The sequence below is a fragment of the Schistocerca cancellata genome, chromosome 2 (genome assembly GCF_023864275.1).
Source record: "Schistocerca cancellata isolate TAMUIC-IGC-003103 chromosome 2, iqSchCanc2.1, whole genome shotgun sequence".
Taxonomy (NCBI): domain Eukaryota; kingdom Metazoa; phylum Arthropoda; class Insecta; order Orthoptera; family Acrididae; genus Schistocerca; species Schistocerca cancellata.
Genome location: NC_064627.1, coordinates 729197798 through 729486155, shown reverse-complemented (window position 1 = coordinate 729486155; position 288358 = coordinate 729197798). Strand labels below are relative to the sequence as shown.

General features: G+C 43.5%; 1 protein-coding gene across 3 annotated transcripts; it reads left to right on the top strand.

Moving 5' to 3' along the window:
* The first annotated feature begins 62784 nt into the window (after nucleotides 1–62784).
* On the top strand, nucleotides 62785–285170 carry LOC126162529 (sodium-dependent nutrient amino acid transporter 1-like). Of its 3 annotated transcripts, XM_049919100.1 has the most exons (13): nucleotides 62785–62921; nucleotides 159490–159582; nucleotides 246477–246578; nucleotides 250824–251100; nucleotides 256946–257168; nucleotides 259114–259384; nucleotides 262105–262208; nucleotides 266524–266713; nucleotides 266804–266980; nucleotides 268291–268390; nucleotides 272365–272541; nucleotides 275079–275176; nucleotides 284175–285170. In XM_049919100.1, the coding sequence occupies exons 2-13, from the start codon at nucleotides 159532–159534 to the stop codon at nucleotides 284340–284342; spliced, it is 1938 nt and encodes a 645-aa protein (XP_049775057.1). In that variant the 5' UTR covers nucleotides 62785–62921; nucleotides 159490–159531; the 3' UTR covers nucleotides 284343–285170. The 3 variants fall into 3 exon arrangements, with proteins under 3 accessions (XP_049775057.1, XP_049775059.1, XP_049775058.1); XM_049919102.1 differs by lacking the exon at nucleotides 159490–159582 and having other exon boundaries at nucleotides 62816–62921; XM_049919101.1 differs by lacking the exons at nucleotides 62785–62921; nucleotides 159490–159582 and adding an exon at nucleotides 233532–233559.
* The last annotated feature ends 3188 nt before the right edge of the window (nucleotides 285171–288358 follow it).

Here is a 288358-nt window from a genome sequence, read left to right as displayed (position 1 = left end):
CATTGATGGAGGGTAGAGGTCTGAAGTGTTAGCGTAGGCTAACGATCTGGAAGTATCCGACTTGCAGATTGAAAATTATTCATGATTATATGTCTTTGTACTGGATGTCAATGACGATTTATATTCGTGTTTGAACTGGATGTCACATTATTAAGGTAAAAAATACATTATTTGGTTTGCAAGAAAATCTTTCCTTTGATAACCACATGCCTATTAGTAGTTAGTGGCTTTAGTAGTTAGAATCTTTTATTTAGCTGGTGGTATTGACGTTCGCTGTGTTGCAGTAATTCGCGTAATGAAGATTTTTGTGAGGTAAGTGCTTAATGAAATATACAGGTTTTTGTCAGGATTGCATCTTGTTCAGGATCATGCTTTTGTATTAATTATTTGAAGTCAGGTTGTAATTTGTTTTTAGCAGTCAGATTGCGTTGCGCTAGAATATTGTGGGTAAGTGCTGACGATAAGAAAAAGTAAAGAGAAAGTAGGCTCAGTACATTCAGTTTTACTCAGCTGTTTAAGAATCACGTAACGTAGAAGTTTCATCTTCTCAATCATTCAGCAATTTAAGTTCAGACTCACACATTTAAATAAAGAAGTTTCATCTGTCGACCCTTAGCCGAGGATGTTTCATCTGACGACCCTTAGCCGAGGATACCTCACTGGAATCATCTGATTTTTCTGGTATTTTGAATAATTAGTACATGATCAGAAATTATTGTTACTGCTAGCGTGAAATTGTATAGAGAATTTCCTTTGTAATTGTAGTTTTTCAGTGTTGAACGATATTGTAATGAGCAAAGCAGCTGTGGCATGCATGTGGGTTTGTACTAAGTGTATTGCAGTCACTTTTGCAATTAAATAGATATTTATTATTTTCAATGCTATTTTTGCTCTTCAAATTGTGTTTTTCTGTGTTATCGTGTGAAATTCTGTGATAATCATGGTGTGTGAAAAGCGCAACACTAGGCTACAAAGTAAATTGAGAAATGATAGTGACGATGAGCATAGCGTGTCAGCACTACCTTGTAATGAAGTAACAAATGTCCAAAATAATTTGGTAACTATGCATAGGGAAATGGACCACGTAGTAAATAATGGTGTAGACAGTGAAACAATTAGTGAACAGGGAAGTATTGTCAATCGATCGGTCAGCAATAGCTCGCCTCAGGAATGCGAAATGATAGAACAAAACCTTGGGAATAATGTAGATTCAGGTTTTGCGTCCTTGCCCTTTTCTGAATTATGTCAAGACTCACTCTCTGCTTTTCAAAATGCGGATGTTGCCGGTGCAAATGCACTGCCGAAAAGCACAAAGGAACATGTTCCAGACACTAATATATTGTTATTATAATTAATGCAACAAATAGAACAAAATCAGAAACAATCATATCAACAAATGGAACAAAATCAGAAACATGTGAACAAACACGTAAAGGTTTAACCGCTGAGTTACTTAAAATCGTATCGAAATGACAAACAATTTCTGAAGTTGTGAAAACACAAATTTGTGAGCATTTCCATCCTATTCTTTCGCGACATGAAAACGCATTGCAGAATAATGAAGCAGCCAGAAAATAACTGCAGACTATTGTTCACGAAAATCACGGCACCTCGCAAGCTAAAATTGACTCAGTTGCGTCTACCGATACGGTCAAACAACTTGTACAAAATCAGGAAAACCTAAAGGACACATTAGTTACGATTTAGACACAAATGGACACTCTGAAACTTGTTTCAGAAAAATATACGGAGGAAATCAGTACGTTATCGGAAAAGATAGTCGAACTTTGAGATCAGCTAAATAATTTATCTACGAAGGTAGATGATGATCTGAATGACACAAGACCGGTAGCCTTTACTGACACAGAAGAGCAAATTAGGAAATTCAAACAAAATAAGAAAGAAATCAATAAACAGTATAAAAGAGAAATGCGGTAAGTACAAGATCAGTTGGCTCACGTAATACAAGAATTACACATTTCAGAAGGCACTCGCGCTCCGACGTGGGAAGAGGGATTCAGAAATAAGGAAAAGTCACAAAGTAACAACACAGAGTATTTTGTAGTTTTTGAAAGGATTTGGCAACTTGCACCGAATCTTGAGACGGAACAGCCGACACGACGTAACAATGACCGATTTGCAACTCGCCAACACAATGACTTTCACTATAAGCTCTTCATCACTATGCGTAAATTCAGAACATTCAAGAATTCTAGTAATGATGTACACCCACAGGCTTGGCTTTGTCAATTTTCTTACTGCTTTCCTCATAATTTGTCATTAAAGTACAGAGAAAAGAAAGAGAGATTACACCACATTTCTCATGTAAAACCGATTATTGAGAAACAATTTACTTTCTGACTTAGTCTTTGCCATTACACGTTTTCACTTCACGTTACTATTACGCTTTGTCACATTTCACATGCAGCGATGTTTTGAAGTCGTCTATCTAATCAGGAACCTATGAAACATATTAATACAGTAATTTTAGGAGTACACTTTTATAGGAAACATTTTTGCCTGTTGGTTGCACGATTATGTAACGACTATAAGGCTTACATACTTCGAGCATACACTGCTAATGAGATTTTACTGTAATATATTGGTTTACGTGAAAGACATATTTTATTTAAAGTAATTTCTGAGAGATTACGGATGACAGAGTACTCGATTTGTTTGACAGCTACACGATTATACTACGACGCTACTAATGAGTGACACAGTTGTTATTATTATTTCTGCGCTGCATTTGTTTCATGCCTGCACAGTTTTCTGAATTCTTCTGGAAAGTAAAACATATTTTGGTAATGATCTTTGTGAGAGCTACATTGAAATAAGTATTTTTCGTAATACAACAATACGTTACAGTACAGTACTTTCTTGGTCACGGTAATTTACGTAATAGCATTTTTACTTTTGTATATGACAAGGTAAGTTCATTGACCTCTGGAGAACTTTGCTTATGAACGACGATAACTACGATACTTGACACATTTTTACTGTTAGCCAATAGCAAAAATTATCTTACAGCAAGATGCACAGTTTAGCGCCACATGACACGCATTTGAGTGATTATCTTGGGTACTTGGAATATTTTTAGAAATATTTTAGAACTACTATGATACAGAGATGATTTTCGGCGATACATTTCATTCCATTGTTGTTATCTGTAACATCTGATGGTATAAATACAACTCTCAGGGGGGTACATGCTTACTTTGTGTACGATTCATGTACCAAGCGCAAGGAGCCCTAGCTAATAAGGCATTTGCTTATTTACACATCTTTACGATATTTCTCTAACACATAATTACATAGCTATCAGATCATTTACATTTACATTTTTCACATTTACTTTAGGAACCACTGTGATACTACAAGAGATTTGAGTGATGTATCTCGCATGGGATCATGATTTTTAAAGTATGTTGAGATTTCGTTTCTATACTCTTCCAACGTAAATTTTCAACCTGTGTAATTTTTTATTTGTATCAGACTGTCATTGTAGTTCAAACTGCTGTCGTAAATAGTTAGGTAAAGTATGCATGTAACCTTGACATAATACTTTGCTGTGCGCAGCTGCGCGCTACCTGCTTTGAAATATACTTATTTTTGTATGGACTTTTAACTTCCTTGTGCTGCTTTGAAGCTACCTTCACTTTCGCAAGCACTTGCATGATTGTAGAAAAGAGAGGCTGTTGACCTCACTGTTGACATTTCTTTGCGGAACGCATCACAAAAACGACACGCTGTTACTTGGAAACATGTGATTACACTGTGGAGCTCGTACTTTGTGCTATTTACTGAAATTGTTATGGAGTGATGAGAAATATTTTTACGTCAACACACCTGATTATGACAAGTGTCTTTCTATGCGAGTTGAGAGAACTTTTGGTGACTTATGAAATGCTATATGGCTATTTGAAGACTTTTCATGCTTTGCCTTGTACATATTTGTTTATTTAATTTGATATCTAGTTTCTAGTTGCGCTGTAGCATTGGCCTTATAAAATAAAATTTAATACATATACTAATGAACACACTTTCTGTCTACAGATCTATTAAATAATAATTTTATGATCTACATTGTTAGAAAAAGGAGCACTAGGAAATTAAAGAAGCATAAGGAGGAGGAGTGATTGGTAACAGGAACTGTATACATAGTTTCCTTTTCAAAGACTTGGTAATTTTTGGCAGAATAGGTTGTTGTGGTGCATCACTTTAGTATTAAGATGTGACATAGCCATTAAGATGTAAATAGACATTCCCTTATCTGAATTTTACTTTGTACTACTCTTACAAGCCAGTTTTACCACTGATTTATTTTTCTTGTTTGCTGCATATTGCCTTCTATTAGTTGTAATGTTGCATTTGCTTTGCTAATTTAGATATACTGCTGCTTGCTTCGCCAGTTTGCATTTTTTTGTCATTGCTGTTTGTGTTAATTGCATTGTGGTGATGCATTGTCTCGTTTTCTACTTAATGTATCTGAGCTCAGTAGATTTAAGTTAGTTTAAGCATTTTCTACTTTATGTATCTGAGCTCAGTAGATTTAAGTCAGTTTACGAGGGGGTATGCTATATAAGAAAATGAATTGTGATGAGTTGCGAAAAAATGTATTGAGAAGCTATAAGAAAAAAAAAGTTGGCCCAAAGAGTATTGTATATTGAGGAATAGTTGTTTTGAAAGAGGAAATGAACTGATAAGTAGGTTTTAGGGACAACAGGTTTAGGTAGGATTTTCTTGGGAACAAATGATGAGGTAAGATGATGGAAAATGAATGATAAGGTAATAAATATGTGAAAGTAAATACAGGAAGCATGGTTAGATAGGATTTTTCTTTGTGGGAACAAATGTTGAAATAAGAAGAAAAGATCTGTGGGAAAACGAAGTTTTGATTGGAAATGAAGTATCACAAGTACTGTAGTACCAACTGTTACATTGAAAACAAACAATGTTCTTTCTTTTTGTGTTATTCTGCTATGTGTTTATGTGTACCCTTGTGTATCTGTGTTCTTCCTGTCTCTGTGTAGTTACCTGATAAGATTAATTGAATTTTTCTCTTCTAGTACTAAGCTGAATTTAGTATGATGACGAATACTGTTATCCTCAAATCTAAAATATTCTTTACTTTGGAAAGATGTTTCGACATTATTTATTCTGTTCTGTTTTCTTTTAAGTCTCATGTGCCAAGTTAATATTTCAATGGAAATTCTCATTTTTCATTTATTTACTTATCTCACAATTCCTGGAATACTCACGTATATGCTTATTTCTGTTCCTTTGTAAAGCCTGTATTACTATAAATGTTATCTGTATTATCATGTTCTTTAATGATGTTTTCCGTACCTTTGTAACTGTACTCTTATGCAGTAAAATTGTAAATTGTATAGACACCAGTTCTTCAAATTAAGTAAATAGTAGGGATTCCTCTTACTGCACACATTTCTGTTGGTCATACTGTATGTGTGAAACCTCAGAGGCTAAATGACTGTATTAGGGTTTGTACATGTGTTGATAATTCAGCAAGGTACTGGTTAACAGCATTGCTGGTTCTAATCACATTGCAAAAAAAAAAATAAATAAATAAATAAATAAAATAAAATAAAAATGAAAAAAAAATTGGGAATGCGCAAGTGGTATTTTATGGACTTGCTTTATTATCTGCAAGACACTTCAATTGTGACTGTGCACCCGCACAATGGATGGCTGCTGGCCATCTTCACAGGGACTACAGTGGGTCTACACTCTTGATGGCCCACTACTGTCATAATCTCTACAAGGACTACACTGGTTCTGCACCCTTGGTGGCCCACTACTACCATAATCTCTACAAGAAATACTGTGGGTCTGCTCTGTGGTGCCCTGCTAATTCTACAAATATTCTTCAAGACTTCTACTGACTCTGCTGTGGGTTTGTTCTTTTGTGGCCCATTACCAATATTCATCTCAAGATTCAGCACTGTGTTTCAATTTGGAGGACAACACTTCTTCAAGACTGCGTGGTAATCCACTACTTGTGTGTGCATTTACCTTTACTGCACAGACTTTGTGCATAAAACTGTCATAGACTACCACTCTGATAAATGATTAGGACTGTATTTAGGGACTGTTGCTTTTGACCAACAGAGCATTAATAATTGTGTGCATTTCATCTATTTCATATCGTTAATATAAAAAATTTTAACAAATTGATCCTGGGCACTGACCAAAATAATTAGTAAAATTTTTTTCTGTTGAGCAGGAGTGATAAGTAAGTGGGCTGCTTCTGTGTTGGCAACACTGTGTAGCGCTTTGAATTGGATCTCTGACTGCGCTTTCTTTGTAAGAGACTCTGTAGCTGGTTAGACTCATTGTTGGAAGTTAATCGGCAGTAGTGTTGGGCAGTTGGAAATTAACCGCCAGCAGTGATGGAAGTACTGTTGGGCAGTTGGAGGTGAACAGCCAGCAGTGATGGATTGATGTTAAATGTGAGAAGTTAGCATTGATGGAGGGTAGAGGTCTGAAGTGTTAGCGTAGGCTAACGATCTGGAAGTATCCGACTTACAGATTGAAAATTATTCATGATTATATCAGTGTTGACATGATAATAAAAAGGAAAGAGAAAGTAGGCTTAGTACGTTCAGTTTGACTTAGCTGTTTCAGAATCAAATAACGTAGAAGTTTCATCTTCTCAGTCATTCAGCAATTTAGGTACAGACACACACATTTAAATAAAGAAGTTTGAATGTAAACCTACTCCACGGGTCAAATCCAGATCGACTAATTGCTCCTCCAACAATCATCATAATTGATACGAGGATCATTTCAAAAGTCTTCAACACTGCGCATGTTCGGCCGTTACAGTGGCGTAATCAAGATGAAATTCGTGTCAGTTGTGAGCAGGACTTCAGGCGTGAATCGTATATGTGTTTGCTGGTTCGTGTGCCTGTGTCGTGATTAATTCCGTTTTAAAATGGAAGCTGAAACCGAATCAGATCCGATTACACGTAGTGACCAGCGTTCCCACACCAAAATCGAGTTCCTTCGGGGAAAGAAACCAACGGAAATTCACAACGCTTTGAGAGAGATGTGTGTGAATAGTATAATGGTTCGTAGCACAGTATCGCGGTGGCCTTCTCGTTTTCATGAAGGTCAGGTAAGTACTGAGGACGTTCCAAGTAGCGGAAAGCCATCAACAGCAACAGACTACATGTCTCAGGATATTGTTAATGACATTTTGAGAGAGGATCGACGAAAAACATGTCAGGGAGTTGTATATGGATCCAGAATGTCGAACACTTCAATTTACAGGACCAAAACTGGAAAGTTAAAGATGAAAAAAGTTGCTGCGAAATGGGTTTCGCAGGATGAGGGTGAAGAGCAGAAATCAGGTCGAAAAAGAATCTCAGAAGAATTGTTTCAACTTTTCGAACAGAAGGAAAACAGTTTCTGAAAAGGATTGTTGCACTTGACGAAACTTGGATACGAGATTTCGAGCCAGAACTGAAGTCTCAGTCTTCACAGTTTTAAGTTCCGACTCTCCATGCCCGAAAAAATTCCGCCGCTGAGAATCATAGGTGAAACTGATGATGATCTTTGCGTATGACATAATGGAGTCGTAGCTACAAATAGTGCTCTAGGGTACGTCTATAACAGGCGCATACTACAAGATGCTTTCGAAAAATGTTTTGCATCCGAAAATTCGTCAAAGAAGGCTGACATGCTCTTAGCTGGTGTTATCATACAAGACCACATATTGCCCTAACAGTGAGAGACACGCTCGCCAAATATGGATAGCAAATATTTTCCCACCCTTCATACAGTCCTGAATGAGCTCAGCAAAGTTTAGTTTGTTTTCCACATTCAAGGAACAACTTCGTGGGAAACATTATGATACAACTGATGAAGTTTCCATTGAGACAAGCCGAGTAACCAGACAGCTCAACAATGAAGGTTCCCTATCCGAAATACATACAATGTATGCAGAACTTTTGAAATGATCCTCGAATTTGTTTTTCTACTGAAATTCTGTATACAGACAGTCTCTTCTATGTAAGTTATACACCGGCAACATCTCTGAGAAGATCATGTATTCATCGTTCCAGTCCTCTCAGTGCTGCGCGTCGATGAATTGCGCCATTACTTCTAATGTATTCTCCAAGATCATAGCTATCGCTTTCGCCTTGCCACCAGCAGAGCCGAGAACACCGGGAAGCCTTCGGAACATTTCGATAAAAAAAAGAAAAGCATTTACCTACAGCGCTGCAACTACTAACAGACGATCACGCGCGAAGAAATTTTCTTTATCTGAATTTTTCCGGATAGGTTGAGAACTGGATGAAGTTATAAAGTTATGTGATTAAATATTTGTTTGTATACAGATACTTTCTAATCCAGGTACATACTGAAATAATCGCGCCACAGTAACGTAGCAAGCCGCCAAGAAGTACCCAAAGCAAAATTCCGCGCTTTTTACCAATCGGATTTGGGCTATGCAGTTTTGTATGTTTACTAACTAATTTTTTTAGCTAAGCTTTATTTATTAGTTAACACTTTATGAGTACCTCTCGTAAAGATTCCATGCTAGTGTCATGGATTAAATACGAAATCTCTCCTCAGTGCCTCGTAAAGTGAAGCCATGTGCCACTGTTTAAATGATCCTTCTCTCAGGTGTGGAGAAGCCAAATGAATGCCATTGGGATAGACTTTCTGTCTCCAGATCCATCTTCAAAACACTCACTATAGTCTACATGCAGCTCCAACGTTAAGAGGTATAAGAGGTATACTGAACACACAACGTCCACTACCTGAAATGGAATGGTGCAGTCGATGTCGTGGAATACACCCTTTCTAGTTAGCCACCTGAAAAACCTCTTAGAGTCTCACAGCCAACAAAACCGTACCACGATCTTTTCCCAATCAGGAACCCCAGCGACGATAGGCGCAGTGTAATGGTGACTGTGCATCACCACCATAGCAGACAGCGTGAATGTGAAAGATTAACGTATCGCCTTCGGGATTCATAACCTGAGCGACGTGGTTGTCAAACAGCTCTCACGAGGCCACTTTCATTGCGTTAAACAGCGGATAAATTTTTATGACGGGCTTTTTAAGGATTTAGTGGACGATAAGTAACGTAAGATACTTCACGTGTTGCAAGGAATTCTTGCGCGTTCTGGAGGAAAGACGTCGAAGTACTGGATAATCCTGACGCCTCGGGCATTGTCAAGCATGCCTGGCTTTCCTTGCGCTAATCTAATCTGAAGGTGTTTTCTTGGAAGTCTTTTGAAGACAAAAGCATGCGTCAGCGTCGAGTTAACATTCTACAGTTTAATTACAACTTCGTGCAGCTTCATACGCCTACAGTCTTCACATGGAAGTTGTAAGAGGCTGAGATTGAATGTTTCGACGCTAGAGACGGTGTTCAAACTTTTGTCTAATGTTTCAAACAAGTTGCTGGTTTTCTATGGACTTCTTTGTTTGTTTGTGTGTGTGTGTCTGTTGTGGGGGGGCGAGGGGGGGGGGGGAGCGGAGCTGAAGCGTTTGGTATACGAGACACCGATACACATACACTTCCGAAGAGATGGTCGTCCGTTTGGCTGAAGCTGTAGCCATTATTCGTGAAACATCTGGTTGTGTTGAGTGTGTTAGCCTACCATTAGCACGCAGGTTCCAGTTGAGCTTTAATATAACGAGACGACATTTTCAGCAACCGCTTTAAAATAATATTCATCACACGGACTGGAGACGTGTATCACAACTTTTAAATGACATTCGGTTTAGAGCCCGACAAGAACTTGTGGCGCATCTCAACCACATTCAGAGCGAACATTATGAGGGGACTGCACACATTGTATGGGATCTATCTCAGAAAAGGCCACTGATCACAGCAGCACATAGGTCTGCATTTTAACTTTCACACAACACGGAAACTGGACGGTATCTGACTGAAAGAGCGTAGTGTGGTCCAATGAACAGCGATTCCAGCCTTTGAAATTATGCAGAAGGCCGATTGTACCGACGGACTAATGACGTGTTTAATGCGCAGTGTATGGACGACGCAGAGCTCAGTACGGAAAGGGTTTTGTAATTTTTGGGGGAGATTGTGCTACCATGACTTGGGCCGATTCATTCAGTTTTATCATGAACGTGAACCAGCATCAATTCGCACATCAAGTGGCTCCATAAATCACTATCTCAGGCTCCTAGAAAATATCTAGGGCTATTTGAACAGCGTGCGAAACGCAGCAATTAGCTTGCGCACAATTTGCTACTCTAAGTATTAATGAGGGGCTTCAGCTGGGTGTGACATACGCGAACAATTTTGTAACTCCTCTCCATCGCCTAAGTAAGATCATTATCAAGGCTAGGTGCTTTGTTGTACGGACATTGTCTACCTGAGTGGCTAAATTTTTGTGCGGTGTGCCATTACAATGAGGTTATTTAAGTGAAAATTTATAATGTTCGAGGGATATATATTAACGACATAGAACTAAGTTCTCATTCGCTTCGTTGCGTTGAGTTTTCAAATCTGAAGCGTCGACAAATAAGTCTGCCGGGCGTAGTAGTAACATAATACATTTTAGGCTGCCGATGAGGCACAACATTGAATTAGGTTCACCGTTAGAGGATACAAGAGAGATTATCAGAAGTGACGATGAAATTTTCTAGAATTTAGGACGCGTCATGTTCAATTTCTTCTGCACTATCGACGTTTCGACTTCTTTGCTGGGATAATCTTCAGTATCCTCTGGTGTTCACGTTAGCTCACACTGTCAAGGACGAGTGTTTTAGTCACCCATAAAAGGAAGTTTTCCAGTGCTTATGTCGAAGCGGGGTTATTGCATAAAATTATTCTTGCTACTATTAGTGGGTCATCTTCATTGGAAACAAAACTAAACAGATAGAGCACGACAGGGAACAGGGAGGATGTTTATCAGAATACAGTTTTCATGCCTAGAGTTATCTTCCTGTTTGTTGTTTGTATTCCTCAGGCACAGTCTCTGCGTATTTATTTGCTTGGTGGCGGAAAGCCTATACCCATCTTCTCTACTGAGGTTACATTCGTTCTTGGAAATCTCAATCGCTTCTCGAACTATCTTTCTATAAAATATTGGTTTTCTTGGCGAGCACTGGTACGTTGCCAAAATAAATGACTTGGACGTAGCTCTTCTAATGTTCCGCTACTACATGTTTCCAAGTTATTGTTGACTCGATACGGAATGCACGTGAAAGCAGAGTGTTGAGTACTGCTTGCTTCTGTGTTGGCTGGTTCGAAGTGGCATCTAAACAATTTTTGCGCTTGTATGTTGTTCTTCCCCAAGAACCATGGACCTTGCCGTTGGTGGGGAGGCTTGCGTGCCTCAGCGATACAGATGGCCGTACCGTAGATGCAACCACAACGGAGGTGTATCTGTTGAGAGGCCAGACAAACGTGTGGTTCCTGAAGAGGGGCAGCAGCCTTTTCAGTAGTTGCAGGGGCAACAGTCTGGATGACTGACTGACCTGGCCTTGCAACATTAACCAAAACGGCCTTGCTGTGCTGGTACTGCGAACGGCTGAAAGCAAGGGGAAACTACGGCCGTAATTTTTCCCGAGGGCATGCAGCTTTACTGTATGGATAAATGATGATGGCGTCCTCTTGGGTAAAATATTCCGGAGGTAAAATAGTCCCCCATTCGGATCTCCGGGCGGGGCTACTCAAGAGGACGTCGTTATCAGGAAAAAGAAAACTGGCGTTCTACGGATCGGAGCGTGGAATGTCAGACCCCTTAACCGGGCAGGTAGATTAGAAAATTTAAAAAGGGAAATGGATAGGTGAAAGTTAGATGTAGTGGGAATTAGTGAAGTTCGGTGGCAGGAGGAACAAGACTTTTGGTAAGGTGAATACAGGGTTATAAACACAAAATCAAATAGGGGTAATGCAGGAGTAGGTTTAATAATGAATAGGAAAATAGGAATGCGGGTAAGCTACTACAAACAGCATAGTGAACGCATTATCGTGGCCAAGATAGACACGAAGCCCACGCTTACTACAGTAGTACAAGTTTATATGCCAACTAGCTCTACAGATGATGAAGAAATTGAAGAAATGTATGACGAGATAAAAGAAATCATTCAGGTAGTGAAGGGAGACGAAAATTTAATAGTCATGGGTGACTGGAATTCGAGTTTAGGAAAAGGGAGAGAAGGAAACATAGTAGGTGAATATGGACTGGGGGTAAGAAATGAAAGAGGAAGCCGCCTGGTAGAGTTTTGCACAGAGAATAACTTAATCATAGCAAACACTTGGTTCAAGAATCATGAAAGAAGGTTGTATACATGGAAGAATCCTGGAGATACTAAAAGGTATCAGATAGATTATATAATGGTAAGACAGGGATTTAGGAACCAGGTTTTAAATTGTAAGACATTTCCAGGGGCCGATGTGGACTCAGACCACAATCTATTGGTTATGAACTGTAGATTAAAACTGAAGAAACTGCAAAAAGGTGGGAATTTAAGAAGATGGGACCTGGATAAACTGAAAGAACCAGAGGTTGTACAGAGTTTCAGGGAGAGCATAAGGGAACAATTGACAGGAATGGGTAGCTTTGAGGGATGAAATAGTGAAGGCAGCAGAGGATCAAGTAGGTAAAAAGACGAGGGCTAGTAGAATTCCTTGGGTAACAGAAGAAATATTGAACTTAATTGACGAAAGGATAAAATATAAAAATGCAGTAAATGAAGCAGGCAAAAAGGAATACAGACGTCTCAAAAATGGGATCGACAGGAAGTGCAAAATGGCTAAGCAGGGATGGCTAGAGGACAAATGTAAGGATGTAGAGGCTTATCTCACTAGGGGTAAGATAGATACTGCCTACAGGAAAATTAAAGAGACCTTTGGAGAGAAGAGAGCCACTTGTATAAATATCAAGAGCTCAGATGGAAACCCAGTTCTAAGCAAAGAAGGGAAAGCAGAAAGGTGGAAGGAGTATATAGAGGGTCTATACAAAGGCAATGCACTTGAGGACAATATTATGGAAATGGAAGAGGATGTAGATGAAGATGAAATGGGAGATACGATACTGCGTGAAGAGTTTGACAGAGCACTGAAAGACCTGAGTCGAAACAAGGCCCCGGGAGTAGACAACATTCCATTAGAACTACTGACGGCCTTGGGAGAGCCAGTCCTGACAAAACTCTACCATCTGGTGAGCAAGATGTATGAGACAGGCGAAATACCCTCAGACTTCAAGAAGAATATAATAATTCCAATCCTAAAGAAAGCAAGTGTTGACAGATGTGAAACTTACCCAACTATCAGTTTAATAAGTCACAGCTGCAAAATACTAACGCGAATTCTTTGCAGACGAATGGGAAAACTGGTGGAAGCTGACCTCGGGGAAGATCAGTTTGGATTCCGTGGAAATATTGGAACACGCGAGTCAATACTGACCTTACGACTTATCTTAGAAGAAAGATTAAGGAAAGGCAAACCTACGTTTCTAGCATTTGTGGACTTAGAGAAAGCTATTGACAATGTTGACTGGAATACTCTCTTTCAAATTCTAAAGGTGGCAGGGGTAAAATACAGGGAGCGAAAGGCTATTTACAATTTGTACAGAAACCAGATGGCAGTTATGAGAGTCGAGGGTCATGAAAGGGAAGCAGTGGTTGGGAAGGGAGTGAGACAGGGTTGTAGCCTCTCCCCGATGTTATTCAATCTGTATAGTGAGCAAGTAGTAAAGGAAACAAAAGAAAAATTAGGAGTAGGTATTAAAATCCATGGAGAAGAAATAAAAACTTTGAGGTTCGCCGATGACATTGTAATTCTATCAGAGACAGTAAAGGACTTGAAAGAGCAGTTGAACGGAATGGACAGTGTGTTGAAAGGAGGATATAAGATGAACATCAACAAAAGCAAAACGAGGATAATGGAATGTAGTCGAATTAAGTCGGGTGATGCTGAGGGAATTAGATTAGGAAATGAGACACTTAAAGTAGTAAAGGAGTTTTGCTATTTGGGGAGCAAAATAACTGATGTTGGTCGAAGTAGAGAAGATATAAAATGCAGACTGGCAATGGCAAGGAAAGCGTTTCTGAAGAAGAGAAATTTGTTAACATCGAGTATAGATTTAAGTGTCAGGAAGTCGTTTCTGAAAGTATTTGTATGGAGTGTAGCCATGTACGGAAGTGAAACATGGACGATAAATAGTTTGGACAAGAAGAGAATAGAAGCTTTCGAAATGTGGTGCTACAGAAGAATGCTGAAGATTAGATGGGTAGATCACATAACTAATGATGAAGTATTGAATAGAATTGGGGAGAAGAGGAGTTTGTGGCACAACTTGACAAAAAGTAGGGACCGGTTAGTAGGACATGTTCTGAGGCATCAAGGGATCAGAAATTTAGTATTGGAGGGTAGCGTGGAGGGAAAAAATCGTAGAGGGAGACCAAGAAATGAATACACTAAGCAGATTCAGAAGGAAGTAGGTTGCAGTAGGTACTGGGAGATGAAGAAGCTTGCACAGGATAGGGTAGAATGGAGAGCTGCATCAAACCAGTCTCAGGACTGAAGACCACAACAACAGCAACATGTTGTTCTATACATTTGGTGTCCCGTAGTGTTGTGCAGTCTACTATACACCATAGACACAGGAACGGTAGGCCGACCTGACTCTCTTTCTACACAGTGAAGTTAATTTTGGGTTGTCTTGTGAATGTTGTAACTGATAGCTACTACTAATTAAGCACAAACGTTCATGATAGCAGGAAATGGTCTCCGTACTATATTTCGTTGAAGGTGGCTGATTTGCACTCTTGCCGTTGAACAGTTGTACGACAGGGTGGCACTGTAACAGAGACGTGGCAACGCAATAAGAAATAAGAAGTAACTTTTATTAAGAATATGTTACAAAATAGTACTTAACTTTGGACGATGCGTGGCACTTTATGTCCTAAACCTAAGAGAATGACATCTGAATGATTTTTGCTTCCTCTTGGCATTGTATGATACTGTCACAATAACTGAATATAATGTTGCAGTGGTCCAAATTCTTCGTAAAGCAGCTGATAATTGGGAAGGTAGTGTGCAGAATATTGTACTCAGCTGACTACAGGCACTGAACTGAAATGGCTGACTGCTGGTGCGGAACTAAGTGTCCATGGCGCATGGTTTTTTGTGCGTCGGTGGAAGGAATTCCAGGTTTGCCAGAAGGCACAAGCAATTTATCTGCGGTTGACAACATTCCTTATTTGCTGCTGTCCACTCTATCGGCGGACGTTGACGATGCGTTGGAGGAGATGGCTTGGAAGCAGCAAGAAGTCTGGAGATGTGTCAGATGGACGCGAAAAAAAAAAAAGTTCAAATGTGTGTCAAATCTTATGGGACTTAACTGCTAAGGTCATCAGTCCCTAAGCTTACACACTACTTAACCTAAATTATCCTAAGGACAAACACACACACCCATGCCCGAGGGAGGACTCGAACCTCCGCCGGGACCAGCCGCACAGTCCATGACCGCAGCTGGACGCGAACTGATGGGTGCCAGGCCAGTGGTTGTAACTTTGTGTTGGTGGCCCTCACGGTATTTCTTGTGTACTTCTTGCTTGGTACTCAACAGGATTAATCTGATTTAAGAAACTGTGAAATCTATGAAGCTCTTCTTTACTGTGGTAACCATTTGAGCCCCTGGAAGCACGAGTAGGGTAACATTATTTTGGTTTTGAGATATTTAATGTTTGATTGGAATTGTGTACTTTTTGTGTTTTTACCTTATAATTCCTCCATAAACTTAAATTTAACTTAAAATAACATTTTTTTGAAAATTTCCCAAGTTCTTGTCTTTGCACAAGTGTCTAGATGTAGTTGCACAACTTGTGTTCTGGACAGGAAGACGTTATTATTGATAACAAAAACATCCATGGCAGTAAGACATACTGTATTGATAACATTACTTTCTACTCATAATCACTGTCTTCATTTAAGAGAGGTAGTGGGCCAAAGTCAACGGGATTCTCACTAGAAACAACGTTCTCGTTTTTAGTGGCGATTAACTGGGTCGGCTATACAGCAACATGTCTGTCATGTCATTTTCCTTGTCCTTTGTGACAGGGCGCGGACCGATGTAGAGTTTCTCTTGATCGACGTTACAAACGGTGACAGGTGGCCCTATTCTAGATCCTGGCATAAAGTTAAACACACATAAGGGAGTTTCTTCTGTCAGAGTGTCCTTAAAAAGGACTGTGGATGGTTCACTCTTCTAGTAACAAACCCATTGTATGTTTAATCACGACGCAGGATATCCTTCACTGTCTTTCTTTCTCTTCGTGACTTTTTTAGTAGCTTTTCAACACACAAAAACTCATTGTTGGACATAACAGTGACATGAGACGACTTTTTTCCCCTTGAACTAGAAATGACCTTGTACCAGTCATTAGGAGTGAAAATCTGTTGCATCTAGCTGAAATTTTTTATTGAGGCAAAGTCACAGTCATTTGGAAGGTAGGAATGGTCACTTAGCATGAACGTTTGGTCAATGACTTCAGTGTTGTTGTCTTCACTTTGAACAAGTGTCACTAATTTCATGGCAGCTTTCCAGTTCCCGTTCTGACTGGCACACGTGTCACTATGCATCACCACATAGTTTATAGCTGAAGCTCTTGTTTCCGTGTTTTCACCAATTTGGCAGCAATTTCTTGTGAACCTTTAGATCCGGTCTCTTCGTCTCAACAATACATTGATTCTGCCTTTGGTGATAGTTCATGTCAAGCTAAACTGTATACGCAGAAATTACGTTTGTAGTAAGCTATCTGTCATACCGGTTTTGGGAGAGGGCCTCTTTAAGCATTCTTTTTTCTTCTTCATCTGTTGTGTATTTGAGTGCATTGGCAAAAACATCACACTTTACACATCTTTGTGCATAGCATGAAAGTGCAAATTCAACTGGTGTTGAAAGCTCTACGACAAATTTGCTCTTGCATGGGTCGATTTCATTGCCTTACAACATGGTCTCATGGTATAGCAGTCGTATGTTTAAATCTTCCAATAATTACTTTGTGTTTGGATTATGGATTTTGTGCAGTGTGATTGGTAAGAGGGGAACAATGATTAGCGTTCCCTTACTGTTACCATTCTTTCTTCACGGGTGTTACTTGCAGGAATTTCCTTGCATCGTATGTCGTCACCTGGGGACTTTCTTAGGGGCTAGGCTCATTCTAATGTCACATATTTTGTAAGTTTCTAAGAGGTTCTTTCTACACATCACTTCACTTTTGCCATCAACAGTAAAATAAAGTTTATTAGTAATACTTTTTTCTTTTCGGGCATTAATTGTTGATGGACAACATTGCAGTGCATCTTATTTTATCCGGTCATATATCAGTGCCTTTTGAGCAGAATAATGTCAGTTTCCCAATAAACTCAAGAATACTTCGTTGTGCTTGCTCTGAAATTGTTAAAATATGTTTTTCTCCAGCAACAATCGAGATTACTGAATTCTTTACCAGCAGTAACTTCTCCTTTTCTTGTAACGTAAGATTTCCCTGCGTTGCGTTTTCCCTTTCTTTCAACACGTTTACACTTATTTATTTTCCTTTTCCTATATCTCTTTGGCCGGCTCTCTACAGCCGCTTTTGCTTCGTGGCGTTCACTTTGATCGAATTTCTCATCCTCTGAAGCAAAGAAACTGCCATACGTCAACCTTGCAGCATTACAGACCATTCAAATTGGTCACTGTGATGTTCATAAAAGTACACGCAGTAGGCCTATAGGTTTTATTGTACGTTTTTGTTTACTTTTAGTTACTGTTGAGGCCTCATAGACATTCAGATTTACAATCTACACTGCACACTCTAAGCGTAAATGTTGATAGGACTTGTAGCGTAACTCCATTTTTAGGTTTTGCGCATATTTAATTTCTAACAATATAACACGTTTGGTTCGTAATTTATCTTAATATACAAAACCTTGATGTAACGGAAGATTGAAAACACATTAAAATTTGAATAGTTCACAATAATTAATAAAAAAATAAAAGATATAAACAACAGTTACCTGCAGAACTGGATAGATCAATCTTTGGTCCCATTATGTATCAAAACACCAAAACACTAGGCTCACCAATACTCTCTTTGTTGCTTGTGTCCATGGTAAACCAGACTGGATTCAAACCATTAAACAAATAAAATTCTTTGGTTTGACAAAAAAAAATAGAACAAACCTACTCAGTGAATCAATGCAACTGGTGTAGTTCCCAATTGCATCACCTCTGCTGTCAGCTAAAAAATGGAGCTGTGACAGTAAAGACTTGTGCTGCTACCTGTGCGGTTTGTAGATGAACTACAACTTACACCGTTTATGTAGTTAATAGAACGATTTTTTCTTTACAAGCTTCTATCACAAACAAACAAAAAAATAAAATGGAGCTACATCACCTGTGGTTTAAGCTGCTCCTGTAGCAAATATCATCATCATCCATGTAGTGGAACCAGCAAGAAAACTTTAGTTGTGCGTTCCCTAACGCCTTTTGTTCAGAATGTTGCAAAAAACGCTAGATGCTGCTGGTGACAAATGATAACCCATAGCAACAACTTCATATTATTCCTCCCCATCAGGGGGCAGACTGGAGGTTCTGTGATTGTTTCTTCGTGCTGTTGGGATCGCCTTCTTCATGAGAAGTCTGAAAGGAATTTCATGGAGCTCCTGGCGTTTTTTCTTGTACGTTGGAGATCTTTGTTAGTGTATATGGGTCTCAGTGTCTGAAGACACCTGAGGGTACTGACTGCTCGGGACGAAATCTTCAGCTGGCACAAGCATGGGGGCGACTTTCATCCCTATCCCCTTTGTCACCCCACTGTCTTGGGATGAAGTCGTAGCTAGGGGAGGGGGCTCAGTCGATGTCTTCATTCCTTCTGCGTCGTCGTGCTGCTGCTCCAGAGGCGATGATGATCACGGTAAAGATGATTTTGTGGTCGGTGGGTAGTGGTCGACTTGAAGAACTGGGTGTACATCAGTGGGAGAGTCGTTGGCGTAGACATCGACAGCAGTAGGGCAAAACCGATCCTATGCCTCTTTTGATATCAAACTGGCGAGTAAAATAAATTGTGAAAGCTGATTGATTTATGTCCTTAATATATTGTTATGCTAAGTGGTTTATGAACCCTGAGGGTTGATTTATGACACGCTGTGGACAATCAGTCCTTCTGAGAATCCTCCAATCCCTCCCTTCTATCCTTCTGAGAAAGGGAATGCCGATCGCAGCACACTTTTGATATCAAATTAATTGAATAATTAATTCAGTTTATCAATTAATTAGCCCCTCTCCGTCTGGGAAATCGCCAGCCCATCAGAGGATCCCACTATCCTCTCCACACCCCACCCCCTTTTGGTGGGAAATTCAAAAATCGGCGGGAAATTCAAAATGTCATGGTAAATTTGAATTTTGATGGTAAACTCAAATGCTAATTACATTTTACTGAGAAGGACATAATAATAATTAATAATAATGTCTTTTTTATTTATACAAATTCCATTTGCATATCGGTGGTGTGGATAGATGTAGAGTATTCCTTATTCTATCATCTCAATCCAACATGCCCCACCCAGACTACTGGTGTAGTTTAACTCCCCTCCTCCTACTGGCGAGGAATTCAAAAATTGAAGGGAAAGTACAACTTTTTTTTTTTTTTTTTTTTTTTTTTTTTTTTGCTCTGGCTTTGAAGCATGGGTGCTGTGGAGGTCTAGTTGCTGTTGACAGTAGCTTTATCCTGTTTTGTCAGTAGTGCTGAATGTGGAGGGAATATTTTTGCTATTAGTCTAGCACTAGAGAGTTGCGCCATTCAGTCTAGCCAATAGCCCTATTTGGGAAGAATGGTTAATGCAGGGGAGTAACTTCCTGTCGATTTACAAGTTAATAGCTGCTGGGAGGGACATAAGGATGGGTAATAATACTAGAACAGCTACCCACTGTCCCAACGTGACTTTTTTATGGTAGGTTACTATACAGCATCACTGGTGTAGAGCAGTGTAACTGTCTTGATGTCATAGTAATCTTTTTCAGTCTTACAGTGCTGGCATCACAATAATATCATTGTACTACACACTGAAGGTGTGGCAGTGGGATTTGAAGTCCCGTACAATCCCCAAACAGTGTATGTTTAAGGTTGCTGATAAGAAGTGATACAACTAGAAAGTTAGTTACAGTGGTGGTCGCACCGAGGATTACACAAAATGAGTGGCTGTATTGAAACATGCATTATTAGTGGCTATACTATGTCTATCATTAGCCATGGTCTGAATCAGAGACCTCAAGAATGGTAAGAGAAACAGTGTGGTGGTGCCAGAGCCAGGGAGCCATGGAACCACTGTGTTGCAATCTATTGATCGTGTCACTCAGGGTGTCCACTTTGTTGTAGAGACACCTTGCCTTCTCTTGAATGGACATCTTCAGAGGGATCAGAATGGTCTCTTCATGTAGGGTAACAATCCTCACAATTGGAGGGGCATAAAGGCCTCACCAAAGCACCTTATTCTGCAGGTGCTGGGAGGTCTGCATCTGGGAGGCGCTTATCGTGGCCCACACAGAGGAGCCACAGACAAGGGAAGTACAACCATTGGGTATGGTCAGAGCTCGGTGTCTAAATTCAGTTCCCTGCTGTTGCAAAGCGGATACAATGCTTTTATCAGTTTCTGCCCCTTTTGAGTGATGTATTCTGCAAGTCGATGGAAGAGCAGTTTTTTTTGTCAATCCAGGCACCTACGTATATGGTATTAGGGGACCATGGGATATAGATGCCTGCAATAATGATGTTGTGGTGGAGGATGGGGCGTCGATTAGCCGATTAGCGAAACAGTCTGCTGTAGTTTAGGCAGCTTTGTTGATAACCTTGTTTGAGTGACACCAGGTGACTGCAATGTCTACCTAACTCTGGAGACAAGCAATGAGCTGGTCGGTGTTGTGGCCAGTCGTATAGAGAGCCGTATTGTCGGTGTACTGCACCAGGTGGCAGTGTAGAATGATTGGCATTTCATTAACATAAATGTTAAGGAGGATGGGAGACAACACAGAGCCCTGAGGGATACCCATCGACATGTGACGTATGCTCAAGTGTTTTTCTTGCCAACCAAGAAGGGTGTGTCATGGAGTAAATCATCCACAACCTTAATGTAGATGACTGGGATGGTCGTCTGCACCGGCTCACGAGATTGTCCTGTCATTTCCTGTTGTAAGCGTTTTGCAGGTCCAGGATAACTGCTGATATCGATATGATGGAGTTAAAGCTCTTGCTGACATGTTCTGTGATCCTAAGAACTTGTCGTTCAGCTGACAAGTGGGGAGAAAGACTGGACTGTTCTGGACAGATTGCCCCAGTCACTGCTAGAGCTGGGAAATGCTCTGCAGGATTAAAGATTGTAGGACCTTCATTATGTCATTCAGAAGACTAATGGGCCTGTTATTGGTGGGGAACATGGGATCCTTTGAGGTCTTGGGGGTGGCAATCAGTTTGGCCTGCTTCCACTGTGGGGGAGGAGGGGGGGAGCTGTGAACAGTGGAAGAATGGTGAATAAGATGAGTAACTTGCATGGGAGCCAACTAAGGTGTTCGTTTAAGATGGCATCCAAACCAGGTGCTGACTGCAAATGCATCCACTGGACGATCTGTTGAACATCTGTCAGGAACATATGCTGAGAGACAATAAGACATGACCTGTTATGGAAAGCAGTAACATCTGCCAGAGTATCATGATCATCCTGGTGTTCATCAGGTCCTCGATGAGGAATTGATTCTGAGCCTCAAATGCATTAGCTAGAATTTCCACCACACGAAAGCATCATAAGTTAAACCATCTGCTGTGTGGATGGGATGAGTGGTCCTCACTGCAGTGTGCCTCAGGGAGTGAACAACAGCCAATTCTGACTTATGTTGGAGGAGAAAGGCGGAAGTCTTGTCCTCCCATTGTTCCGTTTTCCAATTGGCGAGGCGGTGGCAGAATTCTCTTGGGAGATGCCTCGTGCAATGCTTATTCTGAAACTCAAGATGCCTGATGTAATTCTTATCCCGAGGGCCACAAAACTGCTTTGACCATCAACAACAGTGATTCTCCTGTACTTTCAGTTTGCGCAGTAGGGGAGGCAGGCCATCCAGCAGGGTTAAGGCCCTAGGTACAATGGAAGTAGAGGACTTCATTGCCTTCTGGATTTTCATAGTTTGTTAATCGTCAATGCTAACCAGATTGGCAGGCACTGTTAGATCAAGGTTTTGTTGGGTGCTGTTGTTAAGGACCCTGGTAAATTTGTCCAAATCCATGATGGTCAATGCAGAATGGGCGTCTAAGGACAGAGCTACATCGGTAAGGTGCAGGAGCGTTGGATCGCGGTCAGATGTCAGTTCGTGGAGTGTTTCCAACAAAAACTGTACTGTAATGTTCTTGAAAATGGCCACATTCAGAACATCTGGTTCGCAGAGGGAGCGAACTGGTATATGTGTGAGAGTGAGGGGGCCATAGACAGACAGTGTCAGAGTACCCTCCATTTTGAGGAGGAGTCTGCACTTGAGATTAGCAGCACAAGAATGCCAACCTGGATGCAGCGATGAGTCTGTCAAACGATGTCAATGTGCAGAGTTCCACTTCAAATACGCTGCAGCAAATGTGGTAGCTCCAAATTGGGTAAAGACAGTGACTGCCGTGGCCTCTATATGTTCCAGTGATTGGAGAGCCTCGTGACTGTGGATGAGTGTCTTATGGAGGAACAAATCACGAGCTGTGACTCACAGAGATGCCCAGAGGTGCCTCACACAGAAACAATCCCAGGGTGCCCCTGAGAGCTACAACACCAAAAAGAATCGCTTCCTGGCATTTGACAAGATCAATGTGTAGTCTTTTTATGTAATATAGATAAGTATTTATGACAGGTAAAAGGATGAGAACTGTATTTCAATTTCTGTAATTCAGCTTCATTTCAGGTTTTATAATGTCTGAGATCAGCAACAACTTTAATCTTGCTGCAATTAAGAGCTACTTTAACCCACACAGACACAAACTCTGACTCATTTTTTTGCGATGATTCCTCATCCTAAGAATCGAAGACGTTGTGGACATATAATAAGATGTACCCTTATCTCTGTTATAAGCCTCACAAATCTGAAATGTCAGATAAGGAATAATTTCTCGACTGTTAGAAGTCTCCAGGCCTGCGACAGTCTCTACTTTACCACCACATACAACAACTACAGTAACCTAACCATTACAATTTCCACTAGCATCTGCATTGGTAAGCATAAAATTCTGTACACATCCACAAAACAGTGAGTTGTCATGTAGAATCACTTGCGCACCTACACTGTTCTGCGTACTAACTAGCAATATTAGCAACAGCTTTACACATTGTCAGATGCGAATGCCCTCTCCTCCTATAATAGTGTGGCATCCCACACCTCAGTGATAGAGCTGGTCTATATAGTACCAAACCATGTTGCATAAATGAAAATCGTTCGGTGGTTTGTCGCGGATTAAATGGATTGAGATGGGTTAAATGTCCACATGATGGTCATAGAATGATGACTCTAATGTGGGGCTGAACAGAGAGGTGAGCTGCAGGATCTCTTAAATGTTATCCCAAAATGAGGCATCTGTTTCCACCAGGATATCTTGGGTGGGCTGCTTGATCCTGCAGTGGGCAAGGGTGTGTGTTGGGACAGGTTTAGACTGTGCCACAACCAAGAGTTGGGGTACTTCAACAAGTGTGTGTGAGGAGGATGGTGAATGTTGCTCTTAGTCATAGGAGATGGATGAGCAGGAGAGGGCTAAGCTGCAGCACCAAAGGTGGTCGTAGGGTATGAAGCCAGAGGGCTTCCCATTGTTGCAGATGTGTGTGGTACCTGAGCATCTGCAATTTGTTGGTCGTTGGAGCTACCCATTAAGATGGGGAAATTGTAAAGGCAAGCAGTGGTGGAGGTGGCCAATTCCTTATTTCCTTTCTTCTTGGAGGGTGGGAAGGCTTCATCGCCTTCTGGTATATGAGATAACCCATCCAGGACGCCAAATGATGGGGATCGTGGGAGGTACCCAAACAGTAGGTGCATGTGGGTTTTAATGAGGCCAGAAGTTTGCAGTCCTCTGACACATGCAGTCTGAGACACTTGACACACTGGAAAGGCAGTGAGCATTAATTACTGAAATGTCACAAGTTTTAACACCTATGGAAGATGAATGGGCCACTGCAGTCCTCATATGCTTCAATAAGCATGTTGATGCACAGGAGATACTTGGTTTGGTAAATACATTAGACATCTTCTCTCCTAACATGGGAGACAACATGGATCAGCAGAGGGATTAACTTCTGGGTCTCAGGATCCCTCTTGTTATATTGGTTGACCAAAGGGTCCATAAACTTGACACAGAGTATTTTATCTCTGCGGTGTGTCTCTGTAACTTCGGAGGGAAAGTCTTTGATGACGATTTTTGTTCTTCTGTTACCAGAAACCTGATGTGTGTAGTAATTCATTGCGCTCGACTTCACAAAGCTGAGGCGTATCAGATAGCCATTCTTTGCGTCAAGTGGGGATATGACATGGTCCTCTAGGTAAACTGCCTCCATTTTACCTACAATAAGGTGTTGCAGTTCAGTGATCATTTAAATGTAATTTGTGGGATTGTAAACCACAATAGGTGGGACCTACTCCTTCTTTGGTGGTGGCAGTGGTGTATTCTGAGAAGTGAGTTCGGGAAGGGACACATGTCCTGGCCCATGGCACCAACAGGTGCAGTTGTTCCCAGCAGGGAGTTATCCATATCCGAATCACGAATGCTGTGATGGGTGCAAGCGGATGATCATTTAGATTTTTGGCCACAGGGGGTACCAACAGGGGCAGAAACCCAGAAGGATCTCTGGGCCGACGAGATGGTGTAGACAAAACAGCAGCAGATGGTGCATCCACATGGTGGTCAGTTGTATCATTGTTTGGTGCCAAACGTCATGACTGTCAGTGGATGAGAATTCTGTGACCAGGCAGCCATGGGAGTCGTCAGATGATGACGTGGAACGTAGGTCCCTCACACAGCATTGTGGACAAGGCTCTTACGAATCGGTACCATTGTCAGAAGTTACTGATGACTTGTGGCAGGAGGTGTGGTGCACTCAGTTCTTAGCCCATTGGGTGGTGTCAGCATTGGCGCCTCCAGCAACCTGCCAGGATCGACATCAATTGACACGTGTCACATCGTTATTCAAAGGGCCATCGGAAAATTCGCCTAGCCATAGATTGTTGTCCTTAGCCCTATTCATTTTTGCCTCAGCCTGACTAACATACACTCCTGGAAATTGAAATAAGAACACCGTGAATTCATTGTCCCAGGAAGGGGAAACTTTATTGACACATTCCTGGGGTCAGATACATCACATGATCACACTGACAGAACCACAGGCACATAGACACAGGCAACAGAGCACGCACAATGTCGGCACTAGTACAGTGTATATCCACCTTTCGCAGCAATGCAGGCTGCTATTCTCCCATGGAGACGATCGTAGAGATGCTGGATGTAGTCCTGTGGAACGGCTTGCCATGCCATTTCCACCTGGCGCCTCAGTTGGACCAGCGTTCGTGCTGGACGTGCAGACCGCGTGAGACGACGCTTCATCCAGTCCCAAACATGCTCAATGGGGGACAGATCCGGAGATCTTGCTGGCCTGGGTAGTTGACTTACACCTTCTAGAGCACGTTGGGCGGCATGGGATACATGCGGACGTGCATTGTCCTGTTGGAACAGCAAGTTCCCTTGCCGGTCTAGGAATGGTAGAACGATGGGTTCGATGACGGTTTGGATGTACCGTGCACTATTCAGAGTCCCCTCGACGATCACCAGTGGTGTACGGCCAGTGTAGGAGATCGCTCCCCTCACCATGATGCCGGGTGTTGGCCCTGTGTGCCTCGGTCGTATGCAGTCCTGATTGTGGCGCTCACCTGCACGGCGCCAAACACGCATACGACCATCATTGGCACCAAGGCAGAAGCGACTCTCATCGCTGAAGACGACACGTCTCCATTCGTCCCTCCATTCACGCCTGTCGCGACACCACTGGAGGCGGGCTGCACGATGTTGGGGCGTGAGCGGAAGACGGCCTAACGGTGTGCGGGACCGTAGCCCAGCTTCATGGAGACGGTTGCGAATGGTCCTCGCCGATACCCCAGGAGCAACAGTGTCCCTAATTTGCTGGGAAGTGGCGGTGCGGTCCCCTACGGCAATGCGTAGGATCCTACGGTCTTGGCGTGCATCCGTGCGTCGCTGCGGTCCGGTCCCAGGTCGACGGGCACGTGCACCTTCCGCCGACCACTGGCGACAACATCGATGTACTGTGGAGACCTCACGCCCCACGTGTTGAGCAATTCGGCGGTACGTCCACCCGGCCTCCCGCATGCCCACTATACGCCCTCGCTCAAAGTCCGTCAAATGCACATACGGTTCACGTCCACGCTGTCGCGGCATGCTACCAGTGTTAAAGACTGCGTGGGAGCTCCGTATGCCACGGCAAACTGGCTGACACTGACGGCGGCGGTGCACAAATGCTGCGCAGCTAGCGCCATTCGACGGCCAACACCGCGGTTCCTGGTGTGTCCGCTGTGCCGTGCGTGTGATCATTGCTTGTACAGCCCTCTCGCAGTGTCCGGAGCAAGTATGGTGGGTCTGCCACACCGGTGTCAATGTGTTCTTTTTTCCATTTCCAGGAGTGTAGCTAGGGCGCTGGCCGGCAAATACCCTAACTCCTATGGCTACGAAGTCTTTCGCAACGTATTTCTTGAGTAAAAATCTCTCGGTGTACATGCCGCATCAATTCCGGATGAAACTCCAAGCTTTCGACCACTACCTCCATGATCGTCGTCAGGGCTAAAACTGACTGTCGTGAACTAGCGAGGTTCCCACTTCTATATGCAAATGACGGCTCCTGATTGGCTGGAATACGTCATAGCAACAGCGATATGGCGCGTAGTTAAGTGGTGCCCTCTACTTCCATAGATGTAGTTCGTATCCCGCGTTGCTTGCAGCGCCATCCCTTGAATTAGGAGGTAAAGTGCGGGAAGATTTTCTCTGCGATTTTTCTTTATCCAGTGGCTCTTCCAAGTGTTGCTAAGTGCATAGCCGTTGTCTCTGTTAGATGTGTTGGTGGAGCGAAAGCCGGATGGACGACTGGGCCATTCTGTGTACAGGGAGCCAACCCATACAGACTTATATCTACATAGCCACAGCTTCCATCATCCGTCTCAGAAGAGAGCTATGCTGAACACTTTAGTACACAGAGCCAGGACTATTTCCGACAAGGACAACCTCAGTCCCGAGATTAACCATTTGACGACTGTTTTCAAGAGGAATGATTATTCTACCGGTGAAATTAAATCAGTATTGTCCAAGAAAGTAAGACACGATGCCGGCCATATACAAGAAGAGGACCAACACATAGCGCAGCTTCCTTTTTGCGGTGCTACAATGAGCAAGATAGCCAGAGTCCTGAAGAGGCAAGGAATAAAACCAGTTTTCCGACCACCTAGGAAAATTAAGGAAATGTTGAGACCAGTCAAAGATAGTCTCGGCTTAATAGTGCCGGAAATTTATACTATTCCTTGCGAACGCGGCAAGAATTACGTGGACCAGTCTGTAAGAACCGTTGCCGACGGCTGCATCGAGCACCAGCGCCACCTGAAATAAAGGTATTTAGAAAAATCAGCGGTGGCTGTTTTTTATTTTTTTTCTTTATTGTGATTTTGATCACCTTATACAAAGGCGGGCTGTCAGCAGCATGGTACGCCACTCTTCAGCCTTGAGTTTTACAATAAGTATTACATATAGGAGACACAGAGAATACAATAAAAATGGCGGGCAAAAAATGTAGACACTAAAAAACAAAAAACATGGAGCCGTTCACGCTGGACGAGAAATATCACTAATACTAGTTGACACAGCGCACATAACATGGAAGACGGCGACGGCACACGTGAACAGTGGTGGCGTGACGGCGAAAGAACACTAAACACAAACGAAGGCACACACACGAGACACTGATGGTGATGATCTCCGGCGCGCGAATGTTCACTGAGCGTTTGCGAGTCCGGGGACCTGCCAAGAGAGGAGGAGGAGTAAGGGGAGTGGGAGAGGGAGAGGGGAGAGCAGAGATGCCACAAGCAGAGGAGATAGAGGGAGGAGGAAGGGGGAGGGGAAGCCCGAGGGAAGAGGGGCGGAGGAAGGGACATGGGGGAAAAGGTAAGAGAAGGGAGGGAGGGTGCCTAAAGGAAAGGACACAGGAAGTGGGGGGAGGATCAAAGTTGATAGGAGGGGTAGATGGAGGGGAGGAGGACATCATCAAGGAGGGGGAGCTGGCGGAAGCCACCTTGGGAGAGGGTAAGGAGGGTGGAGAGATGGAGACCGGGTGGGACATGGGAATACAGACACGGTAGCGGGCGGGGGTGGGAGAGGATGGGTGAGACAAGTGGGTGAGGAGGATCGAGTTCGCGGGAGGTGTACAGGATCTGTATCCTTTCAAGGAAAAGGAGGAGGTGGGGGAAGGGGATGAGATCATACAGGATCCGTGTGGGGGAGGGGAGACAGATGCGATAGGCAAGGCAGAGAGCATGGTGTTCAAGGATTTGGAGGGATTTATAAAAGGTATGGGGGGGGCGGAGATCCAGGCCGGATGGGCGTAACAAAGGATAGGGTGGATGAGGGATTTACAGGTGTGGAGGATGGTGGAGGGATCCTGACCCCACGTACGACCGGTAACGAGCTTGAGGAGACAGAGTCGGGAGCGTGCCTTGGTTTGGATTGTCCGGAGACGGGGAGGTGCAGGAGAGGCGACGGTCGAGGGTGACGCCAAGTTACTTGAGGGCGACAGGATGGCCATAGATGGTGAGACAGAAATCAAGGAGGCGGAAGGAAGGGGTGGTTTTGCCTACAATGATCGCCTGGTTTTTGGAGCGATTGACCCTGAGCAACCACTGGTTGCACCAAGTGGTGAACCAGTCAAGATGGGATTGGAGAAGGTGTTGGGAGCGCTGCAGGGTGGGGGCAAGGGCAAGGAAGGCGGTGTCATCGGCAAACTGGAGAAGGTGGATGGGGGGGTGACGGCGGCGGCATGTCCGCGGTATACAAAAGGTACAGAAGGGGGGGAGAGGACGGAGCCTTGGGGTACACTGGTGGAGGGGAAAAAGGTGTAGGAATCTGTGTTATGGATGGTGACGTAGGAAGGACGGTGGGAGAGAAAGGAGCCGATCAGACAGACGTAGTTAATGGGAAGGGCGAAGGTTTGGAGCTTGAAGAGGAGACCGGAATGTCATACGCGGTCATAAGCACGTTCGAGGTCCAGGGAGAGGAAGATTGCGGAGCGGCGGGAATTAAGCTGGTCGGAAAGGAGATGAGTGAGGTGAAGGAGAAGGTCGTTGGATGAGAAGGATGGCCGAAAGCCACACTGGGTAACGGGAAGGAGGCGGTGCTGGCGGAGATGCTGGTGGATGCGTCGGGTTAGGATAGATTCCAGGACCTTCCTGAAGACCGAGGTAAGGCTGATGGGACGGTAGGAGGAGACGGCGGACGGCGGTTTGCCAGGTTTAAGGAACATCAGGATACGGGAGGTTTTCCACAAGTCAGGGTAGTAACCGGTGGACAGGACTACGTTGTAGAACCTGGCCAGAGTGGAGAGGAAAGAGACAGGAGCTTCACGAAGGTGATGGTAGGTGACACGATCATGACCAGGAGCGGTGGTGCGTTTGGTGCGGAGTGTAGCAATGAGATCCTGTGTAGTGATAGGGGCATTGAGTTCCGTGTGGGCAATGTTGTCCAAGTACTGGAAACCAGGTGCGAGGGGAGGGACAGAGGTGTCAGTTCGATTGCAGACATCCGGGAAGAGGGAGTAATCGAACTGGGGATCATCGGGGATGGAAAACACATCGGAGAGGTAGGAGGCAAAGTGATTGGCCTTACTAAGCGTGTCAGGGAAGGGGTGATCATCATGGAGAAGAGGATAGTAGGGGGAGGGTTTAGTTCCGGTAAGGCGATGGAAGGCTGATGAGAACTTAGACGAGTTGATAGGTAGGGTGGCATTTAAATGGGTGCATGTCTGTCTCCAGTCCCAGCGTTTCTTAGCCGCGAGCAAATTACGAATGTGTCGCTGGAGTTGCTGGTGGCATCGTTGTGTGTCCGGGTCACGCGTGCGGAGGAAGGCACAGTAAAGATGGCAGGATTCACGGAGGAAGAGGACGGCCTGTGGGGGTAAGGTAGGATGGTGGGGGTGGATGGCGACAGCAGGGACGTGGGCCTCCACGGGCTCAGACAAGGTCTGCTGGAGAAAGGAGGCGGCATGGGTTACATCGTCAGGGTGGTGGTAAGTGGAGGGGTGGCTATCGACCTGGGTGGAGAGGGTATCTCGGTAGGCATTCCAGTTGGCATGGGAATAGTCATTTACGTACTTAGGGGGAGGGTCATTACGAGGGTTGGGGCGGGGGCGACGACCATCTGAAATGGTGAGGAGGACAGGAAGATGGTCGCTACCAATAGGCTCCAGGACATCCACCGTTATGCAGACAAGGAGGTTGGGGGAGGAGAGGATAACATCGGGAGTGGAGATGGATTCGGGATGGGTGTGCTGGGGGATCGGGATGAGGTCGCCTTGAAAGGAGGAGAGGAACCGATGCCACCGCCATAACTGGGCGGCGTAACGACTATGGATGTTGAGGTCGGCGGCGATCATGTAGGAGGAGAAGGTATGGTCAATGTAGGAGAGGAAGTCGAAGGGAATAGGGGGTGTTAGGGCGTACATAGATGGTGGCGCAGGTAACGGTAAGGCCGGGGAAGAAGAGACTGAGGATCAGGTGTTCGGTGGGGTCGGGAAGGAGCCGAATGGGGATCTGTTGGTGGTGACCAATGGCAACTCCGCCACGCGCAATCGGGAGGGGATTATGGGAGCGGTGAAGGAGGTAGGGCGAAGTGTGGACGGTGTGGTGGGGTTGGAGGAAGGTTTCATTAAGGAGGAAGGCATCCACGCGGTAGGTGGCAAGGGTGTGCAGGAAGAGGTTCTTGTTGGCGGGAAGGGAGCGGATGTTGTTGAAAAGGATACGGTGCTGTCGCGCCAAGACAGGGATTTAGACGAGGGTGTCAAGACAGGGAAAGGTGAAATGGGCCTGGTTGTTGGAGTAGGTGGCGTACATTTTTAGGTGGAAAACGGAACGGGCGGCGAGGGAGATCTGTTGGAGGGTGTGGGGGCGCTGAAAAGGATGAACATTCTGAAGGACGATGGTGAGGAATCTGATGATGTCCTCAGCGGTAGGGGGCGGGCGAAGGGAATTGCCGGGAGGGGTGGGGGCGTCCAGAGGGTCGACAGGAATGGTGAGTTCAGGAGTGGTAGGTGGGGGTCGGGCCTTACATTTCTGGGAGTAAGTAGGATGAGGGAGGTTACAGGTATTGCAGGAGGGGGGAGACTGGAGATTGGGGCACTGCCGTAAGAAGTGGGCTTGTCTACAGTGCGGGCAGCTGGGGGCCTCACGGCAGTCAGATGTCATGTGTACATCATACCGCAAGCACCTCTGGCAGCGGAGGGATTGAGGAGGGGAACGGGAGCGGTCAACTTTATAACGTTGGTTAAAGAGGAGGGCACCCTCCTTCAGGAGACGGTCTATGGAGGGGGTGTGCTCGGAAAAGACCCGCATAAGGCGGGTGGGGCCGGCAGAGTTGTGGATGCGGCGAACCGCACGCACCTCCAGATGGGAATGGGCCTGAAGCTCCGCCAACACCTTCTCCTCCTTGATCATCAGACTAAGCCGAGTGATCACGGCGGTGAGGGTTGGCGAGCGACGCAGAGGTTGGGGTTGGCGGAAGGGAGGCGGGGAAGGGGAAGGAGTGAAGGAGGCATGAGGGCCAAAGTGGGTGACAGGGAAAGGAGATCCGTGTGAAGGGTAGGGCAGGTTGGGGAGATGATAACTGAATCACAGCAAGGAGTGAGGAGGGAGATGGGGGCACCGGGAAAATGCTGGCGAAGTAAGAGGGTGAGGTTCCGGGCCTCAAGAATGGAGGGATCAGGACGGGAAAGGATGTAGCGGAAAGAGGAGGGGGAGGAGGAGGAGGGGGCAGGGATAGGCGGCGAGACATCCATGGCATCCTGGACAGATGAAGAGGGACGAGGCAGAGCCTTTTTGGATGCAGAAGAGGCAGGGGTGGCGCTAGGGCGTTTGACGGCAGTGGAAGAGGTGTGGGGGACGGGAGCAACTGGAAGGTAGCGTGGAGGGGCAGGTCCCGGTGCTGCAGTCGGCGCCAGAGATGGTGAGGGCGATGGCGACGTTGACAATGAAGACGATGATGAGGGCGAAGGGGAAAGTTGAGCGTGGGCCGTGTCCCTCCAGGCGACCACCCTAGCGGGTGCCGTGGATACGGAAGGAGCAGAGGGAGGAAGTGGCGGGAAGGGATCAGAGGAGGTGCGGGAGGAAGGAGCCGAGGATGGGGCGACATTTAGTGAGGTAGATGGGAGAGTGAAGAGTGGGGGGATGGACTGAGGGGGGGGGTGACTGGGCACACCACGTGATAGTGGATGCAGCGGCGGAGGGGGAGGTGTATATGATGGCAGTGGTGGTGGCTGTAGAAGAGGTGGTGGGGTTGACATTATGATAAGAGGAAAAACACAGGACAAGACAAAGAAGCAAACGAGGGACGGGCAGGACGACCAGAGACACAGAGTAGAAGGGGACGGAGAATGAGGAAAAACAAAAGAGACTGAGGCCGAAGCCCCACTCTGCTGTCGCTGGCGGGAGGGGTGGCAACTTGGCTGGCTGGCCGGTGGGGACGCCTCCGCTGCTGCTGCTGCTCCTGGTGGCAGCTAGGACCACTGCTGGCTGCTGGCTGTGGCTGCTGGCTGGTGGCTGCTGGCTGGTGGTTGGTGGCTGGTGGCTGGTGGCTGCGACTGCTGGTGGTTGCTGGCCACTGGTGGGGACCGCTGCTGGCCGCCGGCTGCTGGCCGCTGGTGGGGACCGCTGCTGGCGGGGACCGCTGCTGGCGGGGACCGCTGCTGGTGGGGACCGCTGCTGGCGGGGATCGCTGCTGGCTGCGGGCTGCGGGCGAGGACCGCTGCTGGCCGCTGGCGAGGACCGCTGCTGGCTGCAGGCTGCGGGCGAGAACCGCTGCTGGCCGCTGGCGAGGACCGCTGCTGGCTGCACGGCTATGCACTTAGCAACACTTGGAAGAGTGCACTGGATAAAGAAAAATCGCAGAGAAAAACTTCCAGCACTTTACCTCCTGATTCAAGGGATGGCGCTGCAAGCAACGCGGGATAGGAACTACATCTATGGAAGTAGAGGGCACCACTTCACTACGCGCCATATTGCTGTTGCTATGACGTATTCCAGCCAATCAGGAGCCGTCCTTTGCATATAAAAGTGGGAACCTCGCTAGTTCACGACAGTCAGTTTCAGCCCTGACGACGATCATGGAGGTAGTGGTCGAAAGCTTGGAATTGACGCTGCATGTACACTGAGAGATTTTTACCCTAACTCCTGCCTTAGAGTCTACGACTAACAGTGCTCAGCAGAACTCAAAACAGTTACAAACAATGAGCACGTACTCGCAAACAAGCAATGTGAAAGCTCCAAACTAACTGCTCAGTGCAGTCCCTGCCTCTATACACAGGAACCCTGTAGCAACATCATTGGGTGATGAAACATACTTATATCTATTTACGAGTCACAAGTCACATCCAAGCCAATTATCTCATCAAGTAGAAAAATCTGTTCTTATTCGCCACATCCTGTACTACAGGACTAGAATATTACTCATTTTTGGCCCATGATGGAGTGCTAAGAATATGCTCTACCTCTATCACAGGATGCCTCATCACTTTCAAAATTCTCTTAAAGTAACCAAATGCCTTGTCACCTACGAAGTAGCAGCACAGAGGAATTGTAAATATCAAGTCTACACAACGTATCATTGTAAATACCAGGTTCATGCGGCATATCACTACATAAATTCTGTTATATAGCTGATTTTATTACGATAGTCGTATCTCCCTGAGTAGGTGGAAGATTGTAATTCCATTAAGAGGTCTCGCCACAGTGAAATACGTCTGCTTACCGCTCCAATTCGAGAATCACATCAGTGGTACTCTTGCCTTCGCATCCTTCCCCCTAGCGGCATTTCATTGATATCAAATGTATTGTCTGATTAATTAAATAGATCATGACAGACCCTTTGCATGGTCAGTAACTTTTTTCTGTAGTTTGATTGCACTCGTCAGGTAACCATTACAGGTGCTTCTGTGAAGCCTCTGGAAGCTTCCCACATGCTAGTAGTCACTTCCTCTGAAACCAAAATGGGTGGTACCCGTCGTCGAATACTTGAAGACATCCAACGCTAATTGCGTTCTGTCTCTCAGTTGGCTTGTCGTCCTGGTGGAAGTAAGTAACTTAGAGTTCTGGTATTATGCTCAGAAACTAAACCTGCTGACGCCTGTCGGTCTAGGGAGGCAGTAGGATATTTTACTCTCTTCTCCACCACTGTGACACCTCTGCCCCCATCCCCCTTGCCGCCGCTGTGTCGCATGTAAACAGCTACCACTGCCACCACTGCATTGCAAATCTCGGCCCGCTCATAAGGACTGTACCAGTCCGTGCCGACAAGCCACCACTCATCATGCCTGACTGCTATTAATGGTTCCACACTTGCAAAAGTTGTTCTGCCCTTCTCAGACGACTGGGAGCTTAAATGTCTGTGAAGTAAACACTAGGATGTTGAACAATATCCTTCTCCTCATCCACCCCCATCTGAAACGTGTATGTGCCTGCAGAGCTACTATAGGTTTCCCTCAGAATACAGACCTGTAGAAGCGTACCTATTGGCTCTTGCCAAATTAGTTGGCAGATGCTTTGAGAACTCAAATGGGAATCCCTGGAGGGAATGTGGTGTTCTTTTTGAGGAACACTATTGAGAACTGACATATGAAGCTGTCTGCAGAAGTATTCCACTGCCACCAACGTACATTTGGTGTATGGACCAAGAAGATAAGACAGGAGAAATTAGCGCCCGTATGGAGGCATATAGACAGTCTTCTCTCCCTCACTCTATATGTGAGTGGAATAGAAAAGGAAATGACTAATGGTGGTACAGGGTACACTCCACCATGCACTATAAGATGGCTTGTGAAGTGTACATATAAATGTAGATGCAAATTTAGTCTACCTATTAAGTTCTCAGTCCATCCATTAAAGGCACACAAAACTCACAGAAGAATGTTGTCTTTTGTTTACTGAGAAAACAAAAGACTGAACCTCTGCTGCAAATTGTCTTTCTGCTGAAACTGTTGTGTTAGCCCCTAATTTTCTCACTGCACTCAAGTGATTTAAATGAGTTTGCCACTTCATCTAACTGGGGTGAAATTACATTAGGTGTTCCACAGGGTTCAATCATGGATCCCCTTCTGTTCTTGATATATGTGAACGACTTCCCTTCCTATCTGAAACAGGAAGCTGAACTGACACTGTTTATGATGATACAAGCATAACTATTAATCCAGTAAAGGAAATTCCAATTGAAAATGATACAAATAAGGAATTTGGAAAAGTCATTAATTGATTTTCTGCAAATGGGCTTGCTCTGAACTTTGAAAAACCGCAGTAGATCCATTTTTCTGCTGCAAAAAGTATAGTTCCTTCAATAAATATAACACTTCAACAGAAGTCAGTACACAGGATAGAGCATACGGTACCAAGTTTTTGGGTGTACGTATAGATGAGAATCTTAATTGGAAAATTCATATTTTGGATCTTCTAAAGCGACTAGGTTCAGCAACTTTTGCAATAAGAATAATTGCCAATTTTGATGATATAGAAATTAGTAAGCTAACATACTTCGCATACTTTCACTCTCTGATGTCATATGGAATAATATTTTGGGGATAACTAATGTGTGTGGTACATCGTCGCACATCTTGTAGGCATCTTTTTAAAAGATTGGGAATTCTTACAACAGCCTCATAGTACATTTACTCACTAATGAAATTTGTTGTCAACAACTTGGACCAGTTTAAAAACAACAGTGACATTCATTATTATAATACCGGAAAAAGAATGACATACACTATCCTTTACTCAACCTGTCTTTGACACAGAAAGGGGTAAAATATGCTGCTATAAACATTTTCGACCATTTACCAGATGAAATAAAATGTCTGACAGACAGCAGTAATAACTTCAAAAATAAATTGAAATCATATCTCCTTGACAACTCCTTCTATACCATAGATGAATTCTTGAGTAGGAGTAAATAAGTCTATAAATATAGTATATGTATTTTGTGCCACTTAAGGGAATGCATTAAATAACAGAAATATTAATCTTTAACGTTGTATTGTTATATATATATATATATATATATATATATATATATATATATATATATTAAAAAATCTTGTTTCATTTCTTGTGCATTTGACTTGACACATTCCACATCATAACAGCTACCGTACCATGCGCTTGATCAATGGAACATGCAACCAACTAACTAACTAAATAAATAACTACACTCCTGGAAATGGAAAAAAGAACACATTGACACCGGTGTGTCAGACCCACCATACTTGCTCCGGACACTGCGAGAGGGCTGTACAAGCAATGATCACACGCACGGCACAGCGGACACACCAGGAACCGCGGTGTTGGCCGTCGAATGGCGCTAGCTGCGCAGCATTTGTGCACCGCCGCCGTCAGTGTCAGCCAGTTTGCCGTGGCATACGGAGCTCCCTCGCAGTCTTTAACACTGGTAGCATGCCGCGACAGCGTGGACGTGAACCGTATGTGCATTTGACGGACTTTGAGCGAGGGCGTATAGTGGGCATGCGGGAGGCCGGGTGGACGTACCGCCGAATTGCTCAACACGTGGGGCGTGAGGTCTCCACAGTACATCGATGTTGTCGCCAGTGGTCGGCGGAAGGTGCACGTGCCCGTCGACCTGAGACCGGACCGCAGCGACGCACGGATGCACGCCAAGAGCGTAGGATCCTACGCAGTGCCGTAGGGGACCGCACCGCCACTTCCCAGCAAATTAGGGACACTGTTGCTCCTGGGGTATCGGCGAGGACCATTCGCAACCGTCTCCATGAAGCTGGGCTACGGTCCCGCACACCATTAGGCCGTCTTCCGCTCACGCCCCAACATCGTGCAGCCCGCTTCCAGTGGTGTCGCGACAGGCGTGAATGGTATCTAGTGCGTGTCTCATGTGTCGAGGTATCTGAAACCAATCACACCTGCTTTAAACCGACTACGGCTTTTCATAGCAGAATTTTACTTCGATGCTTCGTCTTTCCGTGAATACGTCGCCATTTTCAAAAATATAAGCTACTTCAGCACGCGCCAGTGAAGCTGAATATCAAGACGCGCCTTCCATTCAGCCAAGGTTCACTGAATGAGAAAGTTTTAGCTGACAACCTAGCAGCAAGTCCATCCTAAAGACAGATCTTCGCAGATGGGTCTAAACAAAAAGACGAGGCAGGAAGTGCATCCATAGAAGGCGAGACTAATCGATGAGGCAAATTCAAGATCCCGGAAGTTGCGATCATACTCACAGCAAAACTCATAACGACTGTAGAAGATCTTAAATAAGCAAGAAGAAACAATTATAATTTTACCAGACACACGCTCACACTGATGCTGTTAATATGCTACAATGTCAAAACTACCAAAACGTATGTGGTATACCGCGTTATAGGAGCAGTTCAAGAGCTTTCCTGCTTAAATAAGACGACCATCACATTACGGGTGAGAGCAGACAGCTGAAAAAAGGAAATTAAAAGCTAGATACTTTGACAAGGAAACTGGTTTAACGAATTACGACCAAGTGTCACGCGACGGTTCATACCGTAAGGACTATGGAATGGAAACCGGCGGAGGTCTTACGCCATGCCGCAGTGATGTCTAATCTCCCATTTTTGTACCAGAATTGCAGATACAGCAGCAACTTTATAGTGACAATGGCACACTTCGCTTCAGTCACGGTGGATTCCGGCAACGTCTCTAGAACCTCAACATGGTCACACCCTCTTCATGTGAATGCGGCACTGAGGAAGATGTTAATCACACATTTCCTTCGGCTGCCACAGAAAATTTCAACAAACTGCGAAATTATTACTGCGCCTGGAATTCCTTGCCTACAAACATTAAAACCATTTTAGCAACAGAATACACAAAGGTGTATAAGCTCCTATATAAGAATATAGGAGAGAGAACTTTCTTTTTATATTATAATATTCTGTTTTAATAAGTTAATTTACTTATATCGTTCACTTAAGTTCAGTTTAAGTGGATGTAAGAGATAATTGTTGGCTTTTACGATCTGAGACAGGCTGTTGGAATGATACCCAAAATCGATTAAAAAACTGCTCTGCTGATGCCAACTACTTTTTGTTATTCTGTACAAATCTTTTTCTCTTTTGCATATGTATTAACGCGTAATATGCTCTGTAACCTGTTTTACACATTGCAATTTTTATTTGTGCGTACAACTTTTCGACTCTACTTTGCTTTCCAATTTTTCTTGCTGTCTTAATGTGTGCCACTATCCCTTCCTTCCTTTCATGAACGATTTTGCGTTGAAATATTTTCCAGCTTATTCTTTATAGATTGCCGTAATTTACAACATTTCCTGACAGTTTATTTATTTCTTTTTAAGTACTGTATTTTAATTCCTAAAATGTCTTCTTTTTTTGACAATAATCTAAATTCTGTTTCCATAATATCCTATATGCTCCACACTCGTAGTTTCAAATTATTTGTCACTAGTATAGCTCTCTATTATGTCTTTCTCCGCCTGCCCCAAGCTGCTTCTAAATGCCTCTCTTCATTTAGCTACCTCGTGCAGTCATGCTTAAAAAATAACCGAACACGTTCTAAGGTTAATTTATTGTCGGCTTTCTAATCAATAAATCAACTATGTAACGGACTCCGTTTGGGAAAGGTACACTACCCTAATCCTTGTAATAATGAATGATGTCAGTAACAAAATTTGCACACTGCGATTAATTTAACATTATTTGTAAAAGCACAAAAATATCTTACCTAGCCCTTTGGGAATGCCATACACTTTCTAATGACTGTTAAACGATTCATACAATATGTTAATGATGCTTCAACGGTGTCGAACAAAAAACTACACTGATACACTGGGATCCTAAACGTTGATCATTGTTCGTATGGGTTTTAGGAATCTTCAGATTTGTATGTCGTAATAGCAGTTGGATCGTTGGTGACCACGGAGCGTCACTTTTTCCACAACGAAGAGAGCGTGACGTAGCAAATCGTACATGGCGATTTGTTCGTGTTCTAAAGCGTGTCTGAAGAATACGTACTGAGTGTGCCATGAATTGTGTAGCTCTGAAATGTGACATCAACATATTAATACACTTTACAGAAAATATTTGCATGTTTCTTTACAAAAATACATCAAAAATGTTAATTGCTCTTACAAAATATATAGAATCTTCTGATCAGATATCTACATCTGCGTCGAGATGCTACTAACTGTGGAAATAGAAAAGGGTTCGACAATGGATAGGACAAGTTCTCAGAAATTCTGAGACAAATGGTGGTAAAGAGCATAGGTAGACGAGTAATTGAAAAAAAGCAGGTGTTTCAATAAAGATAAAAGATGAAGAAAGGCGTATTAAGAAGCACGCAAGATAGGTGATAACCTTCGCCACTCTTGTTTAGCTACGATGTCACAGAGGCAAAGAAGGAAAAGAAAATTTCCTAAGAGTTATGGAACTAGGGGAAAAGGGGGATTAGAGACGAGATGCTATCGCTGAAATTAGAACGACGCTATACATGTCAAAGGAAAGTCAACTTAGAAAACATATTCAACTCAATATATATAACACTTATCACAATATACGACTACAAACAAAGCGAAAAAGGTAGTGAAGCAGAATACACAGTTGGCCTCTAAGATTGTAACAATAAAGAAGGATAGTAATTAAAGAAATGTCGCTTATTGTGCTTACTGTTTACTGATCAAATCGCACAAAATTTTGAAATTTTATGGCACTGTAGACTACAGTCGGAGGAATACATAATTAAATTTGTACGTGATTGGAGGTGCACAGGATGCAAAATTAAAAACACAAAGCTACCACCATTGAAACTTGGAAACAATTGGAGGCATTGAGTCAAAAACACTGACGGTAGGGACACAGATGTAGATTTCCTACTGCAGCCACGAGTGCTTTAACACTGTTTGCTTTATAATGAGACACTTTCCTAGTTGTGACAGATACTTATGAATGGAGACAAGGAGCTGTTCATGGAAAGCTCTAAGCAGCCATCATACTGATTATATTTTCGCTCTGAAAGAATTAAGTCTTACACTAATTTAACTTGCAGAGTGTTATTTATGCGTGGCTTCATTCATGGAAGGATAGCTCACCTTCAGAGGTAAATCGGAATTTCTAATACGTTCAGCTGAAATATGTCCACGCATTCACGTCTGTGAAATTTTTACTATCCGATCCACTTCTTTGGGGGTAAAATTTGTTTGGAAAAGGTGTTGAGAAGATCAAGCACAGTTGTATCATCACAAATAGACTTACGTGAATGATTTTCGTGGCTGTGGAGACTTTCTAAAGTAGAATGAAGGGATCTGTTTCGGAAGTAGATTACGTAGTCGGTGTAGGTGAAGAGATGCGAAATGTGCAAATGCAGCACTGCGATAAAGATGCAAATAACTCCCCGAGAGACTACTAGTGCCTACAGAACCTATTTCTAAAAAGCTGTGGAACAGATGTATGAATAATTCATGCCTTTGCACAATTTCTTAGAGTAGCTAGTAAGGCCTTCCCAGCAAATCGTCTTTACGCACGAGACCGGCATAACCGCTGTGCTCGTGCGGACACTGAAAGTCTGTCGTTACTTGCAGAGGAAATGACGTCAAGATTTACAGAAGATTAATGTCAATTTATACTGCACACTTTATTTATTTATTTATTTATTTTCAACACAATAAAAGCGATATTTTACTGCTATGTTCTACTTTTGGTAATGATATAACGCTAACAACAAAGTACGTTTCTGTATGAATTTAGTATTGAATCTATTCAACTGTCACGATCTACAATAAAATAATTTTTTTGTTAATGAACTCTTCCATCGCTCATTGATTGAACATTTGTTATTTCAGACGGAAGCAGACCTCAGTGACTTTTCTAGTTTTATTCCAATACCATGAATTACTTGACCAGCTAGAAAGCCATTGGCACATAATGTCGGAAGTCATCCAAGATGTAAAGTAGATAGTAATTTAAAATTTCGTAATCAGATGTGTCTTGTTTCAGAGAGCTTCCAAAAGAATCACCCAATTTTGCAAAACTATATCTTCTACATTAATGAACACAGAATTTTCGTAGAGCACTATTTTTTTTTTATTTTCAAGGAACCATTCCATTTTAAAAGGATGTATCTTTTACCTCATGTATTTAAAAACCACTAATACTTTCAAAATTACACTAAGGATGAAATTTTCATTTGTCTTTCACATATGTTCACCGTTCCCTCTATCTGATGGGATGTTCGACAAACATCCAGACGATAGTCATAACTTGCCCCATACTTTTTCGAGCATGTTTGCCCATCTTACATGTAGGTGCAAGCACGGTGATGCTAAATCCTGTTAAAATAAAATAGTTGCATGTTACGGAAATAGACATAGTTCAAACATATTCAGCTACAATGATTCCTTCCTGTAACCGAACGAGGGATCTAGCTGTGTCACGGAGAACTCTGACGGAAAGGAGATGAACTACAAATTACAGCTGCCACCAATCTACTTTTTAGGTTTGATGGGTAAATTTAAAATTCATCCTAAGTTTCCATCTCGATTCATGTAAAAGATATAGTCTTTCACATTTGAATGAATCATTTCGAAACATATTTATTGATTGGTCGTAGAATAGTCGTAATTATTATCGACGCAATTCTTATCTGCACTAAAAAAATAGTAGTTTACGAGATACATGTCCTAGACTTGTCATAGGTAATATTTTCGGCCCTTGTGACTGTACTCTGTCCCAACAGACTTAAGGAAAGAATTAGTTGGATCACACTCTAGAACATGAGGAACGAATTCTAATATGCCAATGGAAGCGCGTAAATGCAAGTAATATAATTTAATGAAGTGTCCATAAAGGGATTCTAGAGATTATAGCTTATTGTCATTGACAGGCAAAACTAATTACACAGTCATTCAGAAACAAATGACACTGTTAACATATTTCTAAGCTCCTTACTTTTTAGCTTATTCCCCGTTCATATTAATTCAAGCATATCTTTCAAAACGAGAACAGGTTTATTCCACAAAAAAATGCCATAATCTAACGCTCTGCTTCAAATAAATGGGTACTCGAAGAAACGTTCAGTTATGTTTTCTAAGCATGTCTATAGAAATATGAGTGGCACTAGCTGTGAAACACAAAGGAAATTTTAAAAAAAATTTGTAGTGTAGTAAGCTTACAGAGCTTTGCTCGAATCTGAAACGCTAACTGAAATCAACAGGTCATGGAAATATCCCATAACGCTTACACTTCTTACAGAGATATTCCTTGAATACAAAGCTGAACCACACAAAGGGTACGCGGTAAATGATTTGTTATAACAGAAGAAATGTGAGCACACAAGAGATACGAAGTAAATACTCTACTATATACAGAAGAAATGTTAACTGAGATCTAAATGATTGTACATAATCGTGACAATATACTTGAGAATAGAAATATAAACCCAAAGTAATCTGATGGCGCAAAATGAACTGGTGATTGTTTTCTCTATTATTTTCATAGTTGGTCCCCTAAGGAATCATTCACCAAATGAAATTTCCATTTTGATGGTAATCTATAAATTTTTAAATGTATATCTAATACAAATAAAAGTCTGTTTTAGTTCTAAATATAATAATAAAATGATTACCCTGCTAGCATTTTGGTTAATTTTGTGTGCCAGCTGTCATATGTAAATATGAAACAAGCAAATTTGAATTAGCGGCTTGTGCATTAGTTAAATAACCAAATTCATTGGTTATAAACTTCGTCAAAATGGTTATTACTAGCATTCCCATATTTGTTGCACGAAAACATTAAAAGAACACGAACAACATGGGAACTTTATTGAGAAACAAGATGTTTGTCCATACTGGTACACAAGACTTGTACCACAGAGCCGTATGGCCGGGATGCTACTTAATGTTGTTGAGCATGTAATGACGTGATTTGATCAGCTTATCACAAACAGCTTGCATTTTACCATGTTATTTATGCATCTACTTGTTTGCAAAACAGCCCCGCTGCAGAGATAAAAACAGCGGCCTCTTAAACATAAAGCTGAAAGATCTGCTTAAGATGCGTAAAATCATGAATACGTTGGACTGTAGTGTGACGATAACCGTCAACTGCAATGTCTGTGCACATCTGGGTGACGGCCGTGAGATGCTGAAAACCGTAGCTAGCAGCTTCGCCTTCTCAGTGATTGCAGAATTAGTGACTGATGGCACGATATCGAAATTCATACTTTCATCAGCAGACAAATCAGCTCTGGCGAACACTTCATCAGTTAAGTGCTAGGCGATATACGGGATGATTCCGTGATGATGTTACAAACTTTCAGAGGTAGTAGAGAAGGGTAAACGTATCAGTTTGAGGTAAGACACCCTGATTCGGAAACGACCGAGTCTATCTCTGACAGCGGAATACTTGTATCGGTACTCTTGTTGCTAAGACTGTAGGACAGGCACCTTTTAGCGGTGGCAGTACGGACCAATACAAGAAAAGCCTCTATAATATATACTTTAACAGCTATGAGCATTTCTACATCTTCGCTACTGTGAAATACATCTCTTCTGGACACTGAACAAATGCTCATCTCTAAAGGTATGGATTTTCGAGCCCATGTTCAATGGACATTTTTTCCTTTTTTTGGTCCATACTATCTCCTCCAAATATATGGAAGCCAAAGACCTTACAGTAGAAGAAATTCACAGTATCGAAGATGAAGAAGTGCACACATTTCTCAAGGTATGCATTTTGGAGCCCATGTTTACTTGAAATTTTTTTCTTGTGTTACTCTACACTACCATCCTGAAAGTTGCCTGTACTAGAACCTTAGCAATATCATTCAGGTATTCCACTGTCAGAGGTATCAGAGCGATTTTCGCTTATACTGTCTCTAAGCTGGTCGTAGGTTGTGTTTCCAAAATGAACAGCATAGAGACAGAAGTGATGACACTTTGTTCAGTACCTGACCATCATTTTGCGGGACAATGCTCAAACACGTACAGTGCAAGTTGTTACTGACTTGTTTGACTAATGGGGCTGCTAAGTGCTATATCACCTACTGCACTCCCCTGACTCAAGGCCTCGTAAGTTCAACTCGATTTCTAGACGGAAGGAAACACTTCACGGCATTCGCTTCAAAACCGCTACAAATTCGTCGGGCAATAGACCGTGCCTCTCGAAATGTCAACACAACTGGCACTGCTAAGAGTATCCTACAACTTCCACATCGCTGGCAACGGGCTATACACAATGCTGGTGACTACTTTGAAGGTCATTAAAACTTTGAAACACGTATCTATTTTGTACGAGCTGTAGATAAATAGTTGCTACCATTAAAGTTCCATCCCTCGAAACTTTAGATTACGTCGTTTCCAGGCCTAGGTTCCTTTCTTTAAATTGATACGTTTATCTACTCTTGTTCATCACCTCCGAAAGTTAGTAACATTATCACACAATGACGCTGCGTAAACGAAGATAAAATTAAGCAAGTCAATAAGGCCATATCTGACGTTTCATTTCCTTTAAAACCTTATATTCGTTTCCTCCCAGGCTTCTCTCAAACTTTTTTTCCAGAGTTTACTGGATGCGTGGGCCTCTGGTGTGTTTCCTCCAATTGCAGAGATGATGTTTTTAACAAGAAAGAACACTAAAGAGTATGTAATTGAGGGGCCAATTTCAGAATACCCGGACTAATGAGGAGAGGTCGAGTAGAGGTTCGCGAACTTCACCACGTATTGCCAGAACCGCCCATTTCTGAGCCAAAAATAACGTTTGAGAATGGGTAGAGTTGCCCAAAAACATAACATCACATGTCATAAGCGAATATAAACAAGCAAATTAGACTACTTTTTGTGTCGAGCTACCATTTACTTCAGATACTGCTCTACCAGTAAAAATGGCAGCAAGATCCTGAGCATGGGTTTTCCACGACAGTTTACTATCCATTTCAACACACAGATATCTGAACTGTTCAGTCTCACTAATCATATGCCCATTCTGCGAAATTAAAATGTCCGCTTTTGTTCAACTGTGTCCAAATAAAAGTAAAAATTGAATGTTACTGTGATTTAGCGTTTATTTATTTTCTACAAGCCGTCTTGTCTTGAACTGCACTATTTGAAACAGTGCTAGTGTCGCACAGAACAATGTTTCAGCAAACAGAAGTATTTTAGAGTTATCCGTAACACTAGAGGGTCTATCATTTACTCGCACATAAATAAGGAACACTAGTGACCGAAGCACTGATCCCTGGGGCATCCCCCATTTAACCGTGTCTCACTCGGACCGCATGTTACAGCCATTGTTAATACTGCCTGTTCTTAAAGTAGGAGGTGAACCACTTGTGAGCTACTTCCCGTATTCCATAAGGGTCCAACTTCTGGAGAAATATTCTGTGATCAACAAAATCAGCCCACCTTAGTTAAAGCAAAAATGATGTCTATCGTTCGAAAGATTTTGCTTACTCCACATAGAAAAGAGAATACACTGTCTACATTATCCCTTTCTCCCTTTTTATAAAGTGGCTTGACTGCTGCTTACCTAAATCATCCAGGAAATGACCATTCCTAAAGGAAAAATTACAAATGTGGCTAAATACAGGGCTAGCATGTGCAGCTCTAATATGCTGCTAGATACTCCCATCATATCCGTGAGTGTCCTAGTCTTCAGTGATGTAATTATTGACTCAATCTGCCCCTTTTCAGTACCGCGGAGGAGTGTTTCAGATACCAGTCTCGGAAAGGCATTTTCCAAAGAATTATATGATTCCCTGTAGAAACTAAGGTTTTGTTTAATTCACCAGCTACTTTCAGAAAATGGTTGTTAAATACTGCACATATATATGAGTTACCACTAATAGAAACATTATTACTTTGTACTGACTCTATATCCTTGACCTTGTGCTGCTGGTCAGACACTTCCTTCAGAACTGACCATATAGTTTTAATTTTGTCCTGTAAATTAGCTATTCTGTTTGCATACCACACACTCGTTCTCTTCCTAATAATATTTATAAGCATCTTACAGTACTGTTTGTAACTGGCTACTTTAGCGTCTCTGTGACTACTACTAACATTTTGATATAATTCCCACTTTGTTATACATAATATCTGTATCCCACTAGTCATCCACCAAGCTTGCCTTTTACTACTAGTACCCTGTTTAGAACGTTCTAATGGAAAGCAACTTTCAAAGAGCATGACAAATATGTTAAGGAACGCATTATATTTGTCATCTATGTTATCAGCACTATAAACACCCTGCTTCTTTTGTTCCTTAATGAGGTTTAAAAAAAGTTTATATTGCTGCTGGATTAGCTTTCCTACATATTTTGTAATTATTTATAACGTCTATTTGAGTACAAAAACCTTTTAGTGTCAAAATTTGTCCATCATGGTCTGAGACGCCATTTATCCTTTTACTAACAGAATGCACATCTAGTAATGAAGAATGAACGAAAATGCTACCTATGGTTGTGCTACTGTTCCCTTGCGCCCTGTTCGGAAAAAAGTAAAGTCTGTATCAGATCATATGAATTGAGGAGTTCTTCAACTGTCCCTGCACAACATGCAAATACCTGTTCAGTGCAGTACTTTGACGTATCTACGGAATCAAATTTTGTTTCATTTACTATTTTGATTTTATGTATCTTGAAAGTGCGGGAGTCAAAATTTTTCAATTTTGTACGTTTATGAAAGGAAATAACAGGAATAAGAATCCGAAAATCGGTTATTTCGAAAACCGGTTATTTTGAGTGGTTTTAACACTCACAAGGGGAAGGCCTCAGACACGGCCAACCGATTCGGCTCAAATTTGGCAGGTCACTTGTGTACAGCCTACAACGAAGAACTCTAAGATATTTTGGGTCAACACCCCCGTAATTTTGAGAAAATCGCCCCTAAAGGTTATGACGAGCAATCGACCCAAAATTGAAGGGATTGATAGATAATTGTAAATAGAGCATTTTTCATCATCAGGTACGGGTCCCGTAAACGCAAACTTTTCCAGAAATCGAGGAAAGAAACTTTTACAACTGTCGCTTCTATATCCACATGGTAAACGTTTTTCGCCGACAGTGCCGATAGCGCAGCGGCCAAGGTAACTGGCTGGGAATCGAAAACCCGTGTTGGAATCTCGAAGAAACCTAGTGGATGCTATTCTTTTCGTTTGCATTTCTCCATATCTCAATTGATAGGAATAGGAGGCTTAATCACGCAAGTAAATCAATAAGGAATGATAATAATAAGGTACGCAAACTAATTTCCCAAACGCCGTGAGTTAGCAAAGTATTAAACTTTTAAGCCTTGTCACATGAAAAGAAGTAAGAGGGATCACAGATAACCAACCGCGCGACGCTTGTTTACAGCAAGGAACGGGACAGAATGCACATGGGGAGAGTTATGTTGTCCCATTTGCCTCTTGTAATAACATAGTTGTGCACCTGGAAGAGTGAAGGTGTCCAGCACGAGCCTAATAGAAGTCAATCGGAAGGAATTATTTTCCGTCATTAGGCTACCGCGAACCTCGCGGATACATGTAGTGATCTTTCCATCGTTAATGCGCCGAATGAAATACGTTTTGTGAATGAATACTGTGTTCTTCAGTAAGTAACATATGACGAGTATTGTATGTTCTTTGTAGTAATTAGCTCGTCTGTTTATGCCGTAGTAACTAGTTATTGTTTGTTGTGTCATACCTTTCAGGTGCATAATGTGAATAATGGAGGATACACCCTTCGACTAGCGCTGTAATATATATTTGGGAACTTGTCACAGACGATGGAAAGCGGGAAGTTACCGACGATGTGTTTTGGTTTGTAAAAGTATTGCAAGACAGATGTATTATCAATGGACTACCGGAAGCAGGCAGTTCTGTTTTTCGGCGTTCGAGAAATTTATTTGCCTACCTTAATATTATCATTCCTTATTGATTTACTTACCTTATTAACCCTCCTATCCCTATCAATTGAGATATGGAAAAATACAAACGAAAAGAAGAACATCCGTTTGGTTTCTTCGAGATTCAAACCCGGGTTCTCCGAATCCCAGACAATTACCTTGACCGTTGCGGTATTTTTTTTATTGTTCTCGTTTTGTTCGATTCATTTGTTCGGTGCGGATGTCTCATGACACCAGTTCAAGTTCAGTATTGAGCCGTTGACTCAGTTTTTTATATTACAGAGGGCAGCTAACCCTCTGACCGAACACGCTGAGCTACCGTGCCGGCGACTTTCGGTGCTGTCGGCGAAAAGCGTTTACCATGTGGGTACAGAAGCGGCAGTTGTAAAAGTTTCTTTCCTCGATTTCTGGAAAAGTATGCCTTTTCGGACCCCATACGTGATGATGAAAAATGCTCTGTTTACAATTATCTATCGATCCCGCCAATTTCGAGTCGATTGCTCGTCATAACCTTTAGGGCTGATTTTCTCAAAAACGCGGGGGTATTGACCCAAAATATCTTAGATTCCTTCGTTTTAGGTTGTACATAAGGGACCTGCCAAATTTGAGCCGAATCGGTTGGCCGTTTCTGAGGCCTTCCCCTTGTCAGGTTAAACTGACGTTGAAAGAAAACGGTATAATAGAAAACCGGTTGTTTCAGTGATAACCGCTATCCCTAGTGGCATTGTGGTTTAGCCACCGGATCTTATGAATACGTCGATTCTGTGACTTTCTACATTTCTCATAGTAGTCTGCCGAACTGTCAGATAAGGTATTCCAACTACCTGATAAAGAGTTCTGCTATTACGAAATTGCGGGATAAGTGGATAGCTAGATTTGACTCCCCTTTGTAGGACGGGTGTGTTGTTCACTTTTTCAAATACTATTGCCGCATACTGCAGGCCTACACACAGCAACGTCTTGTACAGAAAGATTACAAGGTCCGGTGGCGTTGATGTTGTTGGGTGTACCAGCGGGAGGAGCTGTCACAGCCTTCTCGTTGTACTGGTCCTCAGTTCATCAATTGTTAGCAGTAAGTTGGGCTCCTGTCATGAGTGACTCTTCGGTACTCGACCGTCCTTTACGATTTCACGGTTTGCAACGTGTTCCATACTTTAAGCCAGCATTCAGTACTCTATCGTCAAATGCCGTTCATTGATAGTGTAAACACAAGTGAATAAGTTTCGAATACACATAAATCGTTACATGTGCTTTCTCTGATACATTCTTGATTAATAAAATTACGAATCATTGCAGATCCTACCAGAAAGATGTGAACAATTTCAGTCACTGAATTAACAGAATTCTTACTGTTTCAGATGTATTTTGAGCGATTTTCCAGCAGATTTATCGTGTTGTACTCAGAGTTACGCTACATTTACTGGTTTCAATTACTTACTCCTTATCGGTTGTACTTAAGTTTTTGTAAAACTCAAACATACCTGGCTCTTGAATCAAATTAGTCTTTCATTTTAAAGCTTCAAAATTATGACACTTAACTGTCGACCCTGCTGGGTTATAAAATGTTTTAACTTCGCGATAACGGTGCTGATTTCATAGTATCAATAGTAAATTTATTAATTATGTGCGTGTTTTAAATATGGAGATGCAGTTAATATCACAATGACCATGTTGATTTCTTAGTATCACTCCTAAGGTTATTAATAATGGGCATTAAAATGAACTGTAATTAATTCTATAGTCATCGGCAGGAGGATGTCCTCCATAGCTTACAGCGGTAGATCACAGTATGTGATAATGTGAAAGTGTCACAAGATTAACTCTCTTTGAATAAACGTATTATAAAACATAGATAACCAGTTCCCTGAATACAGTTTCTGTTTCTATTGGCGTGTTCGTTGCGTACACATTATCGGAGCAAAGATCTAACAAATACAAAATCTAAAGAAGGCGCAGCACAACAACAAACCTATTTTGATAGAGTTCATATATTGTAGTTTTTGTGTCGTAGCATTACGCAAGCTTGGAGGATCAGTGCAGTGCACCAAACCTCAAATCATGTGGGAATCATTGTTGACGCTAAGTCTGTAAAAGCAAATGTAGTAGAGGGTGAATGTTACGACTGCAAATACCAAAGAACAAAGCGAAAATCTTCGAAAACATATGAATCCCAATTCCAATGAAGCGTCCACGTTCAGAAGGTGATGTGCCTGTAGTATATGAGGATTAGCATACAGGTGTTTCAACAACAAGGTTCAAACAGCCAATCCAACAGCCGGGCCAAATACTTAATGTATTTCCTATAGCGAGGAAATGGCCATCCCCATACGATGTGATTGCCATGAGCCCTTGACTCACAGCCACCCAAAGCAGAAATATGTCTACACCTCTCCATCAGCTACCTCTCCAGGCGTCAGTCTCTATATCGCTGGAGTTACGGTGCTCTAGAACAGCATGTTTTCATTATCCTTTGCAGTTACGTTACTGCTCGTAGTGTTGCATAAAAATATGCATTTCTAGTGTACCTTATGCTTGGATAGATGTTTCTCACAATACTACACAACATTCGAGACGATAAACTTTTTTGTCAAGCTCGCTAACAACAACCTTTATTCTCGATAACCGGTTTCTGTAATCAGTTATCATATTCAGCTCAGGGAAGTATTTATACTCTGTAACTGTATACAAAGCAATTGTAATATACAGTCTCAGGTACAGCATAAAAGAAAAACCAGAAATACAACACAGCTCGACAGGCAGGTTGTTCCACACTTCTTAAAATAGCAGTAGGAGTGCTCTTTATCATGAATTGGCAGGTATGTAACAGACTAGAAGGCTGATGAATCGGAATGTCAGAATTAAACAAATCAATACATACAGTTATTCAACACATACATCTGTCTTATGTCACTCACAACAGAGCACATCATTGCAGCCAGGGCGCCGCTAGACTGGCAGTAAAAGATAGAAGTTTACAGCTGGACCGACAGGTATCGCTATTGTAAGGACATTCGTGTGCAGATCTGCATTCGTTTAAGGTCAATGTTAGAGGAAGATCAGGAGTTTGTTTCAAATTTAATCACTACTGAAAAAACGTTGCTACACCATTTTCACCCGGAGAGCAAACAGCAAATCGTCATCACCAACCCACAAAAAAGCGAAGTGGGAGCTTCTTCTGGGATCCATTTTTTGACTTCCTTGGGTTGATTTATTACCCTATTTTATCTGAATACGTATCAAATATCGGACAAAGCTATAGGGATATACTGAAAACTCTGCTATTCCATATCAGCTGCAAAAGAGTTGACATCCCTGCATAGCAATGTATCACACTGGGAATGGGAAGCCGTCCTTGGTTCAGTTCTAAGCTGCTAAAAGTTGATTTGAGAATGATTTCGAAAGTTTGTGACGTTTATCTAGTCGAATGCTGGCCCTAGGTCACAATTTTCCCTGAAAACCTAAAAAAAGTGGATTTTAGAACAAATTTTGTTCATATTTCGTAATGCCATTAAACATTATACAATATAAGGCATGAAATGGTCCAATAAAGCCCCTAACAAGTTCCGATATGAAGCCTTATAAGCAAACACAGTGTAATAGATGACGTAGTGTTGAATGATGGTGTACAACAGAATCTTCACAATTTTTCTGATTTTTCTCTGAGTCAGATATTTCTTTTTTGGCATCAATGTATCTCTTATTGGTATACGAATAAAAATATTTTATTGTGGGTAGCTTGTTGGGTTCTCTGGATTTAATGAAAGGAAGGACGTAATTTCAGAACACTGAACGAAAAAAGTGCCTTTCATACTCGTGTTACTGGTACAGAATGATGTACTTTGTACAGACGAATGAAATTAATTGCAGTTTAAGTTTCGAAGTAATCTAGATTAAACAAATTGAGTGGATACCTGCCCAGGTTTTTGAGACACAAGGTGTTTTGTGTACATCCTAACAAGTTTAGTTCTTAGGACACGATACATTCTCGAATATAACTAATCAGTTACCTCACAAATGGCAATTTTAGAATCTTCCCCCTTCTGGCTAAATTTATTGGGACGCCGATGTCCCTTACCCTTCTTACACTCCGGATTTAGTTCCGTTTCACTTTTGCTATTCCTTAAACTCATGGAACACCTTTGTGGGAGGTATTTTTCACTATCAGAAGCAACAGCGAAGGTTCTGAAGGTCCCTTTAAAAACTTATTTAAACCGTGCCTTGGCAGACTGGCAGAAACGCTGGGACAAGCGCATCGCACCCAAAAGAGACTATTTTGAGAAGGACCATCAAAATTATGAGGATGAGTAAAAGTATGATCTCAAAAGAAGTTATGATTATTCATTATTGAACAGACCTCATGGAGTAATAATATTGACTTGGGTTACACGAAAAATAATTTGATGGTATTAGCTATGCCAAAAACTTAGCTCAATTTCAGTGGTTATGACAAGCACGAATTATTTCTTGACTTACGGAGAAGACCAAAATTGATTTGTCATGCGCTGCTCTCACCGAATGCGATTCTTAAAATTATTAGCTTCTGTCTAATAACAGAAAACAAAAATTACGAATTTTCACTTAAAATAATTATAAAGTTTCTAGAGTTACGTGATTCTTCAGATTCTCCCGGCGCATATGTGATCGAACAGTCTGCGGGTTTATTGCCGGCTCGTAGTTTCCAACGGGCGCAATATTTCGGCTATCAAACATGTCGCCTCGTCAGGTGCGCACCGGCGTCGACTATCACGGAGATGCTAGCTTCAGCGTCTGTGATGGCGTTAACGTAAGTTCTCGGTCCGCCCTGGTCTCTAGATCCTTTTGTTTGCTGAGAGTCTTCTTAATTAAACTCAGTGCTGGTTCCCAAGCCTTGCTAAGATTATAGCCGCAATCTCGGGTGATGAGATCGTCCCTGGTGAGAATTTCTATTGTTGGTGGACGAACGGTTTAAAGGGTATGGTATGCCTGACGATTTTTAATTTGTGAAAAAATGGAACAATGAAATTTTAGCAAAAAAACCACAATGGAAGTGTTTTATTTCAGTTTTAGCAACTATATCACGAATGAAACAGGCGCTTACAATTGGCACAAGTTTTGCCTAGAGGACAATGAAAACGGTGAACACAATGAGCGCCCAAGATGCCGGAGCACATCGACAACCGATGACTGTGCGGAAAAGTGAACTACATGAACACTGACAATCTTGGAATTTTTTCGAGATACGTTGCTGGTAATATCAGCGTAGTGCAAGGATCGTGGAAAGCGCATTTTCGGATGTTTTGTGAACGAAACGTGTGGGCCGGCCGAAGTGGCTGAGCGGTTCTACGCGCTACAGTCTGGAACCGCGAGACCGCTACGGTCGCAGGTTCGAATCCTGCCTCGGGCATGGATGTGTTAGATGTCCTTAGGTTAGTTAGGTTTAAATAGTTCTAAGTTCTAGGGGACTGATGACCTCGGAAGTTGAGTCCCATAACGCACAGAGCCATTTGAGCCATTTGAAGCGTGTGGCACAGTTGCTAACTTTCGATCAAAAGCACTAACTTTCGATCAAAAGCACTGCGTTTTGAAAGCTGATCAGCAGTTTCTTAACGAAGATCGCGGTGAACCGCTACTGCAACGGTTCGTAACTGTTGGTGAAACGGGTGCGTTCTTAGACATACCAGAGCCTTCTGAATGAAAAAAGATCGTCATGTTACGCGGTACGCCTTATTCAACAGCGTAATGCACCGAGAGTGCTTTTCAGCAGACCTTACGGTCGATTCCAGGAAATTCTACGCTGTTTGCATGAAGCACGGAACACACTGACCATACGGGGACGCCTCGTGATGACTGGGTGTTGTGTGATGTCCTTAGGTTAGTTAGATTTAAGTAGTTCTAAGTTCTAGGGGACTGATGACCATAGAAGTTAAGTCCCATGGTGCTCAGAGCCATTTGAACCATACGGGGACGCCCAGTCGCTCCAGACAATGAGAGAGACGGACAGGCAGGCGCACCTGCCGCCCAGACGCACGTTACATGGGACGGCCGAAACTCAGTCCTGAGTCGTGAACGAGACCATAAAAGCCGCTACATTTAGACCACCTAGTGTCACTGTCGGACCATAGCGGAAGGAGACGTGCTCCGTCCGTGTTTAGACTGGATACAGCCATGCAGACATCACCACAATAACAAAAGCCTCCCGAAGACAAAGCTGACTAAAGGACGCATCCGCAAGACGTTTGCAGGTATTGGAGATAACGTATCCTCCATAACTAATCAATTCCTACAGAGGAAATCTTTCTCGTTAAGTGTGTGTGGTTTTCAACATGGAGAACGGGTAGCTTTACGCAGTGTGAAATGAGATTAAGGGAGTGCAGTAGATGTGAGATAGGTAATGCAATGAGAATTAGAGCAGGAAATGAGACACTGAAAGTTGGAGAAGAGTTTAACTATTTGGTCAGCAACGTCACTTGGCTAAATTATAATTTCTTATGTAGACTGACAATGGCAAGAAAAGAGTTTCCACGAAAGAGGTATTTGTAACATAAATATTAAGTTTTAGGCAATCTTTTCCGAAAGTATTTGTCTGGAATGTACCCCTGTACAAAAGTGAAATGTGGATGATAAACAACATAGACAAGAAGAGATTAAAAACTTGTAATGGTCAGTTTGGCATTTACTAATAATGTTTTAATTTGCAGTTGAGTGCAGTATTTGAATGCCAAGTAAAAATATTTTCAGAGTCATTACCACGTTTTTAATCGTGTTCGCTAAGAGACAAACGGCACTGGCGGGTGGACTTTGATCGGAGTGAGTCATTTACCCAGTGATATTGGGACTGCTTGTGGCGCGACAGAATGGGCTCTGGAGTCGTGTGGCAGCATCCCTTAGTGGCGGCATGGAGGCGGCCGGCGATGTGTGTCCTTCGGTTGTGGCCGGAGGTATGGTAGTCAGAAGCCAAGTCTCATGAAGGGCATCATCTATATCTGGAGTTTCCAGTTGGGGTCTCTAAAACCGAGTCTCACCGGCATGTCAAGCGCCTCTTCGCGGTCTCGATGTCCGTCCGTGAGCCCGCAACGATCTCTCTCCTCGCGTTTTGCACATTTCTCTCCCTGCGAGGAGCCGTGCAGCCGAGTGACCAGCTCGCGTTCTTCTGACGATTAAATTATTTTCTGGTATCTTCGTCAACTAATGTGCACTACGCATGCACTGACGGCTCGAGGGGGGGCATGAAAAGCTGACTAACGTTGACAAAAAGGTCATTGATACCGCAGATAAAGCTACTAGTATCAAACACATACTTTAATTTGAACCAGGGTAGCGCAGCGATTAGCACAATGGACACGAATTCGGGAGGACGACGGTTCAATCCCGAGTCCAGCCATCCTGATTTGGGTTTTCCGTGATTTCCCTAAATCGCTACAGGCAAATGTCGGGATGGTGCCTTTCAAAGAGCACGGCCGATTTCCTTCCCCTTCCTTCCCTAATTCGATGAGACCGATGACCTCGCTGTTTGGTCTCTTCCCCCAAACAATCCAATCCATCCCAAAACCAACTCTCTCGTCTCCGAATTTTCCGGTTACGGCCCCCCCCCCCCCCCGACTTCTTTCTACTTCCAGTGTGTAATACTACCGTGAAACGACGAAAACGTGCGGGTACTGAAGAGATAAGGACATAACCGCTGTCAAACCTATATGGAATACCAAAAATTACCTCGGCCGATGTGGCCGAATGGTTCTAGGCGCTTCAGTCTGGAACCGCGTGACTGCTACGGTCGCAGGTTCGAATCCTGCCTCGGGCATGGATGTGTGTGATGTCATTAGGTTAGTTAGGTTTAAGTAGTTATAAGTTCTAGGAGACTGATGACCTCAGATGTTAAGTCCCATAGTGCTCAGAGCCATTGGAGCCATTTTTACCTCGTTAAGTGCGTATTACATGACGAACGAGCAAGTGAGCCATCACATACGCCACATATGGAGCAGTAAACCTCGTGTTTCATTCATCCGTACCTAAGTAACGATACCAACGCTTCCCTGCATTTAGGAAAGCTCTGTAGCTTACTGGGCAAATGCCCGATAGTGAATGCACAATTCCGAGCAACTTGTTAACGAGCGGCTAATGAGCTGCCAGGGGAAATGACTGCCAGGGGAAAAGAGCAATATTTCTCGTCAACGCGTACACATAAGCACGCAACAGTGCTACCTCTACTTAGCTTGAGCGCCTCAGTATGAGTGCCGGAAAAACCACCGGCATATGGCTCGCGCCGAGCGGCTCACGAGGATATCGCAATCAACGCACACACAAATTCTCATGAGCTGTTCGTATCGCCAATGTATACACATCTTAAAATCCTACTACAACTCGGTTATTCACTTGCAATGTTGGCGCAAGGTGAGGAACAGCACCTCCAACAACACGATGCCTATAGACGAGGCGGTGTGAGAAGATCGCTCATAGCTCGTACCGCTGTTGTCAGCTGTCAACTGCGAAGCGTTATCGGCTGCAGGAGAAAACAGTGGCCGTCCACAGAGCAGTGACTACACTGAAGCGTTTGCCATAGAGACGCTTACAAAATCGGGGTACGTTGTTGGTTGAGGTAGTCCCCTGAAGCTGCCGCGTGCAGCCCACTGCAACTGTCAGGGATTAACTTAATGCCGAGTCAACTACAGTGACGTTCGAACCAACCTTCCGACTGAGAAGCGTTCTACCTTAGGGAAGTAATGATGATCCATCAGGAGTTGTCTATCTGTAAGAAAAAACAGAAGTACTCACACAGTGTTAATTACCGCCTCGCAATGTGTACAATTAATTTTTTGTTTGTTTGCAGGTACATATGCAAACATGTATGCTACTACACAAAGAAATCTCTGCGTCTCTGTATCGTAACATGCCACTACAGGAGCCAAGCGAAAATGGCGCAGTCCACTGACAATTCTGAGTATCGTTCTGTAATTCGTTTTCTGCATTTGAGACTGAACAACACTGCAACAGTCCATTCTTGAGTTGATGGAAGTATACGGTAACGATGCATCATCATACGACACAGTGATTATTTGGCACAGACGCTTCCAGTGCTGTTAAACAAGTCTGAATGGTGAAAGAACGAAGTGCCAGACCATCTGTAAATAACGGGAAATCGTAATAGAAAATAAAGAGATAAATAAGAGAACTGGAGACCCTGGCGCCTGAAGATTCAAATGGTTCAAATGGCTCTAAGCACTATGGGACTTAACATCTGAGGTCATCAGTCCTCTAGACTTAGAACTACTTAAACCTAACTAACCCAAGGACATCACACACATCCATGCCTGAGGCAGGATTCGAACCTGCGACCGTAGCAGCCGCGTGGTTCCGGACTGAAGCGCCTAGAACCGCTCGACCACAGCGGCCGACCGGCACCTGAAGATAGGCGTATCGTTATTGTGACAGTAATGGAAACAGTGAAAAATCAGTCATGGATCAGTGTGGCAGCATCTTCCACGACATTTTGATTATCACAAAGGTCGCTGTCCGCTAGGTTCTGCAATTACACGCACCCACAAAATAAAAGTTCAAATGTGTGTGAAATCTTATGGGACTTAACTGCTAAGGTCATCAGTCCCTAAGCTTACACACTACTGAACCTAAATTATCCTGCCCGAGGGAGCAAGTGTGGACTCGAACCTCCGCCGGGACCAGCCGCACAGTCCATGGCTGCAGTGCCCTAGACCACTCGGCTAATCCCGCGCGACCCATGAAGTTAGCAGCAGAAATTTTTCAGCTGTACCAGGCTAAGCGAAATGCTCTTTTAGTCGCATTACCGCCCTTGCTGCATCCTTGTGATCCCGGGATAAAAGAACAAAGCGATCAATTGAACCACGCGGCTTCACCACCGATGAGGAAAGTGAAGACCCATTTATCACCATGCAGGCGATTTTTGGGACTGGCTTGATGTACTAACAGATTACGCTTTGTAAGGAGCAAACCGTCAAAGGAACATCCTAATGTAAACTTCTGGGGAATTACGGGAAGTATCGAGGGGAAGCTATCCAAGAGGGTGTTCTTGCTCCGCGAGAACGTCTCAGCCCATTCTGCACAGGACACATACAAACTGTTTCTTTTGGCTATCAAATTTTACCTCACCCCTGACATAGTACTCAGTGACTTCTTCTTCTTTCCTCAGATGCAGAAACCATTTTGTGGCTGGCGTTTTGAGAATGACGATATCCTGAGTTTCTTGGTGGAAAGTTTCCTGAACCTGTCACTTTCAATACTTAATTTTCATGCTATTAGGTTGGTATATAAGTTCGTAGCGTTTTTCCATAATTTTAATCAATATAACAGATGCACATGAAAGAGACTTTAGTCATCGATAATATGTTCTCCGCCACTATTTAGATGGCGCAGTGGCTAGGACACTGGACTCGCATTCGGGAGGACGACGGTTCAATCCCGCGTCCGTGATTTCCCTAAATGGCTCCAGGCAAATGCCGGGATGGTTCCTTTGAAAGGGCACGGCCGACATCCTCCCCCGTCTTTCCCTAATCCGATGAGACCTGTGACCTTGCTGTCTGGTCTCCTCCCCCAACTAACCCAACTATTTAGAACAGCCTGCTAACGCTGGGTAACTTTTCGATTCCGCGACTGTGGAAATCAAGTGGTTTTGAGGCGAAGTATCCGTCGAGCCATGTTCGGAGTGCATTTTCATCCGGAAAAAGAAGGTCCTTGAAGGTTCTTCGATAAGGAGCGAACAAGTTGAAAATCTGAGCACTGAAGATTGGGTGAATAAGAGGGGTGCGAAGTTACTTCCAAATCCAACTCCTATATAGCGTTTTTTGTCAGTGTACCAGAAAGCGGCCGTGCGTTATTGTGGAGTAGCATCACTTCACGCAGCTTTTCTGGTCGTTGTTCTTGGTTTACGTCTGCAAGACGTCTCAGTTGTTGGCAATAAATGTCAGCGGTGATGGTTACACCTCGGGGAAGCAATTCGCAGTACACCACTTCGTCGCTGTTCCACCAGATGCATAAGATTATCTTTTAAGGATTCGTTCAAGTCTTTGTACGGGGAGTTACTGCTATGTTTGGGAACTGCTGTATTTGGGATCCACCATTTCTTTCTTTTCCTTAAGTTGTCATAAAGACATCATTTATCGTCACCAGTAACGACAGAGAATAGCAATGGTCGATCTTGTTCACCAGCCAACTGATGATGAGGAAGATGTTACGAATATATGGCCACCAGCTGACTTGTGTGATTTTGGGTTTGAGTATGCAGTACCCATAATCATGATTTTTGAACATTCCCCGTTGCATACAAATGTCGCAAGATGGTGGAATGATTACAGTTCATCACATTTGCCAGTTCTCGAGTACACTGACGTGGATGACTGTGGGTTGATGCGTTTAAAAGATCGTCATAAGAACCTGAGGGTCTTCCTGAACGTGGAAAGTCACAAATGTTAAAACGATCCTCCTTAAAATGAGAAAATTATTTTCTTGCCGAGCGCTGTCTAATAGCTTTATCCGTATACACGACGCAAATGTTTCTGGCTGCTCCTGCTGCTGTGAACCTCTCTACTGATCTTGGACAGAAGAATATGTCGGAAATGTTCCAATTTCTCCACTTGGCACTCCATTTACTAGTTTTCACAGCTCCACTCACTATCTACAAATGACAAAATGACATATCTAAACTCGAACAGTTACAGTGAACCTCAAATAAAACGTGAGAATCGATAGATAAACCCTTAGTAACCGCAACAGCAACATACAATAAAAAATGTTAGTAACTTACACACCAACCTAATATTTTATTTTCCGAAAGTTAGCTGCGAAATTTGGAACTTGGTACACGTAAAAGTATAAACACTTACGCCAAAATGTCTTTTTCTGGAGGATTGAGGGGGGGGGGGGGGGCTGAGGGAGGAGGAGGATATACGATTCGTACACCTTCATCTACGTAGATACTCAGTAAACACCTGTACGGTGCGTGGCGGAGGTACCCTGTACTGGTAATTTCCTTTCCTGTTCCACTCGCAAATAGAGCAAGGGAAAAACGGAAAAACGATTGTCCATGCCTCCGGAAGAGCCCTACTTTCTCATACCTTACCTTCGTGGTCCTTGAGCGCAATGTATGTTGGCAGCAGTAGAATCGTTCTCCAGTCAGCTTCAGCTGCCGGTTCTCTAAATTTGCTCAATAGTGTTTCTCGAAAAGAACTTCGCCTTCCCTCCAATGATTCCCTCTTGAGTTCCCGAAGCACCTCCGTAACACTTACGTGTTGTTCAGACCTACCGGTAACAAATCCAGCTGCCCGGCTCTGAATTACTTCGATGTCTTCCTACAATCCGATTTGGTACGGATCCCAAACTCTCGAGCAGTAGTCAAGTATAGGTCCCATATGCGATCTCCTTTACAGGTGAACCACTCTTTCCTAAAATTTCTCCAGTAAACAGAAGTCGACCATTGGCCTTCCCAAACACAGTTCTGACATGCTCGTTCGATCTTATATCGCTTTGCAACGTTACGCCCAGATATTTAAACGACAAGACTGTGTGAAGCAGGACACTAATAATATTGTATCCGAACATTACATGTTTGATATTCCTAGTCATCCGCTTTAACGTACATTTTTCCACATTTAGGACTAGCTGCCATTCCTCAGACCAAGTGGAAATTTTGTCTAAATCGTCCTGTACGTCCCTACGGTCACTCAATTTCGATGCAGTACCGTAAACCACAGCATCATCAGCAAAGAACCGCAAATTGCTTCCCACTATGTCCGCCACATCATTCATGTATATGACGAATAATAGCGGCCCTGTCACACTTCCCTGGAACACTCCTGAGGATACTCTTGCCTCCCTCGCCCTCAAGGACAACATACTGGATTCTGCCACTTAATAAGTCTTCCAGGCACACACAAATCTATGAATTTATTCGATATGCTCATACCTCCGTTAACAGTCGGCAGTGCGGCATCGCGTCAAATACTTTCCGGAAATCTACATTACTGGTCATTAAAATTGCTACACCAAGAAGAAATGCAGATGATAAACGGGTATTCTTTGGACAAATATATTATACTAGAACTGACATATGATTACATTTTCACTCAATTTGGGTGCTTAGATCCTGAGAAATCAGTACCCACAACAACAACCTCTGGCCGTAATAACGGCCTTGATACGCATGGGCATTGAGTCAAACAGAGCTTCGATGGTGTGTACAGGTACAGCTGCCCATGCAGCTTCAACACGATACCACAGTTCATCAAGAGTAGTGACTGGCGTATTGTGACGAGCCAGTTGCTCAGCCACTATTGACCAGACGTTTTCAATTGGTGAGAGATCTGGAGAATGTGCTGGCCAGGGCAGCAGTCGAACATTTTCTGTATCCAGAAAGGCCCGTACAGGACCTGCAACATGCGGTCGTGCATTATCCTGCTGAAATGTAGGGTTTCGCAGGGATCGAATGAAGGGTAGAGCCACGGGTCGTAAAACATCTGAAATGCAACGTCCACTGTTCGAAGTGCCGTCAATGCGAACAAGAGGTGACTGAGACGTGTAAGCAATGGCACCCTATACCATCACGCCGGGTGATACGCCAGTATGGCGATGACGAATACACGCTTCCAATGTGCGTTCACTTCGATGTCGCCAAACACGGACGCGACTATCATGATGCTGTAGACAGAACCTGGATTCATCCGAAAAAATGACGTTTTGCCATTCGTGCACCCAGGTTCGTCGTTCAGTACACCGTCGCAGGCGCTCCTGTCTGTGATGCAGCGTCAAGGGTAACCGCAGCCATGGTCTCCGAGGTGATAGACCCTGCTGCTGTAAACGTCGTCGAACTGTTCGTGCAGATGGTTGTTGTCTTGCAAACGTCCCCATCTGTTGACTCAGGGATCGAGACGTGGCTGCACGATCCGTTACAGCCATGCGGATAAGATGCCTGTCATCTCGACTGCTAGTGATACGAAGCCTTTGGGATCCAGCACGGCGTTCCGTATTACCCTCCTGAACCCACCGATTTCATATTCTGCTAACAGTCATTGGTTCTCGACCAACACGAGCAGCAATGTCGCGATACGATAAACCGCAATCGCGATAGGCTACAATCCGACCTTTACCGAAGTCGGAAATGTGATGGTACGCATTTCTCCTCCTTACACGAGGCATCACAACAACGTTTCACCAGGCAATCGGTTGGAAACTTGCCTCATGTCAGCTCGTTGTAGGTGTCGCCACCGGCGCCAACCTTGTGTGAATGGTCTCGAAAGCTAATCATTTGCATATCACAGCATCTTCTTCCTGTCGGTTAAATTTCGCGTCTGTAGCCAGTAGTGTAGGAGTATGGAAGTCGCATCAGCGCTATGCCCCCCAACCAACAACCCCAACGTACGCCACTGGATCCACTCCTGCACAGCTATCCCTCATAGCGTTGCTGGTTCTGAATCAAGTGCAGGAGCCACACGGAGTGGAACGGCCGTCTGTTGCGCCAGGGCCTCGGCGTGCTTGCGGCGAGTGCGCGTGCTCGCAGTTCCGGTGCGCGGCTGCGCTCGCCTCGCCCCACCCCGGCGCAGCGCAGGCTTTCGCGCCGCCCTCGGTGGCCGGCGGCGTCCGGCGCCGCACTGCGCCGCACGGGTGGACTCGGTGGAGTGTCGCAGTCGCCCGCCGCCAGCCGCCCGGCCCGCCGCTCTGACCACCGCAGCCGCACCGCCGCGGCACAGTAGCCACGCAGGGACTGGCGCGCGACGCCGCGCCGCTACCCGGCCACGGTGAGTGCTCGTCCCTCGCGGGGCTCCTCCCAGTCGCTGCTGGAGACGGTAACGACAAACGGCACTGGCACCCTAAAACACGTAGCGGTACAATGAAAATAAGTCCCAACATTCTTAGCGAATGTACACCATCTTAAAATGGAAGAAACTGCTTTTAAATAGCCGGCCAGAGTGGCCTAGCGGTTCTAGGCGCTACAGTCTGGGTCCACGCGACCGCTACGGGCGCAGGTTCGTATCCTGCCTCGGGCATGGATGTGTGTGATGTCCTTAGGTTAGTTAGGTTTAAGTAGTTCTAAGTTCTAGGGCACTGATGACCTCAGAAGTTAAGTCCCATAGTGCTCAGAGCCATTTTGCTTTTAAATAAACTTCACATACTAGAGAACGCTCCTTTTAAAAAACGTTTGAAATCATCACTCCTGCAAGTATTTATAAAATCTGGCATCCTCAGTATTTTCGTTTCGTTCATCTCTTTTTACCCTTTCCTAATCTCTACACATCAACTGCAGGTAATGCCATCGATAATCTATTTTGCATATTGTAATCTTTGTTCACTCTTGAATTATTTTATCTCCTCCTTCACGTCCTTTCATAGACTACTTTAATTCACTATTACTTCCAGTACTTGGTTTCCTCAGGTTCTGAAACTTCCTGGCAGATTAAAACTGTATGCCGGACCGCCACTGGAACTCGGGACATTTGCCTTTCGACAGCAAGTGCTCTATCAACTGAGCTACCCAAGGGCGACTCACGCCCCATCCTCACAGCCTTACTTCTGCCAGTATCCCGCCTCATACCTTCCAGACTTCACAGAAGCTCTCCTGCGAACCTTGCAGAACTAGCACTTCTGAAAGAAAGGATACTGCGGAGATATGGCTTAGCCACAGCCTGGGGGATGTTTCCAGAATGAGATTTCCACTCTGCAGCGGAATGTGCGCTGATATGAAACTCAGGTTCTGGTTCTGCTTTTCGTCGTTTCGAATAGTTAACGCGAAGTAAGTGAAACTTCAGGTTGTTCTAGTGGTAAATCAGCTGATACGGAGATACTCTCTTTTGTGAGAGTTCCCTTAACATTCCTTTAATTTATGACTGGCTGGCAGAATCAGTGCCGTAGTACTTTCACTGTGTAAACAGCATCGTCAGGTTCTGAACACCTTCGCAGTAACGTTACCGACTTTCCATCAGAGTCTGTAACGAATTTACTGCTAACTTGTGTTAACAGCCATATGTTAAACGTACCTATGCGTTGTAAATGGATATTCTTCTTCCTGTTTTACTTATCTTTAGTACCATTTTAGTACCGCAGTCTGGCTTACCTGTCTCTCTCTCTCTCTCTCTCTCTCTCGTAGCCGGCCGGAGTGGCCGCGCGGTTAAAGGCGCTACAGTCTGGAACCGCGCAACCACTGCGGTCGCAGGTTCGAATCCTGCCTCGGGCATGGATGTGTGTGATGTCCTTAGGTTAGTTAGGTTTAAGTAGTTCTAAGTTCTAGGGGACTTATGACCACAGCAGTTGAGTCCCATAGTGCTCAGAGCCATCCATCTCTCTCCCGTAAGCTACTGTGCTATGCGTTACGTTATACGAGCAATTCAATTCGTTGTAGATCGACATGTCATCAACATAACTCATCGATTCATTTGCATAAAGAATTGTTCGTAGGAAAGTGTATGGTGGAATGACGAGAAGGTCGGTACAAGGACTTACTGCAGTAGCATAAACAATTATAAAATGATAGGGGTAGAAAACAACTTTTTGTGGCAAACGCAACGGTTTATTAGTGATGTTTGGTTTAATGTATGATACGTTGTATTGTATGGAACTGGGGACCGAGAAACGACGGAGAGGCTTCGTCCCCTCCGTAGTCCTCACTAGTACACAACCCCACAACAGGCTACAGCATTCCACTCACCTCTTCCCCGCCCCACATCGAACCCAAGGTTATTTAGCGGTTCAGTCTCCAGTGGACGTATCACACCAGACCAGTGTATCGCCAACGTTTGCGAGGTAGAGTAATTATGGTGTACGCGTAGGCCTACGTGGAGAAAGTGTTCGCGCAGCCTATCGCCGACATAGTGTAACTGAGGCGGAGTAAGGGGAACCAGCCCGCATTCGCCTTACACCATCCACCGACGGACCGGCACACCGGACCTCGACAGTAATCCGCCGGGCGGATTCGTGCTGGGGACCGGCGCGCCTTCCCGCTCGAAAACAGTGTGTTAGACTGCACGGCTAACCGGGCGGGCTGTTTATACGTTACTTTATGACCAAGCACAAAGCGATAAGGGGAATACGACGGCAGAATTATGGGTTGTTTCCTTCCGGAAACAGTTGAATGTTTGACAGTACTGCAGTAGAGGGTGGCTTCTTAAGACCGTTTGTGAACGCTTACATTGTGATAGTTCTAGCAGTATTGTGTTCGAACATGTTGCTCTTCAGCAGTCTGTGACAAAAAATCGTTTATCGTTATTGGAGATACTGTATGTATCGGTATGCCAAAAAAGTTCGATGGCTAGGCCTACAACTAAATGGGGTGGGATACTAAGTGTAAGGCAGCTCATAATCATTTTTGACCACATTTCTCGAGGAGAACAGCGTTTTGGCTAAAAATACTTTAAAAATGAACACACACAAAGTCTCGACTGCAGAAACCTTTATTTTGATGTTAACCAGTTTTGGTCAGTTTTTGACCATCCTCAGACCCTCATACCACGATGGTAGACGGTGGCGAAGAATGGAGGGGGTGTTGTAACTCCACGAATGTGAACTGCTAAAGGTTCGTGGAGTTAAAATACTCGCTCCATTCATCGCCACCGTCTACCATCGTGGTATGAGGGTCTGAGGATGGTCAAAAACTGACCAAAACTCATGAGTGTCTGAGAATGCCCAAAAAACGACCGAAATCGGTTACCATCAAAATAAATGTTTTTGCGGTCGAGGCTGTTTGTGTGTCCATTTTTAAAGTACTTTTATCCAAACCGCTGTTCTCCTCGAGAAATGTTGTCAAAAATTATTGTGAACTGCCTTACATATGGTTTTCCATCTCTTCTAGTTGTACCCGTCGAACGTTTTTGGCGTACCGATACATACAGTATCTCCATTTTTAAAGCAGTTCACAATATTACCTACTTCCGACTTTTGAATGCACGAGGAAAACCTGTTTTGCATGCTTCAGGGTTCTGAAAATGATTTTCGGCGCTGGAAAACCTAGTGCCTACCGGAAAATTGCTCGAGGACGTGCTCAATGTGAACGCGTTAAACTTTCATAACAGAACCACCAAGAACCGCCGAAAGGAACGAAGGAAGGCAGTATGGTGTTAATTGTTCCATCTCGATGATGTCATAAAGTCGGAAAACAGGATAGAAAAGGCAATCGGAGATGGACTCTCGAGGAGAAACGATCTGCCATTGCTCTTAGAAGAGTTAGGGTGATTTGAACTTAATTCCATACGAATTCGAGATCATTTCGCTAACTAATACGTCGCTCGGACATAAAAGAACCAAATGCAGTTGGCTTATGGGAGGCAATGTAAGCGACTCTGTGAGAATTGTTCCTTTTTGTAAGGTGTCGTGGTAGTAAATGACTGACATATCACGTTTCTGCTACCGTACGATGATCTGGACGTAGGATGTGCTTTAGCGCCACTGATGACTTGTTCCCTTCAGTTTTTACAGAAGCTAGGCATTATGACGAACGATCCTGGCCTGGGTTTGTTGGACCACCTGGTGCAGCTCAGTGCGTTTCGCGCCACTGCGGTGACCTGCGAGTCTGTGATGAAGATGAGATGAAATGAGTAGGGCAACACGAATACCCAAGCCCCAAGCGAAGAAATTCTCCGACGCGCCCGCGAATCGAATTCAGGACCGCGCCATCTAAAGGCAGCAACGCTAGCCAACAGAACGTAACCTGTGGACATTAGACGTTGTAAAGCTTGCATGTTGAAGCGTACTCATATTACGTAGTTAGAATTGCCCAAGTGGCGATTAGCTAGTCGATATTACAGGCGTCTCTACGTCTGCGTCTACTTCACAAGCCATTGTACATTGGGTGATGGAGTTTTGTCGCACGAATATTACCGATCTTCTGCCCTGTTTCATTCGCATTTGGAACAATGGATAACTATCTCTCGACGCACGCCATAATCTCTGTTTTACGATGGAAGCAATGTCGCACAGTACTCCTCGAATACCAATTACCTAAAATTATGCAGTAGGGTTTCATCAAAAAAACGCCGCTTCTTTTTAACGAAAATCCGAATTTTGTTCTGTCACTTTTCTGTTGGCTATATCGAACTACAAATGTACTGTGAGTGTATGAATTCATTTGATGTTTGCTTTCGTGCATCCTTGATAAGATCTCTAAACGCTTGAACAATCGTCTAGAATTGGCCACAGTAGCTCCTTGTATGCAGTTTTCTGTACAGATGCACTGTGACTGAATGTTCCATTACTACTACGTACGACTGATTTTGCATGTTTGCGTCATTTGTGTCAGTGTACGTATTTACCACTAATCATATTTATAGACTATTTCTTCGGTACTTGGTGGAACATAGACATATTAAGTACTGAAATACACAGTATTCAAGTTCCACACGCTGGCCATGTGGCCGAGAGGCTCTAGGCGCTTCAGTGCGGAACCGCGCCACTGATGCGGTCGCAGGTTTGAATCCTGCTTCGGTTAGGGATGTGTGTCATGTCCTTAGGTTAGCTAGGTTTAAGTAGTTCAAAGTCTAGGGGACTGTATATGGCCTCAGCTGTTAAGTCTCATAGTGCTTAGACCCATCTGAACCATGTTCTACAAAAATATTTATTTTATAGTTCGGCTTTTTAAGGCACCCTCAGACAACTTAATAGTAAACAGATAGTTCACACAAAATAAGCGAAATTTTATCCAGTAGTGGAAATCAGTATAAAGGCATGGACCCTGAGAAAGTAATATACAATGTCTGAAGCATACATGTATCGTATTTGTTATGAAAGTAGTAGATACGTATAAGACATCAACAATCACGACGGAATTATATAGCCCGCCGGAGTGGCCGAGCGGTTAAAGGCGCTACAGTCTGAAACCGCACGACCGCTACGGTCGCAGGTTCGAATCCTGCCTCGGGCACGGATGTGTGTGATGTCCTTAGGTTAGTTAGGTTTAAGTAGTTCTAAGTTCTAGGGGACTTATGACCACAGCAGTTGAGTCCCATAGTGATCAGAGCCATTTGAACCATTTTTTTGAATTATATATCTTCCTTCATAACACGAGTAATAAAATAAGGCTTTTGCATTTCCTGTGTGGAAATTAGTATAAAGGCACTCACTGTCCTGTTGTGTTAGTTCTTTGTCCAACCTCAATTCTTCCCAATTATGTCAGAAATTCTCTACGGCATTGATTTTCTTATCGTTTGTACTTCTCACAGTGAAATTGTCGCCCATTCTTTCCTTATCACTCTTTTTCAGTTCACATAGGCCTCAAATTGCCTTGCATTGCGGTGCCTTGGAAGTATTCCCCAAAGGTTTTCCGCGGGTTTCAAATCCAGGCTAAGTGCAGACCAGCGCAAGACGTCGATATCTTTTGAAAGCACTTTTTTGTTGTTATGCAGAAACTTGGACGGATGTATTATCTTGTTGAAAAATTACACTGTCGTGCCCTAGGTCTTCATACATTGTAACCCATGCTGTCTCTAGCATCTCAGCGTACATATTAAAGTTCATTCTAGTATTCATCCATTGACAGAATTTCTCGTACACGTCTGGCAGTTACTGGCGACTGCAAATCAGCAACAGGTTGAGAAGGATAACGTTTTGTAGCCCTCGCTTTGCTCAAAAATGATTTCGATGCCTCAGTTAATTTTCTGGTTAATCCACACTTTCCGTCTGTCTATATCGTGCGCCGAATTTTACGAAATCATACATCAATATACTTGCAGTTTTCAACTTCTTGGCGTTTATACGACTTTTGCTGGCTCAGCAGATGGTAAATGTTTCCGCAGTACGGGACTTGTAGTCCGAGGTGATAGGTTGCAATACAGCATCTTTTTTTTTTTTTTTTTTTTTTATGGACCTTTTGTAGTCCGAGGTGATGGGTTACAATACAGCATCACCGGTCTGTTGCGGTCTAACTGTGTTGGTGGGCCAGTAAATTTCCACTGTGCAGTGACTTTGTCACTGCAATTCACTTTGGAGGTGTGGCGGTGGGACTTGTAGTCCCGTACCACCCTCTTACGGTGATAGTACTACATGAGTCAGGCAGAATTTATTGCCTTACATGGGCAGGTGCAGGTGTGGCGGTGGGACTTGTAGTCCCGAGTCCGTACAGCATCACAGTTGCGGCTTATGTACACAATACGCACTATCCTACCTGCGGGAAAGACTCGTACTCACACACCGCACAGAGCATTTATACCGAGTTCCAAAAAAAAAAAAAATGGTTCAGATGGCTCTGAGCTCTATGGGACTTAACATCTGAGGTCATCAGTCCCCTAGAACTTAGAACTACTTAAACCTAACTAACCTAAGGACATCACACATCCATGCCCGAGGCAGGATTCGAACCTGCGACCGTAGCGGTCGCGCAGCTCCAGACTGTAGCGCCTAGAACAGCTCGGCCACTCCGTCCGGCATTCCGAGTTCCATCCTCTACCACCTGAACAGTTGTGTCTTGTCATATACTGTACAACTGACTCAAATGCGATACCATTTGATTGCGTTTGTCAATATAGTGGATCTTACGTTCTTTCATATACACTGTGCGCAATATTCCAACTGGCAATGCTAATTTTCGTTCAAATATCCATGCCTTTATACTAATTTGTACTACTGTAGCTGTTTATAGCTATAGCTGTAGCTGATTAATTCTGCATACTTCATTTTTCAATACATAACGTTAATCTCGTAATAGGGCGTTGTTGGCTCTTTTTCTTTGACATTGCATTTACCCACAGTAAAAGAAACCAGCCATTCATTACACCAAGTGAAAATATTTTCTAAGTCGCTCTGCATTTCTTTAGGATCATATTACTTCGACAGCGTTCTGTGAACAGTGTAATAAAGCTGTTGACCCTGTCTGATAATTCGTTTACATATACTGAGAACATCAGTTACCTTGGATATTTTCGTTTCTGTTGAATTTTGCTGTCTAGTATAACGTACTTGGTGCAATTGTTCACATTTTCTTCGACCTAATATCAAATTGGGAAGTTAGGCGCTCGTTGAACACGACAATGCCGCTTGAATCTGGCCGAACTGATCACATTATTCCGCGCGTTGTTCACACTATAGCATTTGAAAACTGACGTTCCGCCTTTGCAGCCTTCCTATGCAGGCAATAGCCACGGACTTGTAGTCCTTCATTCAACACGCGATGATAAAAAAAAATCACGTTCGTATTCGTAGGTTTTCAAGTACTTCGATTCAAGAAACAGCCATTGGCAATAACGTGTTGATAGCAGTGGTTGGCAACGACTGTCCCGGATTGTAATAGCAGATGTCAAATTTCAGTTCAGTAATGAAGATTGATAGCTACCAACACAAAACACCACTTCAACACAAACTGGGCTACCTCCTCTCGCCGCATGTCGCGTGGCACAGAGGTTAGCTTGGGTGTATAAATACCTACGTCAGACACACTCAAGCATGTAAAAAAGGTCACGTCACCCCATAGTTACGGTAAAATTTCGAACACTCCGAGGCAAGGCACGAGAATGTCGAGAAACACTTGAGCCAGTTATCCTCGATTTATATCATGGCATCGTTCATGCTGATGGTGAAGGTATTCTCTATTTAGGGCAAGGTCACATGCAGTGACATGGGACCCCTGATATAATAACCACTACATTTCATTCGTGAACGGTACGTGTATGTATTATCCAATCATATGACACCTAAACATTTCGCAGGCGACCTGTCCATTCATTTATACAATGCACCAACCTATCAGCACCGAAATGTATCAGAATCGGGAAACATATCACGGATATAAGGGCCCTTGTATTGGGACCTCTGACCCCAGTTCTATTGTGGCCGCCCGGGACACCACTAGTGAATTTAGGGCAGCTTATGGCTCTGAGCACTATGGGACTTAACAGCCAGGTCATCAGTCCCCTAGAACTTAGAACTACTTAAACTAACTAACCTAATGACATCACACACATCCATGCCCGAGGCATCACACACATCCATGCTCGGTCACTCTGGCCGGCTAGGGCAGCTTAGTCCTAGCTTCGAAAAACATCCGTCAGTAGTTGGCAGTTGAGTGGTCAGAGATCAGGATGTTCTCTCCAGCACACACATGTTTCACGCGGCCCGTGTCTTAGTTACGGTACATAAATACAACGCTCTAATTAAATTTCTTACGAGCGTAGGCTTCATCGTCTAGAGAAGCCTGCAAAGATAAGAAGCAGAACATTACAGCATTCATTTATACGGCTTATTCACAGTAACTGCACTTCCCATTTCGCAGGAATTACTGAATGTTTGCGGATTTCACTGAACGCTCTATCGTTGTAGCGTGACTGTAGCAGTTACGGTGGTTATTCTTAGCGGCATTCCGGCACTTTCCCTCCAGTGTATGGTTCCAGTAGAAATGTGGTACTCCCACGTACACTCTGAAATACACTTTTACTAGTAGCCCATACTCTTGGCGCAACTGTTCCGCTGCTAAGTAAAAACATCGATTTCGCTAATGACTATTTTTCGTCCATCTTGGACATGCGAAAAGTTCATTTTGCCATGAGATCAGTATTGGATCTACATGGCACATTCTCGTCTTTATTATTGGTGCGCAGATCTGTATAAAGAGTGCCAGGATAATGATATATTTCTGGCATCACCGTGTATCACAAACTAAAACATAAAATCTCTAAGACTAATTACAGATGATGATGATGATGGTTGGTTTGTGGGGCGCTCAACAGCGGGGTTATCAGCGCCCGTACAATTACCCAATCTTTGCTCAGTCCAATTGCGCCACTTTCCTGGATGATGATGAAATGATGAGGACAACACAAACACCCAGTCATCTCGAGGCAGGTGAAAATCCCTGACCCCGGACTAATTACAGTTTGCTATTAATTTTAAGAGCTGTCTTTAATTAATTTGTGTGTTCTATAAGTTATAATACTTATTGGTTGATTTTACTAACTCGTAAACGATTTAAATAGCGAGAGGAAAAAGTCCTCCCAGTAGATATTTACAATGTACAAGACGTGGTTGTGTAGTGTCCTCGACAGTTTCGTACGAGATTCGTATTGGGCATTCGAAAGCTTGCCGTAGCTTATGGGGAGTTTCACGTGCGGAAGAAGATGGTAGATCAGCGGGAAAAAGCTTAAAAAGGGAAGAAATCTGCTGAATTTAGACGGTGCACCAGATACCCGCTCCACTCAGGTGTAAAAAAAGAGAAATCGAAAGCACGGCAGTGCCGTTTTTCTCAGTCCGGAGGCCGTCCGTAGTGGCATTGTCCGGCAATTACGCAAGTTTCTCTTCACCTCTCCGTACGAAAGCGTCTTGGAAAACCGCAGTGTGTTCGGTGCAGGTTACCATCGAATAAGCGAAAGCCAAATGTTTACTTTAATCGCACTGTTGTCAAAGTAGGTTGCGGAAATCCTGTGGTACTGAATGGTAGAAACCTGACACCTCCTGGTGAAACAGACAGTCGAGTGCTGACTTACATTTCAATTTAAGTTACAGAAATTTTATTATGCTACTTTGCTTACCCATGTGTAAGGCAATAGGGAATGAGATAATTTCTATTCTTTCGACGTTACCCGCGGTGGACAAATGACGGGGAATTCCTACAAGGAAGATGACAGCCATTTCCTTCGTGTTTCTCCCAGATCATTTGCTGCTTTCGGAAGCACTGCTGAACAAGGAAACGCGAACAGCAGATGTTAAAGTGTGTAAACGCTGTAAGCGCCTCGACACAGTTCTCAAGGAGTTAGATGCGTCAGCAACTAGACAACGGTGCCATATATTTTCAGCTGCAAGCAGTAGCTGACGAGCCCGGAAAGACATGTGATGTGAGACCAAATAGGACTGTGACCACGTCGAGGTGCCAGAATCGGCAGCGAGTAAACGAATTACGAAAGACCAAACGCACGTGACTAGAATCGCCTACAGCCTCGAAGGAGGCTCAAATCCACACAAGACGAAATTGATACATATGACGTAGTTTTATTAATACTTCATGAATAATTATACTCTTAGTTTAGTGAGTTTATCGTTTTTTTCTGTTTTTTAATGTAGTTGGGTTGGTTTGTTTGGAAGAGGAGACCAGACAGCGAGGTCATCGGTCTCATCGGGTTAGGAAAGGATGGGGAAGAATGTCGGCCGTGCCCTTTCAAAGGAACCATCCTGGCATTTGTCTGGAGCGATTTACGGAAATCACGGAAAACCTAAACCAGGATGGCCCGACGCGGGATTGAACCGTCGTCCTCCCGAATGTTTTAATGTAGTAGCAATATTGTTATTAGAGAGTTATATAAATGCTCGCAACTAGTCATCAAAACTGATGGTCGTTAATGTAAGTATAAACTATAGGTGACTGTGTGATGACAAAAACCAAGAGCCAATTGAAGAAAAGGAAATCAAACAATTATTTCACTTTGGAAGTATTGCTCATGATTTCTAATGGCAACTTCAGTTATTAAATCTAAATAACTGTATCGGTTCAGTTCTCTCAGACCTCAGTATAAATTTCTGACAGTGTAATAATTATTAAATCCATGAAACGTGCACAGTATAATGCAGTCAGTCAGTACTACGTATGACACGAATAGTATACATGAATATTAATTTTTGCGGAATGAAACAATGTTTAATCGTGAGAATGTTATCTTTATTTGTATAAGCACTAACTGAATGTGGATTAGCCGAGCGGTCTGAGGCGCTGCAATCATGGGCTGTGCGGCTGGTCCCGGCGGAGGTTCGAGTCCTCCCTCGGGCATGGATGTGTGTTTGTCTTTAGGATAATTTAGATTAAGTAATGTGAAGCTTGGGGACTGATGACCTTAGTAGTTAAGTCCCATAAGATTTCACACACATTTGATTTTTTAACTGAATGTTTTTCTTTTTTGTCTTCTTAGCTCGATTTTAATTTATTTTATTTGTTGGTCGAAGGTCGTCGCTGAGAACATTTCAGCTCGCATTCTTTACCATTTGATCACGTGCAATGGTGTGATGCACTAAGATCTCTGCACCAGATGTCAGCGATGTTCAGGGTGCGTTCATTTTGCTTGGCTTGAATAGATGAATCTTTACTCGACGAATGGAAAATGTTTGAGGGATTTTTCACATCCCATATGGTACACCATTGTAGAAAGTTTCTTCCCAATCCCAGCGAACATGGAGTGGGTCTGTCGAACTTTCAGATGTTCTTATTTACCAAGGGAGGTTGGTTGGGTTGTTTGGGGAAAGAGACCAAACGGCTAGGTCATCGGTCTCATTGGATTGGGGGAAGGACGGGGTAGGTAGTCGGCCGAGCCCTTTCAAAGGAACCATCCCAGCATTTACCTGGAGCGATTTAGGGAAATCACGGAAAACCTAAATCAGGATGGCTGGACGCAGGATTGAACCGTCGTCCTCCCGAATGCGAGTCCAGCTTGCTAACCACTGCGCCACCTCGCTCGTTACATTTACGAAGGAATTACCGTTTTAGGTACTTATATTACAACTAAGGCAGTCTCCTGAAGAACTGGGTCAGCATGGGCGAAGTGGACCGATTTTGAATTTTTGTAACAATAGTGCCTACAGAGAAAAATAATCGAGGCTGTTGACTCGCTGGTTTGATAAGCAGTCAGCTTTTAGTCCCCGATTCATTCCAGAATTTCCTTAACTTTTGAAAATGATTTACAATGTGAAAAGACGTCAAATTTCACCGTGGCACGGAGTCATTGTTAACTGTAGGCTGTACAACTGTTTTTGTGAGACAGTTCACAATTTCTAAGATGCTAAAGGTTGCCACCTAATGAGTGCATGGCTCATGTCGCTGGTGCAGCATCAGGATACTAAGGAGCGAAATTTTCCCATCTAGGGTGCGAATGTAATAATATGATTTTAGATTTAAATTTTCGAGTAATCATAAATAAACATCACAAAATACAACTTCTTTGGTGTTAAGAGTACATTTACGTCAGTTAATAGAGTAAATTCGTTCCATGACCGCTAGTGAAGACTAATGACAATTCTTCGTTTAATATACCCGAACAGCGACTTAACAACACGTACAACTAACTCTTACTGCTTTTGAAAAGCAGTGATTCAAGGCAGTGAATACGACTTGTTTTTTTCGTCTACAGTTTCACAGCAAGTGTTAAACGACGCCGATAATTTCTGGAGGTATTTATAGCCGTGAATGTCATTTCCCTACACGTGTTCCTTGCCTTTAGAATTCCAGTACATCATTAGTCAAATGCTACTTGGCAAGGCAGAATGCTGTTTTGTTGAGTATGAGCTGTTAGGCAGTCCCCTTTTCCTGTTAGAGCCACGATCAGAACTCTTATCCAAAAGTTGGCAAAGTTTTCGTGAAACAGCGTAAATCAAAACGCTGATGGACACCTTCCGAACACTTTTATTTTGATGGAATAAAAATTTCACTGTAGTTGCCAGTAATTTCTTAATTTATTGCACGACCGGTTTCGAAGTATGCAGGTGCCGCCAAATAATTATACGAGTGTAAACGTGCGACGGTCGGACTAGTCAGTCATGGGAGGTCACATTCATGGGGGTCACACCCACGTCAATCGCCGGCCGCTATGGTAGAGCGGTTCTAGGCGCTTCAGTCTGGAACCGCGCGACCGCGACGGTCGCAGGTTCGAATTCTACCTCGGACATGGATGTGTGTGATGTCCTTAGGTTAGTTAGGTTTAAGTAGTTCTATGTTCTAGGGGACTGATGACCTCAGCTGTCAAGTCCCATAGTGCTCAGAGCGACGTCCAACACAGTCGTGCTCTCCAAGCCGGCGCTGTGACTGTCAGTCCTTTGTTTGATGTGGATGTCACCCCCACTGACTGATTTGTCCGACAGCCAGACATTTCTGTTCTGATAATTACTTGATGCCACCTGAAGATGAAGCTTTATGCTTCGAAACCGGTCGTGCAATAAATTAAAAAAATACTAGCAACTGGCGCGGACTTTTTAGTCTATAAATATGTTTCTCAGTTGCGGATGTTCAGGTGATGGAATACTGTTAATTTTGCATGGAATTCGATGCTGAGAACATAGCGAAATATTTTGGAATTTTTCATGTTTGCAAAAAAAAAAAAAAAAAAAAAAAAAAGATTGGCCGTTGCAGTAAGTACACAAATGTACGCTAAAAACGTTAGATGAATAATTACACCGCTGACGATTTATTTTAGTCGGAACAGACTTCTGCAACTGCATCTACTACATCTGTTCTCCGTAAGTCACCTTACGGTGTGTGGCGGAGGGCATTTCTGATACCATCTCCTTTTCCCCCTTCCCTGTTCCATTTACGGATGACGCGATGGAAGAACAGGTTTTTCACTGCAGTTACTGTCTGCAGTGATTTATGCCTAGTAGTGTACTCGAGCAATAGTGGATCTCTTCGCCTGCTTTCCGCAATAGTTTACATGTGTTTACGTTCAGGGTCATCTGTTAGTCAATCCACCAGTCATCGATCCTCTGCAGCTCCTGCTGCAATTCGCTTAGGTCTCCTGACGTTGCGACATTCCTATAGAGAACAGCATCGTCCGCGAGCAGCGTCACGGTGTTTCCAACGTAATCCACTGGGTCAGTGGTCGTCAATCTGCGGCTCGTAGTTCTGAGCCGTGTTTTTTAGTCATATGCATCTGGGCACTAACAGCCGAATCCAAAAACGTCAACTAACTGTAAGAGATTCTTAAGAGTGAAGTTTTCCTGATCAGAAACAAACAAAAGTACTCACAGTGAAATCAGCATTTTAAGATGTGCCTAATATTAATTGACTTTGCTCCATCTCGACATGAGATAAGCGAAGATGGGCGCTTACCACATGGGCAGAAGTTTAAGTAGCGTCGCTAGTGCAGGGTCAGAGGGTGTTAAAGGGGAATGTTTTTTTGTTTGTGTTCCGAGGCTGACAACTAATTGGCATATGTGTCTCGTACCAATCGGCTGCTTCAGACGGAAGTAACCTGGATTCCTGCATGCGCATTGTAGAGACGACCGTCTTCAAATACGGCACATAGTTGTAGCAAGGAATATGAATTGAAATTAAGACTGTTTTAACACAACGCAAGAAAAATGACATTCAAAATATTTAATAAACATTTTTGAAGTGTCTTACATAATGCACTTAAATATAAGTGCAATTACTGTAATGCACACACTGGCCGCAATTACCATCACTTGCAAGGACGTGAAAATTTAGGTAGACTGCCGATTCCGACACATGTACATTTTCTCCAGTGTCTGGATACGAAACCACGTATTTGGACAGGGTCAATCGGGTTTCGTTGCGTTACGAGGGACATGCAGTGTAACGGTAATACGGACCACTTTAAACGGCAATCGATGCTAACGTTATACCTCTGCGAGGAATTTTTGATAAGTTGTGACCGTGGTATAACCTAATGGAGACAGAGCAATCAAACTGGAATTCTTTTCCGAAACACTCCAGCAGAGTATAACTAACAGTAAACAAGTGGATCAGGGAACATACGTTCTCCAAGCACAAAAGCAAGTTGTAACATTACATATTAGTATCGGTCGTCAGCCTGATTAAGGCACTGTCAAGCATTATAATAAATCAGAAGGCAGTGCTGAGGTTAACCTAACCTTCCTTGACACACACCCTAAACTCTTTCTTTATATCTGTTCACACTACGACACAGTGACCTAACCTTACAGATAAATGTACTGCTAACTTAGAAGTCAGACAAATAAATAGACAATGAGGTAGCAAACAGTAACATATGCCTCTCAACAACACATACCTCAAATTAACTAGATGCAGCAGTTTACAGAACCAACACACTTGAAACTAGAAGCAATACTAAACAGGAAAGAGCATGAAATGATTCTGATTTAAATCAGGGAGTCTGTTAATGATCATCCTCTATAACTCCTTTGCTTAGTGCAGGGTCTCCCAGCCTGTGCATTAACCAACTTGCATTAGAATAGCTAACACGATATATTTCTTTCTTATCTCGGTTTGAAGCAATTAAACAGAATGAAAATCTAACTACACTGGCTCTGAAAGAGCCTTTGCATTGCTTCATTAACTAACTTGCCTAGTGTATGAGGACCCTTAAAATTTCATGGTTTGAAGAACCATGCTCATCAACAATACTACAACAGTACGTATGAGAAATGGTAAGTATTCTTATCATTAATACTTAATTAAGTAAAGCTCAACAAACTATAACTCTTTAAATAACAAATGTGCTTTGATTAGCAATCTTTTAACCTAGGAAAAGTATATTTGGCTGTGCAAATGCCAACACAACATTAAATTCAAGTTCAACCACTTTCTTATGAAATGAACACTGGTACAACTTCGTAATTCTGATCAAAATGCATAAATGAAACAATTAATAATCTTTTTCATTTCAGATTAACTTTAGCAATTTGAGGCAGTTTTTCAAGTAAGGCACATTATTTACGGAAATGACTGCGGGTTGGTCTATGCACTGGATGTGGAGTATTTCTTAAACTATAAAACTAAACTTTAAACACTATACTCCACACATTAGAAAGCAATCATAACTATTTTCACAGCTGCCGAATAAGTCTTTCCATAATAAATTAGGACACTCGGGATTAAATTCACTAGGATAGGATTCGTGGCCCGGGTAGTGACATGGGGCAACGGCCTTGCCGCAGTGGATACATCAGTTCCCATGAGATCACCAAAGTTAAGCGCTGTCGGGCGTGGTCGGCACTTGGATGGGTGACCATCCCGGCCGCCATGCGCTGTTGCCATTTTTCGGAGTGCACTCAGCCTCGTGATGCCAATTGAGGGGCTACTGAACCGAATAGTAGCGGCTTCAGTCAATAATACCACCATATCGGCCGGGAGAGCGGTGTGCTGACCCCACGCCCCTCCTATCCGCATCCTCCCTTGAGGATGACACGGCGGTCGGATGGTCCCGGTAGGCCACTCGTGGCCTGAAGACGGAGTGATTTTTGTGATATGGAATAGTGACAGGTGTAAGATAGAGTTTTCAGCAACACCACGATTATTATTAAAATCAACCAAATTTCACAAATACCTGGTCCATTTACAGAGCACCAAATATAAACAATTTAGTGGAAATCTGCTGTCACTGGGTGCGTAATTTGCAGCTTGGCGGCGATTCAGTCATGTCAATACTGTTGGCCTCGCCCTATTTCTGATCTTCTTAGCGTCGGAATTATATTTTTATAGGGCCAAAAATCGTGCAATGATAATATTATCACCTAATACAACATCCGAGGTCCATGAAAACTGCTCTTAAGCTCTTCTAGTCTCAAAATACCAAGAATATGAGCCACAATGATCCGCTATTGCTAGCATGATGTTAACCATGGCGTTGATCAACCCAGACTCCTCGTCACTTGCACGCCAGCCTACTTCCGTAGATGGTTTTTTCAACTTTTCTTTCATTTATTATAGACAAAAAGGAATGGCTGTAAGAGAAGAGACTACACACCCCGGCAGCCAGTGCAAAGTAGCAATGTCCGAAAAGCTTTCTTTCAAACGGTATCACACAAAAAATTACGCTGTGTGAAAACAAATGTAACAATACATAAATGTAATCCAGAAGACGAAATGTGAGGTCTTCATAAAATGATAGTATTGCAGTTGAGTGTTGGCTAGTGTTCTCAATAAAAAGAAATAGTCAAAACCCATAAAAACGGAACGGAAAGGTTTATGTGTCCATCATCCGGTCACAAAGACAATGCAAACAACACATCACCGAGGGTAGCAGCAATCTGAAACTGACATCGACACGAAGTGTTCAGAATGGAGCCAGCTTTTAACGATCAGTACGTAGGGACTGGCGGCCCATTTAATATTAGCTAGTCTGCTGGGGACTCATAACATACTAATGTATGTAGGTTGCCAATCAACAGTAAAATCAATACATATGCAGCCCAAGGTACCATTCCAAGATGTCAGCATTGACGTTTGCGCAAAAACGTTTGACGTCCACTGCATTAGATCATTAATATAAATTACAAATACTAGCTGCACTGTAACACTCTCTTGGAATACTCCCAAAATTACCTTTACATCTGTCGATTTTGATCAGCTAAAACGGATGTATTGAGTTCCATCTGCAAGGAAGTCCCGTAACCAATGACAAATCTTGTCACACACTCGGTGAGCGCGGGACGGTATGAAGAGGCTTCCTAAAGTCAAGGAACACGGCATCAGCCTGAGCGTCTGTGTTACGGCGTTCTAGATCTTACGGACCAACACAGCCAGCTGAGTTTTGCTACATATCTCTTTTTCTGACTCCATGTTGATTTTTATTAGATAAGATTTTAGTTTTCCAAAAACGTCATAATGTGTGAGCACAAGATATGTCCTATAATTCTATAAAAGATTCTACAGCGATGCTGTGACTATGCGTGTCTGCGCGATGACACTTCTAAAATCAAGAATGACCTTCTTTATTTCCTAATCGTTAAGTACCTTTCGTTGATCCAGTAGCTTACGATAAACGACTTGGGAAGAGAATGATCGTGTTTAACGATTGTTCCGAACCTGTTTGGAATTTGAAAAAAGCGTCATATTACCTACCTGAGCTGTTGGTAAATTCCTTTATTTACAACCTAGTTTCAGTCGTCTGACAATCATCAAGTTCATAAAAGTGTTCACAGCATCATGTCAGGTGAAGTATAAAATCATTAACGCCAGGTGATAAAACCATGAATTACACACATCATTTCGTAATATAAATCACATTCTCAATCTATAAAAACTGTATTAGGTAGTGTACTTATTCATGATAAAATCATCATCGGCGTTAAACACTGTGAACAGAGTCATATAAAACAGAGGCGACTTAGTGCATATATTACCTAGCACAGTTTTTGTAGATTGGCGATGTAATTTAAATTAAGAGGTGATACGGTCGATAACGTATTGTTTCTTCACTTGGCATTAATTGTTTATACTTCACTTAACCTGAAGCTGTGAATACTTTTATGAACCTGATGATGGTCAGACGACTGAAACTTGTTATGTAAACAAAGGAATTTACCAGCAGCTCAAGGCGGTAATATGAGATTTTTTAAATATATAAGAAGTGTGAAGCGCCACCTCCTGAAAATGTTTGGAATCATTTGGGGGAAACCCAGATAAATGTAAATCAGAACGACCAGGTCGGCATCAAACCTTACTCTCCGGGACACGAATCTATTATCGAACCACCGCGCCACCCCACAAGGAAACACTTTCGTCAAGAGTCTGACACTAAGATGTTGCACAAAATCAGAACAGTGTGGCCACTGTCACACAAAACAGTTTCAGTCAGAGGTACAATAATAACATGTGGGCAGTGTTAACTAGGAAGTGTCAGAATTATTAATGGTGGTTCAATTTCGACTGATAAAACTACATTAATGCAGACTCAGATGTATTGGAAATAAAGCACATATCCCTGAACAGAAGAGGATGTACAATGCAGCGAAGAGCGATGTTCAAATCTCTGACCGGCCATCGTATTGAAGAGTTTCCGTAGTTTCCCTACAGAACACAATTGTCATTATGATACAGGGTGTTTCAAAAATGATCGGTATATTTGAAACGGTAATAAAAACTAAACGAGCAGCGATAGAAATACACCGTTTGTTGCAATATGCTTGGGACAACAGTACATTTTCAGGCAGACAAACTTTCGAAATTACAGTAGTTACAATTTTCAACAACAGATGGCGCTGCGGTCTGGGAAACACTATAGTACGATATTTTCCACATATCCACCATGCGTAGCAATAATATGGCGTAGTCTCTGAATGAAATTACCCGAAACCTTCGACAACGTGTCTGGCGGATGGCTTCACATGTAGATGAGATGTACTGCTTCAGCTGTTCAATCGTTTCTGGATTCTGGCGGTACACCTGGTCTTTCAAGTGTCCCCACAGAAAGAAGTCACAGGGGTTCATGTCTGGCGAATAGGGAGGCCAATCCACGCCGCCTCCTGTATGTTTCGGATAGCCCAAAGCAATCACACGATCATCGAAATATTCATTCAGGAAATTAAAGACGTCGGCCGTGCGATGTGGCCGGGCACCATCTTGCATAAACCACGAGGTGTTCGCAGTGTCGTCTAAGGCAGTTTGTACCGCCACAAATTCACGAAGAATGTCCAGATAGCGTGATGCAGTAATCGTTTCGGACCAGTACTTTTTGAGGATGCAGGGACGATGGGACTGCAACATGGGGCTTTTCGGTTCCCCATATGCGCCAGTTCTGTTTATTGACGAAGCAGTCCAGGTAAAAATAAGCTTCGTCAGTAAACCAAATGCTGCCTACATGCATATCGCCGTCATCAATCCTGTGCACTATATCGTTAGCGAATGTCTCTCGTGCAGCAACAGTAGCGGCGCTGAGGGGTTGCCGCGTTTGAATTTTGTATGGATAGAGGTGTAAACTCTGGCGCATGAGACGATACGTGGACGTTGGCGTCATTTGGACCGCAGCTGCAACACGGCGAACGGAAACCTGAGGTCGCTGTTGGATCACCTGCTGCACTAGCTGCGCGTTGCCCTCTGTGGTTGCCATACGCGGTCGCCCTACCTTTCCAGCACGTTCATCCGTCACGTTCCCAGTCCGTTGAAATTTTTCAAACAGATCCTTTATTGTATCGCTTTTCGGTCCTTTTGTTACATTAAACCTCCGTTGAAAACTTCGCCTTGTTGCAACAACACTGTGTTCTAGGCGGTGGAATTCCAACACCAGAAAAATCCTCTGTTCTAAGGAATAAACCATGTTGTCCACAGCACACTTGCACGTTGTGAACAGCACACGCTTACAGCAGAAAGACGACGTACAGAATGGCGCACCCACAGACTGCGTTGTCTTCTATATCTTTCACATCACTTGCAGCGCCATCTGTTGTTGAAAATTGTAACTACTGTAATTTCGAAAGTTTGTCCGCCTGAAAATGTACTGTTGTCCCAAGCATATTGCAACAAACGGTGTATTTCTATCGCTGCTCGTTTAGTTTTTATTGCCGTTTCAAATATACCGGTCATTTTTGAAACACCCTGTAGCTTAAACAACACCACGGTCGATTTTTTGTTGCATCCTTGTCCAGTCCGATCTTGACGGTCATCTCATATGACCTCTCCGTTGTGGGAACTCTATACGTGTTTTCTTAGCAACCTTAGTTAAGTCAGAGACACACCTTGCTTCATTTGCGACACGGAGCCGCTGTTTCCGCATTGCGGCCTTGTATTGCAACCGGTGCGGACCGCTCGTGCCACGATGTCCTTGTCCTGAGAGAGAAGGTGTTACGCTAATGATACCTTTGTCAAAGGAGAACATTTTAACAACACTGTGCTCACTTTCTTTCCTCCTTGGATCGATGCTTCAATGGATCTGGAACTAATCGATAAATAAAATGACCTCGGTATCTGCCTTACCATCCTTTCCCTTCCACCAGCTAGGCAGTTATTTATACTACATTTTTTCTGACGCTATAAATTTTTCTGTTTCTCTGTGGTCACTAATGCCTAAATTACGAGTCAAATTCTAGATTTTAAAAATGGTTTGTTGACAGTATATGTACGTTATCATTGGTACTTCTAGATACAATTGGCCATTAAAGTACTTCCTCCTTTCATGTTTTTCGGTGATCGTTCTTGTGACTGGTTTGATGCGAACCAGTACGGCGGCTTCTCCTCTGCCAACCTTCTTTTCTAGTGTTCCCATAGTCCATGATTCACTTTCTACAATGCTGTGGTGTAAGCACACATTCTCAATTGGAAATTTGTGGGAAGTTCCGTGGGACCAAACTGCTAAGGTCATCAGTCCCTAGGCTGACACACTACTTAATCTAACTTAAACTGACTTACACTAAGGACAACACTCACACCCATGCCCAAGCGAGGACTCGAACCTCCGACGGGGGCAGCTGACACATTCTCAGAAATTTCTCCCTTAAGCTAAGGCCTTTATAATACTGGTAGACTTATTTTGCCGAAGAACGCTGTTATTCTCCGTGCTAGTAATTTTGCTCCAGAGGGAGCAGAATTCCTTCACTATGCCAATGTCCAGGTCCCCAGTTTTAATGTTAAGGTTATCGGTAATCTCGTTTCTGCTACTCCTTGTTACTGCCATGTTCGGTTTACTCGGAAACCATATTCTGTGCTCATTAGACTGTTCATTCCAGTCATGGTTCCTGTAATCCTTTCTCACTTCCACTTGGGATGATAATGTCATTCATAAATCTTTTCACTGATATCCTCTTACTCTGAATTATGATCCCACGCTTGAACCTTTCTCTTATTTCCGTCACTGCTTCTACGCTGTACTGCTTCAACACAGGCAGAGAAAGACTGCCTCGCTGTGTCACACCTTTTTTAATCCGAGAGTTTTACATTTGGTCTTCCTTTTTCATTGTTTCCTCTTGGTCCAGTGGTATATTGCATATTACCCATTTTTCTCTATAATTTATTCTATTTTCTCCAAGCACTTTAAATACTTTCTAATATTTTTACGTTGTCAAACGCTTTTCCTACTGTGATAAATACTATTAAGGTGTTGACTTTTTGAAGTCTTGTTCTCACTGTGAAGCGTTCCTTGCATATTATATAAAAATACTCTAAAAAGAACTTTGAATTATTAAGATAAAATCTGTTATTTAACAGAATGTGTATGAAAATAATCTTATCTTTTGGTTCATTAATGTCTCGGTTATTTTAATAAAATAATTCACCATTAGCCTGCTTTAACCCTATTCATCTTATCGAGAACGTGCAATAATCCGTTATCAAGGACGCAACGCGCATCTGGAAATTTCATGGGTCCCTTTACTGTAAACTTTGTCTTTGTTTCAGGATTCAGATTTTATCAGTTACTTTGAAAAGTCCGGGTTGTTTGTCCGGTGCTCCTTGTTTCTGCCAGTTGTCATATCTAGAAACTGTATAAAAAAAGAACTATCGACTGCTTACGTATTCCATTAATTAAATCACCTTTACTTGCATCGCAGTCTCAAAAATTTTTTTAAATGGAAGTATAACTATGTTGTTGTTGTTGTCTTCAGGCCTGAGACTGGTTTGATGCAGCTCTCCCTACTAATCTATCCTGTGCAAGCTCTTTCATCTCCCAGTACCTACTGCAACCTACATCCTTCTGAATCTGCTTAGTGTATTCATCTCTTGGTCTCCCTCTACGATATTTACCCTCCACGCTGCCCTCCAATGCTAAATTTGTGATCCCTTGATGCCTCAGGACATGTCCTACCAACCGATGATGATGATGATGTTTGGTTTGTGGGGCGCTCAACTGCGTGGTTATCACCCAATCTTTGCTCAGTCCAATTTCGCCACTTTCCTGGATGATGATGAAATGATGAGGACAACACAAACACCCAGTCATCTCGAGGCAGGTGAAAATCCCTGACCCCGCCGGGAATCGAACCCGGGACCCCGTGCTCGGGAAGCGAGAACGCTACCGCGAGACCACGAGCGGCGGACGTCCTACCAACCGATCCATTCTTCTAGTCAAGTTGTGCCACAAACTTCTCTTCTCCCCAATCCTATTCAATACCTCCTCATTAGTTACATGATCTATCCATGTAATCTTCAGCATTTCTCTGTAGCACGACATTTCGAAAGCTTCTATTCTCTACTTGTCCAAACTATTTACTGTCCATGTTTCACTTCCCTACATGGCTACACTCTATACAAATACTTTCAGAAACGACTTCCTGACGCTTAAATCTACATTCGATGTTAACAAATTTCTCTTCTTCAAAAACGCTTTCCTTGCCATTGCCAGTCTACATTTTATATCTTCTCTACTTCGACCATCATCATTTATTTTGCTCCCCAAATAGCAAAACTCCTTTACTACTTTAAGTGCCTCATTTCCTAATCTAATTCCCTCAGCATCACCCGACTTAATTCGACTACATTCCATTATCCTCGTTTTGCTTTTGTTGATGTTCATCTTATGCCCTCCTTTCAAGACACTGTCCATTCCGTTTAACTGCTCTTCCAAGTCCTTTGCTGTCTCTGACAGAATTACAATGTCATCGGCGAACCTCAAAGTTTTTATTTCTTCTCCCTGGATTTTAATACCTATTCCAAATTTTTCTTTTGTTTCCTTTACTGCTTGCTCAATATACAGATTGAATAACATCGGCCGGCCGAAGTGGCCGTGCGGTTCTAGGTGCTACAGTCTGGAACCGGGCGACCGCTACGGTCGCAGGTTCGAATCCTGCCTCGGGCATAGATGTGTGTGATGTCCTTAGGTTAGTTCGATTAAATTAGTTCTAGGCGACTGATGACCTCAGAAGTTAAGTCGCATAGTGCTCAGAGCCATTTGAATAACATCGGGGAGAGGCTACAAACCTGTCTCACTCCCTTCCCAACCACTGCTTCCTTTTCATGCCCCTCGAATCCGCCACCTGGTTTCTGTACAAATTGTAAATAGCCTTTCGCTCCCTGTATTTTACCCCTGCCACCTACAGAATTTCAAAGAGAGTATTCCAGTCAACATTGTCAAAAGCTTTCTCTAAGTCTACAAATGCTAGAAACGTAGGTTTGCCTTTCCTTAATCTTTGTTCTAAGATAAGTCGTAAGGTCAGTATTGCCTCACGTGTTCCAACATTTCTACGGAATCTAAACTGATCTTCCCCGAGGTCGGCTTCTACCAGTTTTTCCATTCGTCTGTAAATAATTCGCGTTAGTACTTTGCAGCTGTGACTTATTAAACTGATAGTTCGGTAATTTTCACATCTGTCAACACCTGCTTTCTTTGGGATTGGAAATATATTCTTCTTGAAGTCTGAGGGTATTTCGCCTGTCTCATACATCTTGCTCACCAGATGGTAGAGTTTTGTCAGGACTGGCTCTCCCAAGGCCGTCAGTAGTTCTAATGGAATGTTGTCTACTCCCGGGGCCTTGTTTCGACTCAGGTCTTTCAGTACTCTGTCAAACTCTTCACGCAGTATCGTATCTTCCATTTCATCTTCATCCTCTTCCATTTCCATAATATTGTCCTCACGTGCATCGCCCTTGTATAGACCCTCTATATACTCCTTCCACCTTTCTGCTTTCCCCTCTTTGCTTAGAACTGGGTTTCCATCTGAGCTCTTGATATTCATACAAGTGGCTCTCTTTTCTCCAAAGGTCTCTTTAATTTTCCTGTAAGCCTCTATATCCCCACATTTGTCCTATAGACATCCCTGCTTAGCCATTTTGCTCTTCCTGTCGGTCTCATTTTTGAGACGTTTGTATTCCTTTTTCCCTGCTTCATTTACTGCATTTTTATATTTTCTCCTTTCATCAATTAAATTCAATATTTCTTCTGTTACCCAAAGATTTCTACTAGCCCTTGTCTTTTTACCTACTTGATCCTCTGCTGCCTGCACTACTTCATCCCTCAAAGCTACCCATTCTTCTTCTACTGTATTTCTTTCCCCCATTCCTGTCAATTGTTCCCTTATGCTGTCCCTGAAACTCTGTACAACCTCTCGTTTACTCAGTTCATCCAGGTCCCATCTGCTTAAATTCCCACCTTTTTGCAATTTCTTCAGTTTTAATCTACAGTATAACTATAACAGAAGGAAAAAAGCAAATTGTGTTCGCTTTTGGTAGGATCTCTGTCGGAATCAGGAAACTTATTTATGGCCTTTTCTCGTGTGTGCTCCCAGACGTACCGTGTGGCGATAAACATTTCCGGTTCCAGGGTATTGATAATGTTTTTAATGTATAAAAATTAATCTTTTTCCAGCAAAATTTTACGTTGTGGAAATTCAGAGCTGGCTTAATGTCTTCCCTCTGACGACAGTCGGCATTTCTCAACAGTACTTTCTAATGAATTACTTAGTTTTTTACCATGAAATAAAAAAAAATTATTTGTCTCCAGTTTTTAATGTTCTTGAATTTATGAGAATGTTTCAGCAGATTCAGCTTGGGACCTCATTCTATCGAGAAATCGAATGATTGTCGTAACCATGTTTTGCATGTTTTGACCTTCGTTTAGAAAGATCGGACATTTAGGTTATTACTATTTTTCATTTGAATTTAATACATCTCATCATCTTTCTTGCATTAATGCACGGTTCCATTTTATTTTTCACTTTGCAATAAGGTGAATGTTCGGACAGTGGTAGTTTTGTGTGTTGCCTTGGTTTCGCTTTCTGTTCATTCGCAAGAAGTGGCGTTCCATCTGAAGTAGGAATTCATGAATGCAGCGCATCACTAATAAAGTATTGACGAAAACAAACAGTATGACGATAAGGGAACCATGATTTTGACGATGTTTGTTAGAGTTGTGTGTATGTGTGTTTCGATTGTTAGCTAATGTGACACTTTCCTAATCGTAGTCTGTAGCTCACCACGAAGTTTTTCGAAGACAGAGATATGCGAAGAAGTTAGGCGCCTTACCGGCAGAAATTAATGAATACATAGAGCATAAAAGACGTTATTTACGTCTGAAAAGTGGCATCTCTGCTCGGACAAAATCCTAGCGATAGAAGTACGTCAATATTAGCCCGTCCGGCTAGCCGCGCGGTCCAACGCGCTGCTTCCCGAGCTGGAAGGAGTGCCCCAGCGGATTAGTGTCGAGATGCGGTGTGTCGGCCAGCCTGTAGATGATTTTTAAGGCGGTTTTCCATCTACCTCGGCGAACGCGGGCTGGTTGCCCTTATTCCGCCTCAGTCACACTGCTGCGTAAACACTGTCTCCACGTACGCGTACACCATAATTACTCTACCACGCCAACATTTGGGGTTACTCTCGTCTGGTATGAGACGTTCCCGGAGGGGGAAGGGGTCTAGTGGGGGCCCGAACCGCACATTAACCCTGGGTTCGGTGTGGGGCGGCGGTGGGGTGGGTGGACTGCTGTGGCCTGTTGTGAACGAAGTCTCTCCGTCGTTTCTAGGTCCCCAGTTTAATACACGATACACACACATCAATACGTAACTAATTTTCTAAACTGCTATTGCAACCATAGTGCTTGAACAGCACGACTTTGTTCCCTGGGCCCGCATCTCGTGGTCGTGCGGTAGCGTTCTCCCTTCCCACGCCCGGGTTCCCGGGTTCGATTCCCGGTGGGGTCAGGGATTGTCTCTGCCTCGTGATGGCTGGGTGTTGTGTGCTGTCCTTAGGTTAATTAGGTTTAAGTAGTTCTAAGTTCTAGGGGACTGATGACCATAGATGTTAAGTCCCATAGTGCTCAGAGCCATTTGAACCATTTTTTTGTTCCCTGGCTATGCTTTCAGATGAACAAAGTAGGGAAACAACTGAATACATTTGAATAGGAAGTGAACTAAATGAAAAACAAGAATGAAGTTAAAAATGAATAATAATAATTGGGATAACCGTCAGCTGTCCCTATCAACACGCTCTTGAACCGAGCTGTGGTTTGTAGCATTACGCAAAATGTTTCCCATTCTGACGGCTGGTTACAGCAAAACTAAGACCATGACGGAAAAAGTAAATGTAGGCGGAAACTGCTTAACAGGAAGTTATGGTCGTTGTGTGACAACCGACTATTAAACCTTTACCTGACGGACAAATTATGTGTTTCTGATGCCCTTCAGGATAAACTGACGCACGTGATTTTCTGACTCAGATAATTTCAGTATACAATGTCACGGTGACGGCCAGCACACGGGAGAGAAACGAAATCTTTAGTAAACGCTGTTGAATCCAGTCACTTCACTCCTCCAAATAATTGTAATGTGAAAGATGTTGATTCTGATTCCTGGAAATGAAACCAGGACGGCTGCTGCTATGTCTGTTACAAATGCTCGAGTCTTTTCAGCCCGTGGTATAATTGCTTAGGTACAGTCTCGTTAGAACAATAGTAAGAGGAGCCGTGTGCTATTGAATAGTAAAGTGTCTTTGCTATACACTGTATTTACACAGAATTCTTTTCCCATGTCGCGCGATTTTATCTGTTTACTAATAACAACAGAAGTTCTGTAAGTAGACGGACAAAATATTTGAACGCCATAATCACTGAGGTAGAGTGAAGCGAATATCACAACTGAATAACGCTAGTATAGATAAATCAGTACTTCAGTTACAATTTTGTTCTTTTCCATTCGTGATAGGAATGACGGATCAAAACAGTACGGAAATCAGTCAATACATTTTGATGCTTCTGTTACATATTAAAGTAACAGATAAGATTTCAAATTACCACTAGAACGTTGCTGTACTTAATAATGGACGTATCCTGAAACTAGCAGTGTAAAACTGAAATGACTGTCACTGACTGACACTGAACGTTCATGATAAAATGATGATCTAGATACAGTCACGAATAAGGACACTCCAATGTGGATGTTAATAAACTGGTCTCCCACACGGGTGAGCACGTAGTACGCTAGCTCAAGAGATAGAGCGCTGAGCCAAATCACGATCCTATCCAAGCGCGACGTTATCTCACTAGGTAAATTATATTACTAGGCAAATACCGGGCTGGTTCCCCGTACTCTTCTAAGAAATGCAACACACAGTCAATTAAGACATGAAAAATGAGTTTACAGCATTCACAAACGTATGACTCACATGGCTTTCCTCAGGTTAACTGACATTTGTAGGGTCACGACATTAATTCTCTCACAGAACTGAATAAAAAATGGTTGTCAGATCATAGACTGACGACTTTCCGTCATCAGCGGAACCTATCACAGAAAGAACTAACGCTGGAAAGGAAGAAGCTCACTCATATTATAACTTTTTCTTCGCGAAGTATTTGTATTGGATTTAAAATGTAATGTTGCATGTAAATGCGTACGGCGGTGAGTGCGTATAAAATGTAAAGTCCAGTTCGCGTTGTTAGTGACGATGAGATGGCAGAAGGTGAACCCATCTGCAGGCGCGTACTTTACTACTTTCTCAAAGGCCAAAGATATCATTTGCTTAACACCACCATCCGAGATTTGGAATTATCCCAGAACATTTGCGTACAATACGATAATCATTTCTGCTTTACTTGCTGTCCAAATGACACAATACCAGAATATCAATCAAGTGCCCCTGAATCGGACGACACCGCATCATCAGGAGGCTGTAAGCATGACATCTTGCCTGGTACTTAACACGGTTATTAATTGAAAATGTAGCTGTTCCCACACATTATAAAACTGGCATAGAAGCACGGAGTTCACTTCTGCATCTCAGAACATCCTCCTACATAACACATGTATGTCTTTCGGAATGTGACTGCGTCTTGCGGAGTTTACCTACTGCAGACACCGGTTGGAAAGTTCTGAGTGCAAGTTCAAGGTCAACCGGCGGGCGACTGTTGCGTCATTGTGGCGAGTAGACTGTGTAACACCGTGTGGATGTAAATCCACATTTGCCGGTTTATTTATGCCGACGATCATACCAGTGCCTTTTCTTTTCTGACTAAGGTAGAATTACAATTTCATTCATCCATTCCGCAGATGCTTCTGAGCTCTTCAGGGAAACAAGAACGGAATTTACTGTACGATATCGGCCTGCTGAAGAATAACAGCCATATAGGAAGATACAGTATGTGCTTATTTACTTCCCAGTGAGTGACCGAAAAATTCAGTACTTTATTGATTTCCATCTACTATTCCGTAGAAGCATAGAGTAAGAACATGGCACCGCCGTTTGACAGACTTTGTTGAGACAAACTATACAGCAGTAGATGATTTGTTCTCAACACTTTTTGTCAAATGATGCAACCAAGCTCCTTATTTATGGTCTATGGTTAGTGGACTTGAAAACAACAAGCATGATTCTGTCACAGGATAGTACCTGTCCCCGCCCCTCCCACCCTCCCACCCTCCCACCTATGTTCCCAAGGTTGTTTCAAGGAAGCTGCAGATGTTTCGCTGGAAAGCCCTTATACGTCTTCCATTCACTTCCGATATTTCCCCATGTTACTGACATATTTTTGGAGCCTGAAAAAAGACGTTCTTGGCCATCGATTCGCTTCGGAAGAAACGATGCCCACCTGGGTACAATCATGGTTCCGAGGCAATCGCTAACAATTTTCCATGAAGGCATTGGCCACCTCCTCTCGGAGTGGGATAAATGTATTACGAGCTATGGCGATCACTTTTGAAATAATTAACAATTTACTGTACTTTTTTCCGATCCATTTCGTTTTCATTTTACTTCCCCTTATAGTGGTTTCAGTCCGGTAAGAAAAAAAAATGTAATAGTTCTACTTGTAAACAGCCATGTATTCGAATAAATCACTAACAAATAACATATCGTGTAAGTACTGCGCATCACTCTCAGTTAAAGACAGATCAAAAGAGGCATAGGTATAAGAGTAATGCTGCATGGAAGGACAGTCTAGACTCACATCTCCCACGAGTACCACCGTTTCAGGCTGTATAAATGCCGAGCTCTAGAATGCCTCCATTCACCGTCTGCCACTGTGTGAAAACCCGTGAAGGTCGGCCTTGTTCTGTGGCCTCTGCAGATTTTACTGCGGTGCCACCTGGCTCATACTTTCACCTCAGGGAGTGCTACGCGGCAGTCCCACTGTGGCCTGTGGTAAAATGCTACTTAAGTCAGTATTCCATTCACTGAAATCTCGCTATGTCAAATGGTTCAAATGGCTCTGAGCACTATGGGACTTAACTTCTGTGGTCATCAGTCCCCTAGAACTTAGAACTGCTTAAACCTAACTAACCTAAGGACATCACACACAGCCATGCCCGAGGCAGGATTCGAACCTGCGACCGTAGCGGTCAAGCGGTTCCAGACTGTAGCGCCTAGAACCGCTCGGCCACCACGGCCAGCCTCGCTATGTCATACTTAGTTAGTCGGTCCAATAAAGATCGTTTCATTTGACATCGTGACACATCTTCAGGATCTGATGTTATAAAAGTTAGTTTACGGAGTACAATATGATGTGATATTGAAAATGCTTAACTTACATTGATGTGTTCATAACTACATGGCACATGGGAGCGAGGCTCTGCAGCATTTGGTCACATTACTAGTACGGCACGTGATGCCAAGTTCACAACTGAGCTGGAGAAGAAAGAAAAACTACCACCGTTATCTTTATGGATGACTGCAAATGGAATGCGAGCTTCAATCATTAATTTACAGGATATTTACTCATCTCAATGTGCAGAAGTTTTACCAGGCGCTGTTCGATACTGGAATAATAGAGAATTAGTGTGAAGATGGTTCGATGACCCTTCCACCAGGCACTTAAGTGTGACTTGCGCAGCAGCAATATTGATGTAAATGAACTGATGTGGGTTGGGTTTATTAACCACATTGCCAAAAGCTTGGTACAAACATAAAATCGGATATATAAGGAAATCATAGTAGAAACAATTTTAACAAAAATTTAAAATTATTTGACAGTCTCAACATGGGTGCAATATTATAGATAAGCAAATTTGACGTGTCATCTGGTAAGCCTACCTCTTCTTTAAAAACTATACGTTTTGTTTTCAGACCGCAGCTCGTGGTCGTGCGGTAGCGTTCTCGCTTCCCGCGCCCGGGTTCCCGTGTTCGATTCCCGGCGGGGTCAGGGATTTTCTCTGCCTCGTGATGCCTGGGTGTTGTTTGACGTTCTTAGGTTAGTTAGGTTTAAGTAGTTCTAAGTTCTAGGGGACTGATGACCAAAGCTGTTAAGTCCCATAGTGCTCAGAGCCAATTGTACCATTTTTTTTTCATTTAAGAATATGAACCGGTTTGCGCCTTGAAATACACAATTGGCCATTAAAATTGCTACACCACGAAGATGACGTGCTACAGATGCGAAATTTAACCGACAGGAAGAAGATGCTGGAATATGCAATGATTAGCTTTTCAGAGCATTCACACAAGGTTGGTGCCGGTGGCGACACCTACAACGTGCTGACATGAGGAAAGTTTCCAACCGATTTCTCATACACAAACAGCAGTTGACCGGCGTTGCCTGGTGAAACGTTGTTGTGATGCCTCGTGTAAGGAGGAGAAATGCGTACCATCACGTTTCCGACTTTGATAAAGGTCCGATTGTAGCCTATCGCGATTGCGGTTTATCGTATCGCGACATTGCTGCTCGCGTTGGTCGAGATCCAATGACTGTTAGCAGAATATGAAATTGGTGGGTTCAGGAGGGTAATACGGAACGCCGTGCTGGATCCCAACGGCCTCGTATCACTAGCAGTCAAGATGACAGGCACCTTATCCGCATGGCTGTAACGGATCGTGCAGCCACGTCTCGATCCCTGAGTCAACAGATGGGGACATTTGCAAGGGAACAACCATCTGCACGAGCAGTTCGACGACGTTTACAGCAGCATGGACTACCGGCTCGGAGACCATGGCTGCTGTTACCCTTGACACTGCATCACAGACAGAAGCGCCTGCGATGGTGTACTCAACGACGAACCTGGGTGCACGAATGGCGAAACGTAATTTTTTAGGATGAATCTAGTTTCTGTTTACAGCATCTTGATGGTCGCATCCGTGTTTGGTGACATCGCGGTGAACGCACATTGGAAGCGTGTATTCGTCATCGCCATACTGGCGTATCACCCGGCGTGATGGTATGGGGTGCCATTAGTTACACGTCTCGGTCACCTCTTGTTCGCATTGACGGCACTTTCAACAGTGGACATTACATTTCAGATGTGTTGCGACCCGTGGCTCTACCCTTCATTCGATCCCTGCGAAACCCTACATTTCAGCAGGATAATGCACGACTGCGTGTTAGAGGTCCTGTACGGGCCTTTGTGGATACAGAAAATGTTCGACTGCTGCCCTGGCCAGCAAATTCTCCAGATCTCTCACCAATTGAAAAGGTCTGGTCAATGGTGGCCGAGCAACTGGCTCGTCACAATACGCCAGTCACTACTCTTGATGAACTGTGGTATCGTGTTGAAGCTGCATGGGCATCTGTACCTGTACACGCCATCCAGGCTCTGTTTGACTTAATGCCCAGGCGTATCAAGGCCGTTATTACGGCCAGAGTTGGTTGTTCTGGGTATTGATTTCTCTGGATCGAGGCACCCAAATTGCGTGAAAATGTAATCACATGTCATTTCTAGTATAATATATTTGTCCAATGAATACCCATTTATCATCTGCATTTCTTCTTGGTGTAGAAATTTTAATGGTCAGTAGTGTATATCTCCTGAGACTGAATATATCCCACTAACAATGCTATCTGACTTCGAAAATTTACCTCGAAGATGGCAAAGCTAACGCAAAGCGCAACTAAAGATTGAGTATTGAACTACAATATTAACAGCAAACTTCATTCTTTGCAGCCTCAAAGAGTAGTAAATCATGTTTTGCAGGCTCGATCTGTGTATGAACAAATGTTTTGTCGTCTGTTGCCTACACTATCTAATAACCAGAAAACAATGAGCTTGTGGTGGAAGCAATAATTTACTATTACGCCGTCTCTGTCGCCTTACGACTGAAAGAACTGCAGTTCCGATGTCCTACCTGTGTTGCTGAAAGTTTGTTCCCCTGTGTCTGTATTAGGATATAGGGAAAACGAAAACCCCATGTGGCGATGCATCTCGCTTTCAAAATCTTCGTGGTACAAGGATTCGTATTTTAGTGTAAGGAATGTTTACTTGGAATCTAATGCGCTCCTGATACGACTGTTACCATCTATCACAGGTAGCGACTCAAGAGACTACTGTTTGGACATGTGGACATGTTTGTTATCCTACAGAATCCCGTAGACGATATTTACGTTCAGCAAGACAAAGCTCTATCTCGAACGGCGTCAGAATGGCTTCAGGAAGATCCCCCCACCCTCTCCGCAACCCCCAGACTATCTGATCTCAATGCTACTGATGATATTTAAAGAGCCATCAAGTAAGATTAGCGGAACTTGGACGCAGATACCGCTAATCCCCGGAAGCCGTGGGTAGTGGTTGAGAAATCTTGAAACACATTCACAATACGATGTTTGCCGTCATCGCAATGGCGCAAGAAGTCGCCATACGCTGCTAGATACGCGTGTCATTTGCTAATGACTCTACCTGATTACTTAAGCTTCATCTATTTATGTCAACGATCACCAACAGTATTAGACTGCAGTAAATGGCGGTGTCAGGAACGGTAATAGTAAACGAGACATAAACAGCATTCACCGTAAGCGCCAAGGTATTTCTCTAGAGAAATAATTCCTGAACATTTAACACTAGTGACCGAATAGCTCTGCACGAGTAGCACTAAGTATGTACGACGAGACGACTTGTCCGGATATAGGTAGTAAATTGTATACACAAACCTTCCTCGTCAATCACTAAGGAAAACCGTATCGAAATATCTAGAGAGTTCCTGAAATTAGCCTTCAGTTTCAGAGAGAAAACGCTGTGGGAGACTTCATTTCGTCATCAGTAAACCTGCGTGAAATATTTATACGTTATATACAAAAATATTCATCCTGATCAGTCTGCCTATTAGTGAAAATCGATGCAAAATTCCAACATTTGTTCCTTGGATTAGGCTTCACATACAGACAGAGAAACGCTGCCGATGACTTTAATTTATAAAATGTATATATTACAGTCAAATTCTTAGGTAGATGAGGGTTATCATGTTTTCCAACCATCCAAGAGGATTAGCATTTAGGCAGGTACAGAACCATCCTAGAAGATTAAGGCTGATATAGCTGCAGATGGTCTCATGTTATAATTATGCTGTTATTGGGTTTTAATTGTTTTACATGTTGTGTGTGTGTGTGTGTGGTTTTTATCATCCCACAATTTCATGACATTAGTTTCAATAGCTAAATATAATGAGTGGTACGAGAAACTATGATTACATAGGCCACTCTAGCAACGTACATAATAAACTGAAAAATCTTCAGTATTATTTCTCCACTTGGGGTGGTTGTTCACCTTATATAAGTACATTCGTATCTGTCTGCAAGCTCAAAGGCTTTTTATAACTACTTCAAGATTTTAAACATGGCTGAAACAACAACTGTTGAAATTCTTCACGGTAAATGATAACAGCCAAACAGTTGCAGGATAAAGATTTATTAAAGTCCTTGACAACGGTTTCGGTATATCTAAATATACTTTCATCAGAAGTAAAATACACTAAAACCACATCCTGCAGTGGAGATGAATAAAACAATCGTGCCAAAGGCGTCGTCAGTTCAAAAATCAAATGGCTCTGAGCACAATGGGACTTAACATCTGAGGTCATCAGTCCCCTAGAACTTAGAACTACGTAAACGTAACTAACCTAAGGACATCACACACATCCATGCCCGAGACAGGATTCGAACCTGCGACCGTAGCGGTAGCGCGGTTCCAGACTGAAGCGCCTAGAATCGCTCGGCCACTCTGCCCGGCGCGTCGTCAGTAGTTAAAACATAATCTCCATTTATACAACATAATTATGGACGGATGGTCGATGCCGAACACAGCATAGCATCAGTCCTTCGGAATTTGTTTCATGTATCTCCACTTCAGGATGTGATTTTAGTGTATTTTACTTCTGATGAAGGTATATTTAGATATACCAACACCGTGGTCAAGGATTTTAATAAATCTTTATCCTGCAATTGTTTGGCTGTTATCAATTACCTTGAAAAATTTTTATAACTACATAGTAGTTGTGCGAGTTAATTCTGGTATTTAAATGCATTCACCCCTGTGTGTTTTAAATGTACTTATGCAGTTGTTATAATAACTCAATTGGATAATTTTCACTATCTTGCAAAATAATAATTCCAGTGTATCTCCTAAGATGCTTCATGCAAATGATAGAGCAATATGACGTCCTGCACTTGTTGTTGCTCAGAATTTATCGATGGCAAAAACCTTTGAAGTATCAAGAGCCTGTAACATAAGGTCTTTGAGCAGTTGTAGCATTATCCAAGGCACTAGGGTTGTTCGATTGTGTTGATAGCTTATGTTGGGACAAAAATACATGACTGTAATACCATGAGATATACTAAAACAGAGCACTTGAAGAATTATATCACTTATTGTATTTGTGATATGCACAGTTAAATAAACCTTCTGTAGGTATATCCTTTGTATAATCAAGTGACACATAATGCAAGCATGCTCGATGTAAAATGTGTTATCATTCGATTATGGTCAGAGAGTGAACAAAATCGATTGTCATAATAAAAGCAAGTACAACTATATAATGCATGCATAATAAAAGCTGTTGAAGACCGCCTACACAAAATAAATGGAATTATACAAGTTCATATCGTCTCTGAGGTCAGCCTCCGTAGCTGAGCAGTAGCAGTGTCTGACTTAAATGAAGGGCACCCGGGTCAGTTCTGACAACTGTCAGGGATTTTTCCTTGGGAGGAGTGCTGGAACGGAGTGCACCCAGCCTTGTGACGCCAGCTGAGGAGCAACTTGAGAGAGAGGTAGAGGCCGCAAGGCGTCACAAGTTGAAAACGTCCGGGAGAGCCTTCTGCCGAGCCGACACCATTCGAATGACGCCATTAGCAGAGGATGACACGGCGGTCACTCGGAATGCGAAGCTGGTACACGATTCTTGAGCATGAGAGTTCTGTGTGATAAGAAGTAAGTACGTACTAGAAACAGACTATAATTACGTCATAGCCTATAACAGCCGTTTCATATCTGTATATCGTATCCATATGTGGTTCACACTAGCAGCTGTCACTTTTGGCCCATATTATAATGTTTTTATTCTATTCTTCATGTTATTTTTCCAAGAATATTTGAAAATAAAAAATCTACATACCTTTCTGCAAAGCGTACATCAGTACGTTGTAGGTGTTTTCTTAAGGTATTCTGGTCTGGCAGTGTCTTCTTAGCCAACTGTTGCTGACATTTCACTTAGAATGTCTGCATGACAAGGTGTCGGTATATTTATATGAATGTAAATGTAGGGACTAAATCTGTATGTATTATTATGATTAACAAGATAATTTTTCTGTATTTATAAACAAACTATAAACCTAGTACTCTACCATATAAGTGTTTTCGTGTTTCAGGTTTGAACTGACAGTTTTTGCCCTGTCTTGGGACATTATTTAAATGCTTGCGGCTGTTTTCGCACAGACCGATAGATGAGTTTTCTGTATATAATAACCATTCCTATGTCACTGCATGTAGCGATTAAAACCTTGTATTTCAAAGAACATTTAATAATCGATGCAATGGCTCATGTTGATAGAGCACGTAGCCGCCCATCGACACTTCCGCTGCGCGCCCGCTCAGTCTTCCCTTAGCTCTAACGTTTCAACTGACGAACTCGCCTCCACACCGGGGCACACTGTTGAAGCTATATATTTTTTATTTACTTTGTTTTATGTATATGCAAGCCATTGTGGCTCTCGTTATGTCTGTGCGATTCATGCACAGTAACATTATTTCCAGCATCTGTATGAAAGATATTATGATATCTAGTTTTTTTATTACTTCCCACGTGTATACTGGTTGTACGGTTGTGTGGATCGTCATAGTAACGTTTTTCCTGGATCCGAAGATGACAGCTACACTCTGTCTAAACCGTGTAACCTCCCCACACGAAAATATTATTATTTAAATATGAACCAAGTGTAAACTCCCCACAAAATAATAATTAAATGAATTTTAAATATTGTAACCTCTGAACAAAATTGGTTCCCATTTTTAGTCTCCGTGCAGAAATGCATTCACAAAATTCAAATTCCTAAACCAGAAAATAATAAAAAAATTCAGTAACCTGGTAAATTTTATGACGACAGCAGCGCTGCGCCTCGGCCCTGTATTCTGAATAAAAAAAAGGAAAAATTCTTACCTCAATAAAAACTGCGAATATATCTGCTCTTACGTAAAAACTTTTCGGCACAGCTTCGTGCAATGCTGGGCTATATTTTTTTTTTATTCTTGGAAGGAATGATCATGCATTGGAAATATTCTTTAAATTGAAATGAATGCTTTTCTTAAAAAAATTACTTTATATTATAAAAATTATTTTTGGGGCATTTTTTTAAAGAAATTAATGACAGTTAATATACATTACTAGATATGCGCAAGGGTGCTTCTTTACCTTCTACAATAATACTCATCTTCCAAAGTCCCGACCAGAGCAGACAGCTGACACGCGCAGGCACGCGCCGACTACTGTCGACTACAGCAGACTACTTCAGACTAATGCCGACTAGCGACAAGCAACAACTAACTACATACTACTCTCTGGTCAGAGACTCTGCCATGCTTCGCCCATCGCCGGCAACGCATACGTCTTACAACCGGACATTGAGGAAACTACAGCACGCTATCCTGGCTGCCAAATATCATTAATTAGGTACCATTGGGCCTTCAAGGCGTCTTCGGGCGGATTTTAGTTTGATCAAGAATGATAGCCGTGGAACATGACATACATGTTGCTGACGAGCCGTATTACAGCCATGTGTGTTGGGTGACGTGGAAGGCTAACTTCCAGTTCTAGTGATTACCCCTGCCCCGCCACCATCTACCAGTCTTGTACTTTTCTCGTCATACACAGAGTGGTACATTGATAGTGACCGGGCCAAATATCTCACGAAATAAGCATCAAACGAAAAAACTACAACGAACGAAACTCGTCTAGCTGGAAGGGGAAAACCAGATGGCTCTATGGTTGGGCGGCTAGATGGCGCTGGCATAGGTCAAATAGATATCAACTAGGTTTTTTTAAAAATAGGAACTCCCATTTTTATTACATATTCGTGTAGTACGTAAAGAAATATGAATATTTTAGTTGGACCACTTTTTTCGCTTTGTGATAGATGGCGCTGTGATAGTCACAAACGTATAAGTACGTGGTATCACGTAACATTCCAACAGTGCGGACGGTATTTGCTTCGTGATACATTACCCGTGTTAAAACGGACCGTTTACCAATTGCGGAAAAGGTCGATATCGTGTTGATGTATGGCTATTGTGATCAAAATGCCCAACGGGCGTGTGCTATGCATGCTGCTCGGTATCCTGGACGACATCATCCAAGTGTCCGCACCGTTCGCCGGATGGTTACGTTATTTAAGGAAACAGGAAGTATTCAGCCATATGTGAAACATCCACCACGACCTGCAACAAATGATGATGCCCAAGTAGGGGTTTTATGTTTTAGCTGCTGTCGCGGCTAATTCGCACATTAGTAGCAGACAAATTGCACGAGAATCGGGAATCTCAAAAACGTCGGTATTGAGAATGCTACATCAACATCGATTGCACTCGTACCATATTTCCATGCACCAGGAATTGCATGGCGACGACTTTGAACGTCGTGTACAGTTCTACCACTGGGCACAAGAGAAATTACGGGACGGTGACAGATTTTTTGCACGCGTTCTATTTAGTGACGAAGCGTCATTCACCAACAGCGGTAACGTAAACCGGCATAATATGCACTTTTGGGCAACGGAAAATCCACGATGGCTGCGACAAGTGGAACATCAGCGACCTTGGTGGGTTAATGTATGGTGCCGCATTATGGGAGGAAAGATAATTGGCCCCCATTTTATCGATGGCAATCTGAATGGTGCAGTGTACGCTGATTTCCTACGCAATGTTCTACCGATGTTACTACATTTCACTGCATGACAGAATGGCGATGTACTTCCAACATGATGGATGTCCGGCACATAGCTCGAGTGCGGTTGAAGCGGTACTGAATAGCATATTTCATGACATGTGGATTGGTCGTCGAAGCAACATACCATGGCCCGCACGTTCACCAGATCTGACGTATCCGGATTTTTTTCTGTGGGGAAAGTTGAAGGATATTTACTATCGTGATCCACCGACAACGCCTGACAACATGCATCAGCGCATTGTCAATGCATGTGCGAACATTACGGAAGGCAACTATTCGCTGTTGAGAGGAATGTCGTTACACGTATTGCCAAATGCATTGGGGTTGACGGACATCATTCTGAGAATTTATTGCATTGATGTGGTTTTTACAAGTAATCACGGTGTAACAGCATGTGTTCTCAGAAACGATAAGTTCACGAAGTTACGTGTATCACATTGGAACAACCGAAATAAAATGTTCAAAAGTACCTACTTTCTATATTGGAATTTAAAAAACCTTCCTGTTACCAACTGTTCGTCAAAAATTGTGAGCCATATGTTTGTGACAATTGCAGCGCCATTTATCACAAATCGAAAAAAGTGGTCCAACTAAAACATTCATATTTCTTTACGTACTACACGAATATGTAATAAAAATGGGGGTTCCTATTTGTAAAAAAAGCAGTTGATATTCGTTTGACGTATGGCAGTGCCATCTAACGGGCCAACCACAGCGCCATCTGGTTTCCCCCATCAAGCTAGACAAATTTCTTTTTTTTGTAGTTTTTCCGTTTGACGCTTATTTCATTAGATTTTTGGCCCGGTCACCATCAGTAGACCACCCTGTATAAAGTGGCATTATTCTATGTAAATATAGCTTGCTGAGTTGCCTGAAAGGAGGACAGCATCTCCGCTTTGAAAGCATTCGTATTCTAGCGTTTTCTGTTCAGAGCGTTCTCAGTAGGAGCTCAAATCGCTTGTTGTTTCCACTGGCACCTCAAATCAAACCTGTCCTTTGTCCAGTATGCTCATCTTCGAAGAAGCTGTCTGATTGCAGCCCCTACGGTAGCGTGCAACAAGTATCAGACTATCATTGACCCTCTGGTTTCAGCTCTCCCATACAAGCGACGGCATTCTTGTGCCCATACCCATTTACACCATTTGGGACTTCTATACAGTTTAATCCGGTGCAGTGGTGTGCACATTATCAGAGAAACTAGCAAGTGTCGGCGTAAAAATATTGATGCTTAGAGGGTCACACCAATTGTCGCACTCCATCATCGAGGCGACGCTTTGGACGAAGCTGTACGATCCGTTACGGCCATTTGGGTAAGAGGGCTATGATGTCGCGTTGTGGTTGCATTACGTAGCTCACTACTACTACCGTGCCACGATATTGTTGCACTTACCTTGCCGTGGCCGTAATCGGAAACACGCCGTGACATTACAATAAACAACTACAGCGGTAACTAAGGAAAACGCATCGCACTGTGAATGATTTCAAGACACAAGTGCATATAAAATCAAGTGGTTCAGCGTAACTTTATGAAATATCACGATAAAAATTCACGATAAGCCGACCAGAAGCGCCCACAGTCCCAGGTGCAACAATACTACGGTCGACTAATGCCCTCTCGCCGCTGTATAAGTCCCTTTGCAGCACACTGGGTCCGCAAGTGCACCAATGGCGAGCAGCATGTTACATAAGAGTCATAATGTCACGGTATCGCAAACACATTTCCCGCAATCTAATAATTATATCCCATTCTAACCCAACACATACTAATATTACATTATTGAGTGGCGACTAATTATGCTGTCAATTGCCATCATGTTTCAGTGATCATGGCTCTTCATTAGGTGATCTTGGTACAATACTGAAATCTTCTGTCGCACAAGAGAAAAAAGAAGTATCTTGTTGATCACTTATAAAAGCCAAAGACTGGACAATTAAGGCGCAAGATGGTCCTTCTGTAAGAACACATCGTTTAAGCGATTATGGAACCCACATAAAGCCGAAATCTGGATGACCGGAAAAAGGGTTTCTGAGAAATGCTAACAGCAAACGACAGGTACAGCGTTCCACACTTCCTCCGAGTTATATCCCATTTGCACCAGACTATATAAGTGTTGTAATAGCCACATAATTTAATGTTTTGTACTGCAGACATGAGCGAACCACCGACACCAGATTATTCGCTTTCCATTTCTTTCCTTCCATACCTATTCATAACAGGCAAGTTCTCACCAGAGTCATTTACATTATTCAGATGTACCTGTGACGGGATAGAAACGATAGTTCACCTGCGTAGTAATCTTGTAAGAAAGGTGTGCGATTTTCTTATACTGTCTTGAAGCTTAAGAACAAGAATAGAACTATTATTTTATTACACATATCTATCACTGTATTCAGCAGAAAACTCTCACGGATTTAAGGAACAAATATACAAACTTAAGGGCTTAAATAGTACGGACCTTCCTCAAGAGAGCATGTACAAACATATACTGTATTCTCAACCGTTTTCGAGATACACGCAATGAAAGTGTAACCCATTCTTGAGTACTACTCGACTGTTTGGGATTTTCAGAGGGTCGGATTGAAGGAAGACATAGAAGCAATGCAGAAGCGTGCTGCTACGTTTGTTACCGGTAGGTTCGATTGCTACGCGAGTAATACGGAGAAGCTTTGTCAATTCACACGCGAATCCTTGGAGGGAAGACGACATTCTTTTCGTGAAACACTACTGAGAAAATTTAGAGAATCGGCATTTGAATTTGAGTGTAGAACGTTTCTGCTGCGTAAATTTCACAGAAGAACCACGAAGGTAGAATAAAAGAAATTAGGGCCTATACGAAAGCAAATAGACAAGCTTTTTTTTCCTTTTCCGGAAAGGAAGTGACTAGTAGTAGTAGAAGGTACCCTCCGCCGTGCTCCATATGGTGGCTTTGCGGGAGATGTATGTAGATGTAGATGTAGATGTAAAAGTAGGCGTTGTTGTAGGTATTCATCAATGACTTCAAGTATTCCGATCTTTCACAGCTAAGTTTGGGATACGAAAACTAGATGTGGTTTGCATCAGCTTCTGACACATAACCACACAGACACACAGGAGAACCGTAAATATTAATTCTGCATAGACTTTTAGGAAAAGAGGTATAGCTGAAGTGAAATCGAATGATAGTGGAAATAGGTGATCGGTTCAAATAACTCCTCGTAACTGACAGAGCCGTATTGTAGGTTGAAATGCCGCGAGGTAACCATCTTTCGTTTGCTGGGACACGTTCTACATCTCTTCCACTAATGTGTTATTGGCTCTTGACATCAAATAAGAAATCTGTACACGGAAATTTAAAATCAAGGATGATTCCTATAGATGCAGCTTGTTTCGCTAATACGCCTGCTTCCTCGTCATAGCGGATGCTAACTTTGTAATGCATCCACAGATGATGGATTTTCTGCCATTCGGAATTTACTTGTGGCAAAATCAACAGTGACAATATTTTCAGAAGGTTTGAGGGAAATCTCACCATTATTGTGGGCAGTAACTTCGCTTTAAATTTTTCAAAAATGGTTCAAATGGCTCTGAGCACTATGGGACTTAACATCTGTGGTCATCAGTCCTCTAGAACTTAGAACTAATTAAACCTAACTAACCTAAGGACATCACACACATCCATGCCCGTGGCAGGATTCGAACCTGCGACCGTAGCAGTCGCGTTAAATTTTTTCAGTTAATATGTGGAACAAATTAGCGATAACCGACTCACTGATCCAGTCATTAATGAAAATGTTTTTAATGGAACACAGTACCAGTTGCCATTGTTAGAAAACCTGTGGGATGTTTCTTTGGCCACAAGGGCCCTTCATATGTACGTGCAATAGGACGCAATCGCTCTACTTTCTGGGCCATCTGTGTTGAAGTACAGTAATGAGACTGTCCTAAGCGATGGATCGATCACCGTATGTTCCTTCGTCGACACCAGGATTACCAGATCTATCCTCACTATACTACCGTAAGATTGGTTAATAACACATCTGAGCAGGAAATCATTTGAAAACTACGGTTATTTACACACGTTCAAAGGAATACGAGCCATGATTTTTCCTCCCTCACACCATTCATGAATGCTATGGAACAGGTAGTGCGTAAAAAAATCGCAATCACATGTACAGTGGTTTTCTGGTACGTATATTACAGAAAGATTTCGGTTCCTATCTTAAAAAAGGAGAAAAGAAACATAACGATCAAAGCAACATATTGTTAAAGTGCTAAATTATTGTCTCTTCAAATGTTAAGCGTTGATGCGGTATGTTTGGATTCTGGTTTGTGCACATAATGTGTCACTGGGAAGCATAAATGTAAATTTACCCAGAATATTGACGCATTTTCCTTTCGCCTTTAATTACTCAGAGTTTTGGTGACAATCTTCCACGAGTCAAGCCAAGTCGTGAGTTTGCGGCATGTCCTTCGTTATGTGCGTCTAATCTATTGCAGTACATACCGAACGCATCTCAGATAATTCAAGTGTATTAAGCAGAATGGATTTCGTAGAAGAAATGCTGTTTCTCAGCACTTTAGCACGTTAGTTAGGTGTGTCATTTATTTGTACTACGACTGATCATGTGTAACCGTTGTAGTTAATGTCCATCAAAGTCTACGACGATTCACAAGCTGTAACGCGCACAACCGTAAACTTTATTCATAGCTTTCTCCTCAGAAACTTGACACAGTAGAAAGCTGTCACTGTATGTACGTGCCTGACTACTTAACACGCTTTTCCAGAGGTGCGGAGCTGTGAATATGCTATTTAAACAAGCTTAAGCATCAAGCAGTCTGTGTGTAGGTGTTACTCGTTAGAAGAGAAAGGCTTAGGTCAGTCCTAATAAGTGAAAAAAAATCAGTGATTATGGATTTCCTTTATATCAAAATTAAGTCGCGATAAATAGTATACTCTATTTTCTTCACTGGTTTAATGTCCAAACACAAAAACTGTGCTAGGTCTTCAGAAGTGCCTTCAACATTTTCATCCGTAATTTCCAAATAACTGTAATCTGGGAAAGACTTCTTATGTTACCATGTAATATGCTTTCTTTCTACTTCACTCACGGATAATTCCCGTGTGTAAGCTTTTATCAGCCTCATTTTAACTGTGATGACTTACGTTTGCGTTAATCAGGTAGCTGACAAGGATTCTTTTTATTTTTGTTTTATTTCTTGGTTTCAGGCATGGCCCATCTCACCGGAAGCAATTACGTCACACCGTGAAAGAAACTGAACACATGCCTCACTTCATTACAAAAATAAAACAGAAATGTATTACATAACCAAATTGTATAAATGTAAGCGAAGAACTGTGCAAGATCACAAGTGCTTAATCCGACGTCATGTTTAGAATAAATTTTTTTTATTTATAAACTCTAATTTTATATGCACATAGAATGTCCCAGGAGGAATAAACACTATTCAGGAATATGACAGCAACGATTGTTCGAAGCAAAAAACTGTAGCAATCATGCGGCTCTGCAATACATACCTCAAGAGCTATAAGCATTTTTTTATCTTCGGCACTGTCAAACACTTCTTCTAATGAACAAGTGCTCATTGCTCGTAAGGATTAATGTAACGGAAAATGTAAACATTTATTTAAAAATCATTACAGCCATATTTATTAATGTACAAATCTAAAATTTTGTATGTGTGAAGCAAAAGAGCTGTGTGTACGGAAAAATATAACAAAATATGCACGATTAATATTTTGCCAGATATTTGAATTTTTTATTATCTTTTTATTAAAAGCCATAACTCAGATTCTAATCATGCAATTAATCTGAAAATTTTGTTGTAGTGGCCTGAAACGATTATACGGCCATGAAACTACATTTATTAATTTATGGTACAAATTGTACCATTAACACAGATTCTAATTTTGCACATCCAAAATTAACTTTCTTTCTACATACAACCATCTAAAAATCACAATGTAACTGTAGAATCTCATAGTTTTTTAGTTCCAGGGAGACAGCAACACGTTGCTAACAGTTCCTGAAAATTCCATAGCATTAGCGCATATACTTTTTGAGAAAAGGCTTTTAATAAAGCAAAAAAAAAAAAAAAAAACATAGCAAATGAGGTTCAAAGATTTTCTTCTCGTACTTCTACATGCTATAAGCTTACCTCAATTTTAAAATATCCGATGCTGATACTCCTCATCCTCCAGGTTTCTCTTCTCTCCTCTTCGAATCTGCCTGGCCTGTATTTGCAGGTAAGACACTGATCTGTTAGCTCTCTTGACCTTGCTCTCGTCGATGATGGAAAATGCTTTTGTTGTAAACACACCAGGATCTACACCAACTCTCTTCAGCACTTCAATTCCACCATTATTTCCGGTATTATAACATAAAACGGCATCATACACACCTATTTCGAGTCCACATAATGTCCTTTCTCAGCATCTAATCCAAATTAAATTGTTGAGGCTTTCATTTGCATTTTGTGTCTTTGCGTGAAGACACTTCCGCAGTAAATCAGGGTTTGCAAGAAACCTGAATGTGGGCTTCTGTTGTTGAACTTACACCACTCTTCTTTCGGACGCAGATTGTGCATTGGTGTTTGGTCAGTGGATAGTTTGTCGAAAAAATTGCCCACGCAGCACGCCTCGTTGCCTTTAAATTATTTGTGTATTTCCTTATAGCTCTCCCACAAAATAACTGAAGAGAATGTTTTTTTAGAATAAGCCTGCCTTTTCCTCGCAGTGGTTTTCCATCCTCAAGTACTTCACCTTTCTCCTCTTTCAGCGAGTGACGATGCCTACCACCAAGCCTCTTGTGGATGTGGCCAACACATTCCAACTTTTATATTGTTGTATTGTAAAGATTTTTATCTGTTACAGCTTTTAAGGAAGAGGAATCCCCATCACCAAGATATTTAGTATATCTAACACAATACTAGTCCTCAGATCTGGAGAACATCCTCACCACTGCAGCATCCTCCATGCTCCCACTTGAGCCACTATAATTTTTAGAGCATTCTACTGCATGCTTTTCTTGCCACAGTTTCTCACTTTGTTGGATATCTTCCTTATTGTACACTGGCGGCAGTATTTAGACATAATTTCTACTTCTAAAACTTTACCCGAATCAATACCAACAACAGATGCAACCCCATACAGAGATGCGTAATCCCTTTTCATTCAGGTCCCATCTACAGACACACACAGTTCAGTAACATTTATAGGAGATTCATTGTCATGAATATCTACCCCAGGGTCTATTTCTTTTTGGTTTATTTCCACCAATTCCTCCACTGCTTTCTTCGTAGAAAATTTGACACTATCGCATAAGCATCAGACAAATGGTTCAAATGGCTCTGAGCACTATGCGACTTCACTTCTGAGTCGCCTAGAACTTAGAACTACTTAAACCTCACTAACTTAAGGACATCACACACATCCATGCCCGAGGCAGGATTCGAACCTGCGATCGTAGCGGTCGCTCGATTCCAGACTGTAGCGCCTAGAACCGCACGGCCACTCTGGTCGGCCAGCATCAGACATTTCGTTATTTATTTTTTCAAACCTTGCACAAGGTGGAGGCATGTTCAGAAAACCACACAATAAATTACCTCCTTTCCTGCCCTGTCCAAGGCATCTCAGAACATAAGCTAGCCTAAAATTGTTTTCATAGGTATCAGTGTCAGTTTTTTTGGAAGAGGAAAATGAAAATTCGTAGCCACACGAATTTCAAATTAATTTAAAATCACAAGCTATTCCCACACTTCTTTCTTCAGCAACAATCATGCATTCCGAATTTTTACAGCTAACACATCGACATGAGAACTTTATAGCCTGGCAGAGAAACTCTAAATCAATAACTTTGAATCCAGTGGAATCCATATCAACATCATTCACGCACCTGCACAATTCTCCTGTCCCAAGTTTCAATGCTGAAGCTGAGAGCTTTTACAGCTCAGAAGCTGAGAGCTTCTTCATTTCGAGATTCTTCCTCCTTTTTATTGGTAAACCGATTTCCATGAAAACCTCCTTTCCTAAACACAGTTTTTGCACCACCCATTATGCATAAATCTTGACTTCCACGTAAAGGCTTGCGAATTCAACCTTCCACCTACTGATATGTGTTAGCTTTGTCAAAATGTAAACAAACTACACGCAAGAAAGTTTCCCAGCAAAGATATAGATGTCAGCCAGAGATATAGATGTCAGCCAAAGATATCACACTGACAAAAATTCCGCTGAAGCAAGCAGTTTCCCAAATGTCGGAAAAGGTGGGAGTGGCCGCCAACGTAGAGTTAATCAATTTACAAATTTTAAGGCATTTCTAAAGCTGCTTTCACGATAAAATTCACACACAACATAGATTTAACTGTATAGATCGAGAAAATAATACTTTTGAAAAATCGGGTTTTTGGACCAAAATCCATCATATCGTTCTTAAGATATGCATTTTGGATCCCACGTTAACATGACAATATTTTCTTGTTTTGATCCATAATATTTCATCTCGAAATATGGATACAAAGAGCTTGCAGTAGAAGAGATTCGCTATACAGTATCAAAGATGAAGTGCTCGTCTTTACAAGGTGTATCTTTAATAGCCCATGTTTACTAGAGTCTTTTGTCTCGGACAACCAATCCTTTCATGTCGCTGAATACTGCCTATTCCTCCTTGGTCACCCTGCATAATATGCAGTATACGTTATGAAAGACAAGTTACGTTTTTAAATTTATAGTTTCATTTTACAAAGACAGATGGAGTGGAAAAAGTCCTCCTCCTCGCTCCCTTCCGCCGTGTGACTGCTCATGATCTGTTTTCTTGGCCGTCCAAGTACTATCACCTTTACCAGCAAACTTCATTTTTAGCCTTGATATGTTTCATTGTTTAAGGTGTGCAGTTGCTTTTATCTTTAATGTACGGCGTCAGTGACAAAGAGAAAAGGTTTTAGTGGCACTTGCATACGGAGACCACAGCCACATAGTAATCAAGGAACGGACGAGAAAATCCTACCATAGGCGTTGTTTTTAACAGAATGACAATTGTATCCTGTATAAGATGTTGCTTACACAGTAGCAGTATTAATAAATCATTTTTACAACAACTACGGATAGACTGTGAAATAACAGTGCTTTGAAGAGGCGTGATGAAATATACTTTTAAGTCGGTCGAAACTATTCAAGCCAGTCATGGTTACAATGTTGACGTAATTGCAATCACGAAAATGGTTTTTTAGAGTAGCACACACTGTTATATTAGCAGCACGTCACACGACTAACTGCCGTATTCCTTTTGGATGCATTTTTCTCTGCTGCCAACATTATTTAGGGGATTAGAGGATATTGATTCTGTGGCGAAATGTAGTTCCTAGAATTTCCCACCGAGATTTCCATGAAATATTACATATCGGTTCCATTGCTTCTCTGTTCACATTTTTGAATTCTTCCTGTGAATGGAAAGAGCCTATGACCACCGAAGGCTCTCTTTTAAACATCTTATCAAGAAATCGAAGTCTAACACTTACTGGACTTATAACTGAACATGAATGATCATTCATCTTCATGTATCAACACAGTGTTATTCCCAGGTACTTGCCTGACACGGTTGAGTCTAGATGTGAACCACTGCTCGTGTATTGATGAAATCTTCTCGGATTATCAGGCTCTTGCGAGTGTGGCTTGCAGTACGTCGGCCAAACGCAGCGATGCACCTGGCAGCGCTCTTCAGAAGATCTGAAGAGCGTTCGCCTCGGCCAAACCGACAAATCGGAAGCGGCAGAGAACAGCATTAAAGAAGGACGTGTGTTTCCTTTGAACAGACAACGGTGCTGTGTCGCGTCAACGCATTCTGGGATTTGCTCATCGAAGAGACAATGGAAGTGAGTATATGAAAATGAGTAGGCCAATATGACGACCCTGTCGACCGGGAGAGCGGTTTGCAACTGAGCTCCACAAGGAGCAGTGATGTTAGCAAAAATGAGCCGTGAACAGTCGTAATGTGAAAGCGGCGGAGGCACCTGCCGGAATAGACAGGTAGTAGCATGAATATACTAATAAGTTTCCTTTAATTTACGTCTATGGTCACAAACATTTAGTTAACAGATTACCGGTTTCGGTCCTTAATGACCATCATCAGATCTGCAGAAAAAATGGGAAAAACATAAATACACTCGCAAACTGTATACAGCTTAAGAACAATACATAGCCCATAATGAAAAGTAGTACTGACAAAAAATACATTTGTGCGCTTTAGATATGAAGAGGCATACCTGTTCCATAAAGACAAAGTTCTAATGTACTGCAGCTATAGTGGCATCGTCAAATGTTAAATGCGGAATCAGCAACCGCATCGTCAAATACATATAAATAACATCACATGCACGAATCATGTTGTCAGTAGTACTACTGTTTAAAACAAGCTGCCGTACAGTAGCCACAAGATGTTTGTGTTGTAAGTTCACCAGATGTCGCTAATTGCTTTTTATTACTGTAATGACTTTTATACGTTATAAGCTTATTACAGACTTCAACTATTGTATCCCCCTTTATTTTCACTGTTTCAATTAATTATTGAAAACTAGTGTATGCCGACATTAGCGACATCTGGTGAACTTACAAAACTTGTCGAAACGTTGCGACAGGAGAACGCCACGGTTCGGATGATAAGCCGAAAAGATTTCATGAATAAAATTCTCCAACAAACCCAGAGTTGATATACATGTTCATGAAGCCAAAGGCTACAACATTGCTACAGTTGTCTACATTTAGAGTTGTATGTTATCTTTCATGCCAAGGAGACAACATATGGGTAGAACCTGTAACAACTCTTATTGGTTAAAATTTCTTCGCGCCAACAACTAAAAGAAGAACTTAACAGAGCAAGTAGCTAGGAGGTAAAATAACTTACTGTAAGACTAAATTAATGTGTAACCAATAAATCGAAACTAAAATAGTACAATTTAACCATGAGGTTAGAGAACCAGTTTATAAATTTCTGATTTCGCAATCCTTTGAATATTTATTAAATAAGAACCAAATCAAAGAATAATAACAGTAGATAACGCTTTCATATAGTTTACATATCAAGTTAACGAGTAGACCAGTCACTGTAAAACGACCCCACGTAAGGTGTGACAGAGCGACAGTTTAAATAAAAGGGCCCAACGAAAATGAATCTTTGCAGCAACTGATCTTCCTGAATTATTCTTGAATTAACGAGCAATGAGGGCCATCCGACAGGCATCCCAAAATTACACGCGCCTCTTAACGTCAGCCAACGATAATGGCCAAAGTCTACAAAGCACAGCCGGACGGGGTGGCCGAGCGGTTCTAGGCGCTACAGTCTGGAATCGCGCGACCGCTACGGTCGCAGGTTCGAATCCTACCTCGGACAAGGATGTGTGTGATGTCCTTAGGTTCGTTAGGTTTAAGTAGTTCTAAGTTATAGGGGACTGATGACCTCAGAAGTTAAGTCCATAGTGCTCAGAGCCATCTGAACCATTTTTTTCTACAAAGCACACATTCCTCTCGCGTGATTACACGCCAGCGCCAGTAACTCAGTGCAGTTGGCCACTGTAGTACTTTCCAGCAAACCAAAAATTGCGTATAGACAAGAGAAACAGAGCAGATTCATGTTCCGACATCATATCCTGGGTGGAGGATCCATTAACTATTCCCAGATCGCGTCATGTCGGTGCATCTAGCAAGACGTGCCCCGTACAGTCCAAGTTGTCCCTGCTGTATTTAGCTGCCGGCCACCACACAAGAAATGAGACCATTTCTATCAGCCTTGGCACTGCCTTTCAGTATTGACTGCAGTGGAATTAACTACATCTACAGCTACATGTACATCTACATGGATACTCTGCAAATCACATTTAAGTGCCTGGCAGAGGGTTCATCGAACCACCGCTCTGATTTCCCGTAGTTTATCGTGGTGATCGTTCCGCCGTATGTAGGTCGGTGTCAACAACACCGAGATGGATTGTATCGACACTGCTAAACTTCCAGGATCGTAGTTGTTTCGTCATGGAGTCACGACATTGCAAAGAACATTAAATTTTTCGGTACGTATCCTTTGCGACTTACAGTGCCTGATTTAGATAATTTGTACTCGAGCGCTGTCTTCCCCATTTCGTGACTTCAGAAACTCCATATGAACTTACTCAGCGAATTTTGCAATTCGGTCAGAAGCAAGTTAGTTAATGATACACAACTTACAGTCGGCGCCTTTGGTTTGACATTGCCAGTTGTTCTTGTAGTTACTAGACCTTAGGGCTTGGTATACCAACATCTTGTCACCATGTGTAGTTGATATTAATGAATGAGACGTCAAGGCTGATGAATCATTAACCTACATAACTTTAACTTTGTATTTTAAGAACTGTTTAGTAATCTAAAACGGTTACCGTATTTATAAATCTGTCGAAATTGCAGTGAGAAGTATCCTTTATTTGCGATGACTAGTTTCAGGCATGACAGTATCACGACAACTTGCAGTTCGGCACGAAGCACTGATAATACACTGTAGATGGTTTTGTAAATGTTACCCATGATTGCCGATTGTGGCTATTTGCAAAGGTACTGGTTGTATTACGTTTCAGTGCTTACGCTAGAGTGTGGTTTGATTATGGACGTGATGTCCGGAACTTGTCACCACAAATAATGGATATCTCTTACCGCAACTTCGAGAGAATTACGAATAAGTTTTAAATAAAAATAAGCTGCTCAGCCATTTTTTTTTTGCCTCACGCTGGATGTTCATAAATATTTTGTAACTGTTACTGTTTGCGTATTGTTATATCTTTTTATCAGACGCCGAGATCTTATTGAAGATAAGTGGAGTAATTTCGTGGGGTATAATTTCATTGGGTATAAATGTAACCTGTTTTGCTCTCCGGTTTATTAAAAATTTAATTTGCCAAGTGTGAGTTGGTACACATCCTACCATATACAATAATAATAATAATAATAATATTTCTTGCATTAATTTGGAGAGTAATTTTAGTTCCAATGGCTTGGTGTGATCTGACGGAATATAGTAGACACAGGTCGAGATAGAAATGATAGCGATTATACTTGTTGTGTAATGAATGCTAATATTTGTTATTTTTCGGATAACCACAGCTAACACCTTATAAAATCTGTTATGATGGCCATACGGAAATTATGCACTGGATCTTAAATCCTGTGGACGTAGCGTTTTTCCATAAGTTTAATAAACAGGACACATACACGTAACAGAGACCTTAGTCATCGATAATGTGTTCTGCTTCAATATTTGCAATAGTCTGCCAGTGCTGGGGTAAATTTTCGATTCGGCAACTGCAGAATTCACGTAGTTTTGAGAAAAACTTGTCGAGCCATTTTCGGAGAGCATTTTCATCCGAAAAGGAAATTCCTTTAACGTTGTTGAATAGAGGGTGGAAAAGGTGAAAATCTGAGGGCGCAAGAGGTGGTGAGTAACGCGGGTGCGTGATGACATGCCACCCAACTACTGTAAAGTGTTTTCTGTCAATCTAACAGAATTCTAGGGTATTATCGTGAGGTAGCATCACTTCACGCAGTCTTCCTGACAGATTGCGTGTGCAATATGTCCCAGTTGTGGACAATAACTGTCAGCAATGAAGTTCAGCAATGATGTTCACATTACACAGGTGCATAAAATTATTTTTTCCGGCTTTGTGGATTCGTATCGAAAGCCAATAAAATAAAATAAAAATACCTACTAGAGTCACATCTTATAGTAATAAATATTCCGAGCCAACGTCCCAAAGATGTTTGGGCTCACATGCGGTTCCTCATCGTCGAAATATCTTCGCTCAAACTCGTCTAGGTGTTGAACTGCACGTGTCCCATTATACGCCCTAAATTAGACACTTGTGAAAAAAAAAAAAGATTGAAATGACTCTGAGCACTACGGGACTTAATTTCTGGTCATCAGTCCCCTAGAACTTAGAACTACTTAAACCTAAGGACATTACACACATCCATGCCTGAGGCAGGATTCGAACCTGCGACCGTAGCGGTCGCGCGGTTCCAGACTGTAGCGCCTAGAACCGCTCGGCCACCTCGGCCGGCGACACTTGTGAACCTTTGGTTAAATTGTCTGGCTGATGACAAGTTTTCGGAATTGTATGAAACATACAAAGTTAACATAACATATAATAACAGTAATAATAATATCGGGAGCTAAATTAGTGACCCATAAATGATGTAGGCCACACAGTTGCGATTTGGTTAGAATAATGTTTATTCAGAAAGCAAACTAATAGCGAAAGCGGTCGTATTTAGAGTTCTTGTTACACTCGAGCGCATATCCATTCAACGCAGTTCAATTATTCACAATCTCATTGCGAAATACATGTCCAATACTCCACCTCGTTATCTACGTGGAAAGTTAGAGTTCACACCAAGCGCGTAGCTACTCACCGCTCAGAGACTAAGTCCCGCGATACCAAACAACGCGAAATTGTGTAAGTCGTTTCACTTCCTAGCTACCAAAGACCGACTGTCCACATTCGTGTCTCAATTCGAACTGTCCCTATGGTGTGTAGGCCAGAACTGTCCCTCTACCCGTCCCCGACCGCGTTTCCCGCGCGCCGAACATCCTCGCTCGACTAACTAGTGCAGTTACCTTCCCTGAAGCGGTCCATCTGATTGGCTACAACTTATTCTACATTATTTTACATTTTAACATATTTAAATAATCAAAGCCTAACCACTCACACGTTCTAAAGAAAGTAACGATAATATCCATTACATAATAAACGCTAAATTCTTTTACATAAAACCAATACAATTTCCTTCTTAACTGTGAATGTGCTTTCTGATAAATAAATAAAGAACATAAATACCTACTATGCACTAAACTTTACAGCAAATATTCTATTACTTAATTATTAAATAAGGTGTCATGTTGTCATCATGTAATGTGTTTTGTCCGGAGGAAATGATGATCTGATGCTTAACTGAAAATACTGATAATTTAAATGTACTATATCTTTTAAACAAATAAAGTTACTGAGTTGATATTTGCTTCGTTTGTCATTTTAATGATGCACTTTTATACGAAATGTCGATCGTTAAGATCGACCAAAGCGTTCAGATTTTCGCATTCTGGTCTTTGTAACAAAACTTGTTAATTTCACTTTAACAGTAAATCCTAAACTATTATAGATACGATCAGTATTCAAGTTTTATTGAGATCACTATGAAAATTTAAGAAAGATGGTAGATTAAAATTACTGTGGCTTCGTTCCCTGAATTACTACGGAATTAAATAGTTTTCATAAATGTTTCCCTTTAAGGCCGATCTTAGGTCCGCCATATTTAACACTGCTACGCCTCCCTGGGCACAAACACCTCCTACTGGGTTTCCCTATGACGTAAGTTCTCGTCTGTCTCACCTGCACCCTGCAGCGCTTAGGCCTGATCAGCCTGGCCTCATTCAGCACAATAGGTGCCTGTGAATTTCCCCATCTCGTGGCGAATCTGCGATTTTTCTGGCACACGGTCCTGGACGACAGGACATTTCCTCCAAGGCTGTCTCTTTCGGCCATATACAGGGTGTTACAAAAAGGTACGGCCAAACTTTCAGGAAACATTCCTCACACACAAATAAAGAAAATATGTTATGTGGACATGTGTCCGGAAACGCTTAATTTCCATGTTAGAGCTCATTTTAGTTTCGTCAGTATGTACTGTACTTCCTCGATTCACCGCCAGTTGGCCCAATTGAAGGAAGGTAATGTTGACTTCGGTGCTTGTGTTGACATGCGACTCATTGCTCTACAGTACTAGCATCAAGCACATCAGTACGTAGCATCAACAGGTTAGTGTTCATCACGAACGTGGATAGATTGCATGCAACCGGTGGTGGAGTGTTCGTCGCTGTTAGTAGTAGTTTATCCTGTAGTGAAGTAGAAGTGGATAGTTCCTGTGAATTATTATGGGTGGAGGTTACACTCAACAACCGAGCTAGGTTAATAATTGGCTCCTTTTACCGACCCCCGACTCAGCAGAATTAGTGGCAGAACAACTGAGAGAAAATTTGGAATACATTTCACATAAATTTTCTCAGCATGTTATGGTCTTAGGTGGAGATTTCAATTTACCAGATATAGACTGGGACACTCAGGGACTCAGATGTTTAGGACGGGTGGTAGGGACAGAGCATCGAGTGACATTATACTGAGTGCACTATCCGAAAATTACCTCGAGCAATTAAACAGAGAACCGACTCGTGGAGATAACATCTTGGACCTACTGATAACAAACAGACCCGAACTTTTCGACTCTGTAAGTGCAGAATAGGGAATCAGTGATCATAAGGCCGTTGCAGCATCCCTGAATATGGAAGTTAATAGGAATATAAAAAAAGGGAGGAAGGTTTATCTGTTTAGCAAGAGTAATAGAAGGCAGATTTCAGACTACCTAACAGATCAAAACGAAAATTTCTGTTCCGACACTGACAATGTTGAGTGTTTATGGAAAAAGTTCAAGGCAATCGTAAAATGCGTTTTAGACAGGTACGTGCCGAGCAAAACTGTGAGGGACGGGAAAAACCCACCGTGGTACAACAACAAAGTTAGGAAACTACTGCGAAAGCAAAGAGAGCTTCACTCCAAGTTTAAACGCAGCCAAAACCTCTCAGACAAACAGAAGCTAAACGATGTCAAAGTTAGCGTAAGGAGGGCTATGCGTGAAGCGTTCAGTGAATTCGAAAGTAAAATACTAGGTACCGACTTGACAGAAAATCCTAGGAAGTTCTGGTCTTACGTTAAATCAGTAAGTGGCTCGAAACATCATGTCCAGACACTCCGGGATGATGATGGCATTGAAACAGAGGATGACAAGCGTAAAACTGAAATACTAAACACCTTTTTCCAAAGCTGTTTCACAGAGGAAGACCGCACTGCAGTTCCTTCTCTAAATCCTCGCACCAACGAAAAAATGGCTGACATTGAAATAAGTGTCCAAGGAATAGAAAAGCAACTGGAATCACTCAACAGAGGAAAGTCCACTGGACCTGACGGGATACCAATTCGATTCTACACAGAGTACGCGAAAGAACTTGCCCCCCTTCTAACAGCCGTGTACCGCAAGTCTCTAGAGGAACAGAAGGTTCCAAATGATTGGAAAAGAGCACAGGTAGTCCCAGTCTTCAAGAAGGGTCGTCGAGCAGATGCGCAAAACTATAGACCTATCTCTCTGACGTCGATCTGTTGTAGAATTTTAGAACATGTCTTTTGCTCGAGTATCATGTCGTTTTTGGAAACTCAGAATCTACTATGTAGGAATCAACATGGATTCCGGAAACAGCGATCGTGTGAAACCCAACTCGCTTTATTTGTTCATGAGACCCAGAAAATATTAGATACAGGCTCCCAGGTAGATGCCATTTTCCTTGACTTCCGGAAGGCGTTCGATACAGTTCCGCACTGTCGCCTGATAAACAAAGTAAGAGCCTACGGAATATCAGACCAGCTGTGTGGCTGGATTGAAGAGTTTTTAGCAAACAGAACACAGCATGTTGTTCTCAATGGAGAGACATCTACAGACGTTAAAGTAACCTCTGGCGTGCCACAGGGGAGTGTTATGGGACCATTGCTTTTCACAATATATATAAATGACCTAGTAGATAGTGTCGGAAGTTCCATGCGGCTTTTCGCGGATGATGCTGTAGTATACAGAGAAGTTGCAGCATTAGAAAATTGTAGCGAAATGCAGGAAGATCTGCAGCGGATAGGCACTTGGTGCAGGGAGTGGCAACTGACCCTTAACATAGACAAATGTAATGTATTGCGAATACATAGAAAGAAGGATCCTTTATTGTATGATTATATGATAGCGGAACAAACACTGGTAGCAGTTACTTCTGTAAAATATCTGGGAGTATGCGTGCGGAACGATTTGAAGTGGAATGATCATATAAAATTAATTGTTGGTAAGGCGGGTACCAGGTTGAGATTCATTAGGAGAGTCCTTAGAAAATGTAGTCCATCAACAAAGGAGGTGGCTTACAAAACACTCGTTCGACCTATACTTGAGTATTGCTCATCAGTGTGGGATCGATACCAGATCGGGTTGACGGAGGAGATAGAGAAGATCCAAAGAAGAGCGGCGCGTTTCGTCACAGTGTTATTTGGTAACCGTGATAGCGTTACGGAGATGTTTAACAAACTCAAGTGGCAGACCCTGCAAGAGAGGCGCTCTGCATCGCGGTGTAGCTTGCTCGCCAGGTTTCGAGAGGGTGCGTTTCTGGATGAGGTATCGAATATATTGCTTCCCCCTACTTATACCTCCCGAGGAGATCACGAATGTAAAATTAGAGAGATTAGAGCGCGCACAGAGGCTTTCAGACAGTCGTTCTTCCCGCGAACCATACGCGACTGGAACAGGAAAGGGAGATAATGACAGTGGCACGTAAAGTGCCCTCCGCCACACACCGTTGGGTGGCTTGCGGAGTATAAATGTAGATGTAGATGTAGAACGTGGTTTTGCAGTCAGTGCAATGTTTACAAATGCGGAGTTGGCAGATGCCCATTTGATGTATGGATTAGCACGGGGCAATAGCCGTGGCGCGGTACGTTTGTATCGAGACAGATTTCCAGAACGAAGGTGTCCCGACAGGAAGACGTTCGAAGCAATTGATTGGCGTCTTAGGGAACAGGGAACATTCCAGCCTATGACTCGCGACTGGGGAAGACCTAGAACGACGAGGACATCTGCAATGGACGAGGCAATTCTTCGTGCAGTTGACGATAACCCTAATGTCAGCGTCAGAGAAGTTGCTGCTGTACAAGGTAACGTTGACCACGTCACTGTATGGAGAGTGCTACGGGAGAACCAGTTGTTTCCGTACCATGTACAGCATGTGCAGGCATTATCAGCAGCTGATTGGCCTCCACGGGTACACTTCTGCGAATGGTTCATCCAACAATGTGTCAATCCTCATTTTAGTGCAAATGTTCTCTTTACGGATGAGGCTTCATTCCAACGTGATCAAATTGTAAATTTTCACAATCAACATGTGTGGGCAGACGAGAATCCGCACGCAATTGTGCAATCACGTCATCAACACAGATTTTCTGTGAACGTTTGGGCAGGCGTTGTTGGTGATGTCTTGATTGGGCCCCATGTTCTTCCACCTACGCTCAATGGAGCACGTTATCATGATTTCATACGGGATACTCTACCTGTGCTGCTAGAACATGTACCTTTACAAGTACGACACAACATGTGGTTCATGCACGATGGAGCTCCTGCACATTTCAGTCGAAGTGTTCGTACGCTTGTCAACAACAGATTCGCTGACCGATGGATTGGTAGAGGCGGACCAATTCCATGGCCCCCACGCTCTCCTGACCTCAACCCTCTTGACTTTCATTTATAGGGGCATTTGAAAGCTCTTGTCTACGCAACCCGAGTACCAAATGTAGAGACTCTTCGTGCTCGTGTTGTGAACGGCTGTGATACAATACGCCATTCTCCAGGGCTGCATCAGCGCATCAGGGATTCCATGCGACGGAGGGTGGATGCATGTATCCTCGCTAACGGAGGACATTTTGAACATTTCCTGTAACAAATTGTTTGAAGTCACGCTGGTACGTTCTGTTGCTGTGTGTTTCCATTCCATGATTAACGTGATTTGAAGAGAAGTAATAAAATGAGCTCTAACATGGAAAGTAAGCGTTTCCGGACACACGTCCACATAACATATTTTCTTTCTTTGTGTGTGAGGAATGTTTCCTGAAAGTTTGGCCGTTCCTTTTTGTAACACCCTGTACTTAAATGTGAGCGAAATGCTCGTTAACTCACAAAATCAATCTTTTGATTTGTCGAGAAACTTCTAATTCGTGCACTATTCGCTGCAAATTGAAAGTTGCGTCGTCTGTTCCTTCCTCGCACATGACGATCCAGTATTAGCAGACCCAAACCTCAGTCGAAATATGCAGGTTGGTTTTCTACAGCTGCTTTAGTATAAGTAATTGTTGACATTGTTCTTATGTACTTTAAAGATTTATGTTCATGTTTGTTTCAAGTAGTCAAATTTACTAAATGATCCACATTATTGAAGTTCCTTAGATGTATATTTTTACTTGCCTTTGCATCGTATTTAATATCATTTAGGCTTATAACTTTAATTAGAATCAAATTTGTCAAATAACACTTAGCGACGTAAATGGGAAATAAAAAATCAGTAACCTAGAAGACACAGACACCGCAGTGCTACATGGCACCTTGTAGAAGGCACACCCGAGGATGTGAGGGACACTGAAGAGTTACACAGGCTGCAGAAATGTGTTCCCTCACGTGGCTTTTACATACCAAACCCCCTTATTGGGGCATGAACTCTTGCATTTGCAGTCTCCCAGCACCAGTGACACCCACATTGAGTGAATCGCGTACTGGGAAGGGAAGGAGCGCCTTTGTGGCTCTAGCGCGACCGATTCCCGTCCTTTCACGGCTGTTTGCTGGTTGCCTCTGTCTGCGGTTTCGGGGACTGTTCACGTGTAAACTGCGGAATGTGCGCTTTTATCTTTTGTTGACGTCATGCAGTTTTCGTTATCACTCAAACGTCATACAACTGGAGCGCGAAGGACAGCTACAAATGTGTGAAACACAAAGGTAACAAAATGGCTTACATTGTTAGTTACGTCTGTCAGAGGCCAGTAATGTGGTACTTGTCTGGCAGCGGGAATGGCGCTCCATTATACCTTCGTACCACCATTTCATGCATTCCCATACAAATATTGCGAATACTTACGTAGTAAGCGTAATTAAGCTTTACCGCATTTCACAACTGTTTTTTGGAACTTTCAAATATTGTTGGAAAAAATACATTGCTTCACAAAGAAACTATGATGTTTTAGTATCACAGTCAACAAAAACGCAATGATTATTATCTATGCAGAAAATTACTTTGGCATGTTGCTATGGTTCGTTTATTATAATGAAAGAGTTTATGTTAAAATACTAAAATCTTCAGTTCCCGAAAGTATCGTAAAAATTAAAAGCTTATCCTAGGTGAACCAGCTCTACTAATGGGCTGATAAAAAAATTCGCTGAATAATAGTAGTATTCGAGTAAGAAAATCTTCACTGGAGCCCTAAAATATGGATCTGACGTAATTATGGAAGGTTCAATTCACTGCGACAATCAAGTTCTGCCGCTCCGGGCTTCAGTCATAAACGAGTATCGCAGCTTCATTCACTAGAATTAAAAATCTGTATGGGGTAAACTGATTCGAATTAAGACAGGCAAATTTTCGATACGAAAACTTGGTAAAAGAAACAAATATCTGAAAAAATGTCAACTACATTCTTGCCAAAACTTATGGGCAGTAGATCTTGTATGAGTAAATTCCTGACTGACTATTGGTAGATTAGACATACAGACGAAATCTGGCGCAGTGGTAATCCGATCAGTCCAGAAACACAACAAAAAAAACAGCGACTGCCCGAAGAATTTTTTTACATCTTCATGTTTTGACCTCATGACAGCGAGCTGTAGACTTCGTGCTGTTGGGCCCAATGTTTCGCGTCTCCACCGCTTTCGCATACTTCATCCTGGAACTTCTTTCCCCTGAGCTCGAAGGTGGATGGCAGCTTGGAGACTCTTAATCGATAAGAATATAAAAAGATTTTCATAAAATCCATAAAAATTTGATGTATGCATATGTGTATATGTGTGCATGAATATTTCATATCTTTTCATAAACTAATGGACCGATTTCAGTCAAATCTAGTACACATGTAGAACAGTATAGCAAAAAGATCATGTGTGTGTAAATATTTCTCATCTTCTCCAAAATCAATGGACCGATTTCACTCAAACTTGGTACACACATAGAACAGTACAGCAAAAGAATCATTTGTGTATACATATTTCACATCTTCTCCTAAACCAATGGACCGATTTAAGGCAAACTTGGTACACTTATAGAACAGAACAGCAAAAGGATCACATGAGGCACGACGTTATAATTTATTACTTAGTTACTACTAACAGTATTCGCAACAAATTTTGCAGGCAGTTGCACGTATAGCACCGAACGTAACTGCAAAATAATGTCATTATACAACACATAGTTCAGGAAATATGACGTCATAAACAATGAGATATGTCTAAAACTGCCGCAGTATGCCTGATATTTAAATTTATTAGTTCGCTGCTGCTATCTATGTTTGCAACAACTTTTGCAGACCGTATCCACATATTTCGCTGAATGTGCCTACAATTTACATCATTGTACGACACGCAGTTCAGTAGAGATGTCTGCCTAAACAGCGATTGGGGGGGGGGGGGGAACAACTGCCGCATCGTGCATGACTTTTTAAACTTATAACTTCGTTGCTATAGCTCGATTCGCAGCACTTTTTGCAGACGCTATACGCATCTGTCACCGAACGTACCTACAAAACTATATCGTTGTATAACACATGGTTCATAAACATTAAGCACAAGGCCAGACGGTGCGTGGTACGGTCGTGGACAAACAGCCGTAAATAAATACCTGGGCAACGCAGGGTTTCTCTGTTAGTGATTAATAAAGATTTTCTTCCCACTTTCCGCCCTTTTCCCATAACTTAGCAAACATTTGCAACTCATTATCCCGCCATACATTTAGAATTAATGTTTAATTGGGGAATAAAGGACGCGGATGTAGCTGAAGCGTTACAACTTTGTCAGTAGCATCTCTTGTCAAAAATCACGCTCCTGACCTGTTTAATTGTGTACCGCGTTTTACTTTCATTTACTGTTATTAATTTTTCTGTAGAATGAATTCATCTGAGATTTCCTCTACTTTGTCTTTTTCCATAATCTTGCATTTCGAACGCTGCATAGTCCTACGTCGTCAATTTTGCTATCTACATGTACTCGCTTTTCCTCTCTACATGCTCCTCCTCTCATGGCAGATAAATTATTCCTCGACGTCCTTGCACTAATCCTTGCACTAACACCGCCCTTTCTTCTAGTAATAAGATTTCTTTCTTTCATGGGCAATGGTTTTGCAAATGAGGAGTTCAAACGTTGTTCAGATTCCGACTAAAGGTGAAAACTTTGTCCCTTCTTGGATAGCTTGTGATGTACATATATAAACATTTCTTGAGAGAGAGATGTTTACTGATGGCACATTCGAGCAATTATAATTAAAGGGAGGGGGGGGGGGTGCGTAGGTATTAAATTGTGAAATATCCTACCTTCCCGATCACGCTCTGCTACATAGCTCTCTAGGTACGTAGACGTAATGCTGGAGTTTTGTTTCCTGAAACTTGACAACAAATATTCTGTGTAAAACATTGCGTATTGACAGCTCCATTAATCAGCTAACATCTCACTTCGCGCAACGGAGTAGCTGGTACACGTAGCAACAAAGGAATCTTTCGCATATCATCTGCTGAGCCGTTAAGGTACATCCCTGCCGACAATGTCACGTGACATTTAATTATAACATTTATTACTGTTTCAGCTAGACTGATCTACGCTACAATAGAATACATCTAGCAAATAAATGAGGACGTCGAATGTAAGTGCTACACTGTGATGAAGAGGCTGGCGCAGAAGAATTATTCGTGGCGGGGCGCATCAATTAATAGTAAATACACTGTGATGTTAGGAAGGTAGGAGACGAGATATTAGCAGAATTGAAGCTGTGAGGACGGGCCGTCAGTCGTGCTAGGGTATCTCAGATGGTAGACCACTTACCCGCGAAAGGCAAAGATCCCGAGTTCGAGTCTCGGTCCGGCACAGTTTTAATCTGTCAGGAAGTTTCAGCAAATACACTGTTCAAAAACCACAAGAGGACGGGCTATTCTTGTAGTGGTCCGGAATACACAGGAGACCTGATGGATTACATAATGATGAGACAGAGACACAGAAATCAAATTTGATACTGAAGCGTTTACCAGCGCGGATTAGATGTAAATCGTAATTTAATAATGAGTAGGCTGAAATTTAAGAGAATATCCACTAAGAAGCAACAGGGAAGTGGAATAGCGAAGTATTGGTGAATGATGTGGGTTCTACGGTGTCTCGCCATAAGGTATACAATAATAAGTAGCACAGTAGGGAAAAGGGATGTGACCACGGACATTGAACAAATCAGAGTATAAAAAAAGTAACTGTGATTAAATCGTGTGTAACAGAAAAAATACCGCAGTTGATAGACGAAAGAGGCAAATGAAAAAAAAAAAAAAGTTTAGGACAGGAAAAGTACAACATATATCACTTGAGAAGGAAATGCAAGTAAACTAATGTGAAATGACTGCAGTAAGAGTGTGAAGAAGTCGAAAAAGAAAACGTCTTTGGATAGATTTAGAGTACAGATAAGCCACAATAAATTTCGGAGAATTTAAAATTAAATACGTGAACATTAAAATTTCGAAAGAAATTCAAGTGTTGAAGGCAGAAGAGGTGCCAGATGAAGAACAACTACAGCCTCTACCTCCACAAGGTGAAGGAAGTGTCTGCTGAAATGGTAGGAAAATAAATGATGAAGTTTTGGAGGACATAGGGGATGCAGATTTAACCTCAAAGTTTTTTGAGGTTGCGACAATACGAGTCTCAGTAGAACACGCGTGATTTACAGTAGAAAAGATGAACAAGAGGCATAGCTCTTAGGGGATGCACTTTCGAGCCCATGGTTAGTGGACATTTTTTTTCTTGTTGGTTTATATTACCTCCTCTCAAAATATGGAAAGCAAAGTGCCTGCCATAGAAGGAATTTCATTTCACAGCATCGAAGATGAAGAAATGTTCATAGCTCTTAAGATGTGGATTTTAGAGTTAAATATTTTTGCTTCGAATCATCGTTACTCTCATATCCCTGAATACTGACCATTCCTCCTGGGACACCATGCAATAATACGGTAAAGGATGGAGATGAAAACTTAGGATTTGTTAGAAGATATCTAGCGAGGCAGGCTTTAGGAAAGGCCTAGCATTAGAGAGACAATTTTGAAAGTCTGCTTTATAACTGAAGGATGACTCAAGAGAAATCAAGACACTGTCACAGTATTTCCCTAAATCGCTTAAGAAATAACAAGGAGGTTCCTCCGAAAGGGCACGGCGGCTTACCTTCTCCAGCCTGCCTTAATCTGAGCTTGTGCTCGGTATTTAATGACCTCGTTGTCGACAGGACTTTAAGCACTAATCCCCCACTTTCGCAATAATAATAACAGAAATAAGCGATATTTCAATCAGCTGTCTTCATTACGATGTTCACATTTTATTTCGTTATCGATTTCGGAGTTACCTATACAATTCCATCCTGAGACGTCTACATATCCGTCCATATTAATTGACTGCGATTTTCATTTGTCTGGTGGCCGAAGTACGAACAGCGAAAGCAGCTTGCCTCAAGCTGCAATCCGTCTTCAGTTTGCTTGTCTCTTTAGTTCTTAACCAGGACGACGAGCAACGTACTTAAACCGTTGCAAACGACACGTTTAGCAACCACTTCGTGTCCAGTTTGCTGGGAAGTTCTTCGGAAGGGCATCTTCCCGCCGGTCCATAGTACGAAATCTGAAACTGAATTAACTGTACGAACGTTGCGTGTAATCCGTGTTTACAGACTGGGACTACGCTCAAAAGGCTACGCTACTCTTCGGAAAAAGAAAGCAAAGCAATCAGCTACAAATGTACCTCTCGTCACTCGAATTTTGGCATAGAATGATATACGCAGATCTACTGACTACATTCTATGCGACTCGAATTATCGGAAGAACAACACCAGCACTCCGCAGATATCAAACATGCAGTTGAGGCTTGAAAAGGAATCGCTTACCTGTACACATTTGGTGAAAAGCAGGAAGCCTTTATCGCCTGCCACACAGACAGGAAATGAATTTCTCTGGAAGTTCGTTGGGATGCCTTAGACGACCGCAATGCTTTCCATTTTTCCCCACATGGGTATATGGCGGCATAAGTCTGTAGAGATTATAAACTTTATCCTCATTAGGTCATTACGGCAATTGCAATAAGGATTCCATAGAACGCTCGACATCACAAGGTTCGAGTTGTGGACTAATATCTTCAACAGTATCCATTCAACGCTTGAAGTTATTTCTCTACTCCAGAGGATATTTTTAATGCTTTCCGAAAGCGTTTTACGGTCGTCGTGTCTTGTTCATTGCCACGCTGAGGTGAACAAGCCAACAAAAATATTCATTGTTGGGGAGGGCATCACGTTGTATTTCTTTAAGTAGTGTACCAAAGAATCACACTTTTGACTAAAATACACTCCTGGAAATTGAAATAAGAACACCGTGAATTCATTGTCCCAGGAAGGGGAAACTTTATTGACACATTCCTGGGGTCAGATACATCACATGATCACACTGACAGAACCACAGGCACATAGACACAGGCAACAGAGCATGCACAATGTCGGCACTAGTACAGTGTATATCCACCTTTCGCAGCAATGCAGGCTGCTATTCTCCCATGGAGACGATCGTAGAGATGCTGGATGTAGTCCTGCGGAACGGCTTGCCATGCCATTTCCACCTGGCGCCTCAGTTGGACCAGCGTTCGTGCTGGACATGCAGACCGCGTGAGACGACGCTTCATCCACTCCCAAACATGCTCAATGGGGGACAGATCCGGAGATCTTGCTGGCCAGGGTAGTTGACTTACACCTTCTAGAGCACGTTGGGTGGCACGGGATACATGCGGACGTGCATTGTCCTGTTGGAACAGCAAGTTCCCTTGCCGGTCTAGGAATGGTAGAACGATGGGTTCGATGACGGTTTGGATGTACCGTGCACTATTCAGTGTCCCCTCGACGATCACCAGTGGTGTACGGCCAGTGTAGGAGATCGCTCCCCACACCATGATGCCGGGTGTTGGCCCTGTGTGCCTCGGTCGTATGCAGTCCTGATTTTGGCGCTCACCTGCACGGCGCCAAACACGCATACGACCATCATTGGCACCAAGGCAGAAGCGACTCTCATCGCTGAAGACGACACGTCTCCATTCGTCCCTCCATTCACGCCTGTCGCGACACCACTGGAGGCGGGCTGCACGATGTTGGGGCGTGAGCGGAAGACGGCCTAACGGTGTGCGGGACCGTAGCCCAGCTTCATGGAGACGGTTGCGAATGGTCCTCGCCGATACCCCAGGAGCAACAGTGTCCCTAATTTGCTGGAAAGTGGCGGTGCGGTCCCCTACGGCACTGCGTAGGATCCTACGGTCTTGGCGTGCATCCGTGCGTCGCTGCGGTCCGGTCCCAGGTCGACGGGCACGTGCACCTTCCGCCGGCCACTGGCAACAACATCGATATACTGTGGAGACCTCACGCCCCACGTGTTGAGCAATTCGGCGGTACGTCCACCCGGCCTCCCGCATGCCCACTATACACCGTCGCTCAAAGTCCGTCAACTGCACATACGGTTCACGTCCACGCTGTCGCGGCATGCTACCAGTGTTAAAGACTGCGATGGAGCTCCGTATGCCACGGCAAACTGGCTGACACTGACGGCGGCGGTGCACAAATGCAGCGCAGCTAGCGCCATTCGACGGCCAACACCGCGGTTCCTGGTGTGTCCGCTGTGCCGTGCGTGTGATCATTGCTTGTACAGCCCTCTCACAGTGTCCGGAGCAAGTATGGTGGGTCTGACACACCGGTGTCAATGTGTTCTTTTTTCCATTTCCAGGAGTGTATAATCGGATATAACTTCTTCATCTGAAAAAAAAATGTTTTCTTGTGTTGTTTGGGACGTGTCATTTTTCTTCACGGCTAAATTTAAAGACATTGGCCCTACACTGAACGCATTTGAGAATTTTTCTTGCATTAATTTTTTTGTCAGAGTAAGGAATATGGGCTAATTTAATAAATACGTTTATTTAACATTGTGAGTAAAGAGGCCTCCAGTTATATGAGATATTTCTATCAGACTGCTGGACTGCGCAGTCAGGCTCGATTCCCGGTCCTCCAGACAGTTTTAATCTGCCACGGAGTTTCGTGTTTGTCTGTACAGTATCATGTAACAGACGGCTATGTGATACGTTCTTGATGCATGTAACCTAAGAAACCATTTGTTTTGTAACAAGTTCATAGTAAATTAGACTGGAAAGTTTACACAGTCCGACATTTTATTCGTTGAAAATGGCTGAATCGCTTACCAGCATCTTGGTCAACGAGACAAAATATTGTACGAGGAAACCGTAAGGCACAATGTGATCACTGGTACTAAAAAGAGGAAGCAAAACCTGGACACATCATTTGATGGTAATGTGACGATTGACAATGGAACTATACCATACCTGAAACAAGTAACTCTTCTATTCTCTAGTCCTGCACAATTTATTTATTTTTTTGAGTCATCTGTTCCCTGTCTAGTTTGAAGCGGCCCGCTACGAATTCCTTCCTGTACCAACAATAGTAGGATTTGCAACCTACATCCGCAATTATATGGTGGTTGTATTCCGATATCGGTCCTTTTCTACAGTTTTTACCCTGTACGCCTCTCTCTAGTACCTCTGAAGTTATTCCGTGATTCTTGTCAATGTTTTCGGCATACTGCTTTCTTCGCCGATTCTGTGGTGAACTTCCTCTCTCCTTAACATCTCAGGCACATAATTTTCAAAATTCTTTTGTAGTACCGCATCTGAAGTGCTTCGATTTTCTCCTGTTCCAGTTTTCAAACAGTTGTGTTTCACTACCATACAATTCTGTGCTACAAAAGTGTTTTATCGTTCCTTATCAATGATCTTACAACGGCGAGCAGACCTTCAGATTGTTATCAGCCCTCATGCCGAAGATTACTGTTAAAAAATGAAGACGTAAAGCCACATTACTTACGATTTATATCGTCACGTACGTATCTTGTCTACATTCTTACCATCAAGCCACAACTTGAAAGCAGTCAAGATAACATAAATATGCTTATCTCGTTATAGAATATTTACAGACAACAATCAAATATTGTTGCGTTGTAGCTTCCGCCTATGTCCTGCTGCGGCAAGTTCGTTAATAAAGAATGGTAGTGTGTCCATTACTTGACAATAGTTTTATTTCACTTCTACCGGACGCCATTTCTGTGGCTTCATGAGACTCGAGAACGTCACATGTTTTGTAATTCGTGTAAACTTTGAATGCTACATTCGTATTTTAGCTTTAAATTACGTTTCTTCTTCTTTTTCCTCAGACAGAGAAATGTGTCCAGGTTTTTCTTACCTTTTTGTGCCACAAGGTTTCCTCTTACAACATTATGTTTAGTATATTACGCTTACATCGTGATATACTCTATAGGGAATAGGATATCTGATGAAAGAGAGCAATAGTTAGTGGTTAATGTTCGTTGAGTCATTGGTCCTCGTTCTACGGAGATAACGTTCTTTGTGTCATTATGCGACACTCGTTCTACAAAGATGGTAGCTTAATGGTCGTACTGCATTTATTTATGTACACATGTTTACAGTATGTAGACTCCTCCTTCTTAGCTGTGGGTCGTACTTCCGGAAATGTAGGTGTACTATACAGCTGTATGCCTGCGTCCATGATTTTAGAGATATCATATGTGAAAAGCGCAAGTTGCGATTCATGTAAGTAGGATTCCTGAGTATGTGGTGATTTTGATTAGGAGCTATGGTTCCTTGAGGTAAGTCAGTGGTATGTAGACACATGTCACTAAGCGATATTAGTTCAATTTGTCACACTTCGTGGTTAAGTTTTCAGAGCGTACTGATTACATCTGCTAGGAGGAAACATTTGCGTTTTTCACACTGACGTGAGAAGGGATTCTTCCGGTGTCTTCTGTGGGCCCTCTTTGTAGGCAGGAGGCAGTCAGTAAATCTCATTAGGAAGGGTGAAGGTCCCCTGGGAGTTGGATAGTTTTCACAGAAGTAAGTACTTTTGTCAGTAGAGTCGGTACCTCTCTTAGCCCTGAGCATAAGGCATCGTGCTGTCACTGCCATACCCAGGGACTAAAAGTTGTCAGGACGTGTCGTGTGTCGTGCGTGGGTAGCTCATTTGGACAGTTTCGCTTCGAGAGCCGCCCGGAGAGGACATTATGTACTTCCGGCTGTGGAGCGACCTAGCTAGTGTTTGTTTAATTGCGACTTCGCTTGCGCGCGAGCTTCGCTAAACGGGATCATGGCAAATAAGTTCGGAAAATCAACATAACGTTCCAACATTCGTCTATAATATACACGACCGAAAGCCTTAGATGTGGAACGTTTCCTCCGTGAGGAGGCGAAGATTCTGCCATCGGAACTTCTGGGTATCCATCTCTCGATTCTCAGTAACATCCTTACGTCAGAATTATCAAAGACGCTAGCGTGTTTTAAACGTGATAAGGGACTCTGTTTGCACCACGCTGACGGTAACATAGGCGTGGTCAAAGCCGAACATTTGGAACTGAACTTCTGTTCGAGGTACCTGCAGAGGACATCACAGCGGCCTTTCGGCCATACGGCCCTGTACGTGATCGTAAGGCAGAACGCCGGGTGCAGTTTCGCACATACCCTGTTTTAAAGGGATGAGTCAGATCCCAGTTGATCTGCGCAGCCATGTTTCGTCTTATCTGACCATCAGCTGATGTTGGGGCATCCTGATTGACGAATCACGTATTTTCCGTCTGCCAGGGGTATGGCGCTTACGATTCACTCTATGTGTTTCATTAATGTCTATGCGCATTCTGATACCGGGTGTCAGAGTTAAAGGGCGCGATTTTATGTGGAGGAGATGGGCCATTGCTCTTACGTCGACATTAATATATCTTTTTGGAGGGGACTCTAACTGCGTACTCGGCCAGAAAGATCAGTACCCGAATTTTACAAAGTGCCAGAAGCTGTGTCTCATTGTTCGCGATGCAGCCCAAAGGGATAACTGGGAGGTACGGAGCGCAAAAGATCCAGGATTCACGTTCCACACGAGCCATTTGGCAAGTCTGTTGGACCTCATTTTCATCTCCCGTGGGTTCGTTAATGCGATGCTCGATATAGAGCTCTGGTCTTTGGTGTTCTCTGATCACTGCACATACATGTGCACACTTCTCATGCCCCTGCAGAAAGAGCCGGCAATCATGGAACACTGAATACTCAGCATGTGCAGGTTCCTGATTGTTGCCAATGTATCACTGAGACGTGGACATGTTGCGAAAAGCGTGTCTGATCCTGTGCACCAGTGGTGGACTTGTGGCTAGAACATGCCAAACCGACACTTCGTCGCTCATTCCTCATTTAAGCTGGGAGGTGACCGCTTGACATAACTACAGTATAGACTTCAACTTCAGCGCACTCGGTGCCTTGATGGCCAGCCGTCTTCCACGGAAGTGCAAAATGAATATAGCATGGTTAAGGACAAGCTGCTAGCGATTACAAGCCGGACACTGCAGGGGGCTCTAGTGCGGTCCGCAGTTCGTGGTCTTGCGATTGTGTTCTCGCTTTCCGAGCCAGGGTCCCGGGTTCGATTCCCGGTCAGGTCAGGGATTTTCTCCTGCCCTGAGATGACTGGGTGTGTGTGTTGTCCTCATCATTTCATCATCATTCATGAAAGTGGCGAGATTGGGCTGAGCAAAGGTTGGAATTTGTAAGAGCGCTGATAACCGCGCAGTTGAGCGCCCCACAATCCAAAACATCATCATCATCATCATAGCTCTGGTGCGTGTCCGCATACCTGATGTGGTGTGGCGGGAGAATCCCTCCATCCATCATACTGTGCACGATCGCAGACACCACAAGCAAAACTTAGTCACTGAACTTGTCGATCACCGTACGCAGCGGTCACCTGCCAAGCAGACATAGTCGATAGCTTCGTCGAACATTATCGCTAAGTCTGCCGTGCCGATGATGAGACCGTCCAGGACGTACCACGCGCCCTCGCGGTTGAGGAATTGATTAATGGAACCTTTCACGTCCGAAGACGTTACTAGCGTTTCTTCACGGGTGCGCTGTGCAAGTCGCCAGTTATCGATGTACTCATTATTGAATTTTATCGTCCGTTGTGTGGTCTCATGTCTACACTATGAAGGGAGATGTATAATGTACTGATCAAGTTTGCAGCTACGATTTCGGAAGCTCTTATCGCGGGCATTATTGCTCCCGTCCATATACCGAAACCTGGAAATAGACGGCCCATTGCCGCGCTATCACCATATTAACTATGGATCATAAGATTTTTGCGCGGGCAATGGCGGCTCGCTGCAGACTCCTCTTTCCTTGTGTCCTCTGCACCGAGCAGGTGGCACAGTTAAAGTCCAGAGAGCCAATGGAGACTGTCGTGACGTGACTGCGCTGGCAGAGATGTGCAGGCTACGTGCGGCGATCGTAGCCTTAGGTTTTGACACATGTTTGACGGGGTGCGCCATGTCTTCCTATACTCTGTCTTAGAACGGATGGGCTTCTCTACCTGGTTCATCAGCGTCCTTCGGCGGCTCTTTTGCAGCGCGCTTTAGTTGTTCAAGGTCAATGGGCGTGTGGCGGTTCCGATATAGATCCAACGGTCAATCTGCCAAGACTGCCCCCTTTCAATGTACCTTCATGAGGTGGCGCTGGAGCCGCTCATATGCCTGCTGACGGCACAGTTGTCTGGAGTCTCCCTACGCGGTTACACCTTTTGATGTAGCCCATGCGCAGAAGACCTTCTGCTGCTGGTTCGTTCTCAGGAGGAGGTTGCACAGATTCTCGATACCATTGCGGCTCATGGGAGGGCGCCTGGAAGTGCGATGAATGTGCGCGAATCCTCGGCGCCGTCTATTGGTCGCGAGCTACCCCCTGGAAGATCTGGCGCACCAGCCCTGCATCCTGCGTCTCAGCTATCCTGGGATCCCCTTCACGTCATCAACGCGCCGTACAGCGGAGGTCAACTTCCGTCAGGTTTTGAGAATTACCCGTATGATGGTCAGTAACATCTTCTTCATCCGGATAGATCCTCTGCAACATGTTATCAACCTGAATGCCTATGTCGCATCCAGAATGGCTCATACTGCGCAGTTTCTACCGATGCCGATTACTGTAGGAAGTTGTATTCAGGCGGCATTCGGATATTTTCTGACGACCGGTTCCATCTGCAAAATCCCCTGTGACACAATCGTTCCGCGCTTGCTGGAGCACTTTGTCTTACGAACGTACGCTGTCTTTCGGCGGCACTTTACATGTGGACGATGTATAAGCAATGGTGCGGTGTCGAGGTCTCCACTGCGCGCCGTTTACTTGCCATTCCTGTGCCGCTAGTCCTGGTCGATAGCATCATGCCGGTGTTTACACACGTCGCGTCGTCCATTGTGGAACTCTGTTATACTACGGCGATCTCCCACAAATGCGCCGGCCGCTGGCAAAGGTCTAAAACGTCCTTTACCTGTGTAGCATCGCCTGTAAAGTAGTAGAACGGTGATTTGTACCATGATTTGGCGGCACATCCATCACAGTTCCCTTCTGACTCATGTCAGATCGACTTGCTACTATGCGTCCTGTGGATAGTATCCAACCAATCGACGGTTCCTTCCCGTAAGGACTGGTGGACTCTTCTCTCTCCGCTGTCTGCCCAAGTGTCAACGATGATCACCACGGCTGCAACTGTGCAGCCGTTGCTGATGTCTGGTTGTTAGAGCGGCAACTGGTCGCGGGTTTTCTGCGAGTGCCGCCGCATTTTATTGACCCAGAGTCCTTTCTTTATCCAGCGGTGGAAAATTTTCCTGCCACAAAGTCTCGGGAGATTCTCTGGATAAAGGGCAGGACAATGGCATATCTTAAGGAGACGATCATCACCCGCGCTTCGATTTTTGATAGCACTTGCAAACTGCACTTGCGAAGATTGAGCGCTGTTCCCATTATCGCACTATTTTGCCAATTATCTTAACAGTGTTTTTACCACGCCCCCACTAATTTTGTATGTTCAGAGCGTGGTAATCGCCTGCCCTTTTCGGAACGAAATATAACGCACCTACCCCTTGGACTCTCTCCACCTGCCATCCTTTATCGCTTTGCGAAGTTTTCAGGGTTCCGGATGTTTCCCCAATGTAAATATGTGAAAAAAAGAAAAGGAACCGTGTTAGGATGCAGCTCATTGATGGGAAAGGGGAGCCATCGTAGCCAGGTCTCGGGTTTTGACCCTTGCCCACATTGTCTCCTCTAGCCTGTAGCTGACTCCCTGTGGTCCTATCAAATGGCTCTGAGCGCTATGGGACTTAACATCTTAGGTCATCAGTACCCTAGAACTTAGAACTACTTAAGCCTAAATAACCTAAGGATATCACACACATCCATGCCCGAGGCAGGATTCGAACCTGCGACCGTAGCAGCCCCGCTGTTTCGGACTGCAGCGCTTAGAACCGCACGGCCGTGAATCCTATCAAAAAAGTTAAAAAGGCAGATGCTTTACTTGTTTCAAAGCATTGAGAAACTTTAATTAGTTTCTCACTTGAAGAACTCTATCAGATAATTAAAAAAACTGGTATGGCATCTGTCCATGAAAGGGAGAGGTCCCGAGTTCGTGTCTCGGTCTGGCACACAATTTTAATCTTCCAGGAAGTTTCATATCACCGCACACTCCGCTGCATAGTGAAAAACTCATTCTAGCTCTTGACGTGTTCGCCTTGGCACACAACATGTATTGCTTACTTCTAATATACTTCTGTTGTTATAATTTTTGATGTCTTGTTACATACTTGAATTTGTGAGCTGCCCAGATGTGCTCTCTCCTTACAGTCTTCCACATTTTTGTTACCTCACCAGAGAGTTAGTGTTTTTTTGTTATTTAATTTGAATTTTAGGGAATTTTTCTCTGTTAATTTTTATTGTGAAATTTATCCGTCTTTAGAGAAAGTAAATATCTGTTAAACTCAACCTTGACTTATATTCCAAGCTCCTATTCATTGTCTTGCAACTTTTCCATTCTTGGGTGACCCGCTAATAACAAGTATAGTCTGGTGCACAGGTAAGCACGTTATCCCCACTGTGACAGCGTTATTGTTAAGCACGGTGGCCAGAATCATTAGTGAGCTAAGGAGCCACAATGAAACTTGACCTTTACGAATCAAGTTGCCTACACTTAGGGGCAGGGCTTGCCTACATTTCAGAGGCAATTAACTCATTAATGACATTGAATGAATGACTTCGTCAATGACCTTGAGTGGCCGGACATTTTAATAAGATCCAAGATGGCGTTTGCAGGAAATTTAAAACTACAATTTGGTGGGAAATTTTAAAAATCTAAAAAAATCGGAAAAACCTAAGGTGTGGTACTAGTCCACATTTGCTTTGCCACAGATCTGTCCCCTGTATTCTCCCCAGTCCTCCAATCAGATCCTCATACTTCACAGATCATTAAAATGAAATAGCCTATCACACTGTAGTCATCTTGCCGATGTTCAAAACTATCCAAAGACTCTAAACTGTTCTGAACTACGCTGAAGAATATTTATCCAAAAAATGCGTTAAGGTGTAACCTGCAGTAATTACATTTTTAAAAGTACTTTCTCTCTCTGTCTCTCTTTCTGTCCGAAGAAGCCTTGGAAGGCCCAAAGGTACCGACCGCTGCAGTGTCATTCTCACTGAATGGGGATATGGAGGGACATGTGGTCAGTGCACCGCACTTTCGGCGGTTGTGAGTTTCCGTGGCCTGAGCCGCTACTTCTCAATCAAGTAGTTCCTCAATTGGCATCACAAGCGCAGAGTGCACTCCGTTTGCCAACAGCGTTTGGCAGACCCATCCAAGTGCTAGTGAAGCCCAACAGTGCTTAACTTCGGTGATTTCACGGGGACAAATGTTACCACAGCAGCAAGAGTGTTGGAAAAAGTAGTTTATAGGCCACTAAATGAACAGCCACTCACATTGAAACCATGTTGACTATGTTCAAAAGTATCTGAAATATTTTTTCTTTTTTTTTTTGCAGTATATTAAAAGAACTTATCCAAAAAATAATGTGTATGGGCATGGTTCGATTTCTGTAGCATAGATGGTGTACGGCACGATGGAACCTAAAATTAATTATTTGCACACCTTAATTGTTCTATAATGCTTGCCAAGTTCCCCAAGGCAGGCTAGTAGGCAATGGCAAGACTAAACTCGCTGACAGAGCGTTTTGCTTGTTCCGTCAAGCTTTGTTTCGTTGATATCCAGTGCATCTGACTTTCGGCTTGATGTAAAATATCACACATAGAAAACACACTTCGAGACCCCTGCTAATCTAACTTAAAGTCTTAATGTACAATTTTCAGAGGGAATTACCAAAGTAAATAATGTTATTCCGAAGTCTAAATTCGTCAAAAACTCGTCTCTAAAACGGATATGAGGGTCAACCAAACATTACAGTGCCCCATGCTAGCGTATAGGCTGCATCTGGTAGTTCGAAAAGTTTCTCTCTTGCTGTCACGCAGTGGAAGCTGCATCACACTTCGATCGAAAAGGATACTGCACAAAAGTAACACACATTCGCGTAGGTAACAAATGAAGATCACTATACTTTCAAAATTATAGTGACTCCATGTGATGATATTAATTTTATCTTGCAGTACAGAAGCTTTATAATCTTCCTATCCTAACGATAAATTTTGCTGCCACACACTGTGAAAATTATTGGCAGGACTGAATATTTTCCTGAATTTTATCCATACAGTTATTCTGAGAAATTTGTACAATTTACTAGCTATGGGGTGTCAGCTACTTGGGGGAGAGGTCAAAATGGCTCAAATGGCTCTGAGCACTATGGGACTTAACTTCTGAGGTCATCAGTCCCCTAGAACTTAGAACTACTTAAACCTAACTAACCTAAGGACATCACACACATCCATGCCCGAGGCAGGATTCGAACCTGCGACCGTAGCGGTCGCGCGGTTCCAGACTGTAGTGCCTAGAAGCGCTCAGCTACTGCGGCCGGCGGGGAGACGTCACTTCTGAGTCAGTTGCCGATGTGTGTCAGCTACTGATGGACCATTCTGCAATGCAGCAGGTAAAAGGGTAAACACGTAAACGGATAAACAGGTTACCCGATTACACATTATCTGTTTACCAATAGACTGGGGCACTCCAAGCACGTGCCTGATAGTGTGATGTTCTCGAGGCTACTGTGCGAGAGAGAGAGAGAGAGAGAGAGAGAGAGAGAGCGTGAATACACTTTGCATGCTTTGGCGGAAGTTACCGAAGGTTACCGAAGCTGCTGCGCCTAATGACAGCCGAGTGAGCACTCGTAAACGGTCACGAGGGTGGCGCAGCCACGTGAGCTCTTGGTCACGGCCGCTCGGACGTCACTTGATTGCATTCACTTGCTCATAGGCTGCGAATCTGCAGTGTGCGCATGCGCGATGCAATTCGTTTGCCACCAGAATTGGGCGAAATTCATTCGAATGCAGAATACAAATAAAAATAATTATTCTTTATTCGTGACTAACGTATATTATTCGAAACTTAATTCACGCACATGAATAAGAACATTTTTTCGTCATGTGTGAATACAAAGTATCGCGAATAACAAATTTGAAATCCAGTGGCATTTATTGCTCCAATTTTTTTGACGTTTATTAAATGTACGTGCATTTTGTTGCTTTTACATTAGAACTTTATCTTTCAGCACAAAGCGTACTTCTGCTGATGATAACAAACATTATAGTAAGCAGTAGTACACATTGCTGTAGCTAAGAAACAAGTGTGGCTATGCCTTCAGCTGTCCTCTTTCAAAATCAGTCATATACTATAGTGATTCCATACGACAGTATTAACGTCGTTTGCGGTACTATGATAAATCATGCTGTCACACAGTGGAAACTTGGATCGACGTATTTTCCGAAAATTTTATCCACAACTTTTGTTCTGGGAACTTAGTACAGTTTACTAGTACTTGTTGTGGGGTGTTAGCCACTGTGGAGGTGGAGGGGGTGAGGGGGAGGGGGAGAGGGGGGAGGGGGGAGGGGGCGGGGCGTTGTCAGCTACTGGAACTGCCAGCTACTGGAGGCCAGTTTCCAGTGTAACCGGGCAACAGGCAATGTGTGATGGTAAACAGAAAACGGTAAACAGCAATAGGTAATGGAAAATAGTAAATGGTTAACAGATAATGGTTGACAGATAACGAGTACGGATAATAGGTAAGGAGTAACAGATAAATGGGTCTATGGTAGCGCACTGCATTCGCAAGGTGGAACCGCGTGAGCAGCAGTCGCTTTGCGCGCATTGTGTAAACACGAAGACGACTTTCTGCACTCTGCACCACCAACCTGCACCCACTGTGTGCGGTGTACTCACTGCATAGCCCTGCCGTGCTTCTAAGGAAACATGGACTCCATACAGCTTCGTCACAAACTAGCAGCTCTAATGGGCTCAGCAAGTATTGGGATGCATTTAGAATTAGAAATCCTTTTTAGCTGCGTTTTCCACGTTTGCTGTGGGGAAATTCTGTGTTTTATATCAGAGATTCACCAAGTATTACCATAGCGATCGTGTACGATCATGTACAAAGAAAATTTAAGAGCTAATCGAATACTGAACGTTATTGAAGATCGTTACTTCTTCATGGAAGTGTAAATTTTGCGTTAAAGAATAGCTGATGAAACAATGCTCGTATTTAGTCTGCTGGCATTTAGACATATTTGGGACAGAACAAATGAACACGATTTATGTTGAGGAGCCTGTTTATAATTGACAAAAAGCTACAATCCAGCTACACTTTTTGTTCTCGTGTGTAAATCGACCAAATGAGCTAATAATACTCGTCGCAGTTGATAACATTAACTTCAATGAAAAAAAAAGAGGGTGCAAGTGGAAGACATGGTAGTAAGTAGAGATAGGCGTTATTCGAATGAATTTATATCTGGATAATAATTCGAATAAATTTTTATTTGGATAATAATTTCATTAAGTATCTGTCTGCATGATTACTGAAATACTTAGGTGATTCAAAAATGTGTTTATAAGTAACATTACATTTAACTAACGAATAACGGAGAACGCCTGTGTATTTTCTTTGTTTACTTGTTCTACCGAATTCTGATTAGCGTTTATTCCGTTTACTCAGAGCAGTTTCTATTTGATAAATAACTCATTGGTGTACTGTACATGAATATTTCTGGATGCCTCAATGGGTTAAGGTCCACATTACAAAGCTCAAGGTTTTTGACTGAATCCCCTTTGGTCCTACTACTTTTTATATTGCTTATCGCTGCTTTCATCTCTATCAATGAGAAAAATGCCAAGTCAAGCTGCACTAAGTTTTAGGATACATGTCTAACTGCATGTCCCTTTAAAACTAGCTGTCAAAGTTGGTTTGGAAGTAGGAGAAAGTCAAGGGCACTCCACTGTGCCTAGTAAAGCGCTACTGTGTTGAACGACACTGCACAATGTAAAAAATGTAACAGTGTTGCCGCGCGGAGTGACCTCGCGGTTTGAGGCGCCATGCCACGGATTGCGCGGCCCCGTATTTATTTATGCATTTATTTTACCTGGCAAGATTAGGGCCTTCAGGTCCTCTCTTACACCTAACCAGGCATACTCAAATTGAACGAGTTTCAGTTTGTACAGAACATTATGAGGTTCGAGTCCTTCCTCGGGCATTGGTGGGTGTGTTGCTCTTAGCATAAGTTAGTTTAAGTAGTGTGTAAGTCTAGGGACGGATGACCTCAGCATTTTGGTCCCTTAGGAATTTACAAACATCTGACCTTTTTGTAACAGTGTTCAAACCAAACATTGGTTTGAGCATAGCTTTACTTGGTTTACAATGTAAAAAAGTAACACAAAAATACTTAGCAGTTACGCTACCGACATGGCCCAGTTCAACTAACTCTACGCTTGTCATTACTTCTCCCCTCCCCTGCTAACATGTGGAAGTACTCTATGTAAGTATCCAAAGATGAGAATGCAGCCAACAGAAATCCTTAGTCTGCAGCACCTTCCTCCATTGCATCTAGGTCGCTAACTCTGTCAGATATCGGTGTCTTGTTGATGTAATTACTTATCTCGCTCGAGTTTATAGTGTTTGCAAAACGATGGCATTTAGCTGCTACTACTAACATTAACAGACTTTAAATCCAAAGAACTCCTAAAACATTTGTGGAGTGCTGCTGGACGTCCAAAGTCATCCGAAACTGTCTTGGTATTAACTAACAATAAGCTTTCCCTCAATGTATGGAATAATTATTCGATCCAATAAGTGTATATGCAGTTACATAGAGCACTGACATTCAAAAACTTCGGAAGAGATACGGGATTTGAGAAAGTAAAAGAGTTAATAATATTGCAGCACACTAGCAGCTTTTTTTATGAAGATGATTGGAAGATGTTTTTAACTCTATACACCTACTGAAATCATTGCAGCAATGCCTTACGACTTAAAAACAACTGCCTATACTGCTTTTCGTGGTCACGACAGCCTTACAACAAACTACAGACATGTAATTGCCAAGGAAATGTCGTACAAATCGTGTCAAGATTTTAGAATGATATTATGATGAGGAAAGAAAATTTCATTTTGAAAGTCATGTGGGAAGTGAAGCTAACATGGAATTATTTGCCAAAAACTACGGTGGAATTGATGCTTTATCAGTGTCTGCTGAAGAAGATTGTAAGTTGATTGTCATATACCATTCACATGAAATGAAGAGTACTTCAGGCGATATAATTCATCAACAACCTCTTTCCACATGTAGAATATACTGTCTTTACTATCTACATCTACATGGATACTCTGCAAATCACATTTAAGTGCCTGGCAGAAGGTTCATCGAACCGCCTTCACAATCATCTATTATTCCAATCTCGTATAGCACGCGGAAAGAATGAACACCTATATCTTTCCGTACGAGCTCTGATTTCCCTTATTTTGTCTTGGTGATCGTTCCTCCCTATGTAAGTCGGTGTCAACAACATATTTTCGCATTCGGAGGAGAAAGTTGGTGATTGGAATAGCGTGAGAAGATTCCGTCGCAACGAAAAACGCCTTTCTTTTAATTATGTCCATTGCAAATCCTGTATCGTTTCTGTGACACTCTCTCCCATATTTCGCGAAAATACAAAACATGCTGCCTTTCTTTGAACTTTTTCGATGTACTCCGTCAGTCCTATCTGGTAAGGATCCCACACCGCGCAGCAGTATTCTAAAAGAGGACGGACAAGTGTAGTGTAGGTAGTCTCCTTAGTAGGTCTATTACATTTTCTAAGTGTTCTGCCAATTAAACGCAGTCTTTGGTTAGCCTTTCCCACAACATTTTCTATGTGTTATTTCCAATTTAAGTTGATCGTAATTGTAATACTTAGATATTTAGTTGAATTTACGGCTTTTAGATTAGAATGATTTATCGTGTAACCGAAGTTTAACAAGTTCCTTTTGGCACTCATGTGGAAGACCTCACACTTTTTGTTATTTAAGGTCAGCTGCCACTTTTCGCACCATTCAGACATCTTTTCTAAATCATTTTGCAGTTTGTCTTGATCTTCTGATGACTTTATTAGTCGATAAACGACAGCGTCATCTGCAAACAACAGAAGACGGCTGCTCAGATTGTCTCCCAAATCGTTTATATGGATAAGGAACAGCAAATGGCCTATAACATTACCTTGGGGAACGCCAAAAATCACTTCTGTTTTACTCGATGACTTTCCGTCAGTTACTACGAACTGTGACCTCTCTGACAAGATATCACAGATCCAGTCACATAACTGAGACCATATTCCATAAGCACGCAATTTCACTACGAGCCGCTTGTGTGGTACAGTGTCAAAAGCCTTCCGGAAACACAGAAATACGGAACGATCTGAAATCCCTTGTCAGTAGCACTCAGCACTTCATGTGAATAAAGAGCTAGTTGGGTTTCACAAGAACGATGTTTTCTAAACCCATGTTGACTGTGTGTCAATAGACTGTTTTCTTCGAGGTAATTCATTATGTTCGAACACGATATATGTTTTAAAATCCTGCTGCATATCAACGTTAACGATAGGGGCCTGTAATTTAGTGGATTACTCCTACTACCTTTCTTGAATATTGGTGTGACCTGTGCAACTTTGCAGTCTTTGGGTATGGATCTTTCGTCGAGCGAACGGTTGTATATGATTGTTAAGTATGGAGCTAATGCATCAACATACTCGGAAAGAAACCTAATTGGTATACAGTCTGGACAAGAAGACTTGCTTTTATTAAATGATTTAAGTTGCTTCACTACTCCGAGGATATTTACTTCTACGTTACTCATGTTGGCAGCTGTTCTCGATTCGAATTCTGGAATATTTACTGCGTCTTCTTTTGTGAAGGAATTTCGGAAGGCTGTGTTTAGTAACTCTGCTTTGGCAGCACTGTCTTCAGTAGTATCTCAATTGCTATCTTGCAGAGAAGGCATTGATTGTTTCTTGCCGCTAACATACAGGGCTATTACAAATGATTGAAGCGATTTCATAAATTCACTGTAGCTCCATTCATTGACATATGGTCACGACACACTACAGATACGTAGAAAAACTCATAAAGTTTTGTTCGGCTGAAGCCGCACTTCAGGTTTCTGCCGCCAGAGCGCTCGAGAGCGCAGTGAGACAAAATGGCGACAGGAGCCGAGAAAGAGTATGTCGTGTTTGAAATGCACTCACATCAGTCAGTCATAACAGTGCAACGACACTTCAGGACGAAGTTCAACAAAGATCCACCAACTGCTAACTCTATTCGACGATGGTATGCGCAGTTTAAAGCTTCTGCATGCCTCTGTAAGGGGAAATCAACGGGTCGGCCTGCAGTGAGCGAAGAAACGGTTGAACGCGTGCGGGCAAGTTTCACGCGTAGCCCGCGGAAGTCGACGAACAAAGCAAGCAAGGAGCTAAACGTACCACAGGATGGTGCTCCACCGCACTTCCATCATGATGTTCGGCATTTCTTAAACAGGAGATTGGAAAACCGATGGATCGGTCGTGGTGGAGATTATGATCAGCAATTCATGTCATGGCGTCCACGCTCTCCCGACTTAACCCCATGCGATTTCTTTCTGTGGGGTTATGTGAAAGATTCAGTGTTTAAACCTCCTCTACCAAGAAACGTGCCAGAACTGCGAGCTCACATCAACGATGCTTTCGAACTCATTGATGGGGACATGCTGCGCCGAATGTGGGAGGAACTTGATTATCGGCTTGGTGTCTGCCGAATCACTAAAGGGGCACATATCGAACATTTGTGAATACCTAAAAAAACTTTTTGAGTTTTTGTATGTGTGTGCAAAGCATTGTGAAAATATCTCAAATAATAAAGTTATTGTAGAGCTGTGAAATCGCTTCAATCATTTGTAATAACCCTGTACTTCACATACGACCAGAATCTCTTTGGATTTTCTGCCAGGTTTCGAGACAAAATTTCGTTGTGGAAACTGTTATAGGCAACTCACAGTGAACTCCGCGCTAAATTTCGAGCTTCTGTAAAAGATCGTCAATCTTGAGGATTTGGCATGTTTGTTTCGTTGTTTCTGCAACGTTTTGTGTACCAAGGAAGATCAGCTCCGTCGTTGTTACTTTATTTGGTATAAATCTCTCAGTTGCTGCCGATACTATTTCTTTGAATTTAAGCCACATCCAGTCTACACTATTAATTTGGAATGAGTGGATATTGTCTCTCAGGAAGGCGTCGAGTGAATTTTTATCTGCTTTTTTGAATAGCCGGCCGGTGTGCCCGAGCGGTTCTAGGCGCTTCAGTCTGGAACCGCGCGACCACTACGGTCGCAGGTTCGAATCCTGCCTCGGGCATGGATGTGTGTGATGTCCTTAGGTTAGTTAGGTTTAAGTAGTTCTAAGTTCCAGCTGACTAATGACCTGAGATGTTAAGTCCCATAGTGCTCAGAGCCATTTGAACCATTTTTTTAATAGGTATATTTTTCGCTTATTTTTCGAGGATTTGGGGATTACGATATTCAATCTTGCTACGATAGCCCTGTGTTCACTAATTCCTGAATCGGATTTGACGCTCGTTATTAACTCAGGATTATTTGTTGCTAAGAGGTCAAGTGTGTTTTCACAACCGTTTACTATTCGCGTGGGCTCATGAACTAATTGCTCGAAATAATTTTCAGAGAATGCGTTTAGCACAATTTCAGATGATATTTTATGCGTACCTCCGGAATAAAACATATTTTTGTCAGCATATCGAGGGTAAATTAAAGTCACCACCAGCTATTATCGTATGAACTGGGTACGTGTTTGAAATTAAACTCAAGTTTTCTTTGAACCTTTCTGAAACTGTATCATCTGAATTGGGAGGTCGGTAAAAGGATCCAATTATTATTTTATTCCTGTTGCCAACAATAACCTCTGCCCATACTAACTCACAGGAAGCATCTACTTCAATTTCGTTAAACTGCTTCTGACAGCAACAAACTTGCCACCGTCAACCTTGTTTAGCCTATCCTTTCGGAACACCATTAGGTTCTTCACAAAAATTTCGACTGAGCCTATTTCCGGCTTTATGCCAGCTATCAGCGCCTACAACGATTTGAGCATCAGTGCTTTCTATTAGCGCTTGAAGCTCTGGTAGTTTCCCAACACAGCTACGACAATTTATAACTGTTACACCAATGGTTCCTGTATCTACGTTTTTCCTGTGTTCAGCCTGCTTCCTTTGTGACTGAAGCCCTTCTTATTTTTCCCGAGACCCTCTAACTTAAAAAACCGCCCAGTCACGCCACACAGCCCCTGCTACCGGCGTAGCCACCTCCTGCGTATAGTGGACATCTGACCTATTCAGCGGAGCCCGAAACCCAACCACCCTTTGGAGCAAGTCTAGGAATCTGCAGCCTACACGGTCGCAGAACCGTTTGAGCCTCTGATTCAGACCCTCCATTCGGCTCTGTACCAGAGGTCCGCAATCGGTCCTGTCAACTATGCTACACATGGTCAGCTCTGTTTTCATCTTGCAAGCAAGACTGGCAACCTTTATGACTTAGCAGCTCGAAACCAGAGAGAATCTCTTCTGATCCAAAGTGACACACATCATTGGTACCGACGTGAGCAACCATTTGCAGTGGGCTGCACCCTGTGCTCTTCATGGCATCTGTGAAGACCCTTTCCACTTCTGGAATGACTCTACCCGATATGCACACAGAGTGCACATTGGATATCTTACCCTCCTTGTCGGCCAAGTCCCTAAGGGGCCCCATAACGCGCCTAACGTTGGAGCTCCCAACTACCAATAATCTCAGCTTCTGCGATTGCCCAGACCTTGCAGGATGAGTGGCTTCCATTGAAACAGGACAGGCGACAGCATCTGGCTCAGCGACAGTGTCAGCCACAGACAACACCTGGAACCTGTTTGTCAGACAAACTGGGGAGGCCTTACGTGCGGCCGCCTGGGAAGTCTTTCGACGCCTGCTTTAGCCCAGGGAGACCTCCCACTCGACCACAGGTGAGGGGTCAGCCTCAGTGGGAGCAGTAACTGGGCTGGCCACCGGTGAGGACCGATCGGAGGACTCGGACGTGCTGGACGTCCGTTGGATCCCCACGGCCGGCCCACAACAGTGGTGCCCATCCACTGCAGCCTCAAGCTGTGTAACCAAAGCCGTCACAGCCTGAAGCTGAGAGTGAAGTGTCACCAACTCGGCTCGCATCCGCACACAACAATCGCAGTCCCTGTCCATACTAAAGACCGTGGAAAACTAAACTATGCAGATAAATGGACTATCGGCACGTGCTGCGCAACTCTACTGTAGCACCTGACGAAAATGCACAAACTCTGTCTAGTAATACGCAGATATTCAAAAACCTAACTACCTTCGAAAGTGAAATAATGTCTCTAATGACATTTTTTGAATGATGTCTTGAAGCCATCACCTGCCGTTTACAAGAAGAAATGTTCTGAAGATTAAATTAACTACAAAAAACCATGCATACGTTTAAAAACTGACAAAAAATTGGAACAATAAGTGTCATTCTATTCCCCATATATCTATTATTCGTAACATTTTTTATTCAGTGATGAAGAAATGTTTTATTCATATATGTGAATACTGTTTCGAATAATATACATTATTCACAAATAACGAATTATAATTTTTATCTGTATTTATCTTTCACCTTATTCTGGTGGCAAACGAAGTGCATCGCGCATGCTCACATTGAAATTTGCAGCCTACGTGCAAGTGAATGCAAGCGTGTGGCATACGTGGCCGTGAACAAGCGCTCACGTGGCTGCGCCATCCTCATGGCAGTGTACAAGTGCTCGCCCGCCTGTTATTAAGGGAAGCAGCATCGGCAATCTTCGGCAACTTCCGCATAGGTATGAAAACTGTCCCGAACACCGCAGCCGCTTGATCGCCACATGGATCAGGCGTATGTTTGCAAAACGCCGAACGTGCACGTTTTTGTGCGATCGGATCGACGTTTAACAATAAGGATGAGGAGTGATCTGTTAAACCCTTTCACCATGCATCAGATTTTGACCAAGGATTTGCACCTGCGAAAAGGTTGTTCAAAAATGGTGCTGAAACACTTCTCAATTGAGCAGAAGGACAATCGAGGGAACGTATGCGGTGATCTTATTGAGAGCATTGCCAATGACCGCGTGATCACAGGTAGCGAATTCAGGATTTTTGAATACCATTCTGAGACAAAGCGGGGAAATGAGAAGTGGCACTCTGCGACATCCCTTTGACCAGAGAAAGTTCGAATGAGCAAACCACGGATGAAAACAATGCTGATTGCTTTTTTGACCGTAGAAAGGTCTTGTCTCCAGGACAAACTGCCAACCAAGAGTTTTACAGATATGTCCTTGAGAGACTCAGGAAGGCTGAATCGAGTGGGGCATGATATTGCAGACAAATGGATGCTACATCATGACGGGGCACCATATCACACGACCACTTCCGACAAGGAATTTTTGCTCCCAAAAGGCATTCCTGCTGTTCCACAGCCCATCTGTTCACCTGATCTGAGTCCTTGCGGCTTTTCTCATTTCCTGAAATTGGAAAATAACAGCACGTCATTTTGGAACTCTGGGGAAAATTCAAAGAATGTGACTGACAAGTTACGTGTTAAAGACTCTACCAGTTGAAGCCATTCAGCACTGCTACCAAGACTATGAATAACGACTCCGCTGGTGTACGCCTCATTATTTTTATCACACACTTTTTAAATATTGTCTACCAAAATTATAAGAATAAAATGTGTGAATAATCTTGTAAACGGCTGGGAGACAAGAAGGATTGTAAACTGATCAAATCACTGCTAGGTGAAGTTCGAGAAAACTTATACTTGCTGGAGTAGAGTAAGATACACGTACAAAGATCATGAACATGCAGTTATCAACAGGGGACTGAAACGGCCAAGAATTAAGATAAAGGTATGTTCTTTCATCTAGGAAATGCAGTATTAGTAGCAAGGAAAAAATTAGACTATAGTTATACACAAAGCAAAATAAGTATGTTGTCCATTATGCCAACACTTATCGATAGAAGACTGGGAAAGGACTAATGCCTTTTAGCTCCATTCTAACAGCTCTCGGAAAGCCAAACGGCACTGACCGACCGCCGTGTCATCCTCATCGACTGACGTGTTAGGATGCGGATATGGGGGGATATAGGGTCATCTCACTCGTCGCCCGGATGTTGTCAGTTTTCGTGACTTGGAGGCGCTGCTACTCGGTCAAGTTGTTACTCAGTTGTCATCATGAGTATGAGTGCACCGCGGCAGGTAATAATCCATGGTGACCCCGTAGGTAACGTACCGAAGGGCTAACCATGCCTGACGTTGTTTAACTTCGGTGATTTGATAGGAGGCGAAATACCTACCGCGACAAGGCCGTTGATACTTATTATCTTTAACAGCAAAAATGTGTGAATACTATAAAAAAAGGAAGTCTCGATTACCGCAGACTAATGCAAATGTGTGTGTGAAATCTTATGGGACTTAACTGCTAAGGTCATCAGTCCCTAAGCTTACACACTACTTAAATTATCCTAAGGACAAACACACACACCCATGCCTGAGGGAGGACTCGAACCTCTGCCGGAACCAGCGGCACAGCCCATGACTGCAGCGCCAAAGACCGCTCGGCTAATCCCGCGCGGCAGACTAATGCACATGAGTCCACGAAGACATACATGACCAGTCACCACCACTTCATACACAACGGTACCTCGCACCGTCCATACCCCGCTATCCATTACTCCACTACACTCACGTTCCACGTTCTCTCTACGTCTATTCACAGTGGGCGAACAAAAATATAGAAACACGAGAAACACAATACCTTACAGTACCCAATACGGTGCAGAAAAGCCGTGAAATTCAAAACAGCTTCTAGTCGACCCAGAGTTTACAAATAAGGGCCCTGTTGGTCTGCAAGGAAATCTTATACCACTCATCCTGTAAAACAGTGGCAATCAGGTAACGATAAAGAAGGTGCACAATTATCACGCACCCTTCTCTCCAAAGCAGACCACAACGGCTCAATAATTATGAGATCTGGTGACTGGTGTCCAGGGGAGATGCGACAATTCATCTTCATAATCGCAAAACGAGTCCTGGACGATGTAAGCTGTTTAACAGGACCCTTTCCTCTTGGAACATAGCATCGCTGTTGGGGAACAAGTGTTGTACCATGGGATGGGCCTAGTCAGCCAAAATGGTTACATATTTCTTGGCAGTAATATGGCCTCGCGGAGTAACCATGGAGGTAATGGAATACCACGGTATAGCTGTCCAAGTGATCACCGAAATCCCTCCATATTTTTCTCTTGGGACTTAAATTCGTCCAGAAGTTGAAAAGAGTGTGAAATAACACTCATTCTTTCATTGCTCCGTAGTCCAGGCTTTGTGGCTTCGGCTCGACGTTATCATCTTACGGGGATTTGCATCACTGATGTGTGGCTTTGCAATTCCATTAGCTTGCAATTCCCTACTTATGGAGCTGCCTTCCTGTTGTTTTAGTGCTGATAGTGTTCGTGAGTTCGACATCCAGTTCTGCAGTGAGTTCTGAAGGTGTCGTCCTCTTCAGTGACCATCTGTCACGATGCGTCAGTGCACAATATCGTCCACGTTCTGACTTCGTTGATGTTTTCCCTGTATGCGATATAAATCTTCGATATGGTGCCTCTTGAAACTCTAAACGCTTCTTCTGCATTCGTTGCGGAAGCATGCACCATAAGAGCACCAACTATTTTACTACGTTCAGATTCATTTAGCTTCGACATAATGCACTCACAACGTCGCAGGACACTGTTACGACCACGACTGACACTTGTTATTTATTGAGGACATCGTACAGATGTCGTTCTTGGTGAAATACAACAGCGCTCCTGCTTTTATGTACAAGCACGCATTTCTCGCAGTGTTTCCATACTTTTGTTCAACCCCTGTATACGAGACGCAAGGCGCTGTACGTTTTAAGGTACTGTATTAGCTACTTTCTGTTCTGTTCGTTTTGTTTCATGCGCATAACGAGAGATGGAAACATGACTGCCTGTTTGCCTCTGTACGCACCCTTATCTCTCTTATCTTATTCTATTGATCCGTATGCGAGATAAGCGATGGTAGTAGGAGAATGGTCGCACATTCTTCATCGAATATAAAGTTCCCTAAAATACTCAAAGGGGTTTCACAAGAACACTTCGATATTATTCTGGATGTGTAACCACCTGAGGATATGGACTACAAAATCTTCAGCGAACAGTCTGACAGTGGTGTTGATGCTGTTAAACCTTTGATGTGAACTGAGAACATCAGAGGCTCCTTTACGCTTCCTAGGACCACGTCCTATATTGCATTCGTTTCTCTTGAACACTCGCCTCCGACTGTGCAGTTTGCATTAGTTAAAGATTAATCTGGTATCTGCAGATGTATTCTTTGTGATCATATCTATCTTTCTAGTAGATTATGTGGTACGGCCTTTAAGGCCTTTCGGAAATGCAATAAAGTGGAATCTCCCTTTGCAAGATGTCGTGTATAGGTAAAGCGAGCTGTATTTTGTACGAGTGAGGTTTCCTGAATCGGTGCTGGAACTTGGAAAGAAACTTACTTTCTTCAGGAACGTTATAATTTTTAAGTTTAGCATATGCTCCAGGATCCAGCAACACTCGTACGTCAGCGTTATTGCGCTGTGGTCCTGTGCATCCGTTCTTTTACCGTTTTTGTGAACAGGAGTGATTCGCATGCTTTTCCAGACAGATGGTACTATTCGCTGGTCAAGAGATTCTCGATAAATATGACCTAGGAAGCAGAATAATTCGACAGCGTATTTAATGTAAAACGTAACTGGAATTCCGTCAACACCTGTTACTTTGTTCGCTTTTATTTTTTCTGGTTGTTCTTAATAACAGGCGTGCTAATATCAATATCTCCCATTTGGCAGTTTTTGCGACCGAATTAATATTTGTTTTTTCTAGTTCTTGTCTTCAGTTTTACCATCAGACTGATCCACGAGATCAGCTGATCTCCCATTCGATCGAATCGTATTTATCCAGAGTTCCAAGCCATTATTCCCACAAGGTGATAAGCAAGCCCTCATACATCTCTACAGGGTGTTTCCGTGATGATGTTACAAAATTTCAGGGGTGATGCAGAAGGGTAAATGTATGACTGAAATATGGAACCCTACTCCGTATAGAAAGGCATAAGCGAAAATCTATCAAGTTCCACCTTAGCCTCTCGCCTTGATCCAATTAAAGGCCCCACCTTCCGAAACCTGATCATGATGTACAGAATTCCCGCTGAATATTCCTCAATACACTCAGATCATTTCCCCTATCGACGGACGAGTAACGGCGCACCGAGCTTGATGTCAGCGAGTGAAAAATTCCAAATATACGGTATATTAATAATGAACTCCATTCACATGCACAAGCTTCACGAACTGCTACATTTACTACAATTCTTCAAAGATGTATCGCCCAGCGTCACTATAGGCATGGTACCGTCTTGCCCGTTCTAATGTCCCAAGTGTCACTTAAACAGTGTGGCAGACAGCGAGAATTCTTCCCTGGAGATTCTCTTCAGTCTCGGCTGGCGTCTCGTACACAAGAGTTTTCACATGGCTCCACATGAAGAAGTCAAGAGGGGTGAGATTAGATGAAAGCGCTAGCCACGAAATAGAACCTTCTCTGCCTAACCACTTTTCAGGAAATGCCGCAGCAACTGTTCTCGAATCCATAGTTCAAAATGAGGCGGGACTCCATCGTGTTAGAACCATATCCGCTGACGAATAACAAGTGAGGTACGTTCCAGGAACCTGGGTAGTACGTCTCAGATAAACGCTTTCTACACTGGTGGATTTAAGCTGGGAGGAAGTACAAACGGGACTAGTACATAATGACTGACTATACCCATCCACACGTACACTGATAGCATTTGTTGATGGCTTTTGACAACAGTAGCGTGGGTTTCTCATCGGCCCAAACGTAACAGCTGCCACTGCTTAGCATTCAGTCTCCAATGAAACAGGCTTCATCCATCATATGTACGCACGAAACTGAGGATCGACTGTAAGACGGAGAAAGAACCAGTTTTCGAAAACGGCATGAGCTCCAAAGTCAACAGGAGTCAAAACACTCCATTTCTGAGGACGACAGGAGTGTAGCTGCATTTCCAGTAACCTTCCATACAGTACTCTCCTAAACATTCATTTCACGTATAACTGATTGAATGCTGATTGCAGGCGCCTCATTCGCATGGTCATGCACTGCATAGGGAGTAACTGTAGTTCGTCGTCTTCCTCTGTCGTTGAACTGTGGTACCAATTGCCCTGTTTAGCTTGATTGTTGGAACAATCTTCAGAACGTGGGGTGAGCCGGACGTCTTCTACGCGGATATTTGCACCTGTAAAAACTGTCCACTTCTCCGATGCTTCCATCTGCTTGCCCACACACAAAAATCATGTTTGCAAATTCCATCGTCGGGTACTATTCCATTTATTTAGGACTGATCGACGTTAACAGTTCAAATTGTAAAGACAGTCTCGTACAATTATTGTAAGCGAAGATTAATCACGTCAGTACACAGTAAGCCACTAGCAATGGATTGCTAGAGTTATTACTGCAGCCTCTGCACCTAGGTCCTTGTCGGTATTGCCTATCCTACAATCTTAGTCGTAACAGTACCAATACATGCATTTCATGGTCAGAGGTATCAGAACGATTTTCACGTATAACTTTCGGCAAGGGTCCGTTATTTCAAATTGATACATTTACTCTTCACCATCATCCCTGAAAGTTTGTAGTATCATCACGGAATCACCCAGTGTATGTACAGTGGCCCAATGGTTCTATTCTTCAACCCAATAAAGACATTAGGAAGGATAGCTCAAAACAGTTGAGTTGCGAACCTAACAGTACTGGAGCAGACACATGATGATGGCCAGATGTTCAGGACTGATGGAATGCGTAATCTGGAACATTCTGTCAACCTGGCCTGTGTTACGGAGGCAGGTACAGAGTAGTGCACGGGACACTGACGACTGTCATAATGGATGACAGTGAAAAATAAGCCCTTGAGGACTGGTCGTCACCAACAATGACAGCCATCTACACCGGATGGCCGGCGCGCACACCGTGACAAATGTCAGCCTGCCAGTGCAGCGGCTCTGCGTGTTTTGCGCATAAACATATCCGCCAGTGGGCTCAGCAGTAGCCTGCTGAAAACGATTGCGAGACCTGTGAGCTTTTAACCAACGAAACTCCTGTATCCGCCGTGAGGGAGGCAGCTTCTAAAATACACTCCTGGAAATTGAAATAAGAACACCGTGAATTCATTGTCCCAGGAAGGGGAAACTTTATTGACACATTCCTGGGGTCAGATACATCACATGATCACACTGACAGAACCACAGGCACATAGACACAGGCAACAGAGCATGCACAATGTCGGCACTAGTACAGTGTATATCCACCTTTCGCAGCAATGCAGGCTGCTATTCTCCCATGGAGACGATCGTAGAGATGCTGGATGTAGTCCTGTGGAACGGCTTGCCATGCCATTTCCACCTGGCGCCTCAGTTGGACCAGCGTTCGTGCTGGACGTGCAGACCGCGTGAGACGACGCTTCATCCAGTCCCAAGCATGCTCAATGGGGGACAGATCCGGAGATCTTGCTGGCCAGGGTAGTTGACTTACACCTTCTAGAGCACGTTGGGTGGCACGGGATACATGCGGACGTGCATTGTCCTGTTGGAACAGCAAGTTCCCTTGCCGGTCTAGGAATGGTAGAACGATGGGTTCGATGACGGTTTGGATGTACCGTGCACTATTCAGTGTCCCCTCGACGATCACCAGTGGTGTACGGCCAGTGTAGGAGATCGCTCCCCACACCATGATGCCGGGTGTTGGCCCTGTGAGCCTCGGTCGTAGGCAGTCCTGATTGTGGCGCTCACCTGCACGGCGCCAAACACGCATACGACCATCATTGGCACCAAGGCAGAAGCGACTCTCATCGCTGAAGACGACACGTCTCCATTCGTCCCTCCATTCACGCCTGTCGCGACACGACTGGAGGCGGGCTGCACGATGTTGGGGCGTGAGCGGAAGACGGCCTAACGGTGTGCGGGACCGTAGCCCAGCTTCATGGAGACGGTTGCGAATGGTCCTCGCCGATACCCCAGGAGCAACAGTGTCCCTAATTTGCTGCGAAGTGGCGGTGCGGTCCCCTACGGCACTGCGTAGAATCCTACGGTCTTGGCGTGCATCCGTGCGGCGCTGCGGTCCGGTCCCAGGTCGACGGGCACGTGCACCTTCCGCCGACCACTGGCGACAACATCGACGTACTGTGGAGACCTCACGCCCCACGTGTTGAGCAATTCGGCGGTACGTCCACCCGGCCTCCCACATGCCCACTCTACGCCCTCGCTCAAAGTCCGTCAACTGCACATACGGTTCACGTCCACGCTGTCGCGGCATGCTACCAGTGTTAAAGACTGCAATGGAGCTCCGTATGCCACAGCAAACTGGCTGACACTGACGGTGGCGGTGCACAAATGCTGCGCAGCTAGCGCCATTCGACGGCCAACACCGCGGTTCCTGGTGTGTCCGCTGTGCCGTGCGTGTGATCATTGCTTGTACAGCCCTCTCGCAGTGTCCGGAGCAAGTATGGTGGGTCTGACACACCGGTGTCAATGTGTTCTTTTTTCCATTTCCAGGAGTGTATGTCTTATGAACTTGGATGTTTCCAGATACCATTTGAAGTCCTGTCTTCTACAAGGAATTCTTCCACCACTCAGCCTGATGTCATCAACGTTTGAAGTAACACAATACATTTTTTTCTCTCGGCCAATTTCAGTTGAAAACGTATGAGATTTGTCGTGGGACGTCATAAAGTATTCCCGCATCAGACCCTATAGATCACGAAGTTCCGATAGCTGGTTGCGTGATTAAGTAGTTTTCAAAGAAGCCTCTGTAACTGAGGTTTGTTCCAAGCGTAGAGCTGGCACTGAGTTTCTTTTGGCGGAAAACTGGAGAATCGCAGATACTCACAGGCGCTTGCAGAATGTCTATGGAGACCTGGCAGTGACCAAAAGCACTCTGAGCCGCTGGGCGAGGCGTCTGTCGTCATCATAACAAGGTCACTCAAACCTGTCCGATCTCCCGCATACTGACCGGCGACGCACGCGTGTGACCCCTGCAACGTTGGAACGTGCAGCCACTCTCATTTGAGGTGATCGATGGATCAGAATCAAAAATCTCGCAGCACAACTGGACGTCTCTGCTGGTGGTGCTGAGACGCTTGTCTATCAGTTGTACGAGGTGCATTCAAGTTCTAAGGCCTCTGATTTTTTTTCTCCGGACTGGAAAGAGATAGAAACATGCGCATTGTTTTAAAATGAGGCCGCGTTCATTGTCAATACGTCCCAGAGATGGCAGCACCGTACGGCATATGGAATTTTACCGCCAGCGGCGAGAATGAGAACTGTTTTAAATACTTAAAATGGCGACGTTTTCCTTACTTGAACAGCGTGCAGTCATTCGTTTTCTGAATTTGCGTGGTGTGAAACCAATTGAAATTCATCGACAGTTGAAGGAGACATGTGGTGATGGAGTTATGGATGTGTCGAAAGTGCGTTCGTGGGTGCGACAGTTTAATGAAGGCAGAACATCGTGTGACAACAAACCGAAACAACCTCGGGCTCGCACAAGCCGGTCTGACGACATGATCGAGAAAGTGGAGAGAATTGTTTTGGGGGATCGCCGAATGACTGTTGAACAGATCACCTCCAGAGTTGGCATTTCTGTGGGTTCTGTGCACACAATCCTGCATGACGACCTGAAAATGCGAAAAGTGTCATCCAGGTGGGTGCCACGAATGCTGACGGACGACCACATGACTGCCCGTGTGGCACGTTGCCAAGCAATGTTGACACGGAACGACAGCATGAATGGGACTTTCTTTTCGTCGGTTGTGACAATGGATGAGACGTGGATGCCATTTTTCAATCCAGAAACAAAGCGCCAGTCAGCTCAATGGAAGCACACAGATTCACCGCCACCAAAAAAATTTCGGGTAACCGCCAGTGCTGAAAAAATGATGGTGTCCATGTTCTGGGACAGCGAGGGCGTAATCCTTACCCATTGCGTTCCAAAGGGCACTACGATAACAGGTGCATCCTACGAAAATGTTTTGAAGAACAAATTCCTTCCTGCACTGCAACAAAAACGTCCGGGAAGGGCTGCGCGTGTGCTGTTTCACCAAGACAACGCACCCGCACATCGAGCTAACGTTACGCAACAGTTTCTTCGTGATAACAACTTTGAAGTGATTCCTCATGCTCCCTACTCACCTGACCTGGCTCCTAGTGACTTTTGGCTTTTTCCAACAATGAAAGACACTCTCCGTGGCCGCACATTTACCAGCCGTGCTGCTATTGCCTCAGCGATTTTCCAGTGGTCAAAACAGACTCCTAAAGAAGCCTTCGCCGCTGCCATGGAATCATGGCGTCAGCGTTGTGAAAAATGTGTACGTCTGCAGGGCGATTACGTCGAGAAGTAACGCCAGTTTCATCGATTTCGGGTGAGTAGTTAATTAGAAAAAAAAAATCGGAGGCCTTAGAACTTCAATGCACCTTGTAGTAATCAAACGTGTGTGCCCGCTGGGATCCTCACGGCCTAACAGAAGACCATAAAGGGCAGCAAAGGACCATCCGTGCGGAATTGGTTGAGCGTTGTCGAACATCGTCGCAGGGGATGACACTTGGGTTCATAGCTTCGAACCGGAAACAAAACGGCAATCCATGGAGTGGTGCTACAACACATCTTTTACGAAGAAAAAGTTCAAAGCTGCACCCTCAGCCGGTAAAATCGTGCTGTCTTCTAGGACTCTGAAGGAGCTGTTCTGTTGGATGTTGTCCCTCGTCATGGAACGATCAACTCTTAAGTGTGTTGCGCTAACCTCAGGAAAGTAAAGAAACAACTTCAGCGTGTTCGTCGTCGCGAAAAAGCAAACGAACTTCTCCTTCTGCAAGACAACGTAAGGCCTCACACAAGTCGGCGCATCCGAGAGGAGCTCCCAAAACTTCACTAGACTGTTCTTCCTTATCCACTCTACAGTCCAGCCGGAGCATCTTCCGACTGCCATCTGTTTGGTCCAATGGAGAATGCACTCCAGCAGTACGTGAATGATGGAGAGGTTACTTATGCAACAAGACGGTGGCTCCGACGTCGGCCAGTAGAGTGATACCATATGGACGTTAAGGCCCTCCCAGTAAGATTGTTTAAGGCCGTCGCATTGAACGGGGATTATGTAGATAAATATGGTTTGTAGCCAGTAGACGTGGAATAATATTGTGTATCGTAATCCTGAATAAAGCCAACCTCCTATTAGAAAAAAAAAGTGTTGTATTACTTGAATGAGATTTTCACTCTGCAGCGGAGTGTGCACTGATATGAAACTTCCTGGTAGATTAAACCTGTGTGCCGGACCGAGACTCGAACTCGGGACCTTTGCCTTTCGCAAGCAAGTGCTCTACCATCTGAGCTACCCAAACACGACTCACAACCCGTCCTCACAGCTTTACTTCTGCCAGTGCCTCGTCTCCAACTTTCCAAACTTTACAGAAACTCTCCTGCGAACCTTGCAGAACTAGCACTCCTGAAAGAAAGGATATTGTGGAGACATGGCTTAGCCACAGCCTGGGGGATGTTTCCAGAATGAGATTTTCACTCTGCAGCTTTCTGTAGCACTTGTCCGCGAAAGGCAAAGGTCCCGAGTTCGAGTCTCGGTCCGGCACACAGTTTTAATCTGCCAGGAAGTTTCATAACAGCGCACATTCCACTGCAGAGTGAAAATCTCATTCTGGAAACATCCCCAAGGCTGTGGCTAAGCCAAGTCTCCGCAATATCCTTTCTTTCAGGAGTGCTAGTTCTGCAAGTTTCGCAGGAGAGCTTCTGTAAAGTCTGGAAAATAGGAGACGAGATACTGGTAGAAGTAAAGCTGTGAGGAGGGGCGTGACTTTCGTTGTACTACTTATTGAACGTCTCTCCCAGATCTCTTACCCTGAAATGAAAGGTGAAATACCTCAGTAAATTTGTAACTTAATATAAGAAACTGTTACGTAAACATGGACCCTCATTCTGTCCTCTCCAAGAGCCTCGTTAAACTGAGATATTTTTGTAAATGTGTGAAATCAAGGTGCCCTGCTTGTGAATTGCGTTGTGGGCATGGTCGTGCACTACACTAGAGTAGGGCAACATCGATTTCTGTCCTTCGTAAGACATCCAGCAGTGTTCCACGATCGTCCTTTTCGGTTCTTCTGCCTTGAGGATATTTGGCAGCTGAAGCTGACAAATGCAGAGCACATTTATTGGGTAATGGAAAGGGAAGTACTACAGCAACCCGTTAGGAAACGATAGCAGATCGCGATGCTCATCAGTAAATATAGTGGCTCAGGAATACGTAAAAAGATAGGAAAATACATTACGTAGGAAATTAAGGACTGCATCAGGCCCTGAAAAGTACGGTTTTCATAAATTCAATAGAATGTCCGTTTTATAACCGCGCTGACTTTAGAGGATATAGCTGTTTAATGTAACACCTAATTCTCGTAAATTATTTAGCACCATGGCATGCCGCTGACAGATTCACTATTCCAGGTTGGTGAAGCACACACATCTCGAAAGAAGACTAAGACGAAAATGAGGGTCCCCACGAAGGGCTCAGATCTTGGACACCGTTCCGCTGACTTGGTGAGTCAAGATGTTCTTCGTGTTTCAGCTCAAAACAAACTGCTGTTTATGCTCACAGGAAACACTATATACATCAATCTACTCTTTATGATTCTAGTAATATTAAATCTCACCCTTTTTGTAAATGACACAGGGTAATAAAATGATGATGCTATTTATTTTCAATTTTTAAGTTCTGAGAAAATTCCTTTTCACTACAACAGACATATTTAAATTAATCACAAAATATTCACTGGAGTGTTATTCGTGGCATGAATAAGTTTATTATTCAGCACACGCAAACGTTCCACACATTCCTAAGAGAAAATCAAAAACGAAACTCAAAAGGAGACTTATACGTCATTATTTGCACTCACATCCAGTCTGCAAAACTAAAATGAAAGGAGCTTGATTAATCAACTGAACTCAGATTGTCTAGATACTCATGATAACCAACCAGAAGTCTTAACAGAAATCGCATACTAAGGATTTTCACATCAGTGTCGCCAAATGGACAGGAATCTAGGTTGTACTGATTAACAACGCAGAACCTCTAAAACTACGAACTACAAGGAAGGAAGGTCAGTGGGTCAGCGTTTAGCATTTCGTTGACAAGAATTTAGAGAGGAGTAGAATAAATGATCCATACCAGCATTCGCATGAGATTTACAGATGGACATAAAATGCGTTTCCTCCCAAACATGAATGCAGTGTCCACAACTGTGACACTTCACCTGATAGCTGAATAACTGTATCAAATAATCCAAATCTCTGTGACTGCAGTTATCACTAGTGAAGACAAATTCTATTTTAAATCAGCTAGCAGCGTCGAATCATTTGATGCAAGCTACTGCATTCTGTGGAGATAACAAATGTCAGCGAAGGAGCTTACGAAGCACACTGTCACTAAAATTACGAAGGATCGCGACGATTTTGATACCAAACTCTCGACCTTCAATGAGACAAGTTCGTTTCTTAAGGAGACCGACAATAAACTCGTATCATAGTTTACTAACAATGATAGTTATTTTGTATCTCTAACAGGAAACGGCCAGAAAAAAAAATTAATAGAGCTGTGAAACAAACACAATTAAATGAAGAGTTTGTTTATCACTGCAATCGATTTAATGTGGAGTAAAATTAATACACGATTATTGAGAATCAGCAGTTTAATAACTATTTGCCTCACATCAAAACCGGTGAGGATGAAGTATCAGACCGAGGCAACTGATAACATAATTATAAATACAACGCTGCATAGCAGCTTAACAAACCGAAATACATAGTATTTGTTTTATAGTTCGTTTTGAACCGTCTTTCGGCTTAATAGGCCATCCTCAGACAACTTAATACTAAACAGATAGTCCACACAACGTCAGCAAGAGTAAGCTCTACAAAGTAAGCTCTACAAAGATTGTTATTCCAAAGATATATGACCTTTGAAGACTATATTTCTATACAGCAGAGAAAAAAATGACGAAATACACAAAGAAGCTCTAATCAAATTAGACTTGTATTACATTACCTGATTAAAAACATGAGAGTAAAGAGGCCAAAACAGTAAAGAAATGCGTACTGACACCGGCTACTATGTTGAGTGGTCGAAACAGCCTATATGTAAACGAACAGGTAAAAGGGGGGGGGAAGAAGGGAGGAAAGGAAGACTGTAGGAATGTGGAACAGCTGTACTATTTGCACGAAGCATATTATCTTATGGCGAGAAATATTTTAACTGACTGATGCTACTTTGACAAGAGTGCATAATGGAGCTGTATTTGATCATTAAGGATTAGGTCAGGATTCTGTGAACAGTGTTTATTGATAGCCAGAATTTCAAGTACCATTAGTTTCTGTCTTTATATGCCCTATGGGAAACATCACACTTAATATCATAAGAATGACATTCATCAAAGCATGTTCAGTAAAGGCGGAATATTTCTTTTCGATTCGCTAACTCCTTTCATTTTCAATTAGTGTATGTAGTTACAGCCCTGTCTGACTGAATTACATTCACATTCGCCACACAAATTGCAAGGAGTTCTATAAATTTCAGTCTATTACTATTTTCCTTCTTCTTCTTCTTCTTCACTTCATGGATTAGGCATTCTTGCCTCTTTCGGCTTTGCAGCTGACTCCAGCTTGTCTTGGGTCATCCTTCCCTTGGCATGTAATTCAACGCTGCCTTCAGAAATCAGGTATTTTCCATTCTTTATTTATATTTTATTATGTGTGGATTCTGTATTTAATTCTTTCCTAATATCTTCATTTCTATCTTGTCCATCATCGTACATCCTTTGACACCCCTTAAAAATCTCATTTCTGCCGATTATATTTTACTCAGATTCTTTTGAGGCGTCAACTCATGCTTTGCTATCATAAAGCAATGAGGGGTAGTGCCATTACTTTATAAGGTTTCATTTTAGTTTCTTTACTAATTTAATTTTAAGTTCTTTGAATGGATCGACATAAGGCTTCACATTTTCTAACTTCTTTCTCAATTTCCTTGTCGTTATAAAAAGACTTACGTCACAACCAAGATATTTAATATTCGATAATTGCTCTAACCCCCCATGAACCATGAACCTTGCCGTTGGTGGGGAGGCTTGCGTGCCTCAGCGATACAGATGGCCGTACCGTAGGTACAACCACAACGGAGGGGTATCTGTTGAGAGGCCAGACAAACATGTGGTTCCTGAAGAGGGGCAGCAGCCTTTTCAGTAGTTGCAGGGGCAACAGTCTGGATGATTGACTGATCTGGCCTTGTAACATTAACCAAAACGGCCTTGCTGTGCTGGTACTGCGAACGGCTGAAAGCAAGGGGAAACTACAGCCGTAATTTTTCCCGAGGACATGCAGCTCTACTGTATGATTAAATGATGATGGCGTCCTCTTGGGTAAAATATTCCGGAGGTAAAATAGTCCCCCATTCGGATCTCCGGGCGGGGACTACTCAAGAGGACGTCGTTATCAGGAGAAAGAAAACTGGCGTTCTACGGATCGGAGCGTGGAATGTCAGATCACTTAATCGGGCAGGTAGGTTAGAAAATTTAAAAAGGGAGATGGATAGGTTAAAGTTAGATATAGTGGGAATTAGTGAAGTTCGGTGGCAGGAGGAGCAAGACTTTTGGTCAGGTGATTACAGGGTTATAAATACAAAATCAAATAAGGGTAATGCAGGAGTAGGTTTAATAATGAATAAAAAAATAGGAGTGCGGGTTAGCTACTACAAACAGCATAGTGAACGCATTATTGTGGCCAAGATAGACACAAAGCCCATGCCTACTACAGTAGTACAAGTTTATATGCCAACTAGCTCTGCAGATGATGAAGAAATAGATGAAATGTATGACGAGATAAAAGAAATTATTCAGGTAGTGAAGGGAGACGAAAATTTAATAGTGATGAGTGACTGGAATTCGTCAGTAGGAAAAGGGAGAGAAGGAAACATAGTAGGTGAATATGGATTGGGGGGAAGGAATGAAAGAGGAAGCCGCCTTGTAGAATTTTGCACAGAGCATAACTTAATCATAGCTAACACTTGGTTCAAGAATCATGAAAGGAGGCTGTATACATGGAAGAAGCCTGGAGATACTGACAGGTTTCAGATAGATTATATAATGGTAAGACAGAGATTTAGGAACCAGGTTTTAAATTGTAAGACATTTCTTGGGGCAGATGTAGATTCTGACCACAATCTATTGGTTATGAACTGCAGATTGAAACTGAAGAAACTGCAAAAAGGTGGGAATTTAAGGAGATGGGACCTGGATAAACTGAAAGAACCAGAGGTTGTAGAGGGTTTCAGGGAGAGCATTAGGGAACAATTGACAGGAATGGGGGAAAGAAATACAGTAGAAGAAGAATGGGTAGCTCTGAGGGATGAAGTGGTGAAGGCAGCAGACGATCAAGTAGGTAAAAAGACGCGGGCTAACAGAAATCCTTGGGTAACAGAAGAAATATTGAATTTAATTGATGAAAGGAGAAAATATAAAAATGCAGTAAATGAAGCAGGCAAAAAGGAATACAAACGTCTCAAAAATGAAATTGACAGGAAGTGCAAAATGGCTAAGCAGGGATGGCTAGAGGACAAATGTAAGGATGTAGAGGCTTGGCTCACTAGGGGTAAGATAGATACTGCCTACAGGAAAATTAAAGAGACCTTTGGAGAGAAGAGAACCACTTGTATGAATATCAAGAGCTCAGATGGCAACCCAGTTCTAAGCAAACAAGGGAAAGCAGAAAGGTGGAAGGAGTATATAGAGGGCTCATACAAGGGCGAGGTACTTGAGGACAATATTATGGAAATGGAAGAGGATGTAGATGAAGGTGAAATGGGAGATAAGATACTGCGTGAAGAGTTTGACAGAGCACTGAAAGACCTGAGTCAAAACAAGGCCCCGGGAGTAGACAACATTCCATTAGAACTACTGATGGCCTCAGGAGAGCCAGTCATGACAAAACTCTACCATCTGGTGAGCACGATGTATGAGACAGGCGAAATACCCTCAGACTTTAAGAAGAATATAACAATTCCAATCCCAAAGAAAGCAGGTGTTGACAGATGTGAAAGTTACCGAACTATCAGTTTAATAAGTCACAGCTGCAAAATACTAACGCGAATTCTTTACAGACGAATGGAAAAACTGGTAGAAGCCGACCTCGGGGAAGATCAGTTTGGATTCCGTAGAAATGTTGGAACACGTGAGGCAATACTAACCTTACGACTTATCTTGGAAGAAAGATTAAGAAAAGGCAAACCTACGTTTCTAGCATTTGTAGACTTAGAGAAAGCTTTTGACAATGTTGACTGGAATACTCTCTTTCAAATTCTGAAGGTGGCAGGGGTAAAATACAGGGAGCGAAAGGCTATTTACAGTTTGTACAGAAACCAGATGGCAGTTATAAGAGTCGAGGGGCATGAAAGGGAAGCAGTGGTTGGGAAGGGAGTGAGACAGGGTTGTAGCCTCTCCCCGATGTTATTCAATCTGTATATTGAGCAAGCAGTAAAGGAAACAAAAGAAAAATTCGGAGTAGGTATTAAAATTCATGGAGAAGAAGTAAAAACTTTGAGGTTCGCCGATGACATTGTAATTCTATCAGGGACAGCAAAGGACTTGGAAGAGCAGTTGAACGGAATGGACAGTGTCTTGAAAGGAGAATATAAGATGAACATCAACAAAAGCAAAACAGGGATAATGGAATGTAGTCAAATTAAGTCGGGTGATGCTGAGGGAATTAGATTAGGAAATGAGACACTTAAAGTAGTAAAGGAGTTTTGCTATTTAGGGAGTAAAATAACCGATGATGGTCGAAGTAGAGAGGATATAAAATGTAGACTGGCAATGGCAAGGAAAGCGTTTCTCAAGAAGAGAAATTTGTTAACATCGAATATAGATTTAGGTGTCAGGAAGTCGTTTCTGAAAGTATTTGTATGGAGTGTAGCCATGTATGGAAGTGAGACATGGACGATAACTAGTTTGGACAAGAAGAGAATAGAAGCTTTCGAAATGTGGTGCTACAGAAGAATGCTGAAGATAAGGTGGGTAGATCACGTAACTAATGAGGAGGTACTGAATAGGATTGGGGAGAAGAGAAGTTTGTGGCACAACTTGACTAGAAGAAGGGATCAGTTGGTAGGACATGTTCTGAGGCATCGAGGGATCACAAATTTAGCATTGGAGGGCAGCGTGGAGGGTAAAAATCGTAGAGGGAGACCAAGAGATCAATACACTAAGCAGATTCAGAAGGATGTAGGTTGCAGTAGGTACTGGGAGATGAAGAAGCTTGCACAGGATAGAGTAGCATGGAGAGCTGCATCAAACCAGTCTCAGGACTGAAGACCACAACAACAACAATTGCTCTAAAAAGTTGTAACCTAGTACAATTTTCAATATGCCTGGATCATGTCCTCTAACAGCAATAATTTTCATGTTATTAACTAAATTATGTGATTTACATATATTATTTAACAGATACATGGTTTTTTGTAACTGTGTTTCAGTTTCTTAAATCGCTATTTTACTGTCACCAAATAAAAGAATATATAGCAGACTGGAAGCCTGTAATGCCTCTGCCGGTGGATATATATATATATATATATATATATATATATATATATATATATATATATATATATATATATATATATATACTACTGACTACTGGCCATTAAAATTGCTACACCAAGAAGAAATGCAGATGGTAAACGGATATTCATCGACCATCGACTAAATATATTATATTAGAACTGACATGTGATTACATTTTCACGCAATTTGGGTGCATAGATCCTGAGAAATCAGTACCCAGACAACCACCCCTGACCGTAATAACGGCCTTGATTCGCCTGGATATTGAGTCAAAAAGAGCTCGGATGGCGTGTACAGGTACAGCTGCCCATGCAACTACAACACGATACCACAGTCCATCAAGAGTAGTGACTGACGTATTGCGAAGAGCCAGTTGCTCAGCCACCATTGACCAGAAGTTTTCAATTGGTGAGAGATCTGGAGAATTTGCTGGCCAGGGCAGCAGTCGAACATTTTCTGTATCCAGAAAGGCCCGTAAAGGACAAGCAACATGCGGTTGTGCATTATCCTGCTGAAATCTAGGGTTTCGCAGGGATCGAATGAAGGGTAGAGCCAGGGATCGTAACACATCTGAAATGTAATGTCCACTGTTCAAAGCGCCGTCAATGCGAACAAGAGGTGACCGAGACGTGTAACCAATGGCATCCCATACCATCACGCCGGGTGATACGCCAGTATGGCGATGACGAATACACGCTTCCAGTGCGTGTTCACCGCGATGTCGCCGAACAGAGATGCGACCATCATGATGCTGTAAACAGAACCTGGATTATTCCGAAAAAATGACGTTTTGCCATTCATGCACCCAGGTTCGTCGTTTTCGTCGTTGAATACACCACCGCAGGCGCTCCTGTCTGTGATGCAGCGTCAAGGGTAACCGCAGCCATGGTCTCCGAGCTGATAGTCCTTGCTGCTGCAAACGTCGTCGAACTGTTCGTGCAAATGGTTGTTGTCATCTGTTGACTCAGGAATCGAGATGTGGTTGCACGATCCGTTACAGCCATGCGGATACGATGCCTGTCATCTCGACTGCTAGTGATACGGGGCCGTTGGGATCCAGCACGGCGTTCCGTATTACCTTCCTGAACCCACCGATTCAATATTCTGCTAACAGTCATTAGATCTCGACCAATATGAGCACCAATGTCGTGATACGATAAACCGCAATCGCGGTAGGCTACAATCCGACCTTTATCAAAGTCGGAAACGTGATGGTATGCATTTCTCCTCCTTACACGAGGCATCACAACAACGTTTCACCAGGCAACGCCGGTCAACTGCTGTTTGTGTATGAGAAATCGGTTGGAAACTTTCCTCATGTCAGCACGTTGTAGGTGTCAGGTGGCGCCAAACTTGTGTGAATGCTCTGAAAAGCTAATCATCGCATATCACAGTATCTTCTTCCTGTCGGTTAAATTTCGCGTCTGTAGCCCGTCATCTTCGTGGTGTAGCAATTTTAATGCGCAGTAGTATATAAATATATATACACTCCTGGAAATGGAAAAAAGAACACATTGACACCGATGTGTCAGACCCACCATACTTGCTCCGGACACTGCGAGAGGGCTGTACAAGCAATGATCACACGCACGGCACAGCGGACACACCAGGAACCACGGTGTTGGCCGTCGAATGGCGCTTGCTGCGCAGCAATTGTGCACCGCCGCCGTCAGTGTCAGCCAGTTTGCCGTGGCATACGGAGCTCCATCGCAGTCTTTAACACTGGTAGCATGCCGCAACAGCGTGGACGTGAACCGTATGTGCAGTTGACGGACTTTGAGCGAGGGCGTATAGTGGGCATGCGGGAGGCCGGGTGGACGTACCGCCGAATTGCTCAACACGTGGGGCGTGAGGTCTCCACAGTACATCGATGTTGTCGCCAGTGGTCGGCGGAAGGTGCACGTGCCTGTCGACCTGGGACCGGACCGGACCGGACCGGACCGGACGCACGGATGCACGCCAATACCGTAAGATCCTACGCAGTGCCGTAGGGGACCGCACCGCCACTTCCCAGCAAATTAGGGACACTGTTGCTCCTGGGGTATCGGCGAGGACCATTCGCAACCGTCTCCATGAAGCTGGGCTACGGTCCCGCACACCGTTAGGCCGTCTTCCGCTCACGCCCCAACATCGTGCAGCCCGCCTCCAGTGGTGTCGCGACAGGCGTGAATGGAGGGACGAATGGAGACGTGTCGTCTTCAGCGATGAGAGTCGCTTCTGCCTTGGTGCCAATGATGGTCGTATGCGTGTTTGGCGCCGTGCAGGTGAGCGCCACAATCAGGACTGCATACGACCGAGGCACACAGGGCCAACACCCGGCATCATGGTGTGGGGAGCGATCTCCTACACTGGCCGTACACCACTGGTGATCGTCGAGGGGACACTGAATAGTGCACGGTACATCCAAACCGTCATCGAACCCATCGTTCTACCATTCCTAGACCGGAAAGGGAACTTGCTGTTCCAACAGGACAATGCACGTCCGCCTGTATCCCGTGCCACCCAACGTGCTCTAGAAGGTGTAAGTCAACTACCCTGGCCAGCAAGATCTCCGGATCTGTCCCCCATTGAGCATGTTTGGGACTGGATAAAGCGTCGTCTCACGCGGTCTGCACGTCCAGCACGAACGCTGGTCCAACTGAGGCGCCAGGTGGAAATGGCATGGCAAGCCGTTCCACAGGACTACATCCAGCATCTCTACGATCGTCACCATGGGAGAATAGCAGCCTGCATTGCTGCGAAAGGTGGATATACACTGTACTAGTGCCGACATTGTGCATGCTCTGTTGCCTGTGTCTATGTGCCTGTGGTTCTGTCAGTGTGATCATGTGATGTATCTGACCCCAGGAATGTGTCAATAAAGTTTCCCCTTCCTGGGACAATGAATTCACGGTGTTCTTATTTCAATTTCCAGGAGTGTAACTTAACTGTATTGTAAAATTAAAAAAAATAAAAATATAAATTGATATGCCCTGTATATTGGCAAAACTAATAAAACTACTAGGAGGAGCAGTGCTTATGAACGTCTACAGTTTGATTGTTGTACAATATTTTGCAGGTACAACAGACCTTTATATTAAATATTTCCACATTTAAATAGTAGGTATTACTAATAAAAAGACTTGTCTTTTGCTTATTAGCACTACTGGAATAAATTGTAGATTAGATGACGAGCGTAATCTGTTCTTTGTACCATGCATAAAATTCATTAAAACATATAAAAATTTATTCTCTAAGTTGTGAAATACATTTGTGATGTACTGGTGATCAAACTTAAATCATAAAGTGCAGTTGTCGAGCAGGTGCACGAAAGTAAACAATGTTATTCCCATGATGTTGGCACCCACAACAGCTAGTTCACCACTCATGTGTGCATCCTCCCATCCTTGGAATGCATTTAGCATAGCAATATGATCAGCTTGCTTAAACCAGCAAATGCATTTTGTTGATCCACACCAGTGGCAAAACCTCTGTAAGGGTGGAGCTCTTGAAACGTTTTCCCGAAATAGTATAGGGTACCAAACGACAGTAGTACACATTCGATTAGATAAAAATCGAGGACTGCTGTACTCATCATGACAGTTACCTCATGCTAGGGTTTTAAATTCTTATTACAATATAAAACGTTTGTCATCTTCTGCTGGTAATACTAAATATGCTGTTGTACAGCGGTAACTACATGACATTTTGGCAAAAAAGCGTACTGAACACATGTGTGTCTACCGTTACCCCAATCATGTTGACTACCATTATCCCTAATGTATATAGCATACTGCTGGGTTTAATAAGGGTCAGCTGACATGGTGACTGCCATTACCTCAGTCATGTCGACTAACATTTCCCTAACCACATGATGGCAGTGTATGTGCCATCAACTGACAGCAGGTGTCAGCTCTTGGATCTCCACTAGTCTTGCAACACCAGGAACTGACAGCAAGTTCTGAATAGTTCTAACTAGTTCCAACAAGTCACATCGTTAAGTACCACCAAAAGTTTATCAAACTGACCCACGTTACAGTTAAACTGTACGAAATTGCCCTCCCGTGTAAATATTTTCTAGTGTAACCGTTTTCCAAAGTAACAGTTTTACAGTGTAGCTGTCTTCTGGTGAAGCTTTTCTCCAGTGCATTACTTTTTCAGTGTAATCACAGATACTACTGGGTGGAGCAATGATGGTCAGTTGACATGTGGACTGTCATCACATAGCATGTGCATTTATCTTGACATGTCGAAATATGATATGGCTTCAGGTTATGTCAACGATCATACGCAGAGGTCAGTTGAGCTAGTTGAGATCTGTTCCGGCAAGCCGCCACCACTACCAAGAAGAAAAAAATGAATAGTCTGCAAATTTAGAATACCTGACGCCAACAAGTGAATAGATTTTTCCTACTAAAATACTTATTTTCATGAGATCAAGTGCATAGGGTAGGAGCCTATGAGTCATACCCACACTTCCTCAGTATGACATCCTCATTATATCACATACAGGTTATTGACATTTACCACATAACATCACAACCCAAGATTGTAGAATCCATGGTATTGTGGTGGTGTTTCTCTTAAAGGTCATTAAGATACTACACTGTGGTTGAATGTTTAGTCTTAATGACCAGTAGAACACAAAGTCTCACTTTCTGACTATTTTTGTTTGTTGGGCAAGTCGTAGCTTGCTGGAACAAGTATCAGCGTGCTTACTGGACGTCATGATTAGTCTTTCTGACTCTGGTAAATGCAGAAGTGCTGCTAGGTGTACTATTTACATAATTTAATGCACAATTCGAGTGAAACTTACATAATTTTTATAACATGGCCCCACATTTTTTCAATAAGGAAATGATGCATATATTTGAAGTTGGTGGCTATATTCTTCTTGATCCGTTTTATTTTAGTTGGCAGTAAATTACTGCAGTGGAAGCGATTGTTTTGTTAAATTACTACTATATGTCTGGAGGGGAGGAACGTGCGTTACTGCCATCTTGGTTTAAGACATTATTCGAAAGAGGGGTGTAGCTTGTCACATGATCGATAAGAGGGGGGGGGGGGGGGATTGCATTTGACATCATGAGGACTACTGCTATGGGGATTCTTGCCTCCACCTGTCACAATCCAATGAACGACCAATGTGCATATTTGTTCCAGAATGCATATTGCCTTCCGACCACCCTTCCTACTCTGCTGGTAGACCTTCCTTTGATGATAAGATATGGAAATGATCATATGGTATTATTGGCCAGGTGAAGCTATCTGGTGTTGACTCGCTGTATCCTTGTATTTGATGCTACTTTCGGAACGTGTGGGTCTTTGAGATGAAGATGGCAGGAAAATGGTTAGAACCACACAAACATCCAGTCACTGCACGAAGAAAATGGAATCGAACCCTGGACCCTTTGATCTGAGGTAGTGGCGTTAATCAGTAGACTATGAGCTGTGGACCAAATTGGCGGTATGAAGGGTGATGTGGCTACTACCTCATGGTGTTCCAGCTCACCGCCCTCTTGCGTGTGCAGCTGAAACGCTAGTAGACACAGATCGTTATCACTTGCCTAGTGTGTCCTTAACTGTGCTTTCAATCGCTGAGATCTTAACTGTCATTTTTTTTCTCCACCATCAAGTGCGAGTATCTACCTTAGATAACATTTCTGGCCGTATTCCCATATGACCCCCTACTCTTTATCTTCTAATTGATCGTTTCTCTTAGGCAGTCGGTCCCCTTTAGCAAAATCATCGTTCACACAAGATAAGTATGAATGTATTATATCTGTACATAGTTTACAGAACGCCCTTTCACACTGATAAAAACTACAAGCTTACGCATTAGTACACACACGTTATGTCAAAACAGAGGTCTCATATAAGGTGTAGCATTGTGCTCTTTCATTGCCAGTAGCAATTAACACCAAAACTTTCCGAATCGGACTGTATGTTTATCCCGCTAACCTTGGGAATAAGATTTTGACAGATGAATAGATAAGGTTCAGCTCATTGAATCTTAAGCTCTCCACTCACGTTTCTGATACATTACACGAAGTCCACACGTGTCGGTCTTTGTCTTTGACGTTCTAGTCAACTGCTGAAATCCTTGCCGCAAGGTCACGTGCAAATTGTATCTTGTAGATATTCGTTTCAGGTGGATGGCATAAGATACCCTATCAGCGTTCTTTACTTTGTAAATTATTGATTCCACACTGTGCTATCACAAGACAGTATTATTAAAGACAATAGACAGTTGAAATTCTTTATGGACTGAACAATAACAACAACTGGAAATATATACATCGAACCCAACAAGATAATTACCGTTTAAATATTGGGTTTTAAAACCGTATATTTACTAGGAAATGTAATGTGTTTTTCAGTGTTGTAACAATTTGTAATCAAATACCTGTTGAAACTGGAATGAAAGTATTAAACAGATAAAAATAATATCAAATCTCATTTTCACAACCAATTTATCTGTTGTAAAAGTGTGAACATTGATGTTAGTATGAGCTTTTCTAAAAATTACGAGAAATCATTGAAAACAGAAACTCCACGTGCTCAGAAACATGTCTGTCAAGCTGTGTAATTACCTTACCTGAATTTGGCGCCATGGTAAGCTTAATTTATAGCACGTCTCCAAATTATTTCCAGTGATGCACCACAAGAAAGCCACAATATATCAGAGGCATGTATGTGTATCAGGTTTCTAAAACGTACTGGAAGTTCTGTTACGTTGTCCTACCTTGAACGAAATAGTCTTCTTGCTGACGGCGATCAAGAATCCATTTTAGCCGTACACAATATTCTAAAAGGCAAGGCTGCATCCAGCAAGAAGAACTTGCGTATTTTGAATGTCGAGGCAGTCGTCATCAATATTTACTAATTTAAATAGCGTTCATTCAGATGAAATGTGTAACTCTTTTGTGACTGGAATTATGTGCAGACATCAGCACACAAAGATACACCTTCAGCTAACATGGCGATATGTTGATGACTTGTATAATATTACATATTTGAGTTTACAGTATCTGTGTTTTACAACGCCTGTTTTTTATTGTACAATGTCCTCCTGATATACATGTACGTCTGAAGGTCATTGTATACAACCAAAGAGGCATTGTAAGCTACAGGCATAATAAACTAAAATGTGTATTACATGCTTCTACGGCTGAAAACGACGATAACAACATCGACTCTTCCTATTGCGGGAATCACATGCCGTGTGAGCATTAGGGGATTTGGAGAGTGTGGCAGTGTGGATCGGTCCAGGGATCGTGCTGGATAGCCCAAGTGCCTAAGGCGATAAGCGGGAAACCGGTTTCGAGTTTCAATCCGACATGGATTTTCATGTGCCGCTAATAAATTGATTTCGCAGTTCGCGAATCAATTTTCTGGTATGGTATAATATTAGTTGTAATCTAGTCCTTACAGCAAAAGATGCTATTTTCGATAGAGTCACATCGAAGATAACGTTCACTTGGGTTTGTTACCCAGCTCTAAATGTCCAGGAAGGCTGTATTCAGTTGGTAACCAGAGGCTGCAATCTAAATATGGCCAGTAAATCAATAATACCAAATACTGTTGACAGGTCTACTCCTCTCGTGGACGTTTACAGCCGCCGCTAAACGTTAAATGACTTAACGGCTAAGGCAATGTTTGGCTACTCGATATTTTACCATATTGTGACGTTAAATGTCAAACCGTCCTTTCAGTGTAGGGGGCTTGGAGATCAGTCTCTACTCTTGTTTCTTCGCACAGCCGCTAAAAGCCGCAAAAGGCACAGTTCAGTTCCGACATGAGTCTATTTTAGATTGTCCGCAACACAGCCGCTCAACTAGAAGAATTCTAAAAGGTATTTTTTTTTTTTTGTCTTCGGGGTAAGGTGTGGTGGGAGACGTTAAAAACTCTGTATATTTCTACAGTTGTTGGGAAGGAAAACATAGGTACAAAGAAGGTAGCTGCGAAGAAACCATGGGTAACAGAAGAAATACTTCAGTTGATTGATGAAAGGAGGAAGTACAAACATGTTCCGGGAAAATCAGGAATACAGAAATACAAGTCGCTGAGGAACGAAATAAATAGGAAGTGCAGGGAAGCTAAGACGAAATGGCTACAGGAAAAATGTGAAGACATCGAAAAAGATATGATTGTCGGAAGGACAGACTCAGCATACAGGAAAGTCAAAACAACCTTTGGTGACATTAAAAGCAACGGTGGTAACATTAAGAGTGCGACGGGAATTCCACTGTTAAATGCAGAGGAGAGAGCAGATAGGTGGAAAGAATACATTGAAAGCCTCTATGAGGGTGAATATTTGTCTGATGTGATAGAAGAAGAAACAGGAGTCGATTTAGAAGAGATAGGGGATCCAGTATTAGAATCGGAATTTAAAAGAGCTTTGGAGGACTTACGGTCAAATAAGGCAGAAGGGATAGATAACATTCCATCAGAATTTCTAAAATCATTGGGGGAAGTGGCAACAAAACGACTATTCACATTTGTGTGTAGAATATATGATTCTGGCGATATACCATCTGACTTTCGGAAAAGCATCATCCACACAATTCCGAAGACGGCAAGAGCTGACAAGTGCGAGAATTATCGCACAATCAGCTTAACAGCTCGTGCATCGAAGCTGCTTACAAGAATAATATACAGAAGAATGGAAAAGAAAATTGAGAATGCGCTAGGTGACGATTAGTTTGGCTTTAGGAAAATTAAAGGGACGAGAGAGGCAATTCTGACGTTACGGCTAATAATGGAAGCAAGGCTAAAGAAAAATCAAGACACTTTCATAGGATTTGTCGACCTGGAAAAAGCGTTCGACAATATAAAATGGTGCAAGCTGTTCAAGATTCTGAAAAATGTAGGGGTAAGCTATAGGGAGAGACGGGTCATATACAATATGTACAACAACCAAGAGGGAATAATAAGAGTGGACGATCAAGAACCAAGTGCTCGTATTAAGGAGGGTGTAAGACAAGGCTGTAGCCTTTCGCCCCTACTCTTCAATCTGTACATCGAGGAAGCAATGATAGAAATAAAAGAAAGGTTCAGGAGTGGAATTAAAATACAAGGTGAAAGGATATCAATGATACGATTCGCTATCTTGAGTGAAACTGAAGAAGAATTAAATGATCTGCTGAACGGAATGAACAGTCTAATGAGTACACAGTATGGCAGTAGAAATGAGAACAACGAGAAACTTAACATCAGGATTGATGGTCACGAAGTCAATGAAGTTAAGGAATTCTGCTACCTAGGCAGTAAAATAACCAATGACGGACGGAGCAAGGAGGACATCAAAAGCAGACTCGCTATGGTAAAAAAGGCATTTCTGCCCAAGAGAAGTCTACTAATATCAAATACCGGCCTTAATTTGAGGAAGAAATTTCTGAGGATGTACGTCTGGAGTACAGCATTGTATGGTAGTGAAACATGGACTGTGGGAAATCCGGAACAGAAGAGAATCGAAGCATTTGAGATGTGGTGCTATATACGAATGTTGAAAATTAGGTGGACTGATAAGGTAAGGAATGAGGAGGTTCTACGCAGAATCGGAGAGGAAAGGAATATGTGGAAAACACTGATAAGGAGAAGGGACAGGATGATAGGACATCTGCTAAGACATGAGGGAATGACTTCCATGGTACTAGAGGGAGCTGTAGAGGGCAAAAACTGTAGAGGAAGACAGAGATTGGAATACGTCAAGCAAATAATTGAGGACGTAGGTTGCAAGTGCTACTCTGAGATGAAGAGGTTAGCACAGGAAAGGAATTCGTGGCGGGCCGCATCAAACCAGTCAGTAGACTGATGACCAAAAAAAAATTTTTTTCTACGGGGTGTTCAGAAAGTCTCTTCGCAGTGCCGTATCATTGTTACCCGCCCGTTCTTTATGCCGCAGCGAGTACACCGAAATGAAACTCAGTGAAATACAAGTTATTGATTTATTGAATATACATTTTTACTTATAAATTTTCACATTAAATGATGAAAGTGTCCCCTCTGTTGTTGAATACACAATTCAATTCGTCTAATCATGTTTCCAAACACAATCTGTAACATTTCTTCTGTAACAGAAGCAGTGAAAGTGGATAATGCAGTTTTCAATTCATCGATGGATTTTGGACGGTTTTTATAGACAGTTGCTTTAGCTGCACCCCATAAGAAAAAGTCAGGTGGTGTTACGTCAGGCGATCGTGGGGGCCAAAGTCCCTGTGAAATTATGCGATCACCAAAAACGTCAGCAAGCAGTGACATTGGAACGCGAGTTGTATGATCGGTTGCACCATCTTGTTGAAAATAACCGTTCAGTATTTCACTTAACCCAAGTTCTTCTATGAATGGTTACAGAATACCATTGCAGTGTCGTTGTGCGTTTATTGTTTCGTTGAAAAATCCAAGCAGGCGAACAATCGTACGCGCTGCCAACAATCATACACTTTTTGAACATCCCGTATAAGATTTTGAGGTGCAGTTTCTGGAAACTGGATTTAAACGTAGATAAATGAGAAAGGTGTTGTGTATCTTCTAAGCACACTATCGTATGTGACTGGCTAATACGTTAACGACGATGCAAGGAGTCAGTTACATTACACAAATCCAATTAAGGATGATAAAAGGTATATTAACCGTATTTCCTACACTAATGTGATCGCTGATAAAACAGGTATAATATGGTCAGACATCGAAAGACTGCTCTTTACACACACACACACAGACACACACACACACACACACACACACACACACTCTCACACACACACACACACATACACACACACGCGCGCGCGCGCGCGCGCACACGCACACGCACACGCACATACACTTAGCGCTGAAGGCGCGTCAGAAATTAATCGGTGTACGTATAAATACAGGAACTACGGTTAAACTATGCATGCACACAGCAGTACATAGCGGGAATTTTATTATCAGGTTAATAATATGGCAGCAACCTGTCTTGAATGCTAGTGAGCAAAATATTAACCTGAAGCTACAGCTGTGGAGCGTCTTTTTCCCGACATTGGTACTCATTCATAATATTACGTCACCTACATCGCCAGCTATATCTGAAATTAGTCACTACTCGTTTGCTACAGTTAAGTGCAAGAAGATCTACAGTGAAGAGCCAAAGAAATTGGTACACCTGCGTAATATCGTGTGGGTCCACTTCGAGCACGTAGAAGTTCCGTAACATGACGTGGCATGGACTCGACTAAAGGTTGAAGTAGTGCTAGAGGGAATTGTCACCACGAATCCTGCAGGGCTGTCCATAAATCCGTAAGAGTACAAGGAGACGGAGCTCTGTTATCAACAGCACGTTCCCAGGCATCCAAGATACGCTCAATAATGTTCGTATCTGGGGAGTTTGGTGGCCAGCGGAAGTGTTTAATCACAGAAGAGTGTTCCTGGAGTCACTCTGTAGCAATTCTGGACATGTGGGATGTTGCATTGTCCTGCTGGAATTGCATAAGTCCGTCGAAATGCACAATGGACATGAATGGTGAAGGTGATCAGACAGGATGCTTACGTACGTGTCACCTGTCACAGTCGTATCTAGACTTATCAGGGGTCTCATATCACTCCAACTGCACACGCCCTTCATTATTACAGGACCTCCACGAGCTTCAACAGTCCCCTGCCGACATGCAGGGTACATGGATTCATGAGGTTGTCCCCATACCGGTACAAGTCCACCCGCTCGATACAATTTGAAACGCGACTCGTCCGACCAGGTAACATGCTTCCAGTCATCAACAGTCCAACGTCGGTGTTGACGGGCCAAGGCGAGGCGTAAAGCTTTGTGTCGTGCAGTCATCAAGGGTACACAAGTGGGCCTACGGCTCCGAAAGCCCATATCGATGAGGTTTCGTTGAATGCTTCGCACGCTGACACTTGTTGATGGTCTAGCACTGCAATCTGCAGCAATTTGCGTAAGGGTTGCACTTCTGTCACGTTCAACGATTCTCTTCAGTCGTCGTTGGTCCCGTTCTTGCAGGAACTTTTTCCGGCCGTAGCGACGTCAGAGAGATTTAATGTCTTACCGGATTCCCGATATTCACTGTACACTCGTGATGTGGTCGCATTGCTACCTCGGAGATGCTGTGTCCCATCGCTCGTGCGCCGACTATAATACCAAGTCCAAACTCACTTAACCTGCCATTGTAGCAACAGTAGCTGATCTAACAACAGCGCCAGACACTTGTCTTACGTAAGCGTTGCCGACCACAGTGCCGTCTTCTGCCTGTTTACATATCTCTGTATTTGAATACGCATGTCTATACTAGTTTCTTTGGTGCTTCAGTGTATAACGAGGCGTCTCAACGTTCATCTAGAACTCATCGTTGTCCTCTGATATTTTAATTATCCCAAATAGCTGGACGGGAATTTCAGCAGCTGCATTCCCGAAGACCAGTCTAGTTTTTTTAAATTATTGTTCCAACTTATGTAGGAAATTAAATAATATTTATCTACCTTACAAGTTTCTGTAGAGTTACAGATGTTTCCTCTAGCGAATAGTAATCGCGTTCTGATGAACACAAATTTTACTGTTTCAGACTATGATCCTTGATGGCACAAAACATTTAAACGACGGTAATAATCCCGTGGCAAGAGTGACACTCTTCAGTAATCCCGTGGATGAGTATGAAGCATGTTCTGTGGTCTCGGATTGCTTCCCGAAAGGACTCCATGTTGCGTGCGGTTGCTTCTCACTAACACAATTTCGTTCTGTTCTAGGCTGTCCTTTATCACTTGTCCCACCAGTAGCTTCAAGCATAATGGAGTCTTAAGGTCTAAAATTTACACTATTGCGAGTAATCGCTGGTGATGTACTTTCGAACAGGCGTTTGACTTCCTCGCTATGCAGCACGTTCTGTATACTCTGCAAATGTAGAGTTAGATTGCATGAATTCTCCGTCGTCTAGGCCTTCCAATTGTCATTCTCTCACAGCCATAGGCCTCTGCTCGAACAATCATAATTCATTCGACGTTGACTATGTATCAGTCTTTGATTAGGCTGTCATTAAATGTCAAATCCTTTCTTCTGAAAGGCAAATACCTCTTTTAGTAATCAGACGACTCAACGATCATTGACTCCAGAAGGATAAATTCATATATCGCTTCCACTTCTTTCCCACCTGTTGATTACAACCTGACGCGGCATCTAGAAAGTACTGCCCTCCAAGAATTCGGTTTGAGCTAGATTCCGCTCTATCTTGCACCTCATCTTCATGTAAAGAATAAGCGAAAATGATGTAACTCACCCATCTGCACGCAACTGAATGAGATACCTAGTAGCAAGTAGAGCCTTCATTTGTCCTGGTCTTCGTAGCACAAACTCCATGAGATACTGAGGGAGCTGGAGAGTCAATCTGATCCTTGAATTATTTGGAGCTGCATCCGAGTTAAACTTATCGCTATTAATGGAATTCCAAATGTGTTAAGCTGGTATGAATTTATGTGACCTAAGTAGCCTCATGAACACCCAGATCAGCTCGTAGTCAACAGCTGGGAAAGAAGTGGAAGAGATAACTGAGTTAACTTCGTTAGATCTTCCCTATCTCTTCTATCAGTTCTACCTGTTAGGAATCCCAGATAGATGAACAATACTCAAGAAACGGTCGAACAAACGCCTTATAAGCCACTTCCTTCGTGGATGAGTTACATTCTTCCTATGAATCTGAGTCTGGCATCTGCTTTTCCTACTATTTGTTTTATGTGGTCCAATAAAGATCTCTCTGGATAGTTTCTCTTCTATATCCTACGACATATACTGTTTACAGCGGCAGCTATACAGTAGTGGATTTCTTTTCCTATTTATGCCCAATATGTTATATTTACTTACGTTCAGAGTCAACTGGTCAACTGCCAGAGCCTGCTCCATTCATCAATTCTCTGGAGGTCCAGTCGCAAATCTGCTCCGAAGTCGATAAGCTCGTATTTTTTTCATTAACCATCAATGCGGGACGGTGTCAGATGCCTTCCAGAAGTCAAGGAAAACGGCGTCAAGCTGAGCGCCATTGTCTACGGCACAGTGGATCTCATGGCGGTAAAGAGCAAGCTGAGTCCAGCAGGATCTCTGTTTGCGAAATCCATGTTGATTTTTATAGAGGAAACTTTCCTTCTCCAAGAACGTCATAATTCTTGAGCACGAAACATGTTCCATAATTATACAACAGATTGACGTCAACGATATAGGTCTATAACTGTGTGCATCTGTCCTACGATCTTTCTTGAAAACGGGAGTGACCTGCGATTTCTTCCAATCGCTAGATACGCTTCGTTACTCATGCGATCTACGATAAATTACTGCTAGAAGGAGAGCAAGCTATTTCGCATAACGTTTGTAGAATTTTATATCATGACGCCTTTCCACCACTAAGCGATTGTAATTTTTCTATTTCGCAATCGGTTATCTTAACGTTTGTCATTTCGACGTTCGTACGACGATTGAAAGGAAGGACCATGTTACAATCTTCCGTGGTGAAACAATTTAGGAAGGCCAAATTCAGTATTTCGGCTTCTCTCTGTTATCTTCCGTTTCGGTGCCAGTATAGTCACTGAGTGAATGAACAGACCCAAAGACAGGCGGTCTCGACGGCGGTGGCATATCACCGAACCGTGAGAGTAATCTATGTGGAAAGTGGTGTCTCGCTGTACTCATTTAATTACGGACAGTAATGTCTGTAACACCCCTTACTAAGTCCATATTGTGTTTAGACAGTGATGTACCTGCAGCAGCGGGAACAAAAAAAAAAAAGGTTCAAATGGCTCTGAGCACTATGGGACTTAACATCTATGGTCATCAGTCCCCTAGAACTTAGAACTACTTAAACCTAACTAACCTAAGGACATCACACAACACCCAGTCATCACGAGGCAGAGAAAATCCCTGACCCCGCCGGGAATCGAATCCGGGAACCCGGGCGCGGGAAGCGAGAACGCTACCGCACGACCACGAGCTGCGGACAGTGGGAATAAGAAACACTTTATTTTATGGCCGTATACCTTTAAGATCTGATACTACCACCTGACCGTTGTCTTGAAATAAATAAATAAATACGAACCAAGTATTCCAATGGACTGTCCAGTACGAAACGACGAACTGTGGCAACCGTGAGACTTTTCAGGAGTGAGCTGTGAGATTGCGTCCGAGTAACATCGAACGTTTTGTTTGTTTTCAAACCCATTCAGATAAAAGTTTGCGTCATGAGACATCACAAGACTGTCAGAAGTATGTCTTCCAGGTCAATTCTGTCCAGTAATGTGCAGATATCGTGCCTACTCATTTTACCTCCCGGATGTAACTGCTGCATGATTTGCAACTTGTGAACAAACTTTAAACCCCTCTGCAAAGAAGTGTAAGGGATTTGTAATGTAGTGAAATAGCGACAGACTCATCGCTGTTGGTTTCCTTTCGTAGCTGCATCAGCTCGTCGAATATTTTCTGCTGTTTAGACTTTCATTTCAGTTCCCTTATATTTTACACTGGTTACGGAACATGTCTCACACATTGTTTCGCCCACCTGGATATTCCCTTTCTGCCTAGAAACGGAAATGGCGGTCTCTTCCACGGAGTATTGTGGACAGCCGCAACGCTGTCCACACGAGAAAACTCCTCCGCTGCCTCAGTAGGCAGCTGCGCTGTACTACGTTCCATACTGAACTAAATGACTAACAACGTAGGTCTGATTACAAGCGATAGATGGCGTATTAGTTTTCTGCGTGCGACTGGACATACGTCGTTTTCCACTTGGTGTTGTGGTGTAGTTCTGCTCCCTGTAGCATACACTAAGATCAATGAGTGTTTCTTGGACTGAACTGTACAATAGTCATATGTGGAATGTTGGCTTGTTTTGCTACTCACAGGTATTTAAAGGAATTCAACACACTAACTTTCAGCATACGCATTTATTCACAGCGTCCATCAGAGTCTCCGTTACAATTACGTACACGCTCTACGGAGGGTAGAAGAGTCTGCAATTTTCTATGTAGTACTAACCTCTATTCCCCAACACCTTGCTCTGATACAAAAATTTCAGTGCACGCGTTCCCGGTGACTCGATAATACATAGCTTGGAAAAGGTATTGCACAAGACTGGGACAAAAAGAAGTTTAGAAAGTCAAGTGTTTCAACCGAGAATAAGCTGGACAAATTATGCGCGGTCTTAGAAAGAACTCCGAGAAAATAGTTGAGCAATTTAGCACTTCAAGCGGATTTGTCAGTAAAATCTAACAGAGCACACGAAGAGAAACTGAAACTTTTGAAAATACTGATCAGTTGAGATGTAGTTGGTCGACATTAGTACTGCAACTCGCTATTGTAGTCCATGCTTGATGGAGAGTCTGATCTTAAAATGCTTCTTTTTCCTCATGACTGCATGACAGCTTCCTGGCCCCGTGAGGCGTGCACATGTGGGCTTTTCAGGATAGAGAAATCCCTCCACAGGCCCGATAAGATCCCTTCTGAGTCCAGACAGAGTGACGTTCGTCACAGAAGATCGGAGAAAGAAAATATTAATACAGTATTAGTTAACTGTAAGAGAATCTATGGAAAGGTCCCGGAACTAATCTTCCTTATAAACGGTTCCAATAACAACAGAGTTATAGACAGAAATCCGATCCTAAATTTCGAATACAATGTGTATCAAAAAGAAAGGGTGAACGCTGAAGCTAGAGGCGTCTTTTCAGCCATAACAAATACGATTTCGTCTAATGAGATAAGTAAGGATTCTGAATACGAAATAATTTGGGTGAGCACGAGAGTTAAAAGTGGATCAAACGTCGTCATCAGATGCTATGATACACTCCTGGAAACGGAAAAAAGAACACATTGACACCGGTGTGTCAGACCCACCATACTTGCTCCGGACACTGCGAGAGGGCTGTACAAGCCATGATCACACGCACGGCACAGCGGACACACCAGGAACCGCGGTGTTGGCCGTCGAATGGCGCTAGCTGCGCAGCATTTGTGCACCGCCGCCGTCAGTGTCAGCCAGTTTGCCGTGGCATACGGAGCTCCATCGCAGTCTTTAACACTGGTAGCATGCCGCGACAGCGTGGACGTGAACCGTATGTGCAGCTGACGGACTTTGAGCGAGGGCGTATAGTGGGCATGCGGGAGGCCGGGTGGACGTACCGCCGAATTGCTCAACACGTGGGGCGTGAGGTCTCCACAGTAGATCTATGTTGTCGCCAGTGGTCGGCGGAAGGTGCACGTGCCCGTCGACCTGGGACCGGACCGCAGCGATGCACGGATGCACGCCAAGACCATAGGATCCTACGCAGTGCCGTAGGGGACCGCACCGCCACTTCCCAGCAAATTAGGGACACTGTTGCTCCTGGGGTATCGGCGAGGACCATTCGCAACCGTCTCCATGAAGCTGGGCTACGGTCCCGCACACCGGTAGGCCGTCTTCCGCTCACGCCCCAACATCGTGCAGCCCGCCTCCAGTGGTGTCGCGACAGGCGTGAATGGAGGGACGAATGGAGACGTGTCGTCTTCAGCGATGAGAGTCGCTTCTGCCTTGGTGCCAATGATGGTCGTATGCGTGTTTGGCGCCATGCAGGTGAGCGCCACAATCAGGACTGCATACGACCGAGGCACACAGGGCCAACACCCGGCATCATGGTGTGGGGAGCGATCTCCTACACTGGCCGTACACCACTGGTGATCGTCGAGGGGACACTGAATAGTGCACGGTACATCCAAACCGTCATCGAACCCATTGTTCTACCATTCCTAGACCGGCAAGGGAACTTGCTGTTCCAACAGGACAATGCACGTCCGCATGTATCCCGTGCCACCCAACGTGCTCTAGAAGGTGTAAGTCAACTACCCTGGCCAGCAAGATCTCCGGATCTGTCCCCCATTGAGCATGTTTGGGACTGGATGAAGCGTCGTCTCACGCGGTCTGCACGTCCAGCACGAACGCTGGTCCAACTGAGGCGCCAGATGGAAATGGCATGGCAAGCCGTTCCACAGGACTACATCCAGCATCTCTACGATCGTCTCCATGGGAGAATAGCAGCCTGCATTGCTGCGAAAGGTGGATATACACTGTACTAGTGCCGACATTGTGCATGCTCTGTTGCCTGTGTCTTTGTGCCTGTGGTTCTGTCAGTGTGATCATGTGATGTATCTGACCCCAGGAATGTGTCAATAAAGTTTCCCCTTCCTGGGACAATGAATTCACGGTGTTCTTATTTCAATTTCCAGGAGTGTAGATCCCCTGCCTCAGCAGCAGCAGCAGCAGTGGCGCATCAGTTGAGGGCAAACTTGAAGAGTATTACGCGTAAATTTCCTGGGCATCTTATAACTTTAAGCAGAGATTCTAACTTACCAGCTATAGGCTGGAAGACTAAAGTGTTTAAGGCGGGTGGTAGCGACAACGAATCATGTGAAACTTTTGAGCAAATCAGAGAACCGAATCTTGAAGATAACATCTTATACCTGCTAGTGACAAACAGACCCTAACTTTTCGACTCAGTTCGTGTAGAACATGAAATCAGTGCTCACAAGGTCGTTACAGCATCAATGAATACGGCTTTGAAGATTAATGCAAAGAAAGGCAGGAAGGTCTTTCTGCTAAGTAACAGTGACAAAAAACAAATGTCAGATTACGTGAGAGGTCAACACGAAAATTTTATCTCCAGCACTACCAACGTTGCATATGACTGGAGAAAGTTCAAGTGCACTGGACGATATGATTCAGATAGGTACATGCCTAGCCAAAATTAGCGTAAGGACAGCCACGCTCAAGCGTTCAGCGAATTCGAAAGTAAAACACTGTCAACCGACTTGACAGAAAATCGTAAGAAGTTTTGTTTTATGTTAAATCAGTAAAAGGATCGAAGCCAACTATGCACACCCTCTGGGACCATAACGACAGTGAATCGAAGAATGACCCAGAAAAGGCCGAAATACTAAACGTCTTTTTTCGAACTGTTTCACAGAGAAAGAGGGCACTGTAGTGCTTCTTTTAAATCGTCGCACAAACAACAAAATGGCTGATATCGAAATAATTGATCACGGAATAGAAAAGCAATTGAAACCGCACAACAAAGGGACCCGACGGGATACCAATACGATTCTACATAGAGTATGCGAAAGAACTTGCCCCTTTTCTAGTACCAGCGTACTGTAGGTCTTTGGTGGAGCGTAATGATCTTGATGATCGGAAAGAAAGCAAAGGTCGATCCTGTTTTCAAGACAGGTCTCCGAACAGACGCAGAAGACACTTAACTCTGACGTCGGTCAGTTGTTGAATTTTGGAACGTATTTTATGCTCCCGTATTATGATATTTCTGGAGGCCGAAAATATCCTCTGTAGGAACCAACAAGCGTTGCGAAAACAACGATCCTGTGAAACCCAGCTCGCCCTGTTCTCTCACGAGACCCACAAAGCAGTAGATATACACGCTCAAGTAGACGCGTGTTATTTGACATTCGGAAGGCATTCGATATAGTTCCGCAGTCTCTCCTAATGAACAAAATACAACTGTGTGATTGGATTGAAGACTTTCTAACAAACAGAACACAACACGTCATTCTTCTGCAGATGTAAAAATAACTTCGGGTCCAGAATGAGATTTTCACTCTGCAGCGGAGTGTGCGCTGATATGAAACTTCCTGGCAGATTAAAACTGTGTGCCCGACCGAGACTCGAACTCGGGACCTTTGCCTTTCGCGGGCAAGCGCTCTACCATCTGAGCTACCGAAGCACGACTCACGCCCGGTACTCACAGCTTTACTTCTGCCAGTACCTCGTCTCCTACCTTCCAAACTTTACAGAAGCTCTCCTGCGAACCTTGCAGAACTAGCACTCCTGAAAGAAAGGATATTGCGGAGACATGGCTTAGCCACAGCCTGGGGGATGTTTCCAGAATGAGATTTTCACTCTGCAGCGGAGTGTGCGCTGATATGAAACATCCTGGCAGATTAAAACTGTGTGCCCGACCGAGACTCGAACTCGGGACCTTTGCCTTTCGCGGGCAAGCGCTCTACCATCTGAGCTACCGAAGCACGACTCAGGCCCGGTACTCACAGCTTTACTTCTGCCAGTACCTCGTCTCCTACCTTCCAAACTTTACAGAAGCTCTCCTGCGAACCTTGCAGAACTAGCACTCCTGAAAGAAAGGATATTGCGGAGACATGGCTTAGCCACAGCCTGGGGGATGTTTCCAGAATGAGATTTTCACTCTGCAGCGGAGTGTGCGCTGATATGGCAGATTAAAACCGTGTGCCCGACCGAGACTCGAACTCGGGACCTTTGCCTTTCGCGGGCAAGCGCTCTACCATCTGAGCTATCGAAGCACGACTCACGCCCGGTACTCACAGCTTTACTTCTGCCAGTACCTCGTCTCCTACCTTCCAAACTTTACAGAAGCTCTCCTGCGAACCTTGCAGAACTAGCACTCCTGAAAGAAAGGATATTGCGGAGACATGGCTTAGCCACAGCCTGGGGGATGTTTCCAGAATGAGATTTTCACTCTGCAGCGGAGTGTGCGCTGATATGAAACTTCCTGGCAGATTAAAACTGTGTGCCCGACCGAGACTCGAACTCGGGACCTTTGCCTTTCGCGGGCAAGCGCTCTAACATCTGAGCTACCGAAGCACGACTCACGCCCGGTACTCACAGCTTTACTTCTGCCAGTACCTCGTCTCCTACCTTCCAAACTTTACAGAAGCTCTCCTGCGAACCTTGCAGAACTAGCACTCCTGAAAGAAAGGATATTGCGGAGACATGGCTTAGCCACAGCCTGGGGGATGTTTCCAGAATGAGATTTTCACTCTGCAGCGGAGTGTGCGCTGATATGAAACTTCCTGGCAGATTAAAACTGTGTGCCCGACCGAGACTCGAACTCGGGACCTTTGCCTTTCGCGGGCAAGCGCTCTACCATCTGAGCTACCGAAGCACGACTCACGCCCGGTACTCACAGCTTTACTTCTGCCAGTACCTCGTCTCCTACCTTCCAAACTTTACAGAAGCTCTCCTGCGAACCTTGCAGAACTAGCACTCCTGAAAGAAAGGATATTGCGGAGACATGGCTTAGCCACAGCCTGGGGGATGTTTCCAGAATGAGATTTTCACTCTGCAGCGGAGTGTGCGCTGATATGAAACTTCCTGGCAGATTAAAACTGTGTGCCCGACCGAGACTCGAACTCGGGACCTTTGCCTTTCGCGGGCAAGCGCTCTACCATCTGAGCTACCGAAGCACGACTCACGCCCGGTACTCACAGCTTTACTTCTGCCAGTACCTCGTCTCCTACCTTCCAAACTTTACAGAAGCTCTCCTGCGAACCTTGCAGAACTAGCACTCCTGAAAGAAAGGATATTGCGGAGACATGGCTTAGCCACAGCCTGGGGGATGTTTCCAGAATGAGATTTTCACTCTGCAGCGGAGTGTGCGCTGATATGAAACTTCCTGGCAGATTAAAACTGTGTGCCCGACCGAGACTCGAACTCGGGACCTTTGCCTTTCGCGGGCAAGCGCTCTACCATCTGAGCTACCGAAGCACGACTCACGCCCGGTACTCACAGCTTTACTTCTGCCAGTACCTCGTCTCCTACCTTCCAAACTTTACAGAAGCTCTCCTGCGAACCTTACAGAACTAGCACTCCTGAAAGAAAGGATATTGCGGAGACATGGCTTAGCCACAGCCTGGGGGATGTTTCCAGAATGAGATTTTCACTCTGCAGCGGAGTGTGCGCTGATATGAAACTTCCTGGCAGATTAAAACTGTGTGCCCGACCGAGACTCGAACTCGGGACCTTTGCCTTTCGCGGGCAAGCGCTCTACCATCTGAGCTACCGAAGCACGACTCACGCCCGGTACTCACAGCTTTACTTCTGCCAGTACCTCGTCTCCTACCTTCCAAACTTTACAGAAGCTCTCCTGCGAACCTTGCAGAACTAGCACTCCTGAAAGAAAGGATATTGCGGAGACATGGCTTAGCCACAGCCTGGGGGATGTTTCCAGAATGAGATTTTCACTCTGCAGCGGAGTGTGCGCTGATATGAAACTTCCTGGCAGATTAAAACTGTGTGCCCGACCGAGACTCGAACTCGGGACCTTTGCCTTTCGCGGGCAAGCGCTCTACCATCTGAGCTACCGAAGCACGACTCACGCCCGGTACTCACAGCTTTAATTCTGCCAGTACCTCGTCTCCTACCTTCCAAACTTTACAGAAGCTCTCCTGCGAACCTTGCAGAACTAGCACTCCTGAAAGAAAGGATATTGCGGAGACATGGCTTAGCCACAGCCTGGGGGATGTTTCCAGAATGAGATTTTCACTCTGCAGCGGAGTGTGCGCTGATATGAAACTTCCTGGCAGATTAAAACTGTGTGCCCGACCGAGACTCGAACTCGGGACCTTTGCCTTTCGCGGGCAAGCGCTCTACCATCTGAGCTACCGAAGCACGACTCACGCCCGGTACTCACAGCTTTACTTCTGCCAGTACCTCGTCTCCTACCTTCCAAACTTTACAGAAGCTCTCCTGCGAACCTTGCAGAACTAGCACTCCTGAAAGAAAGGATATTGCGGAGACATGGCTTAGCCACAGCCCGGGGGATGTTTCCAGAATGAGATTTTCACTCTGCAGCGGAGTGTGCGCTGATATGAAACTTCCTGGCAGATTAAAACTGTGTGCCCGACCGAGACTCGAACTCGGGACCTTTGCCTTTCGCGGGCAAGCGCTCTACCATCTGAGCTACCGAAGCACGACTCACGCCCGGTACTCACAGCTTTACTTCTGCCAGTACCTCGTCTCCTACCTTCCAAACTTTACAGAAGCTCTCCTGCGAACCTTGCAGAACTAGCACTCCTGAAAGAAAGGATAATGCGGAGACATGGCTTAGCCACAGCCTGGGGGATGTTTCCAGAATGAGATTTTCACTCTGCAGCGGAGTGTGCGCTGATATGAAACTTCCTGGCAGATTAAAACTGTGCGCCCGACCGAGACTCGAACTCGGGACCTTTGCCTTTCGCGGGCAAGCGCTCTACCATCTGAGCTACCGAAGCACGACTCACGCCCGGTACTCACAGCTTTACTTCTGCCAGTACCTCGTCTCCTACCTTCCAAACTTTACAGAAGCTCTCCTGCGAACCTTGCAGAACTAGCACTCCTGAAAGAAAGGATATTGCGGAGACATGGCTTAGCCACAGCCTGGGGGATGTTTCCAGAATGAGATTTTCACTCTGCAGCGGAGTGTGCGCTGATATGAAACTTCCTGGCAGATTAAAACTGTGTGCCCGACCGAGACTCGAACTCGGGACCTTTGCCTTTCGCGGGCAAGCGCTCTACCATCTGAGCTACCGAAGCACGACTCACGCCCGGTACTCACAGCTTTACTTCTGCCAGTACCTCGTCTCCTACCTTCCAAACTTTACAGAAGCTCTCCTGCGAACCTTGCAGAACTAGCACTCCTGAAAGAAAGGATATTGCGGAGACATGGCTTAGCCACAGCCTGGGGGATGTTTCCAGAATGAGATTTTCACTCTGCAGCGGAGTGTGCGCTGATATGAAACTTCCTGGCAGATTAAAACTGTGTGCCCGACCGAGACTCGAACTCGGGACCTTTGCCTTTCGCGGGCAAGCGCTCTACCATCTGAGCTACCGAAGCACGACTCACGCCCGGTACTCACAGCTTTACTTCTGCCAGTACCTCGTCTCCTACCTTCCAAACTTTACAGAAGCTCTCCTGCGAACCTTGCAGAACTAGCACTCCTGAAAGAAAGGATATTGCGGAGACATGGCTTAGCCACAGCCTGGGGGATGTTTCCAGAATGAGATTTTCACTCTGCAGCGGAGTGTGCGCTGATATGAAACTTCCTGGCAGATTAAAACTGTGTGCCCGACCGAGACTCGAACTGGGGACCTTTGCCTTTCGCGGGCAAGCGCTCTACCATCTGAGCTACCGAAGCACGACTCACGCCCGGTACTCACAGCTTTACTTCTGCCAGTACCTCGTCTCCTACCTTCCAAACTTTACAGAAGCTCTCCTGCGAACCTTGCAGAACTAGCACTCCTGAAAGAAAGGATATTGCGGAGACATGGCTTAGCCACAGCCTGGGGGATGTTTCCAGAATGAGATTTTCACTCTGCAGCGGAGTGTGCGCTGATATGAAACTTCCTGGCAGATTAAAACTGTGTGCCCGACCGAGACTCGAACTCGGGACCTTTGCCTTTCGCGGGCAAGCGCTCTACCATCTGAGCTACCGAAGCACGACTCACGCCCGGTACTCACAGCTGTACTTCTGCCAGTACTTCGTCTCCTACCTTCCAAACTTTACAGAAGCTCTCCTGCGAACCTTGCAGAACTAGCACTCCAGAAAGAAAGGATATTGCGGAGACATGGCTTAGCCACAGCCTGGGGGATGTTTCCAGAATGAGATTTTCACTCTGCAGCGGAGTGTGCGCTGATATGAAACTTCCCCCAGGCTGTGGCTAAGCCATGTCTCCGCAATATCCTTTCTTTCAGGAGTGCTAGTTCTGCAAGGTTCGCAGGAGAGCTTCTGTAACGTTTGGAAGGTAGGAGACGAGGTACTGGCAGAAGTAAAGCTGTGAGTACCGGGCGTGAGTCGTGCTTCGGTAGCTCAGATGGTAGAGCGCTTCCCCGCGAAAGGCAAAAGTCCCGAGTTCGAGTCTCGGTCGGGCACACAGTTTTAATCTGCCAGGAAGTTTCATATCAGCGCACACTCCGCTGCAGAGTGAAAATCTCATTCTGGAAACATCCCCCAGGCTGTGGCTAAGCCATGTCTCCGCAATATCCTTTCTTTCAGGAGTGCTAGTTCTGCAAGGTTCGCAGGAGTGCTTCTGTAAAGTTTGGAAGGTAGGAGACGAGGTACTGGCAGAAGTAAAGCTGTGAGTACCGGGCGTGAGTCGTGCTTCGGTAGCTCAGATGGTAGAGCGCTTGCCCGCGAAAGGCAAAGGTCCCGAGTTCGAGTCTCGGTCGGGCACACAGTTTTAATCTGCCAGGAAGTTTCATATCAGCGCACACTCCGCTGCAGAGTGAAAATCTCATTCTGGAAACATCCCCCAGGCTGTGGCTAAGCCATGTCTCCGCAATATCCTTTCTTTCAGGAGTGCTAGTTCTGCAAGGTTCGCAGGAGAGCTTCTGTAAAGTTTGGAAGGTAGGAGACGAGGTACTGGCAGAAGTAAAGCTGTGAGTACCGGGCGTGAGTCGTGCTTCGGTAGCTCAGATGGTAGAGCGCTTGCCCGCGAAAGGCAAAGGTCCCGAGTTCGAGTCTCGGTCGGGCACACAGTTTTAATCTGCCAGGAAGTTTCATATCAGCGCACACTCCGCTGCAGAGTGAAAATCTCATTCTGGAAACATCCCCCAGGCTGTGGCTAAGCCATGTCTCCGCAATATCCTTTCTTTCAGGAGTGCTAGTTCTGCAAGGTTCGCAGGAGAGCTTCTGTAAAGTTTGGAAGGTAGGAGACGAGGTACTGGCAGAAGTAAAGCTGTGAGTACCGGGCGTGAGTCGTGCTTCGGTAGCTCAGATGGTAGAGCGCTTGCCCGCGAAAGGCAAAGGTCCCGAGTTCGAGTCTCGGTCGGGCACACAGTTTTAATCTGCCAGGAAGTTTCATATCAGCACACACTCCGCTGCAGAGTGAAAATCTCATTCTGGAAACATCCCCCAGGCTGTGGCTAAGCCATGTCTCCGCAATATCCTTTCTTTCAGGAGTGCTAGTTCTGCAAGGTTCGCAGGAGAGCTTCTGTAAAGTTTGGAAGGTAGGAGACGAGGTACTGGCAGAAGTAAAGCTGTGAGTACCGGGCGTGAGTCGTGCTTCGGTAGCTCAGATGGTAGAGCGCTTGCCCGCGAAAGGCAAAGGTCCCGAGTTCGAGTCTCGGTCGGGCACACAGTTTTAATCTGCCAGGAAGTTTCATATCAGCGCACACTCCGCTGCAGAGTGAAAATCTCATTCTGGAAACATCCCCCAGGCTGTGGCTAAGCCATGTCTCCGCAATATCCTTTCTTTCAGGAGTGCTAGTTCTGCAAGGTTCGCAGGAGAGCTTCTGTAAAGTTTGGAAGGTAGGAGACGAGGGACTGGCAGAAGTAAAGCTGTGAGTACCGGGCGTGAGTCGTGCTTCGGCAGCTCAGATGGTAGAGCGCTTGCCCGCGAAAGGCAAAGGTCCCGAGTTCGAGTCTCGGTCGGGCACACAGTTTTAATCTGCCAGGAAGTTTCATATCAGCGCACACTCCGCTGCAGAGTGAAAATCTCATTCTGGAAACATCCCCCAGGCTGTGGCTAAGCCATGTCTCCGCAATATCCTATCTTTCAGGAGTGCTAGTTCTGCAAGGTTCGCAGGAGAGCTTCTGTAAAGTTTGGAAGGTAGGAGACGAGGGACTGGCAGAAGTAAAGCTGTGAGTACCGGGCGTGAGTCGTGCTTCGGTAGCTCAGATGGTAGAGCGCTTGCCCGCGAAAGGCAAAGGTCCCGAGTTCGAGTCTCGGTCGGGCACACAGTTTTAATCTGCCAGGAAGTTTCATATCAGCGCACACTCCGCTGCAGAGTGAAAATCTCATTCTGGAAACATCCCCCAGGCTGTGGCTAAGCCATGTCTCCGCAATATCCTTTCTTTCAGGAGTGCTAGTTCTGCAAGGTTCGCAGGAGAGCTTCTGTAAAGTTTGGAAGGTAGGAGACGAGGTACTGGCAGAAGTAAAGCTGTGAGTACCGGGCGTGAGTCGTGCTTCGGTAGCTCAGATGGTAGAGCGCTTGCCCGCGAAAGGCAAAGGTCCCGAGTTCGAGTCTCGGTCGGGCACACAGTTTTAATCTGCCAGGAAGTTTCATATCAGCGCACACTCCGCTGCAGAGTGAAAATCTCATTCTGGAAACATCCCCCAGGCTGTGGCTAAGCCATGTCTCCGCAATATCCTTTCTTTCAGGAGTGCTAGTTCTGTAAGGTTCGCAGGAGAGCTTCTGTAAAGTTTGGAAGGTAGGAGACGAGGTACTGGCAGAAGTAAAGCTGTGAGTACCGGGCGTGAGTCGTGCTTCGGTAGCTCAGATGGTAGAGCGCTTGCCCGCGAAAGGCAAAGGTCCCGAGTTCGAGTCTCGGTCGGGCACACAGTTTTAATCTGCCAGGAAGTTTCATATCAGCGCACACTCCGCTGCAGAGTGAAAATCTCATTCTGGAAACATCCCCCAGGCTGTGGCTAAGCCATGTCTCCGCAATATCCTTTCTTTCAGGAGTGCTAGTTCTGCAAGGTTCGCAGGAGAGCTTCTGTAAAGTTTGGAAGGTAGGAGACGAGGTACTGGCAGAAGTAAAGCTGTGAGTACCGGGCGTGAGTCGTGCTTCGGTAGCTCAGATGGTAGAGCGCTTGCCCGCGAAAGGCAAAGGTCCCGAGTTCGAGTCTCGGTCGGGCACACAGTTTTAATCTGCCAGGAAGTTTCATATCAGCGCACACTCCTCTGCAGAATGAAAATCTCATTCTGGAAACATCCCCCAGGCTGTGGCTAAGCCATGTCTCCGCAATATCCTTTCTTTCAGGAGTGCTAGTTCTGCAAGGTTCGCAGGAGAGCTTCTGTAAAGTTTGGAAGGTAGGAGACGAGGTACTGGCAGAAGTAAAGCTGTGAGTACCGGGCGTGAGTCGTGCTTCGGTAGCTCAGATGGTAGAGCGCTTGCCCGCGAAAGGCAAAGGTCCCGAGTTCGAGTCTCGGTCGGGCACACAGTTTTAATCTGCCAGGAAGTTTCATATCAGCGCACACTCCGCTGCAGAGTGAAAATCTCATTCTGGAAACATCCCCCAGGCTGTGGCTAAGCCATGTCTCCGCAATATCCTATCTTTCAGGAGTGCTAGTTCTGCAAGGTTCGCAGGAGAGCTTCTGTAAAGTTTGGAAGGTAGGAGACGAGGTACTGGCAGAAGTAAAGTTGTGAGTACCGGGCGTGAGTCGTGCTTCGGTAGCTCAGATGGTAGAGCGCTTGCCCGCGAAAGGCAAAGGTCCCGAGTTCGAGTCTCGGTCGGGCACACAGTTTTAATCTGCCAGGAAGTTTCATATCAGCGCACACTCCGCTGCAGAGTGAAAATCTCATTCTGGAAACATCCCCCAGGCTGTGGCTAAGCCATGTCTCCGCAATATCCTTTCTTTCAGGAGTGCTAGTTCTGCAAGGTTCGCAGGAGAGCTTCTGTAACGTTTGGAAGGTAGGAGACGAGGTACTGGCAGAAGTAAAGCTGTGAGTACCGGGCGTGAGTCGTGCTTCGGTAGCTCAGATGGTAGAGCGCTTGCCCGCGAAAGGCAAAAGTCCCGAGTTCGAGTCTCGGTCGGGCACACAGTTTTAATCTGCCAGGAAGTTTCATATCAGCGCACACTCCGCTGCAGAGTGAAAATCTCATTCTGGAAACATCCCCCAGGCTGTGGCTAAGCCATGTCTCCGCAATATCCTTTCTTTCAGGAGTGCTAGTTCTGCAAGGTTCGCAGGAGTGCTTCTGTAAAGTTTGGAAGGTAGGAGACGAGGTACTGGCAGAAGTAAAGCTGTGAGTACCGGGCGTGAGTCGTGCTTCGGTAGCTCAGATGGTAGAGCGCTTGCCCGCGAAAGGCAAAGGTCCCGAGTTCGAGTCTCGGTCGGGCACACAGTTTTAATCTGCCAGGAAGTTTCATATCAGCGCACACTCCGCTGCAGAGTGAAAATCTCATTCTGGAAACATCCCCCAGGCTGTGGCTAAGCCATGTCTCCGCAATATCCTTTCTTTCAGGAGTGCTAGTTCTGCAAGGTTCGCAGGAGAGCTTCTGTAAAGTTTGGAAGGTAGGAGACGAGGTACTGGCAGAAGTAAAGCTGTGAGTACCGGGCGTGAGTCGTGCTTCGGTAGCTCAGATGGTAGAGCGCTTGCCCGCGAAAGGCAAAGGTCCCGAGTTCGAGTCTCGGTCGGGCACACAGTTTTAATCTGCCAGGAAGTTTCATATCAGCGCACACTCCGCTGCAGAGTGAAAATCTCATTCTGGAAACATCCCCCAGGCTGTGGCTAAGCCATGTCTCCGCAATATCCTTTCTTTCAGGAGTGCTAGTTCTGCAAGGTTCGCAGGAGAGCTTCTGTAAAGTTTGGAAGGTAGGAGACGAGGTACTGGCAGAAGTAAAGCTGTGAGTACCGGGCGTGAGTCGTGCTTCGGTAGCTCAGATGGTAGAGCGCTTGCCCGCGAAAGGCAAAGGTCCCGAGTTCGAGTCTCGGTCGGGCACACAGTTTTAATCTGCCAGGAAGTTTCATATCAGCGCACACTCCGCTGCAGAGTGAAAATCTCATTCTGGAAACATCCCCCAGGCTGTGGCTAAGCCATGTCTCCGCAATATCCTTTCTTTCAGGAGTGCTAGTTCTGCAAGGTTCGCAGGAGAGCTTCTGTAAAGTTTGGAAGGTAGGAGACGAGGTACTGGCAGAAGTAAAGCTGTGAGTACCGGGCGTGAGTCGTGCTTCGGTAGCTCAGATGGTAGAGCGCTTGCCCGCGAAAGGCAAAGGTCCCGAGTTCGAGTCTCGGTCGGGCACACAGTTTTAATCTGCCAGGAAGTTTCATATCAGCGCACACTCCGCTGCAGAGTGAAAATCTCATTCTGGAAACATCCCCCAGGCTGTGGCTAAGCCATGTCTCCGCAATATCCTTTCTTTCAGGAGTGCTAGTTCTGCAAGGTTCGCAGGAGAGCTTCTGTAAAGTTTGGAAGGTAGGAGACGAGGTACTGGCAGAAGTAAAGCTGTGAGTACCGGGCGTGAGTCGTGCTTCGGCAGCTCAGATGGTAGAGCGCTTGCCCGTGAAAGGCAAAGGTCCCGAGTTCGAGTCTCGGTCGGGCACACAGTTTTAATCTGCCAGGAAGTTTCATATCAGCGCACACTCCGCTGCAGAGTGAAAATCTCATTCTGGAAACATCCCCCAGGCTGTGGCTAAGCCATGTCTCCGCAATATCCTATCTTTCAGGAGTGCTAGTTCTGCAAGGTTCGCAGGAGAGCTTCTGTAAAGTTTGGAAGGTAGGAGACGAGGGACTGGCAGAAGTAAAGCTGTGAGTACCGGGCGTGAGTCGTGCTTCGGTAGCTCAGATGGTAGAGCGCTTGCCCGCGAAAGGCAAAGGTCCCGAGTTCGAGTCTCGGTCGGGCACACAGTTTTAATCTGCCAGGAAGTTTCATATCAGCGCACACTCCGCTGCAGAGTGAAAATCTCATTCTGGAAACATCCCCCAGGCTGTGGCTAAGCCATGTCTCCGCAATATCCTTTCTTTCAGGAGTGCTAGTTCTGCAAGGTTCGCAGGAGAGCTTCTGTAAAGTTTGGAAGGTAGGAGACGAGGTACTGGCAGAAGTAAAGCTGTGAGTACCGGGCGTGAGTCGTGCTTCGGTAGCTCAGATGGTAGAGCGCTTGCCCGCGAAAGGCAAAGGTCCCGAGTTCGAGTCTCGGTCGGGCACACAGTTTTAATCTGCCAGGAAGTTTCATATCAGCGCACACTCCGCTGCAGAGTGAAAATCTCATTCTGGAAACATCCCCCAGGCTGTGGCTAAGCCATGTCTCCGCAATATCCTTTCTTTCAGGAGTGCTAGTTCTGCAAGGTTCGCAGGAGAGCTTCTGTAAAGTTTGGAAGGTAGGAGACGAGGTACTGGCAGAAGTAAAGCTGTGAGTACCGGGCGTGAGTCGTGCTTCGGTAGCTCAGATGGTAGAGCGCTTGCCCGCGAAAGGCAAAGGTCCCGAGTTCGAGTCTCGGTCGGGCACACAGTTTTAATCTGCCAGGAAGTTTCATATCAGCGCACACTCCGCTGCAGAGTGAAAATCTCATTCTGGAAACATCCCCCAGGCTGTGGCTAAGCCATGTCTCCGCAATATCCTATCTTTCGGGAGTGCTAGTTCTGCAAGGTTCGCAGGAGAGCTTCTGTAAAGTTTGGAAGGTAGGAGACGAGGTACTGGCAGAAGTAAAGCTGTGAGTACCGGGCGTGAGTCGTGCTTCGGTAGCTCAGATGGTAGAGCGCTTGCCCGCGAAAGGCAAAGGTCCCGAGTTCGAGTCTCGGTCGGGCACACAGTTTTAATCTGCCAGGAAGTTTCATATCAGCGCACACTCCGCTGCAGAGTGAAAATCTCATTCTGGAAACATCCCCCAGGCTGTGGCTAAGCCATGTCTCCGCAATATCCTTTCTTTCAGGAGTGCTAGTTCTGCAAGGTTCGCAGGAGAGCTTCTGTAAAGTTTGGAAGGTAGGAGACGAGGTACTGGCAGATGTAAAGCTGTGAGTACCGGGCGTGAGTCGTGCTTCGGTAGCTCAGATGGTAGAGCGCTTGCCCGCGAAAGGCAAAGGTCCCGAGTTCGAGTCTCGGTCGGGCACACAGTTTTAATCTGCCAGGAAGTTTCATATCAGCGCACACTCCGCTGCAGAGTGAAAATCTCATTCTGGAAACATCCCCCAGGCTGTGGCTAAGCCATGTCTCCGCAATATCCTTTCTTTCAGGAGTGCTAGTTCTGCAAGGTTCGCAGGAGAGCTTCTGTAAAGTTTGGAAGGTAGGAGACGAGGTACTGGCAGAAGTAAAGCTGTGAGTACCGGGCGTGAGTCGTGCTTCGGTAGCTCAGATGGTAGAGCGCTTGCCCGCGAAAGGCAAAGGTCCCGAGTTCGAGTCTCGGTCGGGCACACAGTTTTAATCTGCCAGGAAGTTTCATATCAGCGCACACTCCGCTGCAGAGTGAAAATCTCATTCTGGAAACATCCCCCAGGCTGTGGCTAAGCCATGTCTCCGCAATATCCTTTCTTTCAGGAGTGCTAGTTCTGCAAGGTTCGCAGGAGAGCTTCTGTAAAGTTTGGAAGGTAGGAGACGAGGTACTGGCAGAAGTAAAGCTGTGAGTACCGGGCGTGAGTCGTGCTTCGGTAGCTCAGATGGTAGAGCGCTTGCCCGCGAAAGGCAAAGGTCCCGAGTTCGAGTCTCGGTCGGGCACATAGTTTTAATCTGCCAGGAAGTTTCATATCAGCGCACACTCCGCTGCAGAGTGAAAATCTCTTTCTGGAAACATCCCCCAGGCTGTGGCTAAGCCATGTCTCCGCAATATCCTTTCTTTCAGGAGTGCTAGTTCTGCAAGGTTCGCAGGAGAGCTTCTGTAAAGTTTGGAAGGTAGGAGACGAGGTACTGGCAGAAGTAAAGCTGTGAGTACCGGGCGTGAGTCGTGCTTCGGTAGCTCAGATGGTAGAGCGCTTGCCCGCGAAAGGCAAAGGTCCCGAGTTCGAGTCTCGGTCGGGCACACAGTTTTAATCTGCCAGGAAGTTTCATATCAGCGCACACTCCGCTGCAGAGTGAAAATCTCATTCTGGAAACATCCCCCAGGCTGTGGCTAAGCCATGTCTCCGCAATATCCTTTCTTTCAGGAGTGCTAGTTCTGCAAGGTTCGCAGGAGAGCTTCTGTAAAGTTTGGAAGGTAGGAGACGAGGTACTGGCAGAAGTAAAGCTGTGAGTACCGGGCGTGAGTCGTGCTTCGGTAGCTCAGATGGTAGAGCGCTTGCCCGCGAAAGGCAAAGGTCCCGAGTTCGAGTCTCGGTCGGGCACACAGTTTTAATCTGCCAGGAAGTTTCATATCAGCGCACACTCCGCTGCAGAGTGAAAATCTCATTCTGGAAACATCCCCCAGGCTGTGGCTAAGCCATGTCTCCGCAATATCCTTTCTTTCAGGAGTGCTAGTTCTGCAAGGTTCGCAGGAGAGCTTCTGTAAAGTTTGGAAGGTAGGAGACGAGGTACTGGCAGAAGTAAAGCTGTGAGTACCGGGCGTGAGTCGTGCTTCGGTAGCTCAGATGGTAGAGCGCTTGCCCGCGAAAGGCAAAGGTCCCGAGTTCGAGTCTCGGTCGGGCACACAGTTTTAATCTGCCAGGAAGTTTCATATCAGCGCACACTCCGCTGCAGAGTGAAAATCTCATTCTGGAAACATCCCCCAGGCTGTGGCTAAGCCATGTCTCCGCAATATCCTTTCTTTCAGGAGTGCTAGTTCTGCAAGGTTCGCAGGAGAGCTTCTGTAAAGTTTGGAAGGTAGGAGACGAGGGACTGGCAGAAGTAAAGCTGTGAGTACCGGGCGTGAGTCGTGCTTCGGCAGCTCAGATGGTAGAGCGCTTGCCCGCGAAAGGCAAAGGTCCCGAGTTCGAGTCTCGGTCGGGCACACAGTTTTAATCTGCCAGGAAGTTTCATATCAGCGCACACTCCGCTGCAGAGTGAAAATCTCATTCTGGAAACATCCCCCAGGCTGTGGCTAAGCCATGTCTCCGCAATATCCTTTCTTTCAGGAGTGCTAGTTCTGCAAGGTTCGCAGGAGAGCTTCTGTAAAGTTTGGAAGGTAGGAGACGAGGTACTGGCAGAAGTAAAGCTGTGAGTACCGGGCGTGAGTCGTGCTTCGGTAGCTCAGATGGTAGAGCGCTTGCCCGCGAAAGGCAAAGGTCCCGAGTTCGAGTCTCGGTCGGGCACACAGTTTTAATCTGCCAGGAAGTTTCATATCAGCGCACACTCCGCTGCAGAGTGAAAATCTCATTCTGGAAACATCCCCCAGGCTGTGGCTAAGCCATGTCTCCGCAATATCCTTTCTTTCAGGAGTGCTAGTTCTGCAAGGTTCGCAGGAGAGCTTCTGTAAAGTTTGGAAGGTAGGAGACGAGGTACTGGCAGAAGTAAAGCTGTGAGTACCGGGCGTGAGTCGTGCTTCGGTAGCTCAGATGGTAGAGCGCTTGCCCGCGAAAGGCAAAGGTCCCGAGTTCGAGTCTCGGTCGGGCACACAGTTTTAATCTGCCAGGAAGTTTCATATCAGCGCACACTCCGCTGCAGAGTGAAAATCTCATTCTGGAAACATCCCCCAGGCTGTGGCTAAGCCATGTCTCCGCAATATCCTATCTTTCGGGAGTGCTAGTTCTGCAAGGTTCGCAGGAGAGCTTCTGTAAAGTTTGGAAGGTAGGAGACGAGGTACTGGCAGAAGTAAAGCTGTGAGTACCGGGCGTGAGTCGTGCTTCGGTAGCTCAGATGGTAGAGCGCTTGCCCGCGAAAGGCAAAGGTCCCGAGTTCGAGTCTCGGTCGGGCACACAGTTTTAATCTGCCAGGAAGTTTCATATCAGCGCACACTCCGCTGCAGAGTGAAAATCTCATTCTGGAAACATCCCCCAGGCTGTGGCTAAGCCATGTCTCCGCAATATCCTTTCTTTCAGGAGTGCTAGTTCTGCAAGGTTCGCAGGAGAGCTTCTGTAAAGTTTGGAAGGTAGGAGACGAGGTACTGGCAGATGTAAAGCTGTGAGTACCGGGCGTGAGTCGTGCTTCGGTAGCTCAGATGGTAGAGCGCTTGCCCGCGAAAGGCAAAGGTCCCGAGTTCGAGTCTCGGTCGGGCACACAGTTTTAATCTGCCAGGAAGTTTCATATCAGCGCACACTCCGCTGCAGAGTGAAAATCTCATTCTGGAAACATCCCCCAGGCTGTGGCTAAGCCATGTCTCCGCAATATCCTTTCTTTCAGGAGTGCTAGTTCTGCAAGGTTCGCAGGAGAGCTTCTGTAAAGTTTGGAAGGTAGGAGACGAGGTACTGGCAGAAGTAAAGCTGTGAGTACCGGGCGTGAGTCGTGCTTCGGTAGCTCAGATGGTAGAGCGCTTGCCTGCGAAAGGCAAAGGTCCCGAGTTCGAGTCTCGGTCGGGCACACAGTTTTAATCTGCCAGGAAGTTTCATATCAGCGCACACTCCGCTGCAGAGTGAAAATCTCATTCTGGAAACATCCCCCAGGCTGTGGCTAAGCCATGTCTCCGCAATATCCTTTCTTTCAGGAGTGCTAGTTCTGCAAGGTTCGCAGGAGAGCTTCTGTAAAGTTTGGAAGGTAGGAGACGAGGTACTGGCAGAAGTAAAGCTGTGAGTACCGGGCGTGAGTCGTGCTTCGGTAGCTCAGATGGTAGAGCGCTTGCCCGCGAAAGGCAAAGGTCCCGAGTTCGAGTCTCGGTCGGGCACACAGTTTTAATCTGCCAGGAAGTTTCATATCAGCGCACACTCCACTGCAGAGTGAAAATCTCATTCTGGAAACATCCCCCAGGCTGTGGCTAAGCCATGTCTCTGCAATATCCTTTCTTTCAGGAGTGCTAGTTCTGCAAGGTTTGCAGGAGAGCTTCTGTAAAGTTTGGAAGGTAGGAGACGAGGTACTGGCAGAAGTAAAGCTGTGAGTAGCGGGCGTGAGTCGTGCTTCGGTAGCTCAGATGGTAGAGCGCTTGCCCGCGAAAGGCAAAGGTCCCGAGTTCGAGTCTCGGTCGGGCACACAGTTTTAATCTGCCAGGAAGTTTCATATCAGCGCACACTCCGCTGCAGAGTGAAAATCTCATTCTGGAAACATCCCCCAGGCTGTGGCTAAGCCATGTCTCCGCAATATCCTATCTTTCAGGAGTGCTAGTTCTGCAAGGTTCGCAGGAGAGCTTCTGTAAAGTTTGGAAGGTAGGAGACGAGGTACTGGCAGAAGTAAAGCTGTGAGTACCGGGCGTGAGTCGTGCTTCGGTAGCTCAGATGGTAGAGCGCTTGCCCGCGAAAGGCAAAGGTCCCGAGTTCGAGTCTCGGTCGGGCACACAGTTTTAATCTGCCAGGAAGTTTTATAACTTCCGGTGTTCCATAGGGGAGTGTCATTGGACTATTACTTTTCGGGATATATATTAACGACCTTCCATAAAATACCTATGATTATGCGTGAGAAGCGATTTGAAATGGAACGACCACATAAAATTAATCACGAGTAAGGCAGATGCCAGACAGAGATTCACGGGAAGAATCCTGAGGAAATGAAGTCCATCAACAAAGAAAGTGGCTTACAAAACACTTGTGCCACCAATGCTTGAATATTCCTCGTCAGTCTGGGATCCGTACCAGATATCACTGACAGAGGAATGAGAGAAGATCCAAAGAAGAGCGGTGCGTTTCGTTACTGGTTCACATTTAGTAGGCACGACAACGTCGCAGAGATGATCTATCAACTCCAGTGGTAGACGCTGCAGTAGTGGCGTTGTGCATCATGATGTAGATTATTGTTAAAGTTCCGAGAGCGTACGATCCTACATGTATCTCGCGAAGGGGCCACGAAAATAAAATTACAGAGATTCGATCTCACGCGGAAGCTTTCCAACGAACTATTCGCAACTGGAACAGGAAACGTTGTTCGGCAATGGTACACAAAGTACTCTCCGCTGCAGACCTTAAGTTGGTTCAAACGGTTCAAATGGCTCTGAGCACTATGGGACTTAACATCTGTGGTCATCAGTCCACTAGAACTTAGAACTACTTAAACCTAACTAATCTAAGGACATCACACACATCCATGCCCGAGGCAGGATTCGAACCTGCGACCGTAGCAGTCCCGCGGTTCCGGACTGAGCGCCTAGAACCGACCATAAGCTGGCTTGCGAAGTATAGATGTAGATGTAAATTTATCGGGTTACATCAGCCTGCACAACAGTCCACGCTAAACTTTTCAAAGTCCTTATCAGTTACATCAAAAAGGTTTGCATGATGTGGAAAACTATGGAGTGCGGTGTTCAATTAGCGCAACTCTACTTATTCGACCTATCTTCGAAACTATAATTTCTCGTATTTATATGAACCATATATTGCAACCTTTTACCAACATCGAGGGGACCCACGGTTGTTTTATGCAGGAAACTAAGCGCATACACCACCTACGTACAGCCGCGTTGGGTAGCCGTGCGGTCTGCGGCGTCTTGTCAGGGTCCGCGCGGCTGCCCCCGTCGGAGGTTCGAGTCCTCCCTCGGGCATGGGTGTGTGTGTTGTCCATAGCGTAAGTTACTTTAAGTTAGATTAAGTAGCGTGTAACCTTAGGGACCGATGACCTCAGCAATTTAGTCCCACAACATCTTACCACAAATTTACAATTTACCACCACCTACGTACATACGACAGTATTCCGAGGAGCTGTTGATGATACGACAATGGACTGGCCCCATCCTTCCACAAATCTAAATCCATATGATTCCTATAATAAAGCAATGTAAAACAACTTTAGCAGTTAGGAGATAGGATTCGGCTTGTGACTCCAAGCATATCGGCAGCTGAAATTCGACGAGGGTTTGACAGTGTGCCTGGACGCTTTGCGATAGTGAGGCATCATTTAGAGAACGCGTGCTGTATATGAAGACAAAATTAACTGAGTCGCAATGCATTTTGTTTACATAGCATTGTGTATTGCGGCAGCTGCCGAAAAACCAGCCGGTGCACATCCAGTACCAACTGCGGGCATGCGCTAGTGTCGTACCTACTTGAAAACACCCTGTATTTGTCTATTGTTACGAGGAGGGGTCAAGACGTAAAGTTTCTAATAACTAGATTTGCGCTAATGTTCTGGATCAAGTTTCAAACCTCTGCGCATGGTGTAAGACCCAAGACTGTTGATGGTCACATTTCATCCTTGTACAACAACTTAACTGACACCATGTCATACCCCCATCCATTCTTGTCATCCTCACACAACAGGCACACTTGAGACGCAATTCAACACTCTGCGATGAAGATTAGACAGCTGCACCTACTGCTCGGTGTGTCCTAGCCAACAACGCCATGCAATTTCTTCTGTTTTGTTCATTGTATCGCCGTGGAATATCATGACATTTGCCTCTTGCCTTAGCCAGCTGCAATTTTCTCCCAAGGCACTCTTCTCTTGCACTGCACGCTTCCTTTTAGTCCCGTTTAAAAACAATCCGTACTGCTGTTCTCATCCACCATACGGCTGATTTATATAATTCTTTCTTTTAATTTCGTTTTCTTACGCCAAAAAGTTAATACAAATAAAAGAAACTGTCGTAACAGATGAATATATCTTTATATAGAAATATGCAAACTTATGGTATTTCTATGTCCTACGTTAACCTGTATTTGCTCCTGTTATATCATTCGTTGAAAAATGGTTCAAATGGCTCTGAGCACTATGGGACTCAACTGCTGTGGTCATAAGTCCCCTAGAACTTAGAACTACTTAAACCTAACTAACCTAAGGACATCACACACATCCATGCCCGAGGCAGGATTCGAACCTGTGACCGTAGCGGTCATGCGGTTCCAGACTGTAGCGCCTTTAACCGCTCGGCCACTCCGGCCGGCTCATTCGTTGAACCATTCCCAGATAGGAAGGAGGCTGCACAACAACGCCTCCAACAAACTTACACCAGAATACAGAAATGTAGCGTTTGAACGGGGGCAGTTTGTCGTGATTCTTTTTACTTTAAAGGCGTCGCTAAAGTCCCGTTTGAAATCTAGTGACAATGAAAATTCTTGTAAGTCTTTAACATCAATAATAAATCTAATGAATTTTGGGGCAGTTTGTTTAAGAACTACAAAAACTAACACATTTACAATTGAAAATGTAGGTGAGTCTTTAATCCAAAGAAACTGCACGCTGTCACCAGCACGAACAGTAAAGTCTGCAAAGTATCGCTTTCCTACGCCACAGTTCGCAGTTAGGGCAGCGCTGTCCCCGTTTAATCTCTCACTTCATCAGAGCACGCAGCACTGCGGCAGCAGAGGTTGAGAAGGTCGTTGACCTCGGTTTCGTGTTTCTCTATTGAGTCAGCGGCCCTAAAAGATCTGTAATGTTTTCTTCTGTTCCCATGCGCCATGTGCCGTACTGTATACTCCTTCTCATAACACTGTGCAGCATACATCAAAATTTCCAAACCGTTGTCTGATCCTACGAATACCCTAAAAATCTGGCCTCTGTTGTTTCTGAAGTGTTGCTCTGCTCTAGGAAGGCTGAAACAAACGTCAATTTTTTGCTCACATTGAATCTACGATATCAATTTACACAGTATTAACAGGCTTGTAAATTCTCAATCCTGGCTTGGATGTTACTTTTCAATTAGCATCAGCTAATTGTTTCTTCTTTCACTTTATTCGGTCATCCAGAAACCACTTTTCTTTCAGCGTCAACCATCTGATCTTAATTTAGAGTCGCATTAAAGATCACCATTCACCTATAGACGACTACATCTGTTTTTTCATTATGTTTGATAAAAAATGATAAACTTCCCTGCTACCTACTACTAGTCACCAATCTTAAAAAGTACAAGAGGAAATTTAACGTATTTCTTCATGTTTCTTTTATGTTTTCATCCGATATCAAGTTTTTGTCTTATGACAAACGATGACATGGCTGGAACAGTACACTGATCAAGAATATTCTGGTGTTTTATTGCTGCTTTAGTCCTCACGTAAAATTTATGGGCTATAATATTGCATTATTAGTCACTGTAGCGTGAGATAACGTTTATCACAGAACGCTTCGTGCGGATCCATCGTAACAGCGGGGCCAGCTTCAGGGAATTGCACGAAAGGGAAAGTTGTTTACTGATACCATGGCATGCATCCATATAAAAATCCAAAATATAAAAGTCTTGCTCGGTAGTAACGCACCCCGCCTACGTCTAAAGACGGCAATTTATCTTGTCTGAATAACATGCTGCGTGCACTCATACACTCCTGGAAATTGAAATAAGAACACCGTGAATTCATTGTCCCAGGAAGGGGAAACTTTATTGACACATTCCTGGGGTCAGATACATCACATGATCACACTGACAGAACCACAGGCACATAGACACAGGCAACAGAGCATGCACAATGTCGGCACTAGTACAGTGTATATCCACCTTTCGCAGCAATGCAGGCTGCTATTCTCCCATGGAGACGATCGTACAGATGCTGGATGTAGTCCTGTGGAACGGCTTGCCATGCCATTTCCACCTGGCGCCTCAGTTGGACCAGCGTTCGTGCTGGACGTGCAGACCGCGTGAGACGACGCTTCATCCAGTCCCAAACATGCTCAATGGGGGACAGATCCGGAGATCTTGCTGGCCAGGGTAGTTGACTTACACCTTCTAGAGCACGTTGGGTGGCACGGGATGCATGCGGACGTGCATTGTCCTGTTGGAACAGCAAGTTCCCTTGCCGGTCTAGGAATTGTAGAACGATGGGTTCGATGACGGTTTGGATGTACCGTGCACTATTCAGTGTCCCCTCGACGATCACCAGTGGTGTACGGCCAGTGTAGGAGATCGCTCCCCACACCATGATGCCGGGTGTTGGCCCTGTGTGCCTCGGTCGTATGCAGTCCTGATTGTGGCGCTCACCTGCACGGCGCCAAACACGCATACGACCATCATTGGCACCAAGGCAGAAGCGACTCTCATCGCTGAAGACGACACGTCTCCATTCGTCCCTCCATTCACGCCTGTCGCGACACCACTGGAGGCGGGCTGCACGATGTTGGGGCGTGAGCGGACGACGGCCTAACGGTGTGCGGGACCGTAGCCCAGCTTCATGGAGACGGTTGCGAATGGTCCTCGCCGATACCCCAGGAGCAACAGTGTCCCTAATTTGCTGGGAAGTGGCGGTGCGGTCCCCTACGGCACTGCGTAGGATCCTACGGTCTTGGCGTGCATCCGTGCGTCGCTGCGGTCCGGTCCCAGGTCGACGGGCACGTGCACCTTCCGCCGACCACTGGCGACAACATCGATGTACTGTGGAGACCTCACGCCCCACGTGTTGAGCAATTCGGCGGTACGTCCACCCGGCCTCCCGCATGCCCACTATACGCCCTCGCTCAAAGTCCGTCAACTGCACATACGGTTCACGTCCACGCTGTCGCGGCATGCTACCAGTGTTAAAGACTGCGATGGAGCTCCGTATGCCACGGCAAACTGGCTGACACTGACGGCGGCGGTGCACAAATGCTGCGCAGCTAGCGCCATTCGACGGCCAACACAGCGGTTCCTGGTGTGTCCGCTGTGCCGTGCGTGTGATCATTGCTTGTACAGTCCTCTCGCAGTGTCCGGAGCAAGTATGGTGGGTCTGACACACTGGTGTCAATGTGTTCTTTTTTCCATTTCCAGGAGTGTATAATGAAATTAGTGACCAGCTTTAGCATTCATAACAGGCTGTATTCTTTTGAAGACGTGTATAAATCCTTTAAATCCATAATGACGTCCGATCAAAGTTCATAGGATTCTTCGGCAAGAAACTCTTTCAACGTTGTGAGAGGAGATATAGGAGGCCCAGTTCATAATTTTTTCGCTACTGTATAAGGAACAAAGGCTCGCTTATTTTTGATTGTATTAATATCTGGCGCTCGTTAATTAAAGGTCTTGTACGTTTCCTATCCTGTGATGTGGTTCAGTACTGTCATTTTCTGATGTGTAGTTTTCTGGTAGGAACACGACTACGCGACGGAATAAATATTTTCTCTTTGTAGCTGTACTACAGTCTGGACATGGCTAATTAGCTCTCTAGCAGTTGTACATCAACTGCAGTACCTGTCATTTTTGGGAAAGTCAGATTAATCTCGTAACTCTGCTGATTCGCACTAATGCACAAAAAGAAATTGGGATATACTCATTTGACGACGCTGAACGCTTGGCAGTTGCTTCATCCTCACACTGCGTACTAGGGAAATGACAATGATAAGGAAATGGATAATATTAAACTCATAACAATTATTATTTAATAATTGTTATTTACTTTACAATAACTCACATTTACAAATGTGTTAACCTCAAGACTTCCCAAAACCTAATTTTACTTAAGGCTTAATATGATATTTGGGTAAGCATGCCATACAGAGCGTAGAGTCACACTTTCTACGATATTTCTACGCTTTCTCAAACTGGCACCTCCTTGCTTTTCGCATATCTGAATGACGTGCGGTTTCTGGTCATATCGTATGTCTGGTACATTAGTCATGAGAGATAGTTTTGGTTGCCTTTCGTTAGTTGACCTGATTTCAAGACCTTTCTTCACGTATGTTCTGGCAATCCGTCTTGTGAATGCTTCCACTGAAACAGAAATGTCTGCATGGCACCTCTTGAAAACCAGATATGCATTTGCAACAGTCGTGTCTACCATCCTTGTAAAAAGGCACCAGTACCACTTTTTACCACCTACAGCAATTGTACGTTTCTCTATTAGACAATCGTGAAGATCGCCGCCTCCCATGAAATTCTTGAATGTGTCTAGTAAATGTGGTTCCGGAGTTTTCCTTTCTGGGATGAATTCCAACTTTGGGCTTTGGTGGTAGGCAGCACTGTATCAAAATTAGTTGCTAGTGCAAGAAGCTTGTTATCTTATCATACTGTGACAAAAATTTTTTTTGTCTTTATCAAATTTGAACTCTAACTATCAACTTCTTTTCTTTTTCATTACATTATCTCCTGATGCGGGGCACTTTCTTGTTCTCTTTTCTCCTATGGTTCCACTTGAACGGAATCCTAGCTCTTACAGTCGGGCGAGCAGGTCACGAGTAGTAAATTAGTGCTTTTAAATGCTTTGTAACTATTCAGCTAATCAATAATGGACAACATTTTCAAAACTTCTTTGGAACCCAGTAGCAGATTCGCATTGTCACCCACCTGGTCCTTCGCACAATATAGTAAGAAGTTTTAACAGTAGTCATCAGTACCACATAAGGTTGTAGATTATATCCAAAGCTGATGGGCTTGATCTGGTAAACTACTTTATATAATGATGTCCGTAGTATGCACAATCATTTCATCAACTGATAGATTTCCCTGAAATTCTCCCCATCTTTGATAATGTTGTATCAGAGCCTGTGTTAATGGTTTTATTTTGAAAGGTTTGTCAATTTTTTTGATTGGGCTTTCTGTTATCATTGAAATGCAGGCAAATGCAGAATTCATTTCCAAATAACTGTTATGACTCATTGAATCTATCACTATTTGGACATCGAGATCGTCATCCTTTGACCAATAATCTCTTTCACTGGACAATTTATGATAAGTAGTAAAGATCAAGAGCTCAACAAATAAACGAATTTTATCAGGTACAGCTGAAAATGTTTTTTATTTTTACACTTCCATGCATACCTTTCAGAAATCTGAAAAGACTGAAAAATATAGCATTTACCACGGAAGTGGCAAGTGTCCTCTAATGAAGACAGGAACACAAAATGAAATAAAGTATTTGACCTTCACTAATATCAAACTTACTACAGTATTACATTATGCAGCAGCCAGAAAATGACAGTGGACTTACCTTAGACACAGCCATAGTAATAAAAATGGAAAAACCATCAATGTCTGCAAAAATATTCAATTATTCTTCAGATTCTTGAGGTGAATAACTGCAGCAGAGAGATAAAAACAATGCCCATTGTTGAAGTAAACCTCACTTTATCACAACAAAAGCCCGTTGCTGTTTGAAGCAGCTTACATTGTAATAATAAACGAACAACCGACCGACCTCAATCGACGACAATGGGCGCTAACGGGTTAAGTATAAAATTCTATAAAGGCGCTCAATTACAGTCTCTTTCAAGTAGTTAATTATTATCTGTATGCGTTCAAGTTGGCTGGCGTTGCGTCCTTGGAGGTTCTGTTCGCAGTTAACATTGCCCCATTCGCCCAGAGGAGATTCCTCACCTATGTTTATCTCAGTTGCTTACAAAAATCTACACGTCACTATAGCGAGATATTAGCTCCGAACTCGTTGACTACCTTCACACAGGTATCAATAAACTGCTTCACACTAGTTGGAGATACATGTGGTTCAGTAATGAGTTGTGCTTTCACATATGATATCACCAGCTATTTCATAAGGGATGGGCCTCTATCCAATAGCATACATCAAACCGTAAACGTCAACTTCATCCACTGACCATGGCGGTCCGATCAATCGTCGTGTCATGCTCCGTCAATGGCGCCATTGGATGCGGCATGGAGCAGCGTGGGGTCAGCACTCCTCTCTCACGCCCGAATTTTTACGTGATCTCTAGCCGCTGCCATGCGGTCAAGAAGCTCCTCAGTCAGCATGAAGGGGCTGAGTGCCAGTCCTTCCACCAAGATAAAAAACTGTCATTACCGGGAGTCGAAACCAGTTCCTCCAAATGGCAGACAGCCGCACTGACCACTCAGTTACAGAAGTGGTCATAGACTACATCACTGTCCATTAAAATTGCAACAATCGTGAAAGTGTCCGAAAACAAACGTCAAATTGGCGTGACGTGTACTGTACGCTTGGATATGCAAATGACAAATCTTTCAGCTCAACCACACCAAGACGAAACGCCGTCTACGTGCTGTATATAGGAAAGTATTAGGCGGCAGGCTTTATGTTTATTAAAGCATTTGAATGGTGATGTTTTGAGAGAAAATTATTTTATGCCTCGTACATGGAGGAGAAACATCTGCCAGCATGGACCGGATATCGACAGCGGCTCGAGGCGTATCGAGACGGTGATTTATCAATCTGCACTATTGTTGCTGGCGTTGGACGGAATCACACGACTGTCGTGCGAATATGGAATCGACTTGCTCGGGAGCGTCACCCTAAGAGCCAAGCAGGATCGCTCTGACAGGACGCAACTAGCACCCGAGAAAAGAGACATACTGTTTGCTCGGCTGTGCAGGACGGAACAGCCATGTCACGTACAGTTAGTCTGGAATTAGGTTTGTTTGCAGCAAGGCAAGTCTCCACATGGACGGCTGGAGCACAACGTTGAACATTTTTGCAGCTTCCCTTGACATAGCAGTAACGTGAGGTGCGCGGTACAGTGCAGCGACCAACGATAACCGTGTTCTAAAAGAGGGCATTACGCATCCGTCTGACATCTCAGTAATGTGTGTATTAAAACTGTATAAATAACACATTCTAGATATGCAGTATATCACGTACAGTGTATGTATCGGCCAGTGAAATAAAGTAAATAAAATAAATTGTATGTGAATGTACCCGCTTATCTGAAAGCCTCAGAAACTGTCTGCTTGTGATCACCAGTACTGCAGTACTGAATGATTATCTAATGCGAAAATGTCGCAAAGTGGCGCCTGCGTCGCTGAAAACGTTAAATGCAAAGCCACGTACATACTGAAACGAACTTATTTGTCCCACGCACGTACATTATACTATGGAGAATAAGATAAACTTATTTCAAAATGTAAAAAGTGTTGTACTTGGGATGAGGTGTTGTGTCGTCAATGATTTTCAAATTAGTAAACGCTTACTCACAGAAAAGATTTCAAACTCATATAATCAAGAAAACAGTACATCAATAACTTGATGATGGATGCAAGAGGGGACTGGCGCAGTGTTGGTTATGTCGGCAGCGTGGACGCATCCATTGGCGTCTGTCCCGTCCATGTATGCACCACGACGCATAGCATGCATGAACACCGCAGCAAACCAGACACTCTTTAGGTAAAGATACATCGTCAGTCGGTATCTCACTGCTATCAATAACTGCTATATTAAGTGAATAAAAAATTACAGAAATTATGATGTAGACTACGTTATTTACGCAAACTCGTTGGACCCACGAGTAGCTCCTCGTTATCTTTTCAGATGAATCCCGAATCTGTGTACAGTATGGCGATGGTCGTACCCCTGTGTGGAAGCAACGAAGAGAATGAACGTTCCGAGAACGCATTTGTAATAGTCTTGCAGGTCCATCACCCATCTTGATCGCATGGCGTGCCATTGGGTACGAAACACCTTCAACTATGATTCCGATAGCCGGTAATTTGGAGAGCAGACGTTACATTTCTCAAGTGCTTAGGCCAGTGATGACAGTCTCTTTGTCGTTATCTTCCATCAAGATAACAAAAGACCGTATTTTGCCCCTGCCGTCCTGACCTACCTCGATGCAGAGGGTGTGCGACTGTTACTCTGTCGAGTATGTAGTAGCTCAGACAATTTTTCGGAGACGTTTATAGCATCCTTGTCCCCTTACAAGGACACAGTTTCGACTGCTTATGCAATTACGACTTCAATAGTAGGGGGCTACTAAATCAGTGAATTAAAAATCCAATCAATTTAATCTGATTATTTATACAATAAAAGTAATTTTTCTCTGGCAATTTAAATCACCGATAGCTTACCTAAGCAGTGGACTATCCAACGGTGGGGGCAGAGGAATTTTCATGATCACCTGTCATTTAATTCATAAAATACACAAGATGGCGAAAATCTGCAGAAGTTACAGGGGCCGTTACTTTCAAATTCTATCCAAAGCAACTGCGGTGCTTAGAAACGCTGACTTCTGACGCGACCATAGGGCCACTAACACGCTTGCTGCGCAGGCCGAACTGCCATAGTAACCATCTGCAATGCCACCCCCAGTCAAGCCTGCTACAGGAACCTTTTTGTATCGGAGAAAGCACACAGAAGTTCCGCATCCGAGGAAACAAAATTACTGAGAGAAACTCTCTCAGCCCCAGTTCGTTGCATTCTTGGAGTGGAACACTCCCTGTCTAGCAGCAATTCGGCAGTTGTCGCCTATTGGTTTCCACCACACTGGAAGTAACCCTGCACTGCGACATACAGCTTTTCTCAAGAGATTCGCGATAGAATACTAGTAACAAAACCATTTTTGCTTAAGGGGCAAATAGGCAAATTGAATCGCGAGAAATCAGCATTACAGAAACCATCAATGTCTCAGAGGTAACCTTTTCGCACTGTCCCGCCTGCATGCTAAATTACTCCTGGCTCATTACTTTCATTCATGATTCTAAATTTCTAAGATTCATCTTCGGTTTCGCGATCATATTCTGTCTAGCGACTGGAAAAGTTATCATTATTTCTCATTTTCTTCTATGTCTTTACATATACGCTTGGCTTCACTCGTAGCACGACTGTCTCGCCGTACAGACCAACTTTGTGGACTGGAAGCTTCCCACTTTTTGAAACGAGAATGCCTCATATACAGGGTGGTCCATTGATCGTGACCGGGCCAAATATCTTACGAAATAAGCGTCAAACGAAACAACTACAAAGAACGAAACTTGTCCAGCTTGAAAGGGAAAACCAGATGACGCTATGGTTGGCCCGCTAGATGGCGCTGCCATAGGTCAAACGGATATCAACTGCGTTTTTTTAAATAGGAACACACGTTTTTATTACTTATTCATGTAGTATGTAAAGAAATATGAATGTTTATTTGAACCACTTTTCTCGCTTTGGTGCTGTAATAGTCACAAACATATGGCTCACAATTTTAGACGAACAATTACTAGCAGGTAGGTTTTTTAAATTAAGATACAGAACGTAGGTACGTTTAAACATTTTATTTCGGGTGTTCCAATGTGATACATGTACCTTTGTGAACTTATCATTTCTGAGAACGCATGCTGATACAGCATTATTACCTGTAAATACTACATTAATGCAATAAATGCTCAAAATGATGTCTGCCAACCTCAATGCATTTGGCAAGACGTCTAACGACATTCCTCCAACAGCGAGTAGTTCGCCTCTACATCTACATCTACATCCATACTCCGCAAGCCACCTGACGGTGTGTGGCGGAGGGTACCCTGAGTACCTCTATCGGTTCTCCCTTCTATTCCAGTCTCGTATTGCTCGTGGAAAGAAGGATTGTCGGTATGCTTCTGTGTGGGCTCTAATCTCCCTGATTTTATCCTCATGGTCTCTTCGTGAGATATACGTAGGAGGGAGCAAAATACTGCTTGACTCTTCGGTGAAGGTTTGTTCTCGAAACTTTAACAAAAGCCCGTACCGAGCTACTGAGCGTCTCTACTGCAGAGTCTTCCGCTGGAGTTTATCTATCATCTCCGTAACGCTTTCGCGATTACTAAATGATCCTGCAACGAAGCGCGCTGCTCTCCGTTGGATCCGCTCTATCTCTTCTATCAACCCTATCTGGTACGGATCCCACACTGCTGAGCAGTAATCAAGCAGTGGGCGAACAAGCGTTCTGTAACCTACTTCCTTTGTATTCGGATTGCATTTCCTTAGGATTCTTCCAATGAATCTCAGTCTGGCATCTGCTTTACCGACGATCAACTTTATATGATCATTCCATTTTAAATCACTCCTAATGTGTACTCCCAGATAATTTATGGAATTAACTGCTTCCAGTTGCTGACCTGCTATTTTGTAGCTAAATGATAAGGGATCTATCTTTCTATGTATTCGCAGCACATTACAATTTTCTACATTGAGATTGAATTGCCATTCCCTGCACCATGCGTCAACTCGCTGCAGATCCTCCTGCATTTCAGTACAATTTTCCATTGTTACAACCTCTCGATAGACCACAGCGTCATCTGCAAAAAGCCTCAGTGAACTTCCGATGTCATCCACAAGGTCATTTATGTATATTGTGAATAGCAACGGTCCTATGACACTCCCCTGCGGCACACCTGAAATCACTCTTACTTCGGAAGACTTCTCTCCATTAAGAATGGCATGCTGCGTTCTGTTATCTAGGAACTCTTCAATTCAATCACACAATTGGTCTGATAGTCCATATGCTCTTAGTTTGTTCATCAAACGACTGTGGGGAACTGTATCGAACGCCTTGCGGAAGTCAATAAACACGGCATCTACCTGTGAACCCGTGTCTATGGCCCTCTGAGTCTCGTGGACGAATAGCGCGAGCTGGGTTTCACACGACCGTCTTTTTCGAAACCCATGCTGATTCCTACAGAGTAGATTGCTAGTCTCCAGAAAAGTCATTATACTCGAACACAATACGTGTTCCAAAATTCTACAACTGATCGACGTTAGAGATATAGGTCTATAGTTCTGCACATCCGTTCGACGTCCCTTCTTGAAAACGGAAATGGCCTGTGCCCTTTTCCAATCCTTTGGAACGCTACGCTCTTCTAGAGACCTACGGTACACCGCTGCAAGAAGGGGGGCAAGTTCCTTCGCGTACTCTGTGTAAAATCGAACTGGTATCCTCTCAGGTCCAGCGGCCTTTCCTCTTTTGAGCGATTTTAATTGTTTCTCTATCCCTCTGTCGTCTATTTCGATATATACCATTTTGTCATCTGTGCGACAATCTAGAGAAGGAACTACAGTGCAGTCTTCCTCTGTGAAACAGCTTTGGAAAAAGACATTTAGTATTTAGGCCTTTAGTCTGTCATCCTCTGTTTCAGTACCATTTTGGTCACAGAGTGTCTGGACATTTTGTTTTGATCCCCCTCCGCTTTGACATAATACCTTCCGTAAGGTTCGCACATGCATTGACAATGCGCTGACAAATGTTGTCAGGCGTTGTCGGAGGATCACGATAGCAAAAATCTTTTCCCGCAGAAAGAAATCCGGGGACGTCAGATCCGGTGAACGTGCGAGCCATGGTATGGTGCTTCGACGACCAATCCACCTGTCATGAAATATGCTATTCAATACCGTTTCAACCTTACGCGAACTATGTGTCGGACATCCATCATGTTGGAAGTACATCGTGATTCTGTCATGCCGTGAAACATCTTGTAGTAACATCGGTAGAACATTACGTAGAAATTAGCATACATTGCACCATTTAGATTGCCATCGATAAAATGGGGGCCAATTATCCTTCCTCCCATAATGCCGCACCATACATTAAACCGCCAATATCACTGATGTTCCACTTGTCGCAGCCATCGTGGATTTTCCGTTGCCCAGCAGTGCATATTATGCCGGTTTACATTGCCGCTTTTGGTGAATGACGATTCGTCGCTAAATAGAACGCGTGCAAAAAATCTGTCATCATCCCAGAATTTCTCTTGAGCCCAGTGGCAGAACTGTACACGACGTTCAAAGTCGTCGCCATGCAATTCCTGATGCATAGAAATATGGTACGGGTGCAATCGATGTTGATGTAGCATTCTCAACACCGACGTTTTTGAGATTCCCTATTCTCGGGCAATTTTCTGCTACTAATGAGCGGATTATCCGCGTCAGCAGCTAAAACACCTACTTGGGCATCACCATTTGTTGCAGGTCGTGGCTGACGTTTCACATGTGGCTGAACACTTCCTGTTTTCTTAAATAACGTAACTATCCGGCGAACGGTCCGGACACTTGGATCATGTTGTCCAGAATACCGGACAGCATACATAGCACTCGTCCGTTGGGCATTTTGATCACAATAGCCATACATCAACACGATATCGACCTTTTCCGCAATTGGTAAACGGTCAATTTTAACACGGGTAATGTATCACGAAGCAAATACCGTCCGCACTGGTGGGATGTTACGTGATAACACGTACTTATACGTTTGTGATTATTACAGCGCCATCTATCACAAAGCGAAAAAAGTGGTCCAACTACAAGGGGTAGCGCCTTTGATTCATAATCAAAACGTCTCTGGTCCCTGGTTCGATCACTGCCGCTGCCTAAATTTTGATAAATAATCAGCATTGGCGGCCGAAGACTTCCGGCATAAGAAGTCAGCCTCATTCTGCCAACGGCCTTGTCAAAGAGGGCGGAGGAGCGGATAGAGGTTCAGGGCACTCTCTTGTCCTAGGGGTGGGAAATTGCCCCTAAAGGCGGAAGAATCAGCAATGATCAACGACATGAGGATGCAGAAGGCAATGGAAACCACTGCATTAAAGACACGTAACGTGTATCCACAGGACATGTGGCCTGTAATTGAAGAAGTGTCATGATGATCTCTCCATTGGCAAAAGATTCCGGAATAGTCCCCAATTCGGATCTCCGGGAGGGGACTGCCAAGGGGGAGGTTACCATGAGAAAAAGACTGAATAATCAACGAAAGGATAACGTTCTACGAGTCGGCGCGTGGAATGTCAGAAGCTTGAACGTGGTAGGGAAACTAGAAAATCTGAAAAGGGAAATGCAAAGGCTCAATCTAGATATAGTAGGGGTCAGTGAAGTGAAGTGGAAGGAAGACAAGGATTTCTGGTCAGATGAGTATCGGGTAATATCAACAGCAGCAGAAAATGGTATAACAGGTGTAGGATTCATTATGAATAGGAAGGTAGGGCAGAGGATGTGTTACTGTGAACAGTTCAGTGACTGGGTTGTTCTAATCAGAATCAACAGCAGACCAACACCGACAACGATAGTTCAGGTGTACATGCCGATGTCGCAAGCTGAAGATGAGCAGATAGAGAAAGTGTATGAGGATATTGAAAGGGTAATGCAGTATGTAAAGGGGGACGAAAATCTAATAGTCATGGGCGACTGGAATGCAGTTGTAGGGGAAGGAGTAGAAGAAAAGGTTACAGGAGAATATGGGCTTGGGACAAGGAATGAAAGAGGAGAAAGACTAATTGAGTTCTGTAACAAGTTTCAGCTAGTAATAACGAATACCCTGTTCAAGAATCACAAGAGGAGGAGGTATACTTGGAAAAGGCCGGGAAATACGGGAAGATTTCAATTAGATTACATCATGGTCAGACAGAGATTCCGAAATCAGATACTGGATTGTAAGGCGTACCCAGGAGCAGAAATAGACTCAGATCACAATATAGTAGTGATGAAGAGTAGGCTGAAGTTCAAGACATTAGTCGGGAAGGATCAATACGCAAAGAAGTGGGATACGGAAGTACTAAGGAATGACGAGATACGTTTGAAGTTCTCTAACGCCATAGATACAGCAATAAGGAATAGCGCAGTAGGCGGTACAGTTGAAGAGGAATGGACATCTCTTAAAAGGGCCATCACAGAAGTTGGGAAGGAAAACATAGGTACAAAGAAGGTAACTGCGAAGAAACCATGGGTATCAAAAGAAATACTTCAGTTGACTGATGAAAGGAGGAAGTACAAACATGTTCCGGGAAAATCAGGAATACAGAAATACAACTCACTGAGGAATGAAATAAATAGGAAGTGCAGGGAAGCTAAGACGAAATGGCTGCAGGAAAAATGTGAAGACATCGAAAAAGATATGATTGTCGGAAGGACAGACTCAGCATACAGGAAAGTCAAAACAACCTTTGGTGACATTAAAGGCAACGGTGGTAACATTAAGAGTGCAACGGGAATTCCACTGTTAAATGCAGAGGAGAGAGCAGATAGGTGGAAAGAATACATTGAAAGCCTCTATGAGGGTGAAGATTTGTCTGATGTGATAGAAGAAGAAACAGGAGTCGATTTAGAAGAGACAGGGGATCCAGTATTAGAATCGGAATTTAAAAGAGCTTTGGAGGACTTACGGTCAAATAAGGCAGAAGGGATAGATAACATTCCATCAGAATTTCTAAAATCATTGGGGGAAGTGGCAATAAAACGACTATTCACGTTGGTGTGTAGAATATATGAGTCTGGCGATATACCATCTGACTTTCGGAAAAGCATCATCCACACAATTCCGAAGACGGCAAGAGCTGACAAGTGCGAGAATTATCGCACAATCAGCTTAACAGCTCATGCATCGAAGCTGCTTACAAGAATAATATACAGAAGAATGGAAAAGAAAATTGAGAATGCGCTAGGTGGCGATCAGTTTGGCTTTAGGAAAAGTAAAGGGACGAGAGAGGCAATTCTGACGTTACGGCTAATAATGGAAGCAAGGCTAAAGAAAAATCAAGACACTTTCATAGGATTTGTCGACCTGGAGAAAGCGTTCGACAATATAAAATGGTGCAAGCTGTTCGAGACTCTGAAAAAAGTAGGGGTAAGCTATAGGGAGAGACGCGTCATATACAATATGTACAACAACCAAGAGGGAATAATAAGAGTGGACGATCAAGAACGAAGTGCTCGTATTAAGAAGGGTGTAAGACAAGTCTGTAGCCTTTCGCCCCTACTCTTCAATCTGTACATCGAGGAAGCAATGATGGAAATAAAAGAAAGGTTCAGGAGTGGAATTAAAATACAAGGTGAAAGGATATCAATGATACGATTCGCTGATGACATTGCTATCCTGAGTGAAAGTGAAGAAGAATTAAATGATCTGCTGCACGGAATGAACAGTCTAATGAGTATGGTTTGAGAGTAAATCGGAGAAAGACGAAGGTAATGAGAAGTAGTAGAAATGAGAACAGCGAGAAACTTGACATCAGGATTGATGGTCACGAAGTCAATGAAGTTAAGGAATTATGCTACCTAGGCAGTAAAATAGCCAATGACGGACGGAGCAAGGAGGACATCAAAAGCAGACTCGCTACGGCAAAAAAGGCATTTCTGGCCAAGAGAAGTCTACTAATATCAAATACCGGCCATAATTTGAGGAAGAAATTTCTGAGGATGTACGTCTGGAGTACAGCATTGTATGGTAGTGAAACATGGACTGTGGGAAAACCGGAACAGAAGAGAATCGAAGCATTTGAGATGTGGTGCTATAGACAAATGTTGAAAATTAGGTGGACTGATAAGGTAAGGAATGAGGAGGTTCTACGCAGAATCGGAGAGGAAAGGAATATGTGGAAAACACTGATAAGGAGAAGGGACAGGATGATAGGACATCTGCTAAGACATGAGGGAATGACTTCCATGGTATTAGAGGGAGGTGTAGAGGGCAAAAACCATAGAGGAAGACAGAGATTGGAATACTTTTTTTTTACTTTATTGTTATTTTAAACCTGTACAACAGGCAGGCTGTCAGCAGCACACTACGCTGCTCTTCAGCCATAGAATATACAAGGAGCAAAAACAGTGAGAAGACACATAAGTGACAGAACAGCGGGCAATAAAACAGGAGACACATAGAGACAAACACGGAGCCGTTCACACTCGTCGACAATCCACACTGCTAACCGATGAGACGACACACAAACACTGAAGATGACGATGGCACTGGTGAACGATGGAGTGTGACGGTGAACACTGAGCACTAAACACGACGGCACACACGAAACACTGATGGCGGTGAAATCCGGCGCGCGAATGTCCACTTAGCGTGTGCGAGTCCGGGGACCTGCCAAGAGGGGAACAGGGGTGAGGTGGGGGAGAGGGGAGAGAAAGGATGCCAATGGCCGAGGAGACGGGGGCAGGAGGAGAGGGACAGGGGAGGGGAAGCCCAGGGGAGGAGGGGGGAGAAAAGGAGGAGGGAGAGGAAAGGGAGAGAAGGGAGGGAGGGTGCCCAGAGGAGCAAGCACAGGAGAAGGGCGGGAGGATCAAAGTTGGTAGGAGGGGTAGATGGAGGGGAGGAGGGCATCATCAGGGAGGGGGAGCTGGCGGAATCCACCTTGGGAGAGGGTAAGGAGGGTGGAGAGATGGAGACCGGGTGGGACGTGCGAATACAGGCGCGGCAGCGGGCGGGGGTGGGAGAGGATCGGGGAGACGAGCGGGTGAGGAGGATCAAGTTTACGGGTCGTGTACAGGATCCGTATCCTTTCAAGGAAAAGGAGGAGGTGGGGGAAGGTGATGAGATCATACAGGATCCGCGTGGGGGAGGGGAGACGGATGCGATAGGCAAGGCGGAGAGCATGGCGTTCAAGGATTTGGTGGGATTTATAAAAGGTAGGGGGGGCGGAGATCCAGGCTGCATGGGCGTAACAAAGGATAGGGCGGATGAGGGATTTATAGGTGTGGAGGATTGTGGAGGGGTCCAGACCCCACGTACGGTCGGAAATGAGCTTGAGGAGACAGAGGCGGGAACGTGCCTTGTCTTGGATTGTCCGGAGATGGGGAGTCCAGGAGAGGTGACGGTCGAGGGTGACGCCAAGGTACTTAAGGGTGGGAGTGAGGGCGATAGGACGGCCATAGACGGTGAGATAGAAATCAAGGAGGCGGAAGGAAGGGGTGGTTTTGCCTAAAATGATCGCCTGGGTTTTGGAGGGATTGACCTTGAGCAACCACTGGTTGCACCAAGCGGTGAACCGGTCAAGATGGGATTGGAGAAGGTGTTGGGAGCGTTGTAGGGTAGGGGCAAGGGCAAGGAAGGCGGTGTCATCGGCAAACTGGAGAAGGTGGACGGGGGCTGACGGCGGCGGCATGTCCGCCGTGTACAAAAGGTACAGAAGGGGGGAGAGGACGGAGGCTTGGGGCACACCGGCAGAGGGGAAAAAGGTGTAGGAATCGGTGTTATGGATGGTGACATAGGAAGGACGGCGGGAGAGAAAGGAGCCGATCAGACGGACGTAGTTAATGGGAAGGGCAAAAGTTTGGAGCATGAAGAGGAGACCGGAATGCCATACGCGGTCATATGCACGTTCGAGGTCCAGGGAGAGGAAGATTGCGGAGCGACGGGAATTAAGCTGTTCAGAAAGGAGATGAGTGAGGTGAAGGAGAAGGTCGTCGGAAGAGAAGGACGGCCGAAAGCCACACTGGGTAACGGGAAGGAGGCGGTGCTGTCGGAGATGCTGGTGGATGCGTCGGGTGAGGATAGATTCCAAGACCTTGCTGAAGACCTAGGTAAGGCTGATGGGACGGTAGGAGGAGACGGCGGACGGCGGTTTGCCAGGTTTAAGGAACATGAGGATACGGGATGTTTTCCACAGGTCGGGGTAGTAACCGGTGGACAGGACTACATTGTAGAGCCTGGCCAGGGTGGAGAGGAAAGAGACAGGAGATTCACGAAGGTGACGGTAGGTGACACGATCGTGACCAGGAGCGGTGTTGCGTTTTGTGCGGAGTGTATCAATGAGATCCTGTGTAGTGATAGGGGCATTGAGTTCCGTGTGTGCAATGTGGTCCAAGTACTGGAAACCAGGAGCAAGGGGAGGGACGGAGGTGTCAGTCCGATCGCGGATATCCGGGAAGAGGGAGTAATCGAACTGGGTATCATCGGGGATGGAAAATACATCGGAGAGAAGTGATTGGCCTTACTAAGGGTGTCAGGGAAAGAGTGATCATCGTGGAGAAGAGGATAATAAGGGGAGGGCTTAGTTCCGGTAAGGCGACGGAAGGCCGACCAGTACTTGGACGAGCTGATTGGTAGGGTAACATTTAAAGGGGTGCATGTCTGTCGCCAGTCCCGGCGTTTCTTAGCCGCGAGCAAATTACGAATGTGAGATTGGAATACGTCAAGCAAATAATTGAGGACGTAGGTTGCAAGATGAAGAGGTTGGCACAGGAATGGAATTCGTGTCTGGCCGCATCAAACCAGTCAGTAGACTGATGACCAAAAAAAGAAAACTGCAACATTCGCATTTCTTTACGTACTACACGAATATATAATAAAAATGGGGGTTCCTATTTAAAAAAAAAAAACGCAGTTGATATTCGTTTGACCTATTGCAGCGCCATCTAGCGGGTCAACCATAGCGCCATCTGATTTCCCCCTTCAAGCTAGACGAGTTTCGTTCTTTGTAGTTTTTTCGTTTGATGCTTATTTCGTGAGATATTTGGCCCGATCACTATCAATGGACCACCCTGTATATCTGAATTTTTTCAGTAATATAACTATCTGTTACTTGTCTGTAATCTCTCATTGTTCCCTTCATTAATCAAGTTATTTATCTCAACAATCGAATTCCCTGCTGTACGAGAGGTTGTCTGGTGTCTCTTACAGTCCAGGGAGCAGAAGCTTCGCAGGTGAGGTATTTTAATACGACGGTAGAGAAAACGGTGACAGGCTGAGCTACTCTGCTCTCTCACTCGCCAGACACTACGACAGATGAATGCTGTCACAGAGTTGAAGGAGCATGGATGGAATGACGTACCCGTATCTGCCATTCTAGTTCGGTTCGACTCGATTTCCAGCCACGTTTGAGCCGTTGTTGCTGACACAGATTGTAGACCTATGTTCCAAATTTCACACCCTCTATATCGAGGTTGTATGGGAGGTAGGCAGAAATTAGAGCAAAAACTTTCAGGGAAGTTAATCCAAAAATATCAATAGTTAAAAAATTTAAAACACTCATGAAAATTTAAAAAAAATAATGAAGGCTTTAAAATGAAGAAGAAGACACTGGAATTTCAATATACAATAAATAATATATAAGAAAAAAAACAGTACCGGTACTCTAAAAGGCAACTTCAGTTAGTGACAGAAGCTGACTTACGGTGTGAAAGAACAGTGTTATGCATACAAGTACAGAAAAGTAAATCTCCCGCAAGTTTTAAAAGTAATCTTAGCATAAGTACCAGAGAACTCGTAGAAATACCAAGTTGCAACAGGCTGCCCATAAAATGCCTTAACTAAGTAAGGACGAATAGGAAGAAAGTTGTGTCTTTAATCCATCTTCAGCAATTGTATTCGTATTTATTGAAACAATCGGCAACCAGCTGCAGAAAAAAAAATTGTTTCCTTATCAGGTTTCAAGCATCTAGTTGCCTTCCTCAGAAGATTATAACTGTCGCATTACTTGCGAATGTCAAAAATAAGACGCATGTAGCATATTGCTGTGGTCATGTGGTTCCCTGTGCCTGTACAAAAATTATATTTGTTTATAGTTTCACATATACATTGAAATTTGTTGGTTTTCTTGTTTATGTATTTCTCTGTGATCAGACCTACTTTACTACTTAAATAACTGAAACTGGAGAGTTGTTCAAGTACCTTGCTTTCGATAACAATTTTAATCATCTAGGAATTTTCCTGCGTGGTCCACAACTCTGTTTTCGTAGCAGACATTTTTAGATGATAATTTTTTCTTCCCAACTATTTTATGCAGAGCATTTTAAGTCTACTTCTACCTTTTGTAATACATCATCTGCATGCAGCATAACATTTAGATGGTAATTACTTTTCAGATGTATGCTTTCATGAACTTACTTCTTCCAATTTCTTATGAGGTATTCTATATAAATACTAAAATGAGTCAGTGACATGCTTCATCCCTGTCCGACACCTTCATCCATTACTATCTTACCTGGTTTAGATATTCCTGTTTTTATAAAAGCTTTGTTCTATAAAACGAATGAGAGGCTGGAAACCAGAAGAGATGGATGACCTCCAGCTTCCTATTTTAACTAAAACTGCCGTGAAGAAGAAGAAGAATGTGACGATGATGATGATGAGGGATGATGATGATGATGATGATGATGATGATGATGATGATAATGATGATGACGAAAAGAACGTAGTCTAAAAACCTCACGAGGTTTATCTAGAGGCATCATTCGTATCACCTCGCAGCTGGATGTAAAGGACAGGCAACATGCAGAAATTGCGTATTGGCAACCACGCGCCAGAGGAACTACACGCACATTACGTTAAGCCTGTGATAATTGCTCGTGTAAACACTCACTTCGGAGCAGGAAATTGCGCGTCTTCCAGGATAAAACTGAAAATCCAACAGCTTAAGGTGGCTACGCGTATATCACACGCCAAGGCGAAAAATATCAACACATCTCTCCAGTCTTCTATAATTACATCTTTTGTAATCGCACTCAGGAAAAGGCTCACAAGCGACACAACATATTGCCTCCATCCAGTCAGAGGTTGAAAACTAGATCGAAACTGCGATGAGACATCAAGAAATCAAAACATACAAGTCAGGAGACAGCTATTAAAGACACTATCATGTCTGTTGATGCCTGCTAAAATGACTCTCCTTGCAGTTCCTTCGATCCGGATTCTCCTATTTTTAGAAAGAAAGGGGAGAATACAAAATTCTTATCAATCAATGGCTCATGCGTTACCGTGGAACGTGAATTAGTTGCTCAACAACGAACTTAATATAAAAGATGTAGAAATGGCCAATAAAACGAAATTGAGGGACTAACAGAAAGATTAAAGATAACACATAGGATGTAATGCATGATAACAGAAGATAGAAAACAAGAAACTCGCCACAATCATAAGCAGCATAAGTATACACATTGCAAACAATTATAAGAGTCAACTGTATAATTTCCACGACAGAATCATCAACCTAACTATCGTAAATCTATGATTTTATCTTGTAACTCTTCCATTTGGTCCGTGTTTGCATAGTAAACAGTAATATCAGAAAAATTGAGTCCGCCTTAATACAAAACACTTAGTTATTCATTTATTTCTTTATTCTCCCAAACTACTTTCGGCCACAAATATCACCATCAGTGGTTTTTTTTTAAATCTAAAACATGCAGAAAATAGCATGGTTATACAAACACAGCAGCACGTTATTACATTTTTACTATTCGTTTTTTAAAATATAGTTTTATATGGACACTTTTATACTACCTTATGTATTGTATGTTACAGCATGTTTTAAGCAATTATTGTCACTGTCTGCGACATATTTTCTGTGCGCTTTTTGTTTCTGTTGCCGTTTTTTACTTAATGAACATCATGCCATCTGCAAACATGTGCGCGGCTGTTAGTAAACAAAATACTAAAAGGTGAACTTCGTAAGTCAGCAATATATACTTGGGGTTATGGTAGTGTTGTGGAAAACGAGTTATTTGGTGTGTACTGAGCTGTTACTTGGCTATTCGTGTACTCACGTTCGTTGGATGGTATGTGGCTGCTTTTTTACACAGAAAAACCAAAAAAAAGTGGAAAAAAGAGAGAGATGGTACACACTAACATACAATAACAAAATATCACATAGAATAGAAAACATCTTGAAAAAGCAAGGGATCCCAATAACAATTAGAACAAACAATACAGTTCAGAAAAGACTAAGACCAATCAGAAAAACCTCAGACAAATTCATCAATGCTGGAATATATCAACTAACTTGTAACTCCTGTCAGGCCCAATACATAGGACAAACAAGCAGACATTTCCGAACGAGGTACACAGAGCACATGAGAGCTCTAAAGAGTGACAGCATACATTCAACTTTTGCAGAAGATCTAATGAACAAAAACCATAACCCTTCTAATATCGAAAACGATCTACACATTCTGAGAAACAGCAACAGCCTATACCGACAACTAATAATAGAAGGGAAAAATGTAATAAAAGAAAACGCAACACTTTGTGACAACACACTCTTTACTGCTCTGAGAGAACTGACCGACGACACAGAACAGAAAGCAAACACACACAAAAGAACGACTTCCTCATCACACACAGAGACATAAACAATGAACAGAAGTCGTCGCAATTCACGCTACAGTTTTTCATAGCCTTTCTCGCCACATGCGATACACCTCTCGCGACACTCACGAACAGCAAGATGGCGTAATGTTCTGGATCAGAAACAGAGTGCGAAAGTTTGGTTTTCCCGTGTAAAAAAACAGCCAAATACCATTCAACGAACGTGAGTACACGAATAGCCAAGTAACAGCTCAGTACACACCAAATAACTCGTTTTCCACAACACTACCACAACCCCAAGTATATATTGCTGACATACGAAGTTCACCTTTTAGTATTTTGTTTACTAACAGCCGCTCACATGTTTGCAGATGGCATTTTGTTCATTAAGTAAAAAACGGCAACCGAAACCAAAAGCGCACAGGAAATATGTCGCAGACAGCGACAATAATTGCTTAAAACGTGCTGTAACATACAATAAATAAGGTGGTATAAAAGTGTCCATATAAAACTATATTTTAAAAAACGAATAGTAAAAATGTAGTAACGTGCTACTGTGTTTGTATAATCATGCTATTTTCTGCATGTTTTAGATTAAAACAAACCCACTGATGATGGTGATATTTGTCGCCGAAACTAGTTTGGGAAAATAAAGAAATAAGCGAATAACAAGGTGTTTTGCATTAAGGCGGACTCTATTTTCTGATATTACTGTTAACGTAAATCTCATCAACAAGGAAACTGTCTAAAGTACAACATTAACACACATAGCACAGAAGACAATAGAAGACCTCATAAAAGAAAGAAGAAATACTCAGCACAACAAATTTTAATGAAAATCTGACAAGATAATTAGAAAGTGCAGAAATAACACAAAATCCACAATACCCTCCAATAGCAGAACATCTGAGGAAATCACGGCTAATAGCTGCAACAGAAGCCAAAACAATACAATCCCATAATACCGAAGGCAGACAAAGGCAGCATAATGGCTGTGATGAATGATGAGGAGTACATAGACTAGATTTTTTGAAGGATAACAGTATCCCCAAGATGACCAGTGACCTGACTGCAAGATACGAAAGAAACACTCAACATACAAGGAAAAACATTAAAAATGCTTTCACAAAAGGCCACATAAAAAGACTGAGACTGAAAAATCCAAAGGCACTTTCTATAAATCCCTTACCGAATGTGCACAGACTAAATATTCCCGTAACACCATTCATCAACTTTAGAAATGCTTCACCCTATCACCTATCATAACACGGACACACATGCACACACACACAAACACACACACACACAAATATACACTTTTGAACAACGGAAGATACCTAGAAAATTACAACAAATTAACAGACATGATCAAAGACGCAGACGCTCCAGAGATAGTAAGCCTTATATGATTTGATGTCACATCGAGGTGTACTTGCATTCCAGTTCATGAAAGAATCATCACCATGCATCAGGTGAATAATTTTTTTTTTTCTCTCAGTCTTGACTAGGTAGATGTTGCCCGCCACGAATTCCTCTCCTCTGTCAACCTCTTCATCTCAGAGGAGCTCTGGCACCCAAGGTCCTCAGTTATTTTTGTATGTATTCCAGTCTCTGTCTTCTCCAACAGTTTTTATCCACTACAGTACCGCATTCGGGAGGACGACGGTTCAAACCGCTTCCGGCGATTCTGATTTAGGTTTTCCGTGATTTCCCTAAATCGCTTCAGGCAAATGCCAGGATGGTTCCTTTGAAATAGCACGACCGACTTTCTTCCCCATCGTTCACTAATCCGATTGGACCGATGACCTCGCTGTTTGAAACCTTCCCCCGAATCAGCCAAACAATCACTACAGTTCCCTCTAGTGCCATGGGGTTATGTCCTGGTGTGTCCTACCGTCCTGACCCTCCTGTCCCTTCTTCTCCTCACAGCTTTCTTTACGGACCTTTCTTCGTCGATTCTACAGAGAACTTGCTCATTTGTTGTCTTATCAGTCCACCTGTTTTTCAACACTCTTCTGTAGCACAACATCTGAATCTCTTCCATTTCCTTCCGATCTGGTTTTCCTGCCGTCCGTGATTCTCTACGATGCAATGCTGTGCTCAGGGCGTACATTCTCCGAAACTTTTTCCACAAATTAGAGCCTAAGTATGATATCAGAATACTTCTCTTCCCCAGGAATGCCCTCTGTCCCTCTTCTAGTCTGCTTTTAAGTCCTCCTTTCTTCGTTCGTCACGAGGCAACAGAATTCCGTAACTTCATCTACTTCGTGACCCCCATTTTCGACGTCAAGTTTCTCACTAGTTTCATTTCTGCTACTTCTTACCTTTTTCTTTTTCCGGTTTAGTCCCATTCCAAATTCTACACTCATTAGACTGTTCATTCAGTTCCATAGGTCCCGTAATTCTTCCTTACATTCACTGAAAGTAGTAATGTCATCCGCAAATCTTATCATTCATATCATTTCACCCTGAGGCCGCTCGCTCAGCTGAGTAGTAAGCGCATGTGACTGCCTTGCAGCCGGCCCAGGTTCCATTCCCGGCGGGTCGGAGGTTTCCTCTGCTTGGAGACTGGGTGTTGTGTTGTTCTCATTATCATTTCATCATCATCGACACGCAAGTCGCCCAACGAGGCGTCAACTGAAAATAATTGCAACTCCGCAGCCGAACTTCCCCACGAGGGTATTCCCAGCCATCAGTGGCATACGATCATTTCATTTCACCCTGAATTTTAATCCCTCTCATGAACCTTTCTTTTATCTCCATCATTGCTTCTTCGATGTGCAGAGTGAACAGCAGGGGCGGTAGACTGAATGTCTTAACCTCTTTTAATTCGAGCACTTCGTTCTTGGTCTTGTAGTACATCAAACAAGGAGTCAAAGAACAAGGCAACATCCTAGACACCTACACTGACGCAATAGCAATCGCACTCAAGCCTATAACATCACAAAATTTTGTTCAACAATGGATTTTATTCCCAACACAAAGTACTGACAATGTGTTCACAGTTAGTGGTCTCTTAGCCACTGTATTCATGAAAAATCTAGAATACAAGATCTTCAGACACATAACAAATAAATTAAAAAAAACGGACAGGTACGAGTGGGACTCACGCTCTCTGGATTCTGTAGCAACTTAATTACGCGTATAGATAATATTAATTTCGTGTGGTCAAAAGCCTGGTGCAAGTCTTTCTGTTAGACGCCACTTCGGCTACTTGAACCTGCTCCGGTTACACAACCGAGGAAAGAGGACCTACAGTTTTACGAGGAATCTGAAACACATGCTGTTTATGGCGACTACTTACATCGTTGGGAGATGTAGGCTGGGTTAAAATGAACATAGGAAAAGCTGTATCCCGACCGAGATTAGATCTGTCGAGCTCACGGTTTACAGGCCGGCGTTTTACCGCCTTTTTTCAAATTTAATTTAATTTTTTATAATTTTTTGGGCTATGTTAAGATAAAAACTGACAAATCGGTTGTACGATCGACAATCGATCCCACGACCTCTCGGTTTCCAGTCACGCGTCTTACCGTCACGTTTTTATCTTTTTCTTTATTTTGTTCGTCACTGCTCTCATCATTTGCTCCGGGCGTACGTCACATAACACCCTTTCTAGTCAATCGTCGAATATTTTACTAAGCTTTTTTATTACAGAGGTTGGTCAGCCCACTGACCGAACACTCTGAGCTACCGTGCCCGCACAGCTAGACCACCACGGCCTAAATGCATATAGGCTCTTCATGTACACGTTTTGATAAACGAGTTTTCATGTATCTAAACAGGAGACATATTTGGCCGTATCGTTTGATTACAGTAGCTTAGAATTTTAAATGTTCCATACTCCGCCGAGGGATCACTGACCTCAGTATATGACATATATTCCTCAGAGAAGGAGTCTTAACAGTCTTAACAGTCAGACAGACAGACGGACGACGAAATGATGTCATAAGGACGTCGTTTTTATCGACTAAGGTAGAGAACCCTAAAAATAAAGTTATTTATTGGTACCATTATGTCGAAGGCCTGATTTACCTGACTGATGAACGACATACATCCATAAAACAGGTACACCAGAAAATAAACGATTTTAAACCCAAAAATTCATTTCACATTTGAAAAAGAAACAGACAGCACCAAATTTTGTAGGTCTCACGATACAAGCCATAACCACAAACACAACCACCACCATTCACGATCAGTCAACTCATCCATTGACAGACAAACAAGCAAGCTTCCTTATCATGCTCCACATAGTAAATAGAACACCAATAAACAAACAGAATTACACGCAGAAGTTGAAAACAATAAAACAAATAACAGGGGAGACTGGTTGTGATACACGTATGAGAGAGAAAGTCAATAAAAAAGTATATGAATGTCCAGGGGATGGCTGGCTCTGAGCACTATGGGCCTTAACTTCTGAGGTCATCACTCCCCTAGAACTTAGAACGACTTAAACCTACCTAACCTAAGGAAATCACACATATCCATGCCCGAGGCAGGATTCGAATATGCGACCTTAGCGGTCGCGTTGTTCCAGACTGTAGCACCTATAACCGCTCGGCCAGACCAGCCGGCGTACAGGGGATGAACAAGCCAAATGCACAGAAGACCTTGCGCAACTGCACCGGCAATACTACATACAGGACACAGCAGAAGAAGAATCGGCACGAAAAATAAAATGGCGCAAGTTCACCTAATGGAATAAAATAGTTCACAAAATGGACAACAGTCTAAAGAAACAGTAAACGTCCACGGAGAAATTCAACAGAGCAAGTACATATGAACTTACGCTGATGAGTCTAAACATTATGGCAGCCGCCCACCGTGACACTGGATCCCGCCTGGTGGCGTTACGGGCACATGACGCGGTGACAAAAGTGTACAAGCGTAGCAGACACGGACAGGGGATCACCCTAGCGAAGATATGGTCTGAAAATGAGGAAATTCAGTAAGATAAGCCACTTTGACAAAGGCAGATTATTATCACGCAGAGCCTGTGAACGAGTATCTTGAAAACGGCGAGGCTGCTCGAATGTTCACGTGCTACTGTCTTAAGCATCTACGGGAAGAGGCACGACAGTGAAACTACCACTAGGTGCTAAATAGCTTGTTAAACTGGTTGTTATAATATTTGGCTCATCAGTGTACTTGCTACTCTTGTCAGTCAGTACACGAAGGAAAAATATGCAACAAGTTTAAAACAAGATGTTCAGAACGCCTCAAAGCTCTAAAAAGCACAGAATTTGGGGTTGGGAGGCTCGTCCGCTCTGTAAAGTAGGATAGAAGGTGATCTGTGGCATCTCTGCCGAAAGAGCACAATGCTGGTGCACGCACAAGAGTTTCGAAGCACACTGTCCATCGTACTTTGTGGATCATGGAGTTCCGCAGCAGACAACCCCTACGTGTTCACATGTTAACCCAACAAGATCAACAATTACGATTGCACTGGCACTGCACCATCGGGATTCGATCAATAGAAACGTGTTGGCTCTTCCGGTGAATCACATTTTTGGTTCACTAGGTCGACGGTCGTCTACACAAACGACGTCAGCGAGGTGAACGTGCAGTGAACCACGGACGCAGGCTGATGGGAGCAGTATTCTGCTATGGGAGATATTCTCGTGCGCTTGATGGGACCTGTAGTAGTAATCGAAGACACACTGACAGCTGACAGCCAGCTGCATCCCCTCACGCATGATGTCTTCCACGACGGCGGTGTCATCGTTTACCAGTACAACTGTAAGCATCTCGGAGCAAGAACAGTGCTACAGTGGTTTGAGGAGCATTATAGTGAACTCACGTTGATGTTTCGGCGACCAAATTCGCCTGACGTAAATCCTATGGAACCCATCTGGGTAGCTATGGGCGGCGTCACCGCGTACGCAAATCAGGGGCCTGTTATTTACGCGATTTATATGACCTGTGCGTAGACATCTAATGCCACACACCTCCACAAAACTAGCAACAAACTGTCGGATCCCTGATACGCAGGGGGAATGAGGATGTATTTCATTCCGAGAACGGACAAACAGCTTGTTAAACTGGTTGCTATAATGTTTTGGCTCATCAGCGTACTTGCTACTTTTGTCAGTCGGTATACGAAGGAAAACATGCACGAAGTTTAAAACAAGATGTTCAGAACGCCACAAAGCTCTAAAAAGTAGCATCTCAATAACATATTTGCTGGCCATAGTCCACAACCGTCACTCAACTAATTTAGGAAAAGATCTGATAATTCTATAATCCAACAACGATAAGCTATATGCTTAAGCTGGAAGAAGAATTATATACAGAGAAAGCATCAAGAGAAGGAAAACAGATTATAAACGAGTACACTATGAATGGGAGACCATTTGACACATTGAAGGAGCTGTACAGAAAAGGCGACAAAGAAAAGACATTCCAACCCCTCCTTCACCCCTCACACACACACACACACACACACACACACACACACACGCACGCACACACACAGAAGAATGAGATACGCACACAGAGGAAGAGCAAAAGAGCGAAAGTAAATGAAGTTAAAATTGGGGGGGCCAAACTGATGTTAAAAAAGCAGTCAACATCAACTGTAACTGGTCACAGAGCTGCAAAGTAACTGAGTTTGCTTAAGTGATGAACTGTAGCTTGCGAACGGATTTCCGCCGTACCACGTATCGTGTTTGTGTGTGATTTCCATAACAGACGAGAAGGGTTACTTCAAAAATGTAAGTGATAGGAAAATATAATCACGAAACATTTTCACGGAACAAAATTACGTTTTATATGAGTAGATATAGTGAGCTGCTACCTCGTCAACCATTTAGTTGCGTATGACAAACTAGCACAGTACAGTAATGAAAGGTAGGGTCTGCAGAACCCAACAACGCAGAAAAAAGTTAAGGAAATGACAACAAAGTACAAGAACTGTTTTAGGCCTAGGTTCTATAGAATAATTATTACTTAAAAGTGTTTATATTTTACAGATCTAAATAGTAGTACCCACTGTTGATGTCACGAAGATACTGGCATGTATTCAGGCTGTTATGAACAACAATTGTTTGCACAATAGAAGTGAAATCCAGTAAAATATGGAAAAACTTTAATCAAAATATCCGAACGGGGATCTGAAGTCTGCTTGTCCCGGAGAAGTGTCCACTGTAACATCAACTATTCTTGAATGAGATTTTCACTCTGCAGCGGAGCGTGCGCTGATATGAAACTTCCTGGCAGATTAAAACTGTGTGCCCGACCGAGACTCGAACTCGGGACCTTTGCCTTTCGCGGGCAAGTTTGGAAGGTAGGAGACGAGGTACTGGCAGAAGTACAGCTGTGAGTACCGGGCGTGAGTCGTGCTTCGGTAGCTCAGTTGGTAGAGCACTTGCCCGCGAAAGGAAAAGGTCCCGAGCTCGAGTCTCGGTCGGGCACACAGTTTTAATCTGCCAGGAAGTTTCATCAACTATTCTTCCTCACTTAATAATATACCAAATCCCAGTGAGAACAATTCAGTGTGAAAGTAAATAACGATTTCGTCAAACAAGTAGGAAGCTAACACCAGTAGTATACGCATTTAAGCTCATCGGACGAAATTTGATTCCCGCAGTAAAAACCATACACACACTGATCGTCTGAAGCTCTGTGGCTGGTGAAGAACAGGTACCAGACGTTCGTGTAACTCTCTATCGCCAACATACGTCATGGAAGTGAAGTGGTGTGTAAGAACCAGTGTATGTATTGTACGGAATCATAACAGGAAGATAGATCGACGTGGGGATGCGACAAATGGGATCTCTCATGATTGGATATTCCCATGATCATAAAGTGAATGAAGTTGCCCGAATTGTTTGCATATGAACGCAGGCTGTCCAGTGTGTCTACAAGGAATGGTGTACCACTCGCAGTTACATAACAGCCGTAAGAATAGTGGTCTAAAAATATCCTAGCTAACAGCAAGCAGAGACGAGTAATACGAGCTTGTCAAAAACCCGACGGCAATCGCTGTTGTCGGTGAATACAAAAGTATCCCACTAGCTCCTGAGCGAACTATAACGCCGAACCAAGACCAATACCGAGGTTAGAGGTGGTTACGAGGTATTGTCATGATGTCTCCGGAGGTGCCTAAGTCTTGATCCGATGTGTCTATTGTTGATGCAATGCAACTTGACTCTTTGCACGGGACCGCTTACAGTTTCTCCCAGCAGGCCCCGCACCAAGTGGCAAGCTGCATTGGGCTTATAGCTGTCAGGACTGATAGCACGAGGTCGCCCCCCATCCAGCTTTGCACCTTCCGCCACGGGCGTCAGTCGGCTCGCACTTTGAGACGCAGTCACCTGCCGCATGGACGCCACGATAAGGCGCCGCATAAAAGGCTTTCAACCGCGGATTAGGCTTCGTGAGTTGCCTGCCTTCCACCATGTCTCAAGCCAAAGACCAGGTAAGGTGGCCAACTCTGCTCTAGCCACACTTCGCACAAAACCTTTCCGTCTGTGATCACCGTACACTTGGGCGTATTTGAGAGTAGTTTGTTTACTCCACAACTGGTTAGGTTTTTAATAACTTAAGGAAAATTACTACTGTTGATTCTACCAGGTCTCTGAAGAAATCCTGAAAACGATTTTTTTTTTTGTTGACGTTTCTAGTGCTGAGAAATTAGATGGAGTGATCTGTTTTACTTGGTAAAAACTTTCTAAAGCCATATTCGGATAAATATTTCTTTATTTACAAACAATCGGTTTCGACAGACTTTGCTGTCATCTTCAGGTCTTCAAAAATTTATGTTGTAAAATGTGTTCATTTTGAGTTTGACCTCACGTCAAGCTGTCATGTAGATAAATGTAGCTCATAATATAAAGGTTCGTCGTAAATAAAGCATTTAAAATCAAGAAATGTGTTAGTTATGTCAAATCTTTATATTATGTGCTACATATTATCTAAATGATAACTTCGTGTGAGGTTCAACAGAAAAGAATGACAGCAAAGTCTGTCGAAACCGGTCGTACGTAAATAAAGCAATATTTACGCGATCTTGGCTTTAGAAAGTTTTCACCAAGGCTGTTTAGTGCTTTCTCTCTTCCACTTCCTTCACATTTGTAATCACTAATACTCTTTTTGTAGAATCAATGACGTTGATATTCATAGATTGAGCTAATTCAAGGCTGCAGTTGTATATTTGACTAATCGAATGGATTCACCATTCATCAGGAAGCCGACTAAGTACCCTCTTCGGCAAGTTCTGATTTCCCTAGTACTGTATTTACTACTAAAAATTTTCTAGTGATTCGCTACAGTTCAAGCTTCCCCAAAAGTTTTCGTTACTTCATCTTTATATTTGTTTGTGCCTTCTTAATGTACAACAAGTTCCTTTTCGTCGTTACTTGTCACGCCCAATGGCACTCTTAACGCATTCGGTTAGTCAGCCTTATTGCCTTGTTTGTTGGAGTCGGCTCTTCTCTTTCAACGGCAGTTGTCACCGTCAACGTAACGCTGAGGTCATACATCCCTGGAACCATTCAACCTGAAGTCTTCCTTGTCACTTTATTCAACATAATAATCAGTTGTCTTAGTATGTGTTACAGCTTCAGTATCCGTAAGCTTTTCTGCCATTATTATTTTCTGTGGCCCGTTACAACTGTTTAGACATTGCTTGAATTTTGTTATGTATCATGCACCACAAACTTTTGAAAGGCGTTAAAATGTTCCATTCAGACCCTCGATGGTTAAAGATTCTTTATATATACTGAAAACAGTATCTATTGCTCGAAATGTCGCACTGCCGGCGAACATAGTTCAAAAACGCTACTAACGCCTATTCGGGTAGAGATTTCAAAAAATGGTGTATTACATGCGTCATTCCTTTTCTGTGCTATGTGGACAAAAGACGGGAATTAAGAAATTTGTAGAAAACTTCACCTTATCGTGACGTTATTGTGTTACTGCAGTCTGCGAAAGCTAATTGTTGAGTTCTTCACTGGTCGTAATTAGCTCCGACAATCCAGTTACAGTGACTCCTTGCTCACGAGACTACATTATAATTATTGCAGTTCTATCGATCATATGATGACACTGTTGGTTGCCGATAATAAATATTTCATCTCCTTTCACATTTCCAGCTCACAGGTAACCTGAATAGGTTCAACGACGGTCACCGGTGATGGAAATTAAATCATTTTGTGAAAGCAACTCAGGTAGTGTTTTACATGTATCTTAAAATATTAACGTCTGCAGCACAATGTAGAACATGCATACAATTCTTTTGCAGAGTTACGATTAGAAACAGCAGAGACTACTACATCGGTTCGGTCTTCAGAATGGCCAATAGTAAGAAGAAACGAAACATATAGATCTGGCCAATAGCTGCTACAGATTTATTTGTACCATGAAACTAAAGTGCTGACTGGTGCAGAAATCATTGAGGTGATACTACCTACTACGAAATGTGCTAGCAGGAATCAGCCGTAATAGAAATTTCGTGTTCTTGTTATACAGGCTGAGGTGCGCAACTTTTTCGTCTAATATAACTTCTGAGTCTTTAAAGAGATTGCAAATCTCTCATCAATTAGACGATTACTGACCACAGGTTAATAAGAGATCAACACTTTTTCGCACCTTAATCACACACACACCGGCCTCAACATATACAGGCATTAAGTGGAACTATGTATTTTTTTGCACCACAAGGATAGAGCCGTATGACACACAAGTTCATAGATTTACCTCTTTTTTTGGGGATAGGTGAATACTACCGACACCAGAAGACAGTTTTGGCCCGTGACGTAATATTTTGTTGTGTGACGTCATACTACGCCAACAGAGATGCAACAGAACACTGACAAAATTTATTTTCTATATACAGGGTGCCCGAAAATAATGCTTACACTCTTCGAGACTGAACATCTCTTTCATGAAAGGGGCTAGAAATACAATTTTAGTGGTGCTAGGTGACTCACGGTCCGACTTAAGGCGGTAAATGTTCAAACTGGTGTCCGTCCACCGCAATACATCGTCGACAACAACTTATGACTGAGAGACATACCAACTTTATTGTTTCCAACGGAATAGCATCACAGGCTTGCTCAATTCGCTCTCTAAGATCATCCAGTGTGTGTGGTCTTGCAGCGAAAATTGTGTTCTTGAGAGAACCCCACAGAAAGAAGTCTAGAGGAGTTAAATATGGAGATCGAGCGGGATACTCCACACTCCCTCCTCGTATTATCCATCTGGCAGGGAAAGTACGATTGAGAAATGCCATCAAATCCAGGTGAAAGTGAGGTGTTGAAACTAATAATCTTCATTTCCAAACACAACGCTAAGACCAAGAGTTATCATTTCCAAGGACGAGTCGCCCACGACAGCGTTGTCAAAGAACTACGGCCCGATTAACTCTCTAGAAGACAGATCGCACCAGTCTGTTACTCCTGGTGGATTAACATGTCTTTGTTCGGTTACGTATGGATTCTCCCTGGCCCAATACGCGCAATTATGGCGGTTAATTGTTCCATCAAGTTTAAACGTCGCTTCATCTGACCAAAGAATTCGATCTTGGAAACGTTGCTCTTCTTCACATCTGTTAATGAACCACTCACAAAATTCGCTTGGCCTGTAAGGATTATCCTCGTTAAGAGCATGGAGAAGTCTTGGAATGTAAGGCTTAAAATTCTGAGACCGCAAAATCCTACGAACACTACTTTTGCAGATCCCAGTCTCACGAGAGCATTGCCTCACAGATTTGTTAGGGGATCGTGTGTATGCCTGGATTACTGCATCAACACTCTCATTGTCTGTTGAACTTCTCTTTCGTCCGCTATATCCCTTCTTCATATCGCGCACCTTTCCTTCGACTTAAAATTTAGCTCTGATTCTTGTAACTGTTACTCTTGTCGGTGGTGGTGTTCCAAATTCAACTTTACAACGTCGGCGTACCGCACTCACATTCTCTGTTTTCCAGTAACACTTTAGCACCCATTTCCGATACTCAAACGATAACGTCATGTTTGCTGGCAATCCTGAAACAAAATATTGTTATGTTTTTCACCGCCTTCTAAATTGGTACCCATAAAAATTGTATTTCTGTCTCCTTTAATTAAAGAGATATTCTGTTTCAAAGAGTGTATACATTATTTTGGGACACCGTGAATATTACTTTTTGGATTGTAGGTGGTGGTGAAGCATAGCCCGAGCTATAGGTTGGATTGAAAGGTGACAGTTTGGGTCAAGTGTTGGTGAAAACAAAGAATATGAATACGAAATGTTGGCTGTAAAGTATTTCCAATTCTTTGTACCAAACTCCGTATTTATATCTTTATTATCAAAAAATGAAGAATTTTTCAATGCCTACGTATCTGCTTGGTGTTAACAAGAAAAATATTATTCACAGCTGTTTTTATATACTACTGGGCACTCAATTTCAGTATCAGGAAGCACACAAGCAACGAAATTATACTTAATTAGTGGCTGAAATTTAGTAGGCAGAATCCATAATTGAATTTATAGGTGATTTCGAAGTATACAGGACGGAAAATTTTAGTACGCAGACCTGTCACTTCCGGTAGCAGAAACGGTTCTACCCCGACTGGGCGTCAAGTCGAGTGGATCTTGGATGACAGATACGAGTGCGTCGTTCCATGCTGTCTCATCACCACGACGGAGGTTAACAATTGTAGTGGACAGCCAGATGTCTTCAGTGGGTGAGAGATCTGGAAGACGTGGTGGCCTGGTTAACAATCAAACAGACCTGTGTATCCATTTACACTGATTATATCCAAAACATCAGTATCAACTAGTTAATAACGTGTGGAACACCTCTGGAACACAATACAGCACCCGCTGTACATGACATGGATTCTAAAAGTCCTCGATAGGTTTTCGGGGTATGTGGCACCAGGTATTTCCGCGTAGGTAACATAGTTTCCGTGAATTACTGGCTGGCGGATTTGGTCACGCGAGTGGTTCCTGGCAGCGTCCCAAATGTCTTACTTGTACATTCGGTTCACGTCATTCAAGTTTGGTGGCCAAGACATCAACATCAGTGGACTGCCAAGCTCCTCAAAAAGCTGTAGCACGGTCCAAGTCTTGTGTCGCAGACAGTTGTCTTACTGAAAGATGCCATCACCGTTGATGGAGACATCAAGCATAAAGTGATACAGGTGATCCGCAAAAACGTTTACGTAGTTCATGACTGACACGGTGCCTTCGGTTCTACCACGAATCCCGCGGAAGCTCAGATGAACGTCCTCCTTATCATATCTCCGTCTCCACCAGGTTACGTCAGTGGCGCCGTGCATTGTTTCGAGAAGCCTTTGGCCTGGATGACGGGGTGGGATACCCACGACCATCGGCTTAATGTAACTAGAAACATGATTACCCAGATAGGCGACCCAACTGATCCACTGTCCAGTCTTTATGGTCCCCTACTTACCACAGTCGTCACTGACTAACTCGTTGCGGTCAATATAGGAACAGGTTCTCTGCAGCGTAGCCCCATGTTTAACAATGTGCATTGAACGGTGTGCCTGCAAGCCCTTCTGCCTCCATCAGCATTGTGTTCTGTCGTCAGATCAGCAACAGGTCAACATGTAGACGTCCAATATTATATCACATTCTCGTAGTTTCACAGTCACTCAACCGCATTCCATAGATGCTCACAACAATGTCACGCTAACACCCGTGCATGCTTCGCTGTTTCCCTTATGCATGTCCCTAGGCGATGAACCACAACAATATGCTCTTTGTCAATGCCGCTTATGTCAGCGTATTTCCCTTTTAGCGGCATTATAATGTAAAGGATGATTCTCCATTCGTCTCTGCTGGGCTCATATACTCAGCCTGATGAACAAGTTGAAGCACACAGAAGGCATGGTCCGATGCCAATGCAGTTTCGTACATGTACACGCCGCCGGCGGATATATTACAGGCAGAACAGCCACCAGAGTGAATTAGTGTTGTTCGTGTTTAGTGTTGTTGCCAGCACTGGTAAGGCGTATAGCGTTCGTACACAAAGCTTGATACTGAGTGATCACTTTTAGAGAAGTGTTCGTGTAAGCCCGCATCTCGTGGTCGTGCGGTAGCGTTCTCGCTTCCCACGCCCGGGTTCCCGGGTTCGATTCCCGGCGGGGTCAGGGATTTTCTCTGCCTCGTGATGGCTGGGTGTTGTGTGCTGTCCTTAGGTTAGTTAGGTTTAAGTAGTTCTAAGTTCTAGGGGACTTATGACCACAGCAGTTGAGTCCCATAGTGCTCAGAGCCATTTGAACCATTTTTTTTGTTCGTGTAATACAGTGTGATCAGAACCTGATAGTTTGAAAGGTGCCTCTTTGTTTGTCTCCATTTGGCTGGCTGCTCGAATCGTGCAATATCCAGGTTTGTGGGGCGCTCGGATGTGACAGTAGCGCGACAGTGGACTACATTAGAATGTGAGAGGAGGGCTACTCGTCCTCAAGGTTTCGGTGAACTACGTGTGACCACCACAAGGTATCACGTAGTGCACCATGCATATCGTAATACTTTCACATCTGCGTCTACCATCTGAGAACAACTAAAGGGCTCCAGGCAACGTTCTGTGTCATCTCGCACCACAGGTCGGAGACTATCAGCAGTCAATTAGAGAATTATCTTCCCGTGAGCACGCTGCAGTAAACACCAGAACAAAAACCGCTACATTTGGAGTGGTGCTTGAGCGGGAAGCATCAAATGCTGACGAATGGATTCACAATGTCTTCAGCGATGAATCGTGATCCAGCACTACCCTGGACGACCATCGTCGTCTAGTACGGCGGTGACGTGGGGACAGGTCGTATTCTTTCAACGTGTGGAGATGCACAGCGGTGTTACTTCTGGCGTCGTGGTAAGTGTTATAACTTCAGGTCACGCCTGGTAGTGACTGAGGGAACTCTGACGACATACGTCATGTGACGGACATTCTGCGTCTTCATGTGTTACCTGTTACGCGACAGTACTGTGGTGCCTTTCTTCAACAGGAGAATGCTCGTTCAGATATGGTAGTTATGAACTATCTGCGTTATGTTGAGGTACTTCCATCACCGTAAGATCCTCAGATCTTTCTCTGATAGAGCACACGTGGACCATCTTGGACGTTCACTCCATCCCAAAGTCAGTGTCCACCATATTAAGACAAGAGTTATGGGCCAGATTGCCTCAGGAGAGGCAAATCAGTGCACGTATCCAGAGCGGAGGGGGTGCAACGTCACACAGATAATTGATCTCATACTGCTCAGTTCTTTGTAAATTTGTTTCGATTTTGTAATCAGTGAATTAACATCGTATAGCCTCTCTTCATTGCCGCCTTCCTTTTTGGGTGCTTCACGTTGTTTGTCGGGCAGTGTACATCCCTTCCGCGTCACGTTACTGACGAGCTTTCTCGGTACGTGTACGGGCTTGTTTGACACAGCCGTGGCTAGATAAGAGCGAACTTGACAGGCAAGGTTGCTCTTTAACGAGGGCTTTAACAAGTTTTAAAAAGTTTTATTGTCCATTCGCAGAACGTTGTAATCTCCAGGTTCTGAGAGTAATATTTCCTTCAGCAGATTTTCTTGGGTAAATCTGTCTTTTTTAAGCTATTTCCTCGACCGGTGTCGTGATTTCTTCTTCTTCTTCTCTTCTTTAACCACAGTAACGAACTTAATGCTAGGACTGCTTTGTCTGCATTTGTGGCCGTTCTCACTACTGTCAAAATGCACACGAACACTAACAGCGTCTGCTTCAAGGGGAGGTTAAGCTGACAAACAGTGTTTGAACGTGTACGCGTTTGGTTGGCAAATCCGTAGCTAAATAAGAGCGATTTTGTCAAAAATGTTTGATCGCTTACAAGGGCATTTTCTCAAGGTACAGAACATAGCTGTAAGGTCCTGCACGGCCGAGCAAACAATGTGTTTGTCCACTATAGCGTTAGTCGCGTGGGGCTGCTGAGGTGCTGCATGGTATCGAGTATGGCCCTCCGGAATCCGCCGATTCCATATTTGGAAGTCGGTTGTGGGATCCTGACCAATGTGAACAGAAACATCGCTGTCTCGACACGCCATGACTGTGCCGCAGTCAGCGCATGCCAGTAAACTATTTTACAGACGAGACATGGCACCATCTTCTCATAAAGAAACAACTTTCAAATGCAATTTTCGACAGAAAAACGCCCTGAGTGATCCTTACAAAAAAAAAAGAAAAAATGGTTCAAATGGCTCTGAGCACTATGGGACTTAAAATCTTAGGTCATCAGTCCCCTAGAACTTAGAACTACTTAAACTTAACTAACTTAATGACATCACACACATCCATGCCCGAGGCGATTCGAACCTGCGACCGTAGCTGTCGCGCAGTTCCAGACTGAAGTGCCTAGAACCGGTCAGCCACACTGGCCGGCATTCTTACACGTATAGAGAATGTGAACAGCGTCATTCGTACCTACACTACTGGCCATTAAAATTGATACACCAAGAAGAGATGTAGATGATAAAAGGATATTCATTGGACAAATATATTATACTAGAACTGACATGTGATTACATTTTCACGCAAATTGGGTGCATAGATCCTGAGAAATCAGTACCCAGAACAAACAACACTGGCCGTAATAGCGGCCTTCATATGCCTGGGCATTGAGTCAAACAGAGCTTGGATGGCGTGTACAGGTACAGCTGCCCATGCAGCTTCAACACGGTAACACAGTTCATCAAGAGTAGTGACTGGCGTATTGTGACGAGCCACTTGCTCGGCCACCATTGACCAGACGTTTTCACTTGGTGAGAGATCTGGAGAATGTGCTGGCCAGGGTAGCAGTCGAACATTTTCTGTATCCAGAAAGGTCCGTACAGGACCTGCAACATGTGGACGTGCATTATCCTGAGGAAATGTAGGGTTTCGCAGGGATCTAATGAAGGGTAGAGCCACTGGTCGTCACACATCTGAAATGTAACGTCCACCGTTCAATGTGACGTCAATGCGAACAAGAGGTGACCGAGATCTGTAACCAATGGCACTCCATCACTCCATCACGCCGGGTGATACGCCAGTATGGCGATGACAAATACACGCTTCCAATATGCGTTCACCGCGATGTCGCCAAACACGGATGCGACCATTATGATGCTGTAAACAGAACCTGGATTCATCCGAAAAAATGAAGTTTTGCCATTCGTGCACCCATGTTCGTCGTTGAGTACACTATCGCAGGCGCTCCTGTTTGCGATGCAGCGTCAAGGGTAACCGCAGCCATGGTCTCCGAGCTTATAGTCCATGCTGCTGTAAACGTCGCCGAACTGTTCGTGCAGATGGTTGTTGTCTTGCAAACATCCCCATTTGTCGACTCAGGGATAGAGATGTGGCTGCACGATCCGTTACAGCTATGCGGATAAGATGCCTGTCATCTCGACTGCTAGTGATACGAGGCCGTTGGGATCCAGCACGGCGTTCCGTATTACCCTCCCGAACCCACCGATTCCATATTCTGCTAACAGTCATTGGATCTCGACCAACGCGAGCAGCAATGTCGCGATACGATAAACCGCAATCGCGATAGGCTACAATCCGATCTTTATCAAAGTCGGAAACGTGATGGTACGCACTTCTCCTCCTTACACGAGGCATCACAACAACGTTTCACCAGGCAACGCTGGTCAACTGCTGTTTATGTATGAGAAATCGGTTGGAAACTTTCCTCATGTCTGCAGGTTGTAGGTGTCACCAACGGCGCCATCCTTGTGTGAATGCTCTGAAAAGCTAATCATTTGCATATCACAGCATCTTCTTCCTGTCGGTTAAATTTCGCGTCTGTGGCACGTCATCTTCGTGGTGTAGCAATTTCAATGGCCGGTAGTGTACACTGAGCGGTCGCGCAGAAATGCTTACCATCTGCATATCCAAGCACGTACCGCACGTCATACCATTTTTATGGTTTTCGCTTGCTATCGTCGTGATCTTGAAATTTTCATGGCCAGCAGAGTACCATAGGTAACAAGCTGACAAACCCAGAATCGCCTGGGTATTGATTTTTCCAGTTTTCTATTAGAAACGAAAACAAAAAATGAATTCTGTAGCGGATTATCGAAAAAATTTCATGTCCACTGAAATATTGAAGCAATTGTACAAATAAATATGCATAACGCAAAGGTGTGTAAGTACAGTATGCAGATTAAGAAACATGTACGCTAGCAGCAGTTGTTTCACATGTCTACGAGACGATTTTGTAAACGTCTCTATGGCAACGCCTCTTCATAGCTTTATATACGGCTATCGCTTTCTCGTATTGCCGTTTGCGCTTCGCAGTTGAAAGCTGTCAAAAGTACTATCAACAGTCATGAATTTACTCAAGTAAACTCGACTGTAGGGATGTCTTAGTAGTAAAGGATAAATGTATTAAAACTTCATATATAATGCAACATTTTTTACGTAGCTCAATGTTTATGACGCGATACCTCTTGAACTATGCGTCGCACAACGATATATTTCTCTAGGTACATTCAGCTGCATTGTGGTCCTGGCAGTTGAAAGCTGTCAAAAGTACTATCAACAGTCATGAATTTACTCAAGTAAACTCGACTGTAGGGATGTCTTAGTAGTAAAGGATAAATGTATTAAAACTTCATATATAATGCAACATTTTTTACGTAGCTCAATGTTTATGACGCGATACCTCTTGAACTATGCGTCGCACAACGATATATTTCTCTAGGTACATTCAGCTGCATTGTGGTCCTGGCAGCGATATATGTTGCTAATGCAGTTAGTGGCAAAGAATCAATAAATTCAAATGTCATGCATGATGCGGGAGTTTTTCACGTATCTCACTATTCTTGACGTGTATCTCCTCATATTGTGTCATATAATGATAATTAAAGTGGATACATTCAGGAACTAAGTGGACATTGCCTGCAAAATGTACTGCAACTATAATTAGTATATAATAAGTAATCAAATTGAAGGTCATGTACAATGTAGCTACTTCTCACTCCTCATTTTTATGACACCACATCTCCTGAATTGTGACAGGTAGGTGGTTCCTACCCCCACTGCGATTGTTGCCTGACAGTAAGGAAAATGTATACCAAGTTTGGTTGAAATCGCTCCAGTGGTTTAGGACAAGATGTGGAGCACACAAACACACACATACATGCATCCATGTTTATACTACTGATGGATGCAGGTCATTCCGCATTCACATTGTAATCTTTCTTCCTGTAATAGGTACATCTGTTCAGCATTACTGAAACATAGATCTGAAGATGCGAACTACCCTCCGTAAATGGTTACAGACACATAAATATAGAACCTTACTGTGGTAATACCTCGTTACACTTCATTGTTTGTTCGTCACAATCGTACAAGATATGTTTCTTGAATATCGTACATGGACCAATGCGACAATGCTCTACCTAAAATGAAGTCGATTTATGGACATTTTTCAGTTTAGCAATATTAAATGTGGAGAAAATGCGAGGATATATAGTCATATATTATAACGGGGAATGTAAATATTCTTATTTGTTACACTGAATTTCTTATAACACGAAAAAAAACATGTTTCACCACACAAGAGCTGCTCAGAATCGAGTGATCTATGCAGTTTGACCGTGTTTAGGCGAAAGTGCACTGGCTACAACCCAGTCACTTTTCTTGGTGCTTCTCAAGAGCGCGGAACAGGGTTGTTTCCTTTCTCTGCCACACGTAGAGTTAGAAAATAATGTAGTAGAACCTGCATTTGTACTTGCTGTGGGGCACTGACAAGGGTAAAAAATAAGGCACAGAGCTGACGAACATTTACATGTACCACGCAAAGTAATGTGGTACTGCTACGAAGTGATAGACGGCCATAACATTACATGTTGTCGCGTTTCTACAATTTTCACTTTGACCCATACCTGGTAACACCAGAGAAAAAATCAAGAGGAAACAGAATAATTACTGCAGTTAAGAGATTTCATTCGCTACTGTTATTTATTCTTGTCCCTTCTGTCCTCGTATCTCTCCGGTTTTCGTTACATATACCGCTATGAAATACAAAACAAGATCCTAGGCCCTCCGTCGTTCCCTTTCTATTCCCTAGCCATTTCTTTTTTTTTAAGTATGAATTTTCTTTTTATTTCCAGTCCACTTGACCCACTTTAATAAATTAGGAATTCATGTTCGAAATTTAAGTTATTGTCAACTATTTCTTATTTCATAACTTATTGTGAAAATGTATTCGCCACATAAAAACAATGACACATCATATTCTATAGCGTTTGCCAATGAAACAGCACGATTTTGTTTTATTGCATGTTCGATTATGCTGTTAGACCAAGTCCAAACGATCGCCGTTTAGTTTCTTTTTAACGTTTCTATTATTTCTGCTTTACTTTCTTGCTCTTGTACGACTGTGGACAGTAATTCTAACCAGTTGCAGAATTAAATGTTTATTAATTCTTTATCATGGTTTGGATAAATGTTAATTTGTCTTCTTCAGAAACGAATGGACCTATTGAACAAATCACTACAACATAGTATCAAATGTCAACCAGAAAAGGAAACATAACCAGTAAACAATCAATTACAATTTTCTTTTTTAGAAGAGTATATTCACTCGCAGAATCACTTATTGACAAAAACTGATGTTGGAACCAAAAGGCTCTTGTATAGTCCAGTATGCATGTCTGTCACAAACATCAACAATTAAAATGCATGAGTGATGGTAGTAGCTAAGGGCAGTAGGGCTTTGTCGCACGAAGCCACAGTAAATGTCAGTTGGATCCAATGGACTTGTGTTTTATTTTAAAAATTTTACGACAGTGCCCTACACCATAACCTTCAGTCATGCATTTTAGTTCTTAATATTTATGGTTTACATGCATACTGTTCTAGGCAAGACCATTTAGGCCAAAACATCGGTTTTTGTCAATGTGATTCTACTAATGACTATGCTCTTCCAAAAAAACTATAATTTGTTGTTTACCAACTATGGTTTCTTTTCCGGTTGACATTTTCAACTATGTTGTAATAATTTGTTCAATGGTCCATTCCCTTCTGAAGACAAATTTATGCTTGTCGAAACCATGGTGAAAGGTTAGTAAACCTTTAATTCTGCATCTGGTTGGCTGTTGTTTTCGAATGCTATCAAAAATCTTCTGTGACTCTATGACGAAAGTATACTTTACTTTGTATCAAGATTTCCTTCACAAGAGTACAATTTTAGTCTAACTCATTACCTGGTAACTGACGCAACTTTTCGAACTGTTGTGATTTTACACCTTTTGGAGTACTGTGCTCTCTGGATACGGATTTATACTGAGTAGAAGTTCGTCCTGTCCATGATATTAGTGCCGTTCATTCATTCACGCTACATTTTTCGCTAAATGTTTATTTTTAATTTTACAGGAACTGGGAACTTTAAACAAGGCGTACGTCATCGACGCCACAGATCCCGTTAACGAGAGTCCCAAATTGTCCGCAAGCTTATCAAATGGAAAAGATGCAAAGGTAAGAGGAACTCAAATCACTAGGTGGTTACATGTAAGAGCCATATTATACGACTGTCGCTTCTTGGTTTTTCCTAGTAGATTTATGGTAACACAATGCTTTTATTATTTTCGGGTAATAATACCGCTTGCTCTATAAAGATGGTGTAAATAGGAGCAATAGAACAAATTTCATAACTATATTGTTTAACGAAGTGATAAGCAACCAGTTTCATAAAAGAAATTTAATTTCTTTCTCGGTACTGGCACTTTGTGCCCTTCTTCAGAAGGTTTCACCTATGCCATTATTTGCGAGTGTTAACAATAAGATGCATACAGAAAAATTCCCTGGTCATGTAGTGCATAGGGTCTGTACAAAATTAGTATAAAGTGGCGGAACAACAAATGCATACATCATGCCAGAATAGGAACTGATCAGGTAATCCAACATGTTGCTTATTATTTCGTTATATACGACTGCAGTTGCTGAGGATGGATAAAGTGCTATAACTGTGTTGTTTAACTTGATGACCATTGCTGGTGCTATGAAGATAAGAATTTTTCAATACGGCACTTTGATCTGGATGAAAAGTCGCAGAGAACGCGATAATCCTTCCTGACGTGAGTGTCAGTAACCGGGTAAGTAACAGTTAGAAGTAAATTCGTGACATATTGAAATCATAATGAGGTATGTTGTACATATTGACTACGTAGATTGTTTTGTGGAAGTGATACAGGGCGATCTTTGAAGACAGTTGAAACATGAACAATATAGCAACTCACACAGCTGTATTGTTTAACTTGATGCTCCATAATGATATCATGAACATAAGAGTTTGTCATGGGATCACTTAAACCGCGGATAAAAACAATAGGGAACGCCACTTTTTTCTGAGGCGAGAGTTGGCTACCAGATTAATAACAAAAGTAAATTCGTTACATAAAGAATTTATAGTGAGGTATAATGTATGACAAGAACCATATGAACAAAATTTCCCATTTTTTGCCTTCAATTCTATCATTAATAAATCCTTCGCAATCAAAAGGAGGAATTCCGTTGAGGTAAATGAATTCTCCGAAGGACCACATAGATACACGTATAATCTTGCTCTTATTTGCATGAATATCTTTCGAATTAATGTTGTCAGGAATTAATTAATAACCTTATTTTCAATATTCAGACGACTTGTGAGTACCGCAAGTAGTGTTTGTCAGTGGATGCATCGAACAATCAGTATCAATGTACAAAAAGGCCATTGATATTCCAGTCCTCCGTAAGTGAAAGCATGTGAGACGATATTTAGCCATCCCATCACTTCCTCAGTTTTCACTTCTTTATCACCATAATTTGAGAAAAGTTATCAGATTTATTGAAACTGATTATGATGAAGTCAACTATTTCTTATTTCATAAGAGGATCGTACGATAACTGTGACATGTTATTAAAACGCTACTACTCAGAGACAATTCTGAAATTTACTTGTAAATCAATCGATGATTTTCAAGCTTGGTGTTTCATCTTCAGTAACAAAGTCTTTACGCAGTATAGTGTTCAGGTGTGTACTGATTTGTACAAGAGTGAAAGGGAAGGAGGATATCTTTGTTTTATTATTTGGTAGTTTTTGTACATCTTAGACCTATATAATTACAAACAAAGGTTAAAATAAATCTTGGCTAACCAAACTATAGAACGCTCGCTTTTGTTTGCAAATGATGTAGTAAATAGCAAAAGCGACTGCCTAAAATACTGTCAATTCTCTAGTAATTATTTAAAACGAGAAATGCTGCATTACTCAGGAACATTTCCGATGATTAGTGCTTCGAGCGCCGGTAAAAAATTTCTCTAAAGATACTGCAGACTAAATTCCTGTGTACTGTTTCAGCTTAACGTCACCAGTAAATCAGCGACATGCCTTCAACGCCTCGATGAGACCACCTAGCACGATATAAATTTGAAAAGTTAGAAATCACAACCTTTCTTGGTTAAGGAAAGGGCGAAATGTAATTCGTACGGAGGAATATGTAGAGCAGAAACTTCTCTTCGAAGTCAGTTTGCTACAAGACGTTTAACGTCAGGGAGTGGATCAGGCAGGACCAATAATTATGGTCCTAATTTCGCTTGTACACTGGCGCTAACCGGCCCTTCACAATTACAATAACTGCAGCGATTTCGTTTTTGAGTATCGTAGTTGAAAATGAACGCAACATTACAGTAACAATATGGAATATTACTGGCTTGCAAACTCGAAACTATTTATACGTTGTTAACGCGCTGAAAGTATGTAAAAGAAGAGTGGAGACGAGCCACTGATAGTTGATGATGTGGGATTTGGGCTCTAAACGTTGTTATCAGCCCTATTTCTCTTATACATAACTTGTGTAACACAACGGGCGAAGAAAAAAAGTTTACATTAAAGGGAAGAGATCGATAGAGGAAAAGGGAAAACGCAACTACATCGCACGCTTCCGTGCACTCGTCTTCGATTATTGCCGTTTTATGGAGTCAGTTCTACGGTTATTTACAGATTTTTCTAGACTGGCATCATCAATTGTGTTATGCCTTAATATTAAACTTTATGTTCGTTGTATGCCTACAACGAAAAACCAGAGTAAGAGGTATCTAGATACAGTTCTTGACAATGGAACTAGGGTGGACATATGACCAAGACAGATCGCAGCAAAGTGGAAAGCGAGACAGTTTACTGTGTAGTCCGAAGTGCCTACGAAAGTGCTCTACGTTCTCGACCTCGTCATCAGCCACAAAACTACGTGCGGGATTTTTGTTTCCAGCAGTTGGTAGTTTCAAGAGGCTCTGAGTGAAACTGAAAGTCATTTCATCCGGGAAATGTGCAAACAAGCACAGTGTGTGAATTATCGAAAATAGAGGAACCGAAATTATGCCGTGACAAAGTTTTTAGTAAAAGAATATTTGACGTCAACTGGAATTCATTCAGATTTTTTTCCGGCTTACATAGTGAGGAAATGGGCTGCCGAATTTAAACTAGGCCATGAAAGTATCCTAAATAATCCAAGTGACGGACAGCTGTAAAGTGTAGCAACACAAGAAATGGGCCATTAAGTGCACGATATGATCCTGCATACGAAAATGCGTGAAGTTGCCAAAACTGTAAGGATTTCAAAAGAGCGTGTTTTTTTTTTTTCATTTTGCGTGAAAAGCTGCACATGAGAAAGATTTGTGAAAGATGGGCGCCGAGCCTACTCACAAACGAACTCACTAGACAGTATCCTAACAGTGTTCCGAGCGTTTCCGTAAAACCAAAAGTGCTTTTAACTTCCGTGTGTGACCACGGATCATACATTGATTTCCCCGCATAAACAAAGCAAACAATCGAAACCGTGAACAGAAAGCGCTTCTTCAGCTCAAAAGAAGGCGAAGACGATGTCATCAATCGGAAAGATTGTTGCATTGGTGTTTTGGGATGCGAAGGGTATTCTGTTAATTGATTGTCTTCAAAAGGATAAATCTGTAAGAGTGGAACATTATTCTAACTTTCTGACGGATGTAAACCTCAAAAATTTGAGAAAAGGTAGCTGGTTTGCAGAAGGAAAAGTCACCTATCATCAAGACAGTGTCCGCCCGCGGTAGCTGAGTGCTCAACGCGACAGAATGTCAATCCTAAGGGCCCGGGTTCGATTCCCGGCTGGGTCGGAGATTCTCTCCGCTCAGGGACTGGGTGTTGTGAGGTCCTAATCATCATCATTTCATCTCCATCGATGCGCAAGTCGCCGAAGTGGCGTCAAATCGAAAGACTTGCAATCGGCGAACGGTCTACCCGACGGGAGGCCCTAGTCACGCGACATTTTTTTTTATCAAGACAACTGCTGACAAAAGTCAATTGGAAAATCGAAGAATGCACGCTATTGTCCAAAGTTGGCTCCCTCAGACTTCTGCCTCTTCCTAAAACGCAGTCTTTCTTGCTGATCAGCGTTTTTCGTCCAACCAGGAGTGACTACAGCTGTAGATGAAAATACACTGTCATAGGAACAGTGCAGAATTGGAATAATGTGAACGGCATATTGCTGGATAAAACGTATTAATGTCAAAGGAGATAATTTTGACAAAAATTGAAGGTTTTCTAATTCGATTTTTAGGTAACTGCTGTAAGTTTGTGGTGGGGTAAGCGCTGAACGGAGCCTGCGACAGAGGTTACTAGGCGATCTTGTGAGTTGTTATTGGGCTGTGAATCTGCGCAGCGGTGACGCAGTCTTTGAAGTGGAAGGGGACCGCAATTTCGCTGTACTGCAGGTGGCAGCTGAAGCCGAAGCGGATGGCGCGCCGCAGCGCGCGCAGTGGGGGAACCAGCTGGAGTTCCTCATGTCGTGCATCGCCATGTCCGTCGGCCTGGGCAACGTGTGGCGCTTCCCGTTCACCGCCTACGAGAACGGCGGCGGCGCCTTCCTCATCCCCTACATCATCGTGCTGTTCGTCATAGGCAAACCGCTCTACTACATGGAGATGGCGCTCGGCCAGTTCACCAGCTACGGGCCAATCAAGGTCTGGTACATGGTGCCCGCGCTTAAGGGTGAGTTAAGCGGCGGTGTCCCACAGGGGCAACCCTCTGTGGTTGATTGTTTTTTTTTCTTTCTTTTTGTGTCATCAGTCTTCTGACTGGTTTGATACGGCCCCCACGAATTCATATACTGATGTGCCAACGTCTTCATCTCAGAGTAGCACCTACAACCTCCATCCTCAATTATTTGCTGAATATATTCCAACCTCTGTCTTTTTCTACAGCTTTTAACCTCTAGATGTCCCTCTCGTACTATGTAAGTTACTCGTGATGTCTTAACTGATGTCCTATCATCCTTTTTCCTTCTTGTTGGATGTGAGGTCCGACAGTTATGCAAAACACCGTTTTTTCTCAGTACCCAAACATGTTTCGGCACCACTGTGCCATAATCAGTGGGTTTTCGTTTTTATTTATTCTGTAATGTGAACATTTTTGTTAAATGATTGTAGAATTATGTGTGTGTTTAGTTCAAACAAAAAGAAACGATCTATTGTTTGAACTAAACATCCACATAATTTTATAATCATTTAACAAAAATGTTCACATTACAGAATAAATAAAAACGAAAACCCACTAATGATGGCATAGTGGTGCCGAAACATGTTTGGGTACTGAGAAAAAACGGTGTTTTGCATAACTGGCGGACCTCACATCCAACAATTTTAACTGCAAACACGGCTCACACTAGGAGCTGCAAATCAAAATGATGAATACTTTTTCCTTCTTCTTGTCAGTATTTCGCATATATTCCTTCCCTCGCCGATTCTGAGAAGAACCTCCTCGTTCCTTACTTTATCAGTCCACCTAATATTCAACGTTCTTCTTTAACACCACATCTCAAATGCTTCGATTCTCTTCTGTGCCGTTTTCCTCACAGTCCATGTTTCGCTACCATACGATGCCGTACTTTAGACGTGCATTCTCAGAAATTTCTTCCTCAAATTAAGGCCTGTGTTTGATATTAGTAGACTTCTACTGGCCAGGAATGCCCTCTTTGCCAGCACTAGTCTGCTTTTTATGTCCTCCTTGCTCCGTCCGTCATTGGTTATGTTGCTGTCTTGGTAGCTGAATTTCTTAACTTCATCTGCTTCATGATCACGAATACATATGTTAAGTTTCTCGCTGTTCTCATTTCTGCTACTTCTCATTATTTTCGTCTTTCTTCGATTTAATTTCAATCCATATTCTGTACTCGATCCATCGAACAGATCCTATAACTCTTCTTATCTATCTCTGAGGATAGCAATGTCATCAGCGAATCTTATCAGTAACATCCTTTCACCTTGAACATTTCTTCTATTTCCCTCACGGTTTCTTCGATGTATAGAATGAACAATCGTGCGAAGGACTACATCCCTGTCTCACACCCTTTTTAATTCGAGGTCCACAGTAAGTGATTATTTCTTCATTAGTTCCTGTTTTTACATATGACCTGCACTTTAGAATCAACTGCGGGCTGTATTTCCTTAGAACATTTATGAAATTGTATCTTTGTGTTACTGTCCACTTGGCCCCAATTGTAAAAAGGCAGAGCAGTTGATTGGGTAGGAACAACATTAATAGTTTTTAAAATTTATGAAGAGCAAAACTGCCCAAATACACTCCTGGAAATTGAAATAAGAACACCGTGAATTCATTGTCCCAGGAAGGGGAAACTTTATTGACACATTCCTGGGGTCAGATACATCACATGATCACACTGACAGAACCACAGGCACATAGACACAGGCAACAGAGCATGCACAATGTCGGCACTAGTACAGTGTATATCCACCTTTCGCAGCAATGCAGGCTGCCATTCTCCCATGGAGACGATCGTACAGATGCTGGATGTAGTCCTGTGGAACGGCTTGCCATGCCATTTCCACCTGGCGCCTCAGTTGGACCAGCGTTCGTGCTGGACGTGCAGACGGCGTGAGACGACGCTTCATCCAGTCCCAAACATGCTCAATGGGGGACAGATCCGGAGATCTTGCTGGCCAGGGTAGTTGACTTACACCTTGTAGAGCACGTTGGGTGGCACGGGATACATGCGGACGTGCATTGTCCTGTTGGAACAGCAAGTTCCCTTGCCGGTCTAGGAATGGTAGAACGATGGGTTCGATGACGGTTTGGATGTACCGTGCACTATTCAGTGTCCCCTCGACGATCACCAGTGGTGTACGGCCAGTGTAGGAGATCGCTCCCCACACCATGATGCCGGGTGTTGGCCCTGTGTGCCTCGGTCGTATGCAGTCCTGATTGTGGCGCTCACCTGCACGGCGCCAAACACGCACACGACCATCATTGGCACCAAGGCAGAAGCGACTCTCATCGCTGAAGACGACACGTCTCCATTCGTCCCTCCATTCACGCCTGTCGCGACACCACTGGAGGCGGGCTGCACGATGTTGGGGCGTGAGCGGAAGACGGCCTACCGGTGTGCGGGACCGTAGCCCAGCTTCATGGAGACGGTTGCGAATGGTCCTCGCCGATACCCCAGGAGCAACAGTGTCCCTAATTTGCTGGGAAGTAGTGGTGCGGTCCCCTACGGCACTGTGTAGGATCCTACGGTCTTGGCGTGCATCCGTGCGTCGCTGCGGTCCGGTCCCAGATCGACGGGCACGTGCACCTTCCGCCGACCACTGGCGACAACATCGATGTACTGTGGAGACCTCACGCCCCACGTGTTGAGCAATTCGGCGGTACGTCCACCCGGCCTCCCGCGTGCCCACTATACGCCCTCGCTCAAAGTCCGTCAACTGCACATACGGTTCACGTCCACGCTGTCGCGGCATGCTACCAGTGTTAAAGACTGCGATGGAGCTCCGTATGCCACGGCAAACTGGCTGACACTGACGGCGGCGGTGCACAAATGCTGCGCAGCTAGCGCCATTCGACGGCCAACACCGCGGTTCCTGATGTGTCCGCTGTGCCGTGCGTGTGATCATTGCTTGTACAGCCCTCTCGCAGTGTCCGGAGCAAGTATGGTGGGTCTGACACACCGGTGTCAATGTGTTCTTTTTTCCATTTCCAGGAGTGTATTTGGTCTCCTTAGAGTTATCCGGTACAGAGCGACCTTAATTTATCCTTTATTCCTCTTATCTGAAAAGAGCAATCGTAAGACGCTTCAAAATGAAATTTCCTTCCTAAGAAAAATTTTGAAGACTATATTCCTGCCATACCGATCATGATAATAAAATTCACAGTTTAACACCTAAAATTCAGCTCATTATGCCAACTTTTAAATACTACTCTCCCCTTTGATATTTCAATTGCATTTTCCTTACGTGAACTAATAATTAACTGCCTTTTTCTACACTGATTCACGAGGCACAAGTATGCGTAACAAGACAGAGGATAAAATGTTTAAGATTACAAAGAATACTACCTTAGTCCAAAGAAATACCAGACAACAGCTCTCACACCTGAAACAGCTCAGTATCAGAGACTGGAAGTAACAATAACTTCTAGAAGCAAAATATCTCAAGCATAATTCAACACCAGTCAGATGACACAATGGCCACGACAAGGGGTCTTATAGCAGCGTTACTAATAAAAGGCCCGACACAAGTGAGCTCGACTAGTTCCGTAAATAGTAACACCCCCATTTCACTATTTCCTATAGCACAACACGTAGTTAAGCAGCCATCTCAGTCTCTAAGTAAAAAGCTGCACAGTCAGCAGGAACAATCCTTAACCACGAGGTTCAGTAGTATGATATCGACGTATCATACAGTGACATTCCAGCAAAATGATGGCACTATAATATTGCCGAGTTATAGTACCTGTTGCAGACCTTCCCATCAACACAACCGCTGCATACACATTTCGCATATCTGGTCTCCTGAGACAATTTATATGCACATCCGTCTACTTAGATTTCTTTTATTTATTGTTATTTCATCTCCCAAGCCCCATATGGACAGGCGGTGGGCTGTCAGCGCTACAATACTCTGCTCTTCAGCCAAGAGCATTCTTAAAGGTATAATAGAGTTCATAGAAAAAAACCTGAGAATTGATTTCCTTTTAAATTAAAAAGGTTAATCACGGACAGCTAAAACGGTGAAATAGTCAAAATTTTAAAAACTCAGATGTGATGAGGTGATATTCTTCTACGAAGAAAGCACTGGAGCACTGCACTTTCACTTAACATCTGAAGGACCTGCACTGGGTGAGAAGTATGAAGTATTATGGGAGGAGAGAATATCTTCCACAGAGGTTGCAGGGTGTGGGTAAGCAGATGGGAGTCCGTTGGTGGGGAAACTATGGAGATGGTAGTTAGAAGGTGAAGCGGATAGAGGGAAATCAGATAGTGGGCAAAACAGAGGATGAGGGTACGTAGTGGCGTGTGGGGAGGGTAGTTCCACAAGAGGAAAAGGTTAGGGGTGGATGGAGAAGAAAAAGGAGAGACAAGCCCTGATGTGGAGTTGGATAGGTGGGGAAGGTTAAAGTTGACAGGTCTACTTCGAGTCGTCATGCCTAAGAAGCCAACCTTGACCAAATAAAGAGCGGCGCTCTATCGTGGCGCCCTGCTTCCCACAACGAGGGGACCGGTTCCCCCTGTCTCCATCCGTCGGCACCGACACTCTTTGTCAACATATTACGCTGATTTGCTTATTTTTCTCAATCACGCGCGTCCACGAGAAAAGCCACCTCCTTCTCAGAGGAGTTACAAATACCATGGACAGAGAAGTACCGCCAACCCAGGCCATCGTGCCGCACGCGGCAAACTTGTTTTATAAAAAGTTATCTGTAGAGTTCCAAAACCTAACACCACATTACACTACTAAACTAGGTAAAAAGAAAAAAAAGAATAAATGAAAAGAAAGTGATGCAGAAATGAGGATAGATGGAAAGATAGAGGGAATGGAGGTAAGGAAACTGAGAGTAACTAGTTAGTATCCAGTTACAAACAAACTTTAGAAATAATGAAAAGCGAATAGCAGTGATGGTAAGAAAAACCGTAATGAAGTTCGTAAGATAATGGTCATAATTTTCGTAAGGTTATTATTGTTTTATATGCACTTGATGAAGGGAAATCCACCAACCGCTGTCCATGACCCCGCTTCCGGAGCGCTGGAGCACCCGCAGGACGGCGTCAGACTCGGGAAACGAGGCCTCCTCCATCCTTGCACATGGTCTTCATTTCTTGGCACGTGAAATGTCGTCCATCGGATGTGATTGATGTTCTCTCTTCGACTGATACTGTAGGCCACCTTGACGTGATATACTGCCTGCCATTCCTCTGCCGGAGTTCGCACCAGGCCGCAACCGCTGGTTTCGTGAGGAACTCGGGATTTGAGACTTTTGGTACACCCTTGAAACATTATTGGCCCCATGCCAAATTCTGACTTCAGTCATCTTTCATTTTCACTGCCTCCTCTGAAGCTGGGTCTACAGTCAGAGCTGGTAGAAATCCGCGAGTTTCGAATTCTCATCCTCTATGAAGATTAAGACATTTTTGTAGCAGTGCTTTGGACAGGGCGTCTGACAGTCTCTTCAGAATAACACACACCTCTCTGTCACATTTAATGTCCCACAAACTTCGAGCTCTTAAAACTTCTGCCTCTGATTTTCGTGAGGGCCTTTGGTCGAGGCCCTCTACATGTTCCCGTTTCTCCATAATTACATCCATCATTGCATCTTGTACTGAATATATGAAGATTATTTGGATAAGGTCAGAATATTAACAAGAAATTAAGTACACTTTGCTAAGTGTTCACTTATTATCGCTGTTGTAACACCACTCTAAACAATTATGCGCCAGTGACGTAAAAATGTTTACACTCCTTTTGCAAGTGAGAAATGTAACTCGATTAGGTCTTTGTGGTGGCTTGACATTGCTACTAACATCCTACCTTTTTCTCTGTTGCAGGTATCGGATACGGACAAGCATTGGCAACTATTGCTACGCTAACATACTACTGTTCGTTGATGGCTATCACATCCTTGTACTTTGTATTGTCATTTAGTTCTGAACTTCCCTGGGCCAAATGCCTCCCTGAATGGGAAGGGTACTGCATTGACTCCACTGGCAGTGGAGGTAACTTTACAGCTAACAACACGGACCTGCAGAGTTCGTCCGAGCTGTTCTTCCTGTATGTACCATGTAAAACATGAGTTTAGTTTTCTTAGTTTTATTTTATTTATCTAAGATCTTACTGTAAGTCATGATTACTAATTAAACTGACATGCCTACTTCAGGAAACCAGTTAAGTCATGTACAAATTTTGAGGCATTACCTAACATATACAGGGGTGGTCAGAAGCAGGCTGAAAATCTTGTAAGATAGTTGCAGGGTAGGTTGTGCTGAAAAATACTTGTTAAGAAAAAATTCGCTTGTTTGCGCAAATTCAAGCAGCCTGCCACAGTCAGTGCCGTCAAATGCATTCTTCGTTTGGTTTCCTCAAACCAAACAAACGTAGCGTTTGCTCACCTAGCTTAAATTTATCACTTCCGAAAAAGGCACATTTTAACTGGTAATGAACATTTGAACAAGTGGTAACTCACGGACCCACAGATGTCTGTGCATTACCACATTCTAGGGCGCGTAAATACTGGAATCTGCACGCGCAACGACCTGACTTGGTAACTCCCATTCTAATTAAATCAGAAATGGTGCAACGCATCGAACTTTTTTTCTTAACAATCATTCCTTAGCGCATCCTACTCTGCAACACTCTCACTAGCTTTTCGGAATGTTTCTGGCCACTACGCGTTTTTTGGTTTACATTCATCTTTAGACGTATTCTTTAGTAGATATGCAATGACTATTAACGTCGAATATGCTTATTCACGTCTTTGCTCTTTCTACCAGCTGAATTGCATTAGCTATCTCGGCTTCACAGGCGATCAGTGCTTTATTGTAACTGTAGTGTAATCGTTCTTAGTTTTGCCATAGTTCTGTCCAACATTTAGCATCTTCCTATAGGTAAAACTAGGCCAACGGCCTTCCTTCAGCAATAACAATGGTTATCATCCGCTCACCGAAGAAAGAACTCCCGGGCATGTTTAGCAATTGGATGGGTGACCGTCCAGGGCTGCCGAGCGCTGTTGGCAAGGGAGGTACATCCACTCAGTCCTTGCGAGTCCAACTGAGGACCTACTGGTCGGAGAAGTAGCGGCATTGATCACGAAAACTCACAATGGCGGTGAAAGAGGCGGGTGCTAACCGCATGTCCCTCCATGTTCGCGTCCAGTGATGCCTATCGGATGAGGATGACACGGCAGTCGGTCGGTACCTTTGGGCCTTCCAAGGGCTGTTCAGACGGAGCAACGGATAAAATTATTCTGTGAATATATCAGTGTGTCTATCCGCCATGTCGTAAAATGAATTTTGTGAAGAACCTGTTTGAGCCAGTGGTTTATGAACGAATCTTCCGAAAGTAAATTATCGAGCCACTGACACAGTGGATAAATGCATTATTAAAAACATAACAGTCCGTATGACCGCAACCCACCATTCACTTAGGAATACAGCAACAAAATATATTTCACAGCGAGTTCGTAAAAAGTTACTTGTTTTTCCAAGAAAAGTGACTTACATGTAAATTCAAGTGGTCGGTTCAACTGTAAAAAATAGCAACTGAAGGTAATATTATTGAAACATACTGTGAAATAAGTAACTGCTACATTTATAAGTTACTGAATTTTGTCTTCCACACCGTTACAGTCCATGTGAAGTTTAATAAGCTAAGTCAATGTTATGATTTATCCAGTATTTCTTTTTCTGATCCTCCTTGTCTCTAACTAATGTTATTTTGGATCCCTCTTCACCGTATAATTTTGTCTCGTCATTTTGCAATGCCTTGAATTTGTTCATTGTTTAGACTATATTAATTTACTTTTCTGAGACAGTAACGCCTATCTTTTATTTTTCCAAAGAATTAACAAATTTTCTTGTTAGTTTTCGACCCTAGTATCAAGATTTTCCCCCTATTTCATCCGTAATTTTCTGTACGTATTTAAGAGCTACGTTTTTGAATAGCTTCGGATAATACTCTTGTTACGTTGCGATACCTAATATTAAATTTTTGCATCCAGGAAATACGTGCTGAATGAGGTTGCCGATATTGCTGAGGGCATTGGAGTTCCAGACTGGCGCCTCACTATAGGTCTGGCAGTTACGTGGATTACCATCTTCTTTGTGGTTTGGAAAGGCGTGAAGAGCTCAGGAAAGGCATCCTACTTCTTGGCGCTGTTTCCTTACGTCATCATGATCGTGATCCTCATACGCGGCGCTACTCTCCCTGGGGCTGGGGACGGTATACTGTTCTTCATCACGCCGCAGTGGGATCGGCTCTTAACGATTGAGGTAAGTGTCATTTTACTACCGTTATCCCTCGGCAAATTCGCTACTAAAATCATAGAGGCGATTACTTTTTGTGGATTCCGCTCGGAACATACGTACATTTGATCAATATAAACAAGACAGTGATACAACAGAGAACGTATTTCCATCGGTTTCGAAAAAATTTATAGGGTGTGCAAGAAATTGAAACGTTATTTTGACTAAAAATAAAAATTAATGCCTCTTTAACTATGAATATGTATCTCAAATTGAGAAAATTTTGTCATCACTTAAATTCGGCAAGTGCAAATGAATAAGTAGCGTACCTTATATGTCGAAGTCCTTGCACGAAGAATAAGTACCTTCGTACGAATGCGTGGTTTCACGGCATTGTACACTGATACAATTCTTACAAGTCTGGTGCCGCAAAAAGTGGCTAGAAACATGTGCTTTAAAGGTGCTTTGACGTCATTGTTGTGAATTTTTTAAGCTCACTCTGACATCACACTGTTTTTTATATGTTAGAGAATATTTTAAGTGCGTGGACGGCGTCGCGTTGGGAAACCTATTAAGTTGCGGTATATCCAGCCTATTTGTGGTGCACTTTAAGGACATCGCCCTGAATACTTTGCTCCTGCAAAGCTTAGTTGCTATTAGCGCTGCATTGTCTGTCCTCTTGGACGTGGAAAGCTGGAAGAGTTCTTGGACTACATCAACAACTTCCAAGACCATATCAGGTTCACGGTGGAAGTTGAGACGGCCTGTGCCTTGCGATTACGTGACTTTCTTTCCCGTCCCGGAAAGCAAATGAGTATCTCAGCCCTAGTGCTTACCGGCAACATACCCAAACGAGCGGTTACCTGTACGCTACTAGCTATCACCATCCAACACAGAAACGTTCTTTTCTGTGGACCTTGGTGCATCAAGCGGTAACCGTTTTAGACGCTGAAAATCTGCCGAAGGAGCAGACCTCGCAAGCCATATAATTGAAGACTCGTAAGCAGGAAACCCTCAAGGAGAACACGAAAAAGCTTCCGTTTTTGCCCTCTGTGGCTCAGTAACAGGAAAGATTAGCCAGCTCCTGAAGAGGTGTTAAATCAGTTCTGTCGTTAGGTCTTCTGCAAAAATTCTACAACTCCTGAGGCCGGTGAAACATGACGTAGGCCTAAAAACGCCAGGAATATACAAAATGCAGTGTAGATGTAGACGGTTTTATGTCGGACACACAGCGCACTATATGACAGCACTATACAGAAAACTAAAAGTTTTCCCGCCTACGGTACCCCGAGAAATCAGTTAGCGGAACATGCCCTGGAAAATGGACATCGATTTGCGTTCGACGAAACATCTATTTTTAAAAGGATTAATGGTTTCTGCAATAGCGTTATAAAAGAAGCAACAGAGACAAAAATTTCTGAAAATGCGTGGAATAAAGACGGTGCTCTGCAATTTAGCATAACTTGGGACACAGCTATTGGAAAGTCGAAGTGGGCGCCGTGGTCTTGTTACCTTATTTGGCGCTGGACTTGGCATCAGCATAAGGACGGCACCAGCAACCACACAACAGTCCCCACTCGTTCGAAAGCTGGTGGAAGCCCAAGAGAATTTGATCAGTAAGTACCTATAGTGGTCTGTATCTTCAGACTTTAAACTGAAAATAGATTTTCTGTTCCTTATCTTCTACCTATCAGTGTTAGAAAATTCTACTCTCACTGATTACGTTTGTCTGAGACTAAGTTGCGACAGAAAGAAGAATCGTAGTGCATGGACGTATACAACGTGTTAATGGTGGTACCCTTCCCGCTAAACATAAAAAAGAAAGCTCTAAACTGAATAAAAGTTTTTCTCCTTAAGACACCTTTTTAAAAATCAAGAAACGAATTTTTGTGCTATACTCATCCTCTTAGTGAAACTAAATCCTTTGTTCATAAGTTCTCAAGGACTTGCGGCTGGACCCGGCGGAGGTTCGAGTCCTCCCTCGGGCATGGATGTGTGCTTTGTCCTTAGTATAATTTAGGTTAAGTTGTTTGTAAGCTTAGGAACTGATGACCGTAGCAGTTAAGTCCCATAAGATTTCACACACAAGTTCTCAAGGACTTGTGAATAGCAGATGTGGACGCAAATTGACAAAATATTGAAAATGGTAGCTTTTCTATTTAATTTGCTTCCCCCAAGAAACTCGAAAGACGCTTCTGCAGCTAAGATGTATTTGGAACGGTTCCAGTTCTTGAGACGACTTCTATTAACATTTGTTGAACTTCTATTTTGAATTAAGTCTTAAGAAGAAAAAAGTTACCCGTCTCCTCCTCCCTTTCTCCAATTTTTAACGGCTGCAGAATCTGCAACTACTGAACATAAATAGTTTTTTGACAGGTAAATTAGAGAACACAATTTTTTTGATGTTTCGGTTTTCTCAAAAGTAAACTTTGATTGAGGAGTTCTTTTATTACTGTGCTGAATGTGTGGCTTTCTGTTTCGGTATCACTGTACAGGTCGTCATGCAATATGAGCTTTCCTCGGCAGTGTGCGAGGTAAACAGGTACAACCCTTGCACACCCACCAGTTGGACGATTTGTATCGTTATATGTAAGAGACGTTCCATTTGTTTTTATCTCACAGACAGTTCTTTGATTAGTCTTTGCTCACAAACTTTATCTAAATGTTCTTAAGTTTTGTAGCACAACCCAAATCTTACCTTCAAATAATTGTGATTCACTTACGAACTTCAGTACTTTATTTTGCAGGTTTGGTATGCTGCCATTACACAGTCGTTCTTCTCACTTACCGTCTGTTTTGGGCCACTTATTATGTACTCGTCATACAACGACTTCAATCACAATGTTCACAGGTATGAATATATAAACGTATTTTTAAATTGCTTCAAACACAACAGCTGAAATCTTTGTTAGATGTATCATATTCCACACACATTGCAACAATTTAACCATGTAATGAACTCTGACGTAGAGTGTGCTCACATCCAAACGATGACACACAGGTCTTATCTTTCATAATGACCATACCTCATTATACGTTTTATATTAGCAGTATTTGTGTGTTTTGAATGATACAGAATCTCGGAAATTAGTAATTCGTTCACTATAAAGACCAAAAACGTATGATTCTGTTACTATTATAATTTGTATCGAAAAACGATTACGTTTCTCCAACACATTTAAGGTCAGTAGATAGTCTTCTAGAATCATTTTTTAAATCATAATACACAAAAATGGACGAATATCTTTCATAGCCAAGGAACTTCGAAAATCATTGACATTTAGCACCATCCATTCTCAACTAGAGAGGGTATGGGGTATGTGATATGCAAATATATACAGGCTTGAGAGAACTCAATTCAGGTAGGAGATAACGTTGTTGTATTATGAAATATTTATACGGAATTTGCTAGAAACAATATAATCTTTTGGCTGGAAACCCATAAACAATGTATGCAGCTAGCTGAGAAGGACAGAACGATTTTTTGATAACCAGCATTCAACGTTTATATTTAAAATGGTATTGCAGAGGTCAAGACGAAATAAGAAGGTGAAATAAAACAACGTAACTACTGAAGGCGAGTATATTTTCCATTGAGTAGTAAATAGCAGAAAGGAACATCCTGTTAACCAGTGGGAGAATGGGGGTATAAATTAAAAATCCGTTTGAGATGTATGCAAATTAGTGAGTTTTCATGAAATTGTACCTCCAAAGAAATTCATTGTGTTCACGTATCCAGTAGGAGAGAAAATGGGCACCGACCTCTGTTGTAAAAGGCCCTAAAGACACCCACAGTGAGCAAACTAACAACCATTTTTGTTGTGTATGTTCTGTGGCAGATAATCGGAAATGCGCAGAGTGATTTCTGTTTTTAGTAACACATCTGCTGTCCTACATCTTAGAAAATGACATACTTTGAGAGCTGTACTACGTTATTCTCATATTTCTTAATTTATCTGTTTGGAAGAATCTAATCTCGTATTGATGTATCGTCCATAATATTAATGAAACAGAAGTCTTTTTTTCCTGCAGCTTCGGTTTTACCTCCGGTGCACAGATCTACAACTATTTCAATACAGCTAGTCTCATTTACAAGGAAAAAATATACAAAAACGTTCTTCAAAACGTTGTCAGAACAGGAATTGTTTGGCTCATCTTGAGGAGGAAAAAGGAAGTGGCACTGTATTTGCTTCAAAAAGCAGTGTCGAGTAGAGAATGACTGCCATCTTCGGCTATAGCTGTTTTTTGTCAAGATTTGCATCCACCTGCTAATGCTTGCTCCTGCACATTTGAAGGCTATAAAGAGAAAGGTTTTCCACGATGAATTATTTTTGTTGCTATTGAATCATTTCTCAAAATTAGCAGAAAAATATGTCGAACAATCTGTGGTGTTCTGCGCAGTGCAGATTGTCACAATAAAAAAAGGACTTGGTTCAGGGTTCTTTTATTTTGCTTGACAGTGTCATAAAGTCATAACGTTACGTTCCATGAGAAACACGAGATAGCCATTGCTTATAAAATCTTTCTCAAACTAAACACGGTGGTCTAGTATGGTGCACGCGGAATACCTTGACGGATAGCTGCACAATCGGTAGGGCACGCGTGGAGAGGGCAGTAGTGGTGTCGGTTGTGGGCAGGCGCTATAGGGGAAATAGCGAGCGTTGGAGGGGACATGCCGTTCTAAACTGCAGCCTGCGCTCATATTATGTTGTAAATATTAAGTGGACCCCTATATTAAGTGGAGCCCCTCCACACCCACTCTTGCGTGGTGGCCATTCAAACGGATGTATTGCCACCTCTGCTTTAGTTACTATGTAAAAGGAATTCCGCTGGAAATGCGAAAACGCAGCGATTTATTTTCCCCTGACTTTGTAGCTTCTATGGGGGTGTCATGAGTGGCGAGACTCTGCTCTTTGTGTGCTATCATTTGTTAAAATCTCATGTCGATATTGCAAACCGTTAATGAAATATGAGAAATGTTGTGGATACCTCACTGTGGCTTCAGTGCTGGCACGTGCGGTCGCAAATGAATGAATTATATCAGATTAATTTTCTCGAGATTAGCGACATATAGGGATCTTCACCCAAGTCTAAAGAAAAATTCCGTATGTTGGATAAATTTGATACGCAGCGACACCAAACGCTAATTCATAGCGACAACTTTCTTTTTCATTGCAAACTTTCTCTAATTTCGCGCAGTGTCTTACTGCCATTCAAATATCACAAAATCTAAGACCATGAACGAAATGATTGGTGCATCATCACGAAGCTGATATATAAAGCTATACGTAAGGCAAAAATGAAATGTTTTTACCCAATAGTTCCTATAAGATCGTTTGAGAAAGATCGCAGGGCTTGGGCCTGGATTCTGTCAACACCGACTGGCGGAAAGGGGCAAACATCGTCAGCTTCGCCTTCCGAAAAAACGAATGAACTAGCCCGCCCTTTGGACGAAATTTGTTCACTGCGCCTCGGCAACCGTTTCCTGGGCGGACTCTATACCTCACAGTAAAATATTTTCTATCATACTGATGCACTTACTAGTTTTAGGAATTATATTTATTATACGTTATTTGATCTGATGGAGCAAACATCTCGCACATTCGAAGTATATGAATGTGATGTATCTACATCTACATTTATACTCCGCAAGCCACGCAACGGTGTGTAGCGGAGGGCACTTTACGTGCCATTGTCATTACCTCCCTTTCCTGTTCAAGTCGCGTACGGTTCACGGGAAGAACGACTGCCGGAAAGCCTCCGTGCGCACTCGAATCTCTCTAATTTTACATTCGTGATCTCCTCAGGAGGTATAAGTAGGGGGAAGCAATACATTCGATACCTCTCGAAACCTGGACAGCAAGCTACACCGCGATGCAGAGCGCCTCTCTTGCAGAGTCTGCCACTTGACTTTGCTAAACATCTCCGTAACGCTATCACGCTTACCAAATAACCCTGTGACGAAACGCGCCGCTCTTCTTTGGATCTTCTCTATCTCCTCTGTCAACCCGACCCGATACGGATCCCACACTGGTGAGCAATACCCAAGTATAGGCCGAATGAGTGTTTTGTAAGCCACCTCCTTTGTTGATGGACTATATTTTCTAAGGACTCTCCCAATGAATCTCAATCTAGCACCCGCCTTCCCAACAATTAATTTTATATGATCATTCCACTTCAAATCGTTCCGTAAGCATACTCCCAGATATTTTACAGAAGTAACTGCTACCAGTGTTTGTTCCGCTATCATATAATCATACAATAAAGGATCCTTCTTTCTATGTTTTCGCAATACATTACATTTGTCTATTTTAAGTGTCAGTTGCCACTCCCTGCACCAAGTGCCTATCCGCAACTTCTCTGTATATTACAGCATCATCCGCGAAAAGCCGCATGGAACTTCCGACACTATTTACTAGGTCATTTATATATATTGTGAAAATCAATGGTCCCATAACACTCCCCTGTTGCACGGCAGAGGTTACTTTAACGTCTGTAGACGTCTCTCCATTGAGAACATCATGCTGTGTTTTGTTTGCTAAAACTCTTCAATCCAGACACACAGCTGGTCTGATATTCCGTAGGCTCTTACTTTGTTTATCAGGCGACAGTGCGGAACTGTATCGAACGCCTTCCGGAAGTCAAGGAAAATTGCATCTACCTGGGAGCCTGTATCTAATATATTCTGGGTCTCATGAACAAATAAAGCGAGTTGGGTCTCACACGATCGCTGTTTTCGGAATCCATGTTGATTCCTACAGAGTAGGTTGTGGGTTTCCAGAAATGACATTTTACGCGAGCAAAAAACATACTCTAAAATTCTACAACAGATCGATGTCAGAGATGTATGTCCATAGTTTTGCGCATCTGCTCGACGACCTTTCTTGAAAACTGGGACTACCTGTGCTCATTTCCAATCATTTGGAACCTTCCGTTCCTCTAGAGACTTGCGGTATATGGCTGTTAGAAGGGGGCCAAGTTCCTTCGCGTACTCTGTGTAGAATCGAATTGGTATCCCGTGTGGCCCAGTGGACTTTCCTCTGTTGAGTGAAGTACTGACGGAGTACTGCACAGGATATAAACCACTGATACGCGTCGAAAGCTGGTTAACTTCTAATATTGTTGCTACTTATTGTTACCATTCTGAAGTTTCTCATTTTTTTCAGAGACGCGCTGATTGTGACTACGTTGGACACATGTACAAGTATCTTAGCAGGCTGCACTATATTCTCCATCCTTGGAAACCTCGCCTATGAAATGGGAATAGACGACATTTCTGCAGTAGTTAATAGTGGGACTGGACTAGCTTTTATCTCGTACCCTGATGCCATCGCGAAATTCGAATTCGTACCGCAGGTGAGAGAAGAAAAATATGTTGAGGAACTAGAGCCTGCATAAATGTTGAGATGACCGGCGCATCAGGACCTGTTTCCCTCCTGTTTTCAGTTGTTCGCGGTGCTCTTCTTCTTCATGCTCTTCGTGCTGGGCGTCGGCAGCGCCGTGGCGCTGGACAGCGCCGTCAATACTATCATCCGCGACGACTTCCCCAGCATCAAGCAGTGGATGGTCGCTGCCTTGACGTGCGTAGGCGGGTTCCTAACAGGACTGGTCTACATCACACCGGTGAGAAAAGTCATACTTTTCCCAGCTAACCTAGCGCAGGCACCTATTATACCTCACACTGAACTGTAAGATATCAGCTATTCGATAGTACTTCTGAGAACATGCTAATAGCACTGATGAATTTTAGTCGTTAATTACTGACAAGGGAACTTCCCCATCGCACCCTCCTCAGATTTAGTTATAAGTTGGCGCAGTGGATCGGCCTTGAAAATCTGAACACAGATCAATCGAGAAAACAACAAGAAGTTGTGTGGAACTATGAAAAAAATAAGCAAAATATGCAAACTGAGTCGTCCATGCGCAAGGTAGGCAACATCGAGGGTAGTGTGACCTCAGGAGCGCCATGGTCCCGTGGTTATCGTGAGCAGCTGTGGAAGGAGAGGTCCTTGTTTCAAGTGTACCCTCGAGTGAAAAGTTTACTTTCTTTATTTTCGCAAAGTTATGATCTGTCCGTTCGTTCATTGACGTCTCTGTTCGCTGTAATAAGTTTAGTGTCTGTGTTTTGCGACCGCACCGCAAAACCGTGCGATTGGTAGACGAAAGGACGTGTCTCTCCAATGGGAACCGAAAACATTTGATCGCAAGGTCATAGGTCAACCGATTCCTCCACAGGAAAACACGTCTGATATATTCTATACGACACTGGTGACGGCATGTGCGTCAAATGACAGGAATATGTTGTTGACACACCTAACTTGTACACTTGGCAGATGGGTAAAAAGATTCTTCTACCTCGTCCGATTTAGGTTTTCTTGTGGATGTGATAATCACTCCCAAAAAAAGTGATGAAAACATAAGAGTTTGTCACATAACCTGAAAATAAAAAATTAAACTTTTCACTGGAGGGTACACTTGAACCAAGAACCTCTCTTTCCGCAGCTGCTCACGCTAACCACGAGACCACGGCGCTCCTGAACTAATAACCATGACGTTGCATATCTTACGCATGGACTACTCAGTTGGTATATTTTGCTTACTTTTTTCATAGTTCCACACAACTTCTTCCAGTTTTCTCGATTGATCTGTGTTCAGTTTTTCAAGGCCTATCCACTGTGCCGACTTATAACTAAATCTGAGGGGGGTGCGATGGGTAGGTTCCCTTGTGAGTAGCGCCATTTAATTTAAATATTCCTTAATCAGAATAAATTTTATTTGCAATAGTGTAAACTGAGAGCACCGATCAATCGAAAAGGCAATTAACTCTGTCTAGTGCTTCTAGCTGATATAGTATCGTATGATTTAGCCCTTTTCCGTCTAGTAAAAATGCATATGTCCTTTGCACTTATCTAAAAATTTTTTCCTTTTTTTAGGCTGGTCAGTGGATATTAAATCTCGTCGACTATTACAATGTAACTTTGACATGCTTTGTGCTGGCTTCGATTGAAATGGCAGCTGTGGCGTGGATATACGGTAAATACTACATCATTTCATTTTTTCATATTAGTTACATGAATATAAATTACATATTCTAGCCACAGTCTACATAGCTTCTGTGAATTTTGAACCAAAGACTTCGGGAAAGACTACGTCGTAATATTAATAAGCCTACGTATCACGAAACATAATCACAATGCTATTTTCAACTAGTCATAAATATATAAAAATCGCAAGGACAACAAATTGTGCAATCCAAACTGTTACTAAAATAAGTATTTGATAATTACTTGACTGTTTTACAAATACCATTACCGTTAAGCTGATTTACGTTACAGCCGGCCGGAGGGGCCGAGCGGTTCTAGGCCCTACAGTCTGGAACCGCGCGACCGCTACGGTCGCAGGTTTCGAATCCTGCCTCGGGCATAGATGTGTGTGATGTCCTTAGGTTAGTTAGGTTTAAGTAGTTCTAAGTTCTAGGGGACTTATGATCTCAGCAGTTGAGTCCCATAGTGCTCAGAGTTATTTACGTAACAATTAACGTAATTTCCTTTTTAGTCTTGAAACTGTAGTCACTGTTACACATCATTGGATTCGTCTCGATAGCTGCTATCAGAAAATAAGTACCATAAGTACCATAAGTACTATAGCATACTATTAAAAGAAAACAAAGTTGGCCTTCATATCTCTGAAGCGGCCCCACCTAGCAAAAAAAAACGAACGTCATATTATGGCCCCCGCTGTCCCATGCAACATTTGTCCCACAAACTTCTCAGCTCCTGTCATACTTTCGGAGTTATTATTGGCGACAATAGTTAGTGACTCACCCTGTAAGCGCGCTAAGGAACGCTTGTTCGTGGATGCAGCAGGAACGTGCGATGTTTATAGATTCCTTTCGTGTAGTGTATCTGCATCTGGTAAAGTATATCAGAAGTACTTGACTCAACTAACACATGGTGTGTTCCGACGTCACAGCGTTTGTTAACCACTTATAGTTACAATTCGAATTTTGTAGTTCATCGTACGGCTACGACTCGAAGCACTTCATGCACCACGGTCTACAATATGAAAGTAAATTAATATATTTCTGTTTTAATTTGTCAATTCACGGTGGGCACTAATCAGTTTATGCTGTTCACACTGGATACCGTACGCTCACTAATCACGCGACTTGACGATATGCACATCGTATTTTCAAGATTAGTGTTTGAAATGTCAGTGGTCAGTACACGATGAGAAACACGTTCAGTTAGTAGCTTACTTGTCTGCGGTAAGTACCGAAAACATACGCACAACACCAAATAAAACAGTTTCGTAACAGCGGCCACGAACACAGCGCGACACGACAGTCCTTTCCTGCTCGCTCTGTGGACTCCTTCTATGGTTTTCACCTGTCGATCTCTAGATAAAATCCTCAGGCTCATCTTCCCCAGCACTACATGGAGTGCAATGTTTTACTATTTCACATGAAACCGCATTTTAATAACATCATTTTCGTGTAAATAAAAATGAATTAAGTATTACTTCAACAAATGTGCAAACACAGAACATCATAAATGTGTAAAATAACAATTTCACAAATAGCTACCACGTAACATATATAGAAACAAACTTACAAAATCTATACCGTAATAAATCTCTCAAATGTGTGAAGAAAATACAAAGAAAGGAAAGAAGAGAAAAAAAGAATTAAAAGAAAATAAATTATATCGTACTGCAGTGGCACCTTCATACGGGCATGTAACTGTGGCTGGAATCTAGGTCTGATTTGTTGTTTCACAATAAACATCTCCGAAAACAATGTAAATCGGGTAAGGACCAGGAAGAACAGTTGAAAGGAGTGGATGGCGTCTTGAAAGGATATTATAAGATTATCAATAAAAGTCAAAGAAGACTAATGAAAAGTAGTCACAGTAAATCAGGCGATGCTGAAGGAAATAGAGCAGGAAACGAGACGCTAAAAGTAGTTGATGAGTGTTGCTAATTGGGCAGCGAAATAAATGATGCTGGTCGAAGTAGGGGAGATATAAAATATAAACCGGCAATAACAAGAGAATAATTTCTGAAAATGAAAAATTAGTGAACATTTGATTTAAATTTAATCGTTGGGAAGTCTTTTCTGAAGGTATTTGTCAGGAGCGGAGGCTTGTATGGAAGAGAAACGTGGAAGATAGTCAATTCAGACAAGAAGAAACGCTATACAGAAAAATAATGCAGATGAGTGGATGGGTAAATCGAATAACAAGTGAGGAGGCAGTGAATCTAACTGGGAAAAGAGAATTTTTTGGCGCAAATATACCATAAGAAGGGATCGGATGATGACACACAACTTGAGGTGTGAAGGAATCGTTAATCTAGTAATAGGAGGAAGCGTATTTATGCGGGGTGGAGGGGGTGTAACGAGTAACAATTGTAGAGCAAGACCAAGGCTTGAATGCAGTAAGTAGATTCAAATAGACGCAGGTTGCGGTATTTACGCAGATATAAAGAGGCTTTCTGAATATAGTCTAGTATGGAGAACTGCATCAAACTAGTCTTCAGACTGAAGTCACAACAACAAAAACGGAAACCCACAGTTCTCAGACCTCCATGAACCGATAACGTCATAAATGAAGGAAAACACGGTCTTCTCTAATCACTATATCAGTTAGTAACAATGAGTGCGTGATATTGCATGGTATGACTTTTTTCTTACACGTACCGCGTTTTTTTTATCTGGGTCAATTGTTTTTAATATGAAAAATATTATGTGACACCATGTTTTGGTGACCAAGTCGAATTTTAGCCCCCCTCCACTCGGATAACTGAGTGGTTATGTCACTTGAAAGGTTGGAACACGGACAGGCCGTATCGCCTTAGCAATGTCATGACCTGAGTGTCACTGCAGTGTTCAAACCAACTTTCGGGTTGTTCAGGCTTTCCCAGGAGGAGTAGTCGGTATTCAGGTATACGACAGGAATGATCATTTAAAGCAGATACTTCATATAGACATATGCCCTATGGTTTCCGAGATAGAACTTATTTGATTTAAAGTGTTATTTATGTTCTGTATTATTCACTACATTGTCAGTTTTACTCATGTACAGCAGTTAGTAAACGTTACAGCATGCGTTTTACAAAGTATCAATTGGACAATATGTACGTTTAACACTTTCGCGTTAAGAATTCGACGTACCGGAAAGCGCCGACAGTATTCTTCGACAGCAGTATGGGTACTACCACCGAAGAAGCTGGAAACATAAGCCATTTCTGCATATTCTTCATTAGTCTAGATGTGTGACATTTTAGCAAGTGCGTTTATAAACACAGTTAACGGATGCTTGTCTCTAATACACACACAATCCCTGGCACTACTTCGCTCACAACACACCACCGACAACTGCGCACTTAAGGCAAGGTTCAACGGGCTAGTTTAAAGGAAAGAGATTGAGAGCCACGGGGTAGTATGGGCTAGAATAAAACATCAAAGAGGCGTGGTGGGGAAGACAGTTACTTGCACTCCACTAACCCAAAAAAAAAAGTGTGTTAAATGTGTTCTATCTCGGAAACAATTCGGAATACGGCAGATGTCTACATGGAGATTTTTCCATCAAATGAGCATTCCTGTCATCCCTAAATATTGACCATTCCTGCTGAGACACACTGTATGCGTTTTAAAATCAAAATACCCAATGAGCCACCCTTTCGCTCTTAGTATTAACCCTTTAGATCCCTGTATACGGCTGGTTCATGGCTCTTTCTGCGTCACCACGAGCAGGTGAATTTCCATCCGTTTAAGACCTTATTCTTACAGAAATTGTACAGTAGTACATAGCTCCATCATGGTGCAATAGCACAAAGGAGTACCCATGTCTATTACTCTGTTCTTATCAGAGGTCCCCGATATAGTAGATATCTACTTCTTAGAAACCGTCAGTTGGTTGTGCCCAGTTTGTAATGAAAACTTATCTCCAACTTTTGATTTTTTTCAGTGTTTACTAAGTAGACTAAAATATGATGTACTTTTCCAGGAATGGATAACTTCTGCCAGGATGTAGAATTCATGCTGGGGCACAGAGTGGGAATGTACTGGAGGATCTGTTGGGGTTTCATTACGCCTGTCGTGCTCATATTGGTTTTGATATACTCTCTCGTTACATCTACTCCACTGACGTATACTGGAAAATACTACGACGACGCGTCATACGGTAAGTGATTTGCATTAAAATGAATATTTGTGTTCTTATTCAAATAACTGCACACTAAAGCAGGAACGCCGGCCGGGGTGGCCGAGCGGTTCTAGGCGCTACAGGTTCGAGTCTTGCCTTGGGCATGGATGTGTGTCCTATCCTTAGGTTAGCTAGGTTTAAGTAGTTCTAAGTTCTAGGGGACTGATGAACTTAGAAGTTAAGTCCCATAGTGCTCTGAGTCATTTGAACCATTTTGAACTAAAGCAGTTTTAATCACAAAGAACGAAGCGGACCGATGGTAATTGCTGTATGGAAGGTAAAAATATCTCAGAAAATTATGTATAATACATAAAAAAATTACTTCGTGGAAAAAAGGAGAAGTTGTTGTTTAAACTCTGATTGGATATATGATCGTATGGTACTATATCTCGGGTGGTTGGAATGAAATATCAATGACACATACAGATAGCTAAAATCATACTCTAAAATCCGTTAACAGGTCGTTAACAACATACAAAATAATAAATAAGTACTTTTAGTGTGAATTATAGTATTCATATGACAAATGATACAAACTACAAGAGAAAAATGAAAAAAAAACGCATAAAAATGTGTGTATGATTATCAAAGTTTGCAAGTATAGAACGACCAAAAAGATACGGATACGAATTAGTTAAAATACCCAGTGTTTGAGATTATCAAATAACATATGTGCTACACGGACACTATAAAACGTATGCGTAACAGTATGTAGGCCTATTTGTGAAGTGACTGGTAATAAAGTATTCCGATAAAGGCGTGTTTTACACAACAGTATGTGCAAGACAGATTTGCTGCGTCCTTGCCCATAAATATCGTTCCCATCTCCATTGACACTGAAAACTTGTACATAAGCAAAAGGATGATGATTTCTCCTCTTCGCTGTCATAATGTATAGACATCCTCATAAAACGTAGCGTTCATAAAACTTTAATCTGATGATAAAATTTATTTATATTTGTCCAAATCACGACAGAGAGATGAAACCAGCCTAAAAATGTTGTATATTTAAGTATGTTTAACGAAAATGAAGAAGGTGCATAAATCTTCCTCGTCGTCTACAGCCTTGGTGTCAGTACATTTAGCAGGTATTCAGTTGAAAGATATGTGTTGGACATTTCGTGATAGATTGTAACAATGATTGGAAATATTTTTCCAGTACTGGATCTACAATTTCTACAGACAGCACCAAAGAAAAATATGTAATGGGCTTATGTGAAGAGCGTGTGGCACCACGTTCTAGGACCACAGGTAACTGACCCATCGCCCAGGAAGAATCAAGTCAAGACAGACGCAGACGTCCTCCAACTAAACGGACCGTGCACTGTCTTAGTATACTCAAACAACTGAAGAATTCTGAACACCGAATAAGCGTTTCTTGCATGTTTCCTTCATCACTGATATAAAAAGACGCTGCTTGACATAAAGCACCTAGTCTGAAATGACTGTTATCATCCTAAAAATTGTGTAGCTTTAGCAACAGATTTTTTATGGGGAAAAAAACGCCTAAATCACTATCAGAATGTTGCTTCTTTGTAACACCGTTTCGGCTACTGCAACCATAAGAAATCAAACAGCTTTTAAGTTACAGAACCAGATTCAGTGTCGGTATTAGTCGGTATTAAAAACAATTCCTAGCCTCCTCGAGGCGATTTGGCGTAGGTTTCAATACTGACATCGACTCTACTTCTGCAGTTTCTAAGCTTTTTGATATCTGATGATGCCAATAGTCGAAACGGCGTAATAAGTGAAAGAAAATTTTAATGGCAGTTTAGACTATATTATTAACAAAATGTTCACAATGTACGCAAACTGATTCATTTCCTTAATAAATTCAGCAACCAATGCTGAACAGTTTGCACTGCATACTCACGAACCTATACACGTTTGTGTAAGGTTCACTTACCAAACATTTTGGTATTATAATTTATGTGCGGTCGTACAAAGTGACTTCTTCAGATGTTTCGCGAATCTCTTCTCACTGGGTTTAGAAAAAAAGAACTAAAACTTTGGTTTAAAGTCCTTCAGACGGAAAGATCAGGAAAGACGGCGCACATGCCAGGGTTAGGGAAAGATGGGGAATGGCGAAGAAAATCGGCCGTTTCGTTTTCAAACGAGACACCCAGGTATGTAACTTAAATGACCTGGGAGACCATGGAAAACGTAAATCTAGATGGTCAGACTTGTATCTGAAAGCCTGTCCTCCCAAAGGCGAGTCCACCAATTGCCTTAATCACTGCGTGGCCCCACTCAGAGCTAGGCATTGTAGCAGCTGACAGCTACACCGCATATCTTGTTAGAAGATACCAAAACTTACGCAGAGGCACCATGTGAAATTATATAGATTTCTGGCTACTTCCTAAAATCTTTAAATACTCTAGAATGTGCAATTACTATGAGATTGTTTTCTCCAGGTTTTATTTCTTCTCACACAACTTCCTCTATTGCTTAAGTAAAACCTTCAGTTCACGTTGTAGCGCTTTTCCAGACAAACTAAATTACTTTTTTGTTTGCAGTGGCGGCCTGGACTGTGTTTGGATTTTCTGTTCTGCAGTGTCCGTTGTGGATACTATATATTCTTGCGAAGAACAGATCTGGTCGCACTTGGAAAGAGGTAAATCTTTACATTCATTACATTGTTTCTTTAATTTATATTACATACTTTCAAACTGAACAAAATTATTCAGTTCACAGTGGTGTAATCACACTGTAAGTGTTATAGAAATCATACAATGCAAGCCTACTATATTGGTATTTATTGTCTTTGGTGGCATCTGATGTTGAGATTTAGGTCGAGAGTAAGGGCAAATTTTCTATCACACTATCCACCATAGGCTAAATAGATAAGTTGTTACATTATCTACGTTTACAACTTTCATAACAAATACTTTAAATCTTTGAACATTATCTGCTAATGTCAGCAGAAGTGTACAGAAACCCTTGCATATGCGTTTATGATTGCACGAGACTTGGCTCAGTAAGGATATCAACAAATTTCGTCCGAACAATAAAGTAAATCGACTTGCGCTGGGATCAGCTTAATACTCAATACAATTCTGCAGAACTGAAATATTATCTACATCTCATCGTATTTTGAATATAGGCAGAGATGCTACAGAAAATAAAAAAAAATTATGAGGAGATAGCAGGTGTACTTCTGCAACTGTTTCGTGTAGGTAATTTTGTTGATTATGTCCATAACCCAGGACGTTGGAGAGAACGTGGCGACCACGAATTTTATGCACTTCTCTGTCGCTTTGGCCAAAATGCTATCTAGATTTGAATCGGATACATCTGATTCGACCATCACTGTACACAAAAACGACCTCAGCTACAAGGCTTGTTATCTTAGTAAGGCGCTCGACACGTACACATCTTGTCCAAACTATGGCGCAACTATTGACCGGTAAGCCAGTTAAGTTCCTTAGACTCCTATTGCAGCCCTTTTCTTCTCCACCCAGCATTAAAGTTTATGCAACCGGTGTCGCTTGTAGTAAGATTATCGAGCAGCGGGTGCCAATATATTGGAACGCACATATTGTTACATACTCTACTAGCTGGAGCTACTAAAACATAGTTTCGAATCTAGAAAGTAGCCTGATAATTTACTTCGTATATCAGTTGTTAGTCACAGCCATTGTAACTCATTTTTACTTTATTTGCAATTAAATGATCATGTTCTGAATTAAAAGCTCTTTTTGAACTACGCTGCCTGACAAAAAAAGTGAAGCACCCGGAGAAGACAGGGTCGGGTGTTAATTTAACTTCGTACGCGTACACACTGTGGGAGGTTATGTAAATGAACGGAGATTCAGTTCTCTGTGACAGATACACTGAAGAGCCAAAGAAACTGGTACACCTGCGTAATATCGGTAGGGCGTCCAAGAGGACGCAGAAGTGCAGCAACACGACGTGGCATGGACTCTAATAATATCTGAAGGGAGGGAACTGACACCATGAATCATGCAGGGCTGTCTATAAATCCGTAAGAGTACAAGGGGGTGGAGATATCTTCTGAACAGCACGTTGCAAGGCATCCCAGATGTACTCAATGTTCATGTCTGTGGAGTCTGGTAGCCATCGGAAGTGTTTAAAGTCAGATGAGTGTTCCTGGAGCCACTCTGTAGCAAATATGGATGTGTGGGGCATCGCATTGCCCTGTTGGAATAGCCCAAGTCCGTCAGAATGCACAATGGACATGAACGGATGTAGGTGACCAGACAGGATGCTTACGTACGTGTCACCTGTCAGAGCTGTATCTAGTCGTATCAGGGGTCCCGTATCACTTCAACTGCACACGCCCCTCACCGTTGCAGAGCGTACACCAGCTTGAACAGTCCCCTGCTGATATGCCGGGTCCACGGCAGGAGGTTGCGTTCATACCTGTACACGTCCAACCGCTCGATACAATTGGAAACGAGACTCGTCGGGCTAGACATGTTTGCAGTCATCAACAGTCCAATGTCGGTGTTGATGGGCCCAGGCGAGGCGTAAAGGTTTGTGTCATGCAGTCATCAAGGTTACATAAGTGGGCCTTTGGCTCCGAAAGCCCATATCGATGATGTTTCGTTGAATGGTTCACACGCTGACACTTGTTGATGCCCCAACACTGAAAGTTTGCAGTAATTTGCGGAAGGGTTGCACTTCTGTCACTTTGAACGGATCTCTTCAGTCGTCGTTGGGCCCGTTCTTGCAGGATCCTTTGCCTTCGGCTCCGAAAGCCCATATCGATGATGTTTCGTTGAATGGTTTACACGCTGACACTTGTTGATGGCCCGACACTGAAAGTTTGCAGTAATTTGCGGAAGGGTTGCACTACTGTCACTTTGAACGGATCTCTTCAGTCGTCGTTGGGCCCGTTCTTGCAGGATCCTTTGCCTGCCGCAGCGATGTCAGAGATTTGATATTTTACCGGATTCCTGATATTCACGGTACATTCTTGAAGAGGTCGTGTAGGAAAATCCCCACTTAATCGCTTCCTCGGAGATGTTCCGACTGTAGTACCAGTTTCAAACTAACTCAAATCTTGATAACCTGGCATTGTAGGAGCAGTACCCGATCTAACAATTGCGCCAGACAGTTATTGTCTTACATAGGCGTTGCTGTCCGCAGCGCCGTATTCTACCTGTTTACAAGTCTCTGTATTTGAATACGCATTCCTATACCAGTTTGTTAGGCGCTTCAGTGTAGAAAGGCCGCCATTAATGCTGTTCGTGTTTCATGTTGTTGTAGGGTAGATACAGGGGAGAACAATGTTAGATCTACGTAATCACTGTGAAGAAACCATAGATGCCGCGTGTTCGTGTGAGACAGCATTATCAACACCTGACAGAGTCAGGAAGGGGCATCGCTGTGGGTCACCGCTGGTCGACCAATCGAATCACACTATATGCAGATTTGTGGAACATTCGCATGTGCCTGTGGCGTATTGTTCCGGTCGACAACGTTTGACCACTATAAGAGAGAATTTCCGTATTGTGCACCAATCACGCTGCAGACCATTCAGATATGGTCCTCCATCTATGAACGAACGACGACGACGGTCACTCCAAAAGAAATGCAAACTATTTTTTTTAATCCATCTTTTATTCTACATGTTTGAAAGTTTTACAGTGTGCAGATACACCCTTTAGGAACCATATTTTCATTTCTCCACATAATGTCCATCCCTCTCAACTGCCTTACTCCAACTTGGAACCAACGCCTGTATATCCGCACGGTAAAATTCTGGACCGACCTGTTGGAGCCACTGTTTGGCAGCGTGCACAAGGGAGTCATCATCTTCAAACCTTGTTCCACGAAGAGAGACTTTCATTTTCCCAAAGAGATAATAGTCACATGTAGCCAGGTCAGGACTGTAAGGCGGGTGTTTCAGTGTTGTCCATCCGACTTTTGTGATCGCTTCCATGGTTTTTTTTTGTCTGACATGTGGCCGTGCATTGTCGTGGAACAGCAAAACATCCTGCTTATGCCGATGTGGTAGAACACGACGCAGTCGAGCTTGAAGTTTCTTCAGTGACGTCACATACTCATCAGAATTTAAGGTGGTTCCACTTGGCATGATGTCCACAAGCAAGAGTCCTTCGGAATCTAAAAACACCGTAGCCATAACTTTTCCAGCAGAAGGTGTGGTTTCGCATTTTTTTTTTCCTTGAGTGAATTTGCATGATGCCACTCCATTGATTGCCTCTTCGTCTCTGGTGAAAAATAATGGATCCATGTTCCATCACCTGTCACAATTCTGCCAAGAAATTCATCTGCACCATTCTCGTACTGTTCCAAAAGTTCGCTGCATACCGTTTTCCTTGTTTCTTGATGAGCCACTGTCAACATTCTGGGAACCCACCTGGCACAAACCCTTTTTAACGCCAACACTTTCAGCATTCTGCAAACACTTCCTTCCCCTATCCCAACGTAGCGTGAAAATTCGTTCACTGTGATGCATCTGTCAGCAGTCACCAATTCGTTAACTCTCTGTACATCGTCTGGAGTGAGCCATCTTGAAGACATGCTGTGAAGGCGCCACTCGCGGGAACAGGTTGAACTAAGTTTGAAAACAAGCGGGAAGGATGTATCTACACACTGTAAAACTTTCACACATGCAGAATGAAAACTGTATTTTTACAAAAATAGTGTGCATTTCTTTTGGGGTGATCCTCGTACTTCCTGTAAAATTGGTCGGAGATTAGCAGCAGCCACACTACCGAATTAACGTCCGATGCCGTTAACAGTACAACTCAAGCGGCTGCGTTTGGAATGGGGCTGTGGCCGGAAAACATGGATTGCTGATGAATGGAATCACACTGTGTTCAGCGTTTAATCCCGGTTCTGCACTACAGCGATGACAATCGTTGCCGAGTATGGCGGCGATCTAGGAAGAGGTCTCATTCGTCCAAAGTTTTAGGGAGGGTCAAAGCTGTTACTCCTGGCGTCATAGCGTTGGGAGCCATAGGGTATGACTTCAGATAACGTCTTAAAGTGACTGAGGGAACTTGACGGCAACACAGTACCACACGAACAACCTGTGCCCCCTTATGTTACCTCTTACGCAATGGTATCCTGGTGTCATTTTTCAACACGACAATGCTCATCCACACGCATCGTGTTGCTCTGTCAAACGGCTGCGTGATGTTGAGGTACTGAGGTACTCCCGTGGCCAGCAAGATTCCGAGATCTTTCGCTGACAGAGCAGGTACGAGACCATCCCAGACGTCAAATCCGTCCCATTTCCGGTATCCAGGATATCAAAGACCAGGTACGACAGATGTGGATCAACTTGCCTCAGAAGAGAAGACAAGAGCTTTATGAACCTTTCCAATGGGATCTGAGCATGCACCCAGGTCACGGGGTTGCAACGTCATATTGAGAAATGGGCTCATACTGCCAAGTTCTTTGCAAATGTGGCCCGATTTTGTAATCACCGCAATAACAACGTGGATCCTCTCAACCCGCGAGGATTTAATTTAGTTTTCTCCTCCCTTTCTGAGTTCTTCACTTTCTTTTGTCGGGCTGTGTATTTTCTGCTATGTTTGATACGTATTTTTGACGCTTCAACTCCATTTCTTAGCCCACACCTAACTGTAACTTCAAATATGTAACTGCTGTCTTTGAGTAGAACCAAATACTACACTCCTGGAAATTGAAATAAGAACACCGTGAATTCATTGTCCCAGGAAGGGGAAACTTTATTGACACATTCCTGGGGTCAGATACATCACATGATCACACTGACAGAACCACAGGCACATAGACACAGGCAACAGAGCATGCACAATGTCGGCACTAATACAGTGTATATCCACCTTTCGCAGCAATGCAGGCTGCTATTCTCCCATGGAGACGATCGTAGAGATGCTGGATGTAGTCCTGTGGAACGGCTTGCCATGCCATTTCCACCTGGCGCCTCAGTTGGACCAGCGTTCGTGCTGGACGTGCAGACCGCGTGAGACGACGCTTCATCCAGTCCCAAACATGCTCAATGGGGGACAGATCCGGAGATCTTGCTGGCCAGGGTAGTTGACTTACACCTTCTAGAGCACGTTGGGTGGCACGGGATACATGCGGACGTGCATTGTCCTGTTGGAACAGCAACTTCCTTTGCCGGTCTAGGAATGGTAGAACGATGGGTTCGATGACGGTTTGGATGTACCGTGCACTATTCAGTGTCCCCTCGACGATCACCAGTGGTGTACGGACAGTGTAGGAGATCGCTCCCCACACCATGATGCCGGGTGTTGGCCCTGTGTGCCTCGGTCGTATGCAGTCCTGATTGTGGCGCTCACCTGCACGGCGCCAAACACGCATACGACCATCTTTGGCACCAAGGCAGAAGCGACTCTCATCGCTGAAGACGACACGTCTCCATTCGTCCCTCCATTCACGCCTGTCGCGACACCACTGGAGGCGGGCTGCACGATGTTGGGGATTGAGCGGAAGACGGCCTAACGGTGTGCGGGACCGTAGCCCAGCTTCATGGAGACGGTTGCGAATGGTCCTCGCCGATACCCCAGGAGCAACAGTGTCCCTAATTTGCTGGGAAGTGGCGGTGCGGTCCCCTACGGCACTGCGTAGGATCCTACGGTCTTGGCATGCATCCGTGCGTCGCTGCGATCCGGTCCCAGGTCGACGGGCACGTGCACCTTCCGCCGACCACTGGCGACAACATCGATGTACTGTGGAGACCTCACGCCCCACGTGTTGAGCAATTCGGCGGTACGTCCACCCGGCCTCCCGCATGCCCACTATACGCCCTCGCTCAAAGTCCGTCAACTGCACATACGGTTCACGTCCACGCTGTCGCTGCATGCTACCAGTGTTAAAGACTGCGATGGAGCTCCGTATGCCACGGCAAACTGGCTGACACTGACGGCGGCGGTGCACAAATGCCGCGAGCTAGCGCCATTCGACGGCCAACACCGCGGTTCCTGGTGTGTCCGCTGTGCCGTGCGTGTGATCATTGCTTGTACAGCCCTCTTGCAGTGTTCGGAGCAAGTATGGTGGGTCTGACACACCGGTGTCAATGTGTTCTTTTTTCCATTTCCAGGAGTGTATATTGTCATAGTAATTAATTTCTGCATTTATTCTTGCGATTTTCCTCATGACAACTTTTTTACCTTTGGTACACAACAATCTGAGGAGAAAAAATTACGTTTTAAAAATTATAGAATGCAGCAATCAGTCGTCCTTGTTTTTGCAGGTTTTATTTGGCAAATACAGATTTCGGCTAATGCCCAGCCATTATCAGTGCACTATTTTCTAGTCTCAGTGCATGTCAGTTCCCTGTTGTTCGGGCATCGGTCGCAGTTCTTTGAATAATCAGATTATTCAAAGAACTGTGACTGACGCCCGACGTTATCATTCCTAAAACAGAAGTCTCCTGAAAAACGCACACGGGGATGGAATCCCTGTGACAGTTACACTGATAGGTGATGGTAATGTGTTAAAAGATCTCGAAGTCAATTCATCCATGCAACATTATGTCTTCCCGACACCTGTACAACCAAAACGACCTTGTTCAACAATGCCGGACGTACCTGCATGTGATGAGGAATCAGAACGCGCAGTGCACCCACGGACGTTTTCGAACATGTTGGAATTGATGCTCAGGCTGCTACAGTCTGGAGAGGCATAATACTGCATGGGGTCTGGCCTCCACATCTTTGAACACATAACTGAGCGGTAGTGACACCGGTCACAAAAACTGACAACGGCCGAGAGAGCAGTGTGCTGTCTACATGCCAGTCTGTATCCTCATCTGGTGACACCTAAGGGCTGAGAATTACACGTCGGTCGTTCGGTAACATTGGGCCTTCAAGACTTCTTCGGGTAGTCTTTGTTTTATAGTATTTTTGTACCTAATTAACTTATAATTAGTACTTCCGATTCTTTATTATACACTCCTGGAAATGGAAAAATAAACACATTGACACCGGTGTGTCAGACCCACCATACTTGCTCCGAACACTGCAAGAGGGCTGTACAAGCAATGATCACACGCACGGCACAGCGGACACACCAGGAACCGCGGTGTTGGCCGTCGAATGGCGCTAGCTGCGCAGCATTGGTGCACCGCCGCCGTCAGTGTCAGCCAGTTTGCCGTGGCATACGGAGCTCCATCGCAGTCTTTAACACTGGTAGCATGCCGCGACAGCGTGGACGTGAACCGTATGTGCAGTTGACGGACTTTGAGCGAGGGCGTATAGTGGGCATGCGGGAGGCCGGGTGGACGTACCGCCGAATTGCTCAACACGTGGGGCGTGAGGTCTCCACAGTACATCGATGTTGTCGCCAGTGGTCGGCGGAAGGTGCACGTGCCCGTCGACCTGGGACCGGACCGCAGCGACGCACGGATGCACGCCAAGACCGTAGGATCCTACGCAGTGCCGTAGGGGACCGCACCGCCACTTCCCAGCAAATAAGGGACACTGTTGCTCCTGGGGTATCGGCGAGGACCATTCGCAACCGTCTCCATGAAGCTGGGCTACGGTCCCGCACACCGTTAGGCCGTCTTCCGCACACGCCCCAACATCGTGCAGCCCGCCTCCAGTGGTGTCGCGACAGGCGTGAATGGAGGGACGAATGGAGACGTGTCGTCTTCAGCGATGAGAGTCGCTTCTGCCTTGGTGCCAATGATGGTCGTATGCGTGTTTGGCGCCGTGCAGGTGAGCGCCACAATCAGGACTGCATACGACCGAGGCACACAGGGCCAACACCCGGCATCATGGTGCGGGGAGCGATCTCCTACACTGTCCGTACACCACTGGTGATCGTCGAGGGGACACTGAATAGTGCACGGTACATCCAAACCGTCATCGAACCCATCGTTCTACCATTCCTAGACCGGCAAGGGAACTTGCTGTTCCAACAGGACAATGCACGTCCGCATGTATCCCGTGCCACTCAACGTGCTCTAGAAGGTATAAGTCAACTACCCTGTCCCCCATTGAGCATGTTTGGGACTGGATGAAGCGTCGTCTCACGCGGTCTGCACGTCCAGCACGAACGCTGATCCAACTGAGGCGCCAGGTGGAAATGGAATGGCAAGCCGTTCCACAGGACTACATCCAGCATCTCTACGATCGTCTCCATGGGAGAATAGCAGCCTGCATTGCTGCGAAAGGTGGATATACACTGTACTAGTGCCGACATTGTGCATGCTCTGTTGCCTGTGTCTATGTGCCTGTGGTTCTGTCAGTGTGATCATGTGATGTATCTGACCCCAGGAATGTGTCAATAAAGTTTTCCCTTCCTGGGACAATGAATTCACGGTGTTCTTATTTCAATTTCCAGGAGTGTAAATAGGCGGATTATTATCTACTGTGTCGTGTCCTCAGTCTGTTATAATCTACAACAGAAACTGTTCGAAATCTGTTTCTGTCCCGAAAAGATTTACTTCCATAATGACATACTGTTTTCTGTAGCTTATGTTGGATAAAATTTTATTTTCGTGCTATTTACATTTCGGATTACCATTTCTCTAATGAACGCTAACCTAACACCTAGAGTATGTAGAAGTGTGGTCTGTCAAAGGTATGATGTACGGAAATGTTTGGCAATGCTGTCATTATGATTTTTCATTGAGCTAATTGGAAATTTTTTTTATCTTGTTGCAGGCATTCCGACTGTCGTTCTCGCCATCGGCAAAGTGGGGTCCTAAAAACGACAAACGTAGAGGTGAATGGTTAGAATTCAAAGCCAATAAAAAAAGAGAAATTCAGCTCAAAGATCACGGACTATTTAAAACACTTATATTTCGATATTTAGGCTGCGGAAGACCTTGAAAAGACACTGGGAGAATTTATGTGTGTACAAATGATCCACAGTCCACGAGTTGCGGTGCACTGGCTTTCTCTGATATAAAAAAAGTTCAGCTTGATATAATAAAGTATTCCACTGACATATATGGTGAAGAATGAAAATGTGTCGAATCCTCTACATACTGGACTAACAATGCCGTATTACTTCCAAGCACGCTCCTTAGTTTTGACTGGCCACAGCAAAACAGTGGTTAAGAACAGCTCACGTTGTTGAAAAATAAACGGAAGAGCTTTGTAACTGCCCATGACGAAATTCATAAGCAAATTTATGCCACGTTACTTCACTCCAGGTGAAAAGCTTTACAGGAAACGTATCTGGGGTATACCATGCTCATTGTCGGACTAATATTAATGCAGTTTGAGAATGGCAGAATTGTGGATGAGTTTGCTGTTTCAATATCTCTCTGTCTGTCGGAAGTTCTCCAATACTCAGGAGTAGACGAGCTGGCTGTGATGTGAATCCACTAGCTGTGTTAAGAATACACATGCGAAAGCTTACCTCTATTTCGTAAGGCTCAATTGTGATATTAGTGTAAGTGTAAATAATGTACAATTTCTTTATTATGTATGTTTCAATTAGGATCTGTACCATGTACACTGATCACCTATTATACAGAGAGAATTTCTGACTGTGACATTACATCAGAGACTCTGCCAAATAAAAATAAGTTTTATGATATTACTATTGTCAGACTATCGGGCTGTAAATATTTTGTCATAAGAAATATCACTACAGTGATGATCTATATTTCTAAATATTTTTAGTGAATTGTCTAAAAATTATTGCTTTGTTAGTTTTTGCGTTGACAATAAATAATTCTTGTAAAAATGGTTGATTTTTATTTGTGACTGGCACTAATGTTATATAACCTGTTGATTATTTTTCTTCCTTACTTCGGTTAACATATGTGAGGCATAGTCTGAAAACATCAAGAAGAATCGTAAAATTTAATAGAGCATGTGATTTACTTTCTAATTTCTCAATATTCAGACCATTGTGCAAAAAGGAAGTGATAAAAGACAGTTATATTGTTTACCATAGTATAAGAAATACACTTCTGTGTTTGTTTGTGTAGGAGGCTTCATAGCTTAGCTGTTGAGGTTTAGATAAGGTTTTTGTAAGTTATATGAGGGACAAACACAAATACTATCGTAGAAATAATTCAAAAGCCAAGATCGCTTAAATACTGTTTACTGGATAACCGGTTTCAACACACTAAAGGTGCCATCATCGGATTTAAGCGATCTTGGCTTTTGAATTATTTGTACAACAGTGTGATCGCCCCACCACGCACTATGTGTTCACGACAAATAGTATCACTGAGAATTTTAAAATATTCCAAGGTGAATCGAATGTTCAAAGATATTTCGGGCTTGAGCTGATCGTCGTTATCTACACTCCACGATATTTCGACTGGGTACCTATCAGTACTAGATGAGTCATCGAAGCGTAATGCAACCTTCTCGCGTTCTGCAGTTTACAAGTACGCGGTGTGTGTTCGGCCTATGCGTTAAAATCGTGCTGACAGACAAACCAAACCACCCGTGGTCAGTTCCCTCGGTGGGAAATTGTGGAAGTAATACGTTATTCCTCAGGGTTGCTACTCTCCGTGGGGTTCAGCGAGCTCGTTAATTCGATTAGTACAAATGGAGGAAATTCCAGGCATTACCCAGTCAGTTATAAAAAGTGAATTTTATTACAGTTCCTTTCAGTTACGATGAAGAACATAAATCTTTCTGAATAAATACTATTTTTGTGTATCTTTCACCATCCACAAAAAGGTCAAAATCTGTTTGCGAAAAATATGCTCCTATATTTTCCATTCAGGCGAGAAACAGCAGTAGCAACAGGATAATATTCCCACGAAATTTCAGAAACTGTGACAATCTCGTTTATTCTTTCCGCAACCTAAGTGGCCCTATATTTTCATATACTTTAAGGTTTAATTATTTTCAGTGTATCGGGCTTATGACCTTCATTTTATAACTATTACAGAAAAAAAAGGAATGAAAACTTCCAAGCAGCAGTATAAAATATTATGGCTCTTATCCTTACGTACAAAATAATTCGAATAAATACACTTCCTCTTGTTTAGAATAAGCAGAAATGCAGCTTAATTACAGAGACGATGGACAATGAATTAACGTTAATGAAGTCTCAAATTGGGAATAAACAGAAAAAAACAAATATATTTTCATACAGTATAAGTTTTCATGGTCGGTACTGACTTCATTTGAAACTTCTGGGCTGATAGGCAGTAGTCTATGTATAAAACTTTCTCCTAGCTTTTCATCTCCGAACGGGAATGAGAACTCGAGAGAGCGCCAAATATATAGACAGCGTAGAGGGCACCACAGTCCATCATATGACATTCACTACTGAACTGTCTCTGGTAATGCCAACATTCTCAGTTGAAAGTAATCGATCATCATTCTTATGGTGGAACGTTGACATCCAGATTTTATCTGATTTAACTCTTCGTTCTTTTCTGTTAAAATTATTACGGTGTTTACAAATCTCAACAGCCACTCTATACATGCGCTAATGATAATGAGATGTTTCCGATGTGACGGACGTCTCACTGAGTGCTATTTCATGATCGCCCTCTTGGTAATCATGTTCCGCTTTGCCCCTTTTATCCTTGTGTCTCAGGCGGCAGTGCCTCCTGTGTTCAAGCAGACGGGCGTTAACACGTCTTTTCGTGGTACCAGTATAAACCAATCCACAACTATAATGAATTTTATATACTCACGGTGTAGCCAAACGATTTATATATTTTGCCGATTTAAACATTAACTTCCTGGTGTGTCTCAGTTCCCACGCCATACAAAGAGAGCTGTAATCTTACTAATGAACGAAAGGAAAACTTTCCCTTTGGGCGGTTGCTGTTCCTTATTAATCCTGATTCTCTCCATAGGCCGAAGTGCTCTATTGATATGCTTGCTTGAATGTCGACCGTTGATGTTCGACATCGTGTTGTAAATAACTCTGTTCACAAATTTTGTATCCTTCACCTACTAAGGTTTTAATCACATCTAATTTTTGTCTGGAGTGATGGTTACAATCTTTATGAAGGTCATGGTCAGTGTACGTGGCTTTTTATATTCCCTGTGTGTCATCGTCCCGCCCCCCGCTTGATAACAGACTCTTCAAAGAAATTCAGTTGGCCATTATTCTCCATCTCAATAGTAAATTGGCAAATGATGCTGTTGATATGTATCAGGAAGGCATCCGACTCTTCTGCACCGTGTGTTCGTACTACGAAAATGTCATCGACATAGTGATATCACATGGCTGGACTTATACTAGCAGTCTGCAACGCCTGTTGCTCAAAGGTCTCCATAAACAAATCGGGGACAGCCGAACTAAGAGGACTGCCCATAGCCACCCCGTTAATCTGCTCATAAAAACCACTGAAAATTGATTGTGGTGAGGCAGAGTCTGAATAACTCCTGTGTAACTGCTGGAAAAATATCTGCTATGCGTGAGATGACTACGTTCACCGGTATCATGGTAAATAACGACATATCGAAACTAAGAAGAATGTCACCTGGGACCACGTGCATTTCTTTTAACGTGTCAGTGAAATGGCCCGAATTTTCAATAGGACTGTCAGTTCAAAAAAAAAAAAAAAAAGGTCCAGATATCTCTAAACACTATGGGACTTAACATCTGAGGTCATCAGTCCCATAGGCTTCGAGCTACTTGAACCTAACTAACCTAAGGATATCACACACATCCATGCCCGAGGCAGGACTCGAACCTGCAACCGTAGCAGCAGCGCGATTCCGGATTGAAGCGCCTAGAACCACTCGGTCACAACGGCCGGCTGTCAGTTCCACCAAGATAATGTTGCAGCAATGAGGTAAGATGTCTAGCTAGATGGCAAGTGGATGACATTTTAGCACTCATAACGGGCCTCAAATGATGCTGTGGCTTTTGCGCCTTGGATGATCCACAGAGCCTAGGTGGGTACTTT

Coding starts and splice junctions, on each gene's coding strand:
- LOC126162529 (XM_049919100.1), top strand. CDS start 159,532: ATGAGGGTCCCCACGAAGGGCTCAGATCTTGGACACCGTTCCGCTGAC. Junction 246,579..250,823: donor CAAATGGAAAAGATGCAAAG/GTAAGAGGAACT, acceptor GCTGTACTGCAG/GTGGCAGCTGAAGCCGAAGC. Junction 268,391..272,364: donor AGCTGTGGCGTGGATATACG/GTAAATACTACA, acceptor GTACTTTTCCAG/GAATGGATAACTTCTGCCAG.